Source organism: Salmo salar, chromosome ssa14 (genome assembly GCF_905237065.1).
Source record: "Salmo salar chromosome ssa14, Ssal_v3.1, whole genome shotgun sequence".
NCBI classification, from domain to species: Eukaryota; Metazoa; Chordata; class Actinopteri; order Salmoniformes; family Salmonidae; genus Salmo; species Salmo salar.
In genome coordinates this window covers 65845686-66134043 of record NC_059455.1, presented here as the reverse complement: position 1 = coordinate 66134043, position 288358 = coordinate 65845686, and the positions used below count along the sequence as shown (strand labels likewise).

Here is a 288358-nt window from a genome sequence, read left to right as displayed (position 1 = left end):
ATTCTATGAAAATTTAATTTAAATCAGAAGCCACTGCCAGATTTCTGTATTGGGCTGCGTTCAGAGTATCCTGCCTTGGCAAATAGCTATGTTTAGACACTGATGCCCTTTGCAACCACGTACCTAAGTGAGAGTGGATTCTCGGCTCTCACTAGCATAAAAACTAAATGCAGGCACAGACTGTGTGGAAAAAATATTAAAGACTGAGACTCTCTCCATTACAACCCAACACTGCAGAGTTATGTGCATCCTTTCAAGCATACCCTTGTCATTAACATGTGGTGAGTTATTCAAATTTTTTGATGAACAAATAAGGTTTTATATGTGAGATGGCTAAATAAAGAGCAACACTATTGATTATTATATTATTATTTGTGCCCTGGTCCTATAAGAGTTCTTTGTCACTTCCCACGAGCCGGGTTGTGACAAAAACTCACACATATTCTTATGTTTAATAAATGTATCGTATAGTGTGTGTGTGTGGCAGCCTTACAACGATGGCAAAAAAACAACATTTGAGAGTGCGCTGACCCTGGTGCTAGAGGGGTACGCAGCTGGAGGTTGAATGTTTGAAGGGGTACAAGACTATAAAAAAGTAGGGGAACCACTGGTCTTAGGTTAACGTCTGTTACAAGGCATTATTTCTGGTGTCCACTCTCAGGCAGTAACATTGCCCCTAGAGCCAAAAAGTGCTTATTATATTACTATGATTGTATAGACAATGCACTGTAATCACCAGTTCAAATCCAAGAGAGTCACAGGAATGTGAAGATCATAGTTAGCATCAGAACCCTCTTCTGTGGCTCATTGTCATAGCATTGCTATGATTCAACAAAGGACAATGGCTGATATGGTCCAGCAAGTGCTTAGCCTCAGAAGCTCTTGCATTTCACCAGATTTAACACTTGAATGTGGAGACTTTTGATAAAGAATAATATATTACCACTCAGTTGTGTGTGCTCATCAAACTGCCCCAGAAATGTCAAACTAGTGAAAACGGCCCAAAACATTTCTGAAGTGTTATCTTGGCCTAAACTAGCATATGTTGTGAGGGAAAGGCTGTCTTTGTACCTGCGTTTGCCCATTGAAATTCCTGGGAAATTGTAACTGGTGGGATTACCTTTTGTACAATCGAAAAGCCCTTGAACCCCGAACAGCCCACCTTTGAGTCTGCACAGCTATGTACTGTATGAGGTTACCATTGACAATGAGAGCAGTTCTCTTATCAAGACTTTCACTTCCACACAACCATGTACTTTCAGAGGCTGGCTCAGTAAAGTTCAGCTCAGTAAAGTTCAGAGGGTTGCATCTCAGACAATAAGTAATTGTCTTGTTCTATCTGGGATTATCTCAGCTACAAATGATCCTTATTAATTAAATGCTAACCTGATAACAAACAGAGCGGGAAATGACTCAACCATAGATTATAGCAAAGGTTGCACAGATCGGTGAAACCGATTCTGTGAGAGAAGCATCAGAAATTTAGGGTCAGGGTAAATAGGGGGAAGAGGCCCTCAAACGACAACAGGAAGGGAAATAATTAAATTGCTTTCCGTTGTGTATTGTATCTCATCAAGATTTGAAGGAAGCGTTTGTTGCAATCGGTATCTCTCCCTCACCGAAATCGTCAAGCTCCCACAACAAATGGTGCCTGGCATGTATATTTCATTAAAATCCCTGGTTTTCTTTTTCACTCTGAAAATATGCTTTGCTCCCCTTTCCGGGGCCATGGGAACGACGGGAAGATGTGAAATCACACACAGAAGAAAAAAACAAGCCAACTCCACTGTGGAGAAATGGGACATCAAACAAAACGGTATTATGTTCAAATGACAGTGCACACATTCCCCATGTGCTGTGGATGCCGCGTCTTAGTCTATTGGATGATAGGCTTGTGAATGAATTCCTCACAGACAAACATCAAACCCGCGCATGACATAATATAGTATTTTGTCGATGTTAGTACAGTTTTTTTTATGTCTCTTTTTTTCAGCACTTCATCAGCCACTCAACACGTTCCAGATTCTTATTAAAATATATAGATAAGAGTGCATGATGCCAGGAAATACTAAATGAATAGACTGAAGTATAATAGTGCCAATGTGAAAAGATTAACTCTAGATAGCAAAGTTGGCTCTTGTTTGGTGAATTGGAGAACAATTTGCGCTATCAAGTCTGGTTAATTATCTAGAAAAAACACACAATTCCCATGCCATTCCCCCTAAAATAATTTTGGAGACTATAAACAGTATAGAACACGTACCATACACTTTGCATTTGTGCTCTTACAGTACAATATTCTTCAACCAATACCTAAAAACTTGACTGGAGTACACCCTCTATACGACTGTCTGTTGGCATGAAGTCGTACTCTTCCAGCAGAACTAGTGATACAGCGGTAGATGTGTATGTTTGCTTTGCATGTGTGTGTACGTGTCTCCAGCCGGGCTCTGAGACATATGGCTGGGCAGATGGTATTGCACGGTGGGAAGAGTGTCTCTGGTCGGCTGGCACAGCTGGCAGAAGCTGGCAGAGCTTTGGGCTCCTCTCAATGCCAGCCAGCCAGGTGTCTGCGTGTGGGAGGGTGGGCACACCACCACAGAGATAAAGGAAAGGTTTGAATTTGTAACATAACATTTCCCATTTGAGTCAAGGAATGGAGGCACCAAAGGATCCGTAGGGCTGTGGACGGATGCATATAAACTAGAAGAGATGTGCCAATTTCGCTTCAACGGTGTAGGTATCCACTAAGCTTGTGAATGAATGTCAGTGTCGGAAAAAAGTTCAAAGTAGTTGCTCGTCACTAACCTTCTAACTATTGCAATCCATGTATCATAAATATCAACATTTGGATTGTTTCTTGAACAGTCTTCTCCATTATGATGGATTCCAGAGAGAAATATCGACCTTGAACTTATCTGTAGGATATTGTGACAGATATTTTAATATCTATGTTGTGATGATTATCCCCTTGTCAGACCTTATCATGATATACTGTATCTCTACTCTATGAAAGTCGTATGAATTGTGATATATCTCTGACAGATGTGAATGATGATGTATATCGTAAAAGACATAATTAGAATGGCAAATTAACTTGAACAGTTTGGAAGCTGTTACTCAGGACAGAAGGTTGCTCTGTGATGATTTAATTAATATTAATATGCAAATCAAAAGGTGGTTTGTTTTACTGGCAAATGTCCAATAATTGCTTGGCAGATATCCTAGGAAAGGAAATAAACCACACAAATGTGTCAGAATTAGAATATTAGATGTGAATGTTGATGAGTAGTTTACCATCGATTCTGACAACTTATCTTAGCAAAATATTAACTTACCTCAGGGGTCTCCAAACTTTTCTAGCATGAGAGCTACTTAAAAAAAATGAAACATGTTGTGAGTTACATTTACTTTTTATAATTTTCAAATAGGCACATTCTTCTCTTCTGCTGTGCCCTGCAACTCTTCTCTGGGTCGTTAGTGTACGAGATATGTGTTTTTTTGTCAATTTACCTGGTAAAATAATGGTTAATAAACATCTCTATGGCGGCCCCATACAATGTGCTCTTGTATTTTACGGAATTCTGTCCTCAGTTAAGCAAGAGAGGAATGTTGGCCTAGTGATGTTTCTACTGTTAGGCCTACTGCTGCAGCACATCATGGCAGAGTTAGCAACAACAAAAAATGTCCTCCAAACTGATACAAATAATCATTATTTTTCTGTCAGGTAAGCCTACTTTGTGGTTAACATTTAATTGAGAAGAGTTTTGAGAAGACAGTTATCATTAGCATCGCTAACTGGCTACATACGGAGTGCTAGAAAGATCAGCACACCAAACAGACTGGGGCAAAATTGCTGGAAATGAATTGGGACGTTTGTTTTTTTAAGCCAATTTTTAAGTCAATTTCTTAAGCCAATAATGGCTAACCAGGGGTGAGATAATGTCGATGTGGCTTTGATTGGATAGTAGCTGGGAACTTTATGTTTATGACTGTTGCATTGGAACACATGAAAAAAAATTCATGTACTTTCAAAATTGCTTGGCAAGCTACTCGTAGGTGGGCAACGAACTACTGGTAGCTCGCGATCTACCTGTTGGAGATCCATGACTTACCTTATATTAGCACATTAGCTAGTTAATAAATGTTTACATACACAGTGACCTGATAGCATTATTATAAATTATTTTTACCCTCTTTTGAAAATGTAAACTACAAGTTAACGTAACATACACAATATCAGGTCTCTGTCGTGTTTCCCAATATCAGCCGAGGAAGTCACCATCGCAACCTCATGCTGGGCTTGTGTCAGATGCACATGCCTGTTTGTTGCTATCAGTGTGGGAAACTCTTTCCCGTTCCCAGGAAGCCTCTGGAGCTCCCGTCACAGACCTCATCCTCCTCCCCACGCAGCCTGACCCAGCCGGGTGGCCGATCAAAGGGAACAGGGAAACCAGTGAAACCTCTCTTTCTCCCCTACTGTTGGGAAACCTCAAGCTAGGTTGGTGCTTTATTTCCTGTCCCATGTGTATGTACCATCAACCCCAAGGGGGGAACCAGTGGCCCATTTCAAAGTGGGTGTGACTGTATGTACGTTTTGAGGGACAGAAGCGGATGACAAGAGGAGCAGATGATCACCCCATGTAACGTGATTGGAGACTTGGGCCTTACGTCCTCTGAACTGCCATTTTGGCTCACATTTTTTTAAACCGTGGTTTCTTTAAACCTTGGTTTTGAGCTTTGGTCCCCCAGAAGCCACCACTGCCTAAGATACAGAGTTCTATCCCCCAGTTCTAAGATCTTACTAAGACTGTGTATAGGCATTTTGAAATGTTATGTTATGGAGAAGTGTTCTGTTATGCCACACATAACCTCTATATAACTAGAAGGGATAAAAAGGGAGAAATACAGAAAGAGAAATGTACTGGAGGAGGAAAAGGCCCCTGGTGGAATACACAGTCCTCCTTTGTGTTTCATTTATTAGGTTCAAATGTCCTTATCTAGAGAGGCCCCCGGTAAAAATCCCCTCTAGTTTTATGACCTGTCAGCCCACTGGTTTTATAGGAGGGATGCAGTGGCCAGGCACCTCACCAATGGTGCCTGAAATAAGCACAATGGTCTTGTGAATGGTATGTTTTCTCGCCCCCTTTCCCCTTCTCTTTGCGCCCTTGTTTTCTCCTCGTTGACCCACCTCTCTTCTGCAATTCTTTATTTAATCTGTTTCCAAATCTTTTCACTCTTTTAATCACTCGTCCTTTACCACCTGCTGCCATAATCGCTCTTTTGCTTCATTCATCTGTAAATGTTTCTTATCATAAGGATATGCCATAGACGTCATCGCAATATGAACCCAAAATGAAGGGAAAAGATGAAAATACATTTCTCCCTGGAGAATATGACAAATGTTAATGTAGCAAAATGGGCGGATAATCTGCAGATATTATTGAACTTTAGAAATGAATGGGATAATAAGTAATTAAACATTCACCTCATATATGAGGACTGCCTTTAAATAACTAGGCCAAAAATGAGCTTTAGCCTGAAACATCCCAGAATCTATTGCATAATTTGTTGATAAAAGTGTTTACATTGTTAAAGGAATGCTGGATGGTGGAGAGCTAAGAAATCTTCCCCTTCAAAGTTAGATAGAAGATAGAGCTTTTGCTAATTAGCCGCGTTGTAGGTCATGTTATGCTAACTTGGCTATTTTATATTTTTGCCAATTAGCAAGTGATTACAGTTTGCTGACAGTGTTAGTCAATATGAGCAGAGTACAACCGCTCTGTTAATTCTCATACCAGTCACTGAAGAAAACAACTCCCAGTGATTCTAACATTCATGGATCGGATGTGTCAGTCTGTTATTGTGGACACTGTAAAGGTGAATGGTAGATTTTAATAGACGCGTCATTTAGTTATGAACACTTTTAGAGAGATATCAATCATTCATAGAGCCAGACTGACAGAACCACATTGTAATACAAAATCCACATTTCTATCAAACATCAAATATAGCAATTCGCATTTCAAGATCTGTTTAGCATCATCTCCAGGCTTGTTTGTTCTAAACAATATATTAACCACAACCATAATGGACATCTAGTTAGACATGGGTCTAACTATTTACCGTTACGATAGTTTCAGTATAAAATGTTTTTGGAGACATTTCACATAAAAATACCACGGAAAAACAAAAAACGATATATAATTGAAATGTATTTTTCAGTAGGCGGCATGTCGTTGATTGCATGCGTTGACTGTCTCTTCAATATGAGCATAATGGGAGCTTAGCTGTCATTTTCATTTGTAGTCAGCCAAAATGTTGCGATGTCCTCTGCCTCAGTGGCAGGAGGTTGACTGCGAGAGAGCAGACAAACGAGTAATTAGCATACTCAGGAGTGTGATTGTGATACTGTAATACAGGACTCCAAATGCCAAGGGTTGTAGGTGGCATTGTGCATTGCGCATCATGCTCAATGCCATCAATGTGCTAATGGTATGTGTATGTATGACTTTATACATGCTTTATGACTCCCGTTAGTGGAGAAACAATAATTGAACAGGCAGTGTAATATGTACAGGAGAAGTATCTGTTATTATGTTGAAGAGCAGTCATTATAGCATAAAATACTATGTCGGATCATGATACACTTGAATTATTGCAACAGCAGGGGGTCATGATACGTCAATTGTGAGAAGAGGCTGACGATCGATATGACCACCATCATTCCTATGGATTATATTCATTCAGTTTCATTTTCTCATAAAATGGAAGGAAAAAAACATCTTTAGGTAAATGATGGCGTGAAAGATTTGCCAACCACCATGTAACCACATATTTGAACAAGTCTCTCTTGCTAAATAGATTTTTATCTTAATGAGAATAACCTGTATAAATAAAGGTTAATGAACAGTGCCTTCAGAAATTATTCACACCCCTTTACTTTTTACACATTTGTTGTGTTACAGCCTGCATTTTTAAATGTAGATTTTATGTCACTGGCCTACATACTATACCCCATAATGTCAAAGTGGAATTAGGTTTGTCAAATTTTTTTACTAATTAATTAAAAATGAAGAGCTGAAATGTCTTGGGTCAATAAGTATTCAACCCTTTTGTTACTGCAAGCTTAAATCAGTTCAGGAGTAAAAAAAATGCTTAAGTCACAAAATCAGTGTTTAACATAATTTTTTTAATGACTACGTCATCTCTATACCCCACATGTTAAATTATCAATAAATTCCCTCAGTCGAGCAGTGAATTTCAAACACAGATTCAACCACAAAGACTAGGGAGGTTTTCCAATGCCTGGGAAAGAAGGGCACCTATTGGCCAATGGGTAAAAAGAATATCCCTTAGAATATCCCTTTGAGCATGGTGAAGTTATTAATTACACTTTGGATGGTGTATCAATACACGCAGTCACTACAAAGATACAAGCCTCCTTCCTAACTCATTTGCTGGAGAGGAAGGACACCGCTCAGGGATTTCACCATGAGGCCAATGGCGACTTTAAAGTTGCACTGTGCAAAAATCGCTCTGCCATTTCCTGGTTGATAAAACTTTAATAGGTTGCCTAATTTCAGTTTATGTGACAAAATAACTAACAGTGTAGAGAATCATTATACCTTATAAACTGCTGTGAAATATATTTTCCATGAAGCTGGTTTACAAAACCGAAAGTAAAAGACGCAAAAACAAAACTTAAGAACCAGAAGCATAGAAATAGTGCACATAGAACAGATCTAACGCTTCTTGGACTTGCTTTCAAATAGAATGATAGATCTGTAATTCACATTTCTATGTGAATTTGGCCAGGTCGCCCAAAAAGTTACATATTCCCACTTTAAAACAGTTTAATAGCTGTGATGGATCAACAACATTGTATTTACTCCACAATACTAACCTAAATGACAGAGTGAAAATAAGAAAGCCTGTACAAAATACAATTATCCCAAACATGTATCCTGTTTTCAACAAGGCACTAAAGTAATACTGTAACAAATGCGGCAAATCAATTACTTTTTGTCCTGAAAACAAAGTGTTATGTATGGGGAAAATCCAATACAACACATTATTGTGTACCACTCTTCATATTTTGGTTGCTGCATAATGTTATGGGTATGCTTGTAACCGTTAAGGACTGGGGCGTTTTTCAGGATAAAAATAAATGGAATGGAGCTAAGCACAGGCAAAATCATAGAGGAAAACCTGATTCAGTCTGCTTTCCACCAGACACTGGGAGGTTAATTCACCTTTCAGCAGGAAGTTCCTGAGTGACCAAGTTAGAGTTTTGACTTAAATCTACTTGAAAATCTAAAAAATAAATGGGCAAATGTTGCACAATCCAGGGGTGAGAAAGCTCTTAGTGACTTACCCAGAAAGACTCACAGCTGTAATCATTGCCAAAGGCGCTTCTACAAAGTATTGACTCAAGATTGTGAATACTTATGTAAATTACATATTTCATTATTTAATATTCAATACATTTGCAAAGATGTCCCAGTTTTTTTTAAGTTTGTCATTATGGGATATTTTGTGTAGATGGGTGAGAACATTTTTAATTCAGGCTGTAACACATCTGGAATAAGTCAAGGGGTATGAATACTTTCTGAAGGCACTGTAACTTTTGGTCATATCTATTACAGTTATGGGTCTACTACAATTCATGTGAAAATTATATATTTTCCTCGCCCAGTGAGTTTGTTTAAAATCCATCCGTCTCTGGTGCAGTATGCTCACAGCACCTACCTGCAGCACAGATGGTAGGCCTCCTCCCCCTCATTATCGCTCCCTGGGAGATGAAAAAGAAAGGAAATTGCCTCCCAATTACAGAGGGAGCAATTTGCGGCCTGCTGTCAGCATTACTGAAAAGAGAGCTATCATTACAGGGGTGGGATTAGTGCTGATTTACATGGCATGTAGATAGGGGATGCTCTCATCCCATCCCATCAACTTCCTGCCTTGAATAGGAGGATTTTGCTCAGTGAAGTCAGTGTCAAGGTCAGCCATGTTTAAATGGAATGGGTATGGGAAAAGATAGAGGTATTAAAATTAAACTTGACTTTGTAGAGTAGAGATTTCATTGATGTATCTTCATGTATTACTGTTTTGATTTATACTGAACAAAAATATAAATGTACAATGTAAAGTGTTTATCCCATGTTAAGAGCAAATCCTTATTTACAATGACGCCCTACCGGGGAACAGTGGGTTAACTGCCTTGTTCAGGAGCAGAACGACAGATTTTTACCTTGTCAGTTTGGGGATTTGATCCTGCAACCTTTCGATTACTGGCCCAAAGCTCTAACTACTAGGCTACCTGCTGCCCAATCCCTGTTAATGAGCATTTCTTCTTTGCCAAGATAATCCATCCACCTGACAGGCGTGGCATATCAAGAAGCTGATTAAACAGCATGATCATTACACAGGTGTACCTTGTGCTGGGGACAAGAAAAGGCCACTCTAAAATGTGCAGTTTTGTCACACAACACAATGCCACAGCTGTCTCAAGTTTTGAGGGAGCATACAATTGGCATGCTGACTGAAGGAATGTCCACCAGAGCTGCTGATAGAGAATTGAATGTTAATTTATGTACCATAAGCCGCCTCTAACATCGTTTTAGAGAATTTGGCAGTATGTCCAACCGGCCTCACAACCGCAGACCACGTGTAACCACGCCAGCCCAGGACCTCCACATCCAGCATCCTCACCTGCGGGATCGTATGAGACCAGCCATCCAGACAGCTTATGAAACTGAGGAGTTTGTCTGTCTGTAATAAAGCCATTTTGTGGGGGAAAATGTATTCAGATTGGCTGGTTCCCTGCCCCTGCACAGTCATGTGAAATCCATAGATTAGGGCCTAATGAATTTATTACAATTGACTGACTTCCTTATATGAACTGTAACTCAGTAAAATAGTTGAAAATGTTGCATGTTGCATTTATATTGTTGCTCGTAGTAATTAAGGTTTCCATTAGTCCAAAAGTCTGAGAAGCACATTGACTACGACATTTACTTAAAGCTTACAGTGACATTAAGTTCAAAGTTAGGCAGCAAGTACTGTAAAGACAAAGGACTAATTCTCTTTTATCTTTGAGTGTCCTTGTTGAATAATTCATCCGCTGAGGTCAAGAATAATAATAGACAGTCTGGGAAGCCATCGCTGTTCTGTATTCACTCCCTCCAAGCGGCCATATGGCTAGCACCATGGCTCATGAAATTATAAAAAGAAATGTACAGTAGGGTACTAAGAACTGCCAGCTAGCATCGCTCATAAATGCATATTGATCCTCTCCATCAAAGCAATATTAGTCAGTGTTTGTGTGTGTGCGCGCACGGGGCTTTTGAAATATAAATTCACACAAATGCAATTTCAGATCAGATTTGTGATTCGGGCCAAGTTGAGACAACACAATGGAGATGACATTCACTGGCGTCTTTAAAAATGCATGCGGCGCATGGTGAGTGATGGCCAATGTCCTGTCGTTAAAATTCATTGGCAGCATATGATCCATCCATATGGGCCATTAGCAGTTCCAATAACTGAGGCTCCGTCCATTGCTTCTGTCGCAGAGAAAGAGAGAGAGAGGGAGAGAGAGATAGACAGATTCACTCCATATGGTCCAAAAACATGGCGGGGACAGCAGTCAGCTGTTGTTGGTCATTTCCAAGGCCCACAAAACCACATCATTACCCAAACCATGATTACATTTTAGTCCGTTTTTTAACACAGGCAGTGGTCAGGGCCACCATAAGTTGCCCCATACTTGAATTTATACAGGGATCCTTCTAATAGCATAAGTTTATAGGGCCTGTAATACTGTACGTGATCATGAGAAAAGTGCAGTTTTATTTGAGAGCTTGCGTTAATAGGGCTACCAGATTGACCTGGAAGCCTGAGCTGTAGGTGTGGAGTGCTTTCACATGAATTCTCACATTAATGTGTTTCCACTTAGAAGTTATCATTCACTTGAAATGACTTAGTGCTTAATAGGCATGCCATAACACGCAGAGCTACACTAAACCCCCCACAACAAAGTTCATGACAAAGTACTAACACTATTGTCATGCTTGCAATTGCTTTAACGTGACAGATATCCATCGATGTGCCTCAAGAGCAGCATACTTTACAGTTAAATCCAATAAATAAATATTATGCGCATATTTATTTAACCCCATAGAAGAGCCAAAGCAAAGCGAAGCATTGTCAAATCACAAATGCCAACCCTGTGTTTACTTCTGAGCTATAGCCTTGATTGTGTGTGTGTGTGTGCACACCTCTCTTTGTGTGCACGTACATGCACATCATTGTGCTTACAGTGCGTGTGTGTGTGTCTCTGAGGGTCTGTGTTTAGCTGGTCTCAGGGTGTGTAGGTGGTAATACACAAATAGAATACAAAAAGCAGTCTGCTGTGAGAGCAGACAGCTTTTTCAGCCACAGGCTTAACAATCACAGATAGACACCTTTCCCATGACCTCACACTAAACTGTATCTATCTAACTACCCCCAGTGCTACAACGCACACTCTCAAGCATAATCACACACACAAAGAAACGCTGCCCACATACTTTCATACTCACAAACATAACCATAACATATTTACTTGTAATTTATGTAGTTCTGATATTGTCTATTAATGTTCTAAATTATTTCATGTTTTATGTTCTGTGTGGACCCCAGAAAGAGTAGCTGCCGGTTCTCTCTCTCGCTTGCCCCCCCCCCCCCTCTCTCTCCCTCCCTCTCTCTCGCTCGCCCCCCACCCCCTCTCTCTCCCTCCCTCTCTCTCGCTCGCCCCCCCCTCTCTCTCCCTCCCTCTCTCTCTCTCACTCGCCCCCCTCTCTCTCCCTCCCTCTCTCTCTCGCCCCCCCCTCTCTCTCCCTCCCTCTCTCTCTCTCTCCCCCCCTCTCTCTCCCTCCCTCCCTCCCTCTCTCTCCCCCCCCCTCTCTCTCTCTCGCTCGCTCCCCCCCCTGTCTACAGGAGATACTCAACATTGAACTTGAGTGAAATTTTGTCCACTTGTAGGTCTAGAGAGCCTGGAGGAACTGAAGTGAGAACAGCAGTCTGGGCCGTGTCCGCAGAGATAAACGGAGAGAATACTTGGAAAAGTCAGCGAATCTCCTCCAGATGGCTACCATGGTAGTTTTGTCTGCCTAAGGTTAGGAGGGAAGAGAGCCTCCCTGCTCCCTCTCCATGTGTTATTGGTGTGTGTGTCTGGTTTTGGACCTACCAAACTTACACGCACTCACACACACAAGCTTACCATAGTCCCAGACGGTATTAGATAGAACTTCACAGCCCTGCCTGCTTGTGGGGAAAACAACCTGTGGTTACCTAGGTTACCCCATAGGCTCACAGCAAAAACTTGACCTTTTTCAAAGCAATTTTCTTATTGTCTGCTTGTTTCAGTCAATTACAAAAGTACATTTATGAAAAGTACCACATGTCTAAAGATGACTTTTTAACATTGCTTAAAACGCTGGGCGTTCTCACTAGTAAAAATATAATATTGTAGGGCTTCCCTCATGCCCCTTTTCATGACGGTGCTAGCAGGCACGTGAGTGACAAGTGAATGACTGAGTGAGTGCTAGCTAGCTACTGACCGGAACATTAAGCTAGCCGAGACCAACAACACAAACAAACAGAATGTACAGCTACAAGTAGTGAGTTGAGTTATAAACAAATCCTAAACAAGTTAAATATCTTACCTGTGATTAAATGTTTTCCACACACAGGCACGTGTAGCCTACTTGGACACCGAGAGCCCCACATTTCCTACTCTTCCACGCCAAATAGCCTGAAGCCTCAGGGCTCTCCCTACGTGGGAGCATTGCGAACCGTAGGGCGGGATTTTTGACCTGGTTACATGTACATTGAACAACACAGCAGCTTTTCTGCATGTTTTTTAAAATTTCTGTCTAACAAAAAATGGAAAACGATGTTGGCTCTTTTACACCAGGGGTCAATGAGAAAGAATGTGGCCATGGTCGAGGGGAATTCCTTATTATTACGTGACTATCGACTAGGCCCATATGATTAAACATACAACGTGATGCTTCTGCTGGCAACGATACGTCCATGTTTGCAGACATAGTCGGGGAATACAATGTATGCTCTATGATGGAAGCCACTGAGTTTGTTCTGCTAGCCAAATCCATGATTAGGTCTGTTGAATCGCTTTTCCACTGGCATATTCCTCACACTTGATTGGTTGATCAAAACAGAAAGGAAGTGGGTCATGTTCAGTTGACAGGAAAGGCTGAACTTAAAGGTTCTATGCATCCATTTTTTAGCTCAATTTCGAATCATTTTTGGGTAACAATTAAGTACATTATTGTATTTGCTTTCAATTAAAAAGAAAAATAGCTTTCACCTAAGAACAATTTTCAAGTAAGAATTTTGCTAGGACTATCTGGGAGTGGTCTGAGTGGGGAGGGGAAAACGACCTGTTAATGGCAGAAAGGTTGGGAACTCTCTTTATTATTGGTCTATTAACTAATTTACCACCTGGTGATGTCATCAGGCAGGCCAAAACTCCATCTCACCACAACAGGCAGACATTTCAGGCAGTCCTTTCAAACAGCTCTTACACTAAAAGGGCATTATCATCATTTTCACAATTTCACAGCATCATTCCAACCTCATAGCGTGGAAATATATATAAACTCGATTTTCCTGTGTTTTAAGTCAAATCAAATGTATTTATTAAGCCCTTTTTACATCAGCAGATGTACAGAAACCCAGGTTAAACCCCCAAACAGCAAGCGATGCAGATGTAGAAGCAATAAGGAATGCTCGTTTTTCTTTCTATTGAAAATTGTTTTGCTTTGGTGTGCTTTTATGAAAATAGCCCTGATGAACTATTGATCCAGGCCATAACACTTCAATAAGTAAGCCAATGGCCTTTGTGTTTTTATTGACTCAGACATGAATTTGAATGACGTTCTGAATAAGTTTGTGTATGACTGATACATTACCCAACCACAGGACAGGACCCAACGGGTGCCTTTATCATGGTAGGAAATGTCTTCAGGGAATATTTACAAGAATGGAAAGCAGGTCAAACCCAGATTGAAATGTAAAAACACTATTGAACAAAATTGTATTCATAAGTATTGAGTTTCCCCATTCAACAATTCAACTGAAAATTCTCTACTCTCTAACTACTTATACTGCATAGACGAAAAAGCACAGGAAGGTGTTTTAATGCTGAATGTATCTTTATTACAACAGGCAGGCCAAAACATCCCACCAAAAGAGACAGACATTTCAGCTGATCTTTTCACTAAAAGTGCATTATCATAACTTTCTCAATTATTCCAACCTCATAGTGTGGAAATATACACTGGGTGTACAAACCATTAGGCACACCTGCTGAGCAGGTGAACCCAGGTGATAGCTATGATCCACTTGTTCAATCCACTTCAAGATTTTTAAGCCTGGAGTCAATTGACACATGGATTGTGCATGTTTGCCATTCAGAGAGTGAATGGGCAAGACAAAAGATTTGTGCCTTTTGAACAGGGTATGGCAGTAGGTGTCAGGCACACCGGTTAGAGTGTGTCAAGAACAACACTGTATCAAGAATGGTCCACCACAAAAAGGACAACTAGCCAACTTGACACAAATGTGGTAAGCATTGGAGTCAACATGGGCCAGCATCCCTGTGAAACGCTTTCGACACCTTGTAGTCCATGCCAACAAATTGAGGCTGTTCTGAGGGCAAAAGGGTGTGAAACTCAATATTAGGAAGGTGTTCCTAATGTTTTGTACACTCAGTGTATATACAACACAGGAAAATCACATTTTGGACTGCACCAGGCCTTTAAATTCAACTAAATTCATGAAACAGTCTATTGTCTGACAACGCCATCACTCTTATTCCCATCTTTTCTCAATTATTTTTGGCAAACCACTTGAAGAACAGATTCCCTTTCTTGCCCTTCCCTTTGCTTTGCTTGCTTTCCATCTCAGTGCTGCTAGACAGCTTGGTACTTCCAGAACTTTCCAAGGCAGTTTTCAAGTCACTGTCCTTCCTCCTCTCAAACTGTTACCTTGCCTCACTGCTCTCACTTTTTCTGCTGCCCTTTCCTCTTCTCAGCCTCTCTTCCTCCATTTCTCTACTCTTCCTTTTTGCCTCTCTCTTGCTTTCCTCAGACTTCCTCCTCTCCCTCATCCTCTCACTTGTCTCTTTCTTCATCCATTTTGTTCTGTTCCTACACACGAGGTCTGGGTAACTCAGGTCAGTCTCATTGGTATCAAGGTTCTGCTCTCTCCTCCTTGTTGCTCTTTCTCGGATGCTCCTGTCTTTCACCTTCCTCACATCCCTCTCTCGCTTTAGTGCCTCAACCAGTCTTACCTCCATGTCCAACCTGAGCCTCTCTCCCTCTTTCACCATTACCTCTTTCATCTTTCTCATCTCCTGCTCCATTTCAGTAATTTGTACCTCAAGTTTATCGTACATGGAAATCCTCACCTGTTTTCTGAACTTCTCCACCTGTCTCTTTATCTCGCTCCACATCTCCGCCTCCCTTTCGGTTTTCTCTCTCTCCATCTCGGTGCGGTCGGTCTCCCTGATCTTCTCAATGGCCTCCATCTCCTTCTTTCCTCCTCTCTCTGCCTTTCTTTCTCTTCCAGACACATCCTCTGTTTCTCGTCCTTTCCTCTGCATCTCCACTTCCACCTTTTCAGCGTCCAGTTCTCTCTCTTTCTCCCTAAGCATGCTCCTTTCTTCCTCAATCTCCTCATTATCTTTCTTCCTCAAATTCCTCAATCTCTCCCTCTCTCTTTCCTCCAACTTCCTCTGCTCTTCAAACAACTCCATCCCCAACTCCTCTCTTTTTTGTCTCTGCCATTCCATCTGTTCCCTCCATCATCCCTCTCCTCCCCCTCTCCTCGCCTCAGTCGCCCACGACCTCTCCTCTCCCCTTCCTTCTCTCTCTTGCTCTCTCCTTCGTCCAATTCTCTCCAACTCCTTTCTCCTCTCCTCTTTCAGGTCATTGATCCTGAGCTCTATCTCTCTCTTGTTGTACTCGTGCATTCTGTCCAGCTTCTCATTCAGCCCCTTTCTCTCCTTAATCTGTTGCGTCTTCATCCTCTCATCCATGTACAACCTCCACTCCTCCGCCTTCCTACCCATCTCCCACATCTTAACTCCCCAACTGAGGGAGGGAGAGACAAATCATTGTTAGCCTTCACTATTCAATGTATTTTTAATTCAAATATTTTGAAGGTCTTTAGGCCCATACAGTACACCTAACATTACAAGTACAAGAAAAGCACAAGAGCGAACACATGCATACTAATAGTAAAACAAGTTACTTCTTTTTTTTATCTAAAAGGTTTTACCTGCAGTCTCTCTTATGTCTTGAATTCATCTTTGCAACTTTCTCTCTCTCTCTCTCTCGCTGTACCCTGCTGCTGAGTAGCAGCACAGAAATGAATTCTGTTTCTGTTTTAGAACTCCCTTCTGGTGTCCATTATTGTGACATCCCTTGTTGCTATCGCCAATATCCCTCTCTGGAACTCTACACAAACTTTGAAATTACAATTCTTATTCTACCAAAGCAATGGGAATGTCATGGAAACGCGTGGGGGAAAGATGCTATGACAGAAAGAGCCCGAATCTCCTCATTGCCCCCCAGCAACATTAGCCTACATTTAGGATATTGTTTATATGTGAATTTCATGTTGAGGTAAAAATCAGTGTATAATGCTTGTATGGATGTCGTCCATGTTCTATCCCCCACGGTCTGCGTTCCGTTGACCTCTTTACCGCATCTATGAAGTAACACCATTATGACATCATACCTGATGATAACCATAACTATCTAGTTTGCCCTGCGTTATAGTATGGTTCGTTTATCTGTCCGCTGATTAAGTAATGACAACATTATCTCTCTCTCAAACACGCACACATATATACACACACACACACACAAATAAAACAATTCAGGAAACTGCTCTCTGTAGAGACTGATTGAATTGGCACCCATCAACAACAGCCTTTTCCCTCTCTTTTCTGTCTGTGATTTCCTCTTGTATGAACACAATGACCCAAAGTATGGGATCAGAGGAACATCCCTTCTATCAGTCAATGTAAGCCTTAGATAGGTTTAAACCCTGAAGGAATCCTTTCCTGACTCACATTCATTATTATCTACACCACTGCACTGTTTCTACAGTTACTATCCAAATGAAAACAAAGGGCCATATTGGAATGGGGAATTGGGAATACACAGCCATCCTTAGGGACTTTAGATGATGCTACTGCCAAAATAGCTGGCTTGTCACATGTTTGACCTTATCTGACCTTCCCTCGAAATTCAGTTGTAACCTTTTCACACTTGTATGAAGACCTGAACCGTGCCTTGCTGGCTCTGATGTGTTTCCTTTCACATCGTCCTTTCCAGCAAGGTACCACAATGGTGGATGTTTATCCAGGTCAGTGCGGTATAACTGGCTCAGCTCAGTAGTGTGAAAAGGGTTTATTTATTTATTTTGTATATAGCCTTTATTTAACTAGACAAGTCAGTTAAGAACAAATTCTTATTTACAATGACGGCCTACCCCGGTCAAACCCGGATTTAATCCATTTTAGAGTAAGGCTGTAACATAACAGAATGTGGAAAAAAAGTCAAAGGGTCTGAATACTTTCCGAATGCGCTGTAGGAGTATATGGGGAAATGATTGTGGGCCTTGACTGACCATCTATTTTTACAGGTAATTTCTTCTTCCAGTCATTTACCAGACTGCATTCAATAGGGAAAGGCAAAATAAAAAACAACCACATAACATGCTCATTGCAAGTGTTCCAGTTGTTTAGAGCAAATGGAGAACAATGAACAGTCTACCTCTTCTCCGCACCCAATCAAAAATAGTCTCTAAAATGCAAATGCGCAGACAATAATGTTTCATCAGAGGAGATGCATTCTCTCGTAGTTGAACGCAGCCATGACAGGTAAAAAGATAGAGCAAAGACACAATCATCTACAGAGTTAGGTAGAGAAGCATAACTGAGACCACCGAGTAGGAGTTACTTCGTTTTAACGACAAAGTTAACCTTTGATATACAGTGAATTCCAGGACAATGTTTTTTTGCTAGACTAGTGCATGTTTAACTTCCCTCACAAACACTAAACCAACGTGAAGAGAAAGTCAAATATTTGACAACTAGTCCATCATAAGCTGAAAAGGAGAGAATGAACTCAGATCCACTTGTGTTCATTTTGAAAGCTCAAATGCTGACGGTGAGTAGAGAATGAGTAGGGACCGTGCATTGAAATGGATGTGGCCTTGCTCCTTGTCAATTGACGACAGTGTTGCCATGTGTATGGTGCACTTCACACATTTGTTCATGAAAATTTGACAGAAAATACAATCACAAATAAAAGACGGTGTTTATTTATTATTGAGCGATTTTCAAGTGTGGTGCATTATGTAAGATGCCACCAACACGCAACAGCCACGCAGAGGTAATGACAAGGCATCAAAGGCACGAGTGTGTCGGATGTTTATGGTACAGACACACAAGTCTTTAAATGTCATTGTTCAAGTGTTGTAACTCAATATGCACGACAATATATCTGGGGTCTACGGGAGACCATCCAATACATCTGTGGTCTACTTTTCATCATCCAATCCACTTGAAGGTCTGAGGAACGCACGCACGCACACACACACCACCCCCCAAGTTCAGGGTACCAACAAAACAACAACAAGGATTATGTTGAAATCAAAGTTCACACTTTTATCCAGATTTACCCTTTCCCTGATTCTGTCTTGCAGCCATTAACCCACCCCAACCATCCCTGAGCACCATAATTAGTCCATTACGCCTTAATTACCAAATAATCAACCCTGCATTTTTCCTGGAGGTTCTATTTTCTGCTTATCAGAGGGGAAGCTATTATCAGACTCTTTCTTGCCAATTTGTCATATTTCACCTCTCATCTCTCATTCAGCAGAGATGCATTGCTGATGGAGTGTGTGCACATATGGCTGTGTTTTCAGGAATGTTCACTCTGAGGCGGTTCGCCGTGGGATCCTAATGGCGTAAAATTGTCTTGTTCTTGTTTTGCTGTACAGAAGCATGAAATGTTATCATTTACTTTGAAACATGCTAAATACTATTTTTATGGCATGATGTGACAGCATATTCAAGTCTAGCTGCAGAATCAGATGGAAAGCTGGGAAAAAAACCTGAAAAGATTTTTTTAAAAAGATGCAAAATGCCTGATATGACTAACCTTTAGCTGTGAGTGTTTTGATCATACAGTAGCAAGATGGCGCCGACAGATAGGGCCGCTCTGCTTCTAGCTCATAAGCAACTTTGCAGTATTTTTTTTGTGTGTGTTTTATTTCTTACATTATTAGCCCAGGGAATGTTTTGTGTTATTACATACAGCTGGAAATAACTTTTGGATATCAGAGCGGCGGTAACTCACCAGCAATACGACCGGGAATACGACTTTCCTGAAATTGATCCTTTGTTCGTACCCCCCAGGGCAATAGAACTGATTCCAGAGGCTGCTCCAAAACACCGCCGGCGGAGAAGAGGTATTTGGAGTGGACTTCTAGTCCGACTCAGGAGGCACTCACACCATCCACTGCTTCCGAGTATATTACTCGCTAATGTTCAGTCTCTGGATAATAAAGTAGACGAGCTCAGGGCAAGAATCTCCTTCCAGGGAGACATCAGGGATTATAACATACTCTGTTTCACGGAAACATGGCTCTCTTGGGATATACTGTCTTTGTCCATACAGCCATCTAGTTTCTCAGTATATCTCGCAGACAGGAATAAAGATCTCTCTGGGAAGAAGAAAGGCGGGGGTGTATGTTTCATGATGAACCACTCATGGTGTGATTGTGATAACATACAGAAACTCAAGTCCTTCTGTTCACCCGACCTAGAATACCTCACAACCAAATGACGACCGTAATACCTCCCAAGAGAATTCTCTTCGGTTATAATCACAGCTGTGTGATCCCCCTCAAGCCGATACCACGACGGCCCTCAAAGAACTTCACTGGACTTTATGCAAACTGGAAACCATATGAGGCTGCATTTATTGGAGCTGGAATTTTAACAAAGCAAATTTCAGGCAAACGCAACCGAAGTTCTATCAACACATTGACTGTAGTACTCGCGTTGCTAAAACACTCGACCACTGCTACTCCAACTTCCGGGATGCCCACAAGGCCCTCCCTCGCCCTCAATTGGGCAAATCTGATCACGACTCCATTTTGGAATCCATGCTTCAAGATTGTTTTGATCACTCGAACTGGGATATGTTGTCAGTAGCCTCCGAGAACAACATTGACGAATACACGGATACAGTCACTGAGTTTATCAGGAAGTGTATAGGAGATGTTGTACCCACTGTGACTATATGGGGTGGCAGCGTAGCCTAGTGGTTAGAGAGTTGGACTAGTAACCGAAAGGTTGCAAGATCGAATCCCTAAGCTGACAAGGTACAAATCTGTCGTTCTGCCCCTGAACAAGGCAGTTAACCCACTGTTCCTAGGCCGTCTTTGAAAATAAGAATTTGTTCTTAAACTGACTTGCCTAGTTAAATAAAGGTAAAAAAATGATTAAATAAATGAAACCCTACCCTAACCAGAAACTGTGGATAGATGGCAGCATTTGCGCAAAACTGAAAGCACGAATCATCGCATTTAACCGTGACTGGGAATATAGCCGAATACAAACAGTGCAGTTATTCCCTCTGTAAGGCAATCAAACAGGCAAAACGTCAGTATAGAGACAAAGTGGAGTCCAAATTCAATGGCTCAGACACGAGATGTATGTGGCAGGGTCTACAGACAATCACGGACTACAAAGGGAAAGCGACATCTTGCTACCAGACAAGCTAAACACCTTCGCCCGCTTTGAGGATAACACAGTGCCGCCGACTCAGACCGCTACCAAGGACTGTGGGCTCTCCTTCTCTGTGGCCGACGTGAGTAAGACATTTAAGCGTGTTAACCCTCGCATGGCTGCCGGCCCAGACGGCATCCCTAGCCGCATGCGCAGACCAGCTGGCTGGAGTGTTTACAGACATATTCAATCGCTCCCTATCCCAGTCTGCTATTCCCACTTGCTTCATGATGTTCACCAATGTTCCTGTACCCAAGAAAGCAAAAGTAAATCAACTGAATGACTATCGCCCCATTGCACTCACTTCTGTCATCATGAAGTGCTTCCTGACGGGCCACCCCCAGGTGGTGAAGTGGTGAAGGTAGGAAGCAACACCCCCACTTCGCTGATCCTCAACACAGGGGCCCCACAAGGGTGCGTGCTCAGCCCCCTCCTGTACGCCCTGTTCACCCATGACTGCGTGGCCACGCACGCCTCTAACTCAATCATCAAGTTTGCAGACAACACAGCAGGAGCAGGCCTGATTACCAACAATGACGAGACAGCCTACAGAGAGGAGGTGAGGGCCCTGGGAGTGTGGTGCCAGGAAAATAACCTCTCACTCAATGTCGACAAAACAAAGGAGCTGATCTTGGACTTCAGGAAACAGCAGAGGGAGCAGGCCCCTATCCTCATTGACGGGACCACTGTGGGGAAGGTGGAAAGCTTCAAGCTCGGCGTACACATCACTGATGATCTGAAATAGTCCACCCACACAGACAGTGTGGTGAAGAACCTCAGGAGGCTGAAGAAATGTGGCTTGGCACCTCAAAACCTCACAAACTTCTATAGATGCACAATTGAGAGCATACTGTCGGGCTGTATCACCGCCTGGTACGGCAACTGCACCGCCCACAACCGCAGGGCTCTCCAGAGGGTGGTGCAGTCTGCCCACCGCATCACCGGGGCAAACTACCTGCCCTCCAGGACAACAACCACCCAAGCCACTGCCTGTTCACCCAGCTATCATCCAGAAGGTGAGGTCAATACAGGTGCATCAAAGCTCGGACAGAGAGACTGAAAAACAGCTTCTATCTCAAGGTCATCAGACTGTTAAATAGCCATCACTAGGCGGCTTCCACCCGGTTACGCAACCCTGCACCTTAGAGGCTGCTGCCCTATATACATAGACTTGAAATCACTGGCAACTTTAATAATGGAGCACTAGTCACTTTAATAATGTTTACATATTTTTGCTTTACTCATCTCATATCTATATACTGTATTCTATTCTACTGTATTTTAGACAATGCCACTCCGACTTTGCTCATCCTAATATTTATATATTCCTTAAAACCTGTTGGGGCTCGGGGGCAGTATTGAGACATTTTGAAAAAAATATGTGCCCATTTTTAACTGCCTCCTACACCAACTCAGAAGCTAGGATATGCATATTATTAACACATTCGGATAGAAAACACTCTGAATTTTCTAAAACAGTTTGAATGGTGTCTGTAAGTATAACAAAACTCATATTGCAGGCAAAAACCTTTGAAAAATAGATTTAAAAAAATGTGAATTTTGTGACTGTACTATTTAGTGTCATTGTTTTATAGATACCATAGTGAGAAAGGATTCATTTCGCAACACCTACGGCTTCCACTAGATGTCAACGATCTTTATAAAGTTGTTTGAAGCGTCTATGATAAACAGAGAGCAAATTAGAATGCAAGGAAGTTGACATGTCATCACTTCATTTTTTTGCGCCTGCGCATAAATCTGAGAAGCGTGAGTTTGTCATCATTGTTTATCTAGACATAGGATAGGTTGTGTGAAAATATTACTGATGTTTAACGTTAAAAATGGACCAAAAGATTAATGCTAAACAACATTTGACATGTTTGAACGAACGTAAATAGATTATTTACTAGGTTTTTTTTGCTTTTCGGCGTGATTTTACACCCCCCCCCACCACGTTTTGTGGGAGCATAATGAACGCTAAGTACTTGGTGTTATTTGGACATAAATTATGAACTTTGTCAAAAGAAACCACATTTGTTCCGGACCTGGGATTCCTAGCAGTGCCTTCTGATGGAGATAATCAAAGGTAAGGGGATATTTACAATGTTATTATCGATATTAGATGATGCTAACTGTATAGCATAGCTTATTGTTCTTAGCATAGCACCCCGTTTATTGCAAAATTTGATTTTGAGATCTGGCCATTCGGTAGCAATTACGAGATGATAATATATTATTCTTTGAATGACAATATTATAATTTACCAATGTTTTCGAATAGTAATTTTGTTATGTTCACCGGAAGCATTTCAGAGAAGAAAAAAATCTGAATTTCACGCTACTGTAAAATGCTGTTTTTGGATATAAATATGAACTTGATGGAACAAAAAATGCATGTATTGTATAACATAATGTCCTAGGAGTGTCATCTGATGGAGATTGACAAAGGTTAGTGCATAATTCTAGCTGGTTTCTGCTTTTGGTGACGCCTGACCTTGAATTGAAAATGGATGTTTGTACTTTTGTGGCTATGTACTGTCCTAACATAATCTAACTTTATGCTTTTGCCGTAAAGCCTCTTTGAAAATCGAACAATGTGGTTAGATTAAGGAGATGTTTATCTTTTAAATTGTGTAAAATAGTTGATTGTTTGAGAAATTGAAATTATTAGATTTTTGATGTTTTGAATTTCCAGCCTTGTTAGCAATCCCGACTCGGGGTTCATTGCTAACCTGTAGCCCCAACAGGTTAATTCCCTTTTTTTACTTTTAGGTTGTGGGTATTGTGTGTATTGTTGTGAATTGTTAGATATTACTACACTGTTGGAGCTAGAAACACAAGCATTTTGCTATACCCGCAATAACATCTGCTAAACATGTGTATGTGAGAAATAAAATTTGATTTGATGTCGTATCACTCTACAGCATATCACCCATGGTGGGTTTGTTGAAGAATTTGTGTCAAAAAAGGAAGAAAATGTGGAAAAACTTGAGCCTGACCTTTGATCTCTTATCTCTGGCTGAAATTGTGTCAGTGCTAAAACAACAACAGGTCGCCTTCAATATCCGCAGCATAATATATATTATTCAGAAGCTGGTTCTGCTGTACAAAGAACAAGCTGCTATAGATTCCTTCTAGGACAGAATGATGTCAACTTGGCAGAGGAGCCTGCCTATCCTATCTTTGTGTTGCCAGTAATGTCAACCGCACAGGCAAACAGGCAGGAGATGTCTATAATTACACTGGGGCATGGCAACAGCTGGCACGCATAGTGGAAGGGTTCACAATGGCCACTTCACGGGTGGAAAGAGGCTAACAGTCCTTGAAAAAACGGGTGGCATAATAGCTTGGCGTCTCAGGTTTTAGGCTTTTCTTCCCCCATTGAGAATAATTCATGCACCCCTGGATAGGCATGTACAGCTAGCTTAACTTGCGCTAATTGACTCTAATAACTGTGGTGTCTGGTTCGCTGATCCTAACCCAGTCAGTATAGCATAGTTATTTTGTTTCGTTAGCGTAGCCGATCACGCTAGCTTAGGTGCCACCACTCTGGCAGGTCAAACATGTGGCTTTTTCTCTGAGCCAGGGCCAGGGTTGGATTACCCACTAGGCCAACTGGTCCAGCTCATGTCAAGGCATGCTCTCCTCCAGGTGAGCAGAACAATGGTCACTGAATAATTGAACATCTAAAAGGTGGAAAACATTAGGGCAAGCCAGCGCCCCTCTCAAAAGCTTTCAATGTCCGTCGTAAAAGCCACCGTATAGGGGAAGCTATTTCGGTTTGCGTTTTTGTCGGCCGGCAGCTCTATAAAGCAAACATTTCAATCATTGATGCCATAAAAGGATTATGAGTAATATTTTTGGTTCAAATGGAAACTTTAGAACTCTGCAATGTATTGGTATGTCAGACATTGCTGGAGATCATGTGATGTTTTATGTAACCTTGAGAGAACTTTCAAGCCATTGGTGTCCTCGAAGGAAAGGATAGTGGAGAGACTGTCCAAACAAATGAATAACAATATTTGTGTTATTTATTAGTTTTAATAATTAAATTGCAACCAAACTAGTTAATGACAGGATTTTGTCACATCATTTCTCATGAGCTGATCCATGCCATGATAAATTATGTGTTTTATGACACATCTGAAGTGAAAATGTTGTCACACACAGTCAATCAAACCCTGAGGCAAATAACATGGAGGTGGTCCAAAAAAACTAACTCTCTCTGTCTGGGGGAAATCTTCTAAGTCAGTGATTTCTATTCCGATCACACTCTTTCATCATCTGTAAAAGAAACACCCAAATGGATACAAGCGCCAAGATAAAAAATACGGTCGTCATGATTATGAACATGTTTTGTCATCAGTTTTTTAGTTCTTCAGGGTCGCAAACAACTTTTTGTTCCATGCCATTTGTGGGTTCTTCCTGGATGTAGAACGAAAAAGGGAAATAATGGGTTATATTATATCTGTTGCTCTCCGTGACACTAATGAGCAATCTGTCTAATGAGTCTATTAGAGAGGTTTATTTTCTGTTGTTGTTGCCGTGGCGTCATGCGCACCCATTAACATTAGTGCCGTTCACACAGCTTTAGGCAGCCATTTCACGGTTTAACTTTCTACGCGACATAAACTACACATTCTCTACTTAGTATCATGTGGTGCCCTGACTCATGACAATGTAACTGCACAAATTCCTTTCAAAGACTTGGGCATAGCATTTAAAGCATCATATGTTGGGCTACAATGACTTGAACCGGTTTCTGGATTTAAAAATGCAACATAAACAAAACAAAAGTGTGGAATAGACTGTTTTGAAGATAAGGAAGCAAAAAGTAATTTTGTAATTTGGGTAAACTATATCCCTTTAAGGCAACAGGGTCATGTACAGTAGGGTCCAAACAGGTGGAAACGTCCATACTGCCTGTAGCCCCTATATATACTGCTCAAAAAAATAAAGGGAACACTTAAACAACACAATGAAACTCCAAGTCAATCACACTTCTGTGAAATCAAACTGTCCACTTAGGAAGCAACACTGATTGACAATACATTTCACATGCTGTTGTGCAAATGGAATAGACAACAGGTGGAAATTATAGGCAATTAGCAAGACACCCCCAATAAAGTAGTGGTTCTGCAGGTGGTGACCACAGACCACTTCTCAGTTCCTATGCTTCCTGGCTGATGTTTTGGTCACTTTTGAATGCTGGCGGTGCTTTCACTCTAGTGGTAGCATGAGACGGAGTCTACAACCCACACAAGTGGCTCAGGTAGTGCAGCTCATCCAGGATGGCACATCAATGCGAGCTGTGGCAAGAAGGTTTGCTGTGTCTGTCAGCGTAGTGTCCAGAGCATGGAGGCGCTACCAGGAGACAGGCCAGTACATCAGGAGATGTGGAGGAGGCCGTAGGAGGGCAACAACCCAGCAGCAGGACCGCTACCTCTGCCTTTGTGCAAGGAGGAGCAGGAGGAGCACTGCCAGAGCCCTGCAAAATGACCTCCAGCAGGCCACAAATGTGCATGTGTCTGCTCAAACGGTCAGAAACAGACTCCATGAGGGTGGTATGAGGGCCCGACGTCCACAGGTGGGGGTTGTGCTTACAGCCCAACACCGTGCAGAACGTTTGGCATTTGCCAGAGAACACCAAGATTGGCATATTCGCCACTGGCGCCTTGTGCTCTTCACAGATGAAAGCAGGTTCACACTGAGCACATGTGACAGACGTGACAGAGTCTGGAGACGCCGTGGAGAATATTCTGCTGCCTGCAACATCCTCCAGCATGACCGGTTTGGCGGTGGGTCAGTCATGGTGTGGGGTGGCATTTCTTTGGGGGGCCGCACAGCCCTCCATGTGCTCGCCAGAGGTAGCCTGACTGCCATTAGGTACCGAGATGAGATCCTCAGACCCCTTGTGAGACCATATGCTGGTGCGGTTGGCCCTGGGTTCCTCCTAATGCAAGACAATGCTAGACCTCATGTGGCTGGAGTGTGTCAGCGGTTCCTGCAAGAGGAAGGCATTGATGCTATGGACTGGCCCGCCCGTTCCCCAGACCTGAATCCAATTGAGCACATCTGGGACATCATGTCTCGCTCCATCCACCAACGCCACGTTGCACCACAGACTGTCCAGGAGTTGGCGGATGCTTTAGTCCAGGTCTGGGAGGAGATCCCTCAGGAGACCATCCGCCACCTCATCAGGAGCATGCCCAGGCATTGTAGGGAGGTCATACAGGCACGTGGAGGCCACACACACTACTGAGCCTCATTTTTACTTTTTTAAGGACATTTTTAAGGACATTACATCAAAGTTGGATCAGCCTGTAGTGTGGTTTCCCACTTTAATTTTGAGTGTGACTCCAAATCCAGACCTCCATGGGTTGATAAATTGGATTTCCATTGATTATTTTTGTGTGATTTTGTTGTCAGCACATTCAACTATGTAAAGAAAAAAGTATTTAATAAGATTATTTCATTCATTCAGATCTAGGATGTGTTATTTTAGTGTTCCCTTAATTTTTTTGAGCAGTGTATATTGTTAAAGCCCAGACAAGCATTGAAGGGCGAATTCTCATAGAAAAATAGTGTTTACTGATGTGGTCCAACACAAGAGCAGCTAATTTTCTATTTTTAAGTGCAGATAATGTGAATAATTATCTTGTGTTAGACAAGCATGATTGACAAGTGATGCAATTATTCTGTGTGTACTGCATACTGTTTGACACCCTATTAAAAAGGATGTTGTTTTCACACTCTCCATACATGATGATGATGATGACGATGACAATTAAGATGCTGATCTTTTGGTTCCATTTTGCCAGGCAAGCTCAATCAAGTGCAGCTAAAGTATTTGAAAGAAAGCAAACACAATTTGAACCTACCTCTGCATGAACTGATTGATCTATTGATTGATTTTATTTGCCAGTTAAAAAAACCCGACATGTATACATAGTACAAACATTTGGAAAACGTTACCAGGATCGCACAATAAAGTCAGAGACTTATTTCCATTGGGGTCCTATGAACCCCTATGACACAGAGGTGGGGGTGTTCATTTCATTAGGAATAAGCTTGTATTTGAATATTTATCCCTGTTGCATTTTAAACAAATAGGATAATGGTTTAATTAGCATTATTTAGAGACACCCTGAAAGAGACATGATGTCACGCGCGGAATGAACAGTTTAAGGAGTGAGTCAAACGCAGGAGACTGAGGTCCGTTGGAACAATCTTAATTTAATAAATCCACGGGTAAGTTTCACATACGGCTGGGAGCATAACAGTCAGAAAAATTGACAAAAAGAAGCTCCGTTCGAAAGGCAGACGGGGCGCAGCCCGGCAACCCTAATGCCTAGATAATATAAGTAACACCACACGTAACAACGAACAATCCCGCACAAAATCCTAGCTAAACACAGACAGACTAAATAACCCCCCCACTAATGACAAAACACAAAACAGGTGCAAACAAAAACCAGACATAACTAATAGACACTGAAACACAGATCGGTGGCAGCTAGTAGGCCGGCGACGACGACCGCCGAGCGCCGCTCGACCGAGGAGAGGCGCCCCCTTCTGTGGATGTTGTGACACATGAGTCCCCCTAGATGCAACAAAGTCAAAGTTTGGGGGGGGGGGGTTGGCTCTAAATAATGCTAATTGAGAGGGAATATAAACAATATATATTCCACAAATCTAATAATATAGATGGAATAATAATCTATCTAAACGGTCTTTATGCAAAAAAAATTAACAAAATATTATAATTATACACTTCTATTGTCGCAATTTGAATTACATTTATCTAAAACTCATACACCAACAATACATTGTGGCTTTGACGTCAAGAAAGAAACAGGCTGATGGAGGCCAATCAGGTAAGTATGTACTAAAGTGCCCAAAGGGTTTTGTCATGTTATGTTGCTAGTATATAGCCAGCTATCTAAGTGGACCGGGCCATGCAAATCGAACTGGGGATGCAATAAGCTAGCTATTTAGCAAGCAAGCTACAACAGCTCCATCATCACTGCATGTTTTGCAGAAATGAATGGTCAAATACCAATCGGAGTAATGTCATTGCTTATTTCAAGGTACAGTATTTCTTCATTTTGGCTGAACTGCCTGATGTATATTGGCCAATATAACTTGCAGGATATCATGGTAGCCAATGTTTGTGTTAGGCATTATACCTGGATTTACTGTTACTGCTGGTAGTAACGTTATTAACGTTAGCACTCAGGTTAGCATATGGCTAGGTATGGCTACCATCGGCCAACAACAGAGTTTTAGCCAGTTTGGTTATAAACATTCAACGTCTACTATGATGGTAAAGGTTTATCTTTATTTTGTGTAACAGTACGAGAAATGCTGATGTGCTGAGCGGCTAATACAGCGCATTCGGAAAGTATTCAGGGACCTTCCCCTTTTCCACATTACAGCCTTATTCTAAATTGAATTAAATTACATTTTGTCCTCATCAATCTACACACAATACCCCATAATGACCAAGTCAAAACAGGTTTTTGGAAATGTTTGCAAATGTATAAAAAAATGTAAAATATGAATACCTTATTTACATAATTATTCAAACTCTTTTCTAAGAGACTCAAAATTGAGCTCAGGTGCATCCTGTTTCCATTAATCATCCTTGAGATGTTTCTACAACTTGATTGGAGTCCACCTGTGGTAAATTCAATTGATTGGACATGATTTGGAAAGACACACACCTGTCTATTCAAGGTCCCACTGTTGACAGTGCATGTCAGAGCAAAAACCAAGCCATGAGTTTGAAGGAATTGTCCGTAGAGCTCCGAGAGAGGATTGTGTCGAGGCACAGATCTGGGGAAGGATACCAAAAAATGTCTGCAGCATTGAAGGTCCCCAAGAACACAGTGGCCTCCAAACTCCACTTGGAGTTTGCCAAAAGGCACCCTAAGGACTCAGACCATGAGAAACAAGATTCTCTGGTCTGATGAAACCAAGATAGAACTCTTTGGCATGAATGCCAAGCATCACGTCTGGAGGAAACCTGGCACCATCCCTACGGTGAAGCATGGTGGTGGCAGAATCATGCTGTGGGGTCAGGATCGAGGGAAAGATGAATGGAGCAAAGTACAGAGAGATCCTGCTCCAGAGCGGCCAGGACCTCAGACTGGGGCGACGGTTCCCCTTCCAACAGGATAACGACCCTAAGCACACAGACAAGACAATGCAGGAGTGGCTTCGGGACAAGTCTCTGAATGTCCTTGAGTGGCCCAGCCAGAGTCCGGACTTGAACCTGATCGAACATCTTTGGAGAGACCTGAAAATAGCTTGAGATCATCTGCAAGGAGGAATGGGAGAAAATCCCCAAACACAGGTGTACCAAGCTTGTAGCGTTATACCCAAGAAGACTTAAGGTTGTAATCGCTGCCAATGGTGCTTCAACAAAGTACTGAGTAAAGGGACTGAATACTTATGTAAACGTGATATCCCTTTTCATGTGTCACAACTTTTCCTTCTACAAAAAACGTCCCTTTGTCAGCAATTCATTCAGGCTACAAGAATGTAGACCAATTTTATTTTACCTTTATTAAAGCTGGAAGTCACCATTGAGACCAGGGTCTCTTTCACAAATGGAGCCATGCATATACAATTCCATAAGTCAAAATCTAAATCAAATACCATATAAAACAAGTAAAATACAGCACAACACAGATATTAAAGAAAAACTATTACATTCCTCAATAAGAAGGTCCTCAATCAATATTTTAAATTGCCTGAGAGGAACCAGAACTGTAATGTGTTTTGTAGTTGGTTTCAGCAATCAAGTGCTTTAAAACTAAAAGTGGATTTAGTTTGGTGGAGACAGGAGGAAGCTGAAGAGTTAACCAGCCTTGTGAATGGATTTGGTATCTCATGTTTTTATATTTTAATAGCGAGTTTTGGTAAGTTGGAAGCTTGTGTAGTAGAGCTTGGTAAACAAAAGGGGAATAATGAAGTAACATATGGGACTTTAATGAGGACCAGCCAATGTTTTGATACAGGATGCAGTGGTGAGTATTAAAGCTGTCACCTGTGATAAAGCGAAGGACGCGATGGAAGACGGCATCCAAAGGTTCAAGAATGTCATTACACTTTTTGGTGTTTTGTAAGAAATGTCTCTTTCCATTAATCAAATGGCGCGAGTGCACAGTCCACTGTTTAGATGTTGGAGTTATTTTGTAGTGGACGGACATGCGCAGGCAGCCTACTTTTTTAAGTAATTTGGTTGACAATAGGATGAAAACATCATGACTGGTTGTGCTCATACCAAATTAAAAGGTAATACATTTTATTTAGGGTTAAATTGTCTTTACTATTAGGCCCATAAAAAAGACCCCTCGCATGATACAGTATAATTTGCACTCTGTGATAGGACCTTTTTCCTGGATAACCTGGATGTTATTAAACAACCTCTTAAATGCAATGGCAAAATGTAGATTTCCGCCTAAATAGACATACCCAAAAGTAACTGCTATTCATGTGTAGTCACATGATTCTGACATGCAAAAACGTTTATATTTGGAAAGAAGACATCTGGGAGATTATGAGGAAATGGTCAGAAGAGAGATAGGAGTTACATAGTTCAGAATACACAAGATCAAGGGCTTGCCAACCATTACAGACTACAAAGGGAAGCACAGCCGCGAGCTGCCAAGTGACATGAGCCAACCAGACGAGCTAAACTACTTCTATGCTCGCTTTGAGGCAAATAACACTGGAACATGCATGAGAGCACCAGCTGTTCCGGAAGCTTGTGTGATCACGCTTTGTGCAGCCGATGTGAGTAAGACCTTTAAACAGGTCAACATTCACAAGGCCGCAGGGCCAGACGGATTACCAGGACGTGTACTGCGAGCAGGCACTGACCAACTGGCAAGTGCTTCACTGACATTTTCAACCTCTCCCTGTCCGAGTCTGTAATACCAACATGTTTTAAGTAGACCACCATAGTCCCTGTACCCAAGAACACTAAGGTAACTTGCCTAAATGACTACAGACCCGTAGCACTCACATCTGCGGCCATGAAGTGCTTTGAAAGGCTGGTCATGGCTCACATCAACATCTTTATCCCAGAAACCCAAGACCCACTCCTATTTGCATACAGATCCACAGATGATGCAATCTCTATTGCACTCCACACTGCCCTTTCCCACCTGGACAAAAGGAACACCTATATGAGAATGCTATTCATTGACTACAGCTCACCGTTCAACACCATAGTGCCCTCAAACCTCATCAATAAGCTAAGGACCCTGGGACTAAACACCTCTCTCTGCAACTGGATCCTGGACTTCCTGACGGGCCGCCTCCAGGTGGTAAGGGTAGGTAACAACACATCTGCCACGCTGATCCTCAACATGAGGGCACCTCAGGGTGCTTAGTCCCCTTCTGTACTCCCTGTTCACTCGTGACTGCACGGCCAGGCAAGACTCAAACACCATCATTAAGTTTGCTGATCACGACAATGACGAGACAGCCTATAGAGAGGTCAGAGACCTGGCCATGTGGTGACAGGACAACAACCTCTCCCTCAATGTGATCAAGACAAAGGAGATGATTGTGGACTACAGGAAAAAGAGGACCGAGCATGCCCTCATTCTCATCGACGGGGCTGTAGTGGAGCAGGTTGAAAGCTTCAAGTTCCTTGGTGTACAAATCACCAACAAACTAACATGGTCCAAGCACACCAAGACAGTCATGAGTGAAGATGGTACTACAAAACCTATTCCCCCTCAGGAGACTGAAAAGATTTGGCATGGGTCCTCAGATTCTCAAGGTTCTACAGTTTTACCATCGAGAGCATGCTGACTGGTTGCATCACTGCCTGGTATGGCAACTGCTCGGCCTCCGACCGCAAGACACTACAGAGGGTTATGCGTACGGCCCAGTACGTCACTGGGGCAAAGCTTCCTGCCATCCAGGACCTCTATACCAGGCGGTGTCAGAGGAAGGCCCTAAAAATTGTCAAATACTCCAGCTACCCGAGTCATAGACTGTTCTCTCTACTACCGCACAGCAAGTGGTACCGGAGCGCCAAGTCTAGGCCCAAGAGGCTTCTAAACAGCTTCTACCCCCAAGCCTTAAGACTCCTGAACATCTAATCAAATGGCTATATAGTCTCACATTTGTTATTTTACTGCTGCTCTTCAATTACTTGTTACTTTTATTTCTTATTCTTATTCATATTTTATTTGTATTTTTTTAAACTGCATTGTTGGTTAGTGGCTCGTAAGTAAGCATTTCACTGTAAGGTTGTATTCAGCGCATGTGACAAATAAAATTTGATTTGATTTGATACCACCCATGTAGCTATAGCTCAAACACAGACCAAATGGTAGCTTACCTTGTAAGATGTTTGCTGTTTGGTGAAAACATTGTGTAAAATAAACATTTTGACTCTCGGGGCTGGTGATCAATAACGGTTGGTCACAGACAGACAAATAAGATATCCTCATGATCTGTGGAGTCTCGGCTTTAGGTATGTATCAACGCATTCTGTTTAATTCCTTTATGCTTCACAACGCTAACCGGAATGTAGGTATCAGCCATCTTGAAATTAGGTAATCGGCTCAGCCTGCCCTTATAAATGTGTATGCCCATATTTGGTAGTAGGTCATACCAAAGCTATGAAGGCCCCGATCAATAGCCAAGATACTCAGCTTTCCGCAGACACCCTGCTTTTGCAGATAGGGGCTACCGTTCTCAAACCAAGCTGAATTGATTCTCAAACCAAGCTGAATTGTATAAAGAAAACCAAATACCCTCCCCAAATACGGGGAGTTTACATTTAATAGGTTTTAAGACATACTGAATGATTCTTTCTGTTTTTACAGAACCTTGTAGCCCTCAATGCACCATAGGTTAGAGCCTTTCTTCTATGGCTGTACAAATCAGTCAACATTTAATACTGGTGCCTGAAAGACACAGCCCGATAAGGTGGGAGGTACACCCTGATAAGGTAAGACTACACGGTCCCCACCAGACATCCAATCAATAGTCCAACAACAACACCCATGTCCATGTGGATAAACATAAAGCGAAAGGAAATGTTAATATCTGATACACTTGTTTAAAAAACCCACAGCTATTTTACCAAGAGAAGAGATCCAGACAGTCCCTCCTTGTCCCTTGTCGTCATGGAAGTTTCACACCTCTCTGCATCTTCCATCGGTTTTAATTAACCTTCAAGGCTAGCTATCTTTTAGAGAAGGAGAGACAGAAAGAGAGAAGGGAACGAGACAGAAAAAGAGACGACCAGGCTCTCTTTGGGGCTGTCATCTGATGCAGGGTTTTAATTTTCCTGCTCATTTGATGTCGAGGCAGGAACATCCTGGGAAAAGGGATGGAGCGCTGCACTTAATTACAGGAGGAGCGGCGGTCCGATCTGCAGTGTTGTCAGACACCACGAGCCTCACGTTGTTCAACTTCAATGATCCATAGAGAATGGGAAAAGTCGCCTTTGATGAGTAGCTGGACGTGTTCCCACTTCACAAAATTGGGAAAGGGTGTGATAGAATTTTATTTTGTAGACTAAGTATTTTGGAAATGGGAGAATAGGAAAGTGGCCCTCATGAGTTATGAATACGCTTGGACAGAGGATTCGTCACCAACGTCATAATGTCATTAGTGGAGCCACTTGCAGTTTCGGAGGCATAGTTACGTTTACTAGCAAACAGTGGTGTGGTTGTAAAGTAACTGTAAATAACTGAAATGTTTCGCCCGATAGTTAACCAAGATGGTTAGATAGCTAACTAGTTCGTTTTTTTAGGGGGTAGATCAGCTTTAATATTGCAGATAGATTGTAGCTTCCATCAATGTAATTGTCTGCATCAATTCCAATCCCCCATATATTTTTGGGCAAATATATATATAATAACACATACATACATACATACATACATACATACATACATACATACATACATACATACATACATACACATCTTTAAAAAAAATCCTTTATTACCCTACCACGCCTCCCCCAATTGGAGCAAACTAGTGAACAGCAATGCTTAGGCCTGTATTTCCAGCTTATACATACTATTTACATTTTATGGACACAGTCTATTTTACAATAGTTTTATTTTAACAATTGTCCTTCCTCTACCCTCAACCTCTCCCATATATTTCTGATGTCCATCCAGTTTGATTTCTATTTGCCATACATTTCAAACTGTGCTCTTTCAAAAAACTTCTTAATTAACCAATATATGTTTTACGGGCACAGTATGTTTAACATTAGTTATCTTGCTGTTATTAGTCCCAACCTTCAGCTCCATTCAACCCCTCCCATATATCTCTTACAACCATCCATATTTGATTTCTATTTGCCATATGTTTTTCCAACTGTGCTATGATGTTTCACAAAAGTTCTGACCCTTTCTACTCTCATTGTTCCTACAGATTGTAAATTGAAAATAAACATTTTGCTAAATGTATTATTGGTCGATTGACTATGACTTTTCAGATTGCCTAGTAGTGCTATCTGCAGGGTTAGCTCCAGGTAAATATTGCAATTCTTCAGCCATTCCTGGACCTGTGACCAAAAACAAGCTACATACAGCACGGACAGTACCAAAACAAATGATCTATTGATTCTGCCTCTTCACAGCAAAATCTGCATAGCTGGGAAGGTTGTATCCCCCATATAAATAACAGTCTGTTGGTTGCAAGAATTCTGTATAATTATTTAAATAGAAAAATTCAAAGTTTGGAATCCGGCGTAGTTTTGCGTATCAGTTCATAAGTCATGTGCAATGGAATCGGTACGTCAAAAATCTCTTCCCAACTATTTTGCAATCTATATGGCACGGCTGTCAATTTTTGGGTCGTTAAATACATTTAGTTAGTTAGCAATTTCTCTTACACTAGTAAGTGGTGTCCCTTGTTTTGTTTACATTTTACAGATGAATATTGAGACATACTTTTTCCATGTATATTCAAGAAGGAATGATGTCTCTGTTTGTCTTTGGTACATGGAATTGTCTTTTTACAAAATATAATGTAGGCCTATGGGGTTTACGATGTCTGCTTTGTATGCCTCATATTCAATGGTCTTTTGACTCGTTGCTCCCTACCTGCTAGTCAGTTTCTCTGGCATTCTGTCTGCCAGATCATAAAAGTAACTATTTCTGTCATAAAAAAAGGATATATGGCAAAAGGGAAGTGATGCCTACCTGACAATTATGTTTCACTTACCAGGTTAATTTTCAAATGTTTTCATTCCTTAGTGTACAGGTTTCATAAGGGACACTGGATACATAAACCAACTGATTGGCTTATTATATTGCACTCCTACTAACTTTGTGTTACGCTAAATACAACCTTAGGGAATATGGTGCACATAATCAACCGTAAAAGCAAACAAGATCAGTACAAGAAATCAGAAAAATACATAAAAGTAGATTATACTTTATTTCCTCTACCTAGTTAAATGAATCCGTAATTAAAAAGTAAACAAGATGAGAGACAAAATGGTGCTCTCTGTTTGTATTTTTTTTAATGAGGACGGTAATATATGCTTTTATGTTGGTAACTTTTCAAAGCCTCTGAGCTTCAAACAAATTTCAGAAGTTTATTGTTGTAATTAGATTTATTGCGTTTTGGATGAGAATGAGACCCACCAAGGTGCTTGAGCTCCCCAGTAAATTCCCATTTCTGGAGCTCTTGCTCTTGCTGTGAGAGCTCTCTCTCGGTGGGGGCAATGAAGCACAACCAGAGAAGTCTCAGAGGATACAGTGTGTCTCTTTTTGACTAGAAGTCAGTAAGCATTAGATACTGTATATCAGGTATAAATGTAACCAAGCTTCTTACAACTACCCCATGGGGAGTTCTAAAGAAGTAAGATAGGCTTTTTGTTATTTTTGTTGATGGAGGGTGATGTATCGACATAGGGCTTACAATGTTTTGAAAGATGTACATGTCTGTTTGGTTAATGTATTATGTTAGGCCTACTGCTATTTTAGTGTCATAGAATCCTAAATATTTCAGATATTGCTATCTCCCCGCTTTGGGTTGTAAATATATCACCGGCTGGGTGTTTGAACCAGGGTTTCCTAAATGCCACAAGGCTGTGTTGGCCCACAGGGCTAAAGCCCAAGTAGGCATTAGGTCTGGGAGCTTAATTAAGCAAGTCTTTAGGTATCAAGCAAGGTTATTCATCCCACCGTTGTATGTCCATGGACCTTTGTGAGAGCCGTAGAGTTTCCAAAATGGCCGCCTTTCTTTATAACCCTTTGAGGAGCTCTCCCTCCATTACACCCTGTCATATTGTACAAGGGAGTCGATACAATCAATGCTAGTTTATACATTCATAAGGACCAGACACAGTGCCCTCGTGCAGACGATCAACACCATTCATATTAATAGCCTCTCGCCATCTCTTCAACTCCCATTAAATTTAAGAGGCAGAAAATTTACTGTTTATAGATTATTTATGGGACCTTGTAAAGAACATTTCAAGCTGGTGTTAGATAGTGTTTGGTGTTTACAGGGGGCAATACAGGGCAACCCTGGTGGAGTCCACAGTCTACTACAGGGGGGAATCCAGTCGGGGTCTCAACTTACTGTAATTTTGAAAATTGGTTGTACATCAGCAGTTTTTCTCTTGTTATTTCAGTCACTGACATTCAGTCAATTAGCCCATGTCAGCAAAACGTTTTTTGATTGGTAAATTAGTCTAACCAGTTATCTAAACTTGTACTAATCATGGTCGAATTACTGACTGGGGGGCCAACCATTGATTTTGTTATTCACTCTCACTCAGATATCTTATTAAAAAATGCAAACATGTATCTCCAACATATGGTAAAAATGTGTATCTCCAACATATGGACAAAATGAGTAGAATTGCATGAAATTAGTTATAGAATTGCTAAAATCTTCTCTCCGTCCATAGCAAAATATGTAGAATGTCAGAAAACTTGCTTTAAAACAGTAACATTTTCTCTATGCCCCGTGGCAAAATGTATAGAATTAACTCTCTCTGCTGTCAAGAGGGGGGCTGCTAAAATGTTTTGCAGGCAAGGTGGGTGGGTGCATATGCAGACCCATTATTTATTTCACCTTTATTTTATCTGGGAGTTATACTGAGACCAAGGTCTCCTTTACAGATGAGCCCTGAATTACAGAAATGATAGAAAATAAACATTAAAATATAAATACAAAATGCAAGCAGAAATAAAGAAAAACATTCATCAGTAATAAGATCCTCAATTAGCTTTCTGAATTTCCCTACAGCCACCAAAACATCCAATTTAAGAACATTTTGAAGATTTTTCCACAATAGTGATGAGTATTAAAACTGTCGGTCGTAATAAAGCCCAGTGAGATATGACAAACTGCATCTAACGGATTTAATGAAGGCGCAGCTGTGTTCATATCGATGATGTCGCCATAGTCTAGGACCAATAGGTATGTCAACTGAATAATCTGCTTTCGACTATTTAGCGAGATGCATGGCCTATTTCTATAGAAGAAGACCATTTGTGTTCGCAGCTTAAATAACTTACTCATCAAAATGCTTTTTAAAAGACAGCTTTTCATCTATCCAGATGCCCAGATACTTGTAAGCAGGGACACGATCAATATGGACACCATCCAAAGTACATATCCTTACAAAAATGTATGCACTGTAGAGAACAACATATACTTAGTTTTACTTGCATTCAATAATAACTTCAGGTCAATAAATTCAATGAAGGCAGACTGTAGTTCAGATAAAGGCTGGTCAACCGTAGAGGCAATAGCATAAACAACACTATCATCAGCATACAAGTTACAATTTTTTACAGACAAGTCAATATTGTTAATATAAACAGTAAAAAGTACAGGACCCAGAATTGCAGGACACCTTTCGTTATGTCCAGAAAACCAGATTTAACACCATCAGTAGATACACATTGAGTTATATCTGTCATGTCATTTTTAAACCAGTTACATGCAGCCTGGTTTAGGCCAATTGAGGAAAGCCTCTGAATTAACACTGAGTGATCAACAGTATCGAAGGCCTTTGACAGGTCAACAAAGAGGGCAGCACAATGTTGGCTTTTATCCATACAGTTAACCACTACATTTATTATTTTTGTTATTTAACCTTAACTAGGTTAGGAACAAATTCTGAGTTACAATGACAGCCTAGGAACTGTGGGTTAACTGCCTTGTTCAGGGGCAGAACAACAGATTCTTACCTTGTCAGCTCAGGGATTTGATGTAGCAACCTTTCGGTTACTCTAACCACTAGGCTACCTGCCATTCCTTATAACTAGGAATGCAGCAGAGATAGTGCAATGACCTGGTCTAAAACACGACTGATGTACATTTAGAATACATTTCAAATATAAGAAAGATCTTCGCTGATAATAAATCAAGGATTCTAATATTTTAGCTAGGCAAGAAAGTTTAGAAACAGGCCGATCATTTGTGAAAGGGGATTACATGGGCCACCTTAGAAACCTTGGGGATAGTACCAGATATAATTATCAGGTTAAAAATAATCAGTTAATGGTTCAGCATTTAGGGGGGCAGAGAGCTGCAGCCAAAATGGATCAAGCATACCAGCCCCAGTGGATTTTTTTTAACATCAATCTTAAGCAAGGGATCTAGCACATCACAGGTAGTAAATTGTTGAAATGAAAACAAAGACTGACTAGAAGTTGACAGGTTAAGTGTCGCATCAGCTAGAGGCTGGCAGAGGAAAGAGCTGTCGATTGACTGACCAGGGTCAATTAAACCACCGTTTTGCTCAAATAAAAAGCCTGCCGAGGTAAAATGATGATTAAAAGCATCACTTATCCAGTTCTTCTCAGTTATGATGCCAGAGTCAGACAAAACTTGCTTAGGCAGGGAAGGAGAGGAATTTGTATTCTTGCATTTCTGAACATGATGAGTTCAGATTTTTTGTGCCCATCCTATTATCTATTATCTAGTGCAGTGGTATTCACACTTTTTCAGCAGGGACCCAATTTTTTGGGGCCAGAAATTCTGGCGACACCTACCCCACCTTAAATTGAATGACACAACTAAAATCTGTCAATTTAGATTTTCACATTAACAAATAACCTTCAAGTCATTCAATTTTCATCTCACTAATCAAAATTAAGAGAACCAACATTTACTCAATGAAATTGTATTTTTCAAATTATCTTTCTCAAAAACGTTTTTTAAATTAGTCCCATACAATAATCTGTACTCTCGACCCTGGTTTTGAATACCACTGATCTATAGCGTATAATCTCCCTTAGGAGACAAAGTTATGGGAATTCCCTTTTGTGTCTTTCTCTGTTCCCAGTTCATCCCAAACCCCACCATCCCCTTTCCTAATGGTGATGGGAAGCTAGATCACATTACATTCCCCCTCATCCTCCCTTCTCTCTCCATCCCTTCTCCCTCTCCCTTCATCTCTCGCTCCATGAACACAGTTTTGTACCCTCCAGATCCCTCTGAATTTCATAATTCATTATCATTTACCAGACTGCCTGGGGCAGTAGCTAATAGGGTGATACTGCAGGGGAGAGAGTGAGGGGTAAATAGGGAGTAGGGGAAGGAGGGAAAGGGAGGAAATATTGTTAGTGCACTTATTACCTGTTACCGTCTCATTCTGTGGTTCTTCGGATAGATTATGCTTGACATGTCCTATAATTGCAAATGACATTCAATTAGCAAAGTGCCTTTTGAATTTGAATGAGATTTTGAGGGAGAGAGAGAAAACAAGAGAGAGAATGAAAAAAATAGAGTTGCACTTAATGAATAGAGGTAGATAAACAACATGGGACACACACCGACACCAAAGGCAAAGACATACTCTCTGTCTGCTCAAAGTGTGGTTTTCACATTGTACACTACCATTCAAAGGTTTGGGGTCACTTAGAAATGTCCTTGTTTTTGAAAGAAAGGCAAATTTTTTTGTCCATTAAAATGACATCAAACTGATCAGAAATACAGTGTAGACATTGTTAATGTTGTAAATGACTATTGTAGTTGGAAACAGCAGATTTTTTTATGGAACTACACATGTATTCCAAAAACATGATTTCATATGAAATTTCACATTTGAAATATGTGATTTTCCACATGTGAAATCATGTGGATTTTCTGTAAGGGCTGAGGCAAAATGTATCATATGGGGATGATTTCAGTATTTTGAAAGTTACATTATCTTGAAAACTTGAGTGCTGACAAGCAAAACATTTTGGGACTATGTCAACAATGTACTAATGAAACAAATATCAAATTAGAGTTTTTGGGTGGAATTGTCCTTTAAGATGTTTCCTGACCTTGTGGACATTATCTTACAATTATATTTAATGACATCGACATTTCTCTGACTTTCTCTCCCTCATACCCACCCTTTTTAATAATTTACGTTATGAATACTTTTATAACTGTTTCATTTTTGATGAGGGAGAATACTGGCAATAAATGTGAATCTCCATTTGAGTATTGTGTCCCCTAGTTTCAGTGAATATAGCTCAAGATCAGATCCTCAGACACCCCTCTAAAGGCTGATGTATACTCCATGGAGACGGATGGTTCGGCGTAAGGAAGTGTCGCAATGTTGTTTTTCGCCACAAAAGGGACGGCTGCTTTTAATATGCTCCGGCATTTCGACTTACTTTTGTGCTACCTGAAAATGTTGATGCGCCATATCATTCCTTACGAAGACTTGAGGTGCATTATTGAGTGAGTTTTGCAACGGAAGTCCCGCCCTGTGTCTACATCACATCCCTTCTGGTACCCCTTCTGCCATAAACACAGAAGCAATACATTTGAATGTGAATTTCCATTCAAGTTTTTTTCTCCTGTAGTTTCAGTGAATGTAGCTTAAGATCAGACATCCCTCCAACAATGTGGCTCTGAGCACAGCTACACAGACCAACAATTTGATGTGAAGAAAAGAGGAGGTTGGAAGGTCACGAACAAACTGCAGAGTGGAGCACAAAAAGCTGTTGTTTGAGAAAATGTCTAAATTAGGGGGGGAGAGAGATGAAACAGTATGGTGTTTCTGGGTGTGTGTGTTTGTGCGTGCGTGCGTGCGTGTCAGAAGTCTCTGACAAATACAATTGTCTGGAAAGACACAATTGAAAATCACTGCCAGAGAGAGAGGCTTCAGAATGTAAAAGTGCAAACTCTACAAATGAAAAGATGCCTGAACGGTTGAGAGGAGACATTTGCATATGGTTGAGAGGCCCTGAGACAAGTGACACATCTCAAGAGAGAGAAAAGGGAGAGAGAAAAAACACATCTTATAATGTGTATAAACAAATGTCTCATGTCATTATCATTAGATGATGATGATGGTGTATTTCCCCCCACGGGCATAGCTTGGGCACTATACCCCTCCCCCTCTTCGCTTGTCATTGTCGACTTCCCTAGTGACATGTCGTTCGGTTACTGTATATGGCTGATCACCAGCCTCTGTCCTTCTGCATTAATGCACATGTACTGTAACCTTATTGCTTACATAAAACATACTTTACATCAGCTCTCCATGGTGAGGCACATCATGCCAGTGCTTGTGGCGTATAAATAATCCACGCTATGTGAATTCAGTGGCATGTTTGGTTAGCGTGGTCCCACAGCTTTTTATTTAATGAGACCCTACCCCAACGCCGTGGGAGGGAGGGAACCGCCAAAAAACATCCACCGTTTCATAGAGTATATGGTTAATAGCCCACTGCTAACCATCTGTGGAGTTATATTAGCACACAGAGTGGTTTGTCATTGAGCGTTCTCGTAAACCAAAGAGGCCATTACCATAACTAAAAACAACCCTGAGTGCCTACTAATGAATAATGAAATGTCATTAAGAATTTCCTACCTAATTCAAACACCAAAACATGTGAACGTAGAACAGAGGCTCTGATGAGAGTTGTGTATGTTAACACTAATTGCTAACGCTAAATCCAATGAATAATAGGGTGTTTGTGAGCAGTAAGTATGTTCAGGAATATTTATATTCATTGAGAAATCCAGTTTGGTTTAGAATTTTTAATCTTTTTAGCTACTATAGGCTACAAGAACAATTTGTGTATTTCCTCTAAACCCCTATAGTCTGTGATTAGTGGTCATGAGAAGAACAGCACACACAACTATACTTAAGACTGAATTCCACGAGAATTGTAAACTCCTACCACTGAAGATGATGACGAATGTTAAGCCAGGTTGTTAAGCCTTAGTACCGCCCGTTCTGTGCACCGCTGAGTGCCCTGCATGGTGGCAGTGTCAAGTTGAATGGGCTTGTGCGAACATGCAGTAATGGTGGGGAAATCAATGGTTACAAATGGGGTCGGTTGCCTCCTGCTTTCTCTCACCCTGAGACCTTACTACGTGTACTTACATTAACTTAATGGTCAGTGGGAAAGCTACTCACCTATCTCATTATGGGTTAGTTATATGTTTAAGACTTAAAATGAGCTGTTAGTCTGCTAGCCGGTATGCTGCTGCCACATGTAAGACTGAAATAAATCATTCAGTAACTCTTCGCTTAGAGGCCTCAAACATAAAGACTATCTAACACGGGTGTAACCACAATCACTTTGTGCTTTAGTACTGGGGGGTGTTTGATGTCGTAAAATGAGAAGATGGCTGCCATGACTCATTATGGCACTTTTTGTGTCGTTTTCATGATATATTCATATTAGAAAGGCTTCACACAGAGTATAATCAATCACCCTTAGGCTTTTTGGACATATGCAGCGACGCTATGAATTGTTGTTGGAGTCATTCAGTGTCAGAGGATGCACAGTAGTAGATTATATAGGCAGCATTTTGTTTACCAATCCCTAAAGTGATGCTGTCAATTTGTTTTACAAACTGAGCATTTTTACTAGCGTACCTCTTGAGCAAGATGGCGGTTGACTCAAGACATAGGCTGAGTTCCAATTTCCATAATAGCACACCACTTATAATGCATGCCCAATACATTGCATCAAGTGGTATGTATGGATACTGTAACGTAGCGCTAGTTAAGCTATTTTCTACAGTGACCCGTGCAACTTACCCATATGTGGGAAGAATCTTGAAGGGGGTTGAATTTGCAATGTCCCCTGTACTAAGAAAGAAAATAAAATAGAAAATGGAGGAGAAAATGAAAGGAAGAAAGCCAGATTCCCTTCAGTGATCCTTCCCTTCAGTGATCCTCCCTCCACCCAACTGTTCCTGCCCCCACATCACACCTTATGGATAACTGTTGGGAGAGGGCCTGTGCCTTCCATTCTGCCTCACCTTGAAAAGTTGATCTGTTTTGAAGTTCACCCCCTCTGCCTGGTTACCATAGAAGCTAGCCATGTGGGGCCTCATTACTCTGAGACCAGAAATGCAAAATAGGACTAATTATCATTCTTCTTACTGCTGAAAGAACGATTCTCCTTATTACGTCGCCCTTAATTAGGATAGAGTGAGTTCCCTGGCTTCTCAGTCTTGGGTTACGGTATTGTTATGGCAGCATCACAGTGTTTCAAAATGATTTTCCACTTGTGATATTCCCCGAACTGTCCTCTTGAGAGAGAGAGTGTGTGTGTGTGTGTGTGTGTGTGTGTGTGTGTGTGTGTGTGTGCTCATGCGACTGTAGCTGACATAGCAACACACCGGGAAGTCCTTATAATTAGGGTTATACCTCATGTGAAGTTTGTAATCTCCTGTAAGCCTGAATGGATGATTTATGCTGATGTTACCACACCTAATTTCTCCCTTTGTGTTCTGTGCCCAACCGCCTCCCACAAACACTTTCTATCTGATATCTGCTATATGCTTCTCTCATCACCTTCCCACTTCCCCTCTGTTCAGTCATCATTAACTCCATTTCCATTTCTGTTACCTTGTTTTCCTTAATAACCAATTCTTCCAATCTCTCTGTCCCTGTCTTTCTCTGTCTCTCTCTCTCTCTCTCTCACTCGCTCTCTCTCTCTCTTCTCCCTACATTGTCTCCTGTAAATTACCTATTAGTCCTTCTGTGTCATTGTGGAGTAGGCCAGTCTCATCCACTTTCAGCCACTGGACTTTAGGTGAGGTTAACCTAGAAATCACACTAAATTGCTACTCTCCCCCTCTTTAAAAAACAAAAATGAATGAGTGATGAAAATGAAATGAAAAATGGACGAGGAGGATGATGGACAGGCAGACCCTGAGAGGAGGTGAATGGTATACCCTGTTTAAGGGTTCATTGTTTTCTTTTTTCTTTTTATGCCCTCTGGTTGAAACTACCTTTCAGCTATCACTCTAATCCTAACTGTTGTGCTCATTTTGGAGTTGGACACATTAGCAAAGTCCAGCTAAACCGTTAAAAACTGGGCACTTCAGAGATGTGCAGCGTGTTTAGCTCAAATTATCAATACTCCAATCCTCCTAGCTTTAGGGTAATTAGAGAGAGAATAATGGTTTTGTTAGTTGAAAAGTTTGTAAATGTTTTGAAATGATTACTTCCTAATACTGGAGACTTGTCAGCTTAAGCCGTTATTTTAACCTTCGGTCATTAGTCCCCCGACCCATTTGTAACCTCTGACCCTTTTAGTATCAAGTTCCCCAAGCCCATATACTTTAACGATTTATCTCCGAAACCAGGGTGGTTCTGTTTAAGATGTTGGAGATATTTGTAATGTTCTGGAAAAGTCAAATAAGATTTGGTCAGTTAAGCCTCAACTGGTCACCTGTGAAGCCTCAAATGGTAGTGGGTGGTCACTGGTCAAGCGGTTGGCTGTGAAGCCTCAAATGGTAGTGGGTGGTCACTGGTCAAGCGGTTGGCTGTGAAGCCTCAAATGGTAGTGGGTGGTCACTGGTCAAGCGGTTGGCTGTGGTCTGGTCAGATGTGGTAGATTACTGTGACATAATTATTTTACCTGGTGTGCTGGCAGGAATCCCTAGCCTTCAGGGAAGGGTGGTGGAGTGTCATCCCACCTATCACAATCTGACGATGATGTTGTCAAGGTCATCTTTGGTGAACACATGTCTTTTTTTGTTGCTGTTTTCTGATATTTTCCATATCATACATAATGTTGAAAGTGTGACCAAAAGGAAGACAGTTGAATAATGGGAGATAACAAGTACTAGTGCACAATATGCTGCTGATTCAGGTAAAAATGGCTCTGACTTTTGACCCTTGAGATTGAAATATGCTAAGGTAGCTCCATCGCATGTCCTCTTGAAGTTAAATAAGGTGCACTGAAATAGTGAATCCCTTGAGCGATGCATCTCTGTGTGAATACCAAGGGGACTACTTTGGTTAGAGGAGTCCACTTCTCTCCCTCCCTCTCTCACATATGCACACCCGTCACACATGAGTGTGTTTGCGTTCATTGGGGTGCCGCATGTCTCTCCATTCTTAACAGTCATAGATCGAGCATGCCTTCCAATCCCCTCCTTCACGCTCTGTCGAGGTTTGTAGGGAGGTGAAACAGACAGTTTCACATAGCCATGCAAACACATGAACACAGATTCTGCGTACAAATCTCCCCTAATTATTTTAGACATGTCCAGGCGTTGGTTATGTTTTGCTTCCCCTCCTGTCCTGTCAGGGGCAGCGGTGGATCAAAGGGTTAGGTCAACACTGAGGGTCGTAACAACAACCCTAACCCCATTCCTGACCACCCTCCATTCTGTTGCCACCCCTCCCTTAGCTAATCACATAGGCCCCAATCCTAACTGGAGATCTGTTTGCGTAACTTGAGTTTTCGATCAGGTCTTCCATTGACATCAATGCATGATTTATGCTCAAATTTGGGTTAAGCGCATGCATCTCAAGTTGGGATTCAGCCTTTAGCCCATATCATATTGGTAGAGGGAGCGACATTCTCTCATAGGAGAAATACTGAGAGCCAGCTAGGGATCGTACAAAATCATATTACTGCAGGTCATTCTAACCTATTTCAGAATGCTTTGAGCTGTACTGTATTTCATAATATTGGGTCTGACACAACCCCCATGCAACCACCCACCTCCACCCCCATACCAAATGCAGATGACAAACCCCAATCATCGTCAGCTTAAATGTCATCTGAAAACCTTTCCTTTTTGTCAAGTGTTTGTTCCATTTGAGGCCCGCTTTCGGTTCATGGTGCAGTGATTTTGAGAAAGTCAGCAAGTAGACCAACTGTTCTGGAATCTGATTAGAATTACAATAAAGAACCTTATGGCCTTGGTTGGTTATTGCATATGAGCATCTGTGAGATATTAAAACAAAATTGGATTTGGCGTGTGTGTGTGTGCGTGTTAGGGGTTATGTTTAAAGGGGTTATGTTTAAAGGGGTTATGTTTAAACCTGGAAGTGTGTGAAGGGGACAGAGGGTCAAGGGGTGCAGAGAGGTTGCAATGCGGTTGAAGCACTGCCTGTACCCAAACCTCGCCTCCTAATGAAGGAGAGCGCTGATGGAGGAAGATAACTGACTATGTTGCTAATGCTGAATTTCAAGGATTGTAAACATCATTGTCACTCTTTCACCTGAAGCAGCTTGTAGGTCTCAAAGACCAATAGTGCATTTTATCTGGCTGGAGCTATAATGAGCAGTTTTAAGTCATAAGTGTTAATGAGTGTACTAACAAGGACAGCAAATCAGCATGCCTTGCATTTCTATGGGTAAGGTGCTGCAGACAGACAACATGTTTGTTCATGGTTTTTGTCTGCATGCTCAAATTGATGGTAATGTGGTGATTGACCTAATGTTTTTAACTTCACAGTATTCCCTAAATATCTATCTTTGTGATGTCACCACTCTGGGCCTGACTGCAGTGAATAATGGGTAGATCGAGAGAGAGAGAGAGAGAGAGAAATTAATTCACTTTGTTTTTGTCCTTCCTAGGACAGTGCATCCAGAATAAGCTCTCAACTTTTACTAAACCAGGAAGTTGGCAGATTAATAAAAGGTGTCTCGTTTTAAAAATTGTACTTAGGGTGCATTCAGGAAATCATTTGAGCAAGGAGATATAGCTCACATCCATATCACAAGGGGCAGTAAAAGGCCATAAAAACAAACTACCCTTGGGAATAGGGAAATGCAACAGGCAATCAAACATTACGACTTTACTCGTTAGGTGACTGCCCTTTGAAGTGTCAAGGGAGGTATGGGAGTTACAACGTGGGGTTTAGCCCCATCGGCCATTGTCACGTTTCGTTTGTTTACGTCAAAATGTATAAATTGACAAGTCAAAAAGTCTTGTTGGAAAATAATTAGCCTATTGAACTGCAACAGAATACACTTAGAAAAATAATTTGTGGTAGAAGTAGGCCTAAGTTCACTCCAGTCAGAAAGTGGTTCCAGACACGCAACCTATAATTTTGCCTGGCTGAAATGAAAACGGTGGTCCAAATCATGGCTGGACATGTCTAAGAGAGAATGAGAGTGCAGGTGCGCGTGCACGAGAAGCTCGGCACGTGAAAGCAGGAGAATATATCGCTGTACATATGCAAGAAGAAGGACGTTTGTGTCATTGTGGGTGTGAGCAATGGCATTCTATTTCTGTGAGGAGGTAGTGGTGTGCATGTGAGCCAGTGAGTTCTTAATAAGTATCTTTTTGGTCAGATACAGGGACCCGTGAATGATGCTTGTAACTGCATAGAGCTCTCAAAGGATTCTATGGACAGTTAACTGATCCACATACAAGGGTACTCACACACTGTGAATGTTGAAAAAGGAATATGGATCAAGGGAGAAACTATACCACAGAGGTCCACCAACCTACTTTTTGTGTAACAGTACATTTTGAAATTATATTCATGTTTTTCACAGTATAATTTCACTATCAATGGATGTCAAACAACACATGGGGAATATAATGACATTGCGAGAAAGACCAATGGAGCCAAATGGGAGTGTTTGCGCTTCTCCAATGTACACTTTATCAGTCCAATATATTTGTTTTGAAGAACTGTAAAACATAAAGGAATGCAGACACCATGCCAAATCTAACATATACAGTGCCTGCAGAAAGTATTGACTTATTCCACATTTTGTTGTGTTATAGTCTGAATTCAAAATGATTAAAGGTGCACTATGCAGAAATCGCTCTGCCATTTCCTGGTTGCTAAATTTCTAATAGTTTGCCTAATGACAAGACAAATAAGTATAGTGTAGAGAATCATTGTACCATCTAAACCTCTGTAAAATATATTTTCCATTACCAAAAATATTGTATTTTCAGCTGTTTGAAACTGGTGCGCAAAACTGGAAGTAAAATAAGAAAGGTCTTTGTTTCTGGCCATTTTGAGCCTGTAATCAAACCCACAAATGCTGATGCTCCAGATACTCAACTAGTCTAAAGAAGACCAGTTTTATTGCTTCTTTAATCAGTACAACTGATGAGCTAACACAACGTGCCATTGGAACACAGGAGTGATCGTTGCTGATAATGGGCCTCTGTACGCCTATGTAGATATTCCATTAAAAATCAGCTGTTTCCAGCTACAATAGTCATTTACAACATTAACAATGTCTACACTGTATTTCTGATCAATTTGATGTTATTTTAATGGGCAAATTTTATTTTTTTCTTTCAAAAACAAGGACATTGCTAAGTGACCCCAAACTTTTGAACAGTAGTGTAAGTATTCACCCCACCCCATCCCATAATGACAAAGTAAAACAAAAGTGGGACATTTTTGCAAATGTATTGAATATTAAATAATGAAACATGTAATTTACATAAGTATTCACAATCTTGAGTCAATACTTTATAGAAGAACCTTTGGCAATGATTACAGCTGTGAGTCTTTCTGGGTAAGTCTCTAAGAGCTTTCCACCCCTGGATTGTGCAACATTTGCCCATTATTCTTTTCAAAATTCTTCAAGCTCTGTCAAATTTGTTCTTGATCATTGCTAGACAACCATTTTAAAATCTCGCCATTGATTTTCAAGTAGATTTAAGTCAAAACTAACTCAGCCACATCAGAAACATTCACTCTCTTCTTGGTAAGCAACTCTAGTGTATATTTGGCCTTGTGTTTTAGGTTATTGTTCTGCTGAAAGGTGAATTCATTTCCCAGTGTCTGGTGGAAAGCATACTGAACAAGGTTTTCCTCTAGGATTTTGCCTGTGCTTAGCTCCATTCCATTTCTTTTTTTATCCTGAAAAACTTCCCAGTCCTTAATGATTACAAGCATACCCATAACATGATGCAGCCACCACTATGCTTGAAAATATGGAAAGTGGTACTCAGTAATGTATTGTATTGGATTCCCCCCAAATATAACATTTTGTATTCAGGGCAAAAAGTGAATTGCTTTGCCACATTTTTTGCAGTATTACTTTAGCGCCTTGTTCCAAACAGGATGCATTTTTTGAATATTTGTATTATGTACAGGCTTCCTTCTTCTCACTCTGTCAATTAGGTTAGTATTGTAGAATAACTACAATGTTGTTGATCCATCCTCAGTTTTCTCCTATCACAGCCATTATACCCAGTCACCATCGGCCCCATGGTGAAATCCCTGAGCGGTTTCCTTCCTCTCCGGACGCCTGTACCTTTGTAGTGACTGGGTGTATTGATACACCATCCAAAGTGAAATGAGTAACTTCACCATGCTCAAAGGGATATATTCAATGTCTGCTTTTGTATTCACTGCTCGACTGAGGGACCTTACAGATTATTGTATGTGTGGGGTACAGAGATGAGGAAGTCATTATAAAATCATGTTAAACACTATTATTGCACACAGAGTAAGTCCATGCAACTTACTATGTGACATGTCAAGAAAATGATTACTCCTGAACATATTTAGGTTTGCCATAACAAAGGGGTTGAAGACGTATTGACTCAAGATATTTTAGCTTTTAATTTTTGTATTAATTTGTAAACATAATTCCACTTTTACATTATGGGTTATTGTGTGTAGGCCAGTGACCAAAAAATCTCAATTATCCATTTTAAATTCAGGCGGTAACACAACATGTGGGAATAGTCAAGGGGTGCGAAAACTTTCTGAAGGCACTGTAAGAGTGAAGCTAAAATACAGTACATAGGAAAAAGCAGTGACAGCTTCTTTAGCCTTATTTAGCTCAGGACGGCTAACAACACCCAAGCACACTGTGACATCTCTGCTAGGGTGAAGGGGTGAGGCCCCGGGGGTGGGGGGCGAGACTGCGGTCCTGCCCCTTTGATTTGTGGATTAGGGACACAGGGGGGTCATTGGCTGGCGTGTTTTAATTAACACGGTGTCACCCTCTGTCTGCGGCCTGTCTGATGATGTTATTCTGGGGCGCCCAGTTCCCTTCCTCGCTCTAGTGTCTGACAGTGTGTCTTACTTATCTATAAGCCTACAAGTGAGAAAACATACAGACTTCATTGGGTTAAAGTGGTTATAGAAAGATTCGAGGTCGGTTATTGAACAAAGTGATGTCCCAAGTCAGTCATGCATGGAAGTCTATAGGCTACAGATAACATGTGTGTGTTTCTGTCTGTCTACTCTACACATAGAAATGTGTTGTGTGCTCTCTAAAATAGTTATGTTTATGCCCTTGACTCCTCTCCACTACCTTTTTGGTTGGGACATGAGGCCAATCAATTTGGATTTCATTGTAATCCATCTGGGAGTTGGGTGTCAACTTGTCTTCTTTGGATTGGGTGACCTTCCCGAAAATGAATTTGTACCCTCTCCGCCTGCTGTTCCTGGCGTCCTCCCGCCTCCCACAGGACAAACGAAGGCACCCATGAAATATTTAGTGATTGCTTTCTTAAAAACATAGGTAGTAATTTGCAGCCCAACTACAGACCCTGGTTCGATTCCAGGCTGTATCACAACCGGCCGTGATTGGGAGTCCCATAGGGCGCGCACAATTGGCCCCACGTCGTCCAGGTTAGGGTTTGGCCGGGGTAGGCCGTCATTGTAAATAATAATTTGTTCTTAACTGACATGACTAGTTAAATAAAGGTTAAATAAAATTAAAAATATAACTGAGAACATTCATCTCCATGTAGCAGGACGTTGGAGAAAAGTTGATGGCAATTCAAGTTCCTGTAGGGTCGAAGAGTTTGCTGACTTGTGTTGGTCAACACTTGCTAAAGTCCTTCATTAGGTTTAAAGTCAACTGCATAAACCGTAAACCATTGATTTGTTCCAAATCATGTTCATCACATAGTCGTCTATTAATGTTTCACTGCACTTATGTGGTGTATGTGACCATACATCTTCTTTTATTTGATCAATAAACGTATGTTTCTTGATTAATTATGTTGACGGTCCAGAGAAATGCTGACTGAGTGACCCACTGGTCAGGGAGAGATATAATAATCACCATCTCTATCGCTTTAGCAATCCCAGAAACTAGAGACAGTGACGTTAGCAAGTTGTTTGGCTCATAATGATCAAGTCTCTCTAGCTGTTTGCCTTGGCAAAATGCAATGGGATGTTATTTGTGCCGCCAGATTCTGGTGCCCAGTGAGCATGTGTGATGGATATGAAACTTGTCTGTAGCATGTTGGCTGGAGTACATTGGTGATGTCGGGCTTTCTCCTATAGAGCTCCATTTTTATGGAATGGTCTGCCTACCCATGTGAGAGACGCAGACTCAGTCTCAACCTTTAAGTCTTTACTGAAGACTTATCTCTTCAGTAGGTCCTATGATTAAGTATAGTCTGGCCCAGGAGTGTGAAGGTGAACGGAAAGGCTGGAGCAACGAACCGCCCTTGCTGTCTCTGCCTTGCCGGTTCCCCTCTCTCCACTGGGATTCTCTCTCTAACCCTATTACAGGGGCTGAGTCACTGGCTTACTGGTGTTCTTCCATGCCGTCCATGGGAGGGGTGCGTCACTTGAGTGGGTTGAGTCACTGACGTGGTCTTCCTGTCTGGGTTGCCCCCCCCCCTGTAAGTTGGTGGTTGGAGACATCCCTCTAGTGGTGTGGGGGCTGTGCTTTGGCAAAGTGGGTGGGGTTATATCCTGCCTGTTTGGCCCTGTCCGGGGGTATCATCGGATGGGGCCACAGTGTCTTCTGATCCCTCCTGTCTCAGCCTCCAGTATTTATGCTGCAGTAGTTTATGTGTCGGGGGGCTAGGGTCAGTCTGTTACATCTGGAGTATTTCTCTTGTCTTATCTGGTGTCCTGTGTGAATTTAAATATGCTCTCTCTAATTCTCTCTTTCTCTCTTTCTTTCTTTCTCTCGGAGGACCTGAGCCCTAGGACCATGCCTCAGGACTACCTGGCATGATGACTCCTTGCTGTTCCCAGTCCACCTGGCCGTGCTGCTGCTCCAGTTTCAACTGTTCTGCCTGCGGCTATGGAACCCTGACCTGTTCACCGGACGTGCTTGTTGCACCCTCGACAACTACTATGATTATTATTATTTGACCATGCTGGTCATTTATGAACATTTAACATCTTGACCATGTTCTGTTATAATATCCACCCGGCACAGCCAGAAGAGGACTGGCCACCCCTCATAGCCTGGTTCCTCTCTAGGTTTCTTCCTAGGTTTTTGGCCTTTCCAGGGAGTTTTTCCTAGGGAGTTTTTCCTAGCCACCGTGCTTCTTTCACATGCATTGCTTGCTGTTTGGGGTTTTAGGCTGGGTTTCTGTACAGCACTTTGAGATATCAGCTGATGTACGAAGGGCTATATAAATACATTTGATTTGATTTGATTTGATGTCACCTTCCCTGAGACCTAAAGCCAACTGTCATTCATGGAGTGACAGAATAGTCTCTTGCACTGTTGGCTTAGTCAGTTGGCTTTGAGTAGTGTGCATTGTTGTGCAGCTGGTTGAGCCCCACTTGGAGCAGAACAGAATGCACTCAATGAATGTTGAGAGCATTTAATTTACTTACTGAATCAACATTCATGATATGATGTGGGCTAATGTGGCCAATGCACCACTAGACTGTGTTAGCATGCTGAACTAAAGCAAAGGCATTAGCTCAGGGAGCTAACACACGTCTTCTCATCAAGCAAGGTTACTCATCATCACATGAGCATAGTTCACCGAACCACCTCAGTGACACTAACCAGTAACCAATGTGTTGATGTATCATTGACTCTTGGGGTGCTCTAATTAAGCAATAAGGCACAAGGGGGTGTGGTATATGGCCAATATACCACGGCTATGGGCTGTTCTTATGCACGACGCAATGCAGTGTGCCTGGATACAGCCCTTATCCGTTGTATATTGGCCATATACCACAAACCCCCGAGGTGCCTTATTGCTATTATAAACTGGTAAGCAACGTAATTAGAACAGTAAAAATACATGTTTTGTCATACCCATGGTATACGGTCTGATATACCACGGCTGTCAGCCAATCAGCATTCAGGGCTCGAACCACCCAGTTTATAATGCTTATTAGAAAATGAGGATGTATTTAATATTCTTTTGCTTATTGGAATGTCCTGATTTGTTGTAGGAGTGCCCATCGGCTCCCCCAGGCAAGTCTGCAATTCTAACCCTGGTAATAGCTTCCCTCATATGACATAGTTTTTGTATAAATAGGATATCCAATTATCGCACTTTCATTGTTAAAATACAGGCAATTTGTAAATACCAATGCACACTACAAGGTTTCAGTTTGTCATTTTCAGAGTGCATTCAGATCATCAGATAGATATTTACTCTTTCTTTCTCTCTCTCTCTCTCCCCCCTCTCTTTCTCTCTCTCTCTCTCTCTCTCTCTCTCTCTCTCTCTCTCTTTCACTCTCTCTCCCCCCCTCTCCGGCTGCTGTTGATAGTTTATGGTCTGGTGGCTTTGACAAAACACAGTCATCTCTCTCCTGTCACTGATACCATTAGCGGCGCCTGCAAATGGCTCTCCTACCTTATTGGCACTTGTGTTAAATTTACATTCACAAACATGTCCATCAGTCTGGATAACTCAATTATGAAATGGACGCTGATCCTACATGCTTGGGTTAACAAAGCAATACAAACACTGCATCGGGGTCCACATAACAACATTACCTTTTTATGAATAGGCAGCACCATGGAAAGAGGAAGGGGAAATCAACATCATAAGACTACGGTATAGTCATTTAACAGTAGCTTTGACTTCGACAAATAAACCAATATTTCCCAGGATACAACATTTCTCATAATAAATAGGGCTATCATTTTTTTTATTTTTATACATAGTGTGGCTCTGGTAAAAAAACAAAAAACAGAGGTATTTGTCTCACTCTGGATAAACCCGCCGTGTCTTTACATGTAATTACTCTGGAGAAAACACAATGTCATTTGAATGATTCACTTTTGTTGAAATTATCAGCTGACTTTGAATGACACAAAGTGGGTTCAGCATGGGGCTAAAGGGCATGTAATTTCTTGCTGTTTCACCAGAGGTTGTTGGGAAATGGAAAATGGAGGTGGCAGGAAAATCAGCCGGGGACATTGGGACATTGATCCCTGAGATTGAATTGGGAGTTGAGCGGTGGGCTCTAAATGCTTTGATTGCTGGCGAAACAAGGTTTGGCACTATAGTTTAAAATGTAGAATAATACCACTTACTGACTTGGTTCTCAAGGTGTGTGCCTAAGTGTTCGATAAAAACCCTCCAAGTGAGACTGTGCAAGGCCTCACATATATTAATGGCATAGGGAGAGAATGTGTTACGGTCAAAGTAGATTGGATTTGCATTTGATCAAAAGAGAAGCGAGAAAGCCATGTCAAACACTATGCAATGCACAATTAGGCATTTATCTAATATTGTTGCTGGTTATTCCTACTTGCTTGCAACTATCCTTATTCTTATCATATCATAATAAGATGACATGGTATATCACAGTTCATACTTATCATAATAAGATGACATGGTATATCACAGTTCATACTTATCATAATAAGATGACATGGTATATCACAGTTCATACTTATCATAATAAGATGACATGGTATATCACAGTTCATACTTATCATAATAAGATGACATGGTATATCATAGTTCATGCTTATCATAATAAGATGTTTGAGTACATTTTTTACCCTATTGTTGATTTCACACACACACACACACACACACACACACACACACACACACACACACACACACACACACACACACACACACACACACACACACACGCACGCACGCACGCGTGCACACACACAGAGAGAGAGAGAGAGATAATTCGAAACAGTGTTAAAAAGAAAGGGGAAAACCATTCTGAGAACCATTTTATGTTTACAGTCTGGACTGGGATCTGAAGTCTGGACCATGGTTTGAACGGTGTGGGAGGTGCCAGCTGCGTAGTCTACGGTGCTGCGACCCTTAATTGGCCGTAAGGGTCTTTCATGCAAATGAGGAGGGTGTGTCCTGGACGAGACGACAGCCGCGCGCCTGGGTAGATCTCGCCTGTTTCGGTGTATAGTCAATGCAAACTCAACAGCGTGCGTCCTGGGAATTACGACGTTCTAGGAGTGAAATAGTGATTATTTTCAGACTGTTACCTCTTCGTCAATACACTTGCTGAATTTTGGACTATTTCCCTCGGAAATATCTCGCGGAATTAATTTTGGAGATAAGGTAAATTCCGTGTTGTCGCCCCTGTGCGGTATATGTTGCCTACAATCTGCATCCGCTCCCTCTGTACATTTGGTTTGGTTCAAATGTTTGAAAAGTCGGTCCTCATGCGGACCATTATGTTGTATGTTCTGGGTTGTCGGTCTTTGCAAATCCACTGAACTGAATTTACGAACTAACTGTCGAAAACCTTCATCCCCACGACTTTGGCATGTCTGCGACTTTCTGCTTTGACAGGTCTGAGATCTCAATTAAAGAGCTGTCACACAAGGTGTCAAATTAAACATTTGAATGAGAAAAACATTGCATTTATTCTAGTGACCGTTTTGTAGCTTGCATCCTTTATTTTTATGCTACATGGTAGCCTATTTTATTAGGTTAGTATTTTCCAGGTTGTATGTATATTTTTCTAGGGCACTTGATAACTTGCCAGATTGATGTTCACTATTGTAGTTTGTGATTATAATTAATGTCAAATGATTTCTCCAGACAGTTTAAAGGGTGCGAGGTCATGGTCATAGTTGCCCATAAAGGTTCGTCGCATCATTCTACCCCAAGTCATCAATGAATATCGATGGGGGCAACTTCACAGGGTTGTCAGTGCACGATAAATAGAATTGACACAATATCGAAAGCATCAGCTGTGCAATGTTGCTTAGCCTATAAAGTCGTCAACTTGAAGTGACATATCTATAATTTTAGTGAATTGTAGACAATAATAATTCCTTATATTGAGGCTTTCAAAGCCTACCTATCATTTTAGTGAATTGTAGCCAATAACCATTCCTTATTTTGAGGCTTTCAAAGTTTATCATATTAGTTATGAAATGCTTTGTGCAGGCTATGTAAATGATGTTGTAGTTGTATCTTTAAAAAAACGATCATGTTTTTTGTATATATATATATATATATATATATGTCATACGCCTTCCATTTAAAAAAAACCTAACTTGAAACGTTTTATAAAAATCATGTTTAAACACACAGACGGGTGGTAACAATAATGTTATTACACATGACAACCATAGGAAAGATTTACTGCTGAACCCCCGGTTGCCATCCGCCTATTATTTCCCCTGAAATCTCTGCCGCGGGACTCGCCTTTTGTCCTAATCCGTTTTCCTCACCGTACTGGTTCACAATCAAAATACCGGATTTAGCGATTTAGTACTCCGTAACGTCTGGCCATCTGCAATTGCCTGCGAAAACACAGTCCAAATTAGCACGTTTTTATGCATGTATTCAAACAATGCCTTCACGCGGTAACAGATTGTATGACAATTGTTTTGGCAGATATGGGGCAATATAATCGAATTTGCTTGCTCTCTTCAGGTGGTTAATTGACTTGCGCATTGTCTTTACCTCAAATATTATTAGCATCTTTTGTCGTCATGCTATTATGCCAATGCGTCAAGTCCTCTGTCTTTTGTATTTGGGCATAGGCCTACATAAATATATTATGCAATTATAACATGGAAAGACTTATTACAAGCTCAACAAAGTTCAGTGTAAATGAAGTAGACAGCAGGCTACTAAATGAATGATCACTTACACAGAATTCTGCCGTTGGCATCCTGAAGTAGAAGAGAAATGTTGTCTTCGGACATGGCTATCTGAAACATTTATGCACTGTTAAAATTGTATAAGATCTTCTAGGCTTCAATGCACTCAGGCTACTGTAATGGACCACACTGCCCATTCTCTGGAGGAGAGCGCAATCATGTGTCAACCACATGCTTAGCCATCATATCTCACCTAAATTTAGCCATCATATCTCACCTCAGCATAGCCATCATATCTCACCTCAGCAGGATGCTGTGTTGGAGCCAGCAACCTGTGCTGTGTGTTTGTGTGTGAATTATACCGTGAAGTCCAGGGGGGAATACATTTTTTTCATGGGACCATCCTATTTGGGCCTAATAGGAAAGACATGTCATTAAATGGTAAACATGTGGCATGAACACAACCAGTCATGATGTTTTCATCTGATTGTCAAACAAATCACTACCTGCACAAGTTCGTCCACTCCAAAATACTTCCAGCATATGAAAAGTGTACTGGGCACACGCCCATTTGATGACTAGAAAGAGACATTGATTACAAAACACCAAGTCAAGTGACATTCTGCGATTTTCATTAGACCTACACTCATGTAGCCCGAATTAGTTGATATGTTTTAGTAAAAAGTAATGTTGAGAAACCTGAAAAGGGGCTGAAATACGGGACTGTCTCAGGATGACAAGCAAGTGCAGCCATATGGGAAATGTAGTTTTTTAAAACCATGTCAGAGATGTGGGGGTGTTTGTTAATTTAGAATAAGCTTTTATTTTTATATTTACCACTGTAGCAGTAAATTGCATTATTTAGAGACCCCCCAAAGATGGACTTTTGTTGCATTTAGACTCCTCTTTTATTCAGGGGGGTTTAGGCCCCCTATAATTCGCTGTGTGTGTGTGTGTGTGTGTGTGTGTGTGTGTGTGTGTGTGTGTGTGTGTGTGTGTGTGTGTGTGTGTGTGTGTGTGTGTGTGTGTCAATGAAAGCACAGTTTCATTTTTGGCATGCATGTGTGTGCATATGTATTCACTGTGTGCGTGTCACCTGCTGCATGACTGATGAAGTTACTGATGCTGTGAATAGGTGGCCTTGCTCTACTAAGATCCCTCCATCACTGCCACAGCATGTAGGTGGGCCTACCACAAATCTCTCCCTTACCAGGTCTCTACCCTACACCTCAGCACCATCACGGTAGACCTCAGGTGCTCAGGCAGTTGATTTGTCGATCAGTGAATCAGTGTTGTAAACAGCTGATCTGACTGAACTGAAGCCAGTTTTCTGGCACGTGCTCTAGGTTTTGGCGACAGCCTTAATTGGCTAACTGGTAATTAGGAGTTTGGGTTCACAACCTCAAGGGTGTCATTAACTGGCGCCACAACAAAACCATCGGTGTCGTTGCATCATCGAACCACATCTCTTCTTTTTTTTTTGTTATAAAGGAAAATGGGCCTCAAAGATTTTACATTACTTAAAAGAGAATTCAAGGCCTCTCTTGTGGTGCAACGGTCTAAGGCCGTGACCGGTAGACACACGAGGCTGCGCACAATTTGGCCCTGCGTCGTCCGGGTTAGGGGAGTGTTTGGCCTGCTGTGATTTCGTTGTCCCATCGCGCTCTAGAGACTCCTTGTGGCGGGCCGGGCACCTGCTACTGTAGCTGACTTTGGTTGCCAGTTGTACGGTGTTTCCTCAGACACATAGGTGCGGCTGGCTTCCGGGTTAAGTGAGCAGTGTGTCAAGAAGCAGTGCGCCTTGGCAAGGCCGTGTTTCGGAGGACGCATGGCTCTCGACCTTCACTTCTCCCGAGTCCGTACAGGAGTTGCAGCGACGGGAAAAGACTGTAACTACAAATTGAATATCACTAAATTGGGGAGAAAAAGGGGTAAAAAAGAGAGTATGTGAGAGATGTCTGTAGTTGGTGTTTCGTCGATCCCTTTCCCCCTTAGTGAGAGTTGTCTCTTTAGCGTGTGGCTTCATTCATTTCAACCCATCTCTATCTCGCTGGCAATTAATAGGTTTCCAGATGGCTCGAGCTATTATACCTCTGCTTGTGTGCAATGTTTGCATCTATTTAGTGGGCTTTTGTTGACAGATAATTTAATGTAGCTGGAAATCGGTGTTGTGTATGTGGCTGTATTTGAGCACACGGATCATGCCATATTCTGTCTTCGCTGATGTTTAGACATGGCTCCGACAAAGTTTGAAAAACATCAGTACTGCATTGAATGTGTTTGCACGTACACAAAGTCTAGGTCTAATCAGCATGGAACCTCTACAGTGTTTTGTCTGTGTGGTTACAACTGTGCATGTTAATGCTTTTATATCTGCCTGCCTGAATTTCCAGCACACAACTCCAACAGGTTTATCTCAGCTTGGACGTGAAACCACCCCTCTGAGTGTAGTGCCGTCTCCCCGTCCCTCCCCGCCCCTCTGAGTGTAGTGCCGTCTCCCCGTCCCTCCCCGTCCCTCTGCTGTGACTGAGGGTGACACAGTGGGAGTGGTGAGGTTACGGCTGGAGAGCCGTAGCACCATGACAGGGGGAACTGGATCTAGCCAGTTGCGTTGTTGACATGGCACTCGCCGATTTGAGATGAGTGAATTAGAAGAGCAGGATGTGGGATGTTCTCAGAGTGGGAAGCTGAGGACGCTTCTGGTGACATTGTGTGTATGTGTTCTGTGAGTCTATGTATTTGTGTGTGAGGGTGAAAGATATAACAATGATTGTGTTGTATTCGGTTTATGGCGTGTGTAGCTTGGATGAGTAGCTAGTGTATGTATGTGTGTATATTAATGATATTTAACTAGGCAAGTCAGTTAAGAACAAATTCTTATTTACAATGACGACCTACCAGAAGGCAAAAGGCCTCCTGCTGGGATGGGGGCTGGGATTAAAAATATAGGACTAAACACACATCATGACAAGAGAGACAACACAACACTACATAAAGAGAGACCTAAGATGACAACATAGCATGGCAGCAACACAACATGACAACAACTTGGTAGCAAGACAACATTGCAGCAGCACAACATGGTAGCAGCACAAAACATGGTACAAACATTATTGGGCACAGACAACTGCACAAAGGGCAAGAAGGTAGAGACAACAATACATCACGCGAAGCAGCCACAACTATTATAGTGTGGTCACTAAGAAATGAGCATAGGCCTGTGTGATTGTCATTCCACCTGATGTACAGTTGCTTTGTGCGCATGGGTCTTTTTGGCCTAGTATCTGTATCAATCTGTTACGTCTAGTATGTTGCTTCACTCTGTAGCTCCAGAGGATCTGTAAAAGTCCCACTTCCTCTGTTTGTCGTTAGTAGCCTCTCCATTCACCAGCCGAGTTGGGTTCTGCTCACCAGCCCGTGATGGCTAAAAATGACCCCGCCATCGTAGCTTTTTTCCATTTCCTCCAAAGGTTCTGTCCCGTTCACTGATGGGCCTGCAGACGCAGAAGCACCCTGAGAAATGGGCTGTTTTGTCGAGGGTGTGATTTTTATTTCCTGGCTGTCTCTTTTCCAGACGTTGGCTGCTGAATTGTGTCGCCGGTGGAGAGGTCCTCAAAGGTCCATCGCTCCTAATGCCCCCAGAGGTAATGAGTGCTGAAATAGCCTTCCCCTTCAAGTGCCTGTAGTATCTGCTCCTCGTTCTTATCTCACTTCATGTTCTCTCCTCTCTTTGTCTCCTTTCCCTCTCTTCTCTAAAGATGGGGGTAAATCGATACAGTAACAGTGCCTTCAGAAAGTATTCATACACCTTGACTTATTCCACATTTTGTTGTGTTACAGCCTGAATTCAAAATGGATTAAATATATTTTTTCTTACCCATCTACACACAATACTCCATAATGACAAAGTGAAAACATGTTTTTAGTCAATTTTATTTTAGATGAATTACAGATCTAATTTACGTAAGTATTCACACCTGAGTCTACTTTGTAGAAGCACCTTTGGTGGCGATTGCAGCTTTGATTTGTCTTGGGTATGTTTGTATCAGCTTTGCACATCTGGATTTGGGGATTTTCTCCCATTCTTCCTTGCAGATTTTCTCAAGCTCTTATATTTGATGGGTAGCGGCAGTGAACAGCAATCTTCAAATCTTTCCACAGATTTGAAATGGGATTCAGGTATGGGCTTTGGCTGGGCCACTCAAGAGATTTCACATTCTTGTTCTAAAGCCATTCCAGCATTGATTTGGCTGTATGCTTGGGGTCATTGTCCTGTTGGAACATACAGTTGAAGTCGGAAGTTTACATACACCTTAGCCAAATACATTTAAACTCAGTTTTTCACAATTCCTGACATTTAATCCTAGTAAAAATTCTCTGTTTTTTACGTCAGTTAGGATCACCACTTTATTTTAAGAATGTGAAATGTCAGAATAATAGTAGAGAATGATTTATGGGGGTTGATTTATTTCAGCTTTTGTTTCTTTCATCACATTCCCATTGGGTCAGAAGTTTACATGCAACCAAATACTAATTGAGTGTATTGCCTTTAAATTGTTTAACTTGGGTCAAATGTTTCGGGTAGCCTTCCACAAGCTTCCCACAATAAGTTCAGTGAATTCTGTCCCATTCCTCCTGACAGAGCTGGTGTAACTGAGTCAGGTTTGTAGGCCTCCTTGCTCACACACACTTTTTCAGTTCTGCACACATTTTCTATAGAATTGAGGTCAGGGCTTTGTGATGGCCACTCCAATACCTGAACTTTGTTGTCTTTAAGCCATTTTGCCACAACTTTGGAAGTATGCTTGGGGTCATTGTCCAAATGGAAGACCCATTTGCAACCAAGCTTTAACTTCCTGACTGATGTCTTGAGATGTTGCTTCAATATATCCACATAATTTTCCTGCCTCATGATGCCATCTATTTTGTGAAGTGCACCAGTCCCTCCTGCAGCAAAACACCCCCACAACATGATGCTGCCACCCCCGTGCTTCACGGTTGGGATGGTGTTCTTCAGCTTGCAAGCATCCCCCTTTTTCCTCCAAACATAACGATGGTCATTATGGCCAAACAGTTCTATGTTTGTTTCATCAGGCCAGAAGACATTTCTCCAAAAAGTACGATCTTTGTCCCCTTGTGCAGTTGCAAACCGTATTCTGGCTTTTTAATGGTGGTTTTGGAGCAGTGGCTTCTTCCTTGCTGAGCGGCCTTTCGGGTTATGTCGATATAGGACTCGTTTTACTGTGGATATAGATACTTTTGTACCGGTTTCCTCCAGTATCTTCACAAGGTCCTTTGCTGTTGTTCTGGGATTGACTTGCACTTCTCGCACCAAAGTATGTTCATCTCTAGGAGACAGAACGCGTCTCCTTCCTGAGCGGTATGACGGCTGCGTGGTCCCATGGTGTTTATACTTGCGTACTATTGTTTGTACAGATGAGCGTGGTACCTTCAGGTGTTGTGCAGGTCTACAATTTTGTTTCTGAGGTCTTGGCTGATTTTTTGTTGTTGTTGATTTTCCCATGATGTCAAGCAAAGAGGCACTGAGTTTGAAGGTAGGCCTTGAAATGAAATGCATCCACAGGTACACAGGTACTCAAATGATGTCAATTAGCCTATCAGAAGCTTCTAAAGCCTTGACATAATTTTCTGGAATTTTCCAAGCTGTTTAAAGGCACAGTCAACTTAGTGTATGTAAACTTCTGACCCACTGGAATTGTGATACAGTGAATTATAAGTGAAATAATTTGTCTGTAAACAATTGTTGGAAAAATGACTTATGTCATGCACAAAGTAGATGTCCTAACCGACTTGCCAAAACTATAGTTAGTTAACAAGAAATTTGTGGAGTGGTTGAAAAATGAGTTTTAATGACTCCAACCTAAGTGTATGTAAATTTCCGACTTCAACTGTATATTTGGGGAAGGGTATAAAACGTCTTCTTTTTAAATAGTGAGCCGACATGTTTTCAGCACTTTTATTTCCATGACTGATCAAAACAAATATTATTATGCTTTTTCTTGTCTCTGCAGCAGACATATACATCAAATTGCAATAAAATCTCAGTTTTGAATCGCAATACATATAGAATCGTGAGAATCACAATACATATAGAATATCGTGATAGTATTGTATCACGAGTTCTGTGGAATTTAACCAGCCCTACTCTTATTTTATTTTATTTTTTATTAAACCCTCCACCACCACCCCTCTAGGAGGACAAATATCGTAGTGTCGTTAAAACATTTATTTTGCTACATGTACATACATTTTACATACATGGTACTTTTATATAAAGCAGTCACATAACAATAATACATTACCAAACATAAACTCTTTAATCCCAACCCTCAGCCACTCTCAGACCATCCCACCTATCACCATAGACCACCCTCGTTTGGTTTCCATGTGCCATATATTTTTCAGTTGTGCTGTGATGTTTTACAAAAAGTTTGAACCTTTCTAATCGTATATTATCCACAGATTGTGAGCTGAAGATGAAAACCTTTCCTACAAATATCATGATATTATTTATTGACTGACAGCCCTACGTCTTCTCACATCATAAACTTTTATCTCTCCTCTTCTCTTCTCTCTTGTCCCACCAGCTTTTCAATCTATCTCCAGATTTCCCACAATTTCCTAATCTCTTCCACTCTATTCTGTTGCCCTGTTATTGGTTCTATCCACACAGATTCATAACACAATTTTTATTGCATTACGTGGGAGGAACATAAAGCCAGGTCTTTATAGTGTTTTGCTTTTAGCATTGCTGTAGGCCTGTATTTGGTAAGAGATGATAGTTTGTCCAATTCGGCAGCAACGGGTCTCTGCCCAGTGTAAAGTCATGTCAGAGTATATAAATACCATGAAGCAACTGCCTCCTGTCGAAATTAAGGATCTGTGAAATGCTGCTCCGTCGTCATGGTCGGGGGGATTTCGGTTGACGCCTAGTGTTGTAGCTCAGCGGTAATCTCTGCATGCCTGTGTAGACTCCCCATGATCCTCCCTGCTGCATGCGATGAAAACATTTCTGCAAATCTATCAGAAGACTCCTTTCACAGTTTGCCACTCACTAGCTAGCTTTGGCCTAATGTCGCGATCCACGAACCCAGCACACTCTTCCAAAATGACTTAACTAACCTTTTTCAATTGTGAGTGTCAAATATCTCTAAGGGTCGCACCATCGTGAGGTTTTTTTTATGCGCTTGATGTCAGAATGCACTCACTGTTCCAAAACCAAAGCACGCTGCCTGCAAAATTATCTATAGGCTATGTTACAACTTGTCAGTTTCAAATTATTTTGTAACAAGTTTTATTTTCGAACAGCAGTTTGAGGTGTGTTCCGCCTCCTCATTAATTCACACAGAAGTAGCCTATTTAACTATTGCGGACAATTTATGTTTGAGGCTTTACTGAGCTGTCTTCGACGAGAGCCCAAGCACTTCCCCAGTGTTTCCCCAGATCAAGTACGCAGACATTTGCGCATCTCCAGTCAGAACATAACTTGCACAAACTTTTTCCCCCTGGCACATTTTCTGGCTGGCGCCCGCATTGCCTTCCTGATGTTTTCCTTGCTAATAATAACTTTGAACATATGTGTGTTCCTATCTAAGTAAGTACCTTTTATTATGTTATCATTATAGTTTCTGTATATCGTATTGTTGTTTCTACTGTAGCACACCGTAAGTATGTATGGAGCATAATGTATTTACTGTTTCATTCACATGTTTTCAAGTACTGGTGACAAATCATGCATTCTGATTCTTCCATAGATTGTAATGGACACATTGATGTGTGTAAAATACTTTTTGGAAGGTTGTACTGATTTATGATGAGCCAATGCTAAGCAAAATGCCAGCTATTCATGGCGCCATGTTTGTTGACATCATACAATGCATTCTGGTTGTCATCTGTCAGACCAAAGATGTTATAACAAAATGAGGTGAAGGGGATGGTTCACCCGACTGACTTAGATTGTAACTATCGTTACTCAGGGTTGCCAGTTTAGACACCCCTTTCCAGGTGTTTTATTTGTATTTAACTTGTAAACTTCTCCTGTGTTTGCCACCCATTTATTGATAAATCCCCCGTCATATTAATATTTACTGCATCATATACCCCCACGATAACTTCCCCCATTTCTACCCCCTATGGACTTGAAATCCCCAACAAACCCCCTTAAAATGGTTTCACCCAAATCTGACAACCCTGTTTAGCTTTCGCTCTACGGTTAGGCTAGGCAATAGGCTTGTATTTGGGGTGATGATTTGTGAGGTGATAACATTTTATTTACTTTGTGATTTGTCAAACTGTAAACGACTTGTCAAGTCATGTGCTCTGGTTCTGCTATACACTGTAACAAGTACCTGGAAGATTTGTAATATGCTGAAAAGTGGCCAAACTAACTCTTTTCTGGGCAATAGGCGCAACCAACTTTGACTTTGTTTATTTGCATCTTATAGTGAATGGCATTCTGGGATTAGGGAGTTTTTGCTTGTCAAATGTAAACAAACATGGCTGCCATCATAAAGCATTTAGCTGCTGTTAGCCTTGCTGACACACCTATTTTCTAAAGAATATTACATTTCTCCCTTGTGCTCATATGAGCTGTGGTACATTGTAAACAAGTCTAGCTGTTAGGTCGCCAATGTTTTTTTTGTCAGCGCAGCCTGTTATTTAGGCTGGTTTATGGAATGAGTTTGGCTGTGGATGTTCCGTGTGATGCTTAGATGATGACGTTCGCATTTATCTTTTACAATAAAAGGTGAGATTGTGGAATAAACTTGTGAAGACCTTTATTTCCCATCAGTACAAAACATTGTTTAGATGCATTTCAGACAACAATGCTGTTTGTTGCATCATACAGTGCATTCGGAAAGTATTCAGAACCCTTGACTTTTTCCACATTTTGTTATGTTCCAGCCTTATTGTAAACTGGTTAAAATAGTTTCCCCCCCCCCCATCAATCTACACACAATACCCCATAATGACAAAGCAAAAACAGGTTTTTAGAAATATCACATATACATAAGTATTCAGACCCTTCACTCAGTACTTTGTTGAAGCACCTTTGGCAGCGTTTACAGCCTCAAGTCTTATTGGGTATGACGTTACAAGTTTGGCACACCTGTATTTGGAGAGTTTCTCCCATTCTTCTCTGCAGATCCCATCAAGCTCTGTCAGGTTGGATGGGGAGCGTTGCTGCACAGCAAGTCCAGGCTCTCGAAGTCACTCCTGCGTTGTCTTGGCTGTGTGCTAAGGGTCGTTGTCCTGTTGGACGGTGAACATTCGCCCCAGTCTGAGGTCCTGTGCGCTCTGGAGCAGGTTTTCATCACGGATCTCTCTGTACTTTGCTCCGTTCATCTTTGGCTCAATCCTGACTAGTCTCCCAGTCTGCCACCACCATGCTTCACCATAGGGATGGTGCCAGGTTTCCTCCAGACGTGATGCTTGGCATTCAGGCCAAAGAGTTCAATCTTGGTTTCATCAGTCCAAGAATCTTGTTTCTCCTGGTCTGAGAGTCCTTTAGGTGCCTTTTGGCAACTCCAAGCGGGCTGTTATTTGCCTTTTTACAGAGGAGTGGCTTCCGCCTGGCCACTCTACCATAAAGGCCTGATTGGCGGAGTGCTGCAGAGATGGTTGTCCTTCTGGAAGGTTCTCCCATTTCCACACAGGAAGTCTGGAGCTCTTTCAGAGTTCCGATCAGGTTCTTGGTCACCTCCCTGACCAAGCCCTTCTCCCCCGATTGCTCAGTTTGGCCGGGCGGCCAGCTCTAGGAAGAATCTTGGTGCTTCCAAACTTCTTCCATTTAAGAATGATGGAGGCCACTGTGTTCTTGGGGACCTTCAATGCTGCAGACATTTTTTTGGTAGCCTTCCCCAGATTTGTGCCTCGACACAATCCTGTCTCAGAGTTCCACAGACAATTCCGTCAACCTCATGGCTTGGTTTTTGCTCTGACATGCACTGTCAACTGTGGGACCTTATATAGACATGCGTGTGCCTTTCCAAATCATGTCCAATCAATTTACTCCAATAAAGTTGTAGAAACATCTCAAGGATGATCGATGGAAACAGGATTTACCCAAGCTCAATTTTGAGTCTCATAGCAAAGGGTCTGAATACTTATGTAAATAACAGGTTTTTAGAAATACGTTTTCGCTTTGTCATTATGGGGTATTTTGTGTAGATTGATGATATTTAATCAATTTTAGAAGAAGGATGTAACATAACAAAATGTGGAAAAAGTCAAGGGTTCTTAATACTTTCTGAATGCACTGTACGTTCTGTTTCTACTGTTCGAATCACATATTTGCGATGGTACGCTGCAGGGACTACTCAACAATGACCACAAATATGTGATCGTACGCGTCAAAGGGTTAATTGTCAACACATCCTCTCCATACAAAGTAGGCCATCATTGTAAAAAATAATTTGTTCATTAACTGACTTGCCTAGTTAAATAAAGGTTAAATATGTATTTTTAATTTATTTTTTAAATACCAGCTTATTTGCTTTGCTCCTTTTAAAAACTGGCCGACTTTTAAAGCCGGGGACAGGTTTAAATTATAAATAAGGTTCAAAGGGGCTTGGGGGTGCTTGTGCCAAATGATCTCTACTCTTATTCACTTAATGATAGTGTATCTCTTTCCTTCTTCATTGATTAGCTGTTGGCAAATAAAATGGCTGAAGAGTCCTTTCTGCGTCTGGCCTGCTTCAAAGGGAGATCGGGGGTAGCTAAATCAGTTTTACGGTTGGTGGTGTCTGCTGATATGCAGCACAGAGACGGTTTTATGAGCTTTATTGGTGAGGCGTGGAGATAACACATGTCATTGCATGGAGGAAGTCCTATTCTGTAGGGGGAGTTTTGCGGATGCAGGCTTGCCAGTTTTTATCAACTTCTTGATTCTTTCGTGCCCTCTTTTTTTTTTTTTTTTTTCTCTTTCTTGCTCCTGCTCTGTTTTTTTTTGTTGCCATCATTGCTTGTTTGCTCACTTGCTTGCTTGAAGTTGAAGTGCAGGTGCTGACAAACACAACATTTAAAACTCCTTAGCACAAGTGTTCCAGGAATGTGAAAGTAGAAGCAAGCAAAGTGGGGTGAAGAGAGGCGGGAGGGGGGATTCTTTTTTAAAGAAAGATCCCGCAGAATTCCTTAGTGTCCCAAAAGAGGGGGAGAGAAGGAGGAGGAGTAAAGAGAGTTAACAAGCAAGGAGAAGGAAGAGAGGGAAAGTGAGAGAGAGAGAGAGCGGGGGAGGAGCCGCGCTGAGGAAAGATTGAGAGGCCACGGACGCTCAAGATCTTTAACTTTGTCCCAGTCTGATGAGGATTGAGAAAAGTCCAAAAAAGGAGAAGAAAGAGCTCTCCAAAATCTACAGCTGCAAGCTGTCTCTTCCAAGCACTTAAAACGTTGCAGAAACAACGCCTTTTTGCAACACATGGAGCTCAGTGGAAAAGATGGTCTCTGTAAGTGTTCCAAGGCCTCTCTATGACAATTAATGGAACAATAATTACAGTAGCGCGGTTAGACAACAGAGAAATTTGACTTTATCAGAATACACACAACAGATGATTTGGTGTGGTTAAATTGCCAGGTGATGCCATTAAAAAAAAAAAAGAATTCTGTAATCAGGTTGAGAGATGAAATGAGGCATAAAATGGAAGGAGCCAGAGATTGGATTTCTGCACTTCAGAGCTGTTCAGTGGGTTTCATATTCATTCATTGCTCCCCTATCTCCTCAATCCCTACCAGCATGTGTTGCACATGACTCCCATTATTCTTAAAGTCCTCAATTACCCCAATGTGTACAAATAGTTTACATCGGGACCTAGCCTAGATGTTAAATTCACTGGTCCACATTCAGTCTTCTGGCTTTGGCAAACAATGGCGTCACCAGTAAGAGATGGAACGGCAGTTGACAGCCTGGCGACTGGAAGGAGGACAGGAAGCATGTGACAAAGATGGAGTGTTCCATGTCCTCTTCTCGCACGCTCTTCCTCCACCTTTTCTCTCTCTAACTCATGCTGGACCAGAATCAAACATCTGGTTTGTGTCTTAGGACTTGGTGGCGAGGACTTAGTATATGCGGAGAGAGGGGTTTGACTGGTGTTCGGGCTTCGGTTTGGAAAAGGGGTTATGTTTAAACCTGGGAGTGTGTGAAGGGAACAGAGGGTCAAGGGGTGCAGAGAGGTTGCAATGCGGTTGAAGCACTGCCTGTACCCAAACCTCGCCTCCTAATGAAGGAGAGCGCTGATGGAGGAAGATAACTGACTATGTTGCTAATGCTGAATTTCAAGGATTGTAAACATCATTGCCACTCTTTCACCTGAAGCAGCTTGTAGGTCTCAAAGACCAATAGTGTATTTGATCTGGCTGGAGCTATATTGAGCAGTAAGAGTGTGTGTGACTGATTTACTTTGTTTGTTTTTGTCTTTCCTAAAACGGTGCATCCAGAATAAACTCTCACCTTTTACTAAAATGTTGCCCTCTGACCAAAAGTCTTTGCATGTGGCAACTTTAATAAAATGGCTCGTCTTTAAAATTGTACTTAGGTGCATCCAGGAAATCATTTGAGCAAGGAGATATACCTCACACCCACATCACAAGGGGCAGTAAAAGGCCATACAAACAAACTACCCATGGGAATAGGGAAATGCAACAGGCAATCAAACATTAAATCAAATCACATTTTATTAGTCACATGCGCCGAATACAACAGGTGTAGACCTTACAGTGAAATGTTTACTTACGAGCCCCTAATCAACAATGCAGTTTTAAAAAATACACATAAGAATAAGAGAAAAGTAACGACTTTACTCGTTAGGTGACTGCCCTTTGAAGTGTCAAGGTAGGTATGGGAGTTACAACGTGGGGTTTAGCCCCATCGGCCATTGTCACGTTTCATTTGATTACGTCAACACGTTAAAAAATTAAGTAAAAAGGTCTTGATGGAAAATATAAACGCAACATGTAAAGTGTTGATCCCATCTTTTATTTGAGATCATGAAACATCACAGAAATTTTCCATACGCACAAAAAGCTTATTTCTCTCAAATTTTGTGCACAAATTTGTTTACATCCATTTACATTTACATCATTTAGCAGACGCTCTTATCCAGAGCGACTTACAAATTGGTGCATTCACCTTATGATATCTAGTGGAACAACCACTTTACAATAGTACATCTATATCTTTTTTTTGGGGGGGGGGGGGGGGTAGAAGGATTACTTTATCCTATCCCAGGTATTCCTTAAAGAGGTGGGGTTTCAGGTGTCTCCGGAAGGTGGTGATTGACTCCGCTGTCCTGGCGTCGTGAGGGAGCTTGTTCCACCATTGGGGTGCCAGAGCAGCGAACAATTTTGACTGGGCTGAGCGGGAACTGTGCTTCCACAAAGGTAGGGAGGCGAGCAGGCCAGAGGTGGATGAACGCAGTGCCCTTCTTTGGGTGTAGGGACTGATCAGAGCCTGAAGGTACGGAGGTGTTAGTGAGCATTTCTCCTTTACCAAGATAATCCATCCACCTGACTGGTGTGGTATATCAAGAAGATGATTAAACAGCATGATCATTGCAGAGGTGCACCTTGTGCTGGAGACATTAAAAGGCCACTCTAAAATGTGCAGTTTTGTCACAACACGCCACAGATGTCTCAAGTTTTGAGGGAAGGTGCAATTGACATGCTGACTGTAGGAATGTCCACCAGAGCTGTTGCCAGAGAATTTAATTTCTCTACCATAAGCTGCCTCTAACGTCATTTAAGAGAATTTGGCAGTACGTCCAACCGGCCTCACAACCGCAGACCTCGTGTAACCACACCAGCTCACATCCGGCTTCTTCACCTGCGAGATCGTCTGAGACCAGCCACCCGGAGAGCTGATGAAACTGTGAGTTTACACAACCGAAGAATTTCTGCACAAACTGTCAGAAACCGTCTCAGGGAAGCTCATCTGCATGCTCGTCACCTTCAACAGGGTCTTGACCTGACTGCAATTCAGCATTGTAACCGACTTCAGTGTGCAAGTACTCACCTTCGATGGCCACTGGCACGCTGGAGAAGTGTGCTCTTAACCGATGAATCCGGGTTTCAACTGTACCAGGCAGATGGCTCCCGACGGTCTAAGGCACTGCATCTCACTGTGCAATAGGCATCACTACAGTCCCAGGTTCGATTCCAGGCTGTATCACATCCGGCCGTGATTGGGAGTCCCATAGGGCGTCGCACAATTGGCCCAGCGTCATCCGGGTTTGGCTGGGGTAGGCCGTCATTGTAAATAAGAATTTGTTCTTAACTGACTTGCCTAGTTAAATAAAGGTTAAATAAAAAAATAAAAAAAATAAAATAATGGCAGACAGCGTGGGCGTTGTGTGGGCGAGCGGTTTGCTGATGTCAATGTTGTGAACAGAGTGCCCCGTGGAGGGATTATGGTATGGGCAAGCATAAACTACGGACAACGAACACATTTTATTGATGGCAATTTTAATGCACAGAGATACAGTGACGAAATCCTGAGGCCCATTGTCGTGCCATTCATCCGCCACCACCTCATGTTTCAGTATGATAATGACGGTCCCATGTTGCAAGGATCTGTACACAATTCCTGGAAGCTGAAAATGTCCCAGTTCTTCTATGGCCTGCATTCTCACCAGACATGTCACCCATTGAGCATGTTTAGGATGCGCTGAATTGACGTGTACTGTATGACAGTATGTTCCAGTTCCCGCCAATATCCAGCAACTTCGCACAGCCATTAGCGTGGGACAACATTCCACAGGCGACGGTCAACAGCCTGTTTAACTCTATGCAAAGGAGATGTGTCTCACTGCATGAGGCAAATGGTGCTCACACCAGATGCTGACTGGTTTTCTGATCCACACCCCTAATTTTTTTAAGGTAGCTGTGACCAACAGATGCATATCTGTTTTCCCATTTTGTGAAATCCATAGATTAGGGCCTAATAAATGTATTTCAATTGACTGATTTTCTTATATGAACTGTAACTTAGTAAAATCTTTGAAATTGTTGTATGTTGCGTTTATATTTTTGTTCAGTGTAATTAGCCTATTGAATTGCAACAGAATACACTTCGAAAAATAATTTGTTGTCGAAGTAGGCCTAAATCCACTCCACTAAGAAAGTGGTTCCAGTCACGCAACCTATCATTTTGCCTGGCTGTAGTGAAAACGGTGGTCCAAATCATGTCTCCATCCTTCCATTCACGGAGAGTAATGTTCTTAATTAACAGTTAGCACTAATGTCTTCCTCTTTCCATATACTCGGCTGTTCCGAGTCACTGGGGTAGATATTGGGTTAGCAGATCTTTCATTTCCCTGCCAGTATGAAAATCAATGTTCAGCAGGCCCAGTTTCTTTAAGGTCTAGATTAGCATGATAATATCAGAGTAGCGGTAGTAGCTAATCAGATTCTCGTAGTGATCGTGCAGCTATTATCATACGAAACACACCATTAGTGGGAATGATATTCCGCCAATCCCTCACCCTTCAATTATTTAAACTAGTTTCTTGGAAAGGCGTATCAGAAATGGAACAGTGCGGGGTAAGCAGAGATGGAGAGCATATGATGGACTGCCTTAAACCGCTATATGCTGTTACCCGCTGTGTTTTTCTATTACTCTGAACATCTATTGAGGCTGATCGCTTAAGTGCATGTGGAGTCGGTCTGGGCTCATGTTTGTCTGACTCTGAAGTAGACTGAAATGAGTCTGGTTTGGCCTAATATGAACCAGAATGGACAATACTCTAAAGTGTCTTGTTCTTGTCTCATTCCTTTTTATTTCATTTATTTTTTATATAACCTTTATTTAACTAGGCATCCTTAATCTGCACAAAACTGGAGTCAAGGAGATGAAGCCACTTTAGACTACTATCCCATAGAGAATGCTAGCTAAATGCTATCGAGCGCATTGCAAACATTTTGGTACAGTTTCTGACCTAAACAATACAAGTAGCTCAGCAATGCTATTCCCAGTTTGGTGCAAGCACAAAACAATTATTAGTTAGCCAGGCTCTTGATCCTGGAGGGGATTCCCTTCTGTTACCAAGTGAATGCATGATTTTTGAAGAAGCTAGCCACTTAGCTAGATAGCTAACTAGCTACTAAATAAGGAAACCAAATGTAAAATATAAATATAAACAGATTCTCTTATCCAGACCGACTTACTAGAGCAATTATGGTTAAGTGCCTCGCTCAAGGGCACATCGTTCGATTTTTCACCTGGTTGGCTCTGGGATTCGAACCAGCAACCTTTCAGTAACTGGCTTGCTAGGCTACCTGCCCGCCATGCACAGCATTTAACACATCTTAAACAGTTAACTTAATAGTTCTAAGATATCTAGCTGTGAATTCCATACTTTAATTCGATCGCCTAGCACATGCTGCACAACAGTGAGTGACTCACAAGGCTCCGGTCTCTTGTAGTTGTGTGCATGTAAACAAACACCATGTGACATGTGACTGGGGACTACCATAAGATTCATAATAATATGACTGCTGAAATGAGGAACGCAATGTTCTTTATCTCCTAAGGTATTTCAAAAGTTGACAGCAGGTATTTACTTAAAAAGTACCTACATGTATTGTATTTTTTTTTTTTAAACTTCAAATAGTATTGGCGGTATTGAAAAACCATCTCGTGGCTTTTTCCAAATACCCCGGTATACGGTATATACAATATACCGCCCAAGCCTAGTTAACAATAAAATACATCTTAAATGGAAGGGATTATTTGTCTTCTGCTTCTTAGCTAAAACAAACTCAAGACAATGCATGCACACACTCCTGTTGAAATAATATGCATTCACCTGGATTGTGAATAGACCTAGACTACATCTTTATTTACCCAGTTTATCAATAGAGATGTACCATACAAAATCAATTATTACCATTGTAGTTTTGAAATTGGATTGGTAAAAAGTCATATTTATTGAATGATTGTATAATTGATTCATTAATGCATAGCTGTCAAAAAGAATTTGGCATAGAAATGTTGAAATCGAATGATATTGAACTCAAAAGATACCCAACAATTGAACAGAGCAGTAGCTGTGTTTATCTGTCTGGATCAAATGCCATTCTGTGACTTTGGCTAATATGCCTCCTTTTTTTCATTGTTGTATCGTGATGGTATGAAGTATCGTGATACTAAACCTGATATCGGTGTTAGTCAAAATTCTGGTATCATGACAACACTAGTTCCTATGGGGCCCATTTCTGTCTGGAGGCTCTGTCGGGCCCATAAGTCAACTGTGTGGGCGTATCGTTGGACCGGCTGCTGATTTGCCCTGACGTCTCTCTCGCTCTCTCCTTTTCTACCGCTCTCTCTCTGCTTCTCTCGCTCCCTCTCTTTCTCACACACTATCTTAGGGCATACCTAGGTCAACTTGTCTAGGCGAGAGGAGGTTGGCATGTTGAAAATCTGAAGAGCCTCTAGATATCTCTAGTCAGGCATTAGATTGGACTGGTGGTGAGAGAGGTGGATTGTTCACATGAAGCAGGGTTATGCTGTTCATTTATCTCACAATTCTTTGGGATGGGGTAAGAAGTGTCTGTAGAAAACAAGCTGCTTTGCCCTGAAGCACTTCACAGTCCTTCAGTCAAGCATGGTCAAAGCAATGCATCTCTCTCTCTCTTTTCTCTCTCGCTCTCACTTAAATTCTAATTCAATATGCTTTATATATGAATGACAAGGTCAATGTTGCCAAAGCAAAGTGATATACATAACAATTTGATGAATAGAAGCTATAATAATACATAAATAAATATATATATATACAGTACCAGTCAAAAGTTTGGACACACCTACTCATTCCAGAGTTTTTCATTATTTTTACTATTTTCTACATTGTAGAATAATAGTGAAGACATCAAAACTATGAAATAACATATATGGAATCATGTGGTAACCAAAAAAGTGTTAAACATATCAGTATATTTTATATTTGAGATTCTTTAAAGTAGGCACCCTTTGCCTTGATGATGGCTTTGCACACTCTTGGCATTCTCTCAACCAGTTCCAGCTTTATTTTAATGTTCATGAAATAATTAGCCATTTTATATTTGGCTTTGTATTCAGAATCTTCAAGTATTTAATTAAAAAGGTTTGTCAAAGACTTTCAAACCTGGTCCACAGAAATCTTGAATTTATTCTTCACTGTTCTGGTATTTTAGACTGTAATCCCACCCATTGTTGAACATGCTTTTTTTGGCAAACATCTGAATAGTCCTAGAGTGTTATGAGTAGGCAATTCGGTCACAACACAGATCTGAAATGCTCTTAAAACCCCGGACCTGCTTGGCTGACCTCCTGCCCAGTCTGCCCACAGCAAAACATGCTTTGGTCTTATAGCGAGGGAGGAGTGGTCGGGTTTTGAGATTTAATCACATTTTTGGTTTTCTGTGGTGATCTGAACCACAATGGGCACACTTAGGACCCAGAACAAGGGCCGGATTCAGTTAAACTATAAACGTCCTGCCCCAGGCTAATTCCCAATGACAGATCCTTTGTTGATGGGCAAGCTACTTTAAGAGGGAAACAAGAAACCCCCTACTGACAAGGTAACAAGCCATGACATGAGAAATGGTTTCTTTGGAAAAGGGTTTAAATTGACCCAGGAACAGATTTAAGGGGAAAAACAAGGACTTTGTGGTAGTGGAAGTAAGTTTCCTAAAGTCATGACAATAGCTCATTTCTCCTGCTATAGGTTTGCTGTGTCTCCCCTTAACCTCTAAAACTGGGGGGAGTTGAGGTTGAGGTTAGTTCAACTGTTAGCACAGAACACAAGGGCATGGTTTTGATAAATCTCAGCTGACCTCAAAGGCTCTGGTTTGTGTCTTGGGGCACAGGTTGCCAAGCCCTACTGTTCAGGGAGTACACGTTCAGCTGCCCCGCACCCTTCTCCCCAGTACAATGTTTTTTTAAATCATCTCTCTCTGTACTCTACCACTTTGGTTATTCCGGCTGTGGTGTTTTCTGATTGCAGAGGATGTATTTTGGCCTCCACAACTTCCCAGCAGCTTTCCATTTTAGATTGCATACCAACCAATGGGCTAATTTTCAAAGGCCTTATCTGAAGCATGGCTCCACCCTGAACAATGATGACACTATCAGTGTCACCCAAATGTGTTCAGAATGCCCTTTTCCAACATTTCCTCTTTGTAGGAAGAGACCATGACATATTGGCTGGCTTCAACTCTTAACAACCGTGGGTTGGGGCCAACCGCCTGATATCCGAGTCTGGCCGGGGTGCCCTGCTCAGAGAATGATTTCCCCTTGCGCTCAGTAAGCGTGTTGTGTTGAGCTGCGTTCGAGGGAGCAGCTCTGCTGAAAGCCTGTGCTAAACACAATCAGGAAGTCGACGGGGGAGGCAGCGTGTTTTTGGCAGGGCAAAGGCAAACGCCACGGCACATTTGAAAGACCCTCTGGAAACTTCAAACGTCGGCGGCCCTGCCCCCCTGACACCAGATGGCAGTTAGATGCATTTCACTTGGCCCGGGCCGCGCATGGAAAGAGGCCTCTGTCTTTGTGTGTATTGTTAACTAGCGGCGGTTTAGCCAGGAAAAGCGGCCCATGCTGTATAAAACAGATCTGGTTCACTTTGGAAAGACATAGTCGATTGGATTCCAACACAAATGTAACTGATCCAAAAGATACACTGATCTGCCGATTGCCCCAGTTCCCCCTCATTCTCTTCAAAACATGAAGACGTTCTGCCTTTTTGGCTGATATGTAGCTGTGCTCCTGGGGGGGGCTACTCTCAATATAGGAACTAGTGGTCTGCGGGTCAGCTGTTTGTGCATCCGCACCCACCCGCAATTGCTAATAACCCATCCGCAACCTCCTGACTGTATGTGATAAAGTGGAAACCTGAGGCCCGTTCCCAACCTACAAATATAGAAAATGTGCTATAGGCTACAGTCAAAGACTGCAGAATGTTTTTTTGACGGTGTGCTTTTTTTTGTTGCCTTTAGATATGTTTCTGATTATAATTTCCGACATTTTGGTAGGATATTTGTTAGTCAACTTAATTAAATATAATTAAATACATGTAGCTTCACTTTTGTCATATGTTTCCCCAGAAGACAAAAACATTTTTTTTAATGAATAATGTAATAGATCGATAGAATGAATGCTTCAATCTATAGTAGTTGACATCGGTAAAGTTTTCTATGTCATCTTTCACGGAGCAAAACTTTTAGGGACTGGGGAGAAAATACAATAAAAAAACGGGAAAGCTTTTCAGTGCAAATTGTCAAAACGACATCAGGTTGACCGGTTGTAAAGAAAAAGAAAGCTGCAAAAACAACCCAAGGTGTTTCTGATAAGATTTCAGTTCGGCTTCGATGCATATTTAATGTGGTGGAAATACCGTCAGCTATTATGATAAAGACAGCACCTTTCAGCATTGCGTTCTCTCAAGATACAGAAAGAAAGAAATCATATTTCTCCAGTCCTGTTCTTGTCCAAGTTTTACCTACATTTGGTGTATAATTTTACTGCAAGAAATGCTTAATTCTGTAGGAGTTATTATTAAAGCTATGTGAGAGGTTATAAACCTAGTCAGTGTCCAGATTTCAGTTTCCATTGAACCCATCTAAATAGTAGGCTACAGTTCCCATGACGTGTCATAGGCCTATAGTATTTGAAGTCTCATCTTGTGACTGTCAAATTTGTATCGCACCTCACAATCATCACACATATCACACACGATTCGCTGTGTAGGCTATTTGGTGCATGTAGAGTTAAGCCCTAAAGTTTCGGTTCATGTACGAATACCAGATAGCCTAAAATAATGAAAGAAAAACCTTAATTAATTATACATTGATGGATTATTTTTAAGGTATTGTTTCTCTTTCTTCAACCCGCCTGCCAGCCACACTTCCCGCCCTTCAGCAACACAATATTTAATGACCCTAAACCCGTCCGCCACAGATACGTCCGCCCCAGGAATTATGGGTTATGAGTCAACCCGCACAGCACTAATAGGAACTCATTCACCTACATCTTTGCAACTGACCTAATGCAATCCATGAAGGGCCGAACTGACGGAAAAAAGCAAGACAGGGAGTCCATTCAGGGGCAGAATTTCCCACTTCTGAACTCAGTGTTTACCTGGACTATGGTTCCTAAAGGCGTCTGTCTTTTTAGTAGGACGATGGTAAAAGTGACCACTGCTGGGCTGGTATATAAACAACCTTGGAGGAATCTGACTCCAACTACAACAGGGCTACTGAAAACCTCTTAATGAGTTAGGATGTGCTCAAGCACTCTCTAATGCTTGCTCTGTTTTCTTTACTTTTGTTCCTCACAGGTAATCAGTCAGTTGGGAGGAAGAATTCAGCCCATACCTCTTAAATTCAGAACCATTCAGAATCCTGTCCTGTCCTCTGATTTGGGATTCCTACTGGATGTTCACTCTGTACCGATTGGCTTATCGAATCCCGCCGCCGTTGTTGGACGATTCAGAAGCTGAGGTAAGTAATTCTTTGTCCTTGAAGGAATAGAGAATGACAGTGAGAATGCTAATGTGACATAGTGAAGGAAATCTGAGGAGATGCTGAAAAAAATAGTCCTACTAGTGGAGACTTGAGGCTTAGTGTACTTTTAGAGTCCTCTGGGGGGTTTCTTTGTACAAATGTGCCCTGTGGCAGCCAGATTAATCGGTCCAAGTACGAAGCTGGCCTATTTGTTTGATGCGGCCACCCAATAACTTGTGTTTTGATAAAAATGCTTGTCTCAACAAGCCTCTTTTCTCCTGTAATTGGGTTGAACTTGTGCTGCATCTCTGAGGTTGCCTCAGGGCGCAACGGGGATCCCATGGGAAAGGCTCTGACCTGTTTTGAGTGAGCATTGGAACACATCCAGCAACATTTGTTTGTTAAGCAAGGGACCCTTATCTAGGGCATCGGATTTCAAATCAAATTTTTTTGCACATTTTTGTTTTTCTGCTGTCGGGCCATTTTCCTGAGTTGAACTGTGTTAGCCATGTGAAGTGCCTCTCAGGTGCAGAGTGTAGTCACATCAAGTCAAGCAACAATTCCCATATTGCAACCATAAACTGTTCCAAATCTGTTACGGGTCATTCATTTTCAATAACTTTGACCGCACCCCTTTAGATTTGAACGAAACCTTCCATACGTTTGCCCATGGTGGAAGTGGTCAGAAAGTTACTTTTTGGACCTGAATGCCAAAACATTTAGAAGATAGAGGTGCTCAAAGTTGAGCCATTTAGCATAACCTACCCTACCATGAGACATCCATGTCTTCGTCACTGGAAAATATAAACGGTTGAGTCGGGCTGGTATTGGTATTGATGCACGGATCGGTTTGGGGTTTTACTTTACCTTCTATAACAGTATTTGAGTGTTTGGTTTGTTAAATGTGATAGGCTGTGTTTAACGTCCATTTTTATAGTTTACTTCGCTACTTGAGTCATCTCTCCGCTTTCTCTCTCCATGCCGCTTTCAACACAGACCTAGCCCCGCCCCCTTTCACTCAAGGAGCGCATTTGTTGTTCCTCTACCATGAGACACTTGCGTCCAGTCTGCATGGTCAATGCAGCACATGCAACAATGTTGATGACAACAATGCTGTTTTCTCTTTGCTTCTTAATATAATTCCATTTGCGTTCTATAATTGCATTATTAGTTTGTTTCTTACATCTGCAAACAGCTGGTTTTTATTTTCTTACCAAGTTGGGCCTAAATCGTGTTTGTAATACTAATCGCTAGTTAATTGGCTAGCTAATAAATCTACTGAATCAGAGCAAACATAATTAGCTATACAGCTTCTTAATACCAGTGATGGTGTAGACCTAAATCAGCATGTCGTTTGTGCAACAGTATCTTCAGAATCAAAGAGGAATACATGAAGCATGAATATGAAAGCTACATGAAGTAGCTAAGAGAAAACATTCAATGTACCCAAAGATTATAGGGTCTCCTAGGAAACACTTATCAACACTTTGGTTCCTACCCTGTCACAATAACTCTTCCCTGGCATTTTAATTAATTATCATGTCAAACAGCTGTATAGCTAATTATGTTTGCTCTGATTCAGTACATTTATTAGCTAGCCAATTAACTAGCGATTAGTATTAGTAACACGATTTAGGCCCAACTTGCTAAGAAAATAAAAACTAGCTGTGCCCGCTATTAAATTCTAACTGTAGAATTAGAAGAATCATTCTATATGACTCCAACAGTTCACCCAATTGTTTTGCTTTAAATCGCAAGTCAAATCGCAATTACAATATTTAGTTAAAAATATGGCCTAGATTGTTTGCCAATACCTCGTGCAGACCTATGTGGCAGTGTGGAAATGCTTTTTAATGAGTACAGAAATTGATGAAAATGCTGAAAATGACTTTTGGTTGAAGTTGAACAACTAGAATGGAGGAAGACCCATTGAAATCACCCTAGGGTCACACACTACTCATTAAGAACTTTTTTTATTTCTATTATTAAAAAACGTCAAATACCGTCATACTGTCCATTTTTGTTTAAATACTGTGATATGATATCGGAGTTTACGCGCATTTAGAAAGGAATTATTTTCTTTTCTCACTGGTTATTAAAAAAAGTATTTGCAAGACATTATTAAATAGTTTGACAACCCTGTTAAATGATATCACCCAACCCTACGGTTAAGTTTTATATCATTTAACAGGGTTGTCAAACTATTTAATAATGTCTTGCAAATACTTTCAAAAATAAAAAGTGAGGGAAAAAAAAGATCCTTTCTAAATACTCTCCAATGTTTTTCATTTCCGCTTATGTTGTAGTTTAGACCCTATTTTACATAATCTGATGTGTTTGTGTTGTGCAATCATAGAAATATAATTCATAGAATGGACATATCCCTTCAGACCACTGCAATTTAGCTGGTACATCTTTTACATTTTAATTTAATTGAAATGTTCACTTTCAGTTACTCCACAAAGATGGCTGCTGGTCCACCCACCGTTAAATGTCAATTTAAATGGGAATGTCTATTGTATTATCTATATTACTATGATTTTAATAGGAAGATTGACAGTATAATTTTAAAGAACTAATGTTCCCATTTGTCAACATTCTCTGGTTTGTGGACCTCCAACCATCTTTGTGCTACCATTTGAAAGAGAGTACATTTATCAGCCAAAACATGACACCCACCCTACCCTGTTTTCAATAGCATGCTCTCTCTTAACCAGGCTGTATCACATCCGGCCGTGATTGGGAGTTCCATAGGGCGGCGCAGGTTTGTCCGGGATAGGCCATCATTGTAAATAAGAATTTGTTCTTAACTGACTTGCCTAGTTAAATAAAGGTTAAATAAAAATAAATACAATTAACTGATGGTGGCACAACATAAAAACATCAAAAGATGTAAAATCGGGTCTAAACTACAACATATGCAAAAATGCTGAATAATCTGAGTTTATGCGTTTTAAGAAAATGTACATTGAAGGTAAAAAAATGTCAATTTTTTAGTAAAACACTTTTTTAAAGAAATTATAAAAAGTTTGACAACCCTGTTTGTCAGCTTTTAAATGACATCAAACTCAAACCGTTTATATTTTCCAATGATGAAGACATGGATGTCTCATGGTAGGATAAGGTGTGCGAAATGGCTCAACTTTGAGCTCCTCTATCTCCTAAATGTTTTGGCATTCAGGTCCAAAAAGTTACTTTCTGACTACTTCTATCATCGGCAAATATTTATAGAAGCTTTCATTTAAATCAAAAGGGGTGTGGTTAAAAAGTGATTGAAATCAAATGGAACGTTCCTTACTGCAAACCTTTTTGGTTGAATTCAGATTATTCCGAATGTACGAATTGTAGAATGTAGGCCTAATTGCTGTACAATTTATGATAATGGTTAAATAACATAGGAACCAAACTGTCAGGGATCCTTTTTAACGGATTCTTTTGAATCTAACTTGCCTGACTAGATGTCTTTTAGACCCATTATTTGTGCCGTTTTGTAGATGTTCTCTTTTCTAGCAGCTCCACAGGTAACGCGCCATTTCCTAATTTCCTCTCACAGATGAAAGGGCTGAAGCATTGTGGCTTTATGCTGTGCAGCCATTATCGTCTGGAACCATTACTGTCAATCGCTGCTGCCTATTTTACAGTTATTAGCACAAAATGTTCCTTTCTCCATGTGCATTACTTTCCTAATGGGATTTGGATGACTGCACACTTCAGGATGTCCTAGAATTTATTCAGTGAATTTCAGGTTTACCTCAGATACTCTACATCATTTTAGCGACAACTCAGGACAAAACAAAATAGTCTGATATTTTACATTTCAGGTAAAAGTATTCATAAAATTGAATACATGAAATTGAATACATTGCAGGCATTAAGTGCCCTATCTATTGGCCTGTAGGTCAAAATAGTGCTAGCTTTTGTGCTTCAGATGCATTTTTATAGGGAAAGGCATACCTAAGAACATGCTGCTGATATCACAGCTTAGAGACTGACAGAGGAAGGTGAAGATTGGGGGACCAATGACTGTCTGTATAGACAAATGGATGGACAAAGCCATCGATCACGTGACACCATTCATTCCTGCGTGACGACTCAACAGCGCATTGCAGCCAAATGAAGTCGAGTTTGTGGTACCATGATTGTCTTCAGATTTTTTTTATTTACACGAAGATTGACCACGAAGATTGCAATTTTTTCATTCACTATAATGGGAATCCTGTTATCTGCTAACAATGCCTGCAGTACCGTGGTCGGTCTTGAACTGCCGTGGCTTCAATGAGAGTGGAAGTCATCCTCCCCTGGAGGGACAGTTCAAATCCATTGACCTTTGACCTCATGTCGCTAATTTCTTCTCCCCTTCTGCTCAGCGCCTAGCTCTCGTAACGGACAAGCAGGGAGTGGTGGGTTAAGGGTCGTACGCTTTGTTGATATTTTCAGACTAGTCATATCCATAAAAAATGTGGGGGTGAAAAGTTAGTCCTGCCCGCTGTGAGCTAATCTGATTTAGCGGGGTCGAGGGAAGAAGGATCGAGGGGAGACGTGGGAGAGGGGAGGCGCAGAGGGAGAGGCATCAGCTGCATAATTGGGGTCAGTTGATGCTCACAGGGAAACGGAGACGAACGCTGCTAAGCCTTTTGAACTCCAGTCAGGGGTAGATAGGCCTAATACGCCTCGGTTAGACGGCCATTTTGACCATTACTCAGTGGAGATAGAAGAAACCATTAACCTCACTTCAGAACTGAGATGTGTTGTTGCTTGGGAGTCTTCAAATGTCAGTCAACTTATGTCGGTCCACAACTCTTTAATTTGGCTTTTTGCGCATTAAGTGCATCCTTGTTATTTATTTTCCAAGACTTTTGAAGGGTGTCCATTGAGTGACTAGTTGGTAAGATATAGCTCACTCACAAATGAGTATTTGTAGTGGAAATGCAACAAAGAATCCTTCTGTGTTGTTTCTCTCAGAAATGACTGTTGTGTTTAGATGGGTTGGAAGTATAATTAAGGTCATGTCGGGGAGAGGTTGGTGTCCATGGCAACAAGCCTCTTATACCATGTCATGTGACCTCTCACCTGTGTGAGAAGGGGCTTTGGGGAATTGTGAACCACAGGGGTGGGGAGTCAGAGGGGACATTACACTTATTATAATGTTGTATGGGTTTAACCGCAAGTAGTCAAGTTGTTTCCGGTATGCCGTCTCATACTTCCATATCAATCTACCAATCCTCTTTGGTAAAAGTATATGTATTATCAGAGGAAGCCATCAACCACCCATTGTCTCCATGTTGTTTTCGCCAAACCTTTTGAAAGCACATGGTGGGTAAAGGCCTGATCTAAAAGTCTTTAATGGTGGAAGTCGGGAAGAGGAGGGGGTTAAGCTGACCGGTCTGGCTCCCTGGGCGGGGCTTGACTTGGGGAAGATAGAAGCTTGAGCTGCTCAGTCCAGTTGTCAGGGTGGGTCTACTTCTGTCTGTGGATTAAACCGGATCAGATCAGTACCCCCCTGTAAAGTGCTCAAAGCCCCACCTCCTTGAGCCCAGAACGGCAGATGGACTGTTGCCATGTGAAGGTATTTCCCCTAATTTAAACGGACACTGTCAAGTTGTGGTGGCATAGACAATGGGGTGATGGTGTACTTGTCCTGGATTGGCCTGATTTTAGCCTTTCTTGCAGACTGCCCTGTTTGGTGGCATTAAGTAAGTGGGCTAGGGAGGGATACACAGGGATACACATGTTCTGAGGTATATATATAAAGGTCAAAGGTATGTGACCAGATCATTGACCAGTTTGAGGGTGTTCTAGAAAGTTAGGTTCGGGTAAAACTTACACTTTTGAACACCTTATTTCTTTAATTTGCCAAAAAAGAAGGCAAACAAGTCTTTGATCCTCCTACAAACCATTTTTACGAAGAATTCTCCATTCCTTAAAGCTAGAGCCCTTGATATTAAACGTCAAGGGATTTTTAAATCTATTGGGGGAAAAAAATAGACAAACATTGGCAGTAGAATGGCCTTACTGAAGAGCTCAGTGACTTTCAATGTGGCACCGTCATAGACTGTTCATCAAGTTTCTGCCCTGCTAGAGCTGCCACAGTCAACTGTAAGTGCTGTTATTGTGAAATGGAAACGTCTAGGAGCTACAATTGCTCAGCCGCGAAGTGGTAGGCCACACAAGCTCACAGAACGAAACCGCCGAGTGCTGAAGCACGTAGTGTGTAAAAAGCATCTGTCCACTGTTGCAACACTCACTCCCGAGTTTCAAACTGCCTCTGGAAGAAACGTCAGCACGAGAACTGTTCGTTGGGAGCTTCATGAAATGGGTTTCCATGGCCGGGCAGCCACACACAAGCCTATCACCGTGTTATGCCAGATACTGTATCAAGCACCAGAGAGTGCCAGATAGAACTTTTCCCTCTCCAAACGTAGCTTAGACCTTCTTGATCCTGTGAACCTTAGAGGACATGGGGCTTTTTACTTTGGAGTTTTGGGATGACATTTTGACAGTGCAGAAAAGCAGCGCATATATCAAACTGCACATGTTGCATTCATTAAAAGAAAAATCTCTCAGTTGTTCAACCTGTAAGCTTTTACTCAATTCTTTTGGATTGTACTATTAGCTTGAACCAATCTCCATCTCATCAGACTCCTCAGACATCTCAAGTTTCCCTGGTTTGCCATGGCAATGCACCATGACCTCTAACCTATAGTCCTTGCAGCCTCACCATCCTTATTCTCCCTACAGGGTTTTCCCAGACATTTGACATTAGTTCTGGTAGTGTTCTCCTCCAATCAAGTAGAGCATGACTGATACAAGACGATGCACTGATTTACGTCACCAGCGTAACTTATTGTGCAACCCTTTTTTTTATGTATCCCTTTTTGGTTTGTGACCAAATATCCTCCGGGAATCTCTGCACTGACACCTGATGCTGTGTCATCTCTGCCAAGATGTGCCAAGAGTCACTCTCATGATTAAAACGTACCAGCAGTGCACTGGCTAAGGCAACGCCTATCCAATATTTACACAATTAACATGATTGGATAAGCAGGTTTGGATCATGGCACAAAATGGCTGACCTCCGAACCTTGACTCGTGAATATACATTTTTTGCTCTTGAACATTGCCCAATGCCCACCCAAGAAATATCATGGGTCTGCCGAGTGGCTGAATTTGATAAAGCTTCTCAATTTAGCGTATGCAAATACACAACATTAAGCAGTTGACTAAGACAAATTTTGACTTCCAAGATTTCCAAGAAAAGCGGGTTCAAGGACAGCCCTACTCTATTACCTGATCTCAGACCTATTGTCCATCTTCCCTAGCTATTCATTGAAGTTATTTTAATGAAATACAGCTATTCTGTTTCCTGAGCACAAGAGATTGCATGTTCATTAAAGAAATCCTGATTAGAATGAAAGAGTGATTACGGTGTGGCAGCCATTACTCCCCACGTGAAGGCTACCGCTTGCTCATTTGTCTAATGGAAGACGACTTAGAGCTCCCTCAAAAGCCATTCATTAGCTTAAGTGGACCCTCAGGGTTCCGGACTCTTTTCCTTTCCACCCCTTCCTCCAGGAACGTAGGTGACCACATTGCTCGCTGTCTGCTTGTGCTCCTTTGGCTATAATGTTAATAGTTAGGAAGGTGTAGATTGGAGTTGTGTTTTGGCTCCTTAGACTGTAGGTGCACACAGGCGTGTATAGAGAGAGACACACTTATAAGGGATTTGACTTATTGTATTGTCCTTAACACAAGACAATTGACATTTACAATGACTGAGCTTATTAAAAGGAGTTTCAAAGGACTTTCTCTCAGTATGTCCCATGTGATGATAGCAGCAAGCAAATGTGAGATACTGTGCCATATCTTTTGGGTTAATTCATAACTAAACATCCCTTATCTGTGTCCTAAGGGCCACCACTTTATGGGGTTCATTCCTCAAAGTGTCTCCATGAACAAAGCTTCAACAGATGAGGGTTGGAATGCAATTAGCGAAATAATGACCTTACAAATAGAGATGGCAAGCTTTCCTGGGGATATTCCTCAAGCTAATTGACATTCAAGGCAGAAATGAGGGTCTCCTACTTTCCCTTTCTTCTGCATGCACACACAATCCCATTGGCTACCATTTTTTGCTGTCACATATCATATTCCCATGTCTCAAGGACATAATGCCCCTCAAAAGAAGTGTATTGCCTGTGTGTATCTTTCATTTACAATCCACTCGTGTACGCACAGACATGCGCAGGTCGGACGTGCGCGCACACACACACACACACACACACACACACACACACACACACACACACACACACACACACACACACACACACACACACACACACAGAGCCAATTGTTTTGCAACAAGGACATGTTGGTTCTGCTACAGTCCCGGTTTGACTGTACAGTTTTAGCCACCCTGTTTGCAGTGTTAAACTGTGGAGCATTGTTATTAAACACCCACAGTCACCTATTCTACAGCATTGGGGAACCTGTGCTGTTCACTCCCTATGCATGTGGCTGGGAGACATAAATCTTCATCTTCCCTTACAGTGGGGCCAGCTCCCCTCCCTCTGTGCGTGTCTGTCTGTTTCTCTGATGCGTGCGTGTGTGTGTGTGTGTGTGTGTGTGTCACTATATGTCTGAATGATTCTGCTTTGAAGTGAATGTCTGCACCTTTGCGAGTGGAGCTGAGAGGACAGACCGGAGGCAAAGCCAGGGAGGAGGGGCAGGTAGAGAGGAAGGGGGTGGTGTGGTGTGGGGTTTACTGGGTTGAGCAGAACTCAGCAAGAACCCGTTTGTCCTCGTCAACTCCAAAGATTGTCCCTGTACCCCCCACTCCCCCCACCTCCCGTTTTCACCTGTTCACTGCCTCTTTTCAGAGAGTACCTCTTCCCTGCTCCTTCTCCTGCTCCCCTGTCTCATTCTTCTCTTTTTCATCATCCCCCTCTCTCACCGGAGGGGCCTCTTTAGCTCTCCTTTCTTCCCTCCTTTCGCACGTGATGTCTGTTCTCCTTCTAAAAAGAACGCCTCTTCCTTGGCCTTTTCGCTTCTCTTCAGCTTTGGGTGCATTCTTGATATTTGCTCTCTCTCTCGCTTGCTCTCACTCCCTCGCTCTTTCCGTCCTTAACGGGCTTTCTCCTCTCTTTTGCTGATCTCCTCTTTCTGCTCTCCCTTTCTTTTTGTCCTACCTCTTCATTCTCTCCCTCTCTCTTCTCCTCTTTCCCCGCTCTACATGTGGCCCGACCTGTCTGACAGCCCCTCCCATGGTGACAGGTGTGACAGTAGATGACAGGTGTGATATTGACTGTCTTGTTTTTAACTACCTCTTATCTTATCACGGCCACACCTGTCGATGTTTTTTAGGTATTGTTAATTCTGTCTTATCGTCTACAGGTAGGAGGACATCTCGTCTTACCCTGAACCAAGTCCTCACAAAAACTCACATGTGAATGCACACATTTACTGTACAGTATGTACTGTACATACCGTAATTTCCGGACTATAAGCCGCAACATTTTTCTCACGCTTTGAACCTCGCGGCTTAAACAATGACGCGGCTAATAAATGGATTTTTCCCGCTTTCAAATTTTTTCTTACAAGCCGTGTTTCGTTAAAGCCTGTGTAAAGTTCATTTGTTCCAATGTACCGGTAGGCACCTGCGGCTTATAGACATGTGCGGCTTATTTATGTTCAAAATAATATATATTTTTTAATTCAGTGGGTGCGGCTTATATTCAGGTGCGCTCAATAGTCCGGAAATTACGGTACTTGGAGTGGATATTAGCTTCACGTAACAACATGAGCCTACACAATCATCACATGCATCACATCAGACATCTCAACAAGGATGTGCACAAGGATGTCAGAGTGAACCAGCACGGTACGCTGTCTGTAATACGATCCTGATAAGTTGATACAACCCAGGAATCCTGAGGCAGGCGTCACACTGGGGTTGCATAGCTGGATTCCGGACACTGTGTGCTGCTCTGCGCTATGGTAGAGATTAGAGAAGAAGAGAAGAACTAGGACAAGTCTTCAAAAAGCATCTATGAGCAAGTGTGTTGATCTAGGACCTGCTCCCTCTGAAAGGTATAACTGATCCCTCCTACTCCGAGAACCTTTGTAAGGCTGACTGGTATTGACAAATATCCATACTTAAAAAAAAGTTTTTTGTTGTTGTTGAAGTTTTAGAGCATTATATGACAACATTAATGAGGATATCATATGCCCATGAAATATGACATCGACACATAAATGCTCTTTCCAACTGGACAACATCCAAGTTCCACACCTTCTAATTTGGATGCTATTGAAATTGTGGCTTTGGCTGCAGTGTGTGAGAACAGCATTTAGTTCACATGTCACCCCTGCAAAAGTGTGCCAACATCGTGCTGAAAACTGGTGATATGCCATAGTGCTTCATCCGTGATGCAAACACAATAGCCTATATATCACCCATCCAAAGTCTTTGGCAATCAAAGTAAGAACTGTCTGTCACAATATCACCACCTATGTTTCTGTTTTCTATTGTTGAAAGTCTACCAACTTTTCTCTGACGGATGTCTATGTGGTGTACTGCTGAGGGGGTGTTTGGTTATTGGTGATGGGAGGAGGGTCCGGGTGTATGAAAGCATTACACACGTGACCGCTAAGAAAACAGGTGCTGCACAGATGCATCGTTGTTGCTGCTCACAGTTTTTTTTTCTTCCTGTGGTTGGAGGGTAGGGGAGGTGATGAAGTAGAGCAGAATTACATATCACGAGAAATGGACTGAATTATAACGATACATTTAACGCTACGTTTTTAATATTAATGTGCACCATAGTTATTTTTTGATTTTACACTTAAAACTACAACTACTAAATGAACGTATTTCATTTCAAACTTCAGATTTCTCTAGTAAGACCCTATAGGTTATTTCTCGTAATGAACGATGTCAGTAAAAGGTCCACGATAAGTGGTTGGTTTGGTCGATGTCGATCATTTCCGGTTTATCGGCTCATCTCTACGAGGAAGTGCAGTTGTTTGTGGGATGACCGAGCAGTGAGGACCGGTGAAAGTGTGTGGTCTGTGTGTGCATGGGAAGGATATGAGTGTGTGTGGTGTGCTTACGGTAGTTTGTTAGGCCACTAGTATACGCTCGCACGAATGCACACATGCACGCGCACACACTGTGCCCAACAAAAACTAGGCTATAGCCCAATCACCTCAGGGGAAGAAATAAATAATCAAATGTTAATTGCTGGAATGAGTCTGAGAACCAATCATAACGACCCCTAGCCGTTGGGTCAGCTACCTCCTCCCACCCACATCCCTCTTCCAACGGTCTCTGCGTGTGAAACCCACACAAACGCTAACCAAATATGGCCGTCCTAGCCTGCCTCTGCAGCTGTGTCCCTGAGCTGTGACTAAAATCTTCCAAAGTCTCCCGCTACGATGAGACGGCGCAGAGGCACATTTAGCCTTCCCTCACAGGGGCTGCTTCATGAACACTTAAAAAGCACTTAAGAACTTAAGAAACAAAGCTTCAAAATAAAAACTCCCAACAGAGATAGCTAAGCTGGCAAAAGTTGCTGTGCTTTGAACACAACAGAGAGCCATCAAAAGCTATCTGCTGAGGCTCCCTACCAAGCACCCTAAACGTATTCTTCTGCAGAATCAGTACCCTCTTCTTCCTTATATAGGGGATCATTGCGAAGACTGTTGATTTGTTGCAGGCTTCCAGGGACAGCCTTTCAAACAGATAAGGGCCGTCCAGATACCCAGCAACCCCCTCTCTTGTGTTCCCGAGGACCAGGGTAAAGAACAAACAAAACGCAGATGGTAAACAACAAACATACCGCTCTCTTGTTTGTTTGTGGGGTTTTCTCCAGTTTCGGTCGACCAGCCCTTCGTCAGCATTCACAGTGGGTTTTAGCTACACATTCCTCAGTAAGAACATTCAAAATGACTATTTCCGGAGCCACAATAGTCCTTCCTCTATTCTGTTGGGTATTTCTGGATATATTTACCCACTGAGGTTTACATTTTTTACATTTTCTCTACCCTCATCTATTGCCAACCAACTTGACGCGAGTCAAGACAAAGCCAGCATCCTATGTCTCTGAGTTCTAAGTGGAGCCACTCTGTTGTGGGACAAGGGCTTCAAATAGACTCTGGGTAAAATGCTAGTTTAGCGCAGTGCGCTTTCCTTTCATGTGGCCTGGGGGCTGCCAGACACTGTGACGTTTTTGTATTATTTATATGTGTCCCTTCAGGATGACTGTCAATAATTAATGCAAGGGGGGTTAAAAGCATTTTTGGGTGTCCTTGGTGGCGGGCAGGTTAGGAGAGAGGTGTGTGTGTGTGTGTGTGTGTGTGTGTGTGTGTGTGTGTGGTTCATGTGTGTGCATGTAACTGGGTGTGTGCATGTATGCGCTAGTGAGCCTGTGCATGTTTGGCTGATGGCTGCCTGCTTGCCTGCCTGTCAGGAAAAGCTTCTCTCTGGCGTTTTTAAAATCCACATTTCAGTCTCCCGCGGTGCCCGGCGCTGTCGTGATGTGCGTTTCGGAGCTTTTCTCCCCAGTGGCTTCCATAATAAAGCTTCTGTATTCAGACCCACAGTTGCTTGTGTAGACACACACACACACACACACACACACACACACACACACAGGCTTTGTCACATACACACACACCTGCGTTCTCTCACTGTCACACACACCCACTCAAATTCTCTCATTCTCTCTCTTCCTCTCTGTCTCACACAGACCTACACACACACTGTGAGAATTGATATTCAGCCCTCATTATGCCTGCAGAAATAAGTAAAACTGGATCAATGGGCGTCGGACGACTGGCTATGGATCACGGCGGGGCCAACCGCATAATGGAACTATTTGAATATGGTGTTCAGGGACCACTTAGGAGGACCCACACACACCTCCACACACCATCCTATGAAGGGCCCGTGACAGTCTGAGCTGAGGTTCTGAAGAATGTCCCATGGCTGTGTATCGGTTAGGGTTGATTTGATGATAAAGGTTTTTGTCATTTGAACTCGTGATTGTATTGATTTGAGTCCATGGCCTGTGCAATATGAGTCTCAATTTTGATTGCAGTCGCCGCCCTGTCCATCGATCTCTCCCCCCTCTCTTCCTCACTGTTCTTCCCCACTCTCTTTCACTTCTCTCACTCTTTCTTTCTACATTCCTCTGTCTTCTTCGCTCGTCTTTCTGTCATATCATATGATCATCCTTTGCTTCTCTGCCTCCCTCTCTGCCCCCCTTTCTCTGTCTCCCCCCCTGTCCCCCTCCCTAATTGACTTTTAATCACCGTTTTACATCATGTTTTGATATTCAAATTAGCCCTGTCAGCTGGGTTAGAGCGCAGGTCTTTTATTCCAACCCTCAGCCCTCCATCTCTTCCCCCTTCCCCTCTCTCTCCCTCCTTTAAAAGGGGTCGTTACATGAGCACGTCCCTATTAATTGCATGTTTAATGTGTCTGTTTATCTTCAGAGGGGCTGGAATGCAGAAACGGTCTCATTGAAACAGGCACGCACATGCAAGCGAGTCGATGTTTATCTCGAAAAATTGCTGTTGGTGGTTTGCTGCAGCGTGCACATTACACAGGCTCTTGATGGATTTGTGGGACATCTGTTTCTATATAAAGCCTGTCGCCTGCTTCCCAGTCAAAACAGTTTGCGCGTATATTATGAAAATGTTATGACGTTTTTTTGTTTGTTTTGTTGTTCAGCAGGGTTTTTTTTGTACGTTTGACCACAACCTTTTTTCTTGAGGCAAGTCGAAGTTCAGTAGTCGAAGTCTACGCCCCTTCTGTGATTGGTCAACAGTACTACTCCTAGTAGGAGTGGGAACTATGGACGGGACTCTTCAATTGCATGTTTGTTGTCATTCAATGAGAGACGACTAGTTTTCATGTACATTTTTGTCACTGAAATACTGCACCAAATATCTTGGTTGCGCAATTCTACATCTAAGACTTCCTCTGCAAAAATGTCAAAATGAATTACAGATTTCTTTATTAATTCTGACTATTTTGAGGAAGTGTTATGACTATGTTGTTGCTACGGTGGCTCAAGAGGAGCAAACGGTAATATTGCTGCTATTTTCCTCCTTTTTCAAGGTCTTTAGGGAGTATGCAAGCACAGACGTTCACGTCACCTAGCCGAGTTCTGCTAGGAGCAAACTGAACCTATGTATGCAGATGCCTTTACACGTTCTGTTTTTGCTCCAAGCTCTGCTGCGAGCCAGTTTTATTTACAAAGTTTTTAATATTTTGTTAATCTTGTCCTTGTTGGGTGGACAGCCTTGCCAGCGAAATGTTCCTCTGGAGATTGTACTCCTCCTCTATTGCTGGGAGCAGGTAGGTGCAGGTAGCTATCTTCACTGTCAGTCTGAAGACAAGCTTGAACTTGTTCCCGACCTATAGCTTGTATCGCGGGGGTCTGGAGCCTCTTCCTCACTGCAAAATCTGGAGTCCACTTCTTTGGAGTGTGTTGACGTCATTGGCTGGGCTGAACTGGGTTCAGGTTGGTCCCGTGTGATACACTGCACAAGACAACTCAATAATAGAAATGGAGACTAGCTTGATTATTCCACTATCAAACATTCTAAGAGCTAAATGGTAACTTACAATAATATTATGACTCAAATAGCAAATACATGTGATAAAGCTGTGTATTCTTATGGAGATAAGGGGTACAAATCATAGCAAGAGAAATCAAAGGTAACTGTGGTGACGAATTGCATAACATTATTTTTGCTCAGGTGTAGTGGTGATTTTGTTGGCGATAATGTAGAGGTGGTAGTCACACTTTGCAAATACTAAAGGTGAAAACAGAGCGAGACCTTTATCTAGTTAGTTAGCTACAACCTTCTCAATAATCTCCGTCCATGATGACCAAAGGAAAATGGAGGGTTTCATGAGCATTTTGACTAGTTTAGGTACAGCTTTGATAACTTGCACAAACCATATGGCTTTTTAGTAGCCTGAAGACATGCTAGCTTTTTTAGCTATATGGCTAGGTGGTATTAGTAGGGTAGATTTACATTTTTAGTCATTTAGCAGACGCTCTTATCCAGAGCGACTTACAGTAGTGAATGCATACATTTCTTTTTTTTTTTCTGTGCTGGCCCCCCGTGGGAATCGAACCCACAACCCTGGCGTTGCAAACACCATGCTCTACCAACTGAGCTACAGGGAAGGCTATAAAAGCTAGCTAGCTCATGGATGCATTACATTTACATTTTAGTCATTTAGCAGACGCTCTTATCCAGAGCAACTTACAGTAGTGAATACATACATTTCATACATATTTTTTTTTTTTTTGTACTGGCCCCCCGTGGGAATCAAACCCACAACCCTGGCGTTGCACACACCATGCTGGCGTTGCAAACACCATGCTCTACCAACTGAGCCACAGGGAAGACATAAATAGATAAATAGTATGTAACAAAACATCTTCATTTACTTTGTGACGAATTCTCTTCTATTGCGCTATTGTTTGGTCGTCCAATTCTGGGCGTTTCAGGGAAAAGGGAAATATGTATGGAACCGCATTGTCTGAGTTTTTTTGGTGTCCCTCCCATAAGTTCAGCTTGCATATCGGTTTTGTAGTTTTGTGGTCGAAAGTGCTGGCTACATACGCAAATGTTGATGTACAGTGATGTGAATGTCCGATACCGTCAAACTATGAAATATCACTCCTTTCGACTTTGCTTTGGCTGCTTTGAGTGATGTATTGTTGTCTCTACCTTCTTGCCCTTTATACTGTTGTCTGTGCCTAATAATGTTTGTACCATGTTTTGTGCTGCTACGATGATGTGTTGCTATTATGTTGTTGTTATGTTGTGTTGCTACCATGCTGTGTTGTCATGTGTTGCTGCCATGCTATGTTGCTGTCTTAGGTCTCTCTTTATGTAGTGTTGTCTCTCTTGTTGTGATGTGTGTTTTGTCCTATAGTTATATTGTATTTATTTTTATTTTTAATCCCAGGCCTTTTGAGTCCTTTTGCCTTTTGGTAGGCCGTCATTGTAAATAAGAATTTGTTCTTAACTGACTTGCCTAGTTAAATAAAGGTTAAATGAAATAAAAACTTCTCACACCCGGGAACTGCACACCACGGCAGTGCTAACAACTTCACATCTTCACTCAGTAAGCAGCATGATGACAACAAACTTTGCATGCGACTCCACAACCCACCTCAAATATACATGCCCCTTATTCAGAAAGGAGAGGAGGGGTGAGAGAACGCGGTGAGGCTTTGTGGGAAATGTAGGAAACTGAAAAGTCAGAGGAAACTAGGGAGACGATTGCAAAAATCTTGGAGGGTAAGGGAAAATACTGTTACATGAAAAAACGTAACAGATTAAGTGATTTAGCAGTTTTTTTTCACTAAAGTACATGTAAGGATGCTCTTAAGATATTAACTGAAAACCGTTCAATTTTTCCTTTAACGGCCTCGAGGGAGAGCAACAGCAAGCGGCAACTCGAGTTCAAAGCGGAAATCTCCTAAATTAGCTAATTTATTATATTTCAAACGCAAACTTTTGCTGTGAAACTTTTGTCAGATCAAAACCAGAGAGAAAATGCATGTTAGGTCTAAATATTTATATATGACAAGTTGGGGTTTCGGTTGAGAAAACGGAGTAACACAGTCACAGTATATCGAAATACAGGACTGTATTAATTTCCCACTGAAAGTTGCTTAAAGGCTGTATTGTTGGACCACTGCTAGCATACTGGCTTTGATATCTAAACTGGGTACTAAGAAACATACTCACCAGTCAGATCCTATTCTCAAAACTTTTCTCATGACTCTTTGGAGTTTGACTTGACTGAAAGACGAGCCTCCACTGAGAGGAGGTCTTTGATGGCCTGAATAGAGAAGATGTCACCTGATTTGATAGTTAACTTTGCTAGTTGACATAGCATTACATCGTATTACACTATATTGCAGTCATTTAGGCAATTTATATCCAGAATGACACATGTTCGACCATTTGAAAGTGACTTGAGAAAAAGAGCTGTGCGAAATAGTTGTAGTCCTGAGGGTTTGTAGTGCTTGATCGTTGAAAGAAGCTGGATGGAGTGAGTGGTCTGAGAGAAATACTGTACAGTAGTTTGGAAGGACCAGAGGGTACAGTTAGATGAAGCTTGTTGTGGCTGGGTACAGCGTGGGAGTGATGATCAGTCGTTGAAAGAGACCAAAGATGAAAAGAGAGGGACGAAGGGAGGTAGGGGAAAAAAGCTATAAGTAGCAATAGGAGAGCAAAATAGGATGGTTGAAAGAAACTTGAGGGAGAGAATATAGTGCAAGATATATAGTTTAGTAGCTTCTGGATTGGAGGAGATATGGGTGGGAGTGATGTTAGACTGTGGCTGGAAGGAGGGATGGTAGATGCTAGAGATTGCTTATAGAACGTTTTTCTCCCTATTTAACATGCAGCTTCTGAACATTTTTCTTATCCCTTGACTTTGTTTGGTGTAGCCATGTCACTTGACGGGATGGGAGTGATGTTACCCAGTTAACAGGAGCAACCCTGTAGTCGGTAGTATTCTGTGAGGCAGTGCACTCAGGCTCATCTCAGGGAATAGGAGTGTATGTGAGGTTAACTAGGGTGAATAAGGGTAATTTAGGAAGCCCCCATAGATTATCTCTATTTTATTTAATTCTGGACGCCCACTCTCACACCGACACTGTGTGCAAAACAAGAAATTAAACAGAGATGAAAGTATAAAGACTACATGTGAGCCAATTTTGTTTTACCCAGTTAGCTAAATGGTTAGATTGGGACCTATAGGTAAAGATACATCTTTAAGTCTCAGACAGACTTGCGGAAAGTTTCACAAAAGCTTAAACTTGAAAGACCTTCCTTTCTCCCTGCATCCCTGTCTCTCGTTTTACTCTCGCTTGCGAGGCTAGGTACCTTCATTGTGGGAACTGCCATGTTTGCCCAGAGGCTGTTCTCATTCCCTATGGGCATGAGTGTGTATGTGTGTGTACATGTGAACGTGCATGTGTGTGCGCACACGCTTGTGTATGTGTGTCTCTTTTGTCACTCTTCTGACACTTCAAGTGTTGGGGCTGGGGCTGCCATTAGGGTTGAACATGGCTCATTAGCATAATTACTTTTCTGTTGGAGGGTCATTATAGCTGGCATGGCGCATTGGCACTCTGTAATGGGAGACATTTGATTGGCCTTTTCATTCATTTGGCGTTATTTAAAGGGACAGGGTGCGAAAATGGCTTGACTTTGTAGATGTTGCCCATAACCACAGATCTAGGATCAGACATTCCTACTCACAATTTTAACTTAAACCATTAGGACACGGAAAAATATCTTACCCTGCATCAGTAATTAGGAGCAACTTTCTTCTAGCGCTTTAGAAATGGGAAGGTGTCAAGGCTGTCCTCTGTCTCCAACACAAGGCCTATTTGCTGACCAAACTCGGAGGGGTTGCTTTGTGTATCTGTAATATGTGTCAGTTCTGTGTGTACAGCACATACCAAACATTACACTGTATCTATGTTTTGCCCCATGTATTTCCGCTAAACACTGAAAAAGCAACCTAGCCAGTTGCACCAGCCACAGCAATGTGGTTTACCCCCTGATCAGTGTTGGTGTGTTTTTCAACCAGCATTGTGACTAGGGTTGAATATTTTTCCGGTATTTTGCAAATATTTCTTCACGAAAGTAAATCACTTTTTCCCCGGGTAACCAGTATGTCCCGCCAAAACCGGAGGTGTCATTCTAAAGCATTATAAAGCATATAAATACATCTGGATTTGATTAGAGCGTTGATCAGCATGAACATTCAAGCCTGATGCTACCTGAGCCTGATGAGCCATACATTAAATACATGTTATGAACCCAAGCCCCAAAAAGCCCAAATGACAGTGCCGTTATCCAATACAGCATATATAATATACTGTATATGCAACCACAAATTACACATGACAGAAAAACAATAAAGCCCATATATGTAGCTATGCGCTTTAGGAAATAAATGAAACAAGCTCCAATAGGCTAATCTTTTTGAATGTGGAGTGTATTACTGTATTGTATTATATGACTGGAATTACGCACCTCGTTCAAACCATGAACCTGGGAGAGAACATGGGACGGTGGTGCAGGACATGTGTCCTACAAAGTTACAATTATAGGCTAGCAAATCTGACATAAATTTTGAAATATAATTAGTATTATAATTAGTCTGAAGCACATATAGGCTTTCACAATATTTCCCGTAAAGTTGTGCAACATGCATATTAGCTTCCTCTTTCTCTCTATTGTTGTTACATTTCTTCCTTGCTTTCAACATTAGGACTAGAATATAGGATTAGAATAATGTAGACAGCTTTCACTTTTCTTCACGAAGATTGAATGGTTATGGGTGACTGGTCTGAATAAATAACTGCTAGTCTACTGCCATCGCGTGTTCTTTCTTAATTCAAACGTCCAGTGAGTTCAATTGGCTGCTGTATTGTAACATCAGAAAACAAGAGCTGGCATCCCTCGTCATCATTGTAATGACATGCTTGAGTAATATGTGACTAGAATAAGATGTAGATGGCTTTCACTTCTCTTCATGAAGATTGAATGGTTATGGGTGCCTGATCTGAGTAAATAACTGCTATAGCCTACCGCCATCGCACGTTCTCTCTTCTTTCAAACTCACATCCCTCTTCGAAAAGTCTTTGCCCTCAATTAGTCAGGGCATGGAACCTTCTTGAAACAAACCGGTACCCCGGCACCTACTACCGTACCCCGTTCGAAGGCACTTAAATCTTTTGTCTCAGCCATTCACCCTATGAATGGCACACATACACAATCAATGTCTCAATTGTCTCTAAGCTTAAAAATCCTTCTTTAACCTGTCTCCTCCCCTTGAAATACACTGATTTTTAAGTGGATTTAACAGGGGAAATCAATAAGGGATCATAGCTTTCACCTGGATTCACCTTGTCAGTCTATGTCATGGAAAAAGGTGTTTTTAATGTTTTGTATACACTGTGTGTGTGTTTATATATACAGTTGAAGTCGGAAGTTTACATACACTTAGGTTGTGAATACACAATTATTGTGAATCATCCTGTATTGTCCCTAACATATTTTACTCCCTCACAACAGTTGTGGGATACACACCCACACACTTATACACACTCAACCCCTTTCCCCCACAACAACCATAGACTAAGATTCTCAACAGTTGCGACATCCCAGAGCCCAACTCAAGAAAGGTCTTGATTTATGAATGCATATACAGTTAAAGTTTACATACACTTAGGTTGGAGTCATTAAAACTCATTTTTCAACCACTCCACAAATTTCTTGTTAACAAACTATAGTTTTGGCAAGTCGGTTAGGACATCTACTTGGTGCATGACATAAGTAATATTTCCAACAATTATTTACAGACAGATTATTTCACTTATAATTCACTGTTTCACAATTCCAGTGGGTCAGAAGTTTACATTCACTAAGTTGACTATGCCTTTAAACAGCTTGGAAAATTCCAGAAAATGATGTTATGGCTTTAGAAGCTTCTGATTGGAGGTGTACCTGTGGATGTATTTCAAGGCCTACTTTCAAACTCAGTGCCTCTTTGCTTGACATCATGGGAAAATCAAAAGAAATCAGCCAAGACCTCAGAAAAAAATGGTAGACCTCCACAAGTCTGGTTCATCCTTGGGAGCAATTTACAAACGCCTGAGGGTACCACGTTCATCTGTATAAACAATAGTACACAAGCATAAACACCATGGGACCACGCAGCCGTCATACCGCTCAGGAAGGAGACGCGTTCTGTCTCCTAAAGATGAACGTACTTTGGTGCGAAAAGTGCAAATCAATCCCAGAACAACAGCAAAGGACCATGTGAAGATGCTGGAGGAAACAGGTACAAAAGTATCTATATCCACAGTAAAACTATATCGACATAACCTGAAAGGTCGCTCAGCAAGAAAGAAGCCACTGCTCCAAAACCGCCATAAAAAAGCCAGACTACAGTTTGCAACTGCACATGGGGACGAAGATCATACTTTTTGGAGAAATGTCCTCTGGTCTGATGAAACAAAAATAGAACTGTTTGGCCATAATGACCATCGTTATGTCTTGCTTCCATTCAGCCACGGGCATTAGTGAGGTCAGGCACTGATGTGATGTTGGGCGATAGGCCTGGCTTGCTGTTGGCGTTCCAATTCATCCTAAAGGTGTTTGATGGAGTTGAGTTCAGGGCTATGTGCAGGCCAGTCAAGTTCTTCCACACCGATCTCAACAAACCTTTTCTTATGGACCTCGCTTTGTGCATGGGGGCATTGTCATGCTGAAATGGGTAAGGGCCTTCACCAAACTGTTGCCACAAAGTTGGAAGCGCAGAATCGGCTAGAATGTCATTGTATGCTGTAGTGTTAACATTTCCCTTCACTGGAACTAAGGGGCCTAGATCGAACCATGAAAAACAGCTCCAGACCATTATTCCTCCTCCACCAAACTTTACAGCTGGCGCTATGCATTGGGGCAGGTAGCGTTCTCCTGACATTCGCCAAACCCAGATTCGTCCCGTCGGACTGCCAGATGGTGAAACGTGATTCATCACTCCAGAGAACTCGTTTTCACTGCTCCAGAGTCCAATGGTGGTGAGCTTTACACCACTCCAGCCGACGCTTAGCATTGCGCATTGTGATCTTAGGCTTGTGTATGGTTGCTCGGCCACGGAAACCCATTTCATGAAGCTCCCGATGAACAGTTCTTGTGCTGACGTTGCTTCCAGAGGCAGTTTGGAACTCGTAGTCAGTGTTGCAAACGTGAACAGAGGCCAATGGTGACTTTAAAACAGTTTGTTTAATGGCTGTGATAGAATGGATCAAGAACATTGCAGTTACTCCACAAAACAAACCTAATTGACAGAGTGAAAAGAAGGAAGTCTGTGCAGAATAATAAAAATATTCTAAAACAATCATCCTGTTTGCAACAAGGCACTAAAGTAATACTGCAAAAGCTTTGGCAAAGCAATTATCTTTTTGTCCTGAATACAAAGTGTTATGTTTGGGGCAAATCCAATACAACACATTACTGAGTACCACTCTCCATATTTTTAAGCATAGTGGTGACTGCATCATGATATGAGTATGCTTGACATTGTTAAGGACTGGGGAGTTTTTCAAGATAAAAAATAAATGGAATGGAGCCAAGCACAGGCAAAATCTGGTTCAGTTTGCTTTTCACCAGACACAGGGAGATTTAATTCACATTTCTGCTGGAGAATAACCTAAAACCCATGACCAAATCTACACTGGATGTACTTACCAAGAAGACAGTGAATGTTGGCCGAGTTTCAGTTTTGACTTAAATCTACTTGGAAATCTATGGCAAGACCTGAAAAATGGTTGTCTAGCAATGATCAACAACCAATTTTGAAAATAATAATGGGCAAATGTTGCACAATCCACATGTGGAAAGCTCCTAGAGACTTACCCAGAAAGACACAGCTGCCAAAGGTGATTCTACAAAGTATTGACTCGGGTGTGAATACTTGTGTAACACAACAAAATGTGGAAGAAGTCAAGGGGTATGAATACTTTCTGAAGTGTGTGTGTGTGTGGATGCAATTGGATGCAATTTGAATGGAATTGATGGAGCGAGAGAAAGATGCCGAGAGAGTGCTTTCTTATGCACTGATTTTAAAGCAACAATATTCGAGTGATGGGCTGTTTTAAATCTCTGCAGCTGCAATAAAAAAAAAAATATTTATAATAACAATATAAAGTGAAACCTGAAAGGCAGATGGAGATGTGTAAATTAGATTCGCATTCAGTAATTTATATTACAGTAACATAGGCTATGCTACAGCAAATGTAGGCCTACCTGTCTCAGGAAAAAAAGTTACCATTATGAGATGATACACGCATTGTAAACTGCGCTTCTACTGTGATGCGCTGTCTGTCCCCATCACAGCTGGCCATAGAGAAGCCAGATTTAGACATCACATATAATTTAACAGTTCCATTTCACATTGATAGAAATCATTTATAATAATTTCCGGATTCTCGCAGTTATTTATCCCGGAAAAAGGGAGTGGGTTTGTTTTCATGTGAATATCTGTACAGTATCATGGAATTCTTTCTCTTGACTAATTTAGACTTTTCTCTTTCTTTCTGATGAATCACCTGTGGCCCTGGTCTCTCCTGTGGCCCTGGTCTCTCCTCTCACAGGTTACAATCCTTTCTACTTCACTTTCTGCACTATTAGTTTCTGAATGTGTGTGTTATCATGTGTCTGAAATTGTCTGTAAGGATACCATGCACTCTAGCCACACCGGCACGCACTCGCCAGGGGGCCGCGCTCATATGGTCCCCACGAGGGGAGTCTTCCGGAGAAGGAGTGCAGAGTGCACATGGGATCATGTTCTCAACGGGGGGCTGTAGCTCAGCAGCTTTTGCGGTAGCAGCTACCCACAAACCTCTTCAGCCATTAAGGAAGCAAGGATAAGTGCATTCACCCATTATCACTGACATCAGCGATAATATAGGAGGTTTTTACTTGGTTATATTTAGAGGGTACTTTTTGATGGCAGTCAAGGACCGGCTAACTAAGATAGTATAAGGCTGAGTTTTTGGAAAGAAAAGGGCCTATTTATTTGGTGGAGGTATGCCTGCTAGCCTGCTGGCTAAGTCTGACAGATGGTGCATCATAGTGGAATACTGCAATGATGTCATGACTCACAAGTTATCTTTGCCCTTTTCACTTATTCACTAGATAACTTGGACCTTTAATTTATAAACTCTCTTTTGCAAGAAAGTTGGAAAGCTGCAGGGTCTACTACATATGAGTGTTCCGTAACGTAGTGCCCTGCTGACTGAGCCCAGATAACACGTAAGAGGTCTATTGCCTGTAACTTTATTGCCTCACTTGATAACTGAAGTACAGTATTACGAAACCCCAAGCACTAATATTAGTTGGCATACTTTTTAAAAATGTAGTCATTTAAAAAAAAATCAATATACTTGCAGTGAAGCCGCTCAACAACTACATCACACCAGTCATCCAACAGACTCCCATTCAGAGCGACACACAGAAGCAGCCAGGGTCAATGCCCAGCTCATGGGCACGTTGACAGATCTCCCACCAGGCCAAAAAACATGAACCCGAACCCTCCAAGATCCCCCCACAGTTCCCCAATAGCTGTCCCTCAACCATTCGAGTCCCCCCCCAAGAATAAAAATAAAAAATACAATTAATTCCATTCCCCATCCCCAAGAACCCCCCAATGCACCAACAACCAAGATAATGAACTAAATAGAAAAAAGAAAGACAGAAGAAAACACCAAACAACAACGCAAAATAATAATAATAAAAAAATGGATACTTTTAAAACAAAGGACATCAAGGACAACAATGCCAACTGTATATGTTTGTGTGCATGTCTGGCACTATTACATGTATGTGTGTGTTCTTGTATGTGTGCATTTGAATGAGAGTGTGTGTATATGCATGTGTACAAACACCTGCATGGCATCAGCCTCAGGCAAACCGGCATTAGTTGTAAAAACACTGCCCCTCAGTGTCTTTCAAACATACTTTTCATTATGTTTTATTTTGACTTTTTTTGTTGACTTTTATCTTTGACTTTTATCTTTGACCATCATTCTATCTCCCACACAGCAACTCCACTCCCACACAGCAACTCCACTCCCACTTGTCTCCAATTCCACATTCCAACCCTCAGCTTCCCTCAGCCAATCCCATCTATCTCTGCTGGCCACCCACTTCGGATTTCTACGCAACACATATCTTTCAACTATGCTGTGATGTTTAATGTACAATTTCAATCTATCTAATCGAATAGAATCCACAGATTGCGAGTTGAAGATAAATACTTTTACTAAGAGTATTAGTAATTGACTGACCCGGCCCCTCCAGATCTCCTAACAGTACTATTTCTAGGGTAAATTTTAGATCAATGGCTATGCATTTTCAGCCATTCCTGAACCTGAGACCAGAAATGGGCTACCTGAGGGCAATACCAAAATAAATGGTCTATTGATTCTGTATCCTCACAAACTCATCGAAGCTCTGCAGATTTTGTTATGTCCCAAATATTCAACATTTTGTTGGTGGCAAGAATTCTTTAAAATAATTTTAGCTGAAAAGCACAAAGTCTTGAATCTTGCGTTGTTTTATATATCAACTCATACCATGGAATCGGTACATAAAAAAATCTATTCCCAACTATTTTGCAATCTGTATGGCACAGTTGTCAACATCCTGGTCCTCAAATGAAACTGGTATGCTTTCCTATCCATGCTATTTTTATTCCTCCGCCAGTTTTGATCCTTTATATTGGGCAGACAGACCAGTTTCCTACCTCCTCCCGCTGCCACCTGCCTCCTCCATTTTTGGGCTAATGCTGTAATCAATTGGTTGTACTCTTCTTGAGCAGACCTTCCCGTACAATTCTGATAACTCCATGAAGGACATAACTCTACCATTCCAATTTACAATATCATTTAAGAACCAAATACTCTTTTAATTGGCCGTACTAGTTTCCTGATGCTTCTCTCTGTAGATAAAGTCTCAGTTCATTCCAAATTCGCTGACTGTAGTTCATATTGCAGAAGTGTCGTAAACTGTTTATGTGGTCGTCAAATATGCTGTCTGTGTATCTAGACCCCTGATCCTTTTGTCTAAGGCAATTAGAAAACGTAATTGAGAAATTAACAGCACAAGGGATTAACATAACTATTGTACAACGAAGCTCATTGCTTGGAATTGTTTTAGCGCTCTGTGTGTGTCTCTGTGTGTGTGGTCAATTTGGATCAGAAACATGGCGACAGGTTGGGTAAACGGCGGTCATGTGAGCCCGAAGAGTTTGGCTACTTATTCCTACCGGATCTCAGAATTCCTGCCTAATCCCACATTGGGGAGGTGAAGAGCGGATTAGGCAACAGGAAATATCCTTCAAAAAAGGCCTATTCCCTCTGCTTTTCCGAGCCCTCGCAATCAGATTCCCGGGGTGTGTCTCTCCATCCTCTTGGCTCGTTCATTTTCAGGGAGCAACGGGAGGGATGGCCCATGCGAAGGCACACCCGCAAACATACACATTTAAATGTGCACACACACACACACACACACTTCTTTGCATACACAAATTCACATGCATACTCTCTTGCATGCACCCACACATCCTTGCACACATACTTACCCATGCACGCACATACAAGCATAGGCACAGACACATGCATACACACCCATGATAACATACGCACTTTACACACATACACATGGATTTTGTGTTGTAGATATGTGGTAGTGGAGTTGGTGCCTGAGGGCACACACTTAGTGTGTTGTGAAATCTGTGAAATCTGTTGTGAATGTATTATTTTTTTAATTCTTTAACTGCCTTAATTTTGCTGGACCTCAGGACCTGGACCTTGCTGGACCTGCCTTGGCAGCAGCTAATGGGCATCCATAATAAATACAAATACAAACACAGGGGAATTGTGTTGAGGCCATGTTATTTCAAGAGTTCAGAGACTGCAAAAGCTTCATTAGTAGATCATTTGGTGATCAATGACACTGTAAACTACTTTGTATGTGCAAACTGTACATACTTAGTTGGGCTTATCCAACTAAACAAGATCTCAGATTAAACGTAACTTTGTTGTACAGGGAGTGGTGTCTGTAGGAATCATTTGAAGCTTCAGTCTTTGAGATAAGGTGGCTGGGTGAGGTTCTGAGGACTTTTCTACAGTACCCAAGCCAAGGTAGAGGACATTGATCCTCTGACGAGAACACAATGAGAAAGTCGATAAATATCAGGCTGGGTTATCCAGTGGCTATGCAGGGAGGAAATCACTTCACATGGGACACAGCTATATTTCCCTGCTATAGGTTTCCCCACCGAAGGAGGTTGTGTGTGTGTGTGTGTGTGTGTGTGTGTGTGTGTCTTCATAGGTGAGTGTCCGTTCATGAGTGCACATGCCCATACATATCCTCCTCATCTCTCACACCTCCAAAAGCCCAGTCTCCGTCCGATTAATCTTGAGCCGCTCGACAAGCCCTATCAAGCTAACCGTTTCATCTCAATAAGAGATTTACTCCTGTCTAGATGAGACTATTCTAGTGCTGAGGGTATTATTTAAAAATTATTTTACTTTGACCCTTTTCTCCCCCAATTTTGTGATATCCAATTGGTAGTTACAGTCTTGTCTCATTGCTGCAACTTCCGTACGGACTTGGGAGAGGCGAAGGTCGAGAGCCGTGCGTCCTCCGAAACACGACCCTGCCAAGCCGCACTGCTTCTTGACACAGCGCCCGGTTAACCCGTAAGCCAGCCACATCAATGTGTTGGAGGGAACACCGTACACTTGGTGACCATTGTTAGCGTGCATTGCACCCAGCCCGCCACAGGAGACGCTAGAGCGCGATGGGACAAGAACATCCTTGCCGGCCAAGCCCTCTAACCCGGACGACGCTGGGCCAATTGTGCGCCGTCCCATGGGCCTCCAGGTCGTGGCCGGCTGCGACAGAGCCTGGACTCTAACCAAGATCTCTAGTGGCACAGCTAGCACTGCGATGCAGTTCCTTAGACCACTGTGCCACTCGGGAGGCCCCTGATTAATGCTTTTTGAGGTCAGTTTCAGTTCGATGATGATTTATTTTTTTAAATTTATTTTAGGTTTCGATTATTATTATTTTTACATTAAATGCATCATTAAATAATGATAACATAATTTTAGAGCTTTTTAATGGAAATTCCAAAGCCACAAATGGTGAACATTCAATTCCATTGTCTCGTCCACATCGAGTAGACATCAATATAAAAATATGAAATTACTATGAAATTATAAAATATTTCAGTTGTGTGTGTATATCATTTTTTTAAACTTTTTTATTTGATAACTTTATTATTTTTCATTTCTTAAAGCCTCATCTCATCTCTGACCAAGCAGTAGCAGCCAGCCAGCCAGGCCTTCTGTTATCTCTGCCACTGCTCCCCATACTATACTGTCTTTAGTCATCCTATTTAGCTAGGCTAGCCTTCCTAAGTATGCTACAGAGCTGTCTGACAAAATCATCTTACTAGTTCTTCAAAGTAGATAAGGCATACTTTTACAAATGTATTCTATCCTTCTTGTCATTGTGTTGTGTACATTCCTCTCTTATGCGGTCTTTCTAACCTAACATAGCAGGCATAAGTGTATCCATTTCTATCTGCGCCGGAAAGAACAGGCGCAATGGATTATGGTCATTGTAGTTAATTACCACATTTCTGCGTAGAACTAGGTTGAATATTTGCTTCATGAAAACTGCAACTCCATTCACAAAAAAAAAACTGAATGGAATTCAAGTAATTGAACTGATGTAGGTCAATTAGTTGTTTAATAACCCCAGAAATGTTGTTGAATCAGTCAGCACTATACTATTCTAACACTGTCTCACCTGTGTCTAATCCTGGACTATACAGAGAGCCAAGTCATAACCTAGTGAGAAGCCCTTATCAGATCCATCCCTTAGAGGCGTTCTGTCAGTCTCACCCCCATCCACCCTTATGGGGCTCAGCCTTATCTTTAGGACAGAGGTGCCAACCATACAGACTACTGGCCGGCCCTTTTTATGTGCCACAGGGGCAGATCCCAGATCAGATGGCAGCCGTGCCAGGTGGGTGATTTAATGGATGGATGGGTGAATGAATGAGGGCCAGATATGGTTAGCATGCTCTTTCTCTGTATTCAACCTAGGATAATGTATGAAAAACCTAAAAACATAGACTGTAATCATAACTTTTTTATCACTTCATTTTATGAGTCCCACAGCACGGCATTGTCTCTTTTAAGAATGTACAACAATTGCATATAATCGCAATTTTTGCAACCTCTTGTAATACTACCATATTTGGTCCTGACCTCTCCCATGCTTCTCGCTCATGAGCATGTATCTGCGAGAATGTCCATGAGCACACGTGTTTGAGTTTCTTGTCTTCACAGATTAACAGCAGAGCTTGCATGAGTCCTTTTGATGAATTCTAGGTTCTGAAAAATATTCACCGGACATTGCACTAGTTCCATGAACTGTAAAAACGATATAGCATCGGGTGTGAGTGTGTGAATTTCTGGTTTTCAGATAACAGACATAGTGGAAGTGGGTTAGTGTTTAAGTTTGTAAGGTTATAGCGACACAAGTGACGCTTGTAGTGTATGCAGTTGTTGGTATGACAAATAGCTGGGCAGAGTTAATTATTTTGTTAACGTGTGTTTGCATGGGTGTGTGTGCGTGTGTAATTACGTGTGTGTCTACTGTGTATGTTCCACACGTGTGTGTGTGTGTGGCACATATTTATAACATATGTGTGTGGTATTTGGACAAGGGGTTATATATGGGCTAGTAGGAGCTAACTAATTTTCCGCCTAAAATGACACCCACATCTAACTGCCTGTAGCTCAGGACCTGAAGCAAGGATATGCATATTTTTGACACTATTTGAAAGGAAACATTTTTAAGTTTGTGGGGATGTGACATTAAGCCACAAATAGTGAACATTCAATTCCATTGTCTCATCCACATCGGGTAGACGTCAATATAAAAATAGGAAATTACTATGAAATTATAAAATATTTCAGTTGTGTGTGTGTGTGTGTGATATCATTTTTTTTTAACTTTATTTGCTGACTTTATTATTTTTCATTTCTTAAAGCCTCATCTCATCTCTGACCAAGCAGTAGCAGCCAGCCAGCCAGGCCTTCTGTTATCTCTGCCACTGCTCCCCATACTATACTGTCTTTAGTCATCCTATTTAGCTAGGCTAGCCTTCCTAAGTATGCTACAGAGCTGTCTGACAAAATCATCTTACTAGTTCTTCAAAGTAGATAAGGCATACTTTTACAAATGTATTCTATCCTTCTTGTCATTGTGTTGTGTACATTCCTCTCTTATGCGGTCTTTGTGTATCTAACCTACTCATAGCAGGCATAAAAGTGTATCCATCTCTGTGGTATTAGGACTGGGGGTTATATATGGGCTAGTAGGAGCTAACTCATTTTCTGCCTAAAATGACATACCCAAATCTAACTCAGGACCTGAACGAAGGATATGCATATTTTTGACACTATTTGAAAGGAAACATTTTGAAGTTTGTGGGGATGTTACATTAATGTAGGAGAATATAACACATTAGATCTGGTAAAAGATAAAACAAACAAAAAAACATGTGTTTTCTATAAAAAAATAAAAAAATGTATGAAGTCTCCCAAGTGTTCCTCACGACTTTGCTCAAATGTACCAAAGTGGCTGAATTGGTCGATTGATACATTTCCAAGTACATAACTATAGAGAACATACAAAAATGCTATGGTAATAAAAAATGTAAGTTTACACACTCCCAGGAATGTCATACATGATGGATCATTAGCTTCCCTACATAAAAAGGTACTAACCTTGGAGGTACCAATTCCTACATTTAAATGTGTGGGGGATGGAGGGCTTGACTGTGGTGTCTTTGAAGTTGGCTCCCACAGGTCATCTGACTCTCTACCACTATTGAGGATTTAAAAATCAGTTAGAACTCAAGTTTACTATTACTTATTTTATTTCACCTTTATTTTGGCTGGGGGTGAGCACTGCATCAATACATTAAATACACAAACCATATATGATATATACATATATATATATATATATATATAAGTATATATATAATATATAATATATATAAGTATATAAGTATAGGGAACACAATCAATATAATAAAATATGTGGATAAATAGGCAATAAGACACATAGACTATACTAATATATTGTATGCCTCAGGTCTATATATTATATATACATATATAGAAATCAAAGACAAATATCTTATATGAATATGCAACCATTTAAACAACTGGATTAGCATGAGAAGCAAAAAAAAACGTATTTTACTTACTGATCTAAAAGTAACATTACCTTCTCCTTCCAATCTTTCTTGCCCGTAGGACTCCTCGTGTCACTCTCCTGTTAAATGTCTGTAATAATCTCACCCAAATGTGTATACTTGAAGTTCGATTTAGTGTTTATACTCTTAGTAGCCATGTCGTACTTTTTACATTTTGAGAAAACTTTGTAGGAGAAAACGAGCGCTGCGTAACGTAAGCTCCCCTGCGTCCTTTGGATTTTCAATGGAGAATGAATTGCATTGCGCTCAGCTGTAGGACAATGGGCGTTAGTCCTACAAAGGACCATCACATACTCATGTAAAGCCCAGCTCATTGGCTATCTAGCTAGCTATGTTTCAAAACGATAGGTGGTCATTGGACCAAGAGACTGTCAATCAAGTGAACACTGCTCGACTCAATGGTGCGTAATTGACATGTTGTGTAGCCAATACGTATTGTAAAATTAGGAAACAAAGTTTGGTTGCCTTCTAGAGTGTCTGAGGATTGCACAGAAACCGAACTTGACCGGATGAAACAATGTTTAGCCGGTTAGATTTCATTGATTGTTTTGTTGAAATAATCGGAAGTCATGCGAAACGCTGTGTACAACATGGATCGTGAGGAGTTATAAAAATAGATTTTATCAAACAAAACTACCCCCCAAAAACTTCTATGGGACCCTCATGATGACCAATTAGAGCAAGATTACTGAATGTAAGTACATTATATACTGTCAGAGGTGAATGTATCAAACCAGCTGCCTTAATAAGTGTTTTGTTGTGCACTACCCTCAAACAATAGCATGGTATTCTTTCGCTGTAATAGCTACTGTAAATTGCACACTGCACTTAGATTAACAATAATTTAAGCTTTCTGACCATATAAGACATGTCTATGTCTTTTGTTTACAACGCCATTCTAGTCAAATATAGCATATTGAGCAGCAACTCTCCCTATTTCGGGACACTGATCCAGTAGTTAAGAGGCTCTAAAGCTGACATTTATAGGAAGCCCAAAGTAATGGAGCTTTCCAAATGTGGAATCTGCTCTATGGTCGGCTGCTCAGGGCTTATTCAATTTAAAAGATGACTGGGAGCTCTGTTAAAGGCAGATATGGACCTTTTTTTTATTTTTTATATCTCGGATCAGCTGTTCAAGTTGAACACGAGGAGGACATTTGACGACATTTTCAACGCGATTTAAAGAGTTCTGGTGGCTATCCTACTTAACATTTGAACACTCGACTAGTCGTACAATGAAAAGGGAGAATTTGACACCTGTTTATTTCCATGTTATGATAAACTACTTAATGGATGACACACTGAGTTCGCAATACGAGGTTGTGATTTTATCACATGCACATTGTGCATTCATTGTTTATGTACTGTTCACTTTGAATCAGCCCCTCATGGACAGTGTAAAAAGATCCATCGACATGTTCAGTGCTGTGAGTAATAAAGGTTTCTGCACATCTCGGAGCATTTTATCAATGTCAAAAAGTCACCAGAAGAGTTGATCCTCGATCCAAGATGACCAGCAGATAACATTTTCAATTAAAACGCATCCAGGACTCTCACAAACCCTATCAGAAACCACACAGGCCTCCTCACGTCACCACACCTTTTGTGTTGTTATGAACCTTGTCCCACCTTACATTCGTTGTTGTTGTATTGGATTTTGTGGAGGTGGCACATCTTGTTGACAGGAAGATAAAGAATGCCGCAACGCAGGAAATGTCACGGTGTCCATGTGACGTGTGTTAGGGTGGAACAAGGGCCCCATTGCTTTCGGTTCCTCCTGGAACCTGGCTAAATGCTACACATGCCAAGGCTGCCTTTTAACATTACATTCCCCACCTCTGAGAAAGAAGTGTGTGTGTTGGAAGGTTTCTATTTGTGTTTCTCTTCACGCCTACAGACAGATGTGGCCTGTCACACAACACACCAGAGAAATAGGCAGACATAGAGTGCATTTGGAAAGTATCCAGACCCCTTGACTTTTTCCACATTTAGTTAATTTACAGCCTTATTCTAAAATGTATTAAATTGTTGTTGTTTTTCTCATCAATCTACACACAATACCCCATAATGACAAAGCAAAAACAGGTTTTTAGACATTTTTGCAAACGTATTAAAAATAAAAAATGGAAATATTACATTTACATAAGTATTCAGACCCTTTACTTATTACTTTGATGAAGCACCTTTGGCAGCGATTACAGCCTCGAGTCTTGGGTATGACGCTAAAAGCTTGGCAGACCTGTATTTGAGGAGTTTCTCCCATTCTTCTCTGCAGATCCTCTCAAGCTCTGTCAGGTTGGATGGGGAGCGTCGCTGAACAGCTATTTTCAGGTCTATCCAGAGATGTTCGATCAGGTTCAAGTCCGGGCTCTGGCTGGGCCACTCAAGGACATTGAGTCTTGTCCCGAAGGCACTCCTGCATTGTCTTGGCTGTGTGCTTAGGGTCGTTGTCCTGTTGGAAGGTGAACCTTCGCCCCAGTCTGGGGTCCTGAGCAGGTTTTCATCAAGGATCTCTCTGTACTTTGCTCCGTTCATATTTCCCTTGAACGTGACTAGTCTCCCTGCCGCTAAAAAACATCCCTGTAGCATGATGCTGCCACCACCATGCTTCACCGTAGGGATGGTGCCAGGTTTCCTTCAGACATGATGCTTGGCATTCAGGCCAAAGAGTTTAATCTTAGTTTCATCAGACCAGAGAATCTTGTTTCTGAGAGTCCTTTAGGTGCCTTTTGGTGAGTAACCATCGTGTTCTTGGTCACCTCCCTGACCAAAGCCCTTCTCCCCCGATTGCTCAGTTTAGCCAGGTAGCCAGCTCTAGGAAGAGTCTTGGTGATTCCAAACTTATTCCATTTAAGAATGATGGAGGTCACTGTGTTCTTGGGACCTTCAATGTTGCAGAAATGTTTTGGTACCCTTCCCCAGATCTGTGCCTCGACACAATCCTGTCTCTGAGCTTAACGGACAATTCCTTCGACCTCATGGCTTAGTTTTTGCTCTGACATGCACTGTCAACTGAATTTACCACAGGTGGACTCCAATCATGTTGTAGAAACATCTGAAGGATGATCAATTGAAACAGGATGCATCTGAGCTCAATTTCGATTCTCATAACAAAGGGTCTGAATGCTTATGTAAATAAGGTATTTCTCTTTTCATATTTAAAACATTTGCAAACATTTCTAAATATCTGTTTTTTCACCTTGTCATTATGGGGTATTGTGTGTAGATGAGAATTAAAATAAGTTTTAATCAATTTTAAAATAAGGCTGTAACGTAACAGAATGTTACGTTTTTGTTTTGTTTAGATATCGCTTTCCTATCCCCTCCAGGTTTGGTGAATGGACCAACTAGACCCACCTTCAGGCACGGACTGAGAATGATGACACTTACGTCCATGGTGTCTCACACACACCGACACATAAACAGGCTTTCAGTATCAGTACTGGGAGGTTTCTGATTGCCTCACTTCAACCATAAATTAGTCCGTTCCAGGAAACAGAGGAGCAATTAGGTCCACACTACAGGGTGTCCTGGGTCATCCTGTTACCTTTGAACCTCTGGGCCTTGCTTATAGAGATTTGTCAAGCTTGTTGGCATTCATGTCTCAGCTTAGGTACTGTAAGCCATCAGTGATTGTGAAAGTGAAGATCTCCATCTCAAATGCAAAAACAAGACAGACCATATCTATCTCATGCAGTCAGTGTAGATGGAGAGAGGATTATAGGAAGCTTTGTCTCTGGCTCAGCCATGTTTACAGGGAGATTGGAGTGTGTCTATGGGAAAGATTGGGGCAGGGATAGGGAGGGAACAGGAGGAAGGTAACGGAGAGATGGATAGAGAGATGTCAAGGTGAGTGGGAGGGCAGAGACGGACAGAGAGGGAGGAGGAAAAGAAGCAGAGACCAGTAGGAGTCTCTGTGAGGACGAAGAGAGAGAGTGTCGCATGTTTATGAAGATGGCAGAGATAGAAGACGCAACGGGGAGATTAACTGTCTCAAGCCAAAGGACGTTGACTGCAGGAGCATATTGCCACATATCTGTTTATATACACACACACACCGCCGACACAAACACACGCACTGCCTGAGATTGTTTTGGCCAACTATGTTATCTTAGCTTTGTCTGGAGTCTGGACAGAGAGCAAGTACAGTGGCGATTGTGTGGTTGTTTTAGGGAGGAAGGTATGGGGTAACATGTTGTTTTAGGGAGGAAGGTATGGGGTAACATGTTGTTTTAGGGAGGAAGGTATGGGGTAACATGTTGTTTTAGGGAGGAAGGTATGGGGTAACGTGTTGTTTTAGGGAGGAAGGTATGGGGTAACATGTTGTTTTAGGGAGGAAGGTATGGGGTAACATGTTGTTTTAGGGAGGAAGGTATGGGGTAATGTGTTGTTTTAGGGAGGAAGGTATGGGGTAACATGTTGTTTTAGGGAGGAAGGTATGGGGTAACGTGTTGTTTTAGGGAGGAAGGTATGGGGTAACGTGTCCTGAATGGGAACGTACACTTTACTTTTGTCTTTTTACTCCCATGTAAACTTTTTGCTGAAATTGGCCCCCAAACCCACATCGAGGAAACATGTTCAGAAGAAAGCGGTTGTTACTGTGTGTTCTACACCCTGTTGGAGGGTGGGATAAATGTTCAACTGAAACCAAGTGGGCACTTCAAGTGGTCACAACAGTACATTTTGTCTTGGCGGAATCCACTACACCTCCTAAGTAATGAGTTTGGGAAACAATATAACTGCTCTCCTCAGACCATTATAACTGAAATCTATTGTGAGTCTTTTGTAGAACTATTATGGATCATATGGCTCAGTAGGTTAGGTGCTAGCAGGGAGGGTAGTGAGTTAAAGATTACACACTATTCCACGAGAATAGTTCTGAATATATGTTACCATCATTTAGCAGGAACTTTTAAATGACCTATCGTGATGATGCATTATATTCCAGTGAGCATCAGTTCATCTCTGTCTCTGTAATGTAGCCCAGAGCCCTATGTGTAGTCAGTGGTACAGATATGGGGGTGTTTTTGTTGCTTGTGTGTGTGTGTATGTGACTTTTTGTGCATCTGTGTGTGTGTGTTTGGATTGGCGCTTGCACTGTCTGTTTATACAGGTGACTGCCGAGTGACAGTGAGGGGCTTTTTAGAAGGGTAATGGGATGCATCGGCAGGAGTTTGGGTAAATATCAACGCGTGGGTGTGAATATTCACTGAGGGCATACAGTTAACAGAAACACACACACACACACACACACAGGGGGCTCTGGTTTTAATCTCGTATCTGTCACCATACTGTATCAGTACGGAGAGGGCCTGTCATTATAAATAGTGTCCCCCTCTGCGTCACAATGGGATTCAATGAACTATTAGGGTCCGTTGCTATATCAACAGTGTGATGACCTAATCATTAGAATTTTTGACATCATTATAGCCTAAATGATGTTATTTTCATCATCGGTATGCAAACAAGGCTGATTTCCGTGATAATTTGCAAATAAAATGAAAGAATGACTTTGAACTACTTTTGGGTGCATGTCTTAAACGTTGCTACGTTTCGGAAATGGGAAAGAAAACGTGTGACCTGCTTGACAAGTTACTTACCTTACAGACCAGGAAGTCAGCTAATTTCCACTCCATTCATATGCAAATCCATTTGATTCATACACCGGCTTGTCTGTCCGTCTTGTTTTTAGTTTTAACCTGCCCTTACCTCGTCTACACTGAAATAATATCATTTCACTGGTCCTCTATTAGGTTTTTTTTGTAATATTTTGTTTAGCTCATTAGCACACCCTTATGGTTGAATATATATATATATATGTATATATATATATATGTATATATTGTAGGTCCTAGGATACAACTATGAATAATGTGGAACAAATAAATAACATCAAAGGATACCTTACAACTTACAATAATGAACACCTTGCGAAACAGCTGTGAAAACCAACCCGGCAATATTTAAGATTTTAATACATAAACTTTGATCTTTTTTGGTACAGTCATTAATATATATTTTTGTACACTCACATGGTAATCAGACTACAATACTGAATTCTGGTGTGTGGAATATTGAGGAGGTGGTTGCTGTGTGGATGGGAGGTTGTTCTCAACAGTCAGCCAGTTGGGAAGGGGGACTTGAAGAGGGAGACTGCGAAATCCAGGCACTGCTGTTCTCTTTGTTCTGAGTGTTTGCAGTGCTAGTGTTTTTAGTTCATCTGTGCATCTCACATTATGTGCCCAGTATGACAGAGCAAGAACATTGCTTAGCACATAACTACAACATGACAATAACAGTAGCTGATGTAATGAAAAGTTGGAGGATGGTTGGTAATGGAGGACATCAGGTGGATCCACATCTGGGTGTTAGAACCCCCTAGGTCCTGGAGAACAGGAGCAGAGTTAAAGGGAACAGGGTAGGAGACGGAGACATAAACAAGCAAACACACAAGCAGGTTACACTTTTCTGTGAGAATTTGATGGATTAGTGCAGTGTTATAAATGGGAGACATGTACTTTAACACTTTTGGAAGGCATAGCCTTCCTCAAGCTGGTTCCCTTCCGACTCCGAGCACAGAGAATTAGACTGATCTGAACTCACTGGTTCTGGTGGATGGGATACCTCCTGGGGACCATCGACTGTTGACAATGGAACACTTCGGTGCTTCAAAATGTAACACTTACACAGAAAGCGGTGCAGGTCAATGCCAAATGTAGCTGGATTTATTTAGCCTTGATCTGGGAAATTGTGCTGCTGATAACACAATGGGTATTGCTCATTCAAATCACAGGAGAGGTAAATTCATTTGGAGAAGTAAATTGAAGAGGTACATTTTTATAAGCTCAGCATTTTAGGCCTCCCGAGTGGTGTGTTGGTCAATTTCTTCAACAGATGATCAGGCCTATATAATTATTAAACGATATATATTATTAGTAGAAAGGAAACACAGACTCTTTTTTGAAGTATTAAAATGTTCCTTTAGTAAATAAATTGTAGGCAGAAGTTGGTACAGAGTACAGTAAATGATAGGTCTCCCCAGCTTCTGCATGGTGTCTAAGACATCTTGCCACTTATATAGCTCAAAAGCCTGCTCGACCGAAATCCGACACTTCACCACAGACACAGGGTCACAACAAGGTGACAATCACAACAGGCGAGTCTTTAAGCATCTTCTGACAGGTGTGAATTCCATCAGGCCTGCGGTGGCTTTGTATTCTCAGAAACCCAGTCGTCTTCTCAGCCAGCCACAGTGGGACCCAGACAGGAAGAGTATGAGCGTAGGCGGATTCCTCCTTCTGACAGTGTCTGCAGGGCACAGCACTCAAAACAGGTTAACAAACACGTCTCATAAGGAGACTTCACAGTTTGTTAATAACAAGTTATTAACCCATTAAAAGGTATGGGGTCTACACCTAACCCCTTCAGGTGCAGCAGTCTAGGGCACTGCAGCTCAGTGCTAGAGGCGTCACTACAGACCCTGGTTTGATCGCACAATTGGCCCAGTGTCATCCGGGTGAGGGTAGGGTTTGGCCGGGGTAGGTCGTCATTCTAAATAAGAATTTGTTCTTGTCTGACTTGTCTAGTTAAAATAACTACAATTTCTTGCTTTCTCGAATGTCAACCAAAGCCTAACATACTTTGTCTATTGGGCTTCACCGAAGTGTAGGGCGTCAGTGCTTCCAGTGGTCGACCGTGCAACTGCTCCAACTGTAGAAGATTGTTGGCTTCCACCGAGGTAACCCTAGAAAGACAGAGAAAAATCAGTGTTAGGGAAACTAAAACTAGCTTCAAGTTATTTTGTGTGCAAATGCAAATAGTTAATCCAGCGTTCATGACCTCAGTCACTCAAGATGACCTCAGGAGAACCGTGGGTGGCCTCGCCAGTCTCGTCCTTGATGGGTATCGTACAAAACGAAAATCTATTTTTGGTTCCAAGCACCCTTTTTAATGGATTACAGAATGGAATTTAGGGTTAACCACATACTCTTCATTTACTGACCTTAATGGGTATTTCCTCCACCCACTTGGTAAAGTGATCGGTCACCGTCAGACACCAGCTGTTGCCATTCCTGGATTTCGTGAAGAGTCTGAGGTCCAACCCTGACATTTAAAGTGTTAGAGAGAAGATGATTTTATTCTTACCCGTATCTGTGTCATACAGTATGCAAACTGTCATATTTGTAAGGATACTGACACACACCAGTTCTATAATATTGAACTCTGCTGTGGTCAAATAAAGCAACCATTACAAAACTACTTATTAGGGCAAAATTTGAATTGGGACACTTACCGATCATGTGCCATGGTGAAACAACTTTGATGGTGTCACATGTGCTCCCTCTCCGGCCTCTAGGTCACCAGGCGGCTCATTATGGCGCACACCTGTCACCATCGTTGTGCGCACCTGCGCATCATCAGACTCACCTGGACTCACCTCCCTGATTACCTTCCCTATATATGTCACTCTCTTTGATTCCGACCCCAGGCGTTTTTTGTTTCTGTTTCATGTCTGTGTGCTGTTAGCGTTTCTTGTTTTGTATTATGTTTATTTTATTAAAACACTCCCATTAACTTGCTTCCCGACTATCAGCGCACATCGTTACAGATGGGCTTCACCTCCGGCGCCACAGTCTTGCCCTCTCACGTTTCTCGCAGGCTAGACAGGGTACTGACCTTTAAGCAGAAAGTAACCGATGTAAACATTGTGTGCTCTCTGATATGACATTCATTGAAATCATAATCATTTCTGATATAATAGAATGTGATTGATAAACAAAAAGTTATTTCACTTGCCCAGCTGTCCACCTCCTTGACAATTCCCAGTCAGAAGAAGCGTAGGTTGATTTTGGTAATCATGCGCTTCACTCCGAAATGACCAGCGTGCATCTCGGTCAGCACGGCCCCTTTCTCCTTCTTAGTAAAAATCACCCTCCTGTGTGTCTGGCCATCTATCCCCGGAGGTACACATGATTGCCTAACAAGTTGGAAGAGAAGAGTTGTTGAAATACTCAAGTCTAAGTACATTTCCACTGCTGTCTTTCTCGCTCTCCCACTTTAATCTTTTCTTTCTCACTTTCACCCCCTACCCCCACCCGGTCTCTGTGTCAGTCTAGGGAAGAAACCTAGTTAATGGGAATTTGGAATTACCATAATTGCTTACACCTATCCAGTTGATCGATCAGGTGTAACTTCTAGCTAGACACCTCAATATGACAGACATATAACTATATCAGTGGAGGACGGCTCATAATAATGGCTGGAATGGAGCGAATGGAAGGGTATCAACCACATACCATGAGTTTGATACCATTCCATTTACTCCATTCTAAACATTATGAGCCATCCTCCCCTCAGCAGACAGCACTGAACTATGTATAGCTAGCATCATGTAGATGACTAACTAGCTAGATGGAAAATTGTTGTTGAAAATGGTTGTGCATAGCTAAATCCGTCCAGTTATCTAATAGAAGTTAACTGTTACCCTGAATTGTGAATTTCTCTGAATGTTGCACCTCTTGTCGAGATCAGTGGTGCCTTCATAGTACTTCACCTGGTTGGAAACGTTAACGCTATAAGTACAGAAGCTAGCAACGTCAATCTAAAAAACAGCTTAAATTACTTATTCATAGCTTAAATTATTTATTCATATTTAATAATAGTTTCTTATATAAAGACACATATATGGTTAAGAACGAGTGTTCTCTTTCCAATCTTTTCGGTCCTCTGAAGCAGCAGGTTGTCACCGTCAAAAACACCATCCTTGGAGAGCAATTCTGAGGTAATAATTTTGCGCGGACTGAGCGAGTCCTTACGAGGTGAAAAAGAACTACAACTGCCCGCGTCCTCCTTGCTTCCTTCGCGACGAGGTAAAATAGAGCCAAGCAACCAGCATAGCAGCGGACGCTTTGGTTCATTACGTAATCCGGTCAGAACATTTCAAGTTCTAGCAACAGCCCCAGCAACAGATGCCAGAACTCCCCGACACTATTTGGCCGGGGGACACTATTTTGCATGACAGGGGCCCTTGACGAAGCAGGCATAAAGTGGACCATGTCAAAACATGGCATTCTGTCTGAAAAGTTTCTTTGACACACGCTGCTTGTGACGTCAAGCAAAGCGGATGTTATTGTTGTTTTCATTTTCTTCGTCCAATAAACTCCAGACACCGACAAACAAGCCTTCTCACCAGCAGTGGCAAGTCTTCTTGTCAGTCGGCAGCATTTCTTTAATGGGGTTGCTAGGGGGGCCTTTTCTTCAAGAGAGTTCACACCTACTCTCTCAGCCAATTTAGAAAATGCCTCAAACTCCTGAGGAGCCAATTAAAAGAGGGCGCTTATTATTATGGGTTGTGTTGGTTGGTGACAATTGTTTTGGGATGTTTTGGAAGCAGTGAGGCTTGAGGCTGTGTGTGTGTGTGTGTGTGTGTGTGTGTGTGTGTGTGTGTGTGTGTGTGTTCAAGAGGACATGACGATTTAGAACTCCAGGCTCACTTCGTAATGGTTCTCTGACATCTTGGATTCACCTGTGGAAGATGCATCACGGTTTGTGAGTGCACATATGGACATTGTAAACGATGTATTTACAATGTAGACCGGTATCTTTTACCTGCATGTCTGCGTGTAAATGTGCATTCGTTCAGTATGTCTTTAATGTACTGTAGAACATGAATGTCATTTTAACAACACATACACAAATGAAGTATCATGAGTAACTGTCATTCATTCACTAAATGCATGCATAAACATCTCCATATCCCTTTAAGAAACATCACAACAGCATTGAATATAGGCTTTCTGAGGCAGACCTCATCCCCTTTAATTCACTACAGGCCATAATCTCTGCTATAGTCTTGTATAGAGATTTACCAGAGCCTGATCTATCCTCAGTCGTTTACCAGGAAGTAGACCTAAATCTTTCACAACATCATAATAGCCATAGGCAGTTGGAGTTAGTCATCGATAGACTGATCAAAGGTCAGTTTTGCGTTTGATCACTAATTTGTTAAGATTAGGATGTGGAAAGGGTAAACTAATCTTAGATCTCTGCATAAGGGCCAATTATACACGGAGCTGATAATAGCAATGTAGTTGTGCATTTGTTAATGGGAGGGCTTAGAGGGTTGAGTTGCTAAGATGACACAATATGTGAACTGGATTAGGGATTCACATTATCTCACGTTATGTCTTTTTGGGATTTCTATACTCATGATTTTCTATGTTATTCAGCTATTTTGACGACGAGGATGTTATGTAGGACGTACAGCCATTAGCCTACAACTCAACTAAAAACTGGTAAAGACAAAGATCCCGTGGAAGTGTTAGGGTTGGCCGGACCAAGCACTCGCACAAAGAGCTCACAGAGCACAGTCACAGCTGATGTTTAGAGCGGCCAACTGAGCAGAGCTTTGTTTATTCATATCAGCTGAGTGCTAACTGTTATTCAAATACTCGTTGCTGAAATGTTAAATATGGCAGCGAGTTGGAGTGATGAAAGCTAATGGGATAGAGTTCTTACTGTAGTATGACTGTCATCTGGCCAACAGATGTGGAACTACTGTAAGGGAAGTGTTGTTTTTCCTGTGGGTTCGCTGCCCATGCACATAGTTGCAGGGGTGAGAGGCTTTGGCTAGCACACATAGTGTGCAGGAGCATTGGTTTAATGAGCTATGGATTTTAAATGTGGCTTATGGTAGCATTCAATGAACTATACGGTGAAACACTGAGGATCATTTGTTTTTTCATAGGATATAAATTGTTATGGACCATGAATGTGTGAGCTGTAATGTTGTACTCGTATACACATTTGGTACACTGGCACACACCAACTCTTTTAATACAATACTTTATTATGAGACTTGCTCCAATGTTCAGACATGGTATGCATGCCTACCCACACACAAATATTCACAATATCGCATGATACACAATGTCCCTCTTGTGAGTAGTGGTTACATCTGAAACCGTTCTCTGAGAATTAGACATACAATTTCCCAAAAGTCACAAAACCACCCATAGGGACACAATAATGCACGCACACGCACACACACACACACACACACACACACACACACACACACACACACACACACACACACACACACACACACACTTAGCCAGCGCCCGTAGACATCTGTAATCCGTTTGATCCAATTAGCACATTCCATCAACAGCCATAGAGGGGAGGAGGGGGGGTAGAGGGGAGGCAACAACCACCTTGAGCAGTTGCTCCCGGCAACACAGAGGCACCCACGCCCACTCTGCCTCAGCGGTAGGTCTTCAATTAGTTCTGGCTGGCTGCTCTCTTGCTCTGTTTCTCTCTCTCTCTGCCTCGCTCCCTCTCCACTCTCCCTCGTTCTCTCTCTCTTTCCCCCTATCTCCTCTTCTCTACCACTCTTCTTCCTCTTCATCTCTATTTCTTTACACATTTCCACCCCTCTCTCAATGTTCTCTCCTCCTTTCTTTACACTCGGTCTTATCTTTATCTTCCCTCTTTCTTCTCATGACATCTTTGTTCATCCTCTCTTCACATCATTTCAAAACCATTTTTTCCCTCCTCTATAGGACTGCAGTGTATGAGAGCTATGGAGAGACAGGTGGCAACAAAAGAGCTATGAGACCTTGCTTTGTTCATCCCCTTATCACAATTTGCCCCATAAATGGGGTTAATTGCTCAATCCTGATTGACATCTTGTTCAAGCCCTTACTGTTGGAATGCATCCTCCTTTAAGTCTGCTCCAATGGAAGAAAAACAGTTTTGCTTATAGGTGAAATGGATGGGCTGTGAGTGCCTGTCTGCCTGCCTGTCTGCCTGCCTGCCTGTCTGTCTGTGTGTCTATGTCAATATCTGTGTGACATTGACATAAAATATTTGCAGGTCACTATGGGGTGTGTGAACCACAGGGGGCACCTGAGATGGACGCTCTTTACACGGCTTTAACATACCTTTACAATTCCCCCTTTGCGCGCTTCAGAAAAAACCCATCCCTTTTCCTCCTTTTGAACACAACACTTCAAAGTCTGATAAAAGAAATCTTTCAAAAGTGTATCCACAATCTATGTTGAGCTAAATGTAAACGTTTGATTCTAACGTGTCTGGCTTTTACCTCACTTTGATCTTGTAGAAGTCTCGTTTCCCAGTAAGACACCATGGTATTTCTCTGTACTTAGATGGGAACACACACACATAAAAAAAATGTCACACTTGTATCGTACAACCCGTGATGTTGTTTTCTTCCTATCAGCTACTGTGCAGTTTCTTAGAAAAGGGTTGCAAATTCGGGAATAGGAGGCCAAAGGTCATACACGTGTACACTCGCAAACACTTTACAGCCACAAATTGTTGTTTATTTTCAATCCCTCTGCAACATACACTCCCGTAATCTGCCTCACAAAAATCAAGTGTAACCTGTGTCTCTGTTCGCCCGGCCATTGTTTGTTATCAGGCAATAAGCCATACTGATTACCCAGCTGACGATAAGAGCAAAATCACAGTGAAAGCGCATCTCATCATCTTTGTTTCATCGCTACAGTATCTCCTGCGACGTCCGAAAATGGTAACACACAGACAGACAAGCCCGTGGAAAACAGAGGGGTCCCTAGATTAACCCCTGTGGCATATCGTTGCTAAATTGTGTATGAAAATAGGCTTTATTGATGTTGGTATATATAGGAATGTATTTTTATTCTTCGACCCTTTAGAACTGGGGCAGAGAATATGAGGACTGACTTGTCATGAAGCCTGTATATCTTTAAACAAAACAACAGCCAATGTGTGACATGCTGACCACACCGCTCACGTCGCATCCGTGAGCGTCTGCGTGGCCAGGTGCTGAAATAGAAATACATTCTATTTGTGACGCACAATGCACTGCAAGTCCATCCTCTCCCATCTCCTTATTGGTTTTTAAGAGCATGTGCCATCTCCTTATTGGTGTTTAGGAGCATATGGGTGATTGAACGATGAACTGACGTCTACACTCCAGTCGGTTGTAGTAATGCACCGTAAAGTTGGTTGCTAACCGCCATATAAAGTCCAAAGAAGTAAACAAGAAGCCTGAGGAAGGAAGAGAGATGACGAGAAAGGAATTCGGTTTACCGTTTTATCTGTGGATTAATTGTCGGACTAGAAGACCTTGTGCATTTCAGGTAAAACAACAACCCAATGTTTATGTCCCAGGACAAATTAGCTAGCAACAGCAAGCTAGCTAGCTAAATTGCCATAAATGTTTAATGCTTTTCGACCTGTCCCCAAATGTAATATAATTGGTTCAGAGTTTGTTTTGATATTTCAACCTGCGTGTCCTGATCGTGTCTGGTGTGGGGGTACAAAATCAACCTGCGTGTCCTGATCGTGTCTGGTGTGGGGGGACAAAATCAACCTGCGCACGATGACGCACGCAGGCGCTTGTCCGGTTTGGTCAGCATGTGAGTTGAAAAGTAGACAAGCAAAAAATGTATGTCGACAACATTTTTGCTCAAGCCCAACCACTTGAATAACCCACCCACCCACCATCGTTTCAACCTCAAGACAACCCCCAAAAGCTCTGTAGGTTCATGGGAGGGTAAACCGTGCCCTTTCTGCTCTCCACCTTTACTATGATTGTAATCCCATCAGTGATTCAGCCAATCAGCTTCTTGTATTCCCCTCATTGACCCTAGCTGAGTACGACATCTGTTAAGATGAGGTTATAGTAGTGCTCTGTGCGACGGGGGGCTCTGATGTGTGTGTGTGTGTGTGTGTGTGTCCGTGTCCTTCCAGTATGGCTGGTGGAGGGCGTATCGATCATTCCACCCGGTGTGCAGTGATGACTTTGATTTCTTATTACACCCTGTTAAGCAGAGGTCCCTCACCACCTGTTACCAAGGGCAACAAGCAAATGGCTTCAAGAGGGACTGAGATGCATCATCTCCATTGGACGGACACACACACACACACACACAAACAAAACAGACATTCTCTCCCCTGAGTCCCATCCACAAAATATCAGCGGTATTGTATCATTAGAACTGTCTAGTGTAAAGTTGTAACATTCCTCCCATGATAAAATGCTCTCTGCCATGGTTTTGTGAGTCATTGGATTGTTTATGGTTATTCCGCAAGGATGTTCAGCACTCTTCAGTCGGAACTAATATCTTCTGTGACAGACTGGAAATGGCCTGATTGGTTGGGCGACAGGAAGAAGTGAATAATTGAATTTCTTAACAGGAAGTGAGGTCACACCCATTGATCACAAGTGACGGTTCCAACCTAACTGTCAGGCTGTTGGACAGAGATGGATGAGAAATGACAGAAAAGATGACAAGAGACCGAACAGGCAGAGAGAGGGAAAAAGAGGGGAATAAAGTAGTGAAAGAATGAAAGAATAGACAGAACACTGGAGAGAAAGCGAGACGGGGAGACAGGAAGAAAGTCAGGAGGCCTAATACAAACAGAAGGATTGGCGAGGAGGTCGTGCTTGGGAAAGAGGGATGGACATTTAGAGGGGAGTTGAGTGGAAAGGAAAAGAGAGGAGGAAGGAAGCGGAGGTTCATTAAGTCAGAGAAGGAGTGGAGTCAATGAATCATGGCCTAACGAGGATGAGCCTCATTACGACCCAGTGTTGCTACGGGGACGGATTGAGAAAAGGGACTCTGTTAAGGCAGGCTGGGATACTCGTTAGAACTCATTTATCATTGGTCACGTAATCATGTCTGCTAGCGTTCAGGCCCAATCTCCTTGAGGAGCCATTTTTGTTCTTGAGGGACACATTGAGAGAAGTGTACCTGTGGTTTAAGTCCGATTGAAGAGCAGATGGGCTCAATGATGAATGAGAAAATGGGCACCTCGAACTAGGAACTCAAACTAGCGGGAAAAATAGGTGCTCATACACCCAGCCAGGTCACTTCTGAACATTGGACTAATCCAGAGTACATTTTCTGGAGCACTCATTCGTCTTTGCACTCACTTTAGTGGAAGTCTGTGGAAGTAGTGGAAGACTTAAAAAAAAAAAAAAATCTGATGGTATACACAGCATCGAGCACTATCATATCAAACTTGAAATGCGTTAATTAAATGGAGATGAACAAAACAATTGAACAAAGACACTGTCATTACACACGTTGCTATTACCTGGATAGTTGTCTTTTGTACTTACAGCTGATGAAAAATCTTGTATGGCTCAGTTTAGTCAGCTGGAGTGTGTCCAGGGTCTATGCAAAGAGATATTGTCTGTGTTGGGCTACGCCATCTCTTTGTGCTGATATGATTTGGCTTAAAAACCCAAGATCAGATGAACCCTCTCTGAACTCTCTGTAGTGACTTTGCAGCAAAGTATTAAACACGCACACACCTACACACACCTGTCACTGCATCAGCCAATCGTAAACCCATTCTAGGACTGCAGCCTCCTTTCTCAGAACTTTATTGTATGTAGATTGTCTTTGTCTTTGTATTTGCCCTCTTTCAGTTGAACTTTTCTTCAACTTCTCTGTCTCGTCTTATTTTTTCCTGTCTTTCTTGCTCCCCCCCCCCCCCCTTTCCTCACATCTCTCTTTGAGTCAAGGGTTCTTAAACTGTTTCAGCCTGGGACCTAAATTAGAAATGCAGTGTTTTCCTGGGACGCAAGGAAAATATGCAACTATACGTAAATATCGGTACATTTCATTGTCCTTATGCCTAAAACAAATACAATCTAGTCAAAAACAAATAACAATGAAATTAAATATATATTCATGTTTATTTTCCCCATTAAAAACACTCTTACATATCTGTCTAGGTTGGAAATGTTGCTGATAAAATACAATACCTATTTTTTTATTATGAACTGGAATAAACTGATTGATTACATCACACAGATGAGTAACAGAACACACACAAACACAATCCTAATGAGAGGTGTGTGGCTGGTTGAAGTTTTCAACAAACATGTCTATTCTGGGCTCTGTTTTTGACAGTACAACACTGAGGTCATACTCAGCATTGACTGTTTCTGTACTTGTTTTTTTAAGTATGTCAGAGTTGAGAACCCTGACTTGCATAGGTACAGTGAGGGAAAAAAGTATTTGATCCCCTGCTGATTTTGTACGTTTGCCCACTGACAAAGAAATGATCAGTCTATAATTTTAATCGTAGGTTTATTTGAACAGTGAGAGACAGAATAACAACAAAAGAATCCAGAAAAACGCATGTCAAAAATGTTATAAATTGATTTGCATTTTAATGAGGGAAATAAGTATTTGACCCCTCTGCAAAACATGACTTAGTACTTGGTGCCAAAACCCTTGTTGGCAATCAGAGGTCAGACGTTTCTTGTAGTTGGCCACCAGGTTTGCACACATCTCAGGAGGGATTTTGTCCCACTCCTCTTTGCAGATCTTCTCCAAGTCATTAAGGTTTCGAGGCTGACGTTTGGCAACTCGAACCTTCAGCTCCGTCCACAGATTTTCTATGGGATTAAGGTCTGGAGACTGGCTAGGCCACCCCAGGACCTTAATGTGCTTCTTCTTGAGCCACTCCTTTGTTGCCTTGGCCGTGTGTTTTGGGTCATTGTCATGCTGGAATACCCATCCACGACCCATTTTCAATGCCCTGGCTGAGGGAAGGAGGTTCTCACCCAAGATTTGACGGTACATGGCCCCGCCCATCGTTCCTTTGATGCGGTGAAGTTGTCCTGTCCCCTTAGCAGAAAAACACCCCCAAAGCATAATGTTTGAGATGGTGTTCTTGAGGTCATAGGCAGCATTCCTCCTCCTCCAAACACGGCGAGTTGAGTTGATGCCAAAGAGCTCCATTTTGGTCTCATCTGACCACAACACTTTCACCCAGTTGTCCTCTGAATCATTCAGATGTTCATTGGCAAACTTCAGACGGGCATGTATATGTGCTTTCTTGAGCAGGGGGACCTTGCGGGCACTGCAGGATTTCAGTCCTTCACGGCGTAGTTTGTTACCAATTGTTTTCTTGGTGACTATGTGTAACCGATGTGAAATGGCTAGTTAGTTAGCGGTGGTGCGCGCTAATAGCGTTTCAATCAGTGACGTCACTCGCTCTGAGACTTGAAGTAGGGTTTCCCCTTGCATTGCAAGGGCCGCGGCTTTTGTGGCGCGATGGGTAACGATGCTTCGTGGGGTGTCAGTTGTTGATGTATGCAAGGGTCCCTGGTTCGAGCCCGGGTTGAGGCGAAGAGAGGGACGGAACCTACACTGTTACATATGGTCCCAGCTGCCTTGAGATCATTGACAAGATCCTCCTGTGGTGTTCTGGGCTGATTCCTCACCGTTCTCATGATCATTGCAACTCCACGAGGTGAGATCTTGCATGGAGCCCCAGGCCGAGGGAGATTGACAGTTCTTTTGTGTTTCTTCCATTTGCGAATAATCGCACCAACTGTTGTCACCTTCTCACCAAGCTGCTTGGCGATGGTCTTGTAGCCCATTCCAGCCTTGTGTAGGTCTACAATCTTGTCCCTGACATCCTTGGAGAGCTCTTTGGTCTTGGCCATGGTGGAGAGTTTGGAATCTGATTGATTGATTGCTTCTGTGGACAGGTGTCTTTTATACAGGTAACAAACTGAGATTAGGAGCACTCCCTTTAAGAGTGTGCTCCTAATCTCAGCTCGTTACATGTATAAAAGACACCTGGGAGCCAAAAAAAAATCTTTCTGATTGAGAGGGGGTCAAATACTTATTTCCCTCATTAAAATGCAAATCAATTTATAACATTTTTGACATGCGTTTTTCTGATTTTTTTTGGTAGTTATTCTGTCTCTCACTGTTCAAATAAACCTACCATTAAAATTATAGACTGATCATTTCTTTGTCAGTGGGCAAACGTACAAAATCAGCAGGGGATCGAATACCTTTTTCCCTCACTGTATGTGGTGCCAAACTGGATCAAAACATCTACTGCTTTCTCAGTCAGGCAGGAGACTGCTTCCTGCAGTAGATGAGCAACCCAGGACTGTGTGAGTGTTTGCCTCAAAAAGCATCTTGCTTCAATCAGTTGATTCCAGTTCAGAAAACAAATTAGTACTTGTATTTTAACAGCAACAGTTCCCACCTCGACTAGTTTTCAACAATCATTTTTATAGTGAGATGTACAGTAGGCCTGATCATTTTTTCATCTTCATCTGTACTGTTAATAAGGGTTGCACATCAGTAACTAGCTAGCTTGCTTTGGCTAACGTTAGCTATTAGCTGTGTACAAGGTCAGAGGATTGTTTGAAAAAGAAACTCACATCTACTACTATGAGAGTTAGTTAGTATTTCCTTATTTCTGCTTATCCATCACCTGTTATAAAATTACAACAATGCCTTGCTAGCTGACTTACTTTTCCACTGTCGAAGCACTGTTTCCTGAAGCATTCTGCCCTGTTCTGAAAGAACTCCCTGGGTTTACCATCATGCTGTGGATGTTTGATCAGGATGTGTCGTTTTATTAATTTCTTTGTTATGAGAGACACATTACTAACGTTAACCACTTCCCCACACAAAACACATTGTGGGTGCTCCTAGTTAATTCGCAAAGTTTGTATGAAAGAGAGAGAAACTCATCCCTGTGTTTGTGTTTCACGACAATTGAGCTCAGTCAGAACTTGTGGCTAGCATGAGTCCATTTGATGATGGCGGTGAGTGATGGCGAGTGGGAATGACAAGTCAGTGGCTGACAGCGCTACATCGTGTGTCGCGGAGTGATCTTCAAGGAAACTGCAGAAAAAAAATCAGGTGAATCGCAAAGTACACGGGCATTTCCCTCTCGCGCAGCTGCCAAACTGAGCAGAGACCGCTGCTAAACAGAGAGTGCAGATGCACTTGGCCAAATCAATTCCAGTAATTAATGAAATATTATACATTTACTCTGACACGTCGCAACCCACCATTTAACAGGTCCAAGTGGTTCGTGACCCCTACTTTAAGAAAGGCTGCTTTAAGTCCATTGCATAATTTTTTCATATTTCCATTTTCTTTACCTCTGCATCAACCCATTGCTGCCTGCTCTTATTCTCTACCTCTCTCCCGCTCTTCCTTTATTTATTGGTCTTTGGCTCAGCTCATGGAAAAATCCAGATAGATTCACTCTAGGCATGTTGGCCATGAGAGGTAGATGTCACAGGCACACCCTTTTACACAATCCCGCTCTCAGATTGGTGACCTATTGTAGAGGATTTTCTACTGCCTTGCCTAGAGTGAAACTGGGAATCAACAGGAAAAATCTCTCATTAGCCAAACGTTCCGTCTATGAGGACAGGCAGAATGTCTTTGGAATGGCTGGAGATATGACCAAGCAAGCTGCATTGATCTGTCTTAGCATGCCATTATTTTCTCCCAAAGTCAAACCACTCTCAATAAATCTCCAAAATACATCAGTGGAGTAATTCATTGGCCAAACACATTAAGCCATTGAAAGCCCAGCTCTGGACAACTGCCCGGCGACAGGCAAACAACCAATTCATCCAGTAATCAAACAACAAGACAGATACTGTAGACAACTTGTTTAAGCATGCATCAAACACTCAATTAAGTTTTGACATGATGTACTAAAAACCCATTGGCAGTGTAAAAATATCATAAAGAGAACGCCATTATCGTTGGACAAGCGATATAAACAAAGGCATTTCTGAAATGAAAGGGCACCAGAACGAAGAAACAGTGTGTACTTTGGGTGAAAGATTGATTGATAAAGAAATGGTAGATCAACAGAAAGGCAACAACTAGGCTTGTTGTGAAATATATATATATATATTTTTAAATGGTATTACAAATCCTGACTCAGAGGAAGTCGAGCTGACGGACCGATTGAGAATGGGAAAGGCAGCATGGGCAAAACGCCAAAACAATGGTAGGTCAAATCAGGATAAAACCTTCCAAAACATTGTTTTGTTGGAGAAAGTACAAGATAAAAAGCCAGTGACAGGATAATACAACTGGACGCCGGATCATAACAATGGGGCCATTACAGGCCTGAGGGCTTAGAGCCTTTGGATTCGTCTCTTATTCGGCTTCCTATTGGCCAGGTGGTCTCTCTGGGTTGCCGTTGCTAGCAGGTTGCTACGGTAGCAGGTTTGCTCTGGACTCACCTCAGTGGTCATGTTTCCCTCTGGTAAAATTAGATTAGAGAGCCTCAGCCAGTCTCCTGTGGGTCTTCGTTGTGTGTTTAACTCTTGAGCTCACGCTCGTTAGTCAAGTTCAATTATAATTGGACCAAGACTTCCTTTAAAAAATCTGATTAGTAAAGGTTATTCAACAAAAAAGTTCCCTCCAGTAAAAAGTTAGTATGTCAAATCCAGGAAATAGGCTACTTTTAACATTGATTGTTTTTGTTTAAGAGGTTCATCTAATAGCTCAGTAAGCAATTATGTTATTCTAATGATAGTTCTTTACTTTATATTTTTTGGAATTAAAATAGTTCAATTTGCCGACAACCAGATTGTGGCATCATTTTATGATACAGATCTATTTACGTGGATGTCGTCAGTCAAACCTAATGCCACTGACCGCCATTCCCTACTAATAGTGGACCATGTTGAGGTCACCATTGAGGTTTTGACTGTCATCCACTCTTGGCTAGTGCTGTGCGATATGGCTAAAATATCATGTCACGGTATTTACCAAACAAATGACGGTATTTGGCCGTATTTTATGTTTTTAATTGTAGCTTTCTGAGTAGTGTGTGACCATACGGTAACAACACATACATTCTAAGTGATTTCAATGGATCTTTGTCCATTCTGATTTGTTTTATACTGTTCAATTCAACTTCAACCGAAAGTCATTTTCAGCATTTTCTGCACTCATTTGAGATCATTTCCACACTGCCACGTAGGGCTGCACAGTATTGGCAAACAATCTAGGCCATATTTTTAACCGAATGTTGCAATTTCAATTTGACTTGATATTTAGAGTAAAACACTTGGGTGAACTGTGGAATCATGGAAATATAACTATTATTTTAATTCTATAGTTAGAATATAATAGTGGGCACTTGAATACGGTGTTTGACATGACAACGAATGAAAATGCCAGGGAGGAGTTATTGTGTCAGGGTAGGAACCAATGTGTTAAGTGTTTCTTAGAGGACCCTAGAATCTTTGACTACATTGAATGTTTCCTCTTAGCTACTTCATGTAGCTTACATATTCATGCTTCATGTACAGTATTCCTCTTTGATTTTGAAAATGCTGTTGCACAAACAACATGCTGATTTATGTCTACACCATCACTGATATTATGAGTCTGTATAGCAAATTACGTTTGCGCTGACATTTATTAGCTAGCTAGCCAGTAGACTAGCGATTAGCATTAGCAGCTAACAAGATTTAGGCCCAACTTGCTAAGAAAAGACAAACCAGCTGTTTTCAGATGTAAGAAACACAAACTAACAGTGTAATTATAGAACGCTAGTGAATTTATATTAAGAAGCTTAGTGGAAACAGCATCGTTGTCATCAACATTGTTGCATGTGCTGCATTGACCATGCAGACTGGACGCAAGTGTCTCATGGTAGAGGAACAACAAATGCGCTCCTTGAGTGAAAGGGGGCGGGGCTAGGTCTGTGTTGAAAGCGGCATGGAGAGAGACAGAGCCGAGAGAGATGACTCAAGTAGCGAAGTAAAGTATAAAAATGTACATTAAACATGGTACATCACATTTAATAAAACAAACATTCAAATACCGTTATAGAAGGTAAAGTAAAAACCCAAACCGGTCCGTGCATCAATACTGGTATATCGTAAAATACAGTATACCACCCAGCCCTACTCTTGGCCTCCATTGCACCTCAAACAGATGGATTTGTTAATGTCTCCCGGTTATCTGTTTATCAGGATGTTTATATGCTACATTAGCAGGCCCTCTCACTCCCACTCTGTCTCCCTAACCACAATCGCAAACCCTGGATTGGACAGTCAGAGGGGTGAAGCGAAAACAAGATGGGGCCATTTTGTTGTGTGTTTATAAAAGTCGACGTTTCTGATTAAATGTTGTTCTTGTTATCACAGGACTTTGCTGAGGACCACTCTGCGGGGGTCCACCCCCACCTCCCTCTCTTCTTCCTGAACCATTTTGAACTTCGACGATACTGACTGATTGGACACTGCATCTGCCGGTCTCAGCAGATTCTAGACTGTGAGTATCAACTAGTTTCTCTCCTATTGCAGGACATGGTTAGATTTCACTTTGAGCACTTCTGTTCTCAGCCTAGCGATTTTGATTTCATAATGCACTTTATTCGATCAGAAAAGTCACAAAGCCAAAGTATTGTAATCCCTCTATAGCAATGTCGATCACAACCGTGATGTAGTTACTGGCAAAATATCTAAAGTGGTAGTACTTGTATAAGCTCTGGAGACATGGTTAGCTAAGTCCATTGTGTGTGGCCCTAACGATATTACTCTGATCTCTCTCAAAGGCACTAGGGCTGGGAATTGCCTAGGGACCTCACGATACGATATTATCACAATACTTAGGGGCCAATACGATATGTATTGCGATTCTCATGATTCTATATGTATTGCGATTTGATGTTCCAAACATATTGCTCACCATATGTCTGCTGCGGAGGGAAAAGAGAGCCATGAGAAAACAAGTTTTGATCAGCCATGGCAATAAAAGTGCTTAAAACAAATTGGCGCCCTATTTAAAAAGAAGATGGAGAACAATCTATGAAGGAAAAATATAGGAGTTTTGGTGCAACCAACTAGCGCACAAATAATATTGCGATTATTGTCAAAATGATACAATATATCGTAAAAAATAATATCCTGACATGTAACTATAGATTTTTTTTCGCCCCCATCACTAGTTTGCACAGGCAAGGACGTGGCTGCCCAATGACACAGGCGCACAAAGCAGCACACTTCAATGTCAGCTCTACTACGCCATTGCCCTCAACCTTCGTTAAGTCCGTTTGAGTGACTAAACGGCCTTGGTTAGCTGACGGGCTGTGGAGAGGTTCTTTTTGCGGGCAGACGGGTCTCTTCGCGGCTCTTGTCCTCCTATCAGCCATGTTGGCAGAACCCTTTGTGTGGGTTTGAATGAGACTGTAGCACTTGTAGGTGTACCGAGGTCAGCTTTGTACAGGGAAGGTCGCTGAGAGTAAAGGTGAAAATAGACACGGTAACACTCAACAGAGGCATGGGTAGACCATTCAGCCCAGGTGTGGGGAAACCCTGTTAGTTTTGAGCCAGAGTGTTGACGAGTTGTCAGCCATTGTGCCACAGCAATTCATTTTAGTCAGTATTTGGATAGAATGTTGGCTCACCTGAATTTTCAGCTGTGCTGACGCTAAATCAGGCCACTGGAAAAGCACGTGAGATGATTCTCAAATGTAATTGCAGGGGTAGCCTTTCCTCACTAACAACCAGTTGAGTGGTTAACATAGGGTCAGTTTTAAATAGTGATGCACCGATATGGCATTTTTGGCCGATGCCGATATCTGATATTTTCCTTGCCATAAAACCCGATACCGATAACTGATATTTTACATTTTAGCGACCTTTTAAGCATTCTAGTACAGTTAAATAGTTAACACACACACACACACACACACACACACACATGGACGCAGCGGTCTAAGGCACTGCATCTCAGTGCAAGAGGTGTCACTACAGTCCCTGGTTTGAATCCAGGCTGTACCACATCCAGCCGTGATTGGGAGTCCCATAGGGTGGCGCACAATTGGCCCAGCGTCATCCGGGTTGTAAATAAGAATTTGTTCTTAACTGACTTGCCTAGTTAAATAAAGGTTACACACACACACACACACACACACACACACACACACACACACACACACACACACCACACTGACCAAAAAGTAATTTTGTTGGCATTTACGTTTGTCCCCATTACCAGTAAAACATAATCCACACCTATTTCTTTCACTTACTTGCTGTGCTGTTGCGTTGTTCAGTCATTTCATTCTCAACCAGGATTTCTATGGATCGCCGTTTGGGTCTTTGCATGTCAAAAAAGATACACGTCAAATAACACTATTTGTAACCTTCTGCATCACTTTCAAAGAGGTACTTTTATTTTGAAGGCAAACTGCAAATTCCACTATTGTGCCTAATCCTTATTGTGGCTAGCTTCACAACACATAACCCGGTCAGGTCGAGCCTCACTAGCCAGATGAAGCTAGCTGGCTGCTTATAACGTTAGCTTTGGGCAACAGGGTTAAGTAGCTGGCTAGCTATTTATTTTTCATGAACTGAAGTTCAATTTCAATAGGCGAACCTAGTTACCTAGTTAATACTTACTCACAAGGATTCCTAAATCATTGCTAAGAATAGTGAAAATGACTGCAATTTCTACTGGTCATTTGTTTTCAGGCTGGTTGTATTGGTGCTAGCTAGGTACCAAGCTAAAGCTAGCTAGCTACCCCAGAAGTTGCGGTCGAACAAATAATGCTTTACTACCAACGCGGTATTGTAAACACATTGTTCCTAGCTGGTGTTTTTTAGTTTGCAGACCTTTTTGTACAGCTTTGATACTGCTACTGATAGTAGTGGTGGCGCTTGGCTTGCACGTGCAAATTCAGAACACACAACATTCTATGATAGAAACGTGTCAAATTAAAAGCTTATTTAACGCGTCATAGTGTTATTGTCAAATAGTGTTATTTGACGTGTATCTTTTTTGACACGCAAAGACCCAAATGGTGTTCCATAGTGTGTTGTGAAACTAATAGCAGTGACGCTATTACTGTGTAACTCCAGTAGGGCAACATCTGAACAATAGCGCACTTGGTAACATTAGTGTGTACCGGTGCTCGACCAGTCGCGAAGGCCAACATTACCCACGACAGAGAACGGTTGATTGTCAAGGGCAATGAATTCCATTATCTTGGCGTTAATGGATTTTGCCTTTGAGTTGTCTCGCTGAAATGTTCTTACTCTTTCAAATGACTGCTCGACTTGTTGACTGCTCAACCCACACAGCAGACATTGTGGGCTAGGTTAGGAATGCTGTGCTGCATGTGTAGTGCAACATTTTACATGGCGTCATTACGTCATATAGGTATGTACGTCAGCTTTGATATCGGTTTTTCACATCAAGGTTAACCTGTTATGGCTAGGGGGTAGTATTGACACGGCCGGATAAAAAACGTACCCGATTTAATCTGGTTACTACTCCTGCCCAGTAACTAGAATATGCATATAATTATTGGCTTTGGATAGAAAAAACCCTAAAGTTTCTAAAACTGTTTGAATGGTGTCTGTGAGTATAACAGAACTCATATGGCAGGCAAAAACCTGAGAAGATTCTGAACAGGAAGTGGCCTGTCTGACAAGTTGTTGTTCATCTTGGCTCTTTTTATTGAAGACTGAGGATCTTTGCTGTAACGTGACACTTCCTACGGCTCCCATAGGCTCTCAGAGCCCGGGAAAAAGCTGAATGATATCGAGGCAGCCCCAGGCTGAAACACATTATCGCGTTTGGATAGTGGCTGGTCAGAGTACTCTGAGACTCAGACGAGGGCACGAGATGTTTTTATTTTCTCTCTCTTTGTATATATACACGCTTTCCAGGTCGGAATATTATCGCTTTTTTACGAGAAAAATTGCATAAAAATTGATTTTAAACAGTGGTTGACATGCTTCGAAGTACGGTAATGGAATATTTAGAATTTTTTTGTCACGAAATGCGCCATGCTCGTCACCCTTATTTACCCTTTCGGATAGTGTCTTGAACGCACGAACAAAACGCCGCTATTTGGATATAACAATGGATTATTTGGGACCAAACCAACATTTGTTATTGAAGTAGAAGTCCTGGGAGTGCATTCTGACGAAGAACAGCAAAGGTAATAACATTTTTCTTATAGTAAATCTGACTTTGGTGAGTGCTAAACTTGCTGGGTGTCTAAATAGCTAGCCCTGTGATGCCGGGCTATCTACTCAGAATATTGCAAAATGTGCTTTCACCGAAAAGCTATTTTAAAATCGGACATATCGAGTGCATAGAGGAGTTCTGTATCTATAATTCTTAAAATAATTTATGTTTTTTGTGAACGTTTATCGTGAGTAATTTAGTAAATTCACCGGCAGTGTTCGGTCGGAATGCTAGTCACATGCTAATGTAAAAAGCTGGTTTTTGATATAAATATGAACTTGATTGAACAAAACATGCATGTATTGTATAACATAATGTCCTAGGGTTGTCATCTGATGAAGATCATCAAAGGTTAGTGCTGCATTTAGCTGTGGTTTGGGTTTATGTGACATAATATGCTAGCTTGAAAAATGGGTGTCTGATTATTTCTGGCTGGGTACTCTGCTGACATAATCTAATGTTTTGCTTTCGTTGTAAAGCCTTTTTGAAATCGGACAGTGTGGTTAGATTAACGAGAGTCTTGTCTTTAAAATGGTGTAAAATAGTCATATGTTTGAAAAATTGAAGTTTTTGCATTTTTGAGGTATTTGAATATCGCGCCACGGGATTACACTGGCTGTTGAGTAGGTGGGACGCAAGCCCATAGAGGTTAAACAAGACATCAGGCCGATACCGATGTTGTCATTTTTATCTAATATCAGCCGATTCCGATGTGTTCACCAATATATCGTGCATCCCTAGTTTTAAATCATTTGATAAATGGGGCATACCTTAAGCCGAAAGGGAGGACATTGAAATTATACTGACCCTGTTTAGAATGTCCACTTTGTACATTCTGAATATTGTGTTTGTTTGATTATGGGGTTTTCACCTATCCTTTACAAGGTTTTCAATCAGCTAAACCCTTGTCTTGTGACGAATGGATACTTTTGTAACTATGAACGTTTTCTTGCGCCACTGCCACAGACACAGTTGGCTACCGGACAATTTAAATACAGCAAGAAAACAAATTAAACGTGCATTATCTAGCTAGCTCATAATTAACAATATATTACAATATTGTAGAAGTATTAAATAACTAGCGTTAGCTCGTTAATTTGCAAAGAAGAACATGGCTAACGTTAACGTTGTTAGTTATGTTGGCTGTAATGTCATTACGCGTTAGCTAGCTAACTTACTGGTCGTACAGTTCCTCTACCACCTTCTCTCCTATCATGGACAACACCTTCTACTCCAGCTGGTTCACATGAATGGTTTCTCAGCTCCCTTCTTCTTAGCTGTCGACTTAATGTTGGACCACTGTTTTTTACGGCGGCGGCACTGTCCCTTGCCATACCCCGACGTCAAAGACAGACTCTCCCATCCTCTCTTTTTGGTCACTGCAGGGACCCCGCAGTTTTCGAGTGTCGCCAACAGCAATCTTTTTCCTAGCTGCTATTTCATCCACCATCACTTCAAGCTCTTGTTTGCTGAAGTTTTTATTGCGCTTTCCTTGGTTATCCATTTTTGTTTTTGAAATAGCTAGTCTGATGGCTATAATGTGTGAGAAAAAAAATCTTGAGACATAAAGCAGATTAATAAATGTAAATATCAACACTTTATTATAGTGGGCCAAATCCTATCATCTCTGTCAAAAAGGCTTACCAAAGAAGATATTTCCGAAGTTCCTAAGAAAACTATGAATTCCTAAGAACATTTTGAGGAATTGCACTTACTATCTTATGAACTTCTTATTTTTTTCCTTAAGAATGTTTTGTGTATCCGGCCCATGGTAAGCAGAGCTAACGCAAAATAGCAATGAGAAAAAGAGGAGGCTGAAAGAGAAAAAGAACGAGACTATACAATAGTATAGCGATAAAGGAGAAGAGAGCAGTCACGTTTCGGCTTCCGATGCATGTGGCAAGATGACATCTCTGGTGATAACAGGCACTTAGCTCTCACTCTCTAGCACCTGCAGCACTCCCATTATGCACTTCTACGTTGGCACAGAACAGCACTGGAGGTCAAAGTATCGATTCCCCAACAGCCGGCTGTCCAGGGAGAGAGTAACCACAGAAACCCAGCTCTGGGATGTCCTCACCACGGGCATGACACAACCTTTTTCTCAAAGTGCCGCAGAAGGGGGACTGAGGCTCTCAACCACACTAACACTCACACACACCACGCATACATACACACACAAATGCATACATCAACTTGCTCTGACACAAACACACACTGACACACACAAATCACTTGAAATCTTGCTAAAGTCTGACAGGGCTAGTTGTTAGGTGGCATGTCCACCAGGGAGCAGAGCCCAGAAAGAAAAGCACTTCTGTGATTCAAAACCCTCTTGCTCAGTAATCACTCCCATGTCTCACTGTTGCCTTCAGCTCCCTCCAATTATCGCTGCGTCAGCCGGTCCAGCCGAGTGTTAGGGACACTAAAGACTGGTCTATTTTTAGAACAAATGGGGCCACAGCTTCTGTCCCTATCTGCTCACGCTGAAAAACTGTGAAAGGAGACTGATGAATGCGGAAAGTTATAGGAAAATGGAGCAATCTATGGGCTCACACAAACACACACTTGCTATACACAAAGAGATACACACACACTTTCTGACAAACAGTAAGGCTCAGAGACGTGCACTTTCAGGAAGGTTGCAGAATCGGTTGGGTATCGGTCGTTTCAAGAGAATGAGGATGGTCAATCCTTTCTACCTATCTATGATAGCTCTACTATCATAGACAGTGTTTATGGACTCGTGGTTAGAGGCTTGGCTGAGTACAGAAAGACAATGTCATCCTTTGTTGACAGAGTTAATATGCCCTAGATGAGACTGGTACAGTAGCTGGCTGCTCTGAGGAGGATCAATGTGTTTGGAACTGTCCTGGGATCAGAAGCCAGGGTTGTGTAACATAACATTGTATGACATGCGTGGTGTTAAAGGCGGTTCTGAGTACAGAGGCATCAAACGAAGTGGACCAAAGCAGCAGGCTGTAGGTCAAAATGAGAGGGGAGAAAGCAAAGTGACATGGGGAGAAGAGAGAAAAACAACAGAAGTACAGCCAAAAAGACTGGCGATTTGAGTTCAAGAGACATTGAGGAATGATCTGAATTTGAAAGAAAGATGATTGAAGAGAGAGAAGCAGAAGAAATAGCATTGAGAGAGAGGGGGGAGGTAGAAAAATGTCAGAGAAGCCGAAAGTGGAATAAGGGACCCTCCAGTCCTGCTTTTCATCTCTCCCTGATGAGTGAGGGGTTATTTTTAAAACCCTTCATCTGTCTAATCATTCCTCTGAGTTCTGGCGTTCATCTTTCACCTCTTGTCTTTAGCAACCATCACTCATTGTTCGGCATCCTTGTTTTCATTGAGTTTCTCTCTTTTTCAAACAGTTTACTAACAGTCTCTTACCTTCCCCTTTTAAGTTTTCTCTCTGACAAGCGAAGAGGGGAATGACTGATGTGATGCAAAAAGAGGTCCCCCTTTTATTTCCAAAATGGAATTATTTCTCTCTTCCCCAAACAAAGTTCATAAAATAATCATGAAATTATAAATCTGAATCATAATGACTTGATCGTTTCTTGGGCCCTGCTCTCGCTCTCTGTTCTTACATTGGCATGGAAGACACTTTAGAGTGTCTTTAGGGCGCCAAGGACATGGACGTCAATTAAGGAATCCCCCTGCATCTCTCTGATTCAGAGTGGTTGGGTTAAATGCGGAAGACACATTTCGGTTGAATGCATTCAGTTGTGTAACTGACTAGGTATCCCCTTTCCCTTCTAACTTGGCCATCTTGAGGGCAACTGGCTTCAAACATTTAATTAATATAATGTCAAAACCCCCCTCGCCTCCTTCCCCCAGGCAACGTTGGCTCTTTCTCTCCGCTAGCTATTTGTCTGATGCAGCCCTCCCTTGTCCCCAAAGTGGTTCTGCTTGGCGACTTGAGTCGCTTGTGGAAATTCCACAGATGGCAGCCAAGAGAGACGAGAAGGGCAGAAATAGAGTTCAGGAGGGGCAACGGAATGTGACGCTAAGACCATAAAGTGTGTTTCCAAGAGGCCTGATAACAGAGGGGCTAATGTTACCACGCCACCTCCCCTCTCACTGTACCCTATTGCCCAATAGGCTACGCCCTTGGTGCCGAAGAAATATGAATGGGAGTCAATGACTGATATGAATAACATTGTGTTGGACACAGGTGGACACGCGCACACACACACATACACATACGCATGCACACAGACACACATACGCATGCACTCAGAAACACACACACAGCCAATGGATCCCCCACCCTTCATGAGCGATGCCTCTGCAGCTCTCAACTGCACACAGAGTAATGAGAACTTCAGGTCTGTGGAGCCCAGTGCATTTATCACATGCTCACACTTAATGGTCCCTCTGCCAAGGCTTAGCGCCACGCCTGCTAGCCGCCCGCTACAAACAGGACTGTTTATCTCCGCCGTCTCTCTGCAGCTGTGTGTGTGTGTGGTTGGGAGTGTACTGTCTTCATTGTTGATGATCACTCTCTCTCTTTCTCATGTGGTCTCTCTCCAATGCACTCCTCTTTCTTTCTATCCTCATGTTATCCATCTCTCCATCCCTCCTTCTTTCTCTCCCATTTTCCTCTGTGTCTCTTTTCTGGGAGAGAAGGTTCTTTTGGTGTTTGTCCTTCAGTGTGACACCAAGCACACACAGTGAAAGATGGCTGCTGGATTAGCTGTCATGATGAAAGCTTATCCCAGTTTTTCTCTCACGGTCCAGTGCCGTGTTTCAAGGCACTCTCTATTTTAGAGTGAACACATTATCTCCCTCTCTCTTTCTCTCTTTCTCTCTTTCTCACACACACACTTTCTTTCAAATTCAAATTGCTTTATTTGCATGAGAAACATTGCATAAATATTGCCAAAGCATCAATGTATACATCATTAAAAAAAGAAAGTTAACACTTTCTCTCTCTGTGAAGGACTTTTAAGAGCAAGCATTCACAAAAAAAAGTGCATTCCTTTGTTGTATATCAAGACAACTGAACTGATATGATTTGTGTTATCTGTAGGCTCTACCAAATTCAAATCCATTTTAGGCCTATTGAGCCAGAGGGATGATCTTGCATTTTTTATCAGGTTTAACTCTGATCAGCCATTTTTACCTGGTTTTCCTCTCACCTAGAGACCATTCGTGATAAAGTCTTATGCGTTTCGGGTTAACAACACGCCTTGCCAGTTGGTACCCTGTAAAGTCTGTAAGATGCCACAACAATGTAAGAGCAGACACAATGATGAAGTATCTCATCACAGCGGAGAGCGCTAGGAAGCGAGCAGGCGAGGCCGTGGCATTTTACGCTACCTAGCGCCGTATTCAAAATGGAGGGCTTAAGAAGTGCACAGATAAATCCCATTGATTCATCACGTGAATTTGCATAGACTGCGGTAAAATGGAAAAGCACTCGTACAAAGCGATCATTCTATTGTGTCAGGAGGATAGCGGGGAGCTCTGCTTTGTACCTAACCCTCTCCTTTCTGCTTTACCTCTTTATCCTGGAGGAAAGGTAGTGCGTCTGTACAGATGTTTAATGGCGCCTTTGAGATTCTCCAAAGCCTCTTTGTGAAAGTACATTACTACAGACTCAGCCATGGCTGGTCTTTGCTTCCTCCATACCCACCCCGATCTCACATTCTCTGTTAGATCAGTGGTCAGGCCATTTCTCTATTTTAATGTGTGGCAAAAAGTGATTATTCATCTTTTGAAACATAATGTGTTTTATGGGCTTCCCTCTTTCATCTCATGTTTTACTAGATTTGGTTTCAAGGCTATTTATTTCTATGAAAGAACAGGCAAATACCTCTGTTGCCGAGCACAAAAGCTTTGCGTTGTTAAGTGTGAAACACCAAACAAGCATGGCTGAGAAAGTGAAACTGAGGAAATATGCATTTATGGAAAAACGAGGAGAACACAAGAGAGCGAGAGAATGAGAGAAACAGACCCGTTGAGAAAAACAAAGAAAGAGAAAGCGAGACCCGGGTAGAAAAACAAAACACACGCACAAGACAAAACACAGACATCACATTATCCTAAAATGATCCTGTCTGGACCTGGCGGTTTCAGGTGTGCGTGGTAGAGCTGACGCTGTGATGCTCAGAGGAAAACGCTAGCGCTCATCTTTTTATAGGACCTCCTAATGATCCCTGAAGGCTGCCTGGCTGGGTACCGGCCCTATGTGGGGAGGAAATGGTGGAATTAGCACAAAAGGAGACGCCGCCCACCAAAGCCGCTGACCACTGGGATATTCCCAGGTCGTGCCAGGGTTCCGTGACAGATCTCGTTTCTGCCGCCAAAGCAGATACTTGGATTTTGGCAGGTGGGTGGCGACTGGCTAGGAGTAGATTGGCAGCTGACTTGCTTAGCGAAGGGGATAGCCATGTCCTACGGATCATCAGAGACTGGGAAAGAGCAGTGCAAGGCACACACACACACACATGGAAATTACACACACATGGAGCTGAATACTGACATGTAACACACACACAGCTAGCTGCCCCCTGCATCAATTCACACACAGCCACTGACCTATAGCAGTAGATGGGTACTTCAAGCTTCATTCATGAAGGTTACTCAAGTTCAACACGAGCAATGGTCAATACCATCTAATACTTTTTGTTTTGCATAGAACATGCAGCCATTGATTTGTGCTACGGACACCATTGATGTCTCCAAGCACAAACAACTTTCTCGGAAGCAGAAACGTATGTAATACCATCGGTTATTTTAATGACCACTCATAATGCAACTGTGTGCATTTAGATGACATCACAGGGCACGTGTACTGCATTTGTTTAATTTTCAGGCTCAGGTTCATTAAACCCATTGTTAAATGTACCCATGCAGTTTAGAAATGTTAAACATGATGTTCATATGCCTGGATCTTGGATATTTCAGTCAATATATCAATGGTACACTTTCTTTTGGTGCTCTTAGGGTTTACAGGTCCCAGTACAGTTGCAAAAGTGTATTTGAATGATTGCCAAGCTTCTCACGCACTTGCTGCTTTGCTATGTGCGTGTTTGATAAGCCTTGAGTGTAATATGTTAATGTCCGCTTCAGATTTTCCACTGATATTCTCAACCTTTTACAGGACATTACGTTAATTTAGCGAAATGCTTTGACATGTCCACACACACAGGACCAGATAAGCTAATTATAAATCTTTGGGAACAGTCTAAAACTCCTCTTCATACTCCGTAAGAGTCTGTTGCTAACATCACCATTCCAATGCTATGCTTCCTATCCCTTCATTTATGTCTCTGCCAGTTGAGATCTGACCGTTCCAAGGCTAATTTGCGTTTTGCTCGTGTAGTCTTGTCAACACACCCCTGTCTCTGCTAATCTGTGAGCCACAGTGTCTGCCAAGGTCCCGTAAAGTTCACTCATTTTAGCAGCCACCAGCACCATTAGGGGCCCACCATAGCTTTTCACAGAACCTTTAGGCTGTTGAAAGATTTCCTTGGACTTTCTGCCACGGGGAACTAAGGGCAAGAGAAATACACCAGACCGTATTAGAAGATTACTTTGTTTTGTCACATGACACTGAGATTCTGTCTTTCTGCTTTATCCCAACTATTGCTTTGTGAGATTTTTTAAATTTTTTATCTCGACTAGGGGTTGGAACCGTTTCAGGGAACAGAACAGAAACCGTAAAAGAACGAAATTGTTTGAGGAACAGAATCAGAACCGAGAGTGATCTATACTGTTACGGAACAGAACCGTTATTTTAAAATCAGTTGAACCGGTTAATATAAAAAAATTACATTCCGGGCATTTTTTTTAATCAGTCCCACAAAATACGCAACAAAGTGCCTATGCAAAGCCCCCACTCTGTCACTCAGAAATCTATTCCAGTGTCTACCTGCCAGCTGGAAATCTTTGCTAGTGTGTGTATTTTACCTGCCCCTCCCCCTCAGAAGCATCGGTTACTATAGCCTACTGGTGACGTTACAAGCGTGATTAAGAAATTAAGGAGAGTTTTCTAATTAGAGAAGACTGGATTCACTTTTTCAATGCTAGTTAAGGATATTATAGTTATCACGTTTCACATTGGATTTATTAACTACTAAAAGGTAAGGCATATTTTTAATTCTGGTGCCGCTCTGGACACAGAAGCTTGTTATCGTTAGCTCTGGTCTAATGTTAAGCCAACTCTTAGAAATACAAAGACATTCAAAGTTTGTCCATAGAAGCCGCTCCTCCATAGGTATAATATTGTTGGCCTAATTTAGATAATGCATGTCATAACAAGATGCCCAACGCTTCAAGCCAAGCCTCCTCATTCACCCTCTCTTGCTCTCTTCCCACTCGTAAAATTTCAGTCACATCTCGCGCCGTACACTTATCTGTCCATCACGCATATAAACAACTAGGCTATAGCTTGTGTCTATCAACATTGATTCATGAAGAAATGTAATGTCAAGCTTAATGTAAAAAGAAAGATTTGTGGTTTAAAAAACAAACAAAGGAACTATATAAATAATCTGTTCATTTTTTGGAGTTTGGGCCTGTTCAGAACTTTATTTTGCTGGTCGGAACAGTGGAACTAAAAAAAATTAAGCTTCTGTTCAGAACAAAACTATTTGGTCGATTTGACCGTACGTACAGTTGAAGTCGGAAGTTTACATACACTTAGCTTGGAGTCATTAAAACTTGTTTTTCAACCACTCCACAAATTTCTTGTTAAGAAACTATAGTTTTGGCAAGTTGGTTAGGACATCTACTTTGTGCATGACACAAGTTATTTTTCCAACAATTGTTTACAGACAGATTATTTCACTTATAATTCACTGTATCACAATTCCAGTGGGTCAGAAGTTTACATTCACTAAGTTGACTATGCCTTTAAACAGCTTGGAAAATTCCAGAAAATGATGTCATGGCTTTAGAAGCTTCTGATAGGCTAATTGACATCATTTGAGTCAATTGTAGGTGTACCTGTGAATGTATTTCAAGGCCTCAGTGCCTCTTTGCTTGACATCATGGGAAAATCAAAATAAATCAGCCAAGACCTCAGGAAAAACATTTTCCTCCACAGGTCTGGTTCATTCTTGGGAGCAATTTCCAAACGCCTGAAGGTACCACGCTCATCTATACAAACAATAGTACGCAAGTATGAACATCATGGGACCACGCAGCCGTCATACCGCTCAGGAAGGAGACACGTTCTGTCTCCTAGAGATGAGCGTACTTTGGTGCGAAAAGTGCAAATCAATCCCAGAACAACAACAAAGGACCTTGTGAAGATGCTGGAGGAAACAGGTACAAAAGTATCTATATCCACAGTAAAACGAGTCCTATATCGACATAACCTGAAAGGCCGCTCAGCAAGGAAGAAGCCATTGCTCCAAAACCACCATAAAAAAGCCAGACTACGGTTTGCAACTGCACATGGAGACAAAGATCGTACTTTTTGGAGAAATGTCCTCTGGTCTGATAAAACAAAAATAGAACTGTTTGGCTATAATGACCATCGTTATGTTTGGAGGAAAAAGGGGGATGCTTGCAAGCCGAAGAACACCATCCCAACCGTGAAGCACGGGGGTGGCAGCATCATGTTGTGGGGGTGCTTTGCTGCAGGAGTGACTGGTGCACTTCACAAAATAGATGGCATCATGAGGAGGGAATTGAATGTGGATATATTGACGCAGCATCTCAAGACATCAGTCAGGAAGTTAAAGCTTGGTCACAAATGGGTCTACCAAATGGACAATGACCCCAAGCATACTTCCAAAGTTGTGGCAAAATGGCTTAAGGACAACAAAGCCAAGGTATTGGAGTGGCCATCCAAAGCCCTAACGTCAATCCTATAGAACATTTGTGGGCAGAACTGAAAAAACGTGTGCGAGCAAGGAGGCCTAGAAACCTGATTCAGTTACACCAGCTCTGTCAGGAGAAATGGGCCAAAATCCACCCAACTTATTGTGGGAGGCTTGTAGAAGGCTATGTGAAACGTTTGACCCAAGTTAAACAATTATAAGGCAATGCTACCAAATACTAATTGAGTGTTTGTAAACTTCTGACCCACTGGGAATGTGATGAAAGAAATAAAAGCTCAAATAAATCATTCTCTCTACTATTATTCTGATGTTTCACATTCTTAAAATAAAGTGGGGATCCTAACTGACCTAAGACAGGGAATTTTTACTACGATTAAATGTCAGGAATTGTGAAAAACTGAGTTTAAATGTATTTGGCTAAGGTGTATGTAAACTTCCGACTTCAACTGTATAAGCTAGGCTTGGGCGACAGGGTTGGACGACATGCTTTGTGACTAGAAGATAAGGAGCATTTAGGCCTTGGTAGCATTAAAATAAGTCACGACATTAGGTGCAAATTGGCCAATTGAAAGTCAATGATTACGTTAAGCCTCAAGGTGGTCTTTCCAACCAGTGATAGTGACAGCTATTCTGTTTACACTTTACAGTACCCTCAAGCTGTCTCTCTCCCACTTAAGATTATGTACTTAAGCACTGATCACCACAAATCAGATTTAAGATTTACCTTACTTACGCATGTAGCTTTTCCCCAAGGTCTTTAAGCCAATAGAGTGGCAAAGCCCCCAATTCTCCTCCCTTTGCTCCTGCATTGTAAGAACCTTTCACCCCCTCAATTCACTACAACCCAGAGGTCCCAGAAATTGAATTCCAAATCTTCCAAATGTTTTTCAAGCCCGCCTGAATCTATTCAAGCAGTGAAGAGTTAGTCTTGGTGTTGTGCTTACAGAACCTCATTGTGGACCCTCTAGGTATAGATAGCATTGCATGTCCTAAGGTGCTGTGTTTACGCTAGCTTAGATATGTGGGGTGTTCTAGGGTTTTGTAGAGTTTGCATAGAAAAACTGCAGCTGACGAGTGAATAACAGTGAAGTAAGTACGTGTGAATGAACATTTGCTGTCAAAGCAAGGAGTAATCTAATGCTATGGAATGACACACACCCACAGTAGGCAAGCTAGTCAAATAGGAAGACTGCCTGTACCGAACAAAGTTTGTCTTTGTTTTTGCCGGATGCGGATCTCAAATTTGTCTCTTCCCCTCTCTAACTAACAAACTCACAAGTGCCGTGACTCCTTCATGTAGTGTGGTCACATGATGCCCTCCCCTACTATAATTTTTGCATTTGACTTCAAACCAGGTGTTACCATCAGCCTTTGCAGTAATATGGGTCTCAAATGAGAGGAAATGAAGCAATTCACTAAACTCTAAAGTCTCTAGATCTAATAACAAACATGTGGGCATCGGCCCGTGTTGTGGTATGTATATTGGAGACTGTTTGTCTGTGTGTCATTGTAACCCTTTTCAACCAAGGCACCGTTTTAGTCTGCGGGAAACAATCCTTTATTTATTCCCCGATTCCATCAGGTTTTTTTCACAGAGCAGAGAGTACAGTAAAAAAAGACTGAAAACAAGTTGGACAGGTCCCTTGAAAGAAATGACACACTGTTTGAGGAGCCACATTAAGTTTTGACAAACCAAAAGTGCAGGGGAGGTTTTGGGACTGTGTTGTACATAACAGAGATGATGTGTTTAGGTAATTGTGAAGCTGGTGGACGCGTGCAGAGTGATTTTCATGGAACCATAATCAGTCTCAGCTTAAGTGGGGTTTTCCGATTGCTCCAAAACCCCTGGTGTGCGCCGGTGACCGCAGTGAGAGGGTTGAGAAGTTGAGCGGTAGGGTGACTGACACCCATGCCTCTTGTGGAATGTCAGGGGGAGAGCTATATCTCCTCTTCCTTTTTAAAGCCTGCACATCCTTCCAGGATTTTGCTTCATAGTTAATTCCTGCAGTTGGTCCCCTTTCCGCATAGGGGAGCTAACTTCTTGCTTGAACAGAAGAACCTCTAGTTACACTCCCCTCCATATGCATTTGGACAGTGAAGCAAAACATTTGACTTTATACTCTAGCAGTTTGGATTTGAGATCAAATGTTTCGGGCCTCCGAGTGGCGCAGTGGTTTTAGGCACTGCATCTCAGTGCTAGCTGTGCTACTAGAGATTCTGGGTTCGAGTACAGGCTCTGTCGTAGCCGGCCGCGACCGGTAGACCCATAGGGCAGCGCACAATTGGCCCAGTGTCGTCCTGGTTAGGGGAGGGTTTGCCCGGCAGGGATGCCCTTGTCCCGTCACGGACTAGCGACCCCTGTGGTGGGCCAGGTCCAGTGCATGCTGACACGGGCGCCAGGTGCACAGTGTTTCCTCCGACATATTGGTGCAGCTGGCTTCGGGGTTAAGTGGGCAGTGCGGCTTGGTCAAGAAGCAGTGCGGCTTGGTTGGTTTGTGTTTCGGAGGATGCATGGCTCTCGACCTTCGCCTCTCCCGAGTCCGTACGGGAGTTGCAGTGATGAGACAAGACTGTAACTACCAATTGGATACCGGGAGAAAAGTGGTAAAAGTAACAAAAAAACAAAAAATCTAAAAAAAATGTTTCATGTGAGGCAACGGTACAGAATGTCACCTTTTTGTTTGAGGGTATTTTCATACATGTCTGTTTTACTGTTTAGGAATGAAAGCACTTTATGTAGGCTACATGGCCAAAAGTATGTGGACACCACATCTCATTCCTAAATCATGGGCATTAATATATATAACAGCCTCCACTCTTCTGTTTAAGGCTTTCCCCTAGATGTTGGAACATTGCTGTGGGGACTTCTTCCCAGCCACAAAAGCATTTGTGAGGTCGGGCACTGAGTTTGGGCGATTAAGCCTGGCTCGCAGTCGGCGTTCCAATTAATCCAAAAGGTGTTCGATGGGGTTGAGGTCAGGGCTCTGTACAGGCCAAGTTCTTCCATACCGATCTCGACAAACAATTTAGGTATGGACCTCACTTTGTCCACGGGGGCATTGTCATGCTGAAACAGGAAAGGGCCTTCCCCAAACTGTTGCCACAAAGTTGGAAGCACAGAATCATCTAGAATGTCATTGTATGCTGTAGGGTTAAGATTTCCCTTCACTGGAACTAAGGGGCCTAGCCTGAACCATGAAAAACAGCCCCAGACCATTATTCCTCCTCCACCAAACTCTACATTTGGCATTATGCATTGGGGCAGGTAGCGTTCTCCTGGCATCCACCAAAGCCAGATTCGTCCGTCGGACTGCCAGATGGTGAAGCGTGATTCATTACTCCAGAAAACGCATTTCCACTGCTCCAGAGCCAAATGTCGGCAAGCTTTACACCGCTCCAGCCGACACCTGGCATTGCGCATCGTGATTTTAGGCTTGTATGCGGCTGCTCGGACATGGAAACCCATTTCATGAAGTTCCCGACGAACAGTTCTTGTGCTGACGTTGCTTCCAGAGGCAGTTTGGAAGGCGGTAGTAAGTGTTGCAATCAAGGACAGATGATTTTTACGAGTTTCAGCACTCAGCAGTCCGGTTCTGTGAGCTTGTGTGGCATACCACGTCATGGCATCCTATGACGGTGCCACGTTGAAAGGCACTAAGCTCTTCAGTAAGGCCATTGTATGTGCTCGATTTTACACACTTGTCAGCATCGGGTGTAGCTGAAATAGCCGAATCCACTAATTTGAAGGGGTGTCCACATACTTTTGTATATATGGTGTATCTCATCCCCGCATTTGAGGGAATATTTGGACAAATTTCCTTAGTGTATTAAAGTAGTCAAAACTGTAGTATTTGGTCCCATATTTGTAGAGTTTGTAGAGTCACAAAGTTTATTTAGTCAGGAATATGGGACCAAGTACTAAACTTTTGATTGTTAATCTCTGGTGACAGGTCTTTATGCATTTAGAACACTTAGCATAGCAAACAGAAGCAAACCGCTTAAATCAATCCAAGATGGCTTTAGCCGTCTCCTGTTGCAGCTTCATACAATACTTCTGATCTCTTGCCTCTTGACAGCAATATCTCCCCACAGTTGTGACTGCCACAGCCCAAGCAGGCGCCACCACAATAGAGAACCAGTTGAAGAGCTAGAGTGAGTTTTTGTCTCAGGGGTCTATGTCTCCCAGCTGGGAGCTCTTAGCAGTGCTGTAACAACCACTCTATTGGAGAAGATGGGAATGTATGTTCTCACTTTTAGCTCCTCAAGTCACTGGTGAGGTCAGCTGAAGGTGGACTGAATGCAGCTGGGCCTTAGCCCACACAGTCATATTATATATTTTTATTTAACTAGGCAAGTCGGTTAAGAACAAATTCTAATTTACAATTACGGCCTACCCCGGCCAAACCCTCCCCGGACGACGCTGAGCCAGTTGTGCGCCGCACTATGGAACTCCCGATCATGGCCGGTTGTGATATAGCCCAGGATCGAACCAGGGTCTGTAGTGACGCCTCTAGCACTGAGATGCAGTGCCTTAGACTGCTGCGCCACTCGGGAGCCCTATATGATCTTGGCTTACCCAGAAAAAATATACAACAATGTTTCTTTTGTTTTATGATATTGGTCTGGAAAACAACATTCCAGTTTCTACAGTACCTGTGATGTATCGTACTGATTATGCTAGTCGGGGGGAAGTTTTGAACACTTCCACTCTTTGTGTAATGTGATCACAAAAATTACCTCAGACTTACTTTCCCATGTTGCTTCCTCCAAACATCGATTGAATGACAACTCAGGTTGCCTCATCATCCATTACTTTCTCTACAGTCTGACAGTAGTGAAGCAGTAGGTATTTAGTGTCTGAGTGGGTGTAATCCTTTAGAGTAGAAAGGCTACCGCGAGCCACACTGTAAACACGACTAGACGCTAATCTTTATAATTTATAACGGGGGGCCATGACTGGCTGACCTCGCGGCTAAGCACAACACCTGCTCGGAAGCTAAACGAGAATGGCGTAGGCTAATTGATATTGATGGCGAGTGCTCCTGTTGTTTGATGACTTTGGGAGGGTATGTAGTTAGCGCGGCATGCTAACGCGCTGTCTCTAGTGTGTGTAGAGTCCGGTCTAACTTAAGGATTCATTTCCTCTTGCTAGCAGCATTCCTCCCCGTATTCCTCATGAAAGAGTCAGAGAATCAGGATGTTACCCAAGTATGTTACCCTAGTAATTGTAAAACATGTATATCTTGCTCTGTGCAATCTACTTGGTTTTTAATGTGGAACTGACTCATTAAAAATGGTCCATTGGACTGATGTGTACTGTATCTCCGACAGAATGACCTTTACCACCATCACTCTGGTTGTGTGGCTTAGTATGTTAGCACTCTAAGAGGCAGATGTTGACATTAGCAACCGTTAAGACCATCTGGATTCCAGCCCCAACTGTTCGTTCCTCATTGATATTGTTTTGACGAAAGCAGACAGCCTGAAGTCGATCGTTAATATTTCTGACCAAAACAGCCTGGTGTCAGTCTGACCTTGGATATATATTTTTTAAAACTTATTAGTGTTAATATTTAGTTTAGTTTGACGAGTTCTGGACTGCTGCCGGTGTCATGAGTTGGTAGACCAGAACATAGACACAATCACATGAATCAATTGTCCTGTGAGATTTATTTTTGTGCATTACTTTCCAAATTGTAATGATGAATCCATTTTGTTTTCCTCCCAGATCTGAGCTCCTGTGTTACCTTTAAATGCCATTAGGCTATGATGAATCATAATGGTAGCTTTTTGCTTAGATAATGGAAGCTAAAAATGCATCTTTTGTCCTGAAATTGTATCATTCAATTAATAGACATCGATTCTTCAATGTGTTCATTAAATCAAGTCGAGGAATTTGTGAAAACCACTAGCCAATTGAGAAAATGTCCTAAGTTGAGCAATTACAGATTTGACAGAACATTTACATATCTGCTGTATGATATATGAAATGGGTTTTCATCATGTTGAGTCAAACAACATGTGTTTGTATTCTGACCACTTTTCATTTGACTGAACTGAACTGTATTCCTCTCTTCTCCTTCCATCTTTCCCTCCACAGACAGGGCTCCCGTGGATCTGAGCCACACACCATGACTTGCTGAAGCCCCCCTTGCTGCTACCCACCCACCCCCTTTCTCCTCATTGAAGATGGTCCCTCCGGAACGGACGAGGTGGCGCTTTCTGCTGGCAGCCCTCACACTCACTTCCTGTCTTCTGTCCACCTCAGCCACGGCCACGGCCTTCCCCAAAGACCTGGAGCCAATCAACGTTGTCCGATGGGAGCGTGAGTAGTCCCACCAGCCCCCTGATTGGCTTAGAATGATTTAAAAGGCCAAGTAGTGCCATGTTGCACATTTTTCCTCAGTTATATAATATATATTCATTTAGTAGCACGATACTGGTAGTTAGAGTGCACTAATATGATGTGACATATAGATCTACCACTGAGTTAAGGGAGGAAGACTGCTGTGGTATTTGTCTCCAGCAGCACGCAAGGAAACAGATTTGCGTTGCCTAAGGCTGGCTCAGGGCCCTATTGCTACCTTGTTAATACATTGATGGACCAAAGTCAGGAATTCAGTCTGTAGAGTTGGCCTGCACAGGAGATGAGTGTGGATGAATGGTCTTGTGCAAATTAAACACAAGATAAGATTATGAACAGAGATGTACTCTCAAAATGGCCATCATTGATTTTTGAGTGGGTGTTGGGCATTGTTTTCCCAAAGTACTCAACTATATGTGGGTCTATGGGCTACAGGAGGTATGGTTTACATGATAGTTAATGAGCCGGACAGGTTCTACACATTATTGGTGTGAGAAAGGAGGATAAAGAGCGGCGAAGGAGAACGAGTCGCTGAGGCATTGGCACCCCGTGGCATTAAATGGGAGTTGGTTTACTAGGTCAACAGCTTGGAATCTCGGAAAGAGCGAGGGACAAAGAACGAGAGGGAATTTACAGTGTGTTACCGGTATGCACAAATCAAAGTCGAGGTAAAATGCTGAACATTTCAGACTGATATCATCTCATTTTTGTTGAATGTAGTAGGTAACACCTTGAAACAGATCCATTGCAGATATATCTCCTGACATATCGAACAGTGGAAACGACACCATCAGACCTACCTAGACTAACTGTGAGAGTGGACTTCTCAAGGGCATTTTGTTTAGTGTTGGAGCGTATTCGGCTCCTCACTCTGCAGGTTGCGAGCTGACACCGTCTTTGCCATCGACGAAATGCCAACACTCTTATCATTTAATGAACACTTTTGCCTCGTCATCAGATTTGCTGTTGTATTGTCCAAACAAAGCCTTTCAGCAGATGAATTGAGTTTAATCGTACAGCTACAGTATATGCTTTAATAATTGCCATTATGCAAATCGCTTACACCCAGAAATACAATAGCAGACACTTTTTATCTTAGCTCACTCATCCCAAGCCAAATAAACTATGCCTCTATCAAACCTCTATTTACCCTTCAGCAGGGTTGTGTACATTGGGCACCAAACGGAAGAAAACAGACAATATAAGAAACCCTCACGTTTTCTCTTGCGTGCCTTAATGAACAAGACCCAGGACTGGACGCAGGGACTAGCAGAGGTTTCTGTTCGTTAACTTCCCCCTAGTCTGACCTTTTAGAAACAAGCCAGGCCTCCTGAACCTGGGTACAGTTCACAAGAAGAACAGGACATGACTAGAATGGAAGCGTGTCTGACCAGAGAGTGACTGTTTTAGTTTAGCGACTGCAAACCTACACTGTATCCATTTATTGCCACTAGCAACTGAAAATACAACAAATACTACGTAATTTAAGATTTAAACGCCAAAATGAGGCCTGTCAGGACCAAGCAGGATTACCAATTATAAATGACAACTTCAGACAGTAGTCATTCCCGTAACGCTGTGCTGTCCAGGAGTTGGGGTCGTGAATTGGAAAAAATCTTGAAATGTATGTGATAATTCAGATTACTCTTATCTTCAACGTCTCTCTCTTTTTGTAGACTCCTACCTGTACCCAGGGTTCCAGGGGCTGGTGTCAGACAACGACACATTCAGACTAGGCCTGGACTTCCAGAGGATGCTGAGGATCAACCACATGCTCTACATCGCTGCCAGGTCAGTCAGCCAATTCACTGCCTTCGTTCTGGTCCACATGTTAACAATCACAACCAATAAAACATCACTACCAGACTGACCAAACTAGGGTCTGTTTCCCAGACACTGAAGGTTTTTCAATGCAGAATCCGGCAAACCAACCCTTAGTTTGCTTTTATTTATGAGACTGTGCACAGAACACCATGACACTAAATCTTAATCTTTACCCCACAGGGACCATGTTTTTGCAGTAAACCTTACCACAGCTGGTGACGACTTCGTCCCCCAGCTGGTAAGTTACATAATCAAACATTCGATCAAACCTCACATGGCTATGCAAGATGGAATACAACATAATACAAGCAGGAACTAACATGACCATGAGGTTTATTACTGCACACTTTTGATCCATTTTTTTCTCTTCTAAACTCCAAAGTACCCATCATTTATTTGCAATGTGAATTATATTTGTTTTTAGAAGTACCGTAGCCTGGCCTCTTCTGAGTTTTCCTCACTAATGGACTAGCCTGCAAACAATGGCCCTCAGCTTGGCTACTCCCCACCCTGGAGGACCCTCGAGCATAACCCCAATATGGCAGAGGTCCAGTAGTTCTACACGGAAGCCCCTTTTCATATCAGCTTCCCAGAAACAACTGTTCCGGATGGGGTAGCGAAGTCAAGCGAAGCTCTCAGCAGGCAGACCCAAAGGTCACAGAGAGGCCTCTGACTGGTTATGGCCACACGAACGCACTCTGCGATTGCATCAGGCTCTTTCATGTAACTCTGTGTGTGGTGTGGTGGTGCTTTCTCTAGAGCAGGGGTGTCAAATATACGCCCGTGGGCCAAATCCGGCATTTGGGGTTCGAATCCGGCGAATTCACAATACTTTAAAATGACTAAAACCAAATGGAAACTGTGTATAAATGATAATGCACCTACATTCATACAGTTTCTTGACTGTGTCCAGCTCGCTAATAATCACCAAAATGAAAGCTATGGGGAAAATGATTTTTTTTGGCAAATTGACGGCGAGGAATTACAACCAATTTTCAACGCGGCCCTCCGGACCTTATTGAAGAACGAATGCGGCCACCAGGGGCAAAATGAGTTCTGCACCCCTGGTCTAGAGCATGGTGTGGTGTCATATTTTGTTTCCCCCCCTTTCATGTATTGCAGAAGCTGACATGGAGGTCCAAGGATGTGGCCAAGTGTACCGTGAGGGGTAGAAACAGCGTGAGTATCTATCTCCACCATGTAGTATGTGTGTCTACGTTAAGGTCAGGAGAGAACACACTAGCTACCGCTTGGCGTTCTTCAGTGGTAGAGTTGACTCTCTCTAGCAGCATAAGTGGGAGGCTTCCGATTGGCGCAGCGGTCTAAGCCACTGCATCTCAGCATTAGAGGCGTCACTACAGACCCTAGTTTGATTCCAGGCTGTATCACAACAGGCCTCAATTGGGATTCCCATAGGACTGCGCACAATTGGCCCAGCGTCGTCCGGGTTAGGGTTTGGCCGGGGTAGGCCGTCATTGTAGATACTCATTTGTTCTTAACTGACTTGCCTAGATAAATAAAGGTTAAATAAAAAAAATGTAAGTGCACCCTATAACATAATTGGATGGTTTCAAAGGCACCATAATTCTCTTGTGAGGCCGAGTCATGCATCAGCGCTATTTCATTATGGCAGCCTGTTCTTATTCCAAATGTATTTATAGTACATGAGTTCCCAGTGATACTGAATGAGCCTTTGTGTTTTTCCAGGATGAATGCTACAACTATGTCAAAGTGCTGGTACCGCGAAACGACGAGACCCTATTTGCTTGCGGCACTAATGCCTTCAACCCCACCTGCCGTAACTACAAGGTACATGTGTGTGTGGGTTTAGGCGTTGATGTGTGCTGTTAATTTCTTTCATCAAACCTTTCGGTTCGAGAGAGCAATGATTGACGTTTGTTAATGTCACTCCAATTATAAAGCTGTGATTGCTGATTGGCGGGCATGCAGAGACAACGAGCTAGTCATTATCACAATGCCACAGTTTGGCTCTTCATTCACCCCCTCTTGAGTTCTAAGCCTTTGTGAGTTCAAGCCTCTTGCATTGAGAAGGTATAATTGCTTCCCGAGCAGTCGGTTTGTTCGCTCATGACTCACAATTGAATAAAAGTCGAGATGACATTACACATTTGTCTGTTTTTCGCATTCAATACAATTACCAATTCAATTTGCATACATGCAATAGTGTGAAGTTATGTTGAAAAGGCAAGAAAGAGGACTTGTCATTTAACATTAGAAACTACTTAATTGGAGCTCATTGAAGGCAGAGTGAGGTGAAGCCAACCAGACAGATGTTGTTTTGTTTTTCCTAGTGTGTGTGTGTGTGTGTGTGTGTGTGTGTGTGTGTGTGTGTGTGTGTGTGTGTGTGGGAGCAGGGAGTCCAACTCCTGCTTAGCCACAAATAGGAGACCGTCCCAAGAGGGACTGGAGAGGCAGCCAGGTAATTTATGAGCGCCAGCAAGGGGCTAAACGTCCACAGCCGTGCTAGCAATAGCAATGGCTGTGTTAGCAATTCAGCTAATGTTGCAGTGGTGGTAAAGGAGTTACGGGGTTCGTGCAGTGCTGGTTTCAGTCCATGCCCAGAGCCATAATGGTGACAGAGAACTAACAGTCTCCTCTCTTTCCCACAGATGACCACCCTGGAGCAGGTTGGCGAAGAGGTGGTGGGTCAGGCGCGCTGTCCCTTTGAGTCGGGCCAATCCAACCTCGGCCTCTTTGCTGGTGAGAGGCTAAATTTGTAAATGTAGAATTTGAAATGAAATTGTTTTGTCCGCAGTCCATTAGCAAATAAAATGTTGTCCAAAGACTGAATGTAAGACCTTTTAGGCAGGTCTAGACGGAAGCCTAGTCTTATGGCTAAATCGATGAGTCGTAAAAGTCTGTACCTAGCTTATAGTAAATGTTAGCTTAATCAGTTGAGCATTCTTATAGCATTATTTATGAAAATGTATTTTTTTTATATAAAGCTTATCCATATGAATTCTAGTATTTTACTATGACTTTATGTATTACTACTATACTATCGTACTTATTAATTACTAGATTTTCTCTACTTACTTTATTTTTCAGGCGGTGATTTCTACTCTGCCACCATGACCGACTTCCTGGCCAGCGACGCTGTCATCTACCGTAGTCTTGGCGATGACAGCCCCGTCCTGCGGACCGTCAAGTACGACTCCAAGTGGCTCCGAGGTTGGTCACATGACTTTTGTGTCGATCAGTGTCCTGGTTGGCGATGTGTAGCTCTTTCAGCCCAGACACCCGATTCAACCAATCACTGCGTCATCAAGTCCTTAATTAGTTGGATCAGGTGTTAGTACTGGGTTGGAAAAAATGCCTGAACAGCAGTGACTCCATCTCTGATACACCCCAGAAAAGTATGACTCACCATAATGACTTTAATTCAATCTCAACTCTCACTTTTCCCCTCTTGTGTGTGTCTCCTTGCCTCCCCAGAGCCCCATTTCCACCATGCGATCGAGTATGGGAATTATGTCTACTTTTTCCTCAGTGAGATTGCAGTGGAGTACACCACCCTGGGCAAGGTAAGAGGGTGTCACTTATATAAGATTGATGTATGACAGGGGTAGGCAACTAGATTCAGCCGGGGCCGATTTTTGTCGGAGCGGATGGTCGGAGGCCCAGAACATAATTCTAATAATTTTTACACAAATTGACCACAACTAAGCCCAAAAAGAGATTATATTGAAAAATAAGTCATTTCATACCTTGATTACATTGAGACACAGTCACATGTCACTTTTTTTTTATTTGTGAGAATAGTTGGGAACAAATTTCCTAAATTAATCAAAGTTTTAGCTGAATTCCTGGTGTTCTGTTTGTTCTCTTCAAAACTGAAAAAAATCATGAAGAAAAAAAGGATTAAACAACAGATGTTCTATGTACTCGTATCAGATGTATCATGACTAGTTGAGATGGGTGATAGATTTATTCTGAAAAGATGAAGGCACCATTATGGTTGGACATAGGATATGAGCTATAATGACAGGTCTGCTCCTTATGTCCCGGAACCATTGAGCTATTACGAATGGGAAATAACGTCCATTTGTGGGGGTTAGTCTGGAGGTTAGATAGGCGTAAGTGCATCCAGAGGGTTGCGGATTGAAATCCTATGGTGAAGCATCGAGAAGTTGAAAATGAGATGACAACCAGAGGGCAGCTGGTGACAGAATCTCCAGTACACACTACTACCGTTGTGTCCTTGAGCAAGGCACTTATTAACCCCAGACAGCCAGCACTGTGGCTGATCTTGTGCTGCTTCAAGCCTATTAAGTCATGTTTGTTGTCTCAAGGGGTCGGGAGAAGAGCGCTAAGGATAATAAAGCACTATTCTATTATATTGTATAATTTTCTGGTTCTGCTCCAAGGTGGTGTTCTCTCGTGTGGCGCGGGTGTGTAAGAACGACAACGGCGGCTCTCCTCGGGTGCTGGAGCGCTACTGGACCTCCTTCCTGAAGGCGCGGCTCAACTGCTCGGTGCCCGGTGACTCGTTCTTTTACTTTGATGCGCTACAGTCGCTCACCAACGTGCTACAGATCAACCAGCGCCCCGCGGTGGTGGGAGTGTTTACTACACAAGCTAACAGGTTAGCCTAGTGGCCAAGAAAGTAGTGGTGAATGACTGGGCACTATTCCATTAAAGCCAATATCCATACATTTCTTATACCCCTTTCATAGACAGACAAAATTCCTACGATTTTACCGTGCCTGCTTTATTTTACCTGCTTTTTTGTACATCTGAAAGGGGTAGGGGGTAAAAAACATGGAAAATGTAATCCCACCTAAAGACCTAGTTATGATTACTGCATTTTCACAGGCCCTGTAACCAAAATACACCTATTAGGTCTGTGTGAATAGTTCTCTGCTTTTTTGCAAGTATAGTCATTAACACTTCCATTGTTCAACACCTCCCTAATTTGAAATGCAAACAGCCCCTATAGAGGGCTGGGCGATATGGCCTAAAAATCATATATCGATTTATATCCAACTTACGGGCGACTCATGATATATATCTAGATTTTCTCTAAATAAGCTTTGTTGCACAATTAAAGGTAAATACACCGCATTTCAAACAATCAGGAATAATCTAATGAATTCAGGACTCGTAAAAGTATACCATATCTATTACAGTAAAATAATGTTTGTAAGCGTTTCGGTGTCCATATGACCGATTCTGTTGGACCAAACCTCAAATACAAATAGCGAGCTTAAACTGCTTGTTGCCAGAGAGGAAGAAGTCATCTTTCGTCTTTTGTTGTTGTGAGCGGCAGGGGGAGGGGCTTGGCGTCTATGTGCGAGTGGGAAGTTGCACTGTGCGCACAGCACGTAAGGAGCGAAGGAGGCAAGACCAAAAGACAGAACGCTAGTAAAAAATAAACTAAAAACCTAGAGGCATTTGGAACGTCGCGCTAAAACATACATTTAAATGAATTCAATATACAGTATAACCCAGCCCTACCCCAATGGTTTAACTACATCCCCCACCTCTCATAATTTGCCAGTAAACCACTGATATGTATGAAAGGGGGTCATATAAACATTGCCTTATACAGTTTTACTGGTAATATACCACATCTTCTGTCTGAAATGGGTATTACACTGCAAGAATATGCAACATCACTAAAACTAGAAAAACTGGATATTCACTCACACACTCACATACTGCACAGGAACATTTTAGTTTTACCTCAAACTTCTTGATATTGATTTGGAATTATACACTCACCAGATAGAAATCGGATAAAAAAAAATGTTTGCCTTGTTTGACCAGCCAACCATGTTTCAACAAACCTTTTCAATAACTCAATCCCACAAGGCTCTTTATTGAACATGCTCTTTGCGTCTGTCTCCCTCGTCAGTATCCCTGGCTCAGCAGTGTGTGCCTTCTACATGGACGACATAGAGAAGGCCTTTAATGGGAAGTTTAAGGAGCAGAAGACCAGTGACTCAGCCTGGACCCCAGTACCAGAGGAACAGGTGCCCAAGCCTAGGTATGAGACTGCCTTCTAAAGGGGGGAAACACTAGCCTACATATGACAACGACGATATGAGTTGGCCATACAGCACCCAACAGATCTGGGACCAGTTAGGCTAGCACAATCCATACCCATGTTTTGTTTGAATAAGAGTTGCCAAATGTAATTTCTCAAATCTCTATTTTCTACTTCAGGCCTGGTTCCTGTGCCGGTGACGGCCCGGCCTCTGCCTACAAGTCGTCCACCACCTTCCCCGACGACACGCTGACCTTCATCAAGTCTTACCCTCTGATGGACGAGGCGGTGCCCTCCGTCAACGACCGGCCTTGCTTCACCCGCACCACCAGCAGGTACTGTACCTTACAATACAATATAACTATATATCTTTGTGTGGACAAAAGGCACCATAGACAAATATACAATAGTGCAATATAATATACAATGTTATACAAATCTGACATTTCAGCAGTTTGAAAAATGACAGCAAAGTTTTTGTGCAACCATGTACAGTAAGTCAAATGACTCAATGAATGACACTTTACTCAAACCAGGCAACTGGAGTTCTCGCTCAGAAACTAAACCCAGAAATTGCCTCAGCCTAGCTACTGCTTCTCTGTTTGACCGGAGACTGTGGCTTCATCCACAAAGCTTGACATTTACTGGCGGGTGCAGAGGTGATATGAGGTGTTTGAGTCGGCCTGCCGTACCCCCTGGGTGCCCGGCCTGCTGCTTCTCACCACAGGAAGCTGATGTGATACTCTGGTAAATGACAACAGAAGCCAGGGGGGCCACAGGGAACATGTTATTTCACACTGCTCGAAACATCCTGAGACGAAACCTCCTAGTGAAATATCCCGAAGTCATGGAAATATTGGCGATTTAAAATGGGGTTTAAATCATAGGATGTTCTCATCGAGTGTGTTGCATTCATGAACCCGAGGAAATAACAGTTTATAGCATAGTGGTTATTATTAAACTGAAAATGACATGCAGGGGTTATGCTCCAGTCTTCAGCAGCCAGTTGAGATGACTGGCGTTAGATATGCATGTGTAAACACACAAAGATAAGAACATGTACATTCTGGAGACAATCATGGTTCATTTACAAAACCTTCCTTGACAGCTGCTATGCTGCTAGGGAACCAACACAAGCCATTCGGGAAAGTGCCAAATCTCACCCAGAAAGTAGCCTAAAGCAGAAGTGAATTTTCAGAGCTGCTGCACTCTAGCGCTTCTGTTTTCCCCATTTGAGTGTACTCTCCACTCATCTTTTGGTGCACAGAAAATTACAAAATCACACTGGTTAAAATCAGGAAAAGCACAAAAAAGGCTGAGCAAAAATATTTTTTTAAGGGATGAAAAATTCTTCATTTATAACCCTATGTTGACCTGTGTCTCAATGCCAGTCATGGCGGTTCACTTGTTCTGAATGACTGACCCATTATGGCTGACGAGTTACCAGTTCCGGATGTACAATCAGCGCTAACTGTGTTTTTCACTTCTCCAGGTACAAGCTGACTCAGATTGCGGTGGACACCTCTGCCGGGCCGTCTAAAGACCGCACTGTGGTGTTCCTGGGCTCGGAGGATGGCAGGGTCCTGAAGGTGTTGTCCAGCACTCATCCGAACGCCTCCTTTGGTTCCCAGCTCCTGGAGGACATAGATGTGTATAACCCCTCAATGTGAGCACAGAACCTCTATAATTCAGTCTATAACCCCGCTTAATTAAGTGTGTAACCACTTTTGAATAGGTCATAACTATGCAGGCGTAGTAAAAGCAAAAGTTGGTTATGGCATGAAAACCTGACTGCTGTATAAGCATCCCATTGTGACAGTACTGTAATATCAGACTGGGAAATCTCCAAATGAATGTCTATACCTGCTTTAAAGCTGTAACCTACATTATAATGCTATTTCTTCCACCAAATGGTCCAAATCTTTACTATGGTAGTTCACAGGCAGAGTCATTTTATTTTCCACACTATATTAGGGGTTGAAATGGTATATCAACTTCCTAAATGAATATTTCTTACAGAGATAGGCTTTAAATGGGGCTCCCATTTCTATCTGTGACTGATTCATTGTACTGTGTTTCCCATGTCTATGGTCTAACTCTAATCCGTTAGCATGGTTGTGCTTTAAGTGTTCTCACGTGACCATGTTTTCCCACAGGTGTAACGTTCAGGGGCAGGAGGACCGGAGGATTCTGGGAATGGAGCTGGATAAGGACCATCATGCCTTGTTCGTGGCCTTCACCAGCTGTGTCATCAGAGTACCACTCAGCCGCTGCACTGAGCACGGCGCCTGTAAAAAGTGAGTTACAACAAGGTCGGAAACGATTGTGTGAAAATACACATGGGAGGATATATAGTATTGTTAGGGCCGAGTTTTCCCTGACTACGTGACCTAGAAAAAAAAAAAATTGTGCTTTTGCACTGCTCAAAATTGTTTACTCTAATGAGTTATAACAAATACTTAGTCTCTGTATACCAAGCTCTTTAAATGTCAAATTGTGGTCAAGTGACTTCAGTATCAACAAATATTTATATTTGTTCTAGTCATTTGTCAGATAATTGAGAAAGAGAGAACAGGGAAGCCATGAGGAAATTACCAAATTGTCCAAATGTATTTGGCACAGCTTCTAAAAGAGCCTGTTTGTATATTCTGGCAAACAACCAAAACATTAAAAATGGGCGCTTAATTGCCACTGGAATCAATATTTTAACAGCCCATAAATGTTGGAAATGTTTCAGGATATCATTAGCACAGAATACCACATCAAGAATATCAGTATAGTTGACTGATCCTGCCATTGGAATTGATCAACATTCAAACACCAACAAAAAAACTCACTGCCTCCTTCATAGTCGGACACACACTCACATGTGCATGCATACAAACACAGTCTGGGTCAGCCCACAACACCTTTTGAGAGGCCGTGTGCATAACCTCCTACTAGTGGGACGTGAGGGAGGCAGGGTTTCATGAAAACATAGAGCACTGATTGACAAGTGAGAAATCCAAAGAAGACACCCCCTCTCTTCCTCCTTCCCTAGGCGAGTGTATGACAGTCCCCCCCTCCCCTCTCCCATATTCCCCCCTCGGAGCACCCCCTCAGTCCTCGTGGTCCTGGCTGTCAGCGTGTCTCTACGGCTGGGGGAGAGAGACTGAGGGGCACCTGTCACTAAGATAACTGGCTTCACTCCTCCAGGCTGCCGGTCATGACACACACACAAATATTTAGAAACAGATGCACACACCTGTCCTTTATGAGGTCTTTCACAGGCATACTTGTCATTTTGGAGAATGAGCTAAAACACACTGTCAGACACATTCACCTCTCTGTGTTCACACGCAGGCCAGTCTCGCTCTGCAGACACCAGATGGGGAATAGCCCTAACAGACCGCGCTCCACTAGACCGCAGCAGTGTCCTTGCCTCAAGTGTGTGTGTGGCGTGTCACTTTGTCAACGTAGACACAGTCGGGCGCCCATTGCCTCCACGCCAAGGAGCAATATCATACAGGGATATAACCGTCTCTTGCCTTGTCATTTTCTAGGAGTTGTCTGTCCTCCCGCGACCCATACTGCATCTGGCTCCGGACCGGGAGCTGTGCCAACATGGCGCCAGGGTTCAAGTAAGTGTCCCTTTCCTTCCTGTCGCACTGAAAGGCATCAATCTGAAAGGTAATAAAGGTTTGAGAGCGTGATCGTATATCTGCCATCAGTATTGGCCTCCATAAAAGGAGAGGAGGGTGGAAGATATAAGGGAAATAAATCTCGAAACTCTTTGAAAGTCATATTAAGGAAGAATGTATTGAGTAAGTGACATCATTGTACTGCAGATGAGGACCGCTCTTCAAAGATGAGTTTTCCCGTTAGTCACTTTCTTTACACCAGCAAATGATACACTTTAGAACTCTGTTTGTGCAGTTAATGCTAATATGCAACCATTTGTTTCTTTATATCTGCTGGCTTTGGGCCAGTTTCCACTTTTGCAATGCACTTTAAGTGAAAGGAACAATCAACCACTTGAGCCACAATGGCTTGAGTCCATTGATTTATTTATGAGCTGACAGATACGGCAATCTCTCAGGAATACATTTTTTTGTCACCCCAGACCTCCTGAAAATGAAAATAGTCTCTTCAATTCTCTGGAACAAAGGAAATGACTGAACAACTGATTGGTTGCCATCGATCAGTTCTCATGAACTGAAGAGGGGTCATTTGACACTGACTCATGATCATTGCTCTCCAGTGCTATGGAAAAGGTTGCTATGTAAGAGCTTACTGGGATTCACTTGGCCATGCCACCAGTTCACTTTGTTCCACAACCTCACCCATTCCCTAGCAGTGATTATTTATCCTGCTAGTGGTTTCTGTCCCGGCCTAGTGCCATCACACACGATTCAACTAATCAAACAAATTGTCAACACCTTGATTAGCTGAATCCGGTCTTTCACTGCAGAGTCGGCGACAAAAAACACCAGTCCTGCGGCTCTGCATGAGTAGGGCTAGCACCCCCCCCGATGAAGTGGTGCTAAAGAACAAGGTTGTGGCTCACACCTACTCTCACACCTCTCTTTTGGCAAGCTGCCAAAGTGGGTCCCCATCTCTCTCCTGTCTCCTCTCCTACTCATTTGCCCGTCGTTCTTTCGCTGATATGTGACATCTCCCTAAATCTCCGAGAGTGTCGAGGGGAAAAAAGCGAAGGTCTTAGATTTGTGGAACCAAGGAGAATAGCGGAAAGCAGTCTGTCTGTTTTAACTGCTGCAGAATTGAGTTTCCATCCTGTGACTTTCGACATGGCGCTTCCAGCGTTGGCGGTTTAGCGCGATTTGTCTTGCTGTGTCTGCAGTAGAAGGCCTTGATTAAATCTTTTAGATGCTGAAAAAAGTCATTTTGCAGTTGAAATGTCAAAGTCATCGATATGGATCCAATGGCACACATTGTAATCTATATAGTTATGGGATTTTGGGGGACATTCCTAATCCCAGCAGCACAGGAATTGGTGGTTTAAGACAGGGATTCATGAACTTTGAGAGACAATTGCAAGTTCCATAAAGTTCCACCTCCAAAGGTATAAATCTCAGTGAAATATCTCTGTTTTGGTTCGAGAGTTAGAGTTCAGTGGACGAGGAAGAATGTTCTGGAAACAACTTATCCAGGACACTGTGGTTCAGCCACTTCCCTAAGATGAGCAGCAGATGGGCCTTGTTGTTGTGGCAGCGAGTCATTGGTTTCCCTGGAGACGAACGGGTTGATCCAGACCAGAGGTGAATGCGACAGACGTTTTGGCGGACCGGGCCATCTTGGCAAAATGCTCTAAAGAGCTCCTAAGTGAGGCGACCGGCAAAAAACAAAATGGAGCTGAAGTGCTTTGCCAGTCCCAAAGCAACTCTGCAGCCTGGCCCACCACTGTTTAAAATATGATGTTTGTCTTCTTAAACTCAAACCTCTATTTAGGCCTTCTCCTAAACTGAATCCTCCTTATTTGGATGTGAGTGGGTGACTATTTTCTTATATGATTTTTAATTAGCAAGCATTTGTATAAATATCTACTTATATCAGTCTCACTGCCTGTATGCATTTCTGGTAGGTCGTTTTTTACGAGTATGCATTGTCAGTGAGACTATTTCTGAGAATTTTCATCTTTTCATATGTATGTCTCCTAGTCCTTTCCCCTCATTCATGGCTAGTAAATAGAAGAGCGTTAAAGTTTCTGAGTGAGGGAAATGAATAGCACTCACGCATCCCACACTTTTGAAAATGGATACACAGAGAGCGAGTGAACGAGAAACGGAGAGAGGAGAGAAAAAGCGAAAATAAACAAATGTACACAAAGCAAGGACTCCGCAGCACAGAGACGGAAAGGGCTGAAGGGTGAATGAGAATGAGCTCCCGTTGGTGTCAGAAGTGGGATCCAATTTAATCATATTCATTCCCCTTCCCTTAATGGACACTTGTGTGCCGCCTTCAAACCCCACATTCCATTAGCTTCCAGCCACTCTAAATGTATCTGGTTGTGTATGGACCTTTCTCTCATTCACGGGCATGCTGAATCTAAATCTATCGATGGCTGACTGTGCAAGTGGCATGCACTGATTGAAAAGTCCTAATGAGAATGAATACTGAAACCCCCTCTTCTCTGTGGGTAGGAGGGGAGAGTGGCCCTAAATACAGCCCCCAATAGTTAAACCTGCACTCGTGTGTTTCACATCCCACAAAAGTGTTCTGGAATATAGTAGTCCCTTGTAGCTCAGTTTGTAGAACATGGCACTTGCAAAGCCAGGGTTGTGGGTTCGATTTCCCACGGGGGACTAGTCTGAAAATGTATGCACTCACTACTTAAGTCGCTCTGGATAAGAGTGTCTGCTAAATAGCGTAAATTTAAAATGAATACGCACAAGCAAAACACTGGGTCTGGCTCCATATTTTGTTTGAATAGGGTCTGGATAATGACCTTGGCTTTAGTCCTTGCCTCCTTTTTCTCCTAACTGATGCAGGCTGTCCTGGCCACGTCTGCTCCCCATGTCACCTGATAGGAAGATTATCATCTGACCTTTATCAGTCGTGACGCTGGTTTCTAATTGGACAGCGTACAAGGGGAGAACAGACCAACTTTGTTAGGGTGCCAGCAAAATGGATGTTCTCTCCGTTCGTGGCATTTTCCTGATTCGACCACCTTGTCTGTGGATGGTGACGTCATATGCATGTGTAGGATGTGTCTCTCAGGTTGTGAATGTACTGGCTAAGAAAAATCTTCTCTCATCGACGACTGGCAGGTTGGGCAAGTTTTGTATCAGGATGGCGGTAAATGGGCTTTGAGCTGTAGGTGAATGAGGCTAGCTTTTTCAAACAGAAATTTGCATCCTGTAGCACAAGCTTCAGAAAGTTCTTGGACACTAAAGTCCATGGAGAATAAGAGAACCTCCTCCCAGCTGCCCACTGCACTGAGGCTTGGAAACATTGTCACCACCGATAAATCTACAATAATCGAGAATTTCAATAAGCATTTTTCTACGGCTGGCCATGCTTCCCACCTGGCTACCCCTACCCCAGTCAACAGCTCTGCACCCCCCACAGCAACTTGCCCAAACCTCCCCCATTTCTCCTTCACCCAAATCCAGATAGCTGATGTTCTGAAAGAGCTGCAAAATCTGGACCCCTACAAATCAGCCGGGCTAGACAATCTGGACCCTCTCTTTCTAAAATTATCCGGCGCAATTGTTGCAACCCCTATTACTAGCCTGTTCAACCTCTCTGTCATATCGTCTTAGATCCCTAAAGATTGGAAAGCTGCCGCGGTCATACCCCTCTTCAAACGGGGTGACACTCTAGACCCAAACTGTTACAGACCTATATCTATCCTACCCTGCCTTTCTAAAGTATTTGAAAACCAAGTTATTAAACAGATGACCGACCATTTTGAATCCCACCGTACCTTCTCTGCTATGCAATCTGGTTTCCGAGCTGGTCATGGGTGCACCTCAGCCACGCTCAAGGTCCTAAATGATATCATAACCGCCATCGATAAAAGACAAAACTGTGCAGCCGTATTCATCGACCTGGCCAAGGCTTTCGACTCTGTCAATCACCGCATTCTTATCGGCAGACTCAACAGCCTTGATTTCTCAAATGATTGCCTGGTTCACCAACTACGTCTCAGACAGAGTTCAGTGTGTCAAATCAGAGGGTCTGTTGCCCGGACCTCTGGCAGTCTCTATGGGGGTGCCACAGTGTTCAATTCTCGGGCCAACTCTTTTCTCTGTATACATCAATGATATCGCTCTTGCTGCTGGTGATTCTCTGATCCACCTCTACGCAGACGACACCATTCTGTATACTTCTGGCCCATCTTTGGACACTGTGTTAACTAATCTCCAGATGAGCTTCAATGCCATACAACACTCCTTCTGTGGCCTCCAACTGCTCTTAAATGCAAGTAAAACTAAATGCATGCTCTTCAACCGATCGCTGCCCACACCCGCCTGCCCGTCCAGCATCACTACTCTGGACGGTTCTGACTTAGATTATGTGGACAACTACAAATACCTAGATGTCTGGTTGGACTGTAAACTCTCCTTCCAGACTCACATTAAGCATCTCCAATCCAAAATTAAATCTAGAATCGGCTTCCTTTTTCGCAACAAAGCATCCTTCACTCATGCTGCCAAACATACCCTTGTAAAACTATCCTACCTATCCTTGACTTCGGTGACGTCATTTACAAAATAGCCTCCAACACTCTACTCAGCAAATTGGATGTAGTCTGTCACAGTACCATCCGTTTTGTCACCAAAGCCCCATATACTACGCACCACTGCGACCTGTATGCTCTCGTTGGCTGGCCCTCGCTTCATATTCGTCGTCAAACCAAATGGCTCCAGGTCATCTATAAGTCTTTGCTAGGTAAAGCCCCGCCTTCCCAGCTCACTGGTGACCATAGCAGCACCCACCCATAGCACGCGCTCCAGCAGGTATATTTCACTGGTCACCCCCAAAGCCAACTACTGCTTTGGCCGCCTTTCCTTCCAGTTCTCTGATACCAATGACTGGAACGAATTGCAAAAATCACTGAAGCTGGAGACTTACAGTTGAAGTCGGAAGTTTACATAAACTTAGGTCTGAGTTATTAAAACTCCATTTTCAACCACTCCACAAATTTCTTGTTAATGAACTATAGTTTTGGCAAGGCTGCTAGGACATCTACTTTGTGCATGACACAAGTTATTTTTCCAACAATTGTTTACAGACAGATTATTTCACTTATAATTCACTGTATCACAATTCCAGTGGGTCAGAAGTTTACATACATGAAGTTGACTGTGCCTTTAAACAGCTTGGAAAATTCCAGAAAATTATGTCATGGCTTTAGAAGCTTCTGATAGGCTAATTGACATCATTTGAGTCAATTGGAGGTGTACCTGTGGATGTATTTCAAGGCCTACCTTCAAACTCAGTGTCTCTTTGCTTGACATTATGGGAAAATCAAAAGAAATCAGCCAAGACCTCAGGAAACAAATTGTAGACCTCCACAAGTCTGGTTCATCCTTGGGAGCAATTTACAAACACCTGAAGGTACCACGTGTACTATTGTTTGTACAGATGAACATGTATAAACACCATGGGACCACGCAGCCATCATACCGCTCAGGAAGGAGACGTGTTTGGTCTCCTAGAGATGAACGTACTTTGGTGAAAAAAGTGCAAATCAATCCCAGAACAACAGCAAAGGACCTCGTGAAGATCCTGGAGGAAACAGGTACAAAAGTATCTATATCCACAGTAAAACAAGTCATATATCGATATAACCTGAAAGGCCGCTCAGCAAGGAAGAAGCCACTGCTCCAAAACCGGCATAAAAAAGCCAGACTACGGTTTGCAACTGCACATGGGGACAAAGATCATACTTTTCAGAGAAATGTCCTCTGGTCTGATGAAACAAAAATAGAACTGTTTGGCCATAATGACCATCGTTATGTTTAGAGAAAAAAGGGGGAGGCTTGCAAGCCGAAGAACATCATCCTAACCGTGAAGCATGGGGGTGGCAGCATCATGATGTGGGGGTGCTTTGCTGCAGGAGGGACTGGTGCACTTCTCAAAATAGATGGCATCATGAGGGAGGAAAATTATGTGGATATATTGAAGCAACATCTCAAGACATTAGTCAGGAGGTTAAAGCTTTGTCGCAAATGGGCCTTTCAAATGGACAATGACCCCAAGCATACTTCCAAAGTTGTGGCAAAATGGCTTAAGGACAACAAAGTCAAGGTATTGGAGTGGCCGTCACAAAGCCCTGACCTCAATCCTATAGAAAATTTGTGGGCAGAACTGAAAAAACGTGTGCGAGCAAGGAGGTCTACAAACCTAATTCAGTTACACCAGCTCTGTCAGGAGGAATGGGCCAAAATTCACTGAACTTATTGTGGGAAATTTGACCCAAGTTAAACAATTTAAAGGCAATGCTACCAAATACTAATTGAGTGTATGTAAACTTCTGACCCACTGTGAATGTGATGAAAGAAATAAAAGCTGAAAGAAATAATTATCTCTACTATTATTCTGACATTTCACATTCTTTAAATAAAGTGGTGATCCTAACTGACCTAAGACGGGGAATTTCTACTAGGATTAAATGTCAGGAATTGTGAAAAACTGAGTTTAAATCTATTTGGCTTAGGTGTATGTACACTTCTGACTTCAACTGTATATCTCCCTCACTAACTTTAAGCATCAGCTGTCAGAGCAGCTTACCGAGCATTACAGCTGTACATAGCCCATCTGTAAATAGCCCACCAAACTACCTCATCCCCATGTTATTTTTATTTTTTTTGCTCCTTTGCACCCCAGTATCTCTACTTGCACATTCATCTTCTGCACATCTATCACTCCAGTGTTTAATTGCTGAATTTTAATTATTTTGTCACTATGGCCTATTTATTGCCTTACCTCCCTAATCTTACTACATATGCACACTCTGTATATATACTTTTCTATTGTGTTATTGACTGTACTTTTGTTTATCCCATGTGTAACTCTGTGTTGTTTGTGTCGCACTGTTTTTCTCAATCTTGGCCAGGTCACAGTTGTAAATGAGAACTTGTTCTCAACTGGCCTACCTGGTTAAATAAAGGTGAAATAAAAAAATAACACAAGTCCCAATTACAGTTGGGTAGGTGGTTGCTTGTGGCAGCAAAGAGGAAAACAGGTGATGAGCCTTTCTTTTTTACTCTTTCTCATTTGCTCTCTCCAGGCCTGGCTTTGAGCAGGACATCGAGGGAGACCACTCACTGTACCCTGAGAACTGCCATGGTGAGCGATCATCAACTTCCCTATACAGTAGCAACAGGCCAATCATCTAAATATAAGCCCTGTAAAAAGAGGGTCTATTCCATCATGGAAGTACAGTGCATTCAGAAAGAATTCAGACGCCTTCACCTTTTCCACATTTGTTACGTTACAGCCTTATTCTAAAAGGGATTTTTTTTTCAAGTCCTCATCAATCTACACACAATACCCCATAATGAAAAAGCGAAAAATAGTTTTTAGAGATTTCTGCAAATTTATTAAAAATAAAAAACATATGATTGATTTGGAAAGGCACACACCTGTCTATATGAGGTCCACAGTGCATGTCAGAGCAAAAACCAAGCCATGAGGTTGAAGGATTTGTCCGTAGACCTTAGAGACGGGATTGTGTTGGCACAGATCTGGGAAGAATAATGTATGCAGCATTGAAGGTCCCCAAGAACACAGTGGCCTTTGGAACCACCAAGACTCTTCCTAGAGCTGGCCTCCCGGCCAAACTGAGTAGTCGGGGGAGAAGGGCCATGGTCAGATAAGTGACCAAGAACCCGATGGTCACTCTGACAGAGCTCCGTAGTTCCTCTGTGGAGATAGGAGAACCTTCCAGAAGGACAAACGTCTCTCCAGCACTCCACCAATCAGGCCTTTATGGTAAAGTTGCCAGACAGAAGCCACTCCTCAGTAAAAGGCACATGACAGCCTGCTTGGAGTTTGCCAATAGGACTCTCAGTTCATGAGAAACAAGATTCTCTGGTCTGATGAAACCAAGATTGAAGTCTTTGGCCTGAATGCCAAGCGTTATGTCTGGAGGAAACCTGGCGCCATCCCTACGGTGAAGCATGGTGGTGGCAGCATCATGCGGTGGGGATGTTTTTCAGCTGCAGCGACTGGGAGATTCATCAGAATCGAGGGAAAGATGAACAGAGCAAAGTACCGAGAGATCCTTTATGAAAACACAGCCAAGATAACGCAGGAGTGGCTTCGGGACGAGTCTCTGAATATTCTTGAGTGGCCCAGCCAGAGCCCAGACATGAACCCGATCGAACATCTCTGGGGAGAATTGCAAAAATGTCTAAAAACCTGTTTTTGCTTTGTCATTATGGCGTATTGTGTAGGGATTGAGGGGGATTTTTAAAAAATCCATTTAAGAATAAGGCTGTAACATAACAAAATGTGGAAAAAGTCAAGGGCTCTAAATACTTTCCGAAGGCACTGTACATGGAAGAATGGATTTCACAGGCTTCCATGGTGTAATATCAAATACCTTCTCCCCTTTTGTTTGCTCTGTTATGGATTTAATTGATGTAACAATGTTTCATTTGCTACCTGTCAATCTGCCAGCTAACATTGAAGTAGTATGTTCTTAAGGTACACACGAAAGTTATATCAACAATTTTACTACACTACGAGAATATGAAGAGAAAAGTATTGTTGGGGAGAAAACAGCACATCTAAAAAGTATTTTATGACACTAGAATCCACAACTGGGTCACAGTTTGGAAATATCCACAGCAGTCCAACCTACAGTGAGGGAAAAAAGTATTTGATCCCCTGCTGATTTTGTACGATTGCCCACTGACAAAGAAATGATCAGTCTATAATTTTAATGGTAGGTTTATTTGAACAGTGAGAGACAGAATAACAACAACAAAAATCCAGAAAAACTCATGTCAAAAATGTTATAAATTGATTTGCATTTTAATGAGGGAAATAAGTATTTGACCCCCTCTCAATCAGAAAGATTTCTGGCTCCCAGGTGTCTTTTATACAGGTAACGAGCTGAGATTAGGAGCACACTCTTAAAGGGAGTGCTCCTAATCTCAGTTTGTTACCTATATAAAAGACACCTGTCCACAGAAGCAATCAATCAATCAGATTTCAAACTCTCCACCATGGCAAAGACCAAAGAGCTCTCCAAGGATGTCAGGGACAAGATTGTAGACCTACACAAGGCTGGAATGGGCTACAAGACCATCGCCAAGTAGCTTGGTGAGAAGGTGACAACAGTTGGTGCGATTATTCGCAAATGGAAGAAACACAAAAGAACTGTCAATCTCCCTCGGCCTGGGGCTCCATGCAAGATCTCACCTCGTGGAGTTGCAATGATCCTGAGAACGGTGAGGAATCAGCCCAGAACTACACAGGAGAATCTTGTCAATGATCTCAAGGCAGCTGGGACCATAGTCACCAAGAAAACAATTGGTAACACACTACGCCGTGAAGGACTGAAATCCTGCAGCGCCTGCAAGGTCCCCCTGCTCAAGAAAGCACATATACATGCCCGTCTGAAGTTTGCCAATGAACATCTGAATGGTTCAGAGGACAACTGGGTGAAAGTGTTGTGGTCAGATGAGACCAAAATGGAGCTCTTGGGCATCAGCTCAACTCGCCGTGTTTGGAGGAGGAGGAATGCTGCCTATGATCCCAAGAACACCATCCCCACCGTCAAACATGGAGGTGGAAACATTATGCTTTGGGGGTGTTTTTCTGCTCAGGGGACAGGACAACTTCACTGCATCAAAGGGATGATGGACGGGGCCATGTACCGTCAAATCTTGGGTGAGAGCCTCCTTCCCTCAGCTAGGGCATTGAAAATGGGTCGTGGATGGGTATTCCAGCGTGACAATGACCCAAAACACACGGCCAAGGCAACATAGGAGTGGCTCAAGAAGAAGCACATTAAGGTCCTGGGGTGGCCTAGCCAGTCTCCAGACCTTAATCCCATAGAAAATCTGTGGAGGGAGCTGAAGGTTCGAGTTGCCAAACGTCAGCCTCGAAACCTTAATGACTTGGAGAAGATCTGCAAAGAGGAGTGGGACAAAATCCCTCCTGAGATGTGTGCAAACCTGGTGGCCAACTACAAGAAACGTCTGACCTCTGTGATTGCCAACAAGGGTTTTGCCACCAAGTCATGTTTTGCAGAGGGGTCAAATACTTATTTCCCTCATTAAAATGCAAATCAATTTATAACATTTTTGACATGCGTTTTTCTGGATGTTTTCGTTGTTATTCTGTCTCTCACTGTTCAAATAAACCTACCATTAAAATTATAGACTGATCATTTCTTTGTCAGTGGGCAAACGTACAAAATCAGCAGGGGATCAAATACTTTTTTCCCTCACTGCACTTGCATGTCACGCCGCCGTAAAAACCCATTTGTTTTCTTATGTCTTTGTGAGCGGTATTGTAATTCACTCCGTCTTTTGTTTTCGGTAGTAATGCTGTGTTTTGCTCCCATCAGCAGATGTTCTGGCGACCAAGCGAAACCAGAACTCCGCGGCAGACTCAGCCTACGGTCAGTTTCCAATTTTCCCCCAGTCTCTCTCCCTCCTTTCTCCCTGTGTTGGGTTCCACATTGTTCTATTGCAGTAGGACTGAGCATAAACACTTTTAATTAAGTTACATGCAATGAATTTGCATTATCTATTGGCAATTTGTAGTTTCACTTAAGGTTTCACACTAGACAACTTGAAAATGAAAGAATAGACAAATCTTTTCGGTGTCTGTTAAACCTTTTGACTTGGAGACCTTACCATTATAGGTTTTGTGTTGCTTGTAATTCAAAGTATTGTTTGTTTTGAACAGGTTCAGTTCGCTCATTAAGAGCTACAAACATTCCTCTAGTTCCACATGTTGTAGAGAAGATTAAACATATGTTGCTGCTTTTGGAAATGGAGGCTTATGAGTAAGATCAGTTACACTTTTTAAACCAAGAGATCAAGATTAAATGGATCTCCTTGGGTAACCGATAGGTGATGTTCTTTTAATCTCACAATTCATGACTGGGCATGCCCAAGTCAATAAACCCCTCAGGTAGGCCTAATAATACTTGAGCGTCGTAATTGTTAATCACAGAGCGAGCCTCACACCAGGGAAGACCCTCATTATGTAATATAAGCCCAGCCTCAGCCGTTCACTGTGATGAACCCATGGAGTAAATGACACTATTAGAGGCTAATGGAGACTCTAGCCTCAGCTGCCAACAGGCACGTTGGGCATTAACCTCATGCCACAGGCCAGCCAAGCGTGAAGGTCCATGTCAGAGGAGTGATTTCTCAATTGGTGGAAGAGCCCAATTCCTACTGGATACTGCCATTTTGGTAATGCCAATTTAGTTTCAAATTGGGAATAGTGGCTTAGTTAAAAAGTAACATTTAAAACACATTTATATTAGGGCACATTTCCCCCTTGGATCTTGTGGCTGCTATGAACTGTACAATCAAGTCAACACAGATGGCATGTTGACGGAACAACATGTTCCAGTGAGTGAACTTTTCAACTAGGCCCCGGTGCAATCTGTGTGGAAAATCATGGCAGTATCGCCTCCGCAGCCTCATTAGCAATCAATCCCATCATGCAGCAGCACACAGGGTTCAAGGTGGCCCTCCACGAGCACAGGGAACGTAGCGGAGGTCACTGAAACCCCTCAGAAACACTGGCAATGCCAAAGACCTTGAAACGGTCTTGATGAGTACGCAGAAACGTCGGGACTCCAGTGACTGAACAGGCATAGGGAGCATGCCAAAATTTTGCCAGGTAATGGACATAGTGACTGTTTGTCATTTCCGAATGCCTTTGAAACAAACATTGGAACAAATCCATTTAATGAAGGCACTGCTTTACTGATCCTAGTTAAAGCCGGGGGATGGAAATATCATATGACAACTTTCCATGACACTAGTATTTAATAGATTATGACTTTGATTCTAGAATAGTAGAGTATGTCATCTCCATCATAGATTTATCCTACATAAGGAATCCTGCCCAAATCTTTGACTTGTTGTTTCATATTAGCTTTATTTCTAAAATGGATACTTTATACATAATGTAGAGACATACAGTGCATCAATAGGACATAGTGAATGCAGAGTTAGTTATCGAACTGCAGCTCATATAATAAATGACAGTGGCCTTGTGCCCATCTATGATTACTCAACAAAGTGGACTGCAGTGTTCTAAGAGATTGGGCCTGCGGCTGTAGAACATTGGACAAATCTCTGTTGGCTTTGCCAGCTGGCTCGAACAGTCCGGTCCATAAATTGGCTTTGGTTTGTTCCGAAAGCTCGACAAGGTCTTTAAAAGGAACAAGAGCCCCGTATAAGGCCTTCGAAAAGGTCTTGCAGTCGAACGCTGTGCAAATGAACATAATTACCTGCAATTTGACTTATTTGGCAGTAACCGATGCCATAGACCTTCCCTTTTTAATGCATGGAAGATAACACAGAGACACTCCATTTGTAAGTGCTTCAACTCATTAAAAACACTTTAGGAACTCGGCGGTGGGTCGTCCGCTCGGGTGGTGGTATGCAATTATGGGGCCGAGACGTAGCAGAAATCACAACAGATTGTCTCATGTGCATGCATTATGTGGATGTCCACGTGGTATGCCGACCTCCTAATTACTTTTACAACAGCTTAACGTGTATTTTCTATGGCTTATTATCACCTTGTAACAGTATACACCACGCGGGGCCGGGGCCCTATCAATAACACACGCACACGACACACACGTCTTCACCTAGTGGAAATTCACGGCATAAAGAGAATCATACTGTAGTAGGTGTTACGCCGTATTGAAAAGCCTATGTGTAAATAAATGAAAAGGCTGGAAAAATGATTGAATCGTCGGTTGGTGTTGACGTTCAGATTGAGTCAGCCAAAGAGAAGATTGGTCTTTTGAGACCAGGGTGAATAACATTTTTCTCACCACTAAGAACAACACAGACCTCCATTAACCCCTGAGAGTGAGTGAGTCATTATAGCTGCTTATCATGCTCAGGTTTTCATGTATTCAGCTTCTCTTGGGGGTGCCTAGTGGCTTTACTTGTTGACGCAGTTATTTCCCAGGCACATTCATGAAGGTAACATCAATCCTGAAGGGAAGCGCTGTCGTGTTAGGCTTGGCAGCCCCCATTACAGCCATGAGGGTGCTCCGCATGAAACGGGCAAAACAAGATAATGAATTTCCTGCCCGTCAAGTGAAGTGTGCATATGGGAAAGCCAATGATTCCAGTGGCATCTATCCTAGAGATAGGTGAGGCGTTGTACAGACCCAACAGCAATGTGTCATGGTTCGGAAGCAGAGATTTGCCGGACTGGGGTTGAATTCACTTTAATGATGGGATGGTGGAGATTTAAACTGAAAATATTTTCCTTTTCAGGAATATATTATATATATATATATATAAAAAAACAAGAATGGCAAAGAATGACCTTTTACTAAAGCTTTAGTTATTGCATTGTCTATTTTCAGCATTCTCACTAAAAGGCTTTACAAACCTGTCTTCATAGAAGATTTATTAAAGAGGTTCCCCAATACTCTTATTAAAATGTGGATTATTTTAACAAATCACAAGCTTCTCCAGCGCACAGCATTTTTCTGTATTACTTAAACCTAATGTTCCAATTGTCCTGACTCAAGGGTACTCATAAAACCAAGTTCAGAAGATAAATGTGTGACTATAAACCCAGGCAGAAATACATTACAGGCAACCTGAAGTAGAGCTCTGCTGAACCTGAAGACCTGCTGAAAATACCAGATGCTCCCCATTTGAATTGGATACGTGAAAATGCACTATTTTCTAGTTATATAACTAGGAAACGTATTATACTATGCAAACTGTTTGACTGTTCCGATTATGTTCCCTGGCGGGCTCTAGTGATAATGCCTTTCCCCTCAACCACTAATCCCAAAATGCCTTAAATATGTTAAGGCAACGTGCATATACACAGTTTTAATAATGCTCGGAACAATAATATCTGGAGTTCAGTAAAGAGAGCATTCACTGGGCACTCCAATTCCACCGAGTGCTAAATGTTTATTCAACTGCCTGAATTATCTCTATCTGTGCTACTGTTAAATGACCGTTTATGAACTTTTTGACTGGGATGTATACAACAATGTATGCAATATAGGCTACAACAATATGTATATATAGGTAATTGCCAAAATAAAGGAAACTCCAACAAAGTGTGTTAATAGGATGTTGAGTCACCACGAGCCAGAGCAGCTTCAATGCACCTTGGCATAGATTCTACAAGTGTCGTTTTTCCATGCCAAATTCCATCATTTGGTGTTTTGTCGATGGTGGTGGAAAACGCTGTCTCAGGCGCCGCTCCAGAATCTCCCGTTAGTGTTCAGTTGGATTGAGATCTGGTGACTGAGACGGCCATAGCATATGGTTTACATCGTTTTCATGCTCAACAAACCATTCAGTGACCACTCGTACCCTGTGGATGGGGACATTGTCATCCTATGGGGGCATAGCCATGGTAGCCAAAATAATGGCCTGCCCAGCATTTTTATATGTGACCCTAAGCCTGATGGGATGTTAATTGCTTAATTATCTCAGGACCCACAACTGTGTAGAAGCACCTGCTTTCAATATACTGTGTTTTGTATCCCTCATTTACTCATGTGTTTCCATTATTTTGGCAGTTACCTGTATCTGCCAGAGGGTGTTTGTTCACAAAAACACATCAAGGCAGGGTAGACATTCTGATGCATGTTTTGCTCACTGGCAGTTCCATAATCCTTCAAAAGGCACATCCTGCCATGTCCTGAGGCCTGGTCTAGCCTCCATTGGCACTAAGCAGAGAAATCTGGACACCTCACACTCCCTGCAGATATGCATATGTCCTGTTCATTCAAGCCAAATACAGTGGGATGATCACACCCTTTATTAGCACTAGCCATAATGCTTACACTTTGTGCCATATCGTGTCAAAATCCCGCCAAGATGAATGCTTCATAAACGTGTAATTATCTCTGTCTTTACATACAGTAGCATTGCTGTCCTGCCAACAGAAGTAACACTGCAGTGAAGCATCAAACAGTCCATTTTGATTGGTTGAAATATTAACCAGTCTATGCTTTACGTAACTGTTATGGTCAGTGATAAAAGGCAAAATAAAGTGCAGGTTACTTGGGACTGTGTATCTATCAAACTTGGCTAATGGCCAAGATATTTGGTCATTGAATGGAATTTAAGGAGTATGCATGGGTTATTATTCTGTAGAGTGTCTCAGATCAATTCAAAACACACGTCGGAGTGTGTGTGTGTGTGTGTGTATGCGCCACACTCCTAACCCATCACCCACCACTACCACACTCTCTTACGCCTAAGGTAACAGAGTTTCTCATTTCTGTCAGCTGCTCGTGACCTTTAAGGAAGACTATCAACGGACAGTGGGTGCCGCAACATTGGCAATGTCAACATCCCTTGTCTCACAGTGCGTGAATGCCAATGCATCGGCCTATGAGTGGAATCTAATGCCAGTGCTGGAGTCCCTGTACCTGCTTACATATTCAGTCCCTGAATATTCCTTCCTCTGTTCTTTCCCCTGAATCATTGTCATAAAATGGCTTCATGTCTTTGATTTTGTGATAGCTTGGTTTCTAATAGAAGTAATTTGTACTCTGAGTTAGTGACAAGCAGAAGACATGTTGTACAGTATATTGACTTTTCTTTGTTGTCAAATGGTATCTGGAGCATATCCAAGCCGATCATTTTCCGTGTAATAGCTGTTTACTGAAGTTGGTAGGTACCGCACACATACAGCACTGTTTTGACAACAACGAAAGTCATAACTCACTTAGCAGATCCCTACGTTTTAACCCTTGATTGCTACTCTAAAGTTAGTTGGCAGGCAGTGCCATCATAATCGCTCGGCGCACGAGATCTCAAACCGGTGCTGAAATCCGAGGCTTACCATGCATTTGGTTCCCATTAGAGGCAAGGAATCCTCTGGGAACATCACTCTTTCTGCAACTCTGTGACCTACTTCTTCTGCGTCTATATGAGAACCACATGGGAGGGCCTTTACTCGACAGGGCTTTCGAGAGAAAGACATTCGCTTTGGTTGAGTCGAATTACCATATCTGTGTTTCTAGCCCCATCCTATTTTTAACTAATGTTGGAGAAAAAAAGAGTGATGACAATAAGCAGAACATGTTGCTGCTCACCGGGGGCAGATGATATTACTGGTGGGTGGATGTGTGCGTTCTATTTCGGTATTATTTTGCATAAAATACATCATTATTATGTATGGTTCTACCTCGAACTTTCAGTTATATAAATCTGTTGATATGATGCAAGGACACGGGCCAAGTACTATTTCATACTTCACACTTTAACACTGTGCAATTTCTCAAAGGAATCAAAATTCCATGAAACTACATGGTTCCTTAATGAAAAGTGACTGACCACAGCCTTTCTCAGGAAGCAGCGAGCTACGCTTTCTTTAGTTACCTCAGTCCAGCACGTTCATCCACTCCTCCTAATCCCTCTGATGACATTTTAATGGAGCTCCCCAGAGTACACAGACACCATTACCTCTGTTGGGCTAAACCCAACTCCAGCTGCTGGATATGCCAGGGCACCATTCTCATTTAGCCTCCCCATAACCGAGCCTCAATACTTGGCTGCAGTGTGCCAGTTTGAGCACTGTTAAGCTTCTGGATATCTAAGTGTTGATCTTGGCCAGTGCGAGAAGCCAGGTGCACCTGCAGTGAAGTATGAACTCAAATAAACTCTTTCTTTCCCGGGGTCTTCTAAGCTGTTTGTGCTCTGTGTTTAGAGTCTGGGCTGATTTGGGTGTTTGCGATGATGAACGAGTAGACTGTCTGGAGCTTCTCTGTCACGGCCTCCGGAGACAGTGGCAGCAGAGTACTTGGCAGGATAGTGCTCCGTGTTTGACGGAAGGAAGAAGGACTGACTTGAGGCTGGATTCAATCCGTATCGCGGAAGTTCCGCGTTATAGCTCAATTTAAAATTTAAATTCAATCTTCCCGCGTTCGCAGAGACTGCATTCACGGTAACGCTGCGTATGTCATCTCAATCGGAAATTACCTTTACGTTTTAATGCGGATCTTCCGCGATACTTCTGCAATACGGATGGAACTTCATTTAGGATGAGTCATGCTGTTACAGTCACAACAGGGGGGGACGGTTGAATGTGAAATCCTTTTTATGTCATGACAGGATCTGACAAGGTAACGGTTTTATTTTCGCATGACCTCACTATCTTTCTTTTTCTCCTTTAGGTGTCCGAAGGCTCCCTGACATGGAGAAGTCCAGCCCCAGCGTCCACTACACCCTCCTGATCGCCTGCGTCCTGGTGGCCTTCTTCCTCGGCGCCATCCTCTCCGGCTTCCTGGTGTCATGCTACTGCAGTCACAATGCCCGTCGCGCCCACCGGCTTGGCAAGGACCCTGAGGCATCCCTCCACCCCGCCCTCTCGCTGCGCAGCCTGGCCAAGCTAAATGGCCTGCTGGACGGCCAGCCGAAAGAGGAGAAGCTGGACGTGTCTACGCCCAAGATGTACAGCTCCTTCGTTCCCAACGGGAAGGAGCACACTCCGGGCAGGCACGGGATGACCCTGGGAGACCCGGACCTTGACCTCTCCCAGGGGGAGAACCTCTCGGGCCTACCCACCCCTGACTCCACCCCGGAGCTGCCCATCAAGAACATGAAGGCCTTCCGGAACCAGTGGGAGAGGAACCAGAACTGCAACAACGCAAAGGAGTCCAAGGCACCGCCTGGCACTGGTTTCGGCCTGGGTTCGTCAAGGTCCAGCTCGGGGGTCACCCAGCAGGTGTTCCCCTTCTCCCACAGCCTGACCAATGGCCAAGCCCTCGGGCACCTGCCCGAGGAGAGGAAGATCCCCAACGACGAGCGTGCAAAGGGGGCTTCGGCCTCCCAGTCCTCCTCCTGCTACCCGCAGACGGTGGTGGATGTGGCGGCCCTGGACGAGCTCCTCAAGCACATCCACGAGGTCAGCGCCTCAGGCAGCCACAGCATCACTGTGCTGACCTCACCGTGTGCTCCCTTGCCGGGTAGCTCCAGTTCCAGCCATAACCACAGTCACAGCCAGAGCAGCTTCAGATCCCAGCCCCAGATCCCCGAGACGGAGTCGGCCCCGTACTACAGCTCCTCCACCCTGCCCAGGGACAGTCTGACCCGCCGCCTGGACGTGCCCCCAGACGCTGCTGCCGCCTCCTCAGCCGGCGCCACCCCACTGCAACAGCAGTCCATCCCCGAGCGGGGCTCAGTGAATCGCCACCACTCCCAGAGGCATTTAATGATCAAGATGGGCAACGGAGGGGCCGTCCCGCGCCAGCACAGCTTCAGACAGGGCGGGGTTGGGCCACCACCCCACCAGCTGCTCACCCGGATGAACTCTGGAGGTGGTGGTGGTGGCGGGGGAGGGGTTGGCTTTGAGGCCCACCGGCCACTCATCCCCAGTGCCTGCCTGACACGGCAGCACAGCTACAGCGAACCGCCCCACCTCCACCGCGCCGCCATCGTACGCCGCACGGCCTCCCTCAAGCCCCAGGTACCCCCCAAGCCCCTCTTCCTGCCTGCCACTTCGCCCGTAAACGAGCAAGGCAATTACAACTACTGAGAGCTAAGGAGTCGGACCGAGAGGCTCCGAAACGACAGACGATGTAACCGCGCTCCTCTCAGAGTAAGGGCAACTCCCCTGTGACGGGGGGGGGTTGAGTGGGGTTCGAGGGGGCAACAACCGGGACTGGCACATCTTTTGGCGAGACGGCCGACAATAGCCTCCACACCTGATGAATGTCCTTATACCATATTGGTATTATTGCAATGCTACTTGATCACAGGACAGTGATGGATTAACAGCATATAGAACATGTGGTAGTATTCATTGACTTGGAGGATCTGTCCCCTCGTTTGAGGCCAAAGAATAAAGTATCAGGGGCCCAAAGCTCAATGTAAAGGACAGATCGCAAGTCGGCCACCAAAGCTGTGAACAATGCCTGCTTTAGCTTGGACCCAAGGCCACAACTTAAGAGAGCACCTCACGATACAAACAGTGCTCATCCTGCCTGTAATGTATGTATACTGTATGCGTGTGTGTATACATGTAGATGCACTTCATGTTAAGATACCAGAGGGCGGAACCATGAAGCAGCTACGTTAACTGTGGTGAGACGGTCAACTCCTAGCCATTTCTTAACCCTCTTATGACAGAGATACTATGGAGGCCCCACTCAGTACACACATTCGGTATATACATCCCTCGACAAGGGATTTAGCAATAACTTACCGTTGTGCAGTCAAGTATCAACTCTACCCCTTGATATAAGGGTAAGTATTATACTTCTTGCAGCATACCATAAGAAATGACCACTTTGATAATGCTTGGAAAATGATTAATTCTGTATTAGTGGAATGATGCTGAGGAACGAGACACATGGCGTCAGTATAGACCCATCATGCATCACAGCGTTACTATTATGTTTGTCACTGGTGGATGGGGGCTCCGCTGGCCTGTGACAGGAGGCCGCCTCGAGTTAGGAGAATCCTTGCCCTGCATTTGGAATTCTTACTTTTTGGACGTAAATGCTATGATATTTCCAGAGGAATTTAACAAGCCCCCAATATGACTGTCATTGTCATTCAAGAAGAGGATGCAGTGCACTGCAACCTCGAAAATAATTTGTTTGATCCTTAACACTTAGTGAGAATTGGTTCCACATTGAGGTGCAATCATTCAGGCTATGTATTATATTAGCATTATAAAATGATATCTAAAAAGTCAAGTCTTAAAGCGGAGCCCCAAGAAATCACTCACGGGCACATAGCGCCCTCTTATGGACAAGCCCTTAATAACCGTGTAATAAAGTCAGTAATTATGTTTACCATATTGCTATTAACATTGTGGATGTTGTTGTAAATAAAGGCATCTGTGGAATAATACTAGCCAAACTTTGATTTGTATGTGTTAATGTGTGCCTTATTTAATAACGTGGTGTGGAAAAGGGAAAAAAGTATGTTTTTGTCTTCATCGTTCTGTGTTGTCATTACAAATTAATTTAAAATCTGTCCTCCTGCACGGACTCCATATCAGAGGTTCTATCTCCACTGACAGTTGTTTAAAAAAATTGCCTTCGTCTTTTTTGGTTTCATGCTCTTTAAGCTTCTTTATATACTGTATATTTAATGACAAAGGAGCTCAATGGAAAAGATGAGTAGATCTGAAAGTATATCAGCAATGTTAGATCTGTGTCATGTTTTTGAAAGAGCTCTCAAATATGTTTGAAATGGTATGGACATAGGCTGAGGCATAACTCTGCTTTACAAAGAAATTGTATTTAATAAGGGCTCTATTCAGTCTGTAAAGCTGAAGCGTTACAGATTCCGATTCCGAATTGTTAAGGTAATTTCCCATTGAGCCGACATACGCAGCGTGAATGCAGTGTCTGCTAAAGCGGGAATATTTCCTTTAAATTTCAATCACGTCGTAAAGCAGAATTTTCGCAATGCGGATTAAATATAGCCCCAAGTGTGGGGCGAAAGAGGCTAGCTGAGGGACTTGCAAATGAAAACGCTGCAAGAAGGGCTGGATGGTTGATGATTGCCTGGTCCAACAAGTATGCTATTCAAATGAAGCTCAGGATTGTAGGACATAAAGTAGGCGTCTGAAGATGCCTGAAGTGATGCCTACAATGAGCTAACAGTGCCCATAGGTTTAGTTATTTCTTTGCTATTAGTGTAAAAGGAAAATTCCACCCAAAAACTATCTTTTGGTATTTGTTTCATTAGTCTATTGTTGATCTAGTCCCCCAAATGTTTTGCATGTCAGCAATCAAGTTCATACGGCTGTATTTCTGTGTTTTTAAAGTAATAGCTTAACTTGATTGCTGACAGTCCCAAAATGTTTACATATGTCAACAATGGACTAATGGAACAAATACCAAAAGCTAGTTTTGGGGTGGAATATTCCTTTAAATAGAGAAATAGCACCTGCAGCGTGTTGTGTGTGCAAGGAACCAAGACTTTGTTTTACGTTGAGGTTAACAAGTGAGTTGATTGAGTGTGTGCATAGCACTGGCACCTTCACTGCCTCAAGTTGAACAGAAATATCAAATAATTCAACGCTAATGTCAATTGCAAGACACGTCATGAAATGCCTACAACACTAAAACCACGTTATCTATATCCCCTCATCTGGCCACTTTGACAGAAAAAAGTTGAGTTGTGTGCTAGAATAGGTTAATGTAAACTGGTTACATTTGAGTACTGTATGCCAATATTGAGTTTATATGCAATGTATGCGTTTTAAATTGCTATAAAAATCCCTTCAGAAGAATGCTCTCTGACATACATCTAAAATGTATTTCATTTGACGTCTTATTAATGTATCATAACCCTCACTCACTTGACCAATGAGGTTTACTTTTTTTGTAAATATAGCAAACCAGCAGTCACTTGCATCTCCATGGTGATTTCATTTATTTTTACAAGTGGACTATGCCCCAGATGCTCCCGAGTTCTATTAAACACAGCTGTATTTCCGCTACAATTAAAGATATCTAATAAAATTATCTTCAAATGCATGTTGTATGTGTGTCAAATACTTCATACAACTGAGTGGCACCTGTCATACATAAACCAAGTCAATAGGGGCCCAATTCCCAATTCCTTGTTATGCCCTTTTCTCTCTATGCGTATTCTGACCTTGTATCAAGGTAAGACCCAGATGCAGACCGTGTCGAAGTAACAATGTTTATTTCAGGGTCAGATCAGGCACAGGACGGCAGGCAGGGTCAGGGTCAGGTAAAGGCAGAGTGGTCAGGTGGACGGGTACAGGACCAGGCAAGGGTCAAAAACCAGGAGGACAAGAAAAGAGACTAGGGAAAAGCAAGAGCTGGCACAAAAACGCTGGTTGACTTGACAAGCAAGACGAACTGGCAACAAACAGAGAACACCGGTATAAATACACAGGGGATAATGGGTGACACCTGGAGGGTGGTGGAGACAATCACAAAGACAGGTGAAACAGATCAGGGTGTGACACCTTGAATTTAAGCATGACAATCGCGTGCCATTCACCCGCTATTTGTTCAGGTGGCGATTGAATAAATGGACGTGTGTACAAATACGCCATATTCTGACCTTGACTTAATTCCCTAATAATTCCACCACCTTTTGCACAAGGAAACCATGAAAATGGTCTAGCGAACCTACCGGTTCCAAGTGCAAAAATCATATTTATTTTTTCCGATAGAAATAACACCATTCTCCATGCGCTGTAATTTACAACATGATAAAAGATAGGTAAATTAGTAATCCATTTGGATAAAGGAATTGTAAATGATTTGTTTTGGATATATTTGAATATATTTGAACCTATCATTTCTGGAGACAAATGTGAAACCAGTCATATGGCAGCAAACTCAAACATATCAACATATTGTCACGTCCTGACCAGTAAAGGGGTTATTTGTTATTATAGTTTGGTCAGGACGTGGCAGGGGGTATTTGTTTAATATGGTTCGGGGTGTGTGTGTATGTAGAGGGGTGTTTGGTTTATGTATTCTGGGGTTTTTGTCATTGTTCTATGTTAGTGTATTTCTATGTTCTGTCTAGTCATTTCTATGTTCAGGTAATTGGGGTCTTCAATTGGAGGCAGCTGTCTATCGTTGCCTCTGATTGAAGGTCCTATGTGTTTGTCATGGGATTTGTGGGAGGTTGTTTTTTTTGCATAGCTGTGTGTTGCCTGCAAGACTGTTTGTCGTCCGTTTATCATTTTCTTGTTTTGTTTATTAAGTGTTCACATTAAAAGTTAAATATGAGCACTCAACCCGCTGCGCCTTGGTCCATCCATTACGACGACCGTTACAGAACCTCCCACCAACCATGGACCAAGCAGCGGGTCCAGGAGGAGGAAGCATCCTGGGCCAGGGAGAAAAGGGAGTGGAGGACATCGTGGACATGGGAGGAGATAATGGCAGGGGACAAGACCCTGCCATGGAGAAAGGTGGAGACAGCAAGAGAGGAACGGAAAAAGTGGAACGAAGACCGGGACTGTTACAGGGGTACACGGTTGGCATTTAAGCCTGAGAGGCAGCCCCAATAAAAAAAAATTGGGGGGGCACACGAGTAGTTTGGCGGGGCCAGGATTAAGCCGCAAGCCAACTCCCCGTGCTTATTGGAGGCAGCCTATTACTGGTCAGGTCCCGTGCGTTGGAGTGATGCGCGCGGCGTCGAGGCCAAGCAAGCATTTACAGGCCGGTGTGCGCGGTGCCAGCGCCCCGCATTTGCCAGGGGGAAGCGGGCATCCAGCCAGTAAGGGTGGAGCCAGTACTGCGCTCGAGACCGCCAGTGCGCCTTCACGGTCCAGTGTATCCTGTTCCCGCTGCTCCCACTAGCCGTGAGGTGCGTGTCTCCAGTCTGGCACATCCGAAGCCAGCACCACGCACCAGGCTTCCAGTGCGTCAGCCCAGTCCAGTACGCCCTGTTCCCGCTCCTCGCACTAGCCTTGAGGTGCGTGTCTCCAGTCTGATACCTCCAGTACCAGCCCCACGCACCAGGCCTCCAGTGCGTCAGCCCAGTCCAGTACGTCCTGTTCCTGCTCCTCGCACTAGTCCTGGGGTGCGTGTCTCCAGTCTTGTACCTCCATTACCAGCACCACGCACCAGGCTCCAGTGTGTCAGCCCAGTCCAGCACGTCGTGTCCCTGTTCCTCGTACTAGCCCTGTGGTGCGTGTCCTTAATCTGGCCCGTCCTAAGCCAGCCCCACGCACCAGGCCTTCCGGCAACAGTGCCTCGTCCAGAACCTCCGGCAACAGTGCCTCGTCCAGAGTGTCCGGCAACAGTGCCTCGTCCAGTACTTCCGGCAACAGTGCCTCGTCCAGTACTTCCGGCAACAGTGCCTCGTCCAGAGTGTCCGGCAACAGTGCCTCGTCCAGAGTGTCCGGCAACAGTGCCTCGTCCAGTACTTCCGGCAACAGTGCCTCGTCCAGAACTTCTGGCAACAGTGCCTCGTCCAGTGTCCGGCAACAGTGCCTCGTCCAGAGCCTCCGGCAACAGTGCCCCGTAGAGAGACGGCCCACTGTCCGGAACCGAGAGAGACGGCCCACTGTCCGGAACCGAGAGAGACGTCCCACTGTCCGGAACCGAGAGAGACGTCCCACTGTCCGGAACCGAGAGAGACGGCCCACTGTCCGGAACCGAGAGAGACGGCCCACTGTCCGGAACCGAGAGAGACGGCCCACTGTCCGGAGCTCCCAGAGTCGTCCTACAGTCCGGAGCTCCCAGAGTCGTCCTACAGTCCGGAGCTCCCAGAGTCGCCCTACATTCCGGAGCTCCCAGAGTCCAGTCCAGGGTCTACAGTGACAGGCTTCAGGCCGAGGTATTCAGCGGGGGTGGACTGGTCAGTTAGGGGTCTAAGGCCTAAGCCACCTCCACTGTAGGAGGTTTGGGGAGGGGGGGGTGTAGCACAGGAGCCGTCGGTGATGGCAGCCACCCTTTAGTTTAAGGGGTTTATTTTTGTACGATTTTTTTTTTGTTAGGTGCATCCGGAGTCTGCACCTTTTGGGGGGGGGGTACTGTCACGTCCTGACCAGTAAAGGGGTTATTTGTTATTATAGTTTGGTCAGGATGTGGCAGGGGGTATTTGTTTTATATGGTTCGGTGTGTGTATGTAGAGGGATGTTTGGTTTATGTATTCCGGGGTTTTTGTCATTGTTCTATGTTAGTGTATTTCTATGTTCTGTCTAGTAATTTCTATTTCTATGTTTAGGTAATAGGGGTTGGGGCCTTCAATTGGAGGCAGCTGTCTATCGTTGCCTCTGATTGAAGGTCCTATAAATAGGAATGTGTTTGTCATGGGATTTGTGGGAGGTTGTTTTTTGCATAGCTGTGTGTTGCCTGCAAGACTGTTTGTCGTCCGTTTATTGTTTTCTTGATATGTTTATTAAGTTTTCACATTAAAAGTTAAATACGAACACTCAACCCGCTGCGCCTTGGTCCATCCATTACGACGACCGTTACACATATCACCTTTTTAAAGTTTATAAAATGCTGTTCCATTATGCAGAATTTCAATTGTACGGCCTTTGAAGTTGCAGGGATGGGCACTCTCGAATGTCTTAATTATAGGCTACCCCAACTTTCTCTGTTTCCTATTTCTATCACTATCGACCGTCAGTAGGCCTAATAATACATATTAAACTGCCAATTCATTGTTAGTTCCCTTCAGTTGGTATAGGCTACAACAGGCATCATCAACTAGATTCAGCCAGAGGCCGATTTTCTTCTTGAGCGGTTGGTCGGGGGCTGGAACATAATTACAAATAATTTGTAGACTGGAAATTGACTGCAAGAAGCCCAAACAGATACAGTACCAGTCAAAGGTTCGGACACACCTACTCATTACAGGATTTTTTCTTTATTTTTACTGTAGAATAATAGGCAAGGCAAACTATGAAATAACACATATGGAATCATGTAGTAAGCAAAAAGTGTTAAACAAATCAAAATATATTTGAGATTCTTCAAAGTAGTCACCCTTTGCCTTGATGACAGCTTTGCACACTTTTGGCATTCTCTCAACCAGTTTCATGAGGTAGTCACCTAGAATGCATTTCAATTAACAGGTGTGCCTTTTTAAAAGTTCATTTGTGGAATTTCTTTCCTTTTTAATGCGTTTGAGCCATTCAGTTGTGTTGTGACAAGGTATGAATGGTATATAGAAAATAGCCCTATTTGGTAAAAGACCAAGTCCATATTATGGCAAGAACAGCTCAAATATGCAACGAAAAACAATCCATCGTTACTTAAAAACTGTCAACAACTTTCTTCAAGTGCAGTTGCAAAAACCATCATGCAATATGATGAAATTTAACTAGGCAAGTCAGTTAAGAACAAATTCTTATTTACAATGACGGCCTACCGAGGAACAGTGGGTTAACTGCCTTGTTCAGGGGCAGAATGACAGATTTTTACCTTGTCAGCTCAGGGATTCAATCCAGCAACCTTTCGGTTACTGGCCTAATGCTTTAACCACTAGGCTACCTGGCACTGATGAGGACCGCCACAGGAAAAAAAGACACAGAGTTACCAATGCTGCAGAGGATAAGTTCACTAGAGTTAACTGCACCTCAGAATGCAACCCAAATAAATGCTTCACAGAGTTCAAGTAACAGACACATCTCAACATCAACTGTTCAGAGGAGACTGCGTGAATCAGGCCTTCATGGTCAAATGTCTGAAAAGAAACCACTGCTAAAGGACACCAATAAGAAGAGACTTGCTTGGGCCAAGAAACACAAGCAATGTACATAAGACCGGTGGAAATCTGGCTTTGGTCTGATGAGCCCAAATTTTACATTTTTGGTTGCAACCGCTGTGAGACGCAAAGTAGTTGAACGGATGATCTCAGCATGTGTGGTTCCCACTGTGAAGCATGGAGGAGAAGGTGTGATGGTGCTTTTCTGGTGACACTGTCTGTGATTTATTTAGAATTCAAGGCACACTTAACCAGCATGGCTACCACAGCATTCTGTAGCGATACGCCATCCCATCTGGTTTGGGCTTAGTGGGACTATCATTTGTTTTTCAACAGGACACAAATAGGCTTATGCATAGCCTATAGTGAGCTTTCTTTCATTGATCCCTAATATTTTAAACCCGTTCTCTCAATATTCTATTGAGTCTGTCGACAAAATTCAATCTAACAAGGGATACCATATTAAAAGGGATGGCTTAAGATACATGTACTGAAAACCCCACAAGAAAAACGTTTGGCTAGCAAGTGGGATGGTTTTCAGCAGTTGAATTACATTTATTCAGCATGCGCAAGGGAACCATAACAAAGCCTGTTATGCACCTTGATAAGTAAGCCTGAATAGCTAACAACTACTGAGAAGTGCGTAGGAAAGGCGTGCGTAAGAAAGACCTAATTTCCTAAATCGTAATTCAGCCCCTAGGTGAAGATTAAGGGTATGAATAAATCACATTGTTTCAAGTGGACCATGTCCAGTGAATCGTGTTTTTTGACTTGGTCTGAACATACATTAAAATTGCTTTCTTTTATAACAATAAAAATAGCTAATTTACATGGTTAATTTAGCTTAGAACCATACTTTGCGCTGTCAGATTCTGATGTTCCAAGCATGTTCATGTGAAGTTTTAGCCAAGTCTAATGTCCTGTGAAATGTTATATCAATAATTTGATTATGATTATATACTTGGAGATGAATGACAGCCATATTTTGTGAGGGATTCGAAAGAAGAAATGGTTCAGGTTGCAACCACGTGCCCATTTTTTTAACTCAGATCTTTGGCACCCTCATGAGGTCTATTGCTCACTGTGCAGTGAAGAAAGAGATGACAGCTTCTGTATCTTTTATTGATGAGTAAGTGTAGAGCCGGGATTCAATCCGATCGCTGGTTACAGGCATTGAAGCTTTTAAAGGCAATTTCCGACAGAGCCGAAATAGCGTTTATGGTGAATGGGAACTCCACGAACACAGGAACATTGACTTAAAAATCCGCAATGCCTAGGACCTGTGATCAATTTGAATCCCGGCCTAATAGTTTTTATGCAGACACATTTTTGGTGTAGTGAGTTGACCACAGAGAAATTGCATTCAATGATAATGAATTTATTAATCAATAGACATGTAAATCTCTCATAAGTGATTGCATGGACCCAAATAACAATTTGTATGTTACTAACAGGTCAAATAGGACAAAAATATCAGTAACCAATGAATAGTAAAAGGAAGTAAAATAATCAAATGTAACAATATCTAATCAATGACTAGAAAACGGTTCAAACAACCAATAATTATACAGTTCAAGACTGTACTGCTCACAGGTGTGTTGACAAGCAACATGAACACTCAGTCAGGTTATTTTGTAATCAATCCAAAACAATAACACAAAAGCGAGGCCCCATTGACTAAAAACAATAGACTGATCAAACACCGGGTAGTACTGAATGCATTTTCCTTTCAGACAAGTATAAAGACGTGTTCAATAGGTTAAAGACTCGATTCAAGCCATAGCGCTGATATTATAGCGCGATTGACATTTAAAGGCAATGTTTCCGCATTCAAAGAGACTGCATTAACGTTAAACGCTGCATAAGTCGGCTCAGTCGGAAATTGCCTTTCAATTTCAACCGTATATAATTTCAAACACATATTTTGCGCTATGGATTGAATCGAGCCCTAGGATGCAGATCTGTATTCCCAAAACAAAATACACCCACTATGAACACATTCAGTAGATCAAAGACATGACTTCCCAAAAAATGTGTCAAATGAACCTGAAGCTATTTGCCTCCTCATTGTAGGCCTTTCTTTAACAAAACTTTTTTTTTTAAATTTGTATTTATTTAACCTTTATTTAACTAGACAAGTCAGTTAAGAACAAATTTTTATTAACAATGACGGCCTACCAAAAGACAAAAGACCTCCTGTGGGGACGGGGGCTGGGATTTAAAAAAAATAATTAATAAATATATTAAATATAAATATAGGACAAAACACACATCACGACAAGAGAGACAACACTACATAAAGACAGACCTAAAACAACAACATAACAAGGCAACAACACATGACAACACAGCATGGTAGCGACACAACATGACAACAACATGGTAGCAACACAACATAGTAGCAGCACAAAACATGGTACAAACATTATTGGGCACAGACAACAGCACAAAGGGCAAGAAGGTAGAGACAACAATACATCATACAAAGCAGCCACAACTGTCAGTAAGAGTGTCCATGATTGAGTCTTTGAAGAGATTGAGATAAAACTGTCCAGTTTGAGTGTTTGTTGCAGCTCGTTCCAGCGACCCAGGGATGTGTGTGCTTTGGGAAACTTTAGAAGTGTTCAGAACAAGGTTAAGGGTAGAGAAAGCTTGCTGGACACTAAGAAAGCTCTGTTACAGAGCATTTAACACAAAATCCGGGGAGGGGCCAGCTGAGTATAAGACTGTATCATCTGCATATAAATGGATGAGAGAGCTTCCTACTGCCTGAGCTATGTTGTTGATAGCACCCAGACTCCGTATCCTTGTGGTTTTTGGCAGGCTGGGGGTTCACGCCCCGGGTGAGTTATACCAAAGACTCTAAAAATGGGACCTGACGCACCACTGCTTGGCACTCAGCATTAAGGAGATCAAATAAAATCAAACTTTATTTGTCACATGCGCCAAATACAACAAGTGTAGACCTTACCGTGAAATGCTTACTTACAAGACCTTAACAAACGGTGCAGTTCAAGAAAGAGTTAAGAAATTTTTTACGAAATAAACTAAAGTAAAAAATAATAAAAAGTAACACAAAATAACAATAACGAGGCTATATACACTGCTCAAAAAAATAAAGGGAACACTAAAATAACACATCCTAGATCTGAATGAATGAAATAATCTTATTAAATACTTTTATCTTTACATAGTTGAATGTGCTGACAACAAAATCACACAAAAATAATCAATGGAAATCCAATTTATCAACCCATGGAGGTCTGGATTTGGAGTCACACTAAAAATTAAAGTGGAAAACCACACAATAGGCTGATCCAACTTTGATGTAATGTCCATAAAACAAGTCAAAATGAGGCTCAGTAGTGTGTGTGGCCTCCACGTGCCTGTATGACCTCCCTACAACGCCTAGGCATGCTCCTGATGAGGTGGCAGATGGTCTCCTGAGGGATCTCCTCCCAGACCTGGACTAAAGCATCCGCCAACTCCTGGACAGTCTGTGGTGCAACGTGGCGTTGGTGGATGGAGCGAGACATGATGTCCCAGATGTGCTCAATTGGATTCAGGTCTGGGGAACGGGCGGGCCAGTCCATAGCATCAATGCCTTCCTCTTGCAGGAACTGCTGACACACTCCAGCCACATAAGGTCTAGCATTGTCTTGCATTAGGTGGAACCCAGGGCCAACCGCACCAGCATATGGTCTCACAAGGGGTCTGAGGATCTCATATCGGTACCTAATGGCAGTCAGGCTACCTCTGGCGAGCACATGGAGGGCTGTGCGGCCCCCCAAAGAAATGCCACCCCACACCATGACTGACCCACCGCCAAACCAGTCATGCTGGAGGATGTTGCAGGCAGCAGAATGTTCTCCACGGCGTCTCCAGACTGTCACGTCTGTCACATGTGCTCAGTGTGAACCTGCTTTCATCTGTGAAGAGCACAGAGCGCCAGTGGCGAATTTGCCAATCTTGCTGTTCTCTGGCAAATGCCAAACGTCCTGCACGGTGTTGGGCTGTAAGCACAACCCCCACCTGTGGACGTCGGGCCCTCACACCACCCTCATGGAGTCTGTTTCTGACCATTTGAGCAGACACATGCACATTTGTGGCCTGCTGGAGGTCATTTTGCAGGGCTCTGGCAGTGCTCCTCCTTGCACCAAGGCGGAGGTAGCGGTCCTGCTGCTGGGTTGTTGCCCTCCTACGGCCTCCTCCACGTCTCCTGATGTACTGGCCTGTCTCCTGGTAGCGCCTCCATGCTCTGGACACTACGCTGACAGACACAGCAAACCTTCTTGCCACAGCTCGCATTGATGTGCCATCCTGGATGAGCTGCACTACCTGAGCCACTGGTGTGGGTTGTAGACTCCATCTCATGCTACCACTAGAGTGAAAGCACCGCCAGCATTCAAAAGTGACCAAAACATCAGCCAGGAAGCATAGGAACTGAGAAGTGGTCTGTGGTTACCACCTGCAGAACCACTCCTTTATTGGGGGTGTCTTGCTAATTGCCTATAATTTCCACCTGTTGTCTATTCCATTTCCACAACAGCATGTGAAATGTATTGTCAATCAGTGTTGCTTCCTAAGTGGGCAGTTTGATTTCACAGAAGTGTGATTGACTTGGAGTTACATTGTGTTGTTTAAGTGTTCCCTTTATTTTTTTGAGCAGTATACATGTGGTACCAGTACTGAGTCAATATGCGGGGGTACAAGTTAGTTGAGGTAATTTGCACATGGAGGTAGGGGTGAATGGGGGCCTGTTTGGCCAGCCTTTTCCTGTAGTCCACGATCAGCTCCTTTGTCTTGCTCACATTGAGGGAGAGGTTGTTGTCCTGGCATCACATTACCAGGTCTCTAACCACCTCCTTATAGGCTGTCTCATCATTGTCGGTGATTAGGCCTACTACTGTTGTGTCGTCAGCAAACGTAATGATGGTGTTGGAGTGGTGTTTGACCATGCAGTCGTAGGTGAACAGTGAGTACTGGAGGGGACTAAGTACACACCCCTGAGGGGCCCCAGTGTTGAGGAACAGCATGGCAGACAAGTTGTTGCCTACCCTTACCACCTGGGGCCGGATCCAGTATCCATTTGCAGAGGGAGATGTTTAGTCCCAGGGTCCTTAGCTTAGTGATGAGCTTCGTGGGCACTATGGTGTTAAACGCTGAGCTGTAGTCAATGAACAGCATTCTCACATAGGTGTTCCTTTTGTCCAGGTGGGAAAGGGCAGTGTGGAGTGTGATAAAGATTGTGGATCTGTTTGGGTTGTATGCAAATTGGAGTGGGTCTAGGGTTTCCGGGAGGATGCTGTTGATGTGAGATATCACCAGCCTTTCAAAGCACTTCTTGGATACCGAGCGAGGTGAGTGCTACGGGGCAGTAATCATTTAGGCAGGTTACCTTCACTTCCTTGGGCACAGGGACTATGGTGGTCTGCTTGAAACATGTAGGTATCACAGACTCAGTCAGGGAAAGGTTGAAAATGTCAGTGAAGACACATGCCAGTTGGTCCGCGCATGCTTTGAGTACACGCCCTGGTAATCCGTTGGGCCCTGCAGCTTTGAGAATGTTGACCGGTTTAAAGGTCTTGCTCACATCGGCTACTGAGAGCGTTATTACAAAGTCGTCCAGAACAGCTGGTGCTCTCATGCATGCTTCAGTGTTGCTTGCCTTGAAGCGAGCATAAAAGGCATTTAGCTCATCTGGTAGGCTCGTGTCAGTGGGCAGCTCGCGTCTGGGTTTCCCTTTTGTAGTCCATAATAGTTTTCAAGCCCTGCCACATCCAACGAGCATCAGAGCCGGTGTAGTAGGATTCAATCTTAATCCTGTATTGCCGTTTTGCTTGTTTGATGGTTTGTCTGAGGACATAGTGGGATTTCTTATAAGCGTACGGATTAGTGTCCCACTCCTTGAAAGCGGCAGCTCTAGCCTTTAGCTCGATGCGGATTTTGCCTGTAATCCATGGCTTCTGGTTGGGATATGTATGTACGGTCGCTGTGGGGATGACGTCGTCGATGCACTTATCGATGAAGCCGATAACTGAGGTGGTGTACTCCTCAATGCCATTGGATGAATCCCGGAACATATTCCACTCTGTGCTAGCAAAACAGTCCTGTAGCGTAGCATCCACATCATCTCACCACTTCCATATTGAATTGGGATGTAAGGCCCTGCGCATCCTGTCCAGGGGTGTACTTGGAGAACTTCATCAAGCTGCCTCTCACTACAGGGCCCTTCTGACTCAGACAAGGCTTACTTGTCCAAGGTTCTTACTTTCCCCTGCTTCCTCATGTTTACAATACTCAGCTAACACAAGGTGATTTTTATCAAGTAAATGTTTACATTACATCAGTAAACTTACTAAACCTTCACATAAAGCTTTGTTTGGGCATAGCCTGCCCTGCTTGTGGTTAACAATTTATCGTCACCGAGGTACGTTTATTTGCTCCAAATAAAGTATTTTCATAGGGGGCGCTGAATGTCCATACTCTGTAGTACGCTTTCCATACTCTGTAGTACGCTTTTCATACTCTGTAGTAAATGTGAGCTTTTGGTCAGTTTCTCTTTGAGAAAGTTTTATGTACCACTAGCACATTAAAAATACTTTTGTCCAACTCAGGAAAAAAAATGACAATCTGTTATTAAATTAAGACTAGCGGTTTCTCTTTTACTGCTGTCCTCCGCTCAACTCAAAAGGAGCTTCATGAAAGCAGTTTCTGTCAGGCCTGACGCAGAGTGCTACCTGGCACTGTTGGCACTTCAATCGAGATTCCATTCTTCCTGCATTGTAGGCACGTCTTTAATACCTTTTTTACAACACCCTTTTTCTTGACAGCGATAGGCATTTTGACAGGGACAGGTGCGTGTGTAGTTTTCATCCTCAATTGTGCATTTCTCACCTGTTCTAATAGCTCAACAGACACCCCACAAATGTGGTTTGTAAGCTCTTCTATGAATGCTTGGTGGGTCATGGGTGCAGTCCCATCCTTCTTGCACAGCTCATTGAGAATATATTTTCCCTCCTGTAATCCATCATATATTTCTAAACCTCAGCTGACCTAGCAGGATGACCATTCCAATGAAATTATAAAACTTGGTTGTACCAATGCTTTTCCTCTTTTCTCCCTTTCCGTGTTATGTTGTTAGTCTGAATCAGCTTGTTTGTTTGTGTGGAGGTAGAGGGTTCTGACAGTGTTCACACTGAAAAACAGTTTGAATAAATCCAGAGGAGTGCTGTCAGGTGAGGGGTCTTCTCGTTAAACTCCTGGCTGTTTGGCTGGCAGAAATGTCAAATCGGCAGAAGCCTCATCAGGGTTTTTCTCAGTTTTCCACGCCTGTTTTGACAGGCTTGTTTTGTCTGTTGAAGTACACTACCGGTCAAAGGTTTTAGAACACCTACTCATTCAAGGGTTTTTCTTTATTTTTCAAATGTTGTGCTGCATCAGATGACCTGGCCTCCACAATCCCCCGACCTCAACCAAATTGAGATGGTTTGGGATGAGTCGGACCGCAGAGTGAAGGAAAAGCAGCCAAGAAGTGCTCAGTATATGTGGGAACTCCTTCAAGACTGTTGGGAAAGCATTCCAGGCTTAACTGGTTGAGAGAATGCCAAGCTGTCATCAAGGTGGCTACTTGAAGAATCTCAAATATAACATTTATTTTGATTTATTTAACACTTTTTTGATTACTATATGATTCCATATGTGTTATTTCATAGTGTAGAAAATAGTAAAAACAAAGAAAAACCCTTGAATGAGTAGGTGTTCTAAAACTTTTGACTGGTAATGTATATGAAAGCATTCCTCTGCCTATTTGATCCATTCTGAAGGAAAGCAGTGAATACATTTTGTGTGTGAGAGAATATCAATGCCTTGTAATGGTGGCAGAAAAAGTGTTATTTCCAAATTCAAGTTAAACGCCATTCCATCTATACTGATACCAGACAAATGTATACTTAAAAATATTTCCAATACACTGCAATGCTATGTAGCTGAAGCGGGGTGACACTGTCTAGGATGAGTGTCGATCAGTTTCTGGAGGTCTGTGTTCACTGGCATTTACTCTCACTTCTGCATCAAATCAACCTCAATAAATTAAGAATATTTATTGTAATTACAAATATAGCAGTACACTGTCCTCCAATGACACATTCATGTGTATTGGTTCCTCGGTACTTTGAAAAAATGCAAAACTGGTTTGGTTAAAAGTATAATTAAAGAAATGCACCAAAAACTAAAAATGTGTTAAGTTTTTCCACGCACTTATGGTCCATATATTTAGCTTTTTAATTGAACCATGTACATCTAAGAGACAATGAGAAATTCATGGATCAACTAGACAACATAGCCATCAAAAGGGTAGAAATTTAGCACTGCACTTATGTCACAGTAATTTACAGCTTTGATTGGATATATAGAATATGACAAAGGGTGATGTAATTATCTGAATTACTGTAGATTTGAATAGTTTAATCAAATGTGATGATCCTTCTTTATGATGGAGGCAATGGGTGTTATTCATATACCATTCTCTCACTCAAAATCAATATTATACTGAACAAAAATATAAACGCAACATGTAAAGTGTTGGTCCCATGTTTCATGAGCTGAAATGAAATATTCCAGAAATGTTTCATTTGCACAAAAAGTTCTCAAATTTTGTGCATAGTTTGTTTAAATCCATGTTAGTGATCATTTCTCCTTTGCCAAGATAATCCATCCACCTGATATGTGTGGTATATCAATAAACAGATTAAACAGCATGATCATTACACAAGTACACCTTGTGCTGGGGACAATAACAGGCCACTCTAAAATGTGCAGTTTTGTCACACAACGGCACAGTTTTTTCTCAAGTTTTGATGGAGCGTGCAGTTGGTGTGCTGACTGCTGGAATGTCCACCAGAGCTGTTGCCAAAGAATGTATTGTTAATTTCTCTACCAATGTTGTTTTAGAGAATTTGGCAGTATGTCCAACCGGCCTCACAACAGCAGACCACATCCGTCTTCACCTAAGGGATCGTCTGAGATCAGAAACCCGGATAGCTGAAGAAACTGTGGGATTGCACAACTGAAGAATTTCTGCACAAACTGTAAGAAACCGTCGCAGGGAAGCCCATCTGCGTGCTCGTCGTACTCACCAGGGTCTTGACCTGACTGCAGTTCGGCATCAAAACGTGGTTGTCAATTAAGGCAGCCCCCCGCACCTCTCTGATTCAAATGCCTGGGTGCTTTTCAAGATTGGTGGAGAGAGTGCGTGGACGTCGGTGGCCAACTGTGTCGCCAGTTTGTTCATATTCATTTGTGGGTTGTTTTTGTTGTCTTTTTCCGTTTTGAAGGGTTTGCGATCGTCTGGAGGTAGACAGAGACAGCGACTTCGAAGAGGGTATGTGGAGTTTTAAACTTTGAAAATGTAATTTGTGAAATGCTGTGTATTTCTGTAATCCAGACTTGCAAGCTAACGTTAACTTTAGTAACTGTTGCTAAGCGATGCACTTTTGCTAGTAGAACTAGCTAGCTTGATACATTTTACCTCCTGGCAATTGTTTGTTTGTATTCCTGTTCCTAATTTTAGAATCAAATGTACTGGATGAGGTCCAGTTGGATGTGCCACTGCTGCCAGTCATCCTTGATGTCCAGGATGCTGCTATCATCCTTGAGGATGTGCCAGATGTGCCGACTATCCTTGAGGTACAATTTTCAGAAAGTTTTTAGTTTTATGTTTGAAAAGAATCACAGATATTAATTCTAAAACTCTTTCTTGTCTGCTTTAGGAGGCCACAGGTAATTGGCAGCTGATACCGATTAGGATCAGTCCCCTGTACTGTGGGCCTGTTGTGATCAGAGTAAGAGACCCACACACAGTCAAATCACTGTTACATTGTTAGCTGTTTCTAACCTGAATGTATTGTAATGTCACCCCCCTCCTGTGCAGAACAAGGCTGGTCCGGTGGCTAAAGCTTGGAGAACTTTCCATCTCATCAGCCCCATTATCACCTACATGCGTGGGGGATCCCAGGTATGTGTCTTTGTAACTAACTAGTCCTAATCTACATTGTCAGAGTCATGTGATCTTGATGGAAATATGTTACAGTGATAGCTGCTGTTGTTTTGTTGATGTTGTCTTGTTGTTTCTCTCCACAGCAGGTGGTGGTGAGGATGCACCATGTGAGTAGGGTTCGAGGCCTGGAGACTCAACTGGTGTGGGCCATCTCCAAGGAGACAGCCAGGCTTAGTCCAGAGGGCATCCCCTACTGTGCCACCAAGGTGCAGTCCGTCACTTGGATCCAGGTAAGCTGTAAATACTACTGAAATAGTATTAGATTAGACTTTTTTTCACTTATTCCATTTGGTCTTTAACATGTCGTCTCTCTCTGTCAGTATGTGGCTGTCAGGGTGACCCAGTATGCGTCTCACCTCCGCCATGAGACGTCTGTGGACGTGACACTTGGCTGCTACCGGGTAAATAAACCTTTTCCTATATATAAAGAATATAAATTATTGGGCATTTTACCATTAGATATGCTCTGTTTTCTAATAACATGTGTGGTAAACAGGTGTGTTGTGTGTGTTTTTGGAGCAGCAGACTGATGTCTCGGTGGTGTACACCATTCTCCACATGGGACTGGATGGGCTGCTCTCCTCCTCGGCGTGGTCGGAGGCTGCCTCCGTCTCTACGCCCACCAATCAGTAATTCACTGAGCCAGAGCCACAACTGCTATGAGGTCAGATGTTACACATGCACCTACAGTACACATACTATTGACGAGTAGCATTAAGATCCTTCCATTGACTCATTGTTTGTCATGTCATTGCATTGGTCACTGATGTTGAATGTTTGTTCTGTTGTTGTAGGGCTGGGAGGAGGACCTGCTGCCTAAGGAGAGGGAGGTTCCTCTGCTAAAGTGAGTTCCTGTAAATGTCTGTGTTGTCTGGGCTTGTCAGATGCTGAAGGATAGTGGTCACCATGCTGTTATCCCCATTGACTCTAATTGTTGACATGCTCCATTCCCTCCCTCCCACAGCCTCTACCTTACCACCAAGAGAGTGGAGGACATCGCCCTGAGGCTTGTCTCCCTGCGCCAGGCCTTCACTGTGAGTGGACCCACTTTTATTTTTTCATTCTGTATCTTCTTGTTTTGTCTGTCTCCTAGAGGAAGATGGGTGTCTCACCCTAACTCTTCCCTCTTCTCTAGACCCTGTTCGGTTCCACCCTGAGCAGGAACCATCTGTTTGTGGCAGGAAAGGTCCTAATGGGCGCACTGGTTCAGGCCCACCACATGGTAGCTCACTAACTCATTATTCATTCAAGGGAAAGAGAGAGTCCTCGATGGGAAATGTGTTCTGTTCACTAACATCAATGCTCTTTGCTTTGTGATAGGACGAGGCCGAATTCATCCGTGCCTATAACGACTTTGTGGACTACCTGAGTGACCCCTCCAAGCAGATTGACATTGAGAGGGAGCTGGCTGAGGCAAAGGTGAGTTCATTAACTCTTTCAAGTCTCACTTTGTTCTTCCACATGCATGTCTTTTATACATCACAGTAGCTGATCTATTTGAAATCATTCCGATTTTCTCCAAATGTGTCTTCTTGTCCTAGATCCATCATGTTAACCTGATAGATGTCCTCTTTGAACTGGTGATGTTTGGGATGATGACAGCTCAGAAGTCCCTGATGGTGGTAAGTAGCATCTCACTGGTACATGTTTCGATGTCTCTCTATTTGTAATTTCACTTCAATTTCTCTTCTCTCCTGTTTCCTTTAGCACCCTGGTGGGTTCATGGAGCGTCTGTACGCTCTCCTGTACTCCTTCCTGCCCGTAACTTCCAGCATTGAGCCAAAGGCAGAGAGATACTTGCTGCTGCTCAATGTAAGATTCAAGAGTTTACTTCCCTATTCCTAGTTTACTTCCTCTTTACTTTTTCATGAATAACAGGGTTTCAATGCCGTTTTATGAGGAGTAACTCTCATTGTCTCTCTGCTCTTGATAAGCTAGTAACTCAGAGCCATTTTCTATGTGTTGTGTGGTGTTCTCTTCAGGGCGGGCTGATGGCTCTGCTAGATGACATGTTTGGGCAGCAGCTGGCCTGGTACTTTAACCCAGAGTCTCTGGTCACTGAGCTCTCCAGCCTCCTGGGGTACCACATGGAGAACCTCATGGCCAGCATGTAGTCCTGCTGCAGAGATCTGAAAGGCCACACTTCTCTTTCTCGCTCTCAGGAATTGAGGACTTGAAGTGCTTCGTTGAACCCTGATTAGTTAACACCCAATGAATTAATGTATTCTCTTGTTTTCTCTCCCACAGGATTCTTGTGACACTTTGCCACCAAACAGGGATCTAGACACTACTGCGCTACATTACTTTGCACTGAAATTTACATTTTAAAATAAAATAACTAGTAGTTCAAAAGCATTTGTCTCTGTCTTTTCATTTACTTGATTATTTCATCACTATTTCCTCTTCCTGGAGTTATGAGGCTAATATTACATTATTACATGAACAATTATGCTTTATTCTTTGCATATGGAAATGAAAAAACAAAGTTTAGGTGATGTACAGGTACTACAGGCCCACACTTTATGGCTTTGTATTGTGATGTGTGATTCTGTACTATTTAAAAATATGTAGGCCTGAATACACTGAGTTTACAAAACATTAAGAACACCTTCCTAATATTTGAGTTGCACCCCGTTGCTCAGAACAGACTCAATTTGCCGGGACATGAACTCTACAAGGTGTCCACAGAGATGCTGGCCCATGTTCACTCCAATGCTTCCCACAGTGGTGGACCAATCTTTATACACCTACTACCATACCCCGTTCAAAGACTCTTAAATATTTTGTCTTGCCCATTCACCCTCTGAATGGCACACATACACAATCCATGTCTCAATGCTTAAAAATCTTTCTTTAACCTGTCTGTCTCCTTCCCTTCATCTACACTGATTGAAGTGGATTGAACAAGTAACACCAGTAAGGGATCAAAGCTTTGGCCTGGATTTACCTGGTCAGTCTGTCATGGAAAGAGCGGGTATAGTATAAAGTCGACCACTAGAGGGCACAATTGCTTCAGTCTTGAATGTAACTTCTCACTATCTGTACTCTACATTAAGAGTCTGCCATTGTAGACTCAGGTATCTTCGGTATTTTTGTTTCAATTTGCCATATTTACCATTAATGTCTGAATCATTTAGCGTCTTTCCAACTGAAACCAATGTTAGTGTTCATGTGAGAGAGGGTGTAGTAGTGCATACAGACCACTAGTTGGATCATAGCGTGGTTAGTGGTGTTCATGCAGGAACCCAGAGGGTATAGGTATTTACAATGACGGCCTTCCCGGGGAACAGGGGCAGAATGACAGATTTTTATCTTGTCAGCTCAGGGAACCTCACCCGGCTTCGGAAGGTGAACCTGCCATGGAAAAGTTCAATCAGACTTATTCATACACTTTGACATAATCAATGATAATAATATCCTGTTTATAAAAGAGGTATGGATTATTATTATGCAGATCCTACAGTGCTCTCCAACCTCAGTGGGCTTTGGCTTCGCCCCCCTTGTCTGAATGTGGTCAATATGTTTTAACCCGGGTTGTCTGTGCTCCACAAGACTTTATAGCCTACTGAGCCAAAGCCTAGACTTTCAGAAGTTCAACAACAACTTCCATGAAACAAGCTAAAACATTTCAATGGGCCAATGACCTAGGTAGTGACTTTAAAAAAAACATTTGGTATTTTTGTTTTATTTTATACCAACAACATAAAACATTCCTGGTCATCATTGTAATTATATTCTGGTCATCATTGTAATTATATTCTAAGATTCTAATGATAACCATAGAGTTCCAAACTCATTTCTATGGCAACACAGCTGTCCATTTTGTAAACAACAATTTTCTAAAATATGTGTTGCCAAGAGACATCTAACCATTAGAACATCTCAGCGTTCTATTGAAGGTTTTCTGTTCGAAAACAAGAACAACTTCAATTTGCTGTTTAACAACAACAAAGTTGACTGATTTGTGAGACCTGAGATTGAAAAATCGACTGGAAAATGCCTGGGTGCTTTTCAAGGTTGGTAGAGAGAGTGCGAGGACGTCAGCAGCCTTCTGCGTCGACAGGTTGTTTAAATTAATTTGTGGGTTGTCTTTTTCCATTTTGCAGGGTTCGCGATCATCGGGAGGTGGACAGCGACTTTGAAGAGGGTATGTGGAGTTTTAAACTACTTATTTTACCACATTCAACATTGAAAATGTAATTTGTGAAATGTTGTGTATTTCTGTAATATAGACTTGCAAGCTAATGTTAACTTTAATAATTGTTGCTAAGCGAAACACTTTTGGACTTTTACAAGTAGTGACGTTACTAGCTAGCGTGATACGTTTTACATCCTGACAATTGTATGTTTGTATTCCTGTTCCTAATTTTAGAATCAAATGTACTGGATGAGGTCCAGTTGGATGTGCCACTGCTGCCAGTCATCCTTGATGTCCAGGATGCTGCTATCATCCTTGAGGATGGGCCAGATGTGCCGACTTTCCTTGAGGTACAATTTTCAGAAAGTTGTAGTTTTTTTTGTTTGAAAAGTATCCCAGATATTAATTCTAAAAATCTTTGTTGTCTGCTTTAGGAGGCCACTGGTAATTGGCAGTTGATACCGATTAGGTTCAGCCCCCTGTACTGTGGGCCTGTTGTGATCAGAGTAAGTGACACACACATCACTGTTACAATGTTAGCAGTTTCTAACCTGAATGTATTGTAATGTCACCCCCCTCCTGTGCAGAACAATGCCAGTCCGCTGGCTAAAGCTTGGAGGACTTTCCATTTCATCAGCCCCATTATCACCTACATGCGTGGTGGATCCCAGGTATGTGTCTTTGTAACTAACTAGTCCTAATCCACATTGTCAGAGTCATGTGATCTTGATGGAAATATGTTACAACGATGGCTGATGTTGTTTTGTTGATGTTACTTGTTGTTTCTCTCCACAACAGGTGGTGGTGAGGATGCACCATGTAAGTAGGGTTCGAGGCCTGGAGACTCAACTGGTGTGGTACATCTCCAGGGAGACAGCCAGACTTAGTCTAGAGGGCATCCCCTACTGTGCCAACAAGGTGCAGTCCATCACTTGGATCCTGGTAAGATGTAAATACTACTGAAATAGTATTAGATTAGGCTTTTCTTCACTTATTCCATTTGGCCTTAACATGTCGTATCTCTCTGTCAGTATGTGGCTGGGAGGGTGACCCAGTATGCATCTCACCTCCACCATGAGACGTCTGTGGACGTGACATTTGACTGCTACCGGGTAAATAAACCTTTTCCTATATATAAAGAATAGAAATTATTGGGCATTTTTCCATTAGATATGCTCTGTTTTCTAATAATGTGTGTTTTTGGAGCAGCAGACTGATGTCTCGGTGGTGTACACCATTCTCCACATGGGACTGGATGGGCTGCTCTCCTCCTCGGCGTGGTCGGAGGCTGCCTCCGTCTCTACGCCCACCAATCAGCAGTTCACTGAGCCAGAGCCTGAGGGCCACAACTGCTATGAGGTCAGATGTTAGACACACACCTACACATTCTATTGACTAGTAGCATTAAGATCCTTCCATTGACCCATTGTTTGTCATGTCATTGCATTGGTCACTGATGTTGAATGTTTGTTCTGTTGTTGTATGGCTGGGAGGAGGACCTGCTGCATAAGGAGAGGGAGGTTCCTCTGCTAAAGTGAGTTCCTGTAAATGTCTGTGTAGTCTGGGCTTGTCAGATGCTGAAGGATAGTGGTCACAATGCAGTTATCCCCCATTGACTCTAATGGTTGACATGCTCTATTTCCTACCTCCCACAGCCTCTACCTTACCACCAAGAGAGTGGAGGACATCGCCCTGAGGCTTGTCTCCCTGCGCCAGGCCTTCACTGTGAGTGGACCCACTTTTATTTTTTCTCTCTGTATCTTCTTATTTTGTCTGTCTCCTAGAGGAAGATGGGTGTCTCACCCCAACTCTTCCCTCTTCTCTAGACCCTGCTCGGTTCCACCCTGAGCAGGAACCATCTGTTTGTGGCAGGAAAGGTCCTAATGGGCGCACTGGTTCAGGCCCACCACATGGTAGCTCACTAACTCATTATTCATTCAAGGGAAAGAGAGAGTCCTCGATGGGAAATGTGTTCTGTTCACTAACATCAATGCTCTTTGCTTTGTGATAGGACGAGGCCGAATTCATCCGTGCCTATAACGACTTTGTGGACTACCTGAGTGACCCCTCCAAGCAGATTGACATTGAGAGGGAGCTGGCTGAGGCAAAGGTGAGTTCATTAACTCTTTCAAGTCTCACTTTGTTCTTCCACATGCATGTCTTTTATACATCACAGTAGCTGATCTATTTGAAATCATTCCGATTTTCTCCAAATGTGTCTTGTTGTCCTAGATCCATCATGTTAACCTGATAGATGTCCTCTTTGAACTGGTGATGTTTGGGATGATGACAGCTCAGAAGTCCCTGATGGTGGTAAGTAGCATCTCACTGGTACATGTTTCGATGTCTCTCTATTTGTAATTTCACTTCAATTTCTCTTCTCTCCTGTTTCCTTTAGCACCCTGGTGGGTTCATGGAGCGTCTGTACGCTCTCCTGTACTCCTTCCTGCCCGTAACTTCCAGCATTGAGCCAAAGGCAGAGAGATACTTGCTGCTGCTCAATGTAAGATTCAAGAGTTTACTTCCCTATTCCTAGTTTACTTCCTCTTTACTTTTTCATGAATAACAGGGTTTCAATGCCGTTTTATGAGGAGTAACTCTCATTGTCTCTCTGCTCTTGATAAGCTAGTAACTCAGAGCCATTTTCTATGTGTTGTGTGGTGTTCTCTTCAGGGCGGGCTGATGGCTCTGCTAGATGACATGTTTGGGCAGCAGCTGGCCTGGTACTTTAACCCAGAGTCTCTGGTCACTGAGCTCTCCAGCCTCCTGGGGTACCACATGGAGAACCTCATGGCCAGCATGTAGTCCTGCTGCAGAGATCTGAAAGGCCACACTTCTCTTTCTCGCTCTCAGGAATTGAGGACTTGAAGTGCTTCGTTGAACCCTGATTAGTTAACACCCAATGAATTAATGTATTCTCTTGTTTTCTCTCCCCACAGGATTCTTGTGACACTTTGCCACCAAACAGGGATCTAGACACTACTGCGCTACATTACTTTGCACTGAAATTTACATTTTAAAATAAAATAACTAGTAGTTCAAAAGCATTTGTCTCTGTCTTTTCATTTACTTGATTATTTCATCACTATTTCCTCTTCCTGGAGTTATGAGGCTAATATTACATGAACAATTATGCTTTATTCTTTGCATATGGAAATGAAAAAACAAAGTTTAGGTGATTTACAGGTACTACAGGCCCACACTTTATGGCTTTGTATTGTGATGTGTGATTCTGTACTATATAAAAATATGTAGGCCTACATACACTGAGTTTACAAAACATTAAGAACACATCCTAATATTGAGTTGCACCCCCAGTTGCTCAGAACAGACTCAATTTTCCGGGACATGAACTCTACAAGGTGTCCACAGGCATGCTGGCCCATGTTCACTCCAATGCTTCCCACAGTGGTGGACCATTCTTTATGCACCTACTACCATACCCCGTTCAAAGACTCTTTTGTCTTGCCCATTCACCCTCTGAATGGCACACATACACAATCCATGTATAAATTGTCTCGATGCTTAAAAATCTTTAACCTGTCTCCTTCCCTTCATCTACACTGATTGAAGTGGATTGAACAAGTAACACCAGTAAGGGATCAAAGCTTTGGCCTGGATTTACCTGGTCAGTCTGTCATGGAAAGAGCGGGTATAGTATAAAGTCGACCACTAGAGGGCACAATTGCTTCAGTCTTGAATGTAACTTCTCACTATCTGTACTCTACATTAAGAGTCTGCCATTGTAGACTCAGGTATCTTGGGTATTTTTGTTTCAATTTGCCATATTTCCCATTAATGTCTGAGCCATTTACCGTATTTCCCACTGAAACCAATGTTAGCGTTCATGTGAGAGAGGGTGTAGTAGTGCATACTGACCACTAGTTGGATCATAGCGTGGTTAGTGAGGGTATAGGCATTCTCCATCACAGTAGAAGGCAGAGTAACCCGTAGGAGCCAGGACCCAGTCCCAACGAAGAGAAATACTATAGAAATGGAATGACAAGATGACTAGAATAGACTATATTTCAATCAGAAATACATCATAAAACATGCAAAGAACATACACTAAAATGCACATACTACTCAAATGCCTTGCTTCCCTTAAAAATACTAATTGTGTGTTACAGCAAATAAGGTGATACAATGTTAGCTCTTGATATTATATATTCAGTAGAATGAGTAGTTAAGGGAGACAGAAGCTCACCATCCAGCCTAGGTCACTAAAACACATATATGTCATGTCTCTTACAAGCCTGACGCCCACTGTTGACGTGGCTATGATCTGAAAGGGACCAAAAAATATGTTATGAGGCAGGACAGGCTGTAAAGCACACTTTGGATGCATTGGATTTACAATAAAGACACAATTAATGCCATGATGAGCATAACAATGCTAATGCAACAATTCTCGCATTAACACTTTTTGGCTGAAAAAAGTTAGGCCCAATCAATATATCCACATCACTAATGAACATCATGGTCCAAACACACCAAGACAGTCGAAGAGAGCACGACAACACCTTTTCCCCCTCAGGAGACTGAAAAGATTTGGCATGGGTCTACATGGGTCTAAAAGTGGCATGGGTCTAAAAGTTCTACAGCTGCACCATCGAGGGCATCCTGACCGATTGCGTCACCGCCTGGTATGGCAACTGCTCGGCATCTGACCGTATGGCACTACAGAAGGTAGTGCGTACGGTCCAGTACATCACTGGGGCCAAGCTTCCTGACATCCATGACCTTTAAACTAGGAGGTGTCAGAGGAAGTCCCAAAAGATTGTCAGACTCCAGTCACCCAAGTCATAGACTGTTCTCTCTGCTACCGCACGGCAAGCGGTACCGGAGAGCCAAGTCTAGGTCCAAAAGGCTTCTTAACAGCTTCTACCCCAAGCCAAAAAACGCCTCAACGGCTAATCAAAGGGCTACGCAGACCCCTCTTTTACGCTGCTGCTACTCTCAGTTTATTATCTATGCATAGTCACTTTAACTCTACATGTACATATTACCTCAATTACCTTTACTAACCGGTGCCCCCGCACATTGACTGGTACTCCCTGGATATAGTCTCGCTATTGTTATTTTACTGCTGATGTATAATTATTTGTTACTCTAATTTTCTATTAAAAACATTTATTTATTTTTTAATCTATTTTTGATTTAACACGTTTTTCTTCTTAACTTCTTAAAGCATTGTTGATTAAGGGCTTGTAAGTAAGAATTTCACTGTAAGGTGAAACCTGTTGTATCCAGCGCATGTGACAAATAACATTTGATTTGAATTGACGTTGTAAATGTAAAGAAACACAGCCTCATAACATGTTTAAAACAATAATTTTGATATCATGGTTGGTCAGTCCTTGCATCCATAGCTCTATCTATGAATCTGAGAGTGGTTACATTTATCCAGGCCCATCCCTCTGCTTTTTACCAAAACAGAGGTGGGCGACCGTTTTGTTATTGTTTCATCTGTGGATTTACCCTTTAAACAGCTGCATATTATCAAGATATCAAAGTGTCACCAACAAAAAGGTAAACAATAGGCCTATATAAAATGCAGCATATGGCATTCATTTTATCACATGTAAATAGCACTTTCAGTAGTGCTCAAAGCATGCCATTCCATGAGCGCAGCATGTATTTTTCAACTCGAATCAATGAGCCCAGTCAGTCTTCCATGAAAACACAATCATAAACAACAGAGTAGGGCTGGCTAATAAGTACTTAGTTTTGGGGTTATGCTCAGGTAAAACAATTTGGCTAAGCTATACTTACATATTTCCATGTCCTATTCTTGAAGATCAAGGGGTATAACATTTATTGTAATGACTGGAATTCTGATAGACTTTGGTTTTTAATGTAAAGAAATAACTTAATCGCATTATTATATGTAAACTCAGCAAAAAAAGAAACGTCCCTTTTTCAGGACCCTCTATTTCAAAGATAATTCGTAAAAATCCAAATAACTTCACAGATCTTCATTGTAAAAGGGTATAAAAACTGTTTCCCATGCTTGTTCAATGAACCATAAACAATTAATGAACATGCACCTGTGGAACAGTCATTAAGACACCAACAGCTTACAGACGGTAGGCAACTAAGGTCACAGTTATGAAAACTTAGGACACTAGAGGCCTTTCTACTGACTCTGAAAAACACCAAAAGAACGATGCCCATGGTCCTTGCTCATCTGCGTGAACGTGCCTTAGGCATGCTGCAAGGAGGCATGAGGACTGCAGATGTGGCAAAGGGAATAAATTGCAATGTCCGTACTGTAAGATGCCTAAGACAGCCCTACTCACTGACGAGTCACGGTTTTGTCTCACCAGGGGTGATGGTCGGATTCACGTTTATCGTCGAAGGAATGAGCGTTACACCGAGGCCTGTACTCTGGAGCTGGATCGATTTGGAGGTGGAGGGTCCATCATGGTCTGGGGCGGTGTGTCACAGCATCATCGGACTGAGCTTGTTGTCATTGCAGGCAATCTCAACGCTGTGCGTTACAGGGAAGACATCCTCCTCCCTCATGTGGTACCCTTCCTGCAGGCTCATCCTGACATGACCCTCCAGCATGACAATGCCACCAGCCATACTGCTCGTTCTGTGCGGGATTTCCTGCAAGACAGGAATGTCAGTGTTCTGCCATGGCCAGCGAAGAGCCCGGATCTCAATCCCATTGAGCATGACTGGGACCTGTTGGATCGAAGGGTGAGGGCTAGGGCCATTCCCCCCAGAAATGTCTGGGAACTTGCAGGTGCCTTGGTGGAAGAGTGGGGTAACATCTCACAGCAAGAACTGGCAAATCTGGTGCAGTCTATGAGGAGGAGATGCACTGCCGTACTTAATGCAGCTGGTGGCCACACCAGATACTGTTACTTTTGACCCCCTTTGTTCAGGGACACATTATTCAATTTCTGTTAGTCACATGTCTGTGGAACCTGTTCAGTGTATGTCTCAGTTGTTGAATCGTGTTATGTTCATACAAATATCTACACATGTTAAGTTTGCTGAAAATAAACGCAGTTTACAGTGAGAGGACTTTTCTTGTTTATCTACAAACTACTTTCATAAGCTCAAATTTAAGACCAAACATTTCTAATTTCTCATTAAATACATTCATTCCCATGTTGCATTTTACAGTACATTTTGTTTGGAAGATAGTGAGATACCAAGATACACTCATGGCCTTTTTCTTCAGGGCAGCTGTGACATCTTACCTTCATGCCCGTTACATTGCTGGGAATTACAGTAGTTCTTTAATACAACTCCCCCAGGAAGGGGGCCCTAAATGTTCATCTATAAGTATATGTAGAACCTGTCTGTGTGTTACTGGTCTGTTGGTAGACCCAGGTCAGCTTCTTTCTTAAAAAAAAAGAAAGAAGCTCCCGGGTGGCGCAGTGGTCTAAGGCACTGCATCGCAGTGCTAGCTGTGCCACCAGAGATTCTGGGTTTGAGCCCAGGCTCTGTCGCAGCCGGCCGTGACCGGGAGGCCCATGGGGCGGCGCACAATTGGCTCAGCATTGTCTGGGTTAGGGAGGGTTTGGCCGGCAGAGATATCCTTGTCTCATTGCGCATTAGCGACTCCTGTGGCGGGCCAGGAGCAGTGTACACTGACCAGGTCGCTAGGTGTACGGTGATTCCTCCAACACATTGGTGCGGCTGGCTTCCGGGTTGGATGGGCATTGTGTCAAGAAGCAGTGCAGCTTGGTTGGCTTGTGTTTCGGAGGACGGATGGCTCTCAACCTTCGCCTCTCCTGAGTCTGTACGGGAGTTACAGCGATGAGACAAGACAGTAACTACTACCAATTGGATACCACGAAATTGGGGAGAAAAATTAAAAAAAGTTTTACAATGACCGGTTTATTAAAGCAAATGGCTACAGCGTACAAAATACTCCAGTCACACAAACAGGTCAATAGCTTTTATTTTTGCTGGTGCCAGCTCAGGCCGAATAGCTTAAACACAGGTCTGGGGGATGGCATGGATTCACTTACGCCATTGATAAATGCAGTCTCTATCCATGATCCCCACAGAGTGGTACCTGGCACACGTTGCACCACCACTGACTAGATCATATATCCTCATTTCCACAATTCTTGCATTGTTGACAAGGCTTTATTTTGTTTTCTTCTCATCCATCTCTCCTCACCCTTGTGAGAGTGACTGGTGTGCGTCTACTTTTTCTTGTATTCATACAGTGGCACCCAACAAAGCTGGGCCGTAAGTGTCTATGAATGCTTGGTGGGTCATTGGCTCAGTCCCATTCTCCTTGCGAATCAGGAAGCTGTTCGTAGTCGCTATGTCCACTCAGTGGTATCACCTCATTGTTTTCTGTTGGACTGAAAAGTAATGAATTAGTTGATCAGATACGCGACTGCTGCCCTTGTGTTTGTCTGCTATAACCAGCGACTGGAATAGACTTACGGGTCCAGCTGCTATCCTTGCGTTTTACTGCCTTTTGTATGGTATCCCTTCCATACACTTGATGAATGGTGGAACCAAATCAACACTTCCAGGGCATCCTTCCACTTCACAAAAAGCAGGGAGCCCTCCCTTATCCACTGTAAAGATCCTCTTGGGGATTTCTTAGTCAGTGAATTTTCTTCTGATCTTGGGAAGCCCAATCTGCCGTCCCTCATGGTGCCACATGCTACAAAGTCCAGGTCTAATAAATCCTTGAATACTTTTGGACTGGAGAAGAAGTTGTCCAGGTACAGATGGTAACCTGATCCCAGGTAAGAAGGCCTCATGAGTGACATCACTGCATCGTCAGCCATTTGAGAATGTGGTCTTGTCACTAAACTACATAGTCGACAGTATTGCGACAGTATTGCCATTGCTGGAGTCAGTCAAGACAAACATCTTGAAATGTCTTTTAGTGTGCTTCGATTGGTCAATAGCCCTCTTTAGCTTTTTATAGAACAATCCGTTCATGTATAGGCGGGTTTCTCCATGGGTGGTAATTGGACAGGCAGGCATGACGAATATCATTCATTGGTGGTATGATTTGAAACAGCCTGTCATATTCAAGTTCTCTCTTCCTCCTGTTATTGACGGCAACCTCCTCTGGATCGCTCATCTGAATGTTTCATGATATGACTATCTCTCCCTGGACATCAACGTAGTTGGAAACAGCATTGAGAAGGTTCAAATCTTTCCAGTAATCCACTATCTTTCACAGCTTTAGCTGACCTGTGAAGCGAACCAGGCCAACACATTTGTAAAACACAATGGCAACATCCTGCCATTCATATTATTTTCCTTTTTCAAATGTTTATAGCAGCTTGTTTGTTTGTATTATAAACAGCGTGTTTTGACAGTGGCTTTGCTGAGAAAAAAGTTTAAATAAGTCCAGAGGAGTGCTTTCGGATGAGGGGTCTTCTAGTTGTACTCCTGACTGCTTGGCTGACTGACATTTCAAAACGGAAGGAGACTCATCAGGGTCTTTCTCAGTTTTCCACAGCTGTTTTGACAGGCTTGTTTTGTCTGTTGAAGAAGATGGGTTAGAGAGCTTTGGAATTTTTGGTTGTCACAACTCCTGTGAAGAGGAGTCCAACACTCTTTTACGTGGGGAATCAGTTTCTCCCGCAGATGTTGTTGGCATGCTACACTCTTGGTCTGCAGGTATGACACTGAGGTGGTGGTTCTTTACCCTCTCCAGTTAACACAAAAACATAAGTAGACATGCAGTTACTTCACAATCAACCTGGTCTCAAGAGCAAAACGTATATTTTACTCAAATCCACACTACTCCATTTAGTATGTTACTTTACAATGGCCTAACAACGTAATAGTGGTCGTACAATATAATACGAATTGTAGGACATATTGTATCCTACGTCTTGATTGCACCAGTTAGCTTTGACCTGTTTAGTATGATAGATTACGTTTGACTGCTTTAGTATGATATACTACGTTAGGTTAGTGATTAAGGTTAGGTGAAAGGGTTAAGAGTTAGCTAACATGCTAAGTAGCTAAAAAGTAGTAATTAGTTGCAAAGTTGCTAATTAGCTAAAATGGTCTGTGATGAGATTCAACCTTTGGGTTGCTAGACGTTCAAGTTATACAGATTTACTTTTACTATGTTACGTCTAGTCTAGTAATGTATCCTAACATACATTAGGCCAAACATGCCCTCGTAAAACTGACTATCCTACCGATCCTTGACTTCGGCGATGTCATTTACAAAATAGCCTCCAACACTCTACTCAGCAAATTGGATGCAATCTATCACAGTGCCATCTGTTTTGTCACCAAAGCCCCATATACTACCCACCACTGCGACCTGTATGCTCTCGTTGGCTGGCCCTTGCTTCATATTCGTCGCCAAACCCACTGGCTCCAGGTCATCTATAAGTCTTTGCTAGGTAAAGCCCTGCCTTATCTCAGCTCACTAAACACCATAGCAGCACCCACCCGTAGCACGCACTCCAGAAGGTATATTTCATTGGTCACCCCCAAAGCCAATTCCACCTTTCCTTACAGTTCTCTGCTGCCAATGACTGGAACGAACTGCAAAATTCACTGAAGCTGGAGACTCATATCTCCCTCACTAACTTTAAGCACCAGCTGTCAGAGCAGCTCACAGATCACTGCACCTGTACATAGCCCATCTGTAAATTGCCCATCTAACTACCTCATCCCCATACCGTTATTTATTTTGCTCCTTTACGCCCCAGTATCTATACTTGCACATCTATCACTCCAGTGTTCAATTGCTATATTGTAAGTTTTTAGCCACTATGGCCTATTTATTGCCTTACCTCCCTTATCCTACCTCATTTGCACACACTGTATATAGACTTCTTCTATTATATTATTGACAGTATGTTTGTTTATTCCATGTATAACTCTGTGTTGTTGTTTGTGTTGCACTGCTTTGCTTTATCTTGGCCAGGTCGCAGTTGTAAATGAGAACCTGTTCTCAACAAGCCTACCTGGTTAAATAAAGGTGAAATAAATAAATAAAAAATGACCAGACTAGTGGCACCGATTTATCAAATAATACATTTTGCTCTGAGATCAGGCTGTCAACGTAGAACTGAGTTGTAGTCAGTACAGCGAAATACTGCCTGTAGCAATTAAACACATTGGAGAAATACATTTAATTTAATGATTGCAGGTACTGGGAACGTACTGCACTATTAGAAGTGTGTTTGATTTGCAGTTATAAAATTGATAATTCTTCCCTCCTCCCCATGGCAAAATGTGTAGAATTGCTGAAAACTTGCTTGAAAACGGCAACATTTTTTCTATTCCCCATGGCAAAATTGCAGGAAATTAACTTTAAAACTAGTCACTGCGGTACCCCATGATGAGTTCTGTTGGCCTCGACCCCAACAAAGTTGTCCATCCTGAACTAAACCATGTCAGTTAACGTTTTTTTAGCTTGGTTTTTTAAAGCCCATAAATGTTGTTGTAATGTTTGAGACACTCAAGTATCACATGAACACACAACATAATAAAATGTGTAGTTGTAGGAAATTTTGTAGGATTTTGAACAAGTGGTTGGTAAATTGTTCAACATCATATTTGGTTGTAGTGACTGTTAGGTTTTCTAGCATTCATTTACATCTTTGTGCAGCCGGTCCTAGCGGAGTGAGAACCTTTGGTCAGTATATACCATCCACCATCTTTGGTGCTAGAAAATGTTTGGGACTGGAGTAGAATTTGCTAAAGAAATGTTTCTTTTTCATAACTGAATTTTGAATAACCCATCTGGGTTACTCTACGATGGAGAATGAATAATTCTCTAGCCAATCGTTGTAAGAGCACACGGCAGTCAAATGAAAACAGCTTCGTTCTTACGTCTTCAAAAAGGATCCAGCCCCACCTGATATTAGTCATCTGGGTAATTTGTCGATGCATATGAGCCGTCGTTGTCGCTCAGCTCACTGTTGCTTGTATCAAGGTCCATTGAGTAAAGGGGTATTAGAATATGGATGTATGAGGAAGTATCGCTAAGCAATTATTTTGGCCTACAACACAACGTCGCAGCAGACTATATTATATTTTTGACAACTTTTACTCCATACATTTTCCCTGACACCCAAAAGTACTTGTTACATTTCGAATGCATAGCAGGACACAAATTCACACACTTATCAAGAGAACATCCCTGGTCATACCTACTATCTCTGAACCTGGCAGACTCACTAAACAATTGCTTTGTTTGTAAATTATGTCTGAGTGTTGGAAAATCATGCCATCTGGTTTTCTTAATATAAGGAATGTGAAATGATTTATACTCTTACTTTTGATACTTAAGTATATTTAAAACCAAATACTTTGAGACTTTCACTCAAGAAGTATTTTACTGGGTGATTTAAAGTAAAAGTATTATATTTTTTTGTATTTTATCCCCCTTTTTCCAATCTTGTCTCATCGCTGCAACACCCCAACGGGCTCGGTAGAGTCATGCGTCCTCCGAAACAACACCCGCCAGCTTAACCCAGAAGCCAGCCGCACCAACGTGTCAGAGGAAACACTGTTCAACTGGCGACCACGGTCAGCCACAAGGAGCCGCTAGGGTGCGATGAGCCAAGTAAAGCCCTCCTGGCCAAATCCTTCCCTAACCCGGATGACGCTGGGCTAATTGTGCACCTTCTAAATGGGACTCCCGGCCACAGCCGGTTGTGGCACAGCCCGGGAATTAACCCGGGTCTGCAATGCAGTGCCTTAGAACGCTGCGCCACTCGGGAGGCCCCCAGTGAGTGGTTTTCTATTAAGGTATCTTTACTTTTACTCAAGTATGACAATTGGGTACTTTTGCCACCACTGGTTATAATTGCAGCAGGTTATGGTAGGGACACACACACACAGAAAAAGTAATGTGGGTAGACTGGCATCTGGCAATTCCTTTAATTGACAAGCAAAAGACAAGTACTTTACCATGGCCCCCCACCCACCCAAATTAAATCCAAGGCATACAATTGGTTTAGCTTTTAAAGGTAGACCACACACACACACACACACACACACACATTGCAGTAAAAGCACAAAGCTTATGCCCTCCCTTTTCATAGCCACCCAACATTAGGGACAACATTACTGGTACAAGATTAGAGTTCTACAACATTCTCAGTCAAGGTGGGATAGAAAGCAGAGGTTTTTCAGCCCTGTCATCTGTTCAAGCTCTTTTTCCCTTGAGGCATATGAAGTGACAATCTAGCCTGTGTTTATTTTTTTTCAATCAAGAACAAAGACTCTTCATGCAGCATTCAAACTCTTTACTTCGCATGCTAAACATAGGTCACTTTGCTTCTAGACAAAACAAGCTCTCCTGTCAGTCCGCATCAGTCTGTAGAGGAGTTTTTGTCTGGATTGTGCCAATTGTGGAAGCAATTTCTGTCAGGGATGAGACAGTGGTACCTGGAACTCATTACATATCCAGGGATTTTGCAGGTAGCCCCTCGTCTTCTTGCAGTTTTCACAGTGCCTGCATCCAAATGTGACCGTTCTGCTTATGTTGTCAGTCACCTTGATACGGGTGGGCGTGTCCAGCTTTCCCCCTCCTGGTGGGAATCTCAAGGGGAACCTCACAAAGCTGTTCTGCAAGTTTTTCCATGAAATCTTTGTGAGGCACAAACTGCGGTACCACTTGAATGTCTTGTGGTTGGCTGAGTAGCACGAAATCAGTTCCTCAGATAAGTTCATGCCTCCAATGTGTTTATTGTATTCTACAATCGGTGTTGGGACTGGAATGGACTCAGTGGTCCAGCTGCCATCCTAGTTTTTCACTCTCCTGTTTGCCTCTTCCCCGCCATGCACCTCATGAATGGTGGAAACAGACACCCCCCATGGGTCCTTCCACTTCAAAGTGTAGGGAGCCCTCCCTTATCCATCTGAACGACCCTTTTGGAGATTTGTTGGTCAGTGCATTTTGTTCTGATTGCGGGTAGCCTCTCCGGCTGTCCCGCATGCTGCCATAGGCTCCAGTTCCAAAATAGTTTTGGAATGGAGAAAAAGTTGCCCAGGTACAGATGGTACCCTGATCCGAGGAAGGAGGGCTTTATGAGTGACATCACTGCATCGTAAGACATTCCACATCCAGATGGGAGCGTGGCCTTCCCTGTGTATACTATATGGTCAACTGTATAGCCATTGCTGGAGTCACAAAAAGCTTGAAGCCCACCTTCGTGAGATTTTCCTATAAATGTTCATACATCCTTAGATTTGATACCATACATTTTGATGCCACACTCCGTTCGTGTACGGACAAGTTTTTCTGTGGGTGGTAATAGGACAGGCAGGCATGACGGATGTATTTCAGTAACGTTTTGAGTCGGAATAGCCTGTCATATTCAGGTGTGCCCTTTCTACGGTCATTGACAGTGTCCTCATCAGGATCACTCATGTGAATGTTCCATGATAGGACACTGTATCGATCCCTGGCCATCATATTAGCTGGAAACGCAACAGAGAATGTTATTTTTTCGCCAGTAATCTGTGATATTTGCCAGTTTCATCTGCGTTATAAAGAGGATCATTCCGATAAACCCCTTAACAGTTATATCTACCCACTTGTACTTTTTTATCTTTTTCCCTCTGTTCAAAGCGGCTTGTTTATTTGTATTGTTGCAGAGGGTTGTGATGGTGGCTTTGCTGAAAAATAGCTTGAATATGTTCCGTTGTGAGTACATTGCCGAAGCATTTAGTTGTACTCCCGGACACTGGTCTGGAGAAAAATTCAAAGGGGCAGAGCCTTCATCATGATCCTTCTCAGTGCTCCAAGACTTGAATGGCTGTCCTAACATTTGTAGTAAGCGAGACCTTTTCTTTGAGGTTGACTTCAGTGAGGGCAACTTTTTTATGTAGGGAATAATGTTCTTCTGCCAATGGTTCTGACGGGCTACACCGTTGTTCTGAAGTTAAGGTGCTTAGTAGTGGTGGTGCTTCATCCTCTTCAGTTTTAATGCTACAAAAACAAATCCTAGTCGCTTCAAATAAATTAATATTCTGTCAATTCCTTTAAAAGATGTGTTTGAACAACAAATTGATCTCTGGTCAAATAAGTTATTCAGAGTCACACTTTAAAAGGTTTCTCACTAGTGTTGCAAACAGAAACTTTATTCTTAGATCAATGAAACTGGATAACAGCTAAACAATTCCTGGAAATGTTTTTCTGCTAGCAGACGCTTTCAATAAACCTTACTTGTCTTTCTCGCCGCCATAAAAAAAAAGTGTTAATATACCATCCTACATTAGATGATCTGAGTGCTAAATATGATCTTCATGTTTTTGAGTTACTCACCCTTGATTAGATGGCCAAATTGTAACTACCCTAGCCAAAATAGGAAGCTTCTGACTTAAAATATCTAGCCAGAACAAAGACTGATCATAACAAATCATATCAGGAGGCTTGGATTGACCAATCAGAAAACCCATAGGCAAAATTACATTTCTCAGTACTTAATTTACTGGTACAATAAAAATCTGGTTAAACAGACATACAGGTAGTAATGAATGTGCACATTCGATACATAAGCAAAATACCTCACTATATGTGATTGCTGTGATTCTGAGTGGTGAGCATAGTTCTCCCGGTGACTCAGGACTGTGAGTGAATCCGTTTGATTCTGCCCCAAAGTCTGGCGATGGTGAAACAGAGCCTTTTGTGGTATGCTGCATCCTGCAGAGAAGCTGCTTTGTGGTCCTTCATCCCAATCACTCAAGTCAACACTAAAAGGAGATAAGCATGTAAACATGTTGACAAAATAGCAACAAAATGACCAGTCCTAGGCTATCCGGAGAAAGATTAAATCCAATTGTTTGATGCTACTATGACGGAAAAAAAGATTGCGGTCAGAGTGCAGTATAACTGCAGTATGCTGCAAATACTGTGTCCAAAATAACAGTTTTTTGAACTGCAGTAATTTTGCACTAAAGTAAAATATTATAAAAAGTAACAACATAACAATAACGAGGCTATATACACGGGGTACCGGTGCCGAGTTAATTTGTACATGTAGGTAGGGGTGAAGTTACTATGCATAGATAAACTGCGAGTAGCAGCAGTGTACAAATGAAATGGGGGGGGTCAATGTAAATATTCTGGTGGCCCGACTGCTTTCCATATACTTCACAGACCCATCTTTGATGATTACCGCAGTGATATTAGCTAATAGCTACAATAGCAAAAAGTATTTGTAGTCCCGCAATATCATCATGCATACGTGTCTTCAAATGGATCCTGACTCTCCAGATAGTGTAACTCGTCATCTGTAAAGAAACTCAGATCCAGACGAATGATCCTCGCTGCGGTTTACCTCCCTAATGTCGCTCGCCATGACCAGCTGCTTGAGTGTGAATAAACTCGTTAGCAGTCAATTCGTCACTATTTCTAGTAGTTTGTGGTACACTTATTTACAATCACGTGCCAGAAATTGTCTTAAATATCACTACAATTCTCCAGCAGCACAAATGATTAAGTCACGTTCGTATGGTAATGAGGAAACCTTCAAAATAAAACGCCCACATTTCAAAACTCTTTCAAAGACTGATTAAAATTCTATGGCCACTTTTATTGTGCCAACAAGGGCAATAAGTAATGTATGAAAACAAATAAATGTTAAAAAAAAAATAAAAAATATTAAATTAAGACCGATAATTAAAAAATATGTTGACACTGGTATGTTGAGAATATTGGGCTGTAGAGAGAACTTTTCTACCGGTCTCATCTAAAGTGGGGTGACAAATACTCAGTAGGGTCTCTAACCAAATATGGTTTGTTTTTGAGGGGAACTGTGTCGCACAGCCGCCCAATCCCAGGGTTCCCACACCTTCTTAAACATCAAATTCAAGGACTTTAAGGACTTTCCAGGCCCAATTCCCTCAAATTCAAGGACCCAACATGGCATAGTGAGACACAGATCGAGGTTAATTACTGTTACAACACTGAGAATTTTTATAATGAGAACTAGCAGGCTTTACAGAAGCTCAGACAACAATTAAAAAGAGTGCTGTGTTACAGTGATGGCAGACTACGTGGTCTCTTGCCTTCTCTAACACAGCACAGCAAAACAATATATTGTTTAAGTTGACCGATATACTTATTTACGAGTTGAAGAGCTAAGTAACTCCTCGTTCATTAGCACCAGCTTAACACAAAACATGTCGCAGAGCAAAAACATGACCTTATTTTTCATGAACATGATCATAACCAAATTAATAGATAAACAAAAACACATGACCATAAATAAAATGTTTTGCAACAAAAGATCAGATGAAAATGAATTGGATCAAAATAAATAAAACATTTCCCCAACCATTGTGTTCTGGGGGTTGTTGGCCTTTTTGGTTCATTAGCTTTTTTTTTTTTTTTTCTTAGTTACTCATTGAGTAGTGTTTTGCCCTTTCTCAAACTGTTAAAACAGTGCCCAGCCCTTGCTTTTTGCTGCTATGCCCCTTCATTTGCTTTTCAGGTCATTCACTTTGTTGAGTAGTGTTTCTATTTTAGCTATTTGTGCTCTTTTATCTTTAGCACCCTTTCTCAGGCTATTGGACTTGGCAATACGAGTGAGGTTGCCTGTGCTCTCTGCTTTGAGTGCAAATTTGTCTGCGGAGGTCTCGAGAGCATTTATGTCATCTGCCAGTCTTCTTTTCTTCCCTTTCAGTTAATCTATTTCATCTACAAGGTCTTTACTCTTACTTTTTTTGCTCATCCATTCTTCTGTCTCTGTTCTTCTTGATGCGTCACATACCTCTGCCTTGCTGATGCCACACATACCTTATGAAAGGTACTCTATGTGATAATCGTAAAACTGACTATCCTCCAAATCCTTGACTTCGGTGATGTCATTTACAAAATAGCCTCCAACACTCTACTCAGCAAATTGGATGCAGTCTATCATAGAGCCATCTGTTTTGTCACCAAAACCGTGACACCATATACTACCCACCACTGCGACCTGTATGCTCTCGATGGCTGACCCTCGCTTCATATTCGTCGCCTACCCACTGGCTCCAGGTCATCTATAAGTCTTTGCTAGGTAAAGCGCCGCCTTATCTCAGCTCACTGGTCACCATAGCAGCACCCACCCGTAGCACGCGCTTCAGAAGGTATATTTCACTGGTCAACCCCAAAGCCAATTCCTCCTTTGGCCGCCTTTCCTGCCACTTCTCTGCTGCCAATGACTGGAACAAATTGCAAAAAAAATAAAAAATAAAATATCACTGAAACTGGAGACTCAGATCTCCCTCACTAACTTTAAGCATCAGCTGTCAGAGCAGCTCATAGATCATTGCACCTGTACATAGCTCATCTGTAAACAGCCCATCCAACTACCTCATTAGAGTTCCGTTCTGTATTATTCGTAGCCGTCTATTTACCACCACAAAACGAAGCTGGCACTAAGACCGCTCTCAACCAACTCTATAAGGCCATAAGCAAAGAAGAAAATACTCACTCAGAAGTGGCGCTCCTAGTGGCTGGGGACTTTAATGCAGGCAAAGTTAAATCAGTTTTACCACATTTTTTCACATTTGTGCAGCCAAGGAAAAAAAATCCTAGACCACCTTTACTCCACACACAAGAGATGCATACAAAGCTCTCCCCCGGCCTCCAATTGTCAAATCTGACAATTCTATCCTCCTGATTCCTGCTTACAAGCAGGATGACATCCCCCAAGTGACTGTATGTACATATCCCAACCAGAAGCCATGGATTACAGGCATCATCCGCATCGAGCTAAAGGCTAGAGCTGCCGCTTTCAAGGAGCGGGAGACAAATCCAGACGCTTTTAAGAAATCCCGCTATGCCCTCAGACGAACCATCAAACAAGCAAAGCGTCAACACAGAATTAAGATTGAATCCTACTACACTGGCTCTGACGCTCGTCAGATGTAGCAGGGCTTGAAAACTACTACGGACTAGAAAGGGAAACCCAAACACGAGCTGCCCAGTGACACGAGCCTACCAGACGATCTTAATGCCTTTTATGCTCACTTCGAGGCAAGCAACACTGAAGCATGCACGAGAGCACCAGCTGTTCTGGATGACTGTGTGATAACGCTCTCGGTAGCCAAGGGCCAGATGGATTACCAGGACGTGTACTGCGAGCATGCACGGACCAACTAGCAAGTGTCTTTACTGACATTTTCCACCTCTCCCTGTCCGAGTCTGTAATACCAACATGTTTTAAGCTGACCACCATAGTGCCTGTGCCCAAGAACACTAAGGTAACCTGCCTAAATGACTACCAACCCGTAGCACTCACATCTGTAGCCATGAAGTGCTTTGAAAGGCTGGTCATGGCTTACATCAACACATCCCAGAAACCCTGGACCCACTCCAATTTGCATACCGCCCCAACAGATCCACAGATGATGCAGTCTCTATTGCACTCCACACTGCCCTTTCCCACTTGAACAGAAGGAACACCTATGTTGGAATGCTATTCATTGACTACAGCTCAGCGTTCAACACCTGTGCCCTCAAAGCTCATCAATAAACTAAGGACCCTGGGACTAAACACCTCCCTCTGCAACTGGATCCTGGACTTCCTGACGGGCCGCCCACAGGTGGTAAGGGTAGGTAACAACACATCCGCCACAGTGATCCTCAACAAAGGGGCCCCTCAGGGGTGCGTGCTCAGCCCCCTCCTGTACTCCCTGTTCACTCATGACTGCACGGCCAGGTACAACTCAAACACCATCATTAAATTTGCCGATGACACAACAGTGGTAGGCCTGATCACCGACAACAACGAGACAGCCTATAAGGAGGTCAGAGACCTGGCCGTGTGGTGCCAGGACAACAACCTCTCCCTCAACGTGATCAAGACAAAGGCGATGCTTGTGGACTACAGAAAAAAGAGGACCGAGCACACCCCAATTCTCATCGACAAGGCTGCAGTGGAGCAGGTTGAGAGCTTCAAGTTCCGTGGTGTCCACATCACCAACAAACTAACATGGTCCAAGCACACCTTGACAGTCGAGAAGCAGGCACGACAAAACCTATTCCCCCTCACGAGACTGAAAAGATTTGGCATGGGTCCTCAGATCCTCAAAAGGTTCTACAGCTGCACCATCGAGAGCATCTTGACTGGTTGCATCACTGCCTGGTATGGCAACTGTTCGACCTCCGACCGCAAGGCGCTACAGAGGGTAGTGCGAACGACCCAGTACATCACCAAGCTTCCTGCCACCCAGGACCTCTATACCAAGCGGAGTCAGAGGAAGGCCCTGGAAATTGTCAAAGACTTCAGCCACCCTAGTCATAGACTGTTCTCTCTGCTACCAAACGGCAAGCGGTACAGGAGCGCCAAGTCTATGTCCAAGAGGGTTCTAAACAGTTTCTACCCCCAAGCCATAAGACTCCTGAACATCTTGTCAAATGGCTACCCAGACTATTCACAAAACGGAGGTATTTGGACATAACTATGGATTATTTCGAACGAAAACAACATTTCTTGTGGAAGTAGTAGTCCTGGGAGTGCATTCTGACGAAGATCAGCAAAGGTAATACAATATTTCTAATACTAATTCTGAGTTTAGGTTGCCGTGATGGCGAGCTATGTACTCAGAATATTGAAAAATGTGCTTTCGCTGAAAAGCTATTTTAAAATCTGACACAGCGATTTCATAAAGGAGTTCTGTATCTATAATTCTTCAAATAATTGTTATGTATTATGTCAACGTTTATGATGAGTATTTTTGTAAATTCAGCGGAAGTTTTTGGTGGGAATACATTTTCTGAACATCACGTGCCAATGTAAAAAGCTGTTTTTGGATATAAATATGAACTTGATCGAACAAAACATACATGTATTGTATAACAATGTCCTAGGAGTGTCATCTGATGAAGATCGTCAAAGGTTAGTGCTTCATTTAGCTGTGTTTTGGGTTTTATTGACATATATGCTTGCTTGGAAAATGGCTATGTGGTTATTTTGGTCTATGTACTCTCCTAACATCATCTAATGTTTTGCTTTCGCTGTAAAGCCTTTTTGAAATCGGACAATGTGGTTGGATTAAGGAGAAGTGTATCTTTAAAATGGTCTAAAATAGTCGTATGTTTGAGAAATTGAAATTATTGGATTTTTTAGGTTTTTGTATTTCGCGCCACGCTGTTCCATTGGATATTGGCTAGGGCCTAGATGTAAGAAGTTAACTCTACCTACATGTACATACTACCTCAACTAACCAGTGCCCCCGCACATTGACTCTATATACAGGTGGTGCCAGTACATTGTTATCTTTTACTGCTCCTCTTTAATTACTTGTTACTTTTATCTCTTATTCTTATCTGTATTTTTTTAAACTGCACTGTCGGTTAGGGGCTTGTAAGTAAGCATTTCACTGTAAGGTCTACACCTGTCGTATTCGGCGCATGTGACTAATAAAATTTGATTTGATAAACGGACGTGAAAGTCACACTGCTTTGACTGTTTTTTCTGTTAAGGCTCTCATCAAAGAGAAGTACATAGTCTTCCTCCCCAGTAGAGTTTTTTTGGACAACAAGTGCTTGAAATGAGGAGCCAAGCCATGCATGTACACATAGCTAGACTTTGTTGCCCCGCATGCAAAGGTCTTGAATATTGCACTGTCTGGGAACGTCGCTGAGAACACCACACCTAAGAGTAAAAAAAAAAGTTTAAAAAAAGATTGAAATCAAACACTTATTATTTGTTTCTAGCCTGTGTGTGTGTCACAGAGAGAGAATATGAAATCAAACATAACATTTTCCTAAAAATAATTCCATGTTACAGGTGAAAGTTTGTAAACCCACACCCATGCCTTCACTACAGTGGAAAGAGTAGTGAAACTCCTCTTTGGGAACGCCAGTAATGAAGGGCTGTCTTGTGGTGAATGTGGTAGTTGTAGAAGATTGTCTAAGTGGTGATGTAGATGACGATGACTTTTCCATTATAGTTCAATAGAGTGGGAGCTGTAAGAAAATAAGTGTCCAAGTCTAATGAATGACTAGCTAGCTGGCTAACGTTAGCTAGCATTAGTCATGAAACGTTGTCACTAACAACTCTAGTGAACGTCCTTTAACTAAATGTAAACTTTCAGCTAACGTTAGCAAACTGTCATTTATTTTAAAATGTTCACTGACCAACTGTGCTTGCCGCAAGTTGGCTAACGTTACCTAGCTAGCTCTATATTGACAGGTTCGATTCTGTAGAAAAACTGACTGAGACATCTAGATAACGTTAGCTAACAACATAGCAAACGTTAATTTGACCGAATAATTGTGTAACGTTAAAGTTAATTTACCCAACCACGAAGAGAAGGAATAATCTAGCAAAATAATTAACGTTAGTAACTAAGTATGGTTGTAGTATTCCTCTCTACATGTTACCAGGGGTAGGACCTACCTGCTTTGAACTTGCGGAGTGCCGTCCTGTGTGCAGTGTTGCCAACTCCTCAGTAAGGAAAGTAGCTATTGGCTGTCCTAAAAGTCGCTAGAAGTTGCTAAACGACGTCATCGCCTAATTTGCATAATTGGCCATGTGCATGTAATTGTGATGGACGCTGTAGGAGAGAGGAATAACATTGTGGGAGACACCCTAAAAAACACCCTAAATATGTATAGAACTACAAATGAGCAAGCTGCAGAGTGGCACACACATCGAATAAGAACCAGATATTTGAGGCCATACTCCTCCTTCAGCACTATATGGACCCCATTGTTAATCACCGTCATAACAGAGGCATTGTCAGTCCCTATCCCCAGGAGTTTCTCTTTTAATTAAGACAACACTTCGAGGAAAGCCACAACAGCACAGGCTATAGATATGGCATCTCCCTCCAACTCAACAAGCCCCAGAAATGTTGATACAATTGTCTGCTTTGGTATCACTAAAGTACCTTATCACAACCCCCAGGTACTTAGAAACACTTACATCCGTGGACTCATCGAGGAGGAGGCTGAAACGCTGGTCACCCACATCTGCGACCAACTTTTTCAGAAAGTATGGTGCTAGAACACCATTAATCATGTATGTGCACTTTGTCCTGTGCATTTTGAAGTGGGTAGCAGCAGTGGAGTCTGAGAAAGCAGCTCTACATGCTTCTCCAATGTGATCACATGCCAGCATGGAACAGTGTTCAGCGATAGCTAATGCCATGGTGGCCTCAGTCTTTTTTGCAGAGTCAATTGTTTTTACCATAAATGGCAGCTTGTTTTGGGTGGAACTGTTATAAGGCTTTGCCTTTTGAGTTGTCATGTGTTTTTTTACATCACCAAGTTTAGCGAAGAAATCAGCCTTACAATACAGGCAGTATGCCCGTGTATCATCTCCAATAAACGGCTTCAACCAGCCTTTGAATTCAGGGTTTGAATCCCACTCCTTTCTGTATTTTTGAGTGTACAGTTTAGACTGAGACATGATGAGCTAGCCAGCTAGATGTTTAGCTTATGTCACAGAGGCACACACACAGTGAACAAGGTGAGTAAGTGACTGAGGCTGTGTGAGTCAAAAGCAGTGATTTATTTTTGTGTAGTGATTTATTTTAGACAAAGAACATGTTACATTTACATCAGCCAGCGGCGGCTTCCCGCATGCGCGATTCATTTGCAGTCTGGACGCGAAGGGGTGAACATCTTCTGCTCTAACTGCAGCTGGGAGGGACTGCTGCGCGAGGACTTGGCCACCTGTGAGTGCTTTGGGACGGGGTGGGGCCCACGGCAGCACCTGCTGCTCGTTGAGAAGAGTAAAAAAGATAGTCAGTCTCCAATAAAACCAGAAAAAGTCGCTAGATTTGTCGCAAGTCAATTTTTTGAAAATTTGTTGCTAGAGGGGTCTGAATACTCGCTAAATATAGCGACAAATACCTGGGATAGGATATAGTAATCCTTCTAACCCCCCCCCCCCAAAAAATAGATATAGATGTACTATTGTAAAGTGGTTGTTCCACTGGATATCATAAGGTGAATGCACCAATTTGTAAGTCGCTCTGGATAAGAGCGTCTGCTAAATGACGTAAATGTAAAATGTAAATTTCTATTGATTTGCTGCAGGCTCTGCATCGGGCCATATGGATGTCCTGCGGTTCTTTAACAAGACAGTTTTTGGTGAGCCACGAGTCGAAGAATTTACATTTTCCAGGGATATAGCTGAAGGTTCACTTAACGTTAGCTTGTTTGCGCTGTTTAACCTGATTTATTCGACTTCAATCACTCTTGCACGCACGTGACCGTCGCACTCTCTCGAGGCAGGTGGCGTGTGAAACAAGGATGCAAAGACAGCAGGAGACACATGCAGACAGCGGAACGTAGCCTATTACTGACGTTAAGTTAAAAAAAATCTAAAAGAACTTCAATTTCTATTCTTGCACAAAATATATAAATTCAAGCACTTTCAACAACCCATGTCTATTTGTCTATTTCCAAAAACTTTCAAGGCCTTGATTTTTTTTCTCTCAAATTCACAAACTTTCAAGGATTTGCCCTCCATAGTCCTCAATGCAATACACTGTAATTGACTACATGGGACACATATCAACTTGTATAGAGGCCTTTTCTACCTACCTGAAATATGACTTGGTTCAACTATTCGTTGAAAACTACACATTTGGTTAGTAGAGAGCCACTGAGTATATCCCACCCCACTGTATCTGAGACAGGTATAAAAGTTCTCTCTACAAGCTAATAAGTATCCCATGTACAGTTTATTTATTTTATTGGGGCTATGGAGAGGGCGGGGTTAAAAGCCAGCAGCAGGCCATGCAACACAGTCCCCCTCCAAAACGAACCATATTTGGTTAGTAAAGACCATGCATTGTGTATTGCACTGCCGTGAATGGAATAAGGAGTCACCAGCAGCACTCTGTATTAAACCCATTTAATACAGAGACCAATAACATTTTTGAGGTATCTATTGAGTAATTCCAATAACATGTGTTTTATCAAAAATGTATTTCTTTAAATATAGCCTACACAACATACCAGTGTTTGTGTTATCTTTTTAAAAAGAAATGGTATGAATTCAACAAATGATCAACTTATTTTTTTCCAAAGGTGGTAGCAATGTTTTAGAAAAACCGTTCTACTGCACTGGAGTGCAAAAATATAAATAATCGATATTCCCCAAGTTTAACATGTCTTTTCAGGGGACTCATATTTTGAAGAATAAGAAATCCACGCTTGTGCTGCCATCATTATATCATGATGCAAGGAGAACAGTAATCTTGATTTCTTTGTTCATATTTCTGTTTTCTTTGTGTGGCTTTCCTTCAGACTAGATGCTTTGTTGCATATTGCTGCCTTTCAGTTTGGAAAGTGCATTGCACATTTGTAAAATATTAAATACAAGGAAAATTGTACCACCATCTAACAACCCTTAAAAAAAAAATATATATATATATATATATATATATATATATATACACACATACACATACACATATACACACACACACAATACCACTATCCCCAACACCCCTTCCCACTACTTTGGCCCCAACAGATCCTACACCCTTATCTCAAAACCACCTCTAGCTCTTCTGCACTAAAATCTCTGATACCCAAAAACATCTCTACTGCTGCTCCTACCAATTCAATCTTCTGGGATTTCCTTTCCATCTGTGTGGTACAATTAATGACCACAGCAATAAACACCAAGAAGCAAACCTTACTAAAGCACAAACTGTTCGGGTCACTCTGTACCAGTGATGGCTGTACCCATACCCTCCCTCCTGCACACTTCTCACACCTCAGAATCTCCCTCCTAGCATGACTTCATCAGGCAAACGTTCTGCATCAAAACTCAGAAGGACAGACAGGGTCTCCTCTGTCTCGCGATCGCCACCGGGTCTGTGTAGCACCAAACGGCGTGCATCAGACACCGGGGATTCCCAAAGGCTTACTACAAGCTTCACTCCGTTGATCTACGTGCATGCATGCGTGCGTGCATGTGGGTGGAGTGGTATTTTGGAGTAGAACCTTTTGGTAAAACAAAATAACCATTACTACACAGTAGAAAAGAGAAACTCAACAAATAATATACAAGGTTGGTTCATCGTAAAGGAAGTTTCTTCTAATAACTACTCTAGCATGAAGTACATTTAAAAAAATATATAATGACAGTAAAACAAAGCGAGAAAAGCTGGGTTATTTTGAGGTTGATTCTTTCACATCTGAAAATACATTGTTAGTCATAGTAGCCTCACCACATTATGAGCCATAGGGTTGCAATATGTTTCAAATCCACATCATTGACCAGTACAGTACATTTTAAAACACCTTCACTTGACTCAAATTGAGCTATTACATAACAGTGGAAAAAGTCAGGCCATGTAATCTGATAAAGATAATCGTGATCAAACGGAAGGCGATGGTGTGAAGTTGTGTGCACACAGTCATGCAGGATTTAATGACACACTAGAATACCAGAACACAATATTGCTGAATAAAACCAGCACAAGTTAATAACAAGTTATTTACAAATAGTACATCCCAAAAACCATATATTTAACCTTTTCCCTATTGACAAATTTATGGCCTGGTATCCATTATCTTGGAAAAACAACACAACAGTATTACTCCTATCAAAAGTCAAAGTGGTTAGAGCGTTGGACTAGTAACCGAAAGGTTGCAAGTTCAAATCCCTGAGCTGACAAGGTACAAATCTTTCGTTCTGCCCCTGAACAGGCAGTTAACCCACTGTTCCTAGGCCGTCATTGAAAATAAGAATTTGTTCATAACTGACTTGCCTAGTTAAATAAAAGGTACAAAATAATAATAATAAATAAATAAATAAAAAATTGAAAATGAGCAGCATTTTGTTGAAATACACAAAAATGTGCAATAAGGCAACAGATCCAACAGCACTCATCTGCGATGGATAGGATATAGCTGCACAAGTCTTACAGCTTTACTCAAGAGTCAGAAGACTGATACTCAACTGGGGCCATTCCCTCAAAGTTGTGCCAATCATGAAAGCAATTTCTGTCTGGAATGACACAGAGTGGTACGCCACACTCATTGCACTTCCAGGGAGTGTCTTTGGAGTGTCCCGATTTCTTGCAGAGTTCGCAGCGCTTTCGTCCTGCAGAGCTTCTCTTGCTTTTGTCTGCCACAGGCTTGATCGGGACAGGTGTATGTCCAGTGTTCGTCGGCTTGGACTGAGTCTCAATGGACACCTCGCAGAGCTGGGCCACGAGCGCTTGCGTGAATTCTTTGTGGGTCATGGGCTGCAGCTTGTTCACTTTACACAGATCCTTGTGAATGATGTAGCTGTTAGTAGTCGCTATGTCCACAAAATGGTAGAACAATGTTCGGTACCACTTCATTGTTTTGCGGTGGGCTGAGAAGTAAGTAATCAGTTGGTCAGATAAGTCAACACCTCCCATGTTTTTATTGTATTCTAGAATTGGGGTGGGTACTGGAATTGACTCATGAGACCATTTGCCATCCTTATTCTTGCGTTTCCTTTTTATCGTCTCCCCTCCATACGCTTGATGAATAGTGGTACCCATCGACACTTCCCGGGCATCCTTCCACTTCACAAAGAGCAGGGAGCCCTCCCTTATCCACCGTAAAGATCCTCTTGGGGATTTCTTGGTCAGCGCATTTTCTTCTGATCTTGGGAAGCCCAATCTGCCTTCCCTCATGGTACCACACGCTCCCATTTTCATGTCAAATAAGTCCTTGAATAATTTTGGGCTGGAGAAGTAGTTGTCAAGGTACACATGGTAACCTGAGCCAAGAACAGAGGGCCTTACGAGGGACATCACTGAATCGTGACAAATTCCAAAGCCAACAGGAAACGTGTTCTTGCCGATATACACAGCATAGTCCACTGTATAGCCGTTGCTGGAGTCAGCTAACACAAAAATCTTAAAGCCAAATTTAGTGGGCTTTGACTTGATATATTCAATCAACCCATTTCTTGCTTTTGATGCCACCATCCGTTCATCTACAGCCAGGTTTCTATGTGGGTGGAAACAGGACATGCAGGCATGACGAATGTCATTCATTAATGGTTTGAGATGAAATAGCCTATCATATTCAGGTGTGCCCTTTTTACTGTCATTGACAGCGTCCTCATCAGGATCACTCATGTGAATGTTCCATGATATGATTCTGTATCTATCCCTGTTCATCACAGTAGCTGGAAACGGAATCGAGAAGATGGAGTTTGTTATCCAGTAATCACTGATAGCTCTTGTCTTAACCAGAGCAGTAAAGAAGACCAATCCAATGAATTTGTAAAACTCCTTCACAGTTATATCTATCCACTTAAACTTTTTGCCCCTACCAATATTTCTAGCCGCTTGTCTATTTGTATTGTCGCAGAGGGTTCTGACCGTGACTTTGGTAAAAAACATTTGAAATAAGTCTAACGGTGAGTACATGGCTGAGGGATCTACTTGAGGTCCAGGAGGTCTGCATGGACAAAATCTCAAAGGTTGAGGACCCTCATCAGGGTGTTCCTCGGTTTTCCATGGCTGATCTGACTCGGTTGTTCTGTGTGGTAAGCGAGAGGTTTTTCTTGGGGTCGAGAGACGTGGTACTTTGCACTTTAATGAGGGTGAGGCCAGCACTCTTTTACGTGGAGAATAGGTCTTTGTTGACAAATTCACTGACGGGCTACGCTGTTGGTCTGGCTGCAAGGTGCTCAGCAGTGGGGCATCATCTTCGTCAGTTTTAACACTATGAAAATAAACATTAGTAATTATCAATTCAGTAAACATGTTTTGTACAACACTTCCAATTGAGCGACAGCTATGCCATCGGTATTGGACTTCAATTCACTTTAAAACTTGAAGGTTAAAAAGACAAGAACAGTGCCTATAGAAAGTCTACACCCACTAACTTTTTTCAAATTTTGTTGTGTCAGTGCCTCAGAGATGCATGCATTTAAATAGGGATTTTTTTCCCACTTATCTACTCACCATACTCCACACTTAAGGGAACTTTTTGTTTTTGCGCTTTTGGTAGCAGTTACAGCTATGAGTCTGTTGGGAAATGTCTCTACCAACTTTGCACACCTAGATTTGGCAATGTATTATTTTTTACAAAACTGTTCAAGCTCTGTCAAGTTCCTTGGGAGCGTTGATGGACAGCAAATTTTCGATATAATTTAGGTCGGGGCTCTGACTGGGACACTCAAGGACATTTACCTTTTTAGTCCTGAGCCACTCCACTGTAACTTTGGCTGTGTGCTTCGGGTCGTTGTCATGCTAAACTATAGCTTTCTTGCTGAGGGCAGCAGGACTTTTCTTGCTCCATTCATTTTCCGGGTGAGTAACAGCCCCACAACATGATGCTGCCACCACCATGCTTCACAGTAAGGCTTTGCAATCAAGACATTTTTTCCAACAATTGTTAAGACAGATTATTTCACTTATAATTCACTGCATCACAATTCCAGTGGGTCAGAAGTATACATACAAAGTTTACTGGGCCTTTAAACAACTTGGAAATTTCCAGAAAATGATGTCATGGCTTTAGAAGCTTCTGATAGGCTAATTGACATCATTTGAGTCAATTGGAGGTGTACCTGTGGATGCATTTCAAGGCCTACCTTCAAACTCTGCGTCTTTGCTTGACATCATGGGAAAATCAAAAGAAATCAGCCAAGACCTCAGAAAAAAAAAAATTGTAGACCTCCACATGTCTGGTTCATCCTTGGGAGCACGTTCCAAACACCTGAAGGTACGACGTTCATCTGTACAAACAATTGTACGCAAGTATAAACACCATGGGACCACGCAGCCATCATACAGCTCAGGAAGGAGATACGTTCTGTCTCCTAGAGATGAACGTTCTGTCTCCTAGAGATGAACGTACTTTGGTGCAAAAACTGCAAATCAATCCCAGAACAACAGCAAATGACCTTGTGAAGATGCTGGAGGAAACCGGTACAAAAGTATCTATATCCACAGTAAAACGAGTTCTATATCGACATAACCTGAAAGTCCTCTCAGCAAGGATGAAGCCACTGCTCAAACCGCCATAAGAAAGCCAGACAACAGTTTGCAACTGCACATGGGGACAAAGATCGTACTTTTTGGAGAAATGTCCTCTGGTCTGATGAAACAAAAATAGAACTGTTTGGACATAATGACCATCATTATGTTTGGAGGGAAAAGGGGGAGGCTTGCAAGCCAAAGAACACCATCCCAACCGTGAAGAACGGGGGCAGCAGCATCATATTGTGGGGGTGCTTTGCTGCAGGAGGGACTGGTACACTTCAAAAAATAGATGGCATCATGAGGCAGGCAAATTATATGAATATATTGAAGCAACATCACAAGACATCAGTCAGGAAGTTAAATCTTGGTCGCAAATGGGTCTTCCAAATGGACAATGACCCCATGCATACTTCCAAAGTTGTGGCAAAATGGCTTAAGGACAACAAAGTCAAGGTATTGGAGTGGCCATCGCAAAGCCCTGACCTCAATCCTATAGAACATTTGTGGGCAGAACTGAAAAAGCGTGTAAGAGCAAGGAGGCCTACAAACCGGACTCAGTTACACCAGCTCTGTCAGGAGGCGTGGGCCAAAATTCACCCAACTTATTGTGGGAAGCTTGTGGAAGGCTACCCAAAATGTTTGACCCAAGTTAAACAATTTAAATGCAATGCTACCAAATACTAATTGAGTGTATGTAAACTTCTGGCCCACTGGGAATGGGATGAAAGAAATAAAAGCTGAAATAAATCATTCTCTCTACTATCATTCTGACATTTCACATTCTTAAAATAAAGTGGTGATCCTAACTGACCTAAAACAGGGAACTTTTACTAGGATTAAATGTCAGAAATTGTGAAAAACTTAGTTCAAATGTATTTGGCTAAGGTGTATGTAAACTTCTGACTTCGTGTTGTGTCGCAAATCACAGATTTTGGCCATATCGCCCAGCCCTAGCGCACACCATCCACCACTTCCGAGTATATTTCTCGCTAATGTTCAGTCTCTGGATAATAAAGTAGACGAGCTCCGGGTGAGGATCTCCTTCCAGAGAGACATCAGGGGTTGTAACATAGCCATGTTTCTGTGAAACAGAGTTTCACCGGGATATACTGTCCCCATCCATACAGCCAGCTGGGTTCTCAGTACATCGCACAGACAGGAATAAAGAACTCACTGGAAAGAAGAAAGGCAGGGTGTGTATGTTTCATGATTAACTACTCATGTTTGTGACAACATACAGTCCTTTTGTTCACCCGACCTAGAATACCTCAAATACCTCAATCAAATGCCGACCGTATTACCTTCCAAGAGAATTATCTTTGGTTATAGTCACAGCTGTATATATTCACCCTCAAGCTGATACCACGACAGCCCTCAAAGAACTCCACTGGACTTTATGCCAACTTGAAACCACATATCCTGAGGCCACATTTATTGGAGCTGGGGATTTTAACAAAGCAAATTTGAGGAAAACACTACCGAAGTTCTACCAACACATTGACTGTAGTATTCGCTCTGGAAAAACATTGCTACTCAACTTTTCGAAATGCCTAAAAGGCCCTCCCCCGCCCTCGCCCTCCTTTTGGCAAATCTGATCACGGCTCCATTTTACTCCTCCCTTCCTATAGGCAGAAACTCAAAGGAAGTACCCGTGCTAAGGTCTATTCAACGCTGGTCTGACCAATCGGAATCCATGCTTCAAGATTGTTTTGATAATGTGGACTGGGATATGTTCCGGGTAGCCTCCGAGAATGACATCGACAGATACACAGATACGGTGACTGAGTTCATTAGGAAGTGTATAGGTGATTGGGTACAATGTGACTATTAGAACATACCCAAACCAGAAACCATGGATAGATGGCAGCATTCGCGTAAAACTGAAAGCGCGAACCACCGCATTTAACCATGTCAAGGTAACTGGGAATACGGCCGAATACAAACAGTGTAGTTTTTCCCTCCGTAAGGCAATCAAACAGGCAAAACGTCAGTACAGAGACAAAGTGGAGTCGCAATTCAACGGCTCAGACACGAGACATATGTGGCAGAGTCTACAGACAATCACAGACTACAAAGGGGAAACCAGCCATGTTGCGGACACCGATGTCTTGCTTCCGGACACCGACGTCTTGCTTCAGGACAAGCTAAAAACCTTCGCCCGCTTTGAGGATAACGCCGTGAAACCGCCCGCTAACAAGGACTTTGGGCTCTCCTCGGTGGCCGACGTGAGTAAGACATTTAAGCGTATTAACCCTCGCAGGGCTGCCGGCCCAGACGGCATCCCTAGCCTCGTCTTCAGAGCATGCGCAGACCAGCTGGCTGGAGTGTTTACTAGTGATGCACGACATATCGGAATCGGGCGATATTAGCTAAAAATGCCAACATCGGTATCGGCCCGGTGTCTAGTTTAACGCTGATGTGAAAAACCGATGTCAAAGCTGACATGCATACCGATATAAACTAGGCACATGACTAATGACGCCACGTAAAATGTAGCGCTACACGTGCAACATAGCATTCCTAACCTAGCCCACAATGTCTTCTGTGTGGATCGAGCAGTCAACGAGTCGAGCAGTCATTTGAAAGAGTAAGAAAATTTCATCAAGACAACTCAAAGGCGAAATCCATTAATGTCAAGATAATGGAATTCATTGCCCTTGACTATCAACCATTCTGTCGTGGGTGATGTTGGCTTTAGCGACTGGTCGAGCACCGGTACACACTAACGTTACCAAGTGTGCTACTGTTCAGATGTTGCCCTACCGGAGTTACACAGTAATAGTGTCACTGCTATTAGCTTCACAACATACTATGGAACGCCGTTTGGATCTTTGGGTATCAAAAAAGATAACACTATTAGACACGATAAATACACTTTTAAAATTTGACAAATCTGAATTTGCACGTGCAAGCCAAACGCCACCACTAATATCAGTAGCACTGTCAAAGCTGTACAAAAAGAGTCTACAAACAAGCAAACACCGGCCATGAACTATGTGTTTACAATACCGTGTTGGTAATAAAGCATTATTTGTTCGACCGCAATTTCTGAGGTAGCTAACTAGCTTTAGCTTGGTACCTAGATAGCACCAATACAACCAGCCTGAAAACAATGACCAGTAGAAACTGCAGTCATTTTCACTATTGTTAGCAATGATTTAGGAATCCTTTTAAGTATTAGCTAGGTAGTCACTTGTTGTTCGCCTATTGAAATTGAACAGCCAGCTACTTAACCCTGTTGCCCAAAGCTAACGTTATAAGCGGCCAGCTAGCTTCATCTGGCTAGTGAGGCTCGACCTGACCGGTTATGTGTTGTGAAGCTAGCCAATAAGGATTAGGCACAATAGTGGAATTTGCAGTTTGCCTTTAAAATAAAAGTACCTATTTGAAAGTGATGCAGAAGGTTACAATTGTTGGAATCACACCATATTTAGACTAGATAATGTTAAACAGGGTTGGAATGTGACGCAATGAAATGGGGTATCAGTCTACTCGGTGACACCCACAGAACACAACTGTGAAGAGTTTGCGCAAATATTAGCGTTGTAGCTCTTATCGTGGGACTGTGACTTGTGTGAAATCACCTCCCCAGTTAGCCTATTGTGTGTATTGACATTCATATTGCACTGTACAGCTTTACCTAAGGATTGGGGATCAATGAAATGGGGTATCAGTCTACTCAATACCCAATATATTTTTTCCTCCTCAGAGTTATCAGACTCCAAAACATCCATGCAATATTGTTATTCCTCAGGAATAGTGTTCAATACACATAGGTTGACAAATGTGGCTCAATTCAGTTGTTTTATAGTCCCGCAATAACAGCTACAATGCTAATGTTCTCGGTGTCACTGACACCCCATGTCAGTGATCCACAATCCATAGGTAAGGCTGTACCGGTGAAATAAATATGCCCAAAACGCAATTCTAAAGTATAATACATCCAGTGACAGATTGTCAAATTAACAATTACTGTCTTTTGTTGATTTTATATAACATTTAATCCTTGTTTAGCATGATCTATTAAATTATGCCATGATTCTACTATTTGTATTCATTTGCATCACTGTCTATGACATACTTTTATTTTGAAGGCTAACCGCAAAGTCCACTATTGTGGATAATCCTTATTGTGGCTAGCATCACATAGATTGGTCCGACCACCATTAACCTCTCTGGGCTAGGCGGGACGAATTCGTCCCACCTACGCAACAGCCAGTGTAATCCAGTGGCGCGATTTTCAAATACCTTAAAAATCCTATTACTTCAATTTCTCAAACATATGACTATTTTACAGCTATTTAATGACAAGACTCTCGTTAATCTAACCACACTGTCCGATTTCAAAAAGGCTTTACAATGAAAGCAAAACATTAGATTATGTCAGCAGAGTACCCAGCCAGAAATAATCAGACACCCATTTTTCAAGCTAGCATATAATGTCACAAAAACCCAGAAGACAGCTAAATGCAGCACTAACCTTTGATGATCTTCATCAGATGACAACCCTAGGACATTATGTTATACAATACATGCATGTTTTGTTCAATCAAGTTCATATTTATATCAAAAAACAGCTTTTTACATTAGCATGTGACGTTCAGAACTAGCATACCCCCCGCAAACTTCCGGGCAATTTACTAACAATTTACTAAATTACTCACGATAAACGTTCACAAAAAGCATAACAATTATTTTAAGAATTATAGATACAGAACTCCTCTATGCACTCGATATGTCCGATTTTAAAATAGCTTTGCAATATTCTAAGTACATAGCCCAGCCATCACGGGCTAGCTATTTAGACACCCTGCAAGTTTAGCCTTCACCAAAATCAGATTTACTATTACAAAAGTTTGATTACCTTTTGTTGTCTTCGTCAGAATGCACTCCCAGGACTGCTACTTCAATAACAAATGTTGGTTTGGTCCAAAATAATCCATCGTTATATCCGAATAGCGGCGTTTTGTTCGTGCGTTCCAGAAACTATCCGAAATGGTAAATCAGGGTCGCGCGCATGGCGCAATTCGTGACAAAAAAAAATCGAAATATTCCATTACCGTACTTCGAAGCATGTCAACCGCTGTTTAAAATTAATTTTTATGCAATTTATCTCGTAAAAAAGCGATAATATTCTGACCGGGAATCTCCTTTTCGGTAAACAGAGGGAAAATCACAAAGACGGGGGCGGCCAGTGCACGCGCCTAAGCCCACAGTCCCTTGATCGGCCACTTGACAAAGGCGATAATGTGTTTCAGCCTGGGGCTGGAATGACGACATTCAGGTTTAAGTACACTCCAAGCTCATTATTAAGCTCCGGGCCCTGGGTCTGAACCCCACCCTGTGCAACTGGGTCCTGGACTTCCAGACGGGCCACCCCCAGGTGGTGAAGGTAGGATACAACGCCTCCACTTCGCTGATCCTCAACACAGGGGCCCCACAAGGGTGTGTGATCAGCCCCCTCCTGTACTCCCTGTTCACCCATGACTGCGTGGCCACGCACGCCTCCAACTCAATAATCAAGTTTGCAGGCGACACAAAAGTAGTAGGCCTGATTACCAACAATGACGAGACAGCCTACAGGGAGGAGGTTAGGGCCCTGGCAAAGTGGGCAAGGAAAATAACCTCTCAACGTCAACAAAACAAAGGAGCTGATTGTGGACTTCAGGAAACAGCAGAGGGAGCACGCTCCTATCCACATCGACGGGACCACTGTGGAGAAGGTGGAAAGCTTCAAGTTCCTCTGCGTACACGTCACTGACGATCTGAAATGGTCCGCCCACACAGACAGTGTGGTGAAGAAGGCGCAACAGCACCTCTACAAATCACATGGTTGAAGAAATTTGGCTATGCCCCTAAAACTTTTACAGATGCACAATTGCTAGCATCCTGTCAGGCTGAATCACCGCCTGGTACGGCAACTGCACCACCCGCAACGGATGGTGCAGTCTGCCCAACGCATCACCAGGGGCAAACTACCCGTCCTCCAGGACACCTACAGCAACAGATGTCACAGGAAGGCAAAAAAGATCATCAAGGACATCAACCACCCGAGCCAAAGCCTGTTCACCCCGCTATCATCCAGAAGGTGAGGTTAGTACAGGGGCATCAAAGCTGGGACCGAGAGACTGAAAAACAGCTTCTATCTCAAGGCCATCAGACTGTTAAACAGCCTTCACTAGCCGGCTTCCACCCAGTTATGCAACCCTGCACCTTAGAGGCTGCTGCCCTATATACATAGACTTGGAATAACTGGCCACTTTAATAATGGAACACTAGTCACTTTCATATGTTTACGTACTGCTTTACTCATATGTATATACTGTATTCTATTCTACTGTATTTTAGTCAATGCCACTGGCATTTTCTCAATATAATATTTCTATATATATTTTTTCCCATTATTTTACTTTTAGATGTGTGTGTATTGTTAGATACTACTGCACTATTGGAGATAAGAACACAAGCATTGCTACACCCGCAATAACATATGCTAAATATGTGTATGTGACCAACAAAATTTGATTTAACATGCACACTGTGACCAATCTTGGCCATAAAAGCCTGTAGCTCTTTCAAAGCTGCCGTTGGACTCTTGGTATTCTCTCTGATCAGTTTCCTACTTGCTCTGTCATCCAGTTTGGAGGCATGGTCTGATCTACACAGGGTCTGGGTGGTGCCATACACCTTCCATTTATTAATAATCGTTTTGACCGTGCTCCAAGTGATATTCAAGGAACCTGTGCCTTTCCACCACTTTGTCCTAGAGTTCTATTAAAAGCTCCTTGGTGCTCATGGTTGAGTGTTTGGTTACAATTCACTACCCAGCAGAAGGAACATACAAAAACTGCTGAAATAATGTGAATCACTACAATTTAACACAGGTGTAGGCCAATTAACTTGGTGTGTGATTTTGAAGGTGATTGGTTACGCCCAAGAAAATGTAGGATTACTATCACAACGGGGGTAGACACTTATCATACTAAGCTATTTCAGTCTTTCGTTTTTTTATAGATAAAAAAAAAAAAATCTATCTGAATATATTTTTCACTTGGAAGTTGTGGGGTGGAATGTGTAGATCAATGGGAACACTATTTTAATGTATTTTAATTCCAGGCTATTAGGCAACAAACGGTGAAATGTTGAAAGGGGGTGTAGACTTTCTATAGGCATATTGGCTCTAAGACATCTAAGGCTGAATATGGTCTCAGATCTGTTAGGCTTCATTTACACAGGCAGGCAGGCAGGCCATCTCAGATTTTTGGTTGAAAGTGCTGAAAAAAGACATTTTACTCCTACGGGTAAAAATAAAAACTATGCATGAAGTCTCTTTAGTCATGAGAGTCACACATAGTCTACAGATACTTAGGACACCTCGTGACCTGTGCTAACAAGTTAAGAGTTACCAGCAGGTATCTTGATAATAGAAAAATGCAGCGAGTCAAATATCGATGACTGCAGCTAAATGAGCGGAAACACTGATGGATTATGAAAGTTTGTAAATACCTTGATGTCCTTGTTGACTGTGACCCTTTGCATGGTAACCATGGTTCTTCTGGAGAACCAGAACAGTTTACCTCGCTCTCAGATTGGCTCTCTTTCCTTGGTGTGACTCTGGGTGGTGTGTCACCTGCTGATTCATTTGAGTCCTCTTCCCAATCAAGACTATGAAAATAAATATGAACATGTTTACAATAATGCAATTCACTAAGTCAACACTATCACTTAGGACTAGATAACAGAACACAATTAATTTACTTTCTCCTACATGGTTCCACATTCACACATCTACATTTCATGTCAATTCAATGTGGCCAACGCCCACCGTCTAAGATCAATCTGTTAGGTTTACAAACTGAGGAATATGCCTGTCAAATAGTTTCTTAAAATAAAAATCTGAGAAATGAGAATTCATTTTCAAGTATGTCATTTTGATTTCAGATCTTTTTAATGGAGTGGCTGCGGATCTGACTTTTCCGGACCTTTCCTCCCGACTGCTAAAGCTCCCGAAGCCTCTGCGCATGTGCAGGACCCTCCACTCCACTAGGCAAAATATGTGCTTTGATTGAAACTAAATACAGGTAGACTATGCTACAGTTTATTAACATCATCTGGTTGATATGCAGATGCTGCATTGATGTTTCACCAGAAAATGTAGAATAATCGTCATTCACGAATCACGATTGAATGAGAGAAATTAAAGAGATTCTCTACGAATAGCGCAGAGAATGTGCGTAAAGTAGAGAATCCTGCACATGCGCAAAAGCCCCAGCCGCCGGGAAGCGGGGTCCAGAAAAGTCAGATCCGCAGTCTGTCTTCTGCATCTCAGCGCTAGAGGCGTCACTACAGACCCTGGTTAAATTCCAGGCTGTATCACAACCGGCCGTGATTGGGAGTCCGATAGGGCGTAAAAAAATAGACTCCAGCGATGTTTTTACTTTTCCTGTTGAAAAGTTATATTCCAAGTATAAATACACTAAAATACAAACCATATATTTGAGCAAAATATACAGTACTGTTCAAAAATTTGGGGTCACTTGTTTATTAAAGAAAAGCAAAAATTTTGTCCATTGAAATATCAGCAAATTGATCAGAAATACAGTGTAGACATTGTTAAATCACTATTGTAGATGGAAACGGCTGATTTTCTATGGAATATCTACAAAGGCGTACAGAGGTCCATCATCAGCAACCATCACTCCTGTGTTCCAATGGCATCCTGGAGTCACCTCTTCATTGTTGACGTTGAGACTGGTGTTTTGCGGGTACTATTAATTACAAAATTATTATAGTACCGTGCAGTATCGAAGAGTCCTCACTGCTGCTCGTTCATCCTATTTTTCCAACTTAATTGAGGAAAATAAGAACAATCCAAAATGTATTTTTAATACTGTCGCAAAGCTAAAAAGCAGCATTCCCCAAGAGAGGATGGCTTTCACTTCAGCAGTGATAAATTCATCAACTTCTTTGACGAAAAGATCGTGATCATTAGAAAGCAAATTACGGACTCCTCTTTAAATCTGTGTATTCCTCCAAAGCACAGTTGTCCTGAGTCTGCACAACACTGCCAGGACCTAGGATCAAGGGAGACACTCAAGTTTTTTAATACTGTATCTCTTGAAACATTGATGAAAATAATCATGGCCTCTAATCCTTCAAGCTGCATACTGGACCCTATTCCAACTAAACTACTGAAAGAGCTGCTTCCTGTGCTTGGCCCTCCTATGTTGAACATAATAAACGGCTCTCTATCCACCGGATGTGTACCAAACTCACTAAAAGTGGCAGTAATAAAGCCTCTCTTGAAAAAGCCAAACCTTGACCCAGAAAATATAAAAAACTATCAGCCTATATTGAATCTCCCATTCCTCTCAAAAAAAATTAAAAAGCTGTTGCGCAGCAACTCACTGCCTTCGTGAAGACAAACAATGTATACGAAACATTTCAGTCTGGTTTTAGACCCCATCATGGCACTGAGGCTGCACTTGTGAAGGTGGTAAATGACCTTTTAATGGCGTCAGACCTAGGCTCTGCATCTGTCCTCGTGCTCCTGCTTTTGATACCATCGATCACCACATTCTTTTGGAGAGATTGGAAACTCAAATTGGTCTACACGGACAAGTTCTGGCATGGTTCAGATCTTATCTTTCGGAAAGATATCAGTTTGTCTCTGTGGATGGTTTGTCCTCTGACAAATCAACTGTAAATTTCGGTGTTCCTCAAGGCTCTGTTTAAGGACCACTATTGTTTTCACACACACACACATACATACATACATACATAAATCCTAGTGGGCAGAACATATATATATTAATCCTAGTGGGCAGAAACATAATGTTAACTTTCACTGCTATGCGGACGACACACAGCTGTACATTTCGATGAAACATGGTGAAGCCCCAAAATTGCCCTCCCTGGAAGCCTGTGTTTCAGACATAAGGAAGTAGATGGCGGCAAATGTTCTACTTTTTAACTCGGACAAAACAGAGATGCAAGTTCTAGGTCCCAAGAAACAAAGAGATCTTCTGTTGAATCTGACAATTAATCTTGATGGTTGTACAGTCGTCTCAAATAAAACTGTGAAGGACCTCGGCGTTACTCTGGATCCTGATCTCTCTTTTGACGAACATATCAAGACTGTTTCAAGGACAGCTTTTTCCCCCCCATCTACGTAACATTGCAAAAATCAGAAACTTTCTGTCCAAAATTGATGCAGAAAAATGTATCCATGCTTTTGTCACTTCTAGGTTAGACTACCGCAATGCTCTACTTTCCAGCTACCCGGATAAAGCTCTAAATAAACCAGTTAGTGCTAAACACGGCTGCTAGAATCTTGACTAGAACCAAAAAATGTGATCATATTACTGTCTCTGCCTGGCCGGTTCCCCTCTCTCCGCGGGAATTCTCTGCCTCAAACCGTATTACAGGGGCTGAGTCACTGGCTTACTAGTGCTCTTCCATGCCGTCCCTAGGAGGAGTGCGTCACTGAGTGGGTTGAGTCACTGATAAGATCTTCCTGTCCGGGTTGGCGCCCTCCTTGGGTTTGTGCCGTGGGGTAGATCTTCGTGGGCTATATTCGGCCTTGTCTCAGGATGGTAAGTTGGTGGTTGAAGATATCCCTCTAGTGGTGTGGGGGCTGTGCTTTGGCTAAGTGGGTGGGGTTGCCCATTTGGCCTTGTCCGGGGCCACAGTGTCTCCCGACCCCTCCTGCCTCAGCCTCCAGTATTTATGCTGAAATAGTTTGTGTCGGGGGGCTAGGGTCAGTCTGTTATATCTGGAGTATTTCTCCTGTCTTATCCAGTGTCCTGTGTGAATTTAAATATGCTCTCAATAATTCTCTCTCTCTCGGAGGAAGACCTGAGCCCTAGGACCATGCCTCAGGACTACCTGGCCTGATGACTCCTTGCTGTCCCCAGTCCACCTGGTCGTGCTGCTGCTCAAGTTTCAACTGTTCTGCCTGCGGCTATGGAACCCTGACCTGTTCACCGGACGTGCTACCTGTCCCAGACCTGCTGTTTTCAACTCTCTAGAGACAGCAGGAGCGGTAGAGATAATCTGAATGATCGGCTATGAAAAGCCAACTGACATTTACTCCTCCTAACAAACCTGTTGCACCCTTTACAACCACTGTGATTATTATTATTTGACCCTGCTGGTCATCTATGAATGTTTGAACATCTTGGCCATGTACTGTTATAATCTCCACCCGGCACAGCCAGAAGAGGACTGGCCACCCATCTGAGCCTGGTTCCTCTCTAGGCTTCTTCCTAGGTTCCTGCCTTTCTAGGGAGTTTTTCCTAGCCACCATGCTTCTACATCTGCATTGCTTGCTGTTTGGGGTTTTAGGCTGGGTTTCTGTACAGCACTTTAACATCAGCTGATGTAAGAAGAGCTTTATAAATACATTTGATTGATTGATTGCATGGGAAGGCGGTTGCAAAATTCCTGCATAATTGCCGACCATCCTTTATCGACTATGGGAAAAAAAACATTGCCTGACAAATTGGCTAACGTTACCAAGCTATATAGATAGTTATACACACAACAACTCAAACATAAATGGTTGACTGTCGGGAATTCTCTCTCCAGGTCTTCCAAGGGAAGCAAATCTCCCTTTGATGTACAGTACCAGTAAAGGTTTGGACACACCGACTCAAGATGGTTTGTCGTTTCCAATGTGAACAGATTAATCCTAGTGGGCAGAACAGGCAAGGAGGTGGGCAGAGTCAGGCACGAGTTAGCGAGATCTTATTGGCGCGTTCTAACAAACGTTTGCATATTTCTGTTAGGGAACGCCTACTCTGAAGTGCGCAATAACTACATTTGCGCGACTCTAAACAATGGCAAAGGGTCAAATCTACAACACTTAGTCCACACTGTTCGTAACAGATTATAGTTTTGGGAAAAGACAACTGTATTGACATCAAATGTTTAATCGATTAGAAAATGTGCAGAATGTCGGTGGCCTTATCGATCTTCCAACACTGGCTTCCAGTGGAAATGCCAAGCGGATGCTTTCACATGTATACATCGGGTAAAATCTGTCATTGTTCTTTATATCTGTGGTAAAGTGGCTCTGACGGATTCGGTGAGATTTCGCCCCCCCCCCGGTGTGTTGACTGGGTACAATATGCACTCTGGGAGGGATTATTCCCACTTACGCGTCCTCGTGTGCATCCACTCCCTCCTGATAGTCGAAGCTGAAGTCTTCGTCTGCAAGGTAACTATCATCAGACCAATTGCTTTCCTCCTCGCTGCTATCGAAGTCCTCCATCTCGGTGTCGCTTTCCATCGTATAATCAATCAATTTCAGTTATACTGTTGTGGCCAGAGCTACGGTCTAAAACGTAGTCACAAATTCTCTGCTACGACACTATCACGTTAACAACGTGCAACTTCTTCTTCGCGTGAGTTTTCGGCAGACGACACGGCTTCTTCTATGATAGAATGGCAGTCCGCAAACAAGGCGCATGCCGACACCTACTGTGCTGGAGTGTGTGTTCAATCACGGTTTACAACATTTCTAAATCCTACCTAACTCAGAAGTATAAAATAATAAAAGAGCCCTACTAACTTCCAATAGACCCTCCCCCAAATCCCTTCCAACCTCAATGACCCTACACTTCAATCTTTCCCTCACTTCAACACACTTACAACAATATAGCACATTCTCCACTGTTTCAATCCACCATACACTCCAGACAAAACACATTAACATGCTTGCCAACCAGATGTAATGACGAGTTTAATGTACAATGTCCTAATCGAGCAAACACCACCTCTTCCTTTCTAATTGGACCTTTGAATATTGGTTCACAACCTTTCTTTGGAGGGCATATAAATGACAGCCCTTGGGCTCAGAGTCCCATCTCTTCTGCCACACATCTATCAAAATGGCTCTGAGCTTACATTTGGCCTCACCTCTACCCAGTGGAACATTCATGTAAATTATATCTTGTTTCAAAGCTATTTTGGCCAGATGGTCTACAACTTCATTCCTTTCCACACCCGAATGTGCTGGGACCCAGCAGAATCTCACTACTGCACCCAGTCTCTCAACTCTCCATAATAACATTAATACCTCCAATAGTAGATCACTCCTATTAGATTTACCCGATGATAAACTATTCAAATATGACAGAGAATCTGACATACTATAATTCTAACATGTTGTACATCCTCCACCCACTGGAGGGCAGCTACTATCACCAACAGTTCAACTGAGTATACTGAAAGTTAATTTGTTAGTCTTCAACATATATTAACATCAAATCAAGGAATGTAAATGACTGCTCTTATGCGCCCACTATCTGGAAAAGCACTAAAAAAACACAACTTCTACCAATGTAATTGTCAACCTGTTTCCCTATATCACTGACTTTTGACCTATCTTTATTTTTCTCTACCGAGGTTAGATCAACAACAGGATCTGGGAGTAACCATGGAGGAACGTCCCCTATCACCAGAGAAGGGCTATCTTCCAACTCCCTCAAACCACTCTCATCAGCAAGCTTTCCAACTGTCCAACCAAAACCACTGCCTTGCCTACTAGTATATTCCCAACAGTCATCTAGAACAGTAGCAGTGGGATGCACAACCTCACAGCCTTTCAACCTAACCCAATAAGCTAATGACAATTGTTTTATGCCGTACAGTTCCAGTCAAAAGTTTGGACACACCCACTCATTCCAGGGTTTTCTTTATTTTTACTATTTTCTACATTATAGATTAATAGTGAAGACGTCAAAACTATGAAATAACACATATGGAATCATGTAGTAACCAAAAAAGTGTTAAATAAATCTAAATATATTTTATATTTGAGTTTCTTCAAAGTAGCCACCCTTTGCCTTGATGACAGCTTTGCACACTTTTGACATCTACAATGTAGAAAATAGTAAAAGTAAAGAAAAACCCTTGAATGAGTAGGTGGGTCCAAACATGACTGGTACTGTATATCCAAAGGCATCTCACCTGCCTCCACTAGTAAGGCACATACAGATGTTGATTTAAATGCACCAATACATATCCTTAAAGCTATATACTGGATGCTGTCCAGCCTCTGAAGCCAAGTCTTCGCCGTTGTTCCATAAACCATACACTCATAATCATTGTCATCCTGATCAGAGCTCTATTAATATCCATCAACGATTGTCTGTCAGCACCCCATTCATATCCAGAGACCGAGCGTATAACATTCACCACCTTCTTACACTTTGTTTCAACATTTATGACATGATCTTTCCATGTATATCGCTCATTGAACCATAGACCCAAATATTTGTACTCAGAAACCCTCCCCATAGGTTGTCCATACAGAAACAACTGTATGGACAACCCTTCCCTGTGGCTCAGTTGGTAGAGCATGGTGTGTGGGGCCACGTGGGGCCAGTACAAAAAAAAAAAAATGCATGAAATGAAATGTAAGCATTCACTACAGTAAGTCGCTCTGGATAAGAGCGTCTGCTAAATGACTAAAATGTAAATGTATATTATCAGCGACTTTCTTCTTCGAGAAGAACATACAAGAAGACTTTGCCACTGACAATTTAAAACCCCAGACAACTAACCATCTTTCAACATCCACTATAGCTTGTTGAATAGATTTAATCACATGACTTTCCTTCCCCTCCTCCAAATAGCTCCATAGGGAAGCCCCAATACCCCTACCTACATTCGAAAACACATTATTAATCATAATGTCGAACAAAATAGGACTGATAGCACTGCCTTGAGGAATAACAGGAGTCATATTCCTACGCAACACTCTGTAAGCCCTATTTCTTTTTCGAATAGCCGCAGTGCACTCTTTCACTTCAGAACCACCTTGCTTTTCTCACCCACTTCACTCACTAGTACATATACATTCGCAGAACTCAAAATCAAATAGGTCACAGAGGCAGCACATAAACGTCCCTTTTTCAGGATCCTGTCTTTCAAAGATAATTCGTAAAAATCCAAATAACTTCACAGATCTTTTGGTCTTTTTCAGAGTCAGTAGAAAGGCCTCTTTAGTGTCCTAAGTTTTCATAACTGTGACCTTAATTGCCTACCGTCTGTAAGCTTAACGACCGTTCCACAGGTGTATGTTCATTAATTGTTTATGGTTCATTGAACAAACATGGGAAACAGTGTTTAAACCCTATAAAGTCAATCTCATTAACTATTAAGGTGTCCTTGGACACGACACATTTGTGAGTTTCTGAGCAGGTCTCGTAACCATGTCTGGCCCAACATAAGCAACATTTCCTACAGTAAGTCCACTTATTCCAGGACTGACCCTGTTATCTCCATCATTCTGCCTAATAGTTCCACCAATCTGCCTTGCAGCCTCTTCATAAGAGACATTATAAGTGATTTTATATCTTTGGGCCTATCTCGCCTCTTTCTGCACCTGGCTTCCACCAAATGCTGCACTGTGTTGTCGTTGTTTTAAAATTTTCACCTAAAATGACATACCCAAATCTAACTGACTGTAGCTCAGGCCCTGAAGCAAGGATATGCATATTCTTTTTTCCATTTGAAAGGAAACACTTTGAAGTTTGTGGAAATGTGAAAGGAATGTAGGAGAATATAACACATTAGATCTGGTTAAAGATAATACAAAAAAAGAAAATAAATGTGTAGATAATACCTGCACTTATAAAACCAAAACACCCCTCTTATCCCACCACTTTGCCCTAACCGTTCCTACTCCTGGCCACCGGCCGGGCAGGATGGGATTCCTTCTTTCAACACATGTAGCTTTTCTGCCGTAAAATCTTTCACTCCCAATAACTTTTCTGATGCTGCTGCTACTACTTTTATCTTCTACAACTTATTTTCCATCTGTGCTATAGTTAATTACCATAGCAAAGAAACCAACCTTTCTAAAACACAAACTGTTTGGACCACTCAGTCCTGGCCTACTCCTTACTGGTATTCATGTGTAGCTACTTCAAATTGTAGGCCTATGTATTCTGTATTTCAATATTTAGAAAGATTTTGTGTTTCTTTATTAATGGAAAAACTGAGTAAAACAATAGTATTTAATGATTTAATCTATCAATCTTTATTTAATTTCAAACATCTGGCTAGGGCAGGGGTTCTTAAACCTTTTCAGACTGGGATCCTATGAGAGTTAGTTAGTACTCCCTTATTTCTGCTTATCATCACCTGTTATAAAATGCAAACAATGCCTTGATAGCTGACTTACTTTTCCACTGTCAAAGCATCATGCTGTGGATGTTTGATCAGGATGTGTCGTTTTATTCATTTCTTTGTTATGAGAGACTCATTACTAAGCACTTCCACACCCAAAACACATTGTGGGCGCTCCTCGTTTGTATGAAAGAGAGAGAAACTCATCGCTGTATATGCGTTTCATGACAACTGAGCTCAGTCAGAACTTGTGGCTAACATGACTCAATTTGATGACAGCGGCAAGTGGGAATGACAAGTCAGTGGCAGACAGGGCATCATCTGCTGCTGAAAGACAGCGCTGCGCAGTGTTGCCAACTCCTCAGTAAGGAAAGTAGCTATTGGCTGTCCTAAAAGTCGCTAAATGATGTCATCACCTAATTTGCATAATTGGCCATGTGCATGTAATTGTGATGGACGCTGTAGGAGAGAGGAAAACGTCCGTGGGAGACACAAAAAGTGAGTAAAAAACACCCTAAATATGTTTAGAACTACAAATGAGCAAGCTGCAGAGAGTGGCACACACATCGAATAAGAACCAGATATTTGAGGCCATACTCCTCCTTCAGCACTTTATGGACCCCATTGTTAATCACCGTCATAACAGAGGCATTGTCAGTCCCTATCCCCAGGAGTTTCTCTTTTTAAGACAACACTTCGAGGAAAGCCACAACAGCACAGGCCATAGATATGGCATCTCCCTCCAACTCAACAAGCCCCAGAAATGTTGATACAATTGTCTGCTTGGTGTCACTAAAGTACCTTATCACAACCCCCAGGTACTTAGAAACACTTACATCCGTGGACTCATCGAGGAGGAGGCTGAAACGCTGGTCACCCACATCTGCGACCAACTTTTTCAGAAAGTATGGTGCTAGAACACCATTAATCATGTATGTGCACTTTGTCCTGTGCATTTTGAAGTGGGTAGCAGCAGTGGAGTCTGAGAAAGCAGCTCTACATGCTTCACCAATGTGATCACATGCCAGCATGGAACAGTGTTCAGCGATAGCTAATGTCATGGTGCTCTCAGCCTTTTTTGCAGAGTACATTTTTTTAACCATAAATGGCAGCTTGTTTTGGGTGGAACTGTTATAAGACATTGCCTTTTGAGTATGTTTTTGAGTTGTCATGTGTTTTTTTACATCACTAAGTTTGGCGTAGAAATCAGCCTTAGAAAATAAAGGAAAGCCGCACACTCTAAGAGCTCAGATGCAAAAATTTAATAACCAACGTTTCGACAGCGAAGCTGTCTTCATCAGGGTATCATCAAACACTGCGAGATGAGTCATTTATATAGTGTCAAGAGACACACAGGTGTTTGTAATCATGGCCAAATATGGCCTAATATCATTGGTTAACTCAAATATTTAAAAAAAATGGCATACAAAGAACATACAAAAAGACAAACAAATGGATAGCATACGATCATAGCATTTGTAGTCTAAAATGTATCTAACAAACAATTACAATGGCAAAATCACAATTATCACAAGAATGGCTTCAGATCAAAGTCTATGTTGAGACCGAAGGGAGCAAGGGTCTTTAAATTAAAGATCCAGGCAGCCTCTCGTTTTAACAATAAATTATCAAGGTCACCCCCTCTCCTCGGGAGGGTGACATGTTCGATACCAATATAACGCAGAGACGAAATCGGATGGTTTGCTTCCAAAAAGTGGGCCGCAACTGGGAAAGTTAAGTTTTTGCACCTAATGGTGCTACGATGCTCTGAGATACGTACTTTTAATTCACGCTTTGTTTTACCCACATAATTTTTACCACAAGGACAAGTTATTAGATAAATAACTGCCTTAGTGGAACACGTAATAACACCTTTAATTGGGATAGATTTCCCTGTTTGGGGGTGTTTGAAGGATCTACATTTATAAGTGCCATTGCATTGAGCACAGCCATTACACTTGTAATTTCCATCCAGAATGGGCGCAAATAGGCGTTGTTCAGGAATATCTTGGGGTGGTAAATCAGAGTGTACCAATTGGTCTCTGAGATTTCTTCCCCGCGAGAATACGACCAGGGGAAGATCAGAAAACACATTAACGAGACTATCATCATATTTCAGAATGTGCCAATGTTTGTGAACGATTCCTTTAATTTGTTCAGAGCACTTTGAATAGCGGGTAGTGAGAACGCAAGAATGCGTCTTTTTGCGAGACTGACCTTGAAAAAGGTCATGTCTCGTTTTGTTTTGAATTTTCTCAATGGCAATATTAATCTGATCATTGTTGTACCCCCTCTCCTTGAACTTATCCTGAGTCTCAGCCATATTTCTGTCGAAATCTGATTGTTTAATACAAATTCTTTTGATTCGACAGAATTGGCTGTAGGGCAAACTATTTTTCAAGGGAAGTGGGTGACAACTATCAGCCCTCAACAAACTAGAAATCAGCCTTACAATACAGGCAGTATGCCCGTGTATCATCTCCAATAAACGGCTTCAACCAGCCTTTGAATTTAGGGTTTGATTCCCACTCCTTTCTGTATTTTTGAGTGTACAGTTTAGACTGAGACATGATGAGCTAGCCAGCTAGATGTTTAGCTTATGTCACAGAGGCACACACACAGTGGACAAGGTGAGTAAGTGACTGAGGCTGTGTGAGTCAAATGCAGTGATTTATTTTTGTGCAGTGATTTATTTTTGTGCAGTGATTTATTTAGACAAAGAACATTTTACATTTACATCCCGCTCTGAATGTAAGCCAGGGCGGGATCAGCCAGCGGCGGCTTCCCGCATGCGCGATTCATTTGCAGTCTGGACGCGGAGGGGTGAACATCTTCTGCTCTAACTGCTGCTGGGAGGGACTGCAGCGTGAGGACTGGGCCGCCTGTGAGTGCTTTGGGACGGGGGTGGGGCCCAAATCTGGTGGTTTGGGGAAATTAAGCTTTACAAAGAGCAATAGTGTCAGTAAGAGTGTCCATGAGTGTGTCTGATTAACTGTCCAGTTTGAGTGTTTTTGCAGCTTGTCCCAGTCGCTAGCTGCAGCGAACAGAAAAGACAAGTGACCCAGGAATGTGTGTGCTTTGGGGACCTTTAACAGAATGTGACTGACTGGCAGAGTGTGTGCTGTATGTGTAGGATGGGGGTTGTAGTAGGTATCTCCTACCTACTCCTGAGGTGCTGACCTGTTGCACCCTCTACAACCACTGTGATTATTATTATTTGACCATGCTGGTCATCTATGAATGTTTGAACATCTTGGCCATGTACTGTTATAATCTCCACCCGGCACAGCCAGAAGAGGACTGGCCACCCATCTGAGCCTGGTTCCTCTCTAGGTTTCTTCCTAGGTTCCTGCCTTTCTAGGGAGTTTTTCCTAGCCACCATGCTTCTACATCTGCATTGCTTGCTGCTTGGGGTTTTAGGCTGGGTTTCTGTATAGCACTTTGTGACATCGGCTGATGTAAGAAGGGCTTTATAAATACATTTCATTGATTGATTGATTCTGACTTTACACATTGCACTCTTTGAGAGGTAGTTAGCAAACCAGGCCAAGACCCCTCAGAGACACCAATACTCATTAACCAACCCACAAGAATGGAATGGTCTACCATATCAAAAGCTTTGACCTAGTCAATAAAGATAGCAGCACAACATTCCTTGGAGTCAAGGGCAGTTGTGACATCATTTAGGATCTTTAAAGTTGCAGTGACACATCCATAACCAGAGCGAAAACCAGATTGCATATCAGAGAGAATACTACAGACACCAAGAAAGCCAGTCAGTTGTTTATTGAGTTTTTCCAACACTTTTGATAAACAGGGCAAGATAGAAATTGGCTTATAACAGTTAGGATCAAAGCTTGATCTCCCCTTTAAATAAAGGACGCACTGTGGCTGCCTTCGAAACACTGGGAACCTCCCCAGAGAGGAGAGAGAGGCTCGGTGGTGACATGGGCTGCAACCTTAAAGAAGAAACGATCTAAACCATCTGACCCAGATGTTTTTATTAGGGTAAAGTTTAAGAAGCTCCTTTTGCACCCCAGACTCAGTGACCGCCTGCAGGGAGAAGCTGTGTAGCGGGGCAGGAGAAAAAGAGGGAGGAGCATCAGGACTAGTCACATTAGAAGGTCTGGGAGATGAGGGAAGTGTTGGATGGACAAGGAGGCGTGGCTGAGTCTTAATGAAGTGGTGGTTAATGAGCTCAGGCATATGCTCCTTGTCAGTAACAACCACACTGCTCTTCATGATGTTACTAATACTGAAGCCATGTGCTCTAAGCTCACTGAAACTCTCTGGGGACAGGTGAACGTCTGGCCATAGTGATGCTATATTCTGGGAGCATGGCGGTCACCTCAACAGCTCACACTCTCCTAGCCTCAAAGCCTTTATGACTGGGGCAGCTGTCTGTGTGTGTCTGACTAGAGAACTGAACATGTGAGTGAGGAAGCAGACTTCACACAGGACTTTGCACAACGTTCAAATGGGGAACTCGGCTCAAGGATATTGCAATGGCTTTTATGCATGATCAATGTATTTGTGATTGATATGAACTGTATAATAATAATTGTAAATAAATAATTGATAAATGAAATATGAAAAGTGGTACTTCTTATATAGAATTGATGTAACTTCAGCCAATCCCTCCGGGTGAAGGGGTATAGAGATAGAACAGGGTTTGATAAGTAATTAGGAAGAATAAGGGTCAATCACATTGCGGGAGATAATGAAAACAAATCAAAAAATGTTTATTGTCCTGAGCTGAATAGAAAAGAATTCTCAATATTTATTAACATTTGCTCAGCATCTTCTTCAAAATAAATAATATTTTACAGCTCAACATCCTGTCCCAGTGTGTTTTTGATTGGAGCTCTGTCTTTTATACAATATATTGATAAAATATCAATCATTTAGTTAGTGAAAGTGTAATTACATTACCGTATTGTAGCAGGTCATATTTGGAAGTTTTAGTAGCTATGCAGCTGTTCAGTCAGAGCAGTTTCTCTAACTGAGGGAGATTTTTGTACGGCACTCTAACAGCTTTAGTATCTATTCTTAGTGTATGATTTGTTGTCATTTACCACAGCTGGCGCCTGCTCAGGCTGTGATACAGTTTTAACCACAAGAGGACACTATTGCACCGCGAATGTGATAGGCCTGCCCATGTTACAGCGCTTATTTGAAAATCATGGTGCACGGAGCATCGAGAGCGCGTTCAGTCAATGCAGGTGTCTGGTGATTTGCTCGTGCTTTCACGGTATTTTTGTCAACAATGACTACATCTTCATGGTTTTTTTGCCAAAAGTAATTAACTACAGTAAGTTTTCTTGTTTTCCCTAATAGTTGGCCATCGTCATACAGAATATATTTGTAAAGCCTGGTGGAAAGCATCATTTAATTTGTAAAAGGCGAGTGACAGATAGATACCTAGATAACGTTGCTAGTCCTGGGGTGATCTTTATGAAACTGAAGGTATCTAGGAATTCTTAATAGGACGGAGAATGTTGAGTCTGATGAAAGGGAATCGAAATAATCTTTGGTTGAGTGGTTTTGTAGCTAGATTGCCAGCTAAGGATAGCTTTGTTTCTGCACATTTTTATTTAACAGAAGAAAAAAAAACTGGCAATACATTACAGCTAGCTAGCTTAAAAAAAATACAAGCATTTCGCTACACCCGCAATAACATTTACTAAATACGTGTATGTGACCAATAAAATTTGATTTGATTAAAATTCCTCAAGTGAGCTAGCTAACTCAATAGTTGACTACAGGACATTCATTGACAGTCAGGATAATAAATCATACAAATGTTGGACCAAAAAGGAAGAGAGGTGGTAGTAGTAACCTACTACAACCAATGGTATTAACCTTACCCACATAAGTATTCAGACCGTTTGCTATGAGACTCATCCTTGAGATGTTTCTACAACTATAGATTGAAGTCCACCTGTGGTAAATTCAATTGATTGGATGTGATTTGGAAAAACACACACCGGTCTATTTAAGGTCCCACCGTTGGCAGTGCATAAACCAAGTCATGAGGTCGAAGGAATTGTATGTAGAGCTCCGAGACAGGATTGGATCAAGGCACAGATCTGGGGAAGGGTACCAAAACATTTCTGCAGCATTGAAGTTCCCCAAGAACACAGTGGCCTCCATAATTCTTAAATGGAATGGAAGAAGTGTGGAGACTCTTCCTAGAGCTGGCCTGCCGGCCAAACTGAGCAATCGAGGGAAAAGGGCCTTGGTCAGGGAGGTGACCAAGAACCCGATGGTCACTCTGACAGAGAGATCCTTGATGAAAACCTCTACAGAGCACTCAGGACCTCAGACTGGGGCGAAGGTTCACCTTCCAACAGGACAACGACCCTAAGCACACAGCCAAGACAACACAGGAGTGGCTTTGGGACAAATCTCTGAATGTCCTTGAGTGGCCCAGCCAGAGCCCGGAAGTGCTCCAGATGTATGCATTGACAGGCGCGCCCAGCATTACAACATACAGTATGATGAGTACATTTTGTGGGATATCTTACCTTACTGTTCTCAAACACATGTCGAGGAACACATTTGTTAAAGATGTACTGTAGTCTAAGTCATAGGCTATGTAAATATACAAAACATATGAACCATTATCTGCAGTGTTGGATCTATGCCCTGTAGTTTTTTTCATGACATTCTTGTAAAGCTGACAAAAATTATTAGAGTGATATATTCTCAGTAACAGTTTCGAACTTTAGTCCATCAAACCTGTGATTTTACCAACACACGCAATGCTATCGGAAATCACTGCCTCCATTGAGTGAATATTTCAGCTGCCTCTCTCACAAGGACCCGTTTGCATATTCACTGAGAGAGAGAACCAGCATTTTACTAGAATAGGAAAAATAAAGAGCAGTCGAAACACTTTGAACACAACCCATGTGTGTTTTCACCTGAGTACACCATAGCGAAACGTTTTGCAACAGAAAATGTATTGTGTTTGTTAGACACATTTTACCTCCCAGTTTTATTTACTCTGTGAGTATTTTTTTACATTATTTTGCTTTCTGAAAATGAACCTGCTTTTAGTGTTGGACAAGCGTTAGTTGTCCTTTCTCCATTAGCCTACATGACTGACAGTGAATAAATCTAATCCAAATGCAATGCAAACTGTAGAACACCAAATGAGAGATTAAACTGTAATAATTATGTTCAGTTGGTCATAAAAGACACACATGGTTGGAGAGATCGTAAGTAAAAGTAATTATACTGAACAAAAATATAAACGCAACATGCAACAATTTCAAAGATTTTACTGAGTTACAGTTCATATATGGAAATCAGTCAATTTAAATAAATTAGGCCCAAATCTATGGATTTCACAACTGGGCAGGGGCGCAGCCATGGGAGGGCATAGGCCCACCCACTGGGGAACCAGGCCCAGCCAATCAGAATGAGTTTTCCCCCACAAAAGGGCTTTATTACAGACAGAAATACTCCTCAGTTTCATCAGCTTTCCAGGTGGCTGGTCTCTGACAATCCAGCAGGTGAAGAAGCCGGATGTGGAGGTCCTGGGCTGGTGTGGTTACACGTGGTCTGTGGTTGTGAGGCCGGTTGGACGTACTGCCGTATTCTCTAAATCAACGTTGGAGGCGGCTTATGGTAGAGAAATTAACATTCAATTCTCTGGCAACAGTTCTGGTGGACATTTTTGCAGTCAGCATGCCAAATGCACGCTGCCTCAAAACTTGAGACATCTGTGACAAAACTGCACATTTTAGAGTGGCCTTGATCCTGCTGTTTAATCAGCTTCTTGATATGCCACACCTGTCAGGTGGATGGATTATCTTGGCAAAGGAGAAATACTCACTAACAGGGATGTAAAGAAATTTGTGTGCAAAATTTGAGCGAAATAACCTTTTTGTGTGAAAGGAACATTTCTGGGATCTTTCTGTCAGTGTATATACCAGATACATTATTTGCATTATTACTTGCTGTTTCCCAAAGGCCATATCCTTGGATACTGGTAAACATCCATTTGGTCGCTTTCAAATGTTCATTGATCCTGCTACATGTTCTACAAGACAGCTGAGCTTAAGTCCTTTGTAACAAAATGTAACATGATTGTTGTTATTTGTGTAGGTAATATGCTAATAAGATATTTATACATGTTTTTGAAGCTCATGTGAGTCAGTTAAATACATGTAAAACTTGCAGACTGATTTTCTTTTTTATTAGGCTATGGTTAAAAGACAGGTTAAGATATATGTTCTACTAGAGTAGGCTATGTATTTACAGAATATTTGTCAATTCATTCAAAGTCTAAAATGATAAATGGTTGTTTAGAGCTTGAGTTTGATCTTTTTTTATTTTCTTGTTTATTTTTTATGATCAAGCACCTGTAATGTTTTGGTAGCAGGGGCTATTGTAAGGCTGGGTGATACAGCCTAAAAATCATATCTCAAACTTATTTCGATATCTCGATATACACTACATTACCAAAGTATGTGGACACCTGCTCGTCGAACATCTCATTCCAAAATCATGGGTATTAATATGGAGTTGGTCCCCAGTTTGCTGCTATATAAGCCTCCACTCTTCTGGGAAGGCTTTCCACTAGATGTTGGAACATTCAGCCACAAGAGAATTAGTGAGGTCGGGCACTGATGTTGGGCGATTAGGCCTGGCTCGCAGTCGGCTTTCCAACTGATCCCAAAGGTGTTCGTTGAGGTCAGGGCTCTGTGCAGGCCAGTCAACTTCTTCCACACAGATCTCGACAAACCATTTCTGTATGGATCTCGCTTTGTGCACAGGGGCATTGTGATGCTGAAACAGGAAAGGGCATTCCCCAAACTGTTGCCACAAAGTTGGAAGCACAGAATCGACTAGAATGTCATTGTATGCTGTAGCGTTAAGATTTCCTTTCACTGGAACTAAGGGGCCTAGCCCGAACCATGGGAAAAAATTCTCCAGAACCATTGTTTGTCCTCCATCAAACTTTACAGTTGACACTATGTATTTGGGTACGTAGCGTTCTCCTGGCATCCGCCAAACCCAGATTTGTCCTTCGGACGGCCAGATGGTGAAGCGTGATTCATCACGCCAAGGAACGCGTTTCCACTGTTCCAGAATTCAATGGCGGCGAGCTTTACACCAATCCAGCCGACGCTTGGCATTGCGCATGGTGATCTTAGGCTTGTATGCGGCTGCTCGGCCATGGAAACCCATTTCATGAAACTCCCAACGAACAGTTATTGTGCTGACGTTGCTTCCAGAGGCAGTTTGGAACTCAGTAGTGTTGCCACCAAAGACAGCCGATTTTTACGCGCTTCAGCACTAGGTGGTCCCGTTCTGTGAGCTTGTGTGGCCTACCACTTCGCAGCTGAGCCGTTGTTTCTCCCAGACATTTCCATTTCCAATTCACAATAACAGCACTTACAGTTGACCGGGGCAGCCCTAGCAGGAAATACATTTGACAAACTGACTTGTTGGAAAGGTGGCATCCAATGACAGTGCCACGTTGAAAGTCACTGAGCTCTTCAGTAAGGCCATTCTACTGACATTGTTTGTCTATGGAGATTGCATGGCTGTGTGCTCGATTTTATACACTTGTCAGCAACAGGTGTGGCTGAAATGGCCAAATCCACTAATTTGAAGGGGTGTCCACATACTTTTGTATATATAGTGTACTTTTAAAAAGTGACAGCCTTCAAATTAACAATGATTTATATTAATTTATATATGGAAACAACTTTCTTACAGGTAAATGCAGGACAACCTTTTCCAGAGGGGGATGACCAGCAGAGGGTCCTCCTTGGTCATGGAAGCAAGAGAGGCTACAGGTCTAAGCCAGCCAGTAGTAGAGGTACCTATTGTGCATTGAACAAAATTGTGGAATAACAATACATATGCAACAAGACAGAACAGAAAATGAAATTGAAATATTGCTCTGTGTTTATTTGGTTTTAACGTGGAACTATTTTATACGTATAAGACTAATTGCCTTAATATTACACATGTAAATAATTTTTTGGGTGCATTTGTAATTGGTGTAATATTTTGTTCTTGTGTATCAGAACTGGATCCGCAACCACAGGAGCTTTGTGCACGCTGACACCAAAAATAAGTTGCACACGAGTAAAAGACTAACAGCTTACAATATCTTTAGGAGTGACTTCATGCAACAAGGAGGTTTGTGTTTATATCCTAAAAATGTCAAATGCGGTTGCCCTTTGGTACAAGACCTCCAGTTACCTTTACGAAAAGTTAACATTCACTCAAATGACGACCACATTGAAATATGAATATATATTTTCACATTGCACATAATTACATTGTAGTGCAGGTATTATTAATGTAGCCTACTTCAATCTCTCATGTTGCATGCCAGGAAGTCTGCAAGACATTGCAGGGAGATGGGCCACCATTTCTGAAGATAAGAAAGAGGAATTAAGAAAGGAGGCAGAGCAGTGCAACAATAGTCTGGAGTTTGATAAGGACAGACCAATGAAAATAAAAAGACAAATGAATGTAAAAGGAATAATGAGATCAATGCATTCAAAGGTGAGAAAGTGTATGACGACATATGTTGGGACTCGTATCACGTACTGTGCAGTGAAATATTATAAAGGTCCATAGATGCTTTCAAAGCGATTCATTGTATTTGTTCTATACACCCCATGTTTTGAAGAAAAAAGAAATACATCCATTAACTTCTGCAACCTCTCTCTTTACAACCCCAATATATTGTCTAATTCGCATTGGCTTCTATCAAGATGATCCAGCTTGAGAAATTGGGGGTGGAATCATCCATCCTCCTCCACAACCCCATGGACCTGGACAAGCTGGTGCATCAAATTGGTAGTAAAAGGGGAAAGGAGTTCCTGGAGGCTCAAGGGGTCATCAGCCAACATTTACTGGTACAATATTTGTTTTAATTGTGTCTTGGAATATGCCCAACATGTACAGGATACAATACAACCCACTGGAAATGTATTTAAAGGGATCCTCTACAACAAAACATTTAATATGTTGTTTACTTCTTTCTCGTGGAGGAAAACCAGGCACAACCATTCTAGTATCGTTTATACTTCAGACACCATTTTGAACACCAACATTTATTGCCGTGTACTGTACATACTTGTTCAGTCTCATCCCTCCCCTGCTAATTTCTTTAGAATCAATTCACAAACTTTTCCTTCACCCAATGGGACGCCCCTGAGGGTGTGATTGACAGATGTGCCTGCGTTCTTGTTGGCAACACCAGTAATCAGTAATAAAAACAAAATACTAGTTGAAAGAAAAACCTTGTGACACAAGGGAATATTTTATGGAACTCATGTCTAGCTACCTGTTGAAATGTTTAATGAATTAATGAGCTTTTAATAAAAATACTAGTTGAAAGAAAAACCTGGTGACAAGGGGGAAAAATTAAGTAACTTGTCTAGCTGTTCAAGGAACTGTTAGTAAAAACAAAATACTAGTTTAAAGAAACTTGGTTGGCTGAGGTATATTTTTGAAGGAACACGTCTCTAGCAACCTGTTCAATTAATAAAGGATTATTACAGAAGTTGGTAATTATATTCTCTGTAATTTGTATTGACTAAGCACCTGTAAAATACTGTAGAGCATTCGGGGGGTGGCCCCAACCAGGACTAAAACTTAGGACCAGCGACTCTCAACCCAACACACCAAATGTTCCTTAACAAGGTCGCAAGGTGTTGGATTAAGGTAAAGCATACCCCTTTAGCCTGCATTTGCACAAGCCACGGGCACAAAGGAGGGATGGGGGAAGCAGGACAGAACAGTTTTATAAAAAGTAATAGAACCGTAAAACATTGTTTGCATGTTTTATTAAATCATTGTTGCAAAATACAAGAGCAATCAGTCTTTTTACACATTTTCTCTTCAATGGTTGTCATTGGTATAAGTATACATTTTAAAATGCAAACATGGCAGCAGAGATGCATTTTATGCACATGGTAGTGGGGAAGAGTATTGGATGATAAGTCCATATTTGTTTAAATGAAACTACTGGTAGTTCTTAGCATGAGACTTTCTTGCATGTTCATTAATGGGGACAAAGAAAAAACATGATACAAGGAGGAGAGAGAGGTCTACTGAGATATCATGGTGGAGCAATAACCAATAAGGGAGAGCGAAGAGTTGGATAGCAAGGACTGTTCAGATAATTGATGGAAAACAGGCAAAAACAAAGATTCCACAGGAGGGTAAATCGGTGCAACAAGCAAGACCAGAGAACGCCAGGAAGAAGAGCAGTAAGGAGAATGAGTTGAGGCAGATAAAAATATGTTTCAGCCACCAGAGGGCAGAGGTGAGGAACTAGTGCTAAAGAGAAGGATGTAGAGAGAACATTTATTACTTTCAAACAAAACTATCAACCCATTTATTACACCTTGGTGCACACTTTATTAGTCTGGTTGTGCTGCAACAGTGTTTTTACATCCAAGTATATTGCTGACAACAAAACTGCATTTAGCAGTAATAGTTTAAATAATAAGGGTCATTATGAACATTCATTACAATTCATGAGGAAATACAGCAGTGTGGTGAGGGGCATTCCAGTTTAAGTACTGCATTTACTGAAATCAGAAAAAGGCAAACAGAAAACAAATATTACCGATATTCAAATAGAGAGAAAACAAAGAATATAATTTCACACAAATATGACTAGTTTGATTACATTATTTAAAAAAAATCTGATTTTAGGCCACCATAAGTAAATGGTTGTCTCAGATAAACAAATCTGTAGCTATCCTACAAAAAGTCTATAATATTGGCAACAAATAATAGGTGCAGTAATTGCATTTTAAGAAACATTGTATTGCTCGTCTTCTGTGCACATAAATCCAAGTTGTTTTAGAACACATACTGTAGTGAGTGCAGTTTTACGCTTAAATTGTTCAGCTTACTTCAGAAACTGTTTCCTTATTTTCTCCAAAATAAAGCAGATTAACAAACACGTACAGACTAAAAATTACACTTTCAAACATGAAGTTAAATACTTTTTCACAAAATAAAATCTGTGCTTGTTTTTAAAAAAGGTCAAAAAACGAATATAAATAAACTTGAGGCACTTCAATGGTATTGACTGTGAAAATAGGCTTTGCTAAAATAATTGTGAAGGCTAGTTAGCAATAGTTAGCATAATAGATAGCCAATTTAAGATGTTGACATCCTAGGAACCCAAGGCATTATGCATACTCAATGTAGTGTGTGTATAGTACAGGTATGTTTGTAACTTTGCATCTGAAAAACTGGGTTGGTAGTACTATAAACAGCATTTGTGATCTGATTTTCAAATGATAAAGTAATCCCTTTTTTCTTGTTGACAAACAAAATCAATAAATCATATATTGTACAGAAATTCCTCAACAAGACGTATCCTTTGAAAATATTCTAGAATGTACAAGCTAGTTCAACCTGTTGCTGTTTCAATCAGAACAAAAAATAAAATACCATTGAGATAGCAGTTTACGTGTTCCTTGGTTTTATCTTTTGCCAAAATTGTGAAACTTGAAGACTGACACCATGATTTGTGTTTTCATTTCAGCTTCCAACAACTCCATGATAAATGTAAACCAATTGACTGCAGTGTAGTCCATCAGTGGGCCAACAGGGATGAGTCTATGAGTAACTGGCAATGACTCATGATGATCACATACACTACCGGTCAAAAGTTTTAGAACACCTAGTCATTCAAGGGCTTTCTTTATTTTTACTATTTTCTACATTGTAGAATAATAGTGAAGACATCAACACTATGAAATAATGTAGTAACCAAAACAAGTGTTAAACAAATCAAAATATAGATTTTAGATTCTTCAAAGTAGCCACCCTTTTCCTTGATGACAGCTTTGCACACTTGGCATTCTCTCAACCAGCTTCATGAGGTTGTCACCTGGAATGCAATTAAATTAACAGGTGTGCCTTATTAAAAGTTTATTTGTGGAATTTCTTTCCTTAATGCGTTTGAGTCAATCACTTGTGTTGTGACAAGGTAGGGGGGTATACAGAAGATAGCCCTATTTGGTAAAAGACCAAGTCCATATTATGGCAAGAACAGCTCAAATAAGCAAAGAGAAATGACAGTCCATAATTACTTTAAGACATGAAGGTCAGTCAATATGGAAAATGTCAAGAACTGAATGTTTCTTCAAGTGCAGTCGCAAAAACCCATCAAGAGCCATCATGAAACTGGCTCTCATGAGGACCACCACAGGAATGGAAGACCCAGAGTTACCTCTGCTGCAGAGTTCTAAATCTTTTGACCGGTAGTGTACATTGGTTTAACTTAATCTCAAACAAATGTTCAACTCATCAACGAAATCCATCCTGCGAAAATACCTTGCCATCAAATGCAACTACTTTATAAGCCTAATGGCTCATAATACATTTTCAGAAGATTATCTGGTACCTCAGTTGGTAGAGCATGGTGCTTGCAATGCCAGAATAGTGGGTTTGATTACCGGGACCATCCGTACATAAAATGTATGCACCCATGACTAAGTCACTGGATAAAAGCATCTGGTAAATGGCATATATAATGAAATAGAGAAGGTTTTCAGAGATAGAGATCAACTAAAATCATGCTGATGATGCTTGTTGCAATTGGCTCGAGACCAAAAAGATAGTTTACATTCTGTTAAGAGTTTGGGGTGTTTGTTTGTGCTTCTTTTTTCTTGTGCTCATCATCATCATCTCCTAGGAATAGCAGGGGGAACATTCCGAGAATGCATCCGATTGTGACTCCAATGCCTTTTCCCTGAGAATAATGCATGTCTATTAGGTTATCATAACTCTTTGAACATGGATAACTAGTAACCCAGCCAGCCTCTAAATATCTCAATTTATATATGTTCAGTTTCTCATAACCAGATTAAGATTTTTAGTCCAGTACTAGGCCAGCCCATAAAGATAATTTCTAAACACTCACCATGTGGGAGCTAACCCTGGTCTGCCACATGTCTGCCTGCTTGGGGGTCAAGTCAGGAACCTGCATCCCTAGCCTGGAAGCTAGGACTTCCACGTATCCTGCAAGACTGCCCACAGAAGGACAATATAAGAAACCCAGCTATGGTAGTCATGTAATTTTTTTTATTACCCTTCCATTTCAAGGTCAAATTAGAATTTTCACAGAAAAGAAATTCACACACTCATTTCATAATCATTCCCGTCTACCCAGTAACCTGTGGACCCCCCCCGCCCGAAGTACTTGCACGGCTTTGATAGATCTAATATTTAGATTGTGATAGAACTAACGGAGGAGTGGTTGGTCCTCTTACCCAAGTCCAGCCAGGTCTGAAACCAAATTCCCAAGAGCTGCAGCTGTAACAGAAGGGGAATAACAGGAGTTTATGCATAGTCTTTCAACCAAACGATTCTCAAAATGAGTTCAATCTTTTTCAATACAACTGCTCCTGTTCTTCTGATCTTTGTTTAAACATGTAACAATGATGAGAGGCTGTTGATATTTTTTTTTAAAGTTCAGCCACTGTCTCTATAGTTTGCAATTAGATCAGTGTACTGAATTGTATTATCACCATTTCATTAGCATCAGTGAGCTCTCAAAAGTCAGCCACAATATTGACCAGCCCAAGGAACTACTTAGATCTGGCTGCTTTAAACCCTGACAGCATCGTGAAAACGCTGCTTGTGCATCACACTGGGATAAAGAGCAGCCATAAATTGCACTGTGGTGAGGATGTGTAGTGGCACTATAAAATAGCACTTGGTAAATTATGGATGAGACAAGCCAATTTCAAGCACAGTACATTCAAGTAGATCGATGTGTATTAACATGAGCCAGCATTAGACAGCACTGACTATGATAATTGGATTTGGCAAGCATCTATATGTTCTTGTACTCACTGATTAAATCGTTATTTCTTGGATAGTGGTGATAATGCAAAAGTGAACCCCAAGGTGCTAGAGTGGTCCAGGAATTCAGTTCCACACACTAGTGTTGCATCCTGAAATTAGTTTTTGTTTTGGTGTACTAAAAAGTATTTTGGGGGAGCATAAGCAGAATGTGAGTATCTCAATCTAACGAATCCGAAGCCTTGCAAAAGCAGTTGTTTGGGACTGATCAGATGTGCTCAATCAGTTAAATACATATTAATTTGGCATGAGGGAAACACATTATTCTACTCTAAACAAAGGTGTACTGCCTAAACAAAAGCATCCCACAATTCTCGGGAGATGCTTTAGCCCAATTGTAATAGCTGCCGTAGCCATCAATGGAAAAAGCAGACATCAAATAAACGAAAGTATTTGTCAGTTGAACTCCATTCAGGGACAGTAGTCTACATGCTTCCAAAAAAGTAGCCTACAAAATCCATCAGGCCCCATAGTGGAGGGTAAAATGAATGCCATCTACTGTCACAGGATGTGGAACATACTAGACTGGGTATACCATCATCACCATCCAAATCAGATGGTAACCCAATATGTACTTTTGGTTTCACTCTGAAATCAGGACAGGGGTGTCTTTTGATGTGGTATCCATAGCAACAGTTAATGTACCCAGTTGGTAAGAGGCTGTCTAGACTGTTTATTTTGCTCTTTTGGTTATACTGTAAGATAATTGACCCCTGTAAGGCAGTTTTTTAACCTTTATTTAACTAGGCAAGTCAGTTAAAAACAAATTCTTATTTACAATGACAGTCTACCCCGGCCAAACCCGGACGATGCTGGGCCAATTGTAAGCTGCCCTATGGTACTCCCAATCACGGCTGGATGTGATACAGCCTGGATTCGAACCAGGGACAGAAGTGACGCCTCTTGAACAGAGATGCAATGCCTTAGACCGCTGCACCACTCAGAATGTTGAAGTATTCCAAGTCAACCAATGTCCATTGAGGGAGCTGCTGCTACATTTGAATGTTTCAGATCACAATCAACCTTACCTGCCATGGTTGATAGTCCAAAGGTGACCCCTATAGACAACTCAATCTGAGTTCCCTGAAAGTCAAAAGCAGAAATATTACATTGACAATTGTTTCTTGGTGTTAGATATTCATGTTGACTTCCAAAAACAAAACAAATCTCAATGCTCCCATTCATCCTCCCATAGACCATCTACAATGTGAAATACAAAATACATTTCAAATGCTAATTTAAAACTAAACAATATGTAAATTCAACCACCTAAAAAAGTCATATCACTTACTGCAGCAATCATGATGGCATTGTCCAGGAAGCCAAAACCAATGAAGGGGATTGCATTGTGTAGGAGCACTGCAAGCAAAATTGTAAAGAATATTAAAAATACAAATATTCTTATAGTTTGCTGCTAAAATCAATCTGTCTTGGGAGTCCATCATGTGAATAGGAATGTTCCTGTTGAATGATGCGAGTGACGGACTCTTACCCTGTCACTAAGTGACTCCCACATGCTTGTTTGTGCCTGCGTGTACTGTATGTTTATGGGGGCGATGTACTACTGACAATTTCTATACTGTCAGACAGCTTGGCAAAAACTAGCTCAGTACCACTGTTCGAAAGCTGACACCAACTGTCATTTTCAATGGCTGACTTGAACATTTCCCTACACACACACTATATTGTTGGTTATTTTGAGATAAATAGCACTAGGGTAGAGAGACTGGGAAACAAAGCTGATAAAACCATTAGAGACTCTTTTCCAAGGTGTATAATGTGGCTCCGGAAGGGTAGACCTCTTCGATCCCACTGTGAAAACTTTTGAGCTATAAATATCTGTATGGTACAAAAAATGTTTTATTCATAATTTGAGTGACAGCTTTTATCTTACCGTATCTGATCTGAGCTGGAGTAAGCGGTGAAGTCTCTTGCGTCTCTGAAAGGCAAGAACATCAAAAACATAAACATTTATATTTGCAAAATTATGTGCACTTGGGGAGATCTTTCAGATCCTAATCCACCCTCTTTTTTCTCTCCCAAAAAGCTTGGCACAGAGGTGTTTCTGCAAACTTTCCAGCATATTATTCACTGTATAGGCCTAACGTTGAATGAACTACTCTGCTCTAGCCAAGAGGTGCCAATATTCAATAGTCTTGGGGGAAACAAATTCTTGGTAGCATATTCAGTAAATGTGTTTCTGTGTTTAGAAGTTATAGTACTACTAGTCAGTCAACTGTTTTGTGGGAGTGAATGTGGACAGGCATGCACATCTCCCATTACTCTAGTTTTTCCCCCCCATTCATTAGTAGTAGTCAGGTGTTGGAACCGGTTTAGGGAACAGAAAATAAAAATTATTAGAGTCACAGAATCAAAATCGTACACGAAAGTCCTGTCCCCCCTAAAGGCTTAGACTTTCAGGTTAAAAAGGAATGACATAAACCAGGTACTTTTTGGGGGTTCCAACCGGTTCAGAACTTTATTTTGCTGGTCGGAACAGTGGAACAGAAACTCAAAACTAAATAAATGGTTCTGTTCAGAACGAAGCGATTGAAAAATGATTTTAGTTCCAACCCCTGGTTGTGATAGTAGCAGCATGGGTCCAGAGTAGAAAGGTGATTTATTTCCATGTCTCATAAAAGAGATTGAGTTTTCAATTCTAGTTTTAGATGCATTTGGTCACTAGAGCAGGTTGCACTCTGAGACATGGCCAGGTGCATCGTGGGTGAATTATGGGAGACAAATGCCTTTAGCCCCAATTTGGTCTTTGATTAAGAGTTCAGTTTTAAAAACAAACACACAAACCCCAGCACAGCACTAAGCAGATTCACAACTCTAAATGTGACCATGGTTGGAATAGGTCAAAGATGCTCCCTTGAGACAGAGGGGTTGGGGCGCTATTTCTGGAGGGGTAACCCAAGACTAGGGTGAGGTGACCCCCAACTGACGCAGTTAAATGGGAATGGAAACACAATTGATGTCATGAAATAGCCTACTTATTAATTCAAAAACAGCAGGCCAAACTGCTCATGAGTGCACAGCCGCTTATAAAAGAGAACAGGTTTTTAGCGTGGACTATAGAAGCCACAAACTTATGTTGTGACTGAAAGAAAAGTGCTTGAGGGAGAGTGAAAAATGGGACATGAATGTCCAGAGCCTTTTACTTTTGTCGCTCTAAAACCAATAATAAACATGTTGGTAGTGACTGAGGAAACAACACCATCTGGCACAACAAAGGCTTATGGTTTGATTTCATTTCTGTTGACTCATGGGGGAAAAATACTGGGTGGATGGGAAAATATCCCAAAACTTCTATGACTCCAAAATTGATATCTGTGCAATCGCAGCCAGTAGATGTTCAATGAGAAATAGCATAAGGCTACATATGTCATCTGCCACTCGAATGTCCTCCACTTCATTCATTTCAGAGGAATCAGTGAGACCTAGACAACATAATTTTAGAGCGATATCAACACTGCATTCTAAATTACCTTTCTGAACAACTGGCACAGCAGGCAGCAGTGCTGCGATGATAGGTTGGTTCCCTCAGAGATTAGCTGGAGTGGTGCATCTGCCTAATTACAGAGCTGTCTATTCATCTCGTCTGTGGCAATCGTCACCATCTGCCAGCTGTCACAGTTCTGAGGAACTGGCACTTCTCCAGCAGCCAACACATCAGATAACAGAGTAGCTGTACCTGCTGCTAGGAACCAAATTGGAGAAGTGTGTTTGTGTCTAGTCTCTGATGGCCAATTTAGTCTCAATAAAAGTAGTGAAAGTAAATACATCCTAAATTAAATTGAGAGGAAAAAGGAAACATGTGCCAACATGTTTTGTTTGCCAGTGAACAATGAGCAATGCAGCCAGATGCCATAGAGATTGTAAAATGACTACATAGCTCAAAAAAGCCAGAAATCTGCTAAAACGATTTGACTGAAATTGGAGTTGCAGACAAGCCTATTGTTTGCTTTTTAATGGCTTCTAAGGGAGAGAAACTGCATTTATTCAACACACTTCTGACCACTCCATCTTGTAAACCAACTTATTATTGGTATATTGGCATAAAATGCTGAGACATGGTCTTGCCATTACAGATTTAGTGTTGGGTGAACTGTCAATCATCCCTTGATCTGTTCATTATGATGCTTGGCACATAGTTGTATTCTTGTTTGGATAACGGGGTAATCATTTCAAAGAGCCGATTACTACAACGCCATACTGCCTTGATATTCAATGCAATTTCTTTGTTAAAAGCTGTTTAAGCTGATATCGTAATCACAAGGCTTACAACTAGTGGCTCAGTTGTTAGAGCATGGTGTTTGCAACGGCAGCATGGTGTGTGCAACGCCAGGGTTGTGGGTTCGATTCCCACGGGGGGCCAGTACAAAAAAGTTTTTTTTTAATGCATGAAATTAAATGTATGCAATCACTACTGTAAGTCGCTCTGGATAAGAGCGTCTGCTAAATGACTAAAATGTAAATGTAAAATGTAGTGACAAGATTGTCAAAAAAAATACTAAAAAGTTACTTGAATCACTAAGCGACTCCCCTGGGAATTTCTTGTTGAACATGAAGACAGAGTGACATGGAACAAGGCAGCAGTATCCGACATTCACATCTCATGACAGGTGACTACAGTGCACTCGGAAAGTATTCAGACCCTTTCCCTTTTCCACATTTTGTTACTTTACAGCCTTATTCTAAATTGGATAATAGAAAAAAAATTGAAAATCTACACACAATACCCCAAGATGGCGTAGCAGTGGGATGTCTATTTTGATTGTCTTGTCCCGTGTATATATCGGTTTTTCTTCGTATACATTTTTTATATTTTTAATCTCAATTTCCATCTACGGACTGAACATACTCTCCTGCAACCCTCCTCACCCAATGTGGTATGGATCTGCAATTTATTTTATAGTTTAGAACCGGAAACCCCTTCAGCAGCTAGCCAGCTAACTAGCTACTATTCAGTTAGCCACTGCTAGCGGTCATCACCGTTAACTCGGACATCTGCCAGCCTCAGCCTGGTCAATTTCTGCCAGCACAATATCAACCCAGAGCATATCGGACTGCTTTTCTCTACCACATCTCCGGATTCCTACCGCAAGCTCTGAACCTTTACTCTGGATCATTGCAGCTAGCTAACTGCTATCCGAGTGGATTCTCCTGGCTAACGTCTCTGTCCTGAAGCAAGCACCAGTTAGCCTCGAGCTAGGCCCATCTCCCGACGACCCGAAGAGATCCATCAGACAATTCCTGGGCTTCAATACCTCTTTTGCAAATTGGCATGGACCCTTTGCTGCCGACACAGAGCCCCGCCGATCCATCACGACTGGTCTGCCGACGTAACCGTCCGAGGGGGTTTCAACAGGCTCTCCCGTTGCGACGTCCCCCTGAGGCCCATCTGCTATCCCCGGCCTGCTAGCTGTCAATCGCTGTGCCTCTAGCTCGCCTAGCTACTCGCTGGACCCTATGATCATTCGGCTACACATGCCTCTCCCTAATGTCAATATGCCTTGTCTATTGCTGTTTTGATTAGTGATTTGTCTTATTTCACTGTAGAGCCTCCAGCCCTGCTCAATATGCCTAAGCTAACCCTTTTGTTCCACCTCCCCCACATGCGGTGACATCACCTGGCTTAAATGGTGCCTCTAAAGACAAAACCTCTCATCGTCACTCAATGCCTAGGCTTACCTCCACTGTACTCACGTCCTCCATACCCTTGTCTGTACAATATGCCTTGAATCTATTCTTCCGCGCCCAGAAATCTGCTCCTTTTACTCTCTGTTCCGAAAGCACTAGACGACCAGTTCTTTTAGCCGTACTCTTATCCTACTCCTCCTCTGTTCCTCTGGTGATGTAGAGGTTAACCCAGGTCCTGCAGCCTCCAGCATCCCTCCCATTTCCCAGGCGCTCTCATTTGTTGACTTCTGTAACCGTAAAAGCATTGGTTTCATGCATGTTAACATCAGAAGCCTCCTCCCTAAGTTTGTGCTAAAGCAGTGAATAAAACAATCCGCCAACCCGGATGTCCTAGCCGTGTCTGAATCCTAGCTGAAGAAGGCCACCAAAAATCCTTAAATTTCCATCCCTAACTATAACATTTTCCGACAAGAGAACTGCCAAAGGTGGCGGAGTTGCAATCTACTGCAAAGATAGCCAGCTGAGTTCTGTCATACTATCCAGGTCTGTGCCCAAACAAATCGAGCTTCTACTTTTAAAAATCCCCCTTTTCCAGAAACAAGTCTCACCGTTGCCGCTTGTTATAGACCCCCTTCAGTCCCCAGCTGTGCCCTGGACACCATATGTGAATTGATCGCCCCCATCTATCTTCAGAGTTCGTACTGTTAGGTGACCTAAACTGAGACATGCTTAACACCCCGGACGTCCTACAATCTAAGCTAGATGCCCTCAATCTCACACAAATTATCAAGGAACCTAGCAGGTACAACCCTAAATCTGTAACCATGGGCACCCTCTTAGATATCATCCTGACCAATTTGCCCTCTAAATACACCTCTGCTGTCTTCAACCTGGATCTCAGCGATCACTGCCTGCGTGCGTAATGGGTCCGCGGTGAAACGACCACCCCTCATCACTGTCAAATGCTCCCTAAAACACTTCTGTGAGCGGGCCTTTCTAAATCGACCTGGCTCGAGTATCCTGGAAGGATATTGACCTCATCCCGTCAGTAGAGGATGCCTGGTTGCTCTTCAAAAGTGCTTTCCTCTCCATCTTAAATAAGCATGCCCCATTCAAAAAATGTAGAACTAAGAACAGATATAGCCCTTGTTTCACCCCAGACTTGACTGCCCTTGACCAGCACAAAAACATCCTGCGGCGTTCTGCATTAGCATCGAATAGCCCCCGCGATATGCAACTTTTCAGGGAAGTCAGGAAACAATATACTCAGTCAGTTAGGAAAGCTAAGGCTAACTTTTCAAACTGAAATTTGCATCCTGTAGCACTAATTCCAAAAAGTTTTGGGACACTAAAGTCCATGGAGAATAAGCGCACCTCCTCCCAGCTGCCCACTGCACCGATAAATCTACGATAATCGATAATTTCAATAAGCATTTTTCTACGGCTGACCATGCTTTCCACCTGGCTACCCCTACCCCGGCCAACATCTCAGCACCCCCTGCAGCAACTTAAGCATGGGAAACAGTGTTTCAACCCTTTACAATGAAAATCTGTGAAGTTATTTGAGTTTTTACGAATTATCTTTGAAAGACACGAGTCCTGGAAAAAGGGCTGTTTCTTTTTTTTGCCAAGTTTATTTTCTTTCCCAAAAACATAGCAAAATGACAATCTGTTTCAGTAACTATCGTTTGCTAGCTAACTATATAACTAGGTGTCATCATCTAACATAACCCTAATTTATAAGACAGTTCTTATTTGATTAATGGTGATCAGACCCATCTATGTGAAGCTAGGCACAATAAGGAATAGCCACAATAGTGAACTCTGCGGTTAGCCTTCAAAATAAAAGTATGGCATAATTCTACTGTTTGTATTAATTTGCATCACTGTCAATGACATACTTTTATCTTGAAGGCAAACCGCAAATTCCACTATTGTCCCTAATCCTTATTGTGGCAAGCTTCACAAAACATAACCCGGTCCGGTCGAGCCTCACTAGCCAGATGAAGCTAGCTGGCTGCTTATAAGGTTAGCTTTGGGCAACAGGGTTAATATTTATTTTCATGAACTGAAGTTCAATTTCAGTAGGCGAACAACAAGTGGCAACCTAGCTAATACTTACTCACAAAGATTCCTAAATCATTGCTAAGAATAATGAAAATGACTGCAGTTTCTACTGGTCATTGTTTTCAGACTGGTTGTATTGGTGCTAGCTAGGTGCCATGCTAAAGCTAGCTAGCTACTCCAGAAGTTGCGGTCGAACAAATGATGCTTTATTACCAACGCGGTATCGTAAACACATAGTTCGTGGCCGGTGTTTAGAGTTTTTTGTACAGCTTTGACAGTGCTACTGTATCTTTTTTGACACGCAAAGACCCAAACGGCATTCCATAGTATGTATGTCATGACGCTAATAGCAGTGACGCTATTACTGTAACTCCGGTAGGGCAACATCTGAAATAATTGTGTACCAGTGCTCGATCAGTCGGCAAAAGCCAACATCACCCACGACAGAGAACGGTTGATTGTCAAGGGCAATGAATTCCATTATCTTGCCTTTAATGGATTTCACCTTTGGAGTCGTCTTGCTGAAATGTTATTACTCTTTCAAATGACTGCTCGATCCACACAGCAGACATTGTGTGGGCTAGGTTAGGAATGCTGTGTTGCACATGTAGCACAAAATTTTACTTGGCGTCATCACGTCATGTACATACATTATATAGTTATGCACGGTAGCTTTGACATCGGTTTTTAACATTGGCCCGAAACCGATGTTGGCATTTTTAGATAATATCGGCCGATTCCGATATGTTCACCGATATATCATGCATCCCTAGTAGAAATGGTAAGAAATTGGCATTCCACATGAGAAAGTTTGCCGACTCCTCATGTAGCATATTACCGGTATCTTCAGAAGAGTAATGGCAGAATCTGCGAAAGCCAGCAGGGGCGAGGAAAATAGTTGGGTTAAGGTTAAGTTTTTTTTCTCTTCTGCTTATCTAGATCTCTGGCGCCCTCGAGGCATCAAACCGTAAGCTTAAAGCGTCAGACAAACTCAATGGATATAGTTGATTTTATTAAAACACATAGGGTGTGTCTATATGGAAAAATATGAGTACATTTTTTTGCAATGGATTGGTTGAAAGAAGAGACAACTTTCGGTCAAACAAGTTGGTTTTTTTTGGTCGTAGACAGCCCTAGTATTGAAGTAATCAAAAGTTCAGTATATGGTCCCAAATCCTTATCACGCAATAATTACTCCAAGCTTGTTGGATGCATTTGCTTTTTGTTTTGGTTGTGACACTACGGAGCCGGCCGAGAGATATGGCTCAGAAAACATACCTCAATCCAGGCATGAGAAAGGCATTGTATTCTGAATAGTCACAATATACCAAAAATTACAGAGAAGTACCGTCAATCTTCTCTGCGTAACAGTTGGGGTACGTTTTCCAAGCCATATCTCACGCAGGCTCTGAGGCATCTGAATCTATTCTGGCTATAGAAATGGGAGAGGGGGCAGGTTACAGGCAACGCCTTGGAAAGAGGTATGAATCATAAAAGTGGCCTCTTCGCTGGTGTCTCCTAACCCCACCCAAACGCCTTATGAAAATGTTGCTTTCTATTTGAAAAGGAGCAACACGCCCACCATGATTATATATATTTTAAGCAAGCTTAAAAGATTAACGTGTTGACTTCAATGGCCTTCTTTCAACCTTGCTTAAATAAAACAAATAATGTTCAATGGTGGGTGAGCGTTGCGCCCATTCCTTTTCAATGATTGCATTTTTTGGCTGCACCCCTACTCACTCTGGTTGGGCGCCCTCCACTTATTTCTACTCATCTCTGAACGATATGGACTATAATTTATCTGAAACAATATCAATTAGCGACCCTTGAAATAGGACATAACTTGATTACAATAACTATTTTTATCTTACCTTGTGCTATAGCTATGGACTCAAAGCTCTGCAGTTCTTTGAGTAAACATGTTCTTTCTTTGGGGTGAAGGCTGTAGATGAATTCTTTTGCTCTTTTTGGAGAGTTCAGGTGCTCCCGCTGCTCGTTGAGTCCCAGCGTTCCCATCCAACAGCTTTGCACGTGGGACACCTTCAAAACCTTTCCGGCCGTGACACTTTCCAGCACTGCTCTTGATGAGACTGTGTGTCTTAGAGTTCTCTGAAGACAAAGCTTGAACATTGTGGCAAATGTGTTGTTCGTACAAAAAAATGTTTTGGTGTATCCCAAAAGCCTTCAAATAAGATGGATAGGTTCTCCTCCAGTTTGACATTGAACAGTACTGCCAACCAGCCAATTCGAAAAACTAGCAAGCTTACTGTACCAAGGTGTTTGCTGTAGTAACGTAAGTAGCCAACATTGAACGCGTTAGCGTAATCATTTGAGAGCCGTCAAACTAGCCAAACCACACTAACAAGTAAAGTTAAACTAGCTAGCTATTATTGCTAAGTTACTTTGTAGATAAAGTAATGCCCATGTACTTGGGAAATACTAATGTATTTAGCAAACTGCAGTCGGCTCCTGTTGCATTTCTGGAATAATATATTACTAAATGTGCCTGGCAAGACAGAGCAGTTCGCGAATGGAAAACAATAGCTAGCTAGCCAATTTAAGCTAATCGCACAAAACCGCATGTCACCACTCTGGCATGCCTGCTAATACAAGTTGACGACGACCCGTAAGAAAATAATATTGTGGCGTTTGCGTTTCCCCTCTTTTTGGCTTGAGAAATAAGCAATTTCACTGCAAACGTCCGTGCAATTCCTCAGAAAGTCTTGATATGGCCTCAAAAACTGATCTCAATGTTATGAGCCAAGTCGTCGACTGAAAGCCTTCCTCGATTACTTCCACTTGCGACCCAATAAGTTGTTTCTCTTCTCGTGTTCTTCCTCTATCATCATTTACTACATTGAGCTGACATTTTCACATATCATAGATATATTCATCTAGCTAGATTAATTATTCTTGCTACCACGTCTCCAGAGATATGTTGGTCCAAGTTTCATCATGACTGAGCTCCGCCTCGAGTAGTAGTAAACCACATTTCCCAAAATGCAACACAAAACGTATCACATTTAAATTAATCAGTCATTACAAAAATAAAATGTTCCAATGTACATACATTCGGCTAAATGGGCAATCAAATATCCAACAACTAGGGAATCATCCCGTGCTGTCTGTTGGTAAAGCAAAGTTTATAAAAATGTTGTAATGTTACCACCTTGTGGTTTAAAACAGGATGTGCTACTCATTTTATTTCGAGGCATTATTACATTAGTAGCCATGTGTGATCAGAAGTACCTTTGTTTTGCCAAAAAAATTATAATAATGGCTGCATTGTCAAGTATCTATGTGAGGATTCAGCATTTGGTTTGAATTTGGTTTGTGTGTTGTAGGCAGAGTTGGAAAATGTCGATCCCTTATCCCTGGTAGTTCCTCCTAGGTACTTGTCAAAACAGCTCAAAGTTCATCACTGCTCATCATGTCATGCTGTGATGAAAAGGGTGCATTCACTACAGTGTTTGATGGTATTCTTGGGTACTTACTGACCAAACCACTATTAAAGATGATCTAACAAATGGCTAAATGAACAGTTTTACTTTTAATTAAAAAGCTAACTAAACCAATAATCAAAGTCCTTCATTGCTGAAAGAAACAAAGCACAGCTTTCAATTCCTGATTAGGGCAAGTGATACTTTCAGCAGTTAAGTTACATTTCTTGATAATAATTAATATTGAAAATAACATTGTAAACTTTAGTTTCTCTGGAAGCCGTTGCCATTTTTAAATAATGTAATTTTAGTTGTGTTTTAAAACTGCAATAGAATGGATAAAAGCCAATGTATGCTTGATCTGACCATGTGTTCGGAGGCCTGGTATGGAGGGTGTGACGCAATAGCCAATCATCTGGAGGCATGCAGAGGCCAAATCAAGCTCTGTACCGCACCGCCAGACGCCTCTCAAATTTTGTAACAATGCGGAGGGCTCCGTGTTGACATGATAGGTTGACGGTAGGTGGGGCAATACGTCCTGCATCAACACAAACTCACTTCATTGACAATGGCTAGTGAGGGGGTGCAGAAAAAATATTTTTGCCTGAGTTACGGACACAATATCGGTCCACTAGCACTCTTAAAGTGGAACTGATAGCATTTTATATTATTAAAATCTGTTCACACGCCCAGGAAGAATGACACCTTTTAAAACATTTTCTGACAAGCAAGCACTTAGATATGGTCATTTTCATAAATTCTTAGAATGTTTGGGAATTACGTATAGTAAGGCATTTGTGAAAATTCTACAGCAATATAGAATGGGAAAGCGGCCGTGCTTAATAGACAGTTCAGTAAATAAAACATCTGTCTCGTCCAGGAGTCTACGCAGACCGGTCCACCATAACCAATCAGAGCTAGAGTAGGCATTTACGTAAACAAGCTATTTGCCACACAGGCCTGCCATCATTCACTTTGAACTGGACTGTGTGTTTACAGGCAGTTGCAACAACGCAACCTTTAGATTAGAATGCATTCACCAGAAGCCACAAATACACCTGAATGGATTTCTGAAAATATGTAAATACCACGGGAGTCCTCTTAGATTTAGGAACTTTACAGTCTTATTGATCAAACAACCATGAAAAGGTAGTCTCACTCTCCCTCAGTTATGCACATCAACAACAAGATAAGGGACATTAGCTAAACCATCTCAAACTTTCAGCTAGTTGCCCGTCAAAATTGCACTGATAAATGATGGGGAATTGTAGCCTACTCATCCTTCTGCAGCTTGCCTGCCAATGCATTAATTCTTGTCCCAACCATGCTCCCACGCTGTCTAAAGTTGGCTAACTTACTAGCTACTTCCAGACACAAATGAAAGAACGCCTCACTCTGACCATTTTAATCGCCCTAGCAGAGCTGGTTAGGCTGTTTACATGTTATCTAAAGCGTTCATGACTAACAATTACTTTTTTTGCCTATGTTTACTGACACCGGTCATATCTAGCAGGTGTTGTGCGTTCGTGAATTCAGTTATTCTGCGCTCTGACACTCAGACGAGAGTGCTCTGAAAATCAGTGTAGATAGCCTGAGTGAATTTGCGAATGCAAGAGATGTACTAACTAGATAGCAGTTCAAGTTCTTACTAGCTAACCAAATGACATCTGCATCTCTAGCCATGTACAGCCACCGAAAAACATTGAGTGGGAAAAGTCAGTCACTCACCCACTCCTCCAATGACAAGACATCCTCCTAGCAGCTAGCTAGCCTCCGTGTTTTTAGCTTGGTACATAAGTTGATACCCTATTCTATTAGCCACCGTAATGACTGACCTGTGATCATTGCCCTTGCTAGTTTGATTGACATTCCCAGCCTTCGTTACATTTGTCCGTTTTTGTCCAAAATATTGAGTCATTGAAACTGAGAGTGCATCCCGAATAGAGGCAGCAAACAATGCATCAGGCCAGCTGTGATTTACAACCTGATAGCAATATTTTGTGGACTACCAAGAAATGTATAGGTGAATTATATTAATTAGGCAGTCAACTCCATCCATCTATTCTGCCAACAATGCCTAAGTGTACATCATGGAATATTGAGTAAAATAACCTATGTGTAAAACCTTTGTTGGTTTTATAGCATACTGGGAATTTGATATTTTTTACTGATATTATGGTTGTCTGATTCGTATCTGCAAAGTAGTTAACGCTGTCAGTTCAACTTTAAAGGCCCAGTGCACTTTTGTAAGAAGAAAAAAAAAAAGGCAAAAAAAATATTGTTTTAAAATTGTTTTTATTCATATTTTTCAGGGGGTGCTGTAGCACCCTCAGTACCCCTACTTCCCCTGGCTATGGGGCTATGGCTACAACTATTTGAAGTGAGCTAGTTGAAATGCAGAGATCACTTAACACATGGTCTGATCAAAACATGGTGCAATTTCAGTTTCAAGGTAAGACTCAAACATCTGAAATCGAGTAAAGTAGAGTCAAAACACTAATTTGAATACAACATCTTTTCTAAGGGAACGTGTATTTTTATTACATGTACAATAACGTACACAATTTAACCAAGGTCACACAAGAGACCAGTAGTAATGATAAGAGGTATATCAGTGATTACAGTAGCACGTCACGTTTTAATTAAACCTCTTCTAAGCGCGGAGCTCTCGGTGCTGCGGAACCCCTCTCGGCTCTTAGCTTACCTTCTTTCAGCAAAACAGCAAACACACGACCAACGGCATCCCTACAAAACACGAGGAATGTGGGTCTCACACTGAACTGCACCTCTTGGGACACCCAACCACCTAGGCACACTCAGTCATAGCAATTACACCTCTGCAGCTAGCCCAAAGACAAACAAGAAAGGAAACAAATCTAAAAAGAGAAAATAAATGACATCCCTGATGTTGAGAAAATTGTTTAACTTAAATATATATAATATATTTCTCTCTATATTCTGATCAGTCCCCATTAGAGTCTGTGTCATCATTAATATAGTCTTCCTCTATAGGCGTTTCCCTGTTCTGTGTCCCCCACTCATCCTCGTCATACTCAATACTGTCATTATCCTCCAGTAGTTCATTCTCAGGCTCAGCTCCACCTGCGGCTGCTTCGTCCTCTGCCCCGCCGGGCTCTGCAAACTGGCCTAGGTCCCCGCCTGGCGCCACGTAGCCGTTGTTGTTGGAGAAGGGTGCCTTGTCACGGACCTCCTCCTCAATGTACACCTTCTGGTGGCACATGGGACATGTGTCCTGGATGTAGAGCCACTTACGGAGGCAGAGTGCGTGGAAGTAGTGTTGGCACGGGGTGATGCGCGCAGACGTGGCAAACTCCTGGTAGCATATAGCGCAGACGTCCTCAATGTCGCGCAGCTGGTCGCCCTTCACCTCCGGCAGGGAGTTAATCTTCTTGACGGCCGTACGCCGGTTGATGAAGGTCTTCCAGCCGTTCTTAGCCTGCAGGTAGATGTTGAAGTAGGCGTGGAGGCACATCATGCAGGCGCGGATCTTGCTGCCCGCCTCAAACATCATGGTGTAGGCGCCGTTGCCAAACATGATGACGCCAAAGACAAACTCGATGACGCTGCCCATGGAGCGCACGTAGTAGACATAGTCGTCCAGCTTCTCCCACAACACGTTGTAGTAGCCATCCACCATAAAGAGGCCGTAGACCGTCAGCGACACCACCACCTTGAGGCAGAGCTCCACGCAGAAGGCCGTGACGGCGAACAGCCAGGTGTTGAGGGCATAGTGGTGCCACAGGGCGTAACTGAGCACAACAGGCAGCACAAAGAGACAGAGCGACACCAGCAGGACCGGAAAGTGGCGGCGGAAGGAGGAGACGTGCGAGGCACTCAGCGACATGAGCACGGGGTCCGTCATGCCATGGATGAAGTGCAGGATGGCAGTCAGCAGAAGGCACATGTTGCGGCTGAGCCGCACCAGCCGTTCCTCAGGGTCCAGGCCACTGAGGCCCGTTTGCAGGGCCAGGATGAAGAAGAGAACGGGTGCCACGAAGCCCAGCCGCTTGTCCTCCTCCTCGGTGGAGCCGATGAATGCTAGGATGCTGAGGCCCAGGTAGTGCGCGATGGAGGAGATGACGGCGCTCATGCCCAACACTGTCAGCATAGAGTCACAGCCGCTGATGATGAGGTTGCTGAACAGGTCCCAGAAAACGTCCCATGTCAGGTAGCTGTGGTCGCCGCTCTCATGCCGCACCACCTTGACCACGTAGACCAGGATGATGGCCTGCACTGTCATGCGTGTGAGCCAGAAGACACGCAGCACGTCCGGGAAGCGGATCCTCTTCCAGGTGTCCTCCACCAGAAGCTGCAGCCCGTAGATGCGGTACATGTGACGCACCAGCAGGTAGACGTAGCGGCAGGAGTAGTAGAACCACTTGAGCTTAAGGGCCAGGCACACAGCTGTGTTCAGAGCCAGTGCCAGGCCAGAGGCCACCGCTACCAGTTGCCGTACGTCCACGGGAAGCTCGATTATGAGCCCCAACAGCGGAATCATGATATCCAGGACCATAAGAGCAGCAAACACAGACTGAAGGTTTAGCAGCACCACATAGCCCATGCCAAAAAGGAGTTGCACCACGGCCATGCCCAGCCATAGGGTGGGCCCATTTCGTGGTAGGAGTCTGAAGCCCAGCGCTGCTTTGTAGTAGGCGCTGTAGAAGTCTATGTGAGATGTGGCGTAGTAGTTGATAAGAACGGCCGCCACTCCCAGGAGCACAGCGAAGAATAGTGTGTAGACCTTGAATAGGGCCTTCTGTGATAACACCAGGACCACACTGGAGACCGTGATACCTGAAACAAATTGAAACCATAGTGTCAACATACAAATTGTTTCTGCAGTGCATGCAACAACAAAAATGTTTTACCTTCATGCCATCACGAGAAATAAACCCCCTACTGTACAACAAGTATTGATTTATGATAAGGTTTAGAACTACAGTTAGCTGGAGAGGAATCAGTCATTTGGCAGTATCTTACTGTTTAGGCAAACTATTTGCCAGAAAATACCGACCCTACCGTTAATCTTCGATGTATCAGTGTGGATAAAGGTCTAATGGAGTACAGTGTCATATCCCATCAATGCATCAAGGTATGTTTTGCGACCCATATCTCACGCCGGCTCCATGGTGTCTTAATGTAACCATGATTGCGTTCCTACCCCAGTGCAGCTCAGTGTAAACAACCACAATGGTGGGGTCGGTATCTTCTGGCAAGGGAAACTAAAAATGTGTCTGAAAAACATTACATAGCTCTAAATGACATGTTTGCAAGGAGAGAGTAGTATGGTACACTACATGACGGTCCCATGTGGCTCAGTTGGTAGAGCATGGTGTTTGCAACGCCAGGGTTGTGGGTTCGATTCCCACGGGGGGGCCAGTACGGGAAAAAAATAACAAAATAAATAAATAATAAATACATTTAAAAAAATGAAATGTATGCATTCACTCTAAGTCGCTCTGTATAAGAGCGTCTGCTAAATGACTAAAATGTAAATGACCAAAGGTATGTGGACACCTACTCGAACATCTCATTCCAAAATCATGGGCATTAATATGGAGTTGGTCCCCCTTTAGCTGCTATTACAGACTCCACTCTTCTGGGAAGGCTTTCCACTAGAAGTTGGAATATTAGTGGGGACTTGCTTCCATTCAGCTACAAGAACATTAGTGAGGTCAGGCATTGATATAGGGCGATTAAGCCGGCTCGCAGTCGGCGTTCCAATTCATCCCAAAGGTGTTCGATGGGGTTGAGGTCAGGGCTCTGTGCAGGCCAGTCAAGTTCTTCCACACCGAACTCAACAAACCATTTCTGTATGGACCTCGCTTTGTGCACGAGGAGCATTGTCATGCTGAAATAGGTAAGGGCCTTCCCCAAACTTTTGCCACAAGGTTGAAAGCACACAACAATTTAGAATGTCATTGTATGCTGTAGCGTTAAGATTTCCCTTCGCTGAAACTAAGTGGCCTAGCCCGAACCATGAAAAACAGCCCCAGACCATTATTCCTACTCTACCAAACTTCACAGCTGGCACTATGCGCATTGGGGCAGGTAGCGTTCTCCTGGCATCCGCCAAACCCATATTTGTCCATGGGACTGCCAGATTGTGAAGAGTGATTCATTACTCCAGAGAACGCATTTCCACTGCTCCAATGGCGGCGAGCTTTACACCACTCCAGTCGACACTTGGCAATGCGGTTGCTCAGCCTAGAAACCCATTTAATGAAGCTCCCAACGAACAGTTATTGTGCTCACGTTGCTTCCAGAGGCAGTTTGGAACTCAGTAGTGAGTGTTGCAACCGAGGATAGACGATTCTTACACTGTACAGCACTCGGCAGTCCCGTTCTATGAGCTTGTGTGGCCTACCACTTTGCAGCTGAACCATTGTTACTCCTAAACGCTTGCACTTTACAATAACAGAACTTACAGTTGACCAGGCAGCTCAAGCAGGGCAGAAATTCAAAGAACTGACTTGATGGAAAGGTGACATCCTATGACGGTACCACGTTGAAAGTCACTGAGCTCTTCAGTAAGGCCATTCTACTGCCAATGTTTGTCTATTATGGAATGCCGTTTGGGTCTTTAGGTGTCAAAAAAGATACGTCAAATAACACTATTTGATGTGTCCAATAAGCTTGTTGACCAATCAGGACCTGGATATGACTACATCTCATTAATAATTTAACACGTTCATTAATTTTGTACATAGTTTTTACACTACATTAGTTTGGTCCCGTGTGGCTCAGTTGGTAGAGCATGGTGTTTGCAACGCCAGGGTTGTGGGTTCGATTCCCACGGGGGACCAGTATGCGGAAAAAATTTATGAAATGCATGTATTCACTACTGTAAGTCGCTCTGGATAAGAGCGTCTGCTAAATGCCTAAAATGTAAATGTAAATGTACACAGTGATTACACTATCACTCGTATTTCATATGTCACAACGATTCATCGATATGTATGCTACGATGCTGGTAAAGTTGTCTCGCGCACCTGCCCTTCCCCAAGCTCTGGACAGTGCTGGTTGTAAAAAAGCTAGCTAGCTGATGGACGCGAACAATGTTCTTTCCAAAAAACACAGCAAAACGACAATCTGTTCAGTTAGCTAGCTAACTATATAGCTAGGTGTCATCTAAAACATCCCTAATTTATAGGACAGCTCTTATTTGATTAATGGTGGTCGGACCCATCTATGTGAAGCTAGCCACAATAGTGGACTTTGCGGTTAGCCTTCAAAATAAAAGTATGTCATTGACAGTGATGCAATTGAATACAAATAGAATGTCATAATTGAATAGATCATGCTAAACGAGAATGTTATTTAAAATCAAAAGACATTTTGTTAATTTGACAAAAAAAACGAAGAAAAAAAAACCCATACTGGATGTATTATACTTTAGAATTGCATTGGGGGCATTCTTATTTCAATGGTACAGCATTACCTATGGATTGTGGATCAATGGGTTGTGGATCAATGACATGGGGTATCAGTCTACTCAGTGACACTCAGAACATTAGCGTCATAGCTCTTATTGCAGGACTCTGAAACAACTCAATTGAGGCACATTTATTGTCAACCTATGTGTATTGAACACTATTCCAGAGGAAAAACAATACTGCGTTGATGTTTTGAAGTCTGATAACTCTGAGGAGGACGTTGGGAAAAAATATTGGGTATTGAGTAGACTGATACCCCATTTCATTGAACCCCAATCCTTAGGTAAAGCTGTACAGTGCAATATGAATGTCAATACACACAATAGGCTGACTGTGAACAGTCATAGTCCCGCAATAAAAACTACAACGCTAATATTTGCGTAAACTCTTCACAGTTGTGTTCTGTGGGTGTCACCGAGTAGACTGATACCCCATTTCATTGCGTCACATTCCAACCTTGTTTAACATCATCTAGTCTAAATATGGCGTGATTCCACCAATTGTAAGCTTCTGCATCACTTTCAAAAGAGGTACTTTTATTTTGAAGGCAAACCGCAAATTCCACTAATCTGCCTAATCTTTGTGGCCATCTTCACAACACATAACCCGGTCAGGTTGAGCCTCACTAGCCAGATGAAGCTAGCTGGCTGCTTATAACGTTAGCTTTGGGCGGTCGAACAAATAATGCCTTATTACCAACGCGGTATTGTAAACACATTGTTCTTGGCCAGTGTGTGCTTGTTTGCAGACTTCTTTAGTACAGTTTGACAGTGGTGGCGCATGGCTTGCACGTGCAAATTCAGAACACACAACATAATTGTGTTATTTGACGTGTCAAATTAAAAGCTTATTTAAAGCGTCAACTAGTGTTATTTGACATGCATCTAAAGACCCAAGCGGCGTTCCATAGTCTACGGAGATTGCATGCATGTGTGCTCGATTTTATACACCTGTCAGCAACGGGTATGGCTGAAATAGCTAAATCCACTAATTTGAAGGGGTGTCCACATACTTTTCTATATATAGTGTAACTTGTATACTAGGTAGGTAGGCTGTTTGTCACGCAAACATTGTGTTGGAATTGAGGGCAGTAAGTATGCCCCAAAAAGGCACATTGAGTTCTGCAAGCTAGTTAGACGTTTGTTTGACATCTAAACATGTTTGTCTGACAGTATTGACAGACCAAAATGAAGGCCACACCGTCAACTATTTGTCCTTTATGGACACAACAGGTTTAGCCTATACTTCACAAGTTTACTAACTACTTGGCCCTAAGTAAAATATCTTAAAACACCTGGCTGGCATTAATTTGTCTGATAGACAGGCATATGACCAAAATATTAGTTAACGCGTTACTTAGTTGGCTAGTTAACTGTACTAGGAAGCATACAATTCGTTGGGGTAGAGTTATTAGCTACCTAGCTGGCTAACAACTGCGCAAAACAAGGTCTTCAAGTTGTTATCGCTGGTAAATCGGCTTTGGAAGGAGTGGACTGTAGTCGAGGCCCTTCGCCATTGACGTGACGCGGCTCAGCCACCCTGATGTGTACAATAGTAACTAGCTAGCTGTCAAGAGGGTGGTAGTTGCTCGCATGTAGGGGTCCAAAACGAATAATTATCTTACCCATGACTCGGATTAAAATCTTCCCCGCTGTCCCGGCCCATCCTGACCCAGGATCATAGTAAGAGTTAAAAATGGCGTCGATAATAAAGATGCAAGGGACGCGAAGTGCCACATCCAGCACGGTCAAGGCTTGTTGGCCGATCCGGACATTAGCTGATGCCATTGCTTACGATGTAAGTCCGTGGAGGACTCTGTCACTCCGTTTTAGAGTTTAAAAACCCCAACTTCTGGCTTCTTTCGGTTTCAACTTCCCACACGTTATTTAACGGGGTCCGTACAATCCGCCATCTTCGCCTGTTGCTATGCAAAGAACGCGGAAGTTGCTACTCTTTTTGATCCCCATCGGACACAGATAGAACAATGAGACACATATTTCACCGGATGTACAAATGTGAAGCATCCTGTTGGCGTTTCATTCCCTACCAAATATGGTGAGGAGAAGAAGCCCGGTGATCGGCTGTGGGAAAAGATGGAGCAAGATGGATTTTGGCCGACATGTAGCAAATGTTCTAATATATGAAACATTTGATCTCAATACAGTTTTCTGTTTTCAAAACTATACTATGTTAAGAACAGAGTGGACTAAGTGTTGTAGATTTTACCCTTTGGCAAAGTTTCTAAAAGTTGCGTTTTTTAGAAGGGGTGCAAACGGCGAATTGAGTTATTGCACACGCGAACTTCAGAGTAGGCGTTCCCTAAAGGAAATATGCAAATAAGTCAAAACGCGGCAATAGGCTTTCGCTAGCTCGTGCTTGGCTCTGCCCACCTCATTGCTTGTTCTTCCCACTAGGATTCATTTCTCCCATTTCAAACGATAGGCCGTGGCCTATCTTGAGTTAGTTATAAAACATCTTTGCCTCGGACGTGAAAAGGTGTGGCCTGTGACGTTGTCGACGTGCCGTATGGCACTTTCACGACAACAGGGAACTCGGGGAAAAACGAGGTCAAATCATAACGTCAGTGATATTCAGGTCTGAACGTTGGAGATCTAGAAAGATCTGTCGTTCTGTTCCAGAACAAGGCAGTTAAGCCACTGTTCCTAGGCCGTCATTGTAAATAAGAATGTCTTCTTAACTTACTTGCCTAGTTAAAACAATTTGAACCACAAGTTGGAGATTTCCAAGTTCCCAGATGTTTTGAATG

General features: G+C 42.3%; 7 protein-coding genes across 11 annotated transcripts; 4 read left to right on the top strand and 3 right to left on the bottom strand.

Annotated features, from left to right (window-relative positions):
• Positions 1-56075: 56075 nt before the first annotated feature.
• LOC106569916 (semaphorin-6D) lies at positions 56076-184590 on the top strand. 3 transcript variants are annotated; one of them, XM_045694702.1, is made up of 21 exons: positions 56076-56328; positions 61402-61471; positions 79151-79313; positions 133229-133355; positions 152971-153195; positions 154911-155025; positions 155239-155296; positions 156181-156237; positions 156766-156867; positions 157689-157779; positions 158128-158250; positions 158515-158603; positions 159447-159664; positions 160937-161068; positions 161248-161403; positions 162561-162734; positions 163225-163365; positions 164611-164688; positions 171807-171865; positions 175104-175154; positions 181905-184590. In XM_045694702.1, the coding sequence occupies exons 5-21, from the start codon at positions 153060-153062 to the stop codon at positions 183263-183265; spliced, it is 3141 nt and encodes a 1046-aa protein (XP_045550658.1). In that variant the 5' UTR covers positions 56076-56328; positions 61402-61471; positions 79151-79313; positions 133229-133355; positions 152971-153059; the 3' UTR covers positions 183266-184590. The 3 variants fall into 3 exon arrangements, with proteins under 3 accessions (XP_045550658.1, XP_013997124.1, XP_013997123.1); XM_014141649.2 differs by having other exon boundaries at positions 175101-175154; XM_014141648.2 differs by lacking the exon at positions 61402-61471 and having other exon boundaries at positions 56096-56328; positions 175101-175154.
• A 16937-nt stretch (positions 184591-201527) lies between these two features.
• Positions 201528-203293, top strand: LOC123726589 (uncharacterized). Its single transcript, XM_045693691.1, has 8 exons — positions 201528-201623; positions 201754-201803; positions 201924-201993; positions 202095-202181; positions 202280-202378; positions 202501-202581; positions 202667-202771; positions 202942-203293. Exons 1-8 carry the CDS (start codon positions 201528-201530, stop codon positions 203071-203073), a joined length of 720 nt encoding a protein of 239 aa, XP_045549647.1. The 3' UTR covers positions 203074-203293.
• A 1492-nt stretch (positions 203294-204785) lies between these two features.
• Positions 204786-206468, top strand: LOC106569920 (uncharacterized). The gene is made up of 8 exons (XM_014141659.2): positions 204786-204975; positions 205066-205106; positions 205332-205447; positions 205532-205603; positions 205685-205768; positions 205896-206039; positions 206129-206209; positions 206307-206468. Exons 1-8 carry the CDS (start codon positions 204956-204958, stop codon positions 206466-206468), a joined length of 720 nt encoding a protein of 239 aa, XP_013997134.1. The 5' UTR covers positions 204786-204955.
• Positions 206469-218384: 11916 nt separating this feature from the next.
• LOC106569918 (piggyBac transposable element-derived protein 4) lies at positions 218385-247398 on the bottom strand. 3 transcript variants are annotated; one of them, XR_006758888.1, is made up of 3 exons: positions 247127-247398; positions 242472-242630; positions 218385-220778 (listed from the first exon to the last, which is right to left on the bottom strand). XR_006758888.1 is itself a non-coding variant. In XM_014141651.2 (3 exons), exons 1-3 carry the CDS (start codon positions 247255-247257, stop codon positions 231924-231926), a joined length of 2067 nt encoding a protein of 688 aa, XP_013997126.1. In that variant the 5' UTR covers positions 247258-247398; the 3' UTR covers positions 228517-231923. The 3 variants fall into 3 exon arrangements, 2 of the variants coding, with proteins under 2 accessions (XP_013997126.1, XP_013997129.1); XM_014141651.2 differs by lacking the exon at positions 218385-220778 and adding an exon at positions 228517-233700; XM_014141654.2 differs by lacking the exon at positions 218385-220778 and adding an exon at positions 228517-228742.
• Positions 247399-256315: 8917 nt separating this feature from the next.
• Positions 256316-262868, top strand: LOC106569921 (uncharacterized). The gene is made up of 5 exons (XM_045694701.1): positions 256316-256416; positions 260841-260943; positions 261155-261269; positions 261469-261641; positions 261854-262868. Exons 2-5 carry the CDS (start codon positions 260845-260847, stop codon positions 262013-262015), a joined length of 549 nt encoding a protein of 182 aa, XP_045550657.1. The 5' UTR covers positions 256316-256416; positions 260841-260844; the 3' UTR covers positions 262016-262868.
• A 45-nt stretch (positions 262869-262913) lies between these two features.
• LOC106569922 (transmembrane protein 65) lies at positions 262914-277801 on the bottom strand. Its single transcript, XM_014141660.2, has 7 exons — positions 276566-277801; positions 268873-268917; positions 268270-268337; positions 268007-268061; positions 266384-266426; positions 266035-266140; positions 262914-265863 (listed from the first exon to the last, which is right to left on the bottom strand). Exons 1-7 carry the CDS (start codon positions 276822-276824, stop codon positions 265744-265746), a joined length of 696 nt encoding a protein of 231 aa, XP_013997135.1. The 5' UTR covers positions 276825-277801; the 3' UTR covers positions 262914-265743.
• A 2609-nt stretch (positions 277802-280410) lies between these two features.
• Positions 280411-287555, bottom strand: LOC106569923 (E3 ubiquitin-protein ligase RNF139). The gene is made up of 2 exons (XM_014141661.2): positions 287216-287555; positions 280411-282949 (listed from the first exon to the last, which is right to left on the bottom strand). Exons 1-2 carry the CDS (start codon positions 287376-287378, stop codon positions 281097-281099), a joined length of 2016 nt encoding a protein of 671 aa, XP_013997136.1. The 5' UTR covers positions 287379-287555; the 3' UTR covers positions 280411-281096.
• Between the last annotated feature and the right edge of the window lie 803 nt (positions 287556-288358).

What these genes read in the sequence shown, in the direction of transcription:
- LOC106569916 (XM_014141649.2), top strand. Translation starts at nt 153,060, where the DNA reads ATGGTCCCTCCGGAACGGACGAGGTGGCGCTTTCTGCTGGCAGCCCTC. An exon ending in GAACAGGTGCCCAAGCCTAG is followed by an intron (nt 161,069 to 161,247) that starts GTATGAGACTGC and finishes TTTCTACTTCAG; the next exon opens with GCCTGGTTCCTGTGCCGGTG. An exon ending in AACATGGCGCCAGGGTTCAA is followed by an intron (nt 164,689 to 171,806) that starts GTAAGTGTCCCT and finishes TGCTCTCTCCAG; the next exon opens with GCCTGGCTTTGAGCAGGACA.
- LOC106569922 (XM_014141660.2), bottom strand. Translation starts at nt 276,824, where the DNA reads ATGTTCAAGCTTTGTCTTCAGAGAACTCTAAGACACACAGTCTCATCA. An exon ending in GTCCATAGCTATAGCACAAG is followed by an intron (nt 268,918 to 276,565) that starts GTAAGATAAAAA and finishes CTTGCCTTTCAG; the next exon opens with AGACGCAAGAGACTTCACCG. An exon ending in TCCAGCTCAGATCAGATACG is followed by an intron (nt 268,338 to 268,872) that starts GTAAGATAAAAG and finishes TTTTGCTTGCAG; the next exon opens with TGCTCCTACACAATGCAATC.
- LOC106569920 (XM_014141659.2), top strand. Translation starts at nt 204,956, where the DNA reads ATGCCTGGGTGCTTTTCAAG. An exon ending in ACATGCGTGGTGGATCCCAG is followed by an intron (nt 205,769 to 205,895) that starts GTATGTGTCTTT and finishes TCTCCACAACAG; the next exon opens with GTGGTGGTGAGGATGCACCA. An exon ending in AGTCCATCACTTGGATCCTG is followed by an intron (nt 206,040 to 206,128) that starts GTAAGATGTAAA and finishes TCTCTCTGTCAG; the next exon opens with TATGTGGCTGGGAGGGTGAC.
- LOC123726589 (XM_045693691.1), top strand. Translation starts at nt 201,528, where the DNA reads ATGGGCTGCTCTCCTCCTCGGCGTGGTCGGAGGCTGCCTCCGTCTCTA. An exon ending in AGAGCCACAACTGCTATGAG is followed by an intron (nt 201,624 to 201,753) that starts GTCAGATGTTAC and finishes CTGTTGTTGTAG; the next exon opens with GGCTGGGAGGAGGACCTGCT. An exon ending in CTCAGAAGTCCCTGATGGTG is followed by an intron (nt 202,582 to 202,666) that starts GTAAGTAGCATC and finishes TGTTTCCTTTAG; the next exon opens with CACCCTGGTGGGTTCATGGA.
- LOC106569923 (XM_014141661.2), bottom strand. Translation starts at nt 287,378, where the DNA reads ATGGCATCAGCTAATGTCCGGATCGGCCAACAAGCCTTGACCGTGCTG. An exon ending in GATTTTAATCCGAGTCATGG is followed by an intron (nt 282,950 to 287,215) that starts GTAAGATAATTA and finishes AATTTGTTTCAG; the next exon opens with GTATCACGGTCTCCAGTGTG.
- LOC106569921 (XM_045694701.1), top strand. Translation starts at nt 260,845, where the DNA reads ATGCAGGACAACCTTTTCCAGAGGGGGATGACCAGCAGAGGGTCCTCC. An exon ending in TAAGCCAGCCAGTAGTAGAG is followed by an intron (nt 260,944 to 261,154) that starts GTACCTATTGTG and finishes CTTGTGTATCAG; the next exon opens with AACTGGATCCGCAACCACAG. An exon ending in TGACTTCATGCAACAAGGAG is followed by an intron (nt 261,270 to 261,468) that starts GTTTGTGTTTAT and finishes GTTGCATGCCAG; the next exon opens with GAAGTCTGCAAGACATTGCA.
- LOC106569918 (XM_014141651.2), bottom strand. Translation starts at nt 247,257, where the DNA reads ATGGAAAGCGACACCGAGATGGAGGACTTCGATAGCAGCGAGGAGGAA. An exon ending in GTGGATGCACACGAGGACGC is followed by an intron (nt 242,631 to 247,126) that starts GTAAGTGGGAAT and finishes TTATTTTCATAG; the next exon opens with TCTTGATTGGGAAGAGGACT. An exon ending in CAGTCAACAAGGACATCAAG is followed by an intron (nt 233,701 to 242,471) that starts GTATTTACAAAC and finishes TTATTTTCATAG; the next exon opens with TGTTAAAACTGACGAAGATG.